The sequence below is a fragment of the Sciurus vulgaris genome (genome assembly GCF_902686455.1).
Source record: "Sciurus vulgaris genome assembly, chromosome: 13".
Classification (NCBI taxonomy): domain Eukaryota; kingdom Metazoa; phylum Chordata; class Mammalia; order Rodentia; family Sciuridae; genus Sciurus; species Sciurus vulgaris.
This window is the reverse complement of record NC_136474.1, coordinates 57,916,078-58,148,000: the sequence shown is the minus strand read 5'-3', so window position 1 is coordinate 58,148,000 and position 231,923 is coordinate 57,916,078. Positions and strand designations below refer to the sequence as shown.

General features: G+C 38.1%; 4 protein-coding genes and 1 long non-coding RNA gene across 10 annotated transcripts; all 5 read right to left on the bottom strand.

Moving 5' to 3' along the window:
• Nucleotides 1-30,324: 30,324 nt before the first annotated feature.
• Nucleotides 30,325-114,141, bottom strand: MEP1B (meprin A subunit beta). Its single transcript, XM_079109332.1, has 15 exons — nucleotides 114,120-114,141; nucleotides 67,722-67,915; nucleotides 52,000-52,044; nucleotides 51,864-51,907; nucleotides 49,910-49,988; nucleotides 48,033-48,150; nucleotides 47,145-47,323; nucleotides 45,297-45,515; nucleotides 44,547-44,699; nucleotides 40,412-40,627; nucleotides 37,813-38,256; nucleotides 36,143-36,322; nucleotides 34,843-34,969; nucleotides 33,817-34,021; nucleotides 30,325-31,128 (listed from the first exon to the last, which is right to left on the bottom strand). Exons 2-15 carry the CDS (start codon nucleotides 67,798-67,800, stop codon nucleotides 31,111-31,113), a joined length of 2,106 nt encoding a protein of 701 aa, XP_078965458.1. The 5' UTR covers nucleotides 67,801-67,915; nucleotides 114,120-114,141; the 3' UTR covers nucleotides 30,325-31,110.
• On the bottom strand, nucleotides 83,501-85,817 carry LOC306642501 (F-actin-capping protein subunit alpha-1). Its single transcript, XM_079108243.1, has one exon. It carries the CDS (start codon nucleotides 85,776-85,778, stop codon nucleotides 84,918-84,920), a length of 861 nt encoding a protein of 286 aa, XP_078964369.1. The 5' UTR covers nucleotides 85,779-85,817; the 3' UTR covers nucleotides 83,501-84,917.
• On the bottom strand, nucleotides 107,160-142,872 carry RNF138 (ring finger protein 138). Of its 4 annotated transcripts, none has more exons than XM_079109340.1 (8): nucleotides 142,733-142,872; nucleotides 142,021-142,203; nucleotides 120,907-121,072; nucleotides 119,572-119,687; nucleotides 117,287-117,343; nucleotides 115,886-115,994; nucleotides 114,120-114,227; nucleotides 107,160-113,063 (listed from the first exon to the last, which is right to left on the bottom strand). In XM_079109340.1, exons 2-8 carry the CDS (start codon nucleotides 142,128-142,130, stop codon nucleotides 112,995-112,997), a joined length of 735 nt encoding a protein of 244 aa, XP_078965466.1. In that variant the 5' UTR covers nucleotides 142,131-142,203; nucleotides 142,733-142,872; the 3' UTR covers nucleotides 107,160-112,994. The 4 variants fall into 4 exon arrangements, with proteins under 4 accessions (XP_078965466.1, XP_078965467.1, XP_078965468.1 ...); XM_079109341.1 differs by having other exon boundaries at nucleotides 117,287-117,337; XM_079109342.1 differs by lacking the exon at nucleotides 114,120-114,227.
• A 16,158-nt stretch (nucleotides 142,873-159,030) lies between these two features.
• Nucleotides 159,031-200,064, bottom strand: RNF125 (ring finger protein 125). Of its 3 annotated transcripts, none has more exons than XR_013758872.1 (7): nucleotides 199,597-200,064; nucleotides 182,315-182,468; nucleotides 177,882-177,976; nucleotides 174,310-174,400; nucleotides 169,052-169,159; nucleotides 162,504-166,076; nucleotides 159,031-162,435 (listed from the first exon to the last, which is right to left on the bottom strand). XR_013758872.1 is itself a non-coding variant. In XM_079109344.1 (6 exons), exons 1-6 carry the CDS (start codon nucleotides 199,758-199,760, stop codon nucleotides 165,990-165,992), a joined length of 699 nt encoding a protein of 232 aa, XP_078965470.1. In that variant the 5' UTR covers nucleotides 199,761-200,064; the 3' UTR covers nucleotides 159,033-165,989. The 3 variants fall into 3 exon arrangements, 1 of the variants encoding a protein (XP_078965470.1); XR_013758873.1 differs by having other exon boundaries at nucleotides 159,031-162,448; nucleotides 162,517-166,076; XM_079109344.1 differs by having other exon boundaries at nucleotides 159,033-166,076.
• A 23,286-nt stretch (nucleotides 200,065-223,350) lies between these two features.
• LOC306642552 lies at nucleotides 223,351-226,552 on the bottom strand. Its single transcript, XR_013758595.1, has 3 exons — nucleotides 226,409-226,552; nucleotides 223,595-223,725; nucleotides 223,351-223,474 (listed from the first exon to the last, which is right to left on the bottom strand). It is a non-coding gene; the product is annotated as an uncharacterized lncRNA (long non-coding RNA).
• Between the last annotated feature and the right edge of the window lie 5,371 nt (nucleotides 226,553-231,923).

Sequence of the window (231,923 nt, the reverse complement as noted above, 5' to 3'; positions counted from 1 at the left end):
TATTGTCTTTTCCTATTTCCCAAAATTAAAAAAAAAAAAAAAGTAAATATAAAGACAAGACTCACCAGTCTGGGTTTGTATTCCTGAAATACGTCTTCTATTTCTTGGCATGAGTAAGATGTTTCTAGTGTATCTCATGGTAGTGTTAAGGCGAACTGGTACCTATTCTAATTTTCCATCTCAGATCTCCTTTTAAAGCAAAACAAAACAGAAGACAACTCTGTTTTCCTAATATGCCTCCCAGAATGTAAATACTATACTCCAGGTAAAAAGAATAACCTGTTAACTGTCAAACTGGAAGCACCTCTTCCTAAGTAGCTGACAGAAGTATGAAGAAGTTCCCCATGCCAGACTCACATGACCCACAAGACTCCTATTTAGATAACATTCCTCCTAGTAAATTAACCTCTCAGAATTTCCCTTTAGGATAAAAACAGGCAAGATGTGGTTGGTGGGTTCATTGGTACACTCTTGCTCCCAGCCGTTTTTAAGCACCCAGCAGTTGGACACGTTTCTTAAACTCAAAAGCAAGAAACAGGGTTTGTTTTGGTTTACTCCCCACATAAATACCGGATTCCATTTGTCTTTTTTTTTTTTTTTTTTTTTTTTTCTTTTGGAAAAATCTTATGCAAAATAGGGTCATTTTCCTTTTGCTTGTTTGTTTTGGTCTTGGTGTATTTATGCCAGGTTTATATTGATTGGCGATCTGGAGACTCCTCGAGGACAAGGACTGGCCTTGGATTCATGTATTCATGATACATTCCTTGAGCAATTTTGTGTGCCAGGCCCAAAACAAAAAATGACCCAGCCCCTGCCTTCCTGGAACTCGTTTTGTTTATGCTTAAAATCTCAGTTGCTGAGGCTGTGTGTGTATGGATGAGAAATGAACTCCTCCGGGCAGCTGGGTATGTGGACAGTGAAATATGTCCTGTCTTTAAATATCCGCAGATGGGATCGATGGCAGCTAAAGGCATAAAATAAACACCTCAAGACTGTTCAAACTTGTAACATGGAAGCAGAAAGCGTCTTTCTCTCACTGTCTTGTATTTTCTTTTACTGACTTGGAATTTTGGATTAATTGTAATAAAAAGTATCTTCGGCATTTGTAAAAGCCACAAATGGAACTGTTCTGATCTGAGCACCTGTCTGGAGAGGACTTTGACTAGACAGCATCTGTAGCCCCAAAAGAATTGCAACAATAAATGCAGAGCAGAAGTCAGAAGGAAGCGGCCCCTCCCTCCTGAGAGCTGCGATTTTGCGATGAAAAGCACTATGCAGAGGTCCCATGAGCAGAACCTCTTCCACCAACTGGTCAAGACTGAATGCATCCTTGTTTGACAGGTTCCTGCCATCGGAAGAGTGACCATGGTGTTTGGGGGGAAGTACCTTTTTTTTCCAGTACTTAAATTCACAGCCCCCATCAGAAAAGAAAATCAGCAATAAACCAAGCCAAGCAGCTGAAACATAAAATGACCCAACTCAGGAGAACTCACACACAGATCAATTCTTTCTCAGAATCTTGTAAATGCCTGCGAGTTCTCTCTTCTTTAAGTTGAGCTGCTCAACTTTATGAACTGTGAAATGTACACTCACACTCTTTGAACCAACCCACATATACCATCCAAGTTTATGAAGTTGTAGCAGACACCCATTCAGCTAAATCTTGGTGTTTATTCTTGTCTCCTGCAGAAATCCAGCAATCTTATGGGAAATATTATGACAGTCCATTCCAACCTATGTCAGACACATTAACAGCCTCTGCTCACATTCCAGAACCACCTGCACATCAGCCACACACCTCCCTGAGAAGTACAGGGGGTGAGTGTGGATAGACAGAGTCCTTCATTTTCCAAATGCTTGGTATAACAAGTCGCTACTCGCCATGCCTAAGTAGTATAAAGTTGGCATTCCAAACAACTAACGAGAAAGCAAAATAGTTTTTCAAGAACCTAGTGAACTGTTCAAAGAACACTTTAGTTTCAGTCTACCAGAAAATTTTAAATATGTTGTTGGACACAAGGTTTTCAGAAACAAGTCCAGGGCTGGGAAGATAGCTCAGCTGGTAGAGTGCTTGCCTCGCAAGCACAAGGCCCTGAGTTCAATCCCCAGTACCGAAAAAAAAAAAAGAAAAAAACTAAGTCCATTATATCAATTTCCAATATTTTCCTGGCAATCTAAAGGAGGCTAAGGCAAGAACAGTAAAAAAAAGTCCCAGTGTGCAAATGATGAAAAGCAGAACTTCCATACTGTGGGATGGTTTTACTATGAGATTCTTAGGGCTGCGTCCTGTTAGTCTTCAGAACTTGGCGTTTTAAAGTTTGTCTCATTGTGGTAGCCGGAAACAAGGAGTAAATGTGATTTCAGTTAAAACTATATATAAATATCTTATGTAATTTTGCTGCTCTAATTTGTAGCTATGAGTTTTGTAATAGAGCTTATCACATTACAAATTTTCTTTGTTTACAATCTCATGTAGTGGGGCTCTGATAATTTCTTAGCTACAAACTCCCATTTTTATATTCAGTTCCATTCAAATTATTGTTTCAACTCAGCCTAAAAATTGAACTCCATTAAGAATTTGGGGACTTCTCTTCAACTTAAATGGAGATGATGTATTGTTTGCAGAGAATTTTGTAACTGTCTTTATAGTTTCTTAGCTTGGAAAACTTTGGGGTTGTTAACTACAAGTTGACAGTTGCATTATATTCCAGTGGGCCCAGTGTGTACCTCAAGATAAACACAGTATGTTACGTCTAAGAGAACTCATTTGTCTGTTGATCTAAATGATTCCAAAATGTCTATAAATAAAGAAAATTTCAAAGATGCTCTTCTTCCAGTTTTTCCTCAGTGAGCAGACCTAGTACAGAGTTTTCTAGGCCCTCTTTCCTCACTTCCTTATGCAGCAATAGGTAGCTGGTCTAGAGAATTCCTAATACTGCAGGCCTGTTCTGGATTAAGAGTGTGAAGATTACAGCTGTTCTACACAAAAGCTGGTAACCGGGTACACTGGTGGCATCCAAAGAGAACCCAGTACCCGTGTGATTGGGAGATGGAGCTCAAGACAAATGTAGATGAGGTGGTAAGCTTTTAAATAAAAGTCTGCATGTTCAAATGGTGTACGGGAAAGGTGCTATGTGTTTCAGTTCATGTAAGTACAACAGAGCAGAAATGGCCAAGAGTACTAGAGAAAGCCATGAGCATTCAGCCTGCTGTGGCATCTGCCAGTTTTACAGCCAAGTTGGAAAATAACAAGTAGAAATGGATTAAAAGTTTTTATTCTACTCAAAATAGCTTGAAATGACTTCCCAACATTCTCTGCCCTCAATCTTCCTGCCTTCTTTTACTAGACTAAAAACATCCCCAAATTGTTCATTCTGCCTTCTTCTCCTTAAACTTTCAGTCCTACTCTCCTGTTCTACAGGGTTAAATCCAGTGACCGCACACATGTGGCCATCTCCTGGATTTTGGTGTGCCCTGGAAGAGTCCATAGGCTTGATGTAGGTTAGCTAAAACTGCAAGGATCTACCTCAAGGCGCAGGAGTACTTACCTCAGGTACACACCAAGACACTCGACTCGAAGTTGGATATTGCAGAGTAAATTTAGACATAAGTTTAGAGTTAAATGTCCCCCAATTCCTATATATCTGAAGTTAGGTCATATCATTGAAAACAATAATGAAATGTTGGATAAATTTTGTTTTGCTTAAATTACTTTCTCCTTAAACTCCTTCTTGCTTAAATAACTCACACACATCTTTCAGGGTTTGCCAGATATCATCTCCAGACTAGTTCGGTTCCACTCTGCTAATAGAGCTCCCTATACAAATCTCTGTCTCTGTGTAAGTTACAAGCTCCTTGGTTTCTGGGCAGTGTGTGTCTTCATAGTCTCTTCAAAATAGATGCGACTTGAGGTCCTATTGAATGACAGCATGGATGCCATGATGTTTCCTGATGGTGTCCAATTGTGCCATCAAGATCAAGACTGCAACCTCGAGGAAACAATGAAGTGAAGTCAAATGAGGGTCAGGAATGTGGCCTAATGGCAGAGCACGTGCTTAGCACACGTGAGCCCCTGAATTCTAGTCCTCAGCACCAAAAAAATAAGTCAAATGATATCAGTGACACATACTCAAAATACCCAAGTAGACCAAAGATAGCACGGCATAAACTTGTTTCAGAAACCCCAGGTTGAGTTTGTATCATTTATCAATGAATAAATTTTTCTTACAGTTTAAACCAATGACTTTTATTTTTGGATGGATGTAAAATGAACCAAAGAGATCAATGATTGATAACTTAATCATTAGATATTAAGAAATTAGCTTAAAAGACACAGGCTATTGGAAAATAATAGATAAGGTTGGAACCTAAGCTAAGAGTGCTCTCAGGGCCAAGGGCAGTGATGGGAAAGAGGAACAGATGTTCTGTGTTCTCAAACTGGCCAGGAAATATGGTGCAGGGCTCAGAAAATACCATCCACAGGCAATACATAGAAGCTTAAAGCCAAAAGGACTTTGGAAATGAACTGGCCCATCCTCTTGACTTCATAGACATCAAACCCATACAGGGGAGATGACTTTCCCCAGAGTACAACATATGGTTTGTGATACAACAAAGACATGAAATTAAATCTGGCTTTCCATTTTGTATTCATTCCATTATAACACTGTCTCCCAGGTTCCTCAACTTTTAACTTTCAAAAATAACAACAGTTGTGTAGTGCATGGAATTTCCTACCCAGGTCCCCACTCTCTCTTCTAAGGCTGAAAAACAGAAGATAATCCTCAACCAATATTCCCCAGGTAAAATTGAGTGCAAATGAAGACACTAGAACACACATTTTGCTTTTTGATCAAAAAGGATAACTCAATGGAGATACTCACTGAGGTGTAAATGCAAAGGAAGAGCTTATCTACTGCACCTAGGTGGAAAAGCAGCTGTAGTACTGAACATGGCCACAGGGTGCCAGGCTCTTCCGCCCAGCCCATGACTACCCCAGGATTACCCCAGTCAACTGGCTGGACTACAACGGGGAGTCAAGGATAAGAAGAGAAGAGTCTAATGTTTTAGTCCAGCCATGTTGGAGGGCCCTATTTTCCCATCTGTCATTCTACTTTCCTCAGCCAAAGGCTGAGGCTGTGGAAATGACTAAACAGAAGTGACTCAAGAAAGACAAGAAATTTGAAAATGGGGCACTGATCAGGCTTTTTTTTTTTCAAACCAGATGTCTGCTCAGAAGAGAATAGAGGGACTTTTCAACGTGTAAAGCTGGCCTGTCGTAGACCTGGCTCTTTCTTAGTTCTGAGTCTTGCTTTGGGATTTTGGAACTGAATAATTGTGAGTCAGAAGCTCTTGAGTAAAAAGAAGCTGTTCTTTTTTTATTTCTGATTGGTTTTGAGCAATAAAACCCATAAACCAAAACAAACATCAATCAAGTAACATTGTGCTAAAGTTGTCTTTCAAATTAGAATTGAGAAAAAAGTTTCCCTAAAGCTTCCCCCGCACGTCACAGTCAAACCATGAACCTACTTAGTATCCTGCGAGAAAGGACAAAGACTAGATAAAACCTATCTAAACAAAAAAAGAAATTGTCAAATTGCCATCTTTGTATAAATATGTTTCTGCTTCATTTTTTGTTCTTTACTACTCAGTATCTCAGTTATTGACAAAGTAAAGCAAGTCTCTTTCAGTTCCACTTAAAAGCAGGAACTGATTTTTATAAATCCAATAAACTAACAATTCTATTTTTCACAGGTAAGGTTGCCATTTTGAAATAATATGATTGCCAGTTCATGTTTTCTCATACCCAGTCACCTGTTTTGTTTTTTTTTTCCCCCCACTTTGGTGATTTGTGAATAAAGGTCATGGAAAAATATGATTTTTCTGAATGGACCATAGGTCACAGAAACACAGTTGTTCTTATTGAAAAAGGGTCTGCTGGGTTCATTTTTCTTTTTACATCAACCAATCCAACACACCTAGAGACCCTCACTTTGGGTTCCTTGTATATAAGAGGACTATAGAACTATGCCAGGGTTGTGTCTGCATCCTATTTGCTCCTGTCTCCTTTTGAAGTTTAGTAATGTAAATGATTTTACCATTGAAGCAATGCAACCTTGAGAGGTCATGAGACTGGTTTCCTACCCTTGAGGCAGGATCACTGAGAAACCCGTTTATCTCAAAATCTGAGTCCTGGGCAGGACTTTTGCCTTCATCCTGTGATGGCCTTTTCCTGGATTTAGAGACCTCCAGCATAGCAGGTCTCATTCCTATGGCAAACAGTTCTAGCTCTTCCATCTGGGCCTCATTTTGCAGCTTAAATTGTTCATCTAATTTTTTAAGTGAGTTGTACCTCAATCTTTTACTATCCACCTATCCCTCCATGGAGATAAATTGCAGATCAGGTCATTTCCTGTTATATTCTTTGGCAGGCCTAGAGACTGTTCATTTTTTCCTCCTCGTCTTTCTATTAGATGAGACTAGCACTTGAATTCAGCTCTGAGTCCACCAGTTATCTGGAGCACACGTGGGAAAAGCAAGGTTCCCTTGCATTCATTATCATGGGTGATAGAAAAATGTGGAAGTTATTTCTTCTGGCAGAAGAAAGGCCACCTATAGAAAGACCACTACTAATGGTGACACGCAAAAGACGTATCATAAATCAGTTAATCATCGATAGTTTGTTATTTGGAAGGCTGAGACAACTAACTTTCACAGATAACTAACTATGAAAAGAGCCCTTGCCAGCTTCCTTGAGAGATATGTAATTTATTTATTTATCACCTTACTACGTGGCTGATATTGACTGTTTTTAGAGAACCCACCTTTCATTCATAGGCTTTGCCCCCTCCTGATCGTCACCCCGTGTCAGGGTGTGATTTAATTTCAGGAGGATTATGCAGAAGTAAGCAGTTGTCTGGGAGAGGGATTTGGTAGACAGCAAGTCCTTGGGCTCTCCATTGCCTCTTCCACCTCCTGACCAGCTCAGTGGCTCTCCTACCTCACGTCCCCTGGAAACGAAGGCTCCTATCACTCTGCCTTCTCCTGGTCTAGGCTTCTTCTCACTCTCTTTCCCTGGGACTTCTTTGATCTCCCGACTTCATCCAAATTCCATACTTCCCTGAATATCTTTTGCAGTCTCGTTCTATATCCAGCTAGATCGCGATGTTGCTATTAAAGTTCTCCAGCCTGATTTTCTATTCTATAGAAAACGTGTTCTGTTCACAGCCAGAGTTCCACTGGGCAAACAGCACTGGAGAAATGTGTCGGCCTACAAGGCTGGCACAAGAAGGAAGGGAGGCCAGTGTGCGACTGTGGGGCTTACTCCATCACGTAGGGGATGTGCCTAACATCATTCTCAAGCAGAAAACATTTACCTTTCCCGTAAACACTGTCATGCGTATCACAACAACATTCAGTCGACGACAGACCACACATACAAAGGGGGTCCCACAAGATTATAATGGAGCCAAAAACTTCCTGTTGACTAGTGTGACATGGGAGCCATCATAACGTCACAGCACAGTGCCTCATGCGTTTGTGGCCATGCCAGTGTAAATGAACCTGTTGTGCTGCCAGTCACATAAAAATATGGCACATGCCGTTATGTGCACTAGAAACTTGACAATGGCAATAGCTGAGTATGTTACTGGTGTGTTTACTGTACTCTTTATCATTAATTTTTTTCTTTTTTAATTTGTTCTTTTCAGTTATACATGACAGTAGAGTGGGAGTTTGGGGGGTATTTTTGCTGGGTGGGGTGTGGATACTGGGGATTGACCTCTGGGGCACTCGACCCCTGAGCCACATTCCCAGCCCTATTTTGTACTTTATTTAGAGACAGGGTCTCACTGAGTTGAGTTGCTGAGGGCCTCGCTTTTGCTGAGGCTGGCTTTGAATTTAAAACAGTAGGATGATTCAATCTATTAGTCTTTGAGTACCTTCATAATGTTATATTAATTGATATATATGTTGTTTTTTAGAAATTTTTTCTATTTTTTTAAATTTTTTTTCAGTTGTTGATGGACCTTGATTTTATTCATTTATTTATATGCAGTGCTGAGAATCAAACCCAGCGCCTCACACGTACTAGGCAAGCAGTCTGCCACTGAGCCACAACCTCAGCACTAATTTATGTACATGGCCTATGGCAAGTGCCCAGGTAGCTGATCGAGTGAAATATTGACTGAGGATTAAATGATTTGACCAGGCCTAGGCAGAGATTAGAAAAAGCCTCCAGATAGCCAGAGTGGACATTCTGGTGAAGCCCAGAATTCTGCATTTCTAGTGCCAGTAGATTCTTTCAATCAGATTTATTTGTGGTTCTGGAATTTCAACTTATGCCAAGGAGTAGAAGTTAGTCATGTTACCACAAAGGACCATCCCACCCATACCACCACACATACAAGTAGTAACCGCAAATCTAACTGGTCTTCCAAACTGAAAGAAACACCAGAAACAGGAGCAAATCTTCCATAACTGGAACCAGATTAGAGATCTTGTCAACTCGGAATTTCTTTCAAAAACTCTAGAAGTGGAAAAGAATATCATGGAATAAACAGATGGCTGTCCTGTTAGTCAGCTTAGCATCTCTGTGATCAAAATACTTGGCAAGAACAACTTAGAGGAGGGAAAGTGAAGTTTATTTTTGGCTCAGAGCTTCAAAGGTTTAGTCTATGGTGGGCTGAGTCCATTGCTCCAGGTTCGAGGTCAGGCAGAACATCATAACCGTAGGGCATGGTGGAGGAAGACTGCCCACCTAGTGGTGAGGTCAGGAAGCAGGGAGAGAGAAGAGGGCAGCAGGGAAGATGAGCAACTCACCTCCACAGTGACTCACCTCCTCCAGCCACATACTACCTGCCGATAGTTACCACCCAGTCAGTCCATTCAATCAGATGGACTGATCACATTATGGCTCTCAAAATCTAGATCATTTTACCTCTGAATATTCCTGCATTAACACAGGACCTTTTGGGGGGGACACCTCATATCCAAACCATAATAGCTATGGTTTCAGTGTGTCCCCCAAAAGTTCATAGGATAGAATCTTGGTTCCTAATCCAACAATTTTGGGAAGCAGTAGGGTAGTTGGAGGGGGTCAACTCCTTTCCCTCAGGTCTAGGTTATTCTTAAGGGACAATATCAGTTATCACGAGAGCAGATTGCTGTAGGGTGAAGCTGCCTCTGTGTTTTGTCTCTTCCATGCATGCTTACTTGCCCTTGCTCATTCTGCCATGAGTTGAAGCAGCATGTGACCCTCACCAGAAGCTCAATCAGATGCTGGTGCCATGCTTTTGGATTTCCCAGCCTCCAGAACTGTGAGCCAAAATAAACCTCTATTCTTTATAAAGTATCCGTTATCTTGTTATGTAATAAAAAATGGACTAAGACACTCACTTACCCAAGAAGACTAAGAAACAAAACTAATGAAGCTGATTTCTTCTAGGGTTAGCTCCAGTCAAATAGTTGACAGAGTTTTAAATTTCTTTCTTCACTGTTCAACCACTTTAGTCTAAAATATGTTAATACTGATTTACCCTGTCACCACAATCCTCATTAAACAGAATACAATAAGGTATTACAGGCTTTGTTTAAAACAAACGAAAAAGTGGTGTATTCAACAAAGGATAGCTGATGGGTTGGCATACCTCTCTATCTAGGATAATTTATGTCTAATATCTCTGGCTTTGAAAAACTTAAGCAGAGTCTTGGGAGCAGTACTGAAGGAATAAAATTCCTTTAGGAAGCAGGGGCCAGACTTTCATTTCTTTGAAAAAAGGAAAGTTAAGTCCAAAGGGAAAATAAAGAAAGCAGCAAGGCTTATATATCAACAGAAGAAAGGAAAGAGATTCTTTGTCATTATTTGTCATGTAGCATGACCAGATAATGATCCAACAGGGATTGCCCTTTGTACTGGAAGGAATGAGGCGAGGTCAGGAATTGGCTTTTATATTCCCTCCACCACAGCCAAGGCAGCACCTTGCCGGTGGTGAATATTTGGTCCTATCTGTTGGTTATTTGATGGGTGAGGAATTTACCAAACTCTCCTCTTTTCTTCTCCACTATTATAGCAGCCTTTTCCTGCTGCTCTCCACTCCAGGATGCCTGGCTAATGTCAGTATTGTCCTCCATCAGTACTATGAGACATTTCCCCTCCAGAAGGTGAATGGGTCCACACTTTGGGGCTGAGCTTCTCATCTTGTCACTGAATTATATGTCTTATTCACCTTAGTCCTGGTGTCCCAAGACTGCCCCACCATCCCCTCAGCCTGTCCCTACCAGGCTACATTCATAAATGTCTTTGTCACTGGCTTGGTGAATTTAAGCAATTTGAACATCTAAATTCTGCTTTTGAAAGTAAAATCTTCTTTTACTAGTGATTTTTGTTAAAGGAAGGTACATGTTTGCCAAAAACATTAAATGTGTTGAAATAACTATATTTACCTATTTAAGAAATATTTTTATACTTCAAATTGAAACCTACATTTAGTTTTCAATACGATGAAATAATGTCATAGCTTTCAAAAAAATGCAAGACACTCACTTTTCCCAGCTCTTTTTAGTTTTTCTTTTTTCTTTCAAAATGGTTTAAAAAAAAGTCTCAACTTAATGAATATATAATTCTCTCTAAATTATAATGCGATTTACATTTTATGACTTGAAACATTTGCCTCTATTAGATTCTCTTCCCTCCCTAAGCGAACAAGCAGATGCATTGTGCTAGATTTGCCTCAAAGCAGAGAGAACATCAGTAGTCATTTGAAGCATCTGTAATTCCCACAGGCCATTTCATAGAGTATCTTTTTACCAGCTTTTTCTTTGAAAAGTTTTAAGAGAACACAAGTCTAAAAACAACAGCAAGCAGAGTGCTCTGTGAGATTTAGAAAAGACAGGCAAAGGTTAACAAAAATATAAGGGAAATTTAACTCATTCCATTTTATTGAAGGCAATTTCCAAGTAGCTTATCTGTTATGAAGATAACTTCATCCAAGCATTTATTTAATAGTTAATTAGCAGCATCTCTTAAAAGATTTCTGCAGCCTAGGAAACACAAAGCCATAATCCTAGCTAATAATATCAAACTGATGAGCAAAGACATAGTACCTACGTTTTCAGCTGATGATGTGGCAAAGATCATGAAATTCCACAAAACTCAATCTAAAGTGAGTTATAAATCGCACAAATACCAGCTAATGGATAATGAGATTCTATTCTAATGTTGATAATGTGCAATGTAAGTGTTTCCTGTTTCTTAAATAGGATATCTTTGACCATTTAAACAAGTCTTTAGCACCAAGCATCCACAGACATGGGTATATTAAAAAAGCCATTTCGTGTATGCCGCTTGGAGGTAATGAGAAAGCGCTTCTCAATGGGACACGCTTAAGAGGAGACATCAATGTCTTATTAATAGGTAAGCGCACACTGAGTTAATAGTGCATTGATAACTTATTTTTATTGTCCCCTTCTCACCACGCTTGTGTGATTTGGTGATGTAATATTAGCAAGAAAACAAAAAGCCACACTAACAATTTACTGCGTCATCATTTTTGGCATAAAAATGTGCTGGCTTTTTATTGGAAATATTTTTTAGCTATGAGAACAGCATTTGACCTTTTTCACAAATATCAATACCTCAACTTCATACCCCAAATTCCTCCACTTATCTCCTTACTCCCACCCTGTTTTCCAGCACCGGATCCCAGCTTTGATCTTCTAAAAAATCCAACAAACACCCTAAATAATCTGATTCTCTTTTTAAATCTAAATCTCCTGCTAACCTATTTCCTGTCTTTCTGTTTTACCCCTTGAGCAAAGGCTCAAAGACCAAGTTGAGCTTGAGCAAAGACTTTGGGATGCTTCATTTAAGAATTTGCCATTGGCAAATCTTTACCCTCACAATGCCAGGCACTCAGGGGGATATAAAAATACACAGGTCTGATAGCTATCCTTCTGTCTTATTGTGTGGAGATGAGACAAATATATTCATTGAACATGCATTTATTAAATATTTAGTCCATGCCAGGTATTTCCAGCTACAGACCAAATGAAAATTGTTAGACAAAGCGTGTCCTCCAGGGGTTCAGAGTAGAAAACAGGAGCAGCAACAGGAACAGGAATTAGTACACCCAGTGGTATAGGCACTGTGGCAGAAGTATAAGCATAATGTTAACAGCGCGCGCTGATAGAAAGTACCAGAAAGAAGGTAATTTTCAGAGGAGGAAGATATTGCATAGATGGGGTGGTGGAGAAGTTTGCAAGAGTAGGATTTTAGCTTTCAATACTTCCCTTTAATAGTCATTTCAAAAATCCACTAGAAAATGGGCCTGGGGCTGGGGGTGTAGCTCAGTGGTAGAGCACTTGCCTCGCATGCAGAGGCCCTGCTTTCCATTCCCAGCACTGCAAAAGAGAAAAACAAAAACACCTGTTGACAAAGCTTTCCTTGGTATCTCCCACATTCAGTGTTATAGCTTCTTCAGATTTCTACTCAGTTTTCTCTTGACCGAGCTTCCCCAATACAGTGGCCACCCAGTCTCTCTTTTATGTACATTTATTTGTAATCTTCTGCCTAATACTAATCAAAATCAACTCTTTTTCTTGGGGCTTTGTTTTTTGCCTGTCAACTCAAAGCAAACCAAAACTTTCTTGCCTGCCCTCACTACTACATCCCCAGCCTAAAATAGTGCCTGGTGCACCCAAGGTACTCAGTAATATTTTTGAAAAAATGAATGGTAAATTCACAAGATTTTCTTAAATCAGAGAGGTCATTGCTCCTTACTTGAGTCTCTACCCCAGCCACTTCCTCCCACCCTAATCAGCCCTGAGCCAATGCCTAGGCAGCTATGAAACTTGAGGTAAGAGCCCACAATATCGAATCATAATATATCACTTTTAAACAGTAAATAATATGAGCTATACAAGAAAATGAATTCTGGACCATAGAAAAGTATTGTCTTCTTGCTAAGAGTTGACAGTCTTCTGGTTGAAATGTCATGAGAATTCTGGATTTGGGGTGATGTGTTTTGCTCATTTCCCAATATTTTATATCAAGCAGACAACCTGCCATTCTGGGAAGAGGGAAAATGGCACCATTTATATCTGATAGGCAAACAAAGAATGTCCCCCGATAGTATTATGTTGGTCTAACTAGCTAATAATAATAGTTAATAATCCAAATGAGATATTATCTTGGCTTTAAAACTTCTTTCTAAAAAATAATTCCTTGACATGCATTAGTTTTTTTACCATGCCTTTGATCATACTAATGTATTCAATGCCATTCCATAAATATTTACTGAGTACTCCCAGGCATTTGGGGCAGCAGGCAGGAGCCCAGGGAGGGGGTGTTAAGAATATGAAAAATAGTGGATCGAGACAGACACCATCACCTTATGTACATGTATGATTGCACGAATGGTATGAATCTACATGGTGCACAACCATAGAAACGAAAAGTTGTACCCCATTTGTGTAGAATGAATCAAAATGCAGTCTAAAAAATTTAAAAATTTTTAAAAATTAAAAGTAAAAGATGTATAAGAACCTGAAGAATCCTAAAACTTACTTTCTTTTAGGTTTTCTAGAACCTTTTTACACAAAAATCCTACGTGTGTGCGCGCGCGCACACACGTCTGCGTGGTGCTGGGGTGGGACCCAGGGCCTTGCACACTCGCACATGCTAGGCAAGCACTCCACCCCTGAGCTACATCGCCAGCCCTGTCCTACATTTAAAAGGAGCACGCCTCTCTTCGCTTCGGGTTTTCCAGTACTGGAAGTGGAAGCGAGGACAGGGAAGCCATGCTGCAGTGGCAGAAGCACTGGCTCCTGGTGCTGCCTGCGGGCTCCCCGGAGCTGTTGTGGTTCCGGTTTCCCCTGTTGCCTTCTTAGCAGAGCATCTGTTGCACTGAGCTCAAAACAAAAACGTCCTCCGCTGCTCTAGGAGATAATATCCACAGAAGGCCAAAAATTAAAATAAACTAACCAGAGGACTGCAGATTGTTCAAATTAGCCTTTGTGAAAGCCAGAGGAACAGCCAGTCTTTTAGCTGTTAAATCAGACTGCCAGGCTGCTGATTTGAAAGGACAGATGACTTAATGACAAGTGTTAATAAGCCCTGGAAAAGGTGTAAAGTAAGCCACAGGGAAGCAAGGGAATGCAAAGCAGATGGACAATTGGATTTGAACAGAAGGAGAAAAATGGAATATTTAGATTGAGTTTTTTAAAAAGATAGCAATAACCTATGTTTTTTTTTTTTTTTTTTTTTTTTTTTTTTAACAGATACACTTTTTTTTCTGAAAGTTTCTAAGTCCTCTTTCAGTTTACTGTTAACAAAGAAGGGATTGGGACTGCAGGTAAATGACAAGAAATGCCTGGGTAAGAAAGGTGGATGTTTTCCACAGATCTCTGAAAGCACCAGTCACTTCATATGTTGAATTGCGTGCATAGATGTGTTATAGGATTCTACACCCAAATATAGGCCAATGAAATTAATCAATTAACATAATCTACTACTGTTACAGGGCTGGGGCCTTCTGGGAAACTGTGGCAGCATGAAGGCCCCCCTTCAAACCCTGATTCTTACAGTCAAAAAGAGTTCAGACATGTTGCTCAGAGTTACAGGCATGAATATATTGGAAGGAATAGGAAAGGGGAAAGGGCACTCACAAGGGAGAGTGGGTCCTTTCAGAGGGGAAAAGAAAAGCATGCTTCTCCTACCCTCCAGGTTTATTGGGAGTCCCAGGGAAGATTCCAGAGAGTTCACCCAGGTCCACCTCTTCTTGACTTTTGACTGACAACAGGATGTCATCCAACTTTCAAGTCCCCACTGCTATGACAACGCTAGGTCACTTTGGCCCATGCTGACTAATTCTAACTGGAATTTGTTCTTACAGATTTTATTATCCTTAGGAGGAATTATCCTTATCTCCCTGAGTTCTGTGATGTAGTCTGTGAAAGGGTTATAAAAGTCTCCCCTTCAATAACTGTGTTTGTCTTACAGGAATTATCTTGGGCCTGCATTTCTCCAGCAGATAACAGGTAGTTTGCTGAGGAATGTAACATGTCCTGTCCACTTAAGCCAGGCAGGGCTGCAGGTAAATTGCTTTTCAAAGGTGAAAGCATATGAGGGCCAGCACAGTGGGCCCAGTTTATAGAATTATTCCCTTAACCTCATGTTCCCACAACTCACATCTGTCTCTCCCTTATCACTTCTATTATGTTGAAGCACCAAAGAAGACTTCATTCCTTGCCATTTGGAAATGAATTATCAAGGTGATCAATCTTACCATTTTGAGGACTAAAACTTTTCATTTTGAAACTCCGTTGAATGAATGTACACATGAAACTATTGGCTGAATGAATGAAGGAAGTGGATTATGCAATTGCATCCATTCAGCAGTAGAGAGTAAAAATAATTCCCTGATGACATGCTGAATACAAGCTGCACTGCAGTACCATCGTCCAAAGACACCGCTAGCGGCCCGATGTAAGTTGGGACCACAACTTCACAGACGCAGTTCTCACCTGGGGAATCAGAAGCAATGGAGCAAATCTAGAGGGTCCATGGGATATGCCAGCCAGAAGTCTGCCAGTGATGATCACAGGCACTGGCTGAGCCAGCACTGCATAAGAGGTGAACGGTCATTCCTATGTGATGTGCCACAATCTTTGACATTCCTGGGCATATGCAAACATCGGCCTGATCTCTGCCTTCATCTTCATATGATGTTCTTCCTGTGTGGATGTCTGTGTGCAAATTCCCCCTCCTTATAAAGACACCAATCATATTTGATTAGAGGTCCAGGATTTATTAACTACATCTACAAGAACCCCATTTCCAAATAAGGTCACATTTCAAGATACAGAGGATTAAGACTCCAGCATATGAATCTTTCTGGAATCTCAGCTGAGTTTCCTATAACAAATGAGATTAACATGAAAAAACAGAAGTTTATCAACATGCATATTTCATAAATACATGGGAGAAAACTCTGGGAAAAAGTAAATCTCAAAAATGAGACTAACTTCAGCTTATATAGCAACTTCAATAAAGAACAAGAAATTTTTGAAGAAGTAAGGAGACAAAGGAGAGAGGAGCCTTGAGTCTCTAAGGTCAGCAAATTGGCGGAAGGCAAATAAACAGGAAGCCAAAGGTAGGTAAGGGCCAGTTACTGCTTGTTAAGGAGATTCCTCTGGGGCTGTCTCTGGGCTGATAAGTATCTAAAGTTGTCGCCAGTGACTACCTTTTCCCTCCTGGTAGAGAGTAGAGGTAGGACACCTTTCGATATTTATGTCCTGCTTTTAGGCAAATAAGGGTAAGGCAGGGAGCTTTCTTATATTTACTTCTTGTCAATGCCTTCAGCTCAAAATAATCCTTATGCCAAAGTGGCATATTTAACCCTTCATGATTTAACCCAGCAGGATCAATGCTGCGGGGAGCAAAGCAAGGGAAGGCAATGGGAACCATTATAATTTGCTGGAAGGACGTGTGTTTTAGTCTATGTGCGAAAACTCCTGGAAATTCTCCAAAACTATTGTTCAGGTCTTGTGAGTGGTGGGAGGTTCCACAGATAGAGACAAAGGACTGAAAAATACTATTTACTATGATTTTGAGACCTCAATATTACTCCCCAGCCTAAGGAAATATGTTTCATATAATGTTTATATATTTAACCCTCTAAACAATTTCAAACTTGTTGTAGTATATGGAATAAATATAAATCTAAATTGGTTTTTATTTTGATATTCCTTATCCTAATAATTTTTATTCAGCAATGAACTGATATGAATTTGTAATGTGTTTTTGTTGTAAGGAAGCAAGAATTTTCAAATTCAATTCTGTCAGCCATATGCACCCATGCCTTCTGCCTAAGCCTCCTAAGTAATTGTTATGAGAAGTAGCAAAAATAAAATGCTGCTTTGATAGAACAGAGTTAAAGCATCGTGAGCCCTGTGTAGCCCTGTGATAAAGCATGCAACTGGGGCCTTCCAACTGTTTGGACTCGGAAGAAAATACCTGCAAAGTGCAGCATTTTGTCATCCTGAACTGGATAAATATTGACCCAAGGTCTCTCTGCCATTGCTGCCTATCACACACTTCCTCTGTCCCCTGTCTCTGGACCATCTTTAATCCTTTCTCTCCTGAAGTTCAGCAAGACGCTTTCTCTGAAGTTCCCTCCTCAAAAGGAATGTAATTGCCCTGAAATCTCACTATTAAGAAGAATTAACTACTGAAGAAGAGTCTGAAAACCATACCTAAAGCCCAGAGGAACTTGGTTCCAGGCCTTTCCCTAGCCTTTGAGTCCATTCATTTTCCCTAAAATCATTTACTCCTCTAAAAGTGTTTATAGACCCCTCTTTCCTTCACCCCTAGGAAGAGCCCATTGAAGCCTCAACCTTCTGGCCCTTCTTTGAGTTCCATGGTTTATATGGTTCCCATGCACCTGTACACATTAATACATTTGTATGCTTTTTCTCCTGTTGTTCTGTCTATTGTAGGTTTATTTCAGCAGACTTTTGGAGAGAGGGTAGAATTCTCTTAGCTCCTACATCACTAAAACCTGAACCCAAATCCTGAGAATACCATTCTTTAGCCGGTTGCAACAATGATCTGCTCCTTTAGATGGGTACATGGAGAAGAAAGCCCTAGTAGGCCCTGAGTATGCAGAACACCCAAACAGATGCAAGAAGCTCAGACCTCTAAGCAGGGAGGTGGAGAGGCAAGCTGAGAGCAGAACTACCTCTCAAGCATAGTCTCTTGCCCCAGTTGCATCTTGCTTCAATTTCGTCTTTACATTCTTTCTATAATACATGAACAATGGAATAGATTCTCCTGGTCAATTTATCTTCTTTTGATCCAGTGCTGGAATGTTTTTGTTTCTTTACTTTCTAAAATGTTTCTAATATGATAGCAAAATTTAATGTAAATATGTATATATGAATTCATATTTAGTCCTTTAGTCCTCCAGGGTGATTATCAAATTACTAAATTCTATGTTCTATTCTGTTATAACCTCAACTGATAATTCAGCAGTGATGCATAAAACAATGTTTTATTGAGTTGAGAATTACTGTCTTCTTTATTTAAAATTCACAACTGGTGATAATATATATCTGTCCATTTATTCTTATCCTTTTTTATTTTTCATGTAATAATTTAATAATTTTTCTTAAATGTCATATGTTCTGAGTTAACTCTCAGTGATTCAATATTTATACAAACAAAAAAGAACTCTTTTGTTAGTGTATATTTTAGCATAATGGCATTCACATGTATAAATAACAATAAATCTTATGAATTTATTTCATGCATACAATTAGAGGTGTTATTTCCTCTGGTAATTTTTTGATAGATTCCTTTGAATTTTCCAATGATAGACTCATAAAACCAAAGAAAAAAAAACCATTTATTTCTTCATTCCTTTACTTGTAATCTTTTTCCCCTTCTCAACTATTATCAGAATTTTTTATTGACAGCTGGGCTTTCTTTTCTAATCATTAGACTATCTCTGGAGCTAAATTAAACAATTTTTTATTTCTACAAATCTTAACATGCTATTTTAAGATTAACTAGAAGAAACAGTATATGATTAAGGAAATTAAATGCTTAATAAAGCAGCAGTCTTTCATTCCTTGTAATGAATCAGAAAAACATCACTAAAGAATAACTGGGTCACATCTCAGGAGTCACCAATTTGGAGGATTCATTAACTGCTTTCCCTTTACCCCAAATCTTCAAGAGTAATGGAGTCTAAGAGGGAGGTGGGCTCAGGACAAGTGGGGGGAGGTGGAGCATGCTGATGGTCAGCTCTGATTGTGTCAAACCGAAAAGCATATGGCAGAAGGTCACCCTCCCATTTCCCACCCCAGTGCCTTGAGTCTTTCAAATAGAAAGAAATCAATGAGTCTAGAGCCCCATGGTCAGCTGGTTAAGGGATGGGATCTGACTTGTAGCATACTGCTAGAAAAACCCCATCTTATCTTTTTAAATTGTCCTAAAAATTATTATTTTGCAAATCACTCCCTATGCCCCACCATCCCCCCAAATCATCCCAACATCCAGGATGATTTCCCAAGGGCCATGTTTCCATCTCCCTCCATGGCCACAGGGGTGCACACTTGAGCCAAATGGGCAATCATAACACCTCACCCCTGGCCACAAGAAACTGGCACATACTCAAGTCAGAACAAAGTCTTTCCCTACAATGCTTCAAAGTGGAGCTGTGCAGAAAGGACCATGTTCCACCACAGTCTGGCCCCAGCAGCAGCCACATCCCTGCCACAGGAAGGAACTGGTTTGATAGAACAGAGGTGGAATGGCCCAGCAGAGGACAAGGAAGAAGTCTTGGTGGTGTGCATGTTTCTGATTCCTGCCATTCCTGGGGCCAGTTTGAGCCCCAGCCTTTCCAAAGTTCAGATATGCAAGCCAATAAAGTCTCCATTTGCTTAAGCAAACTTGCAAATTCTTCACTTGTAATCCAGAGTCCTGAATTTCACAACCAAGCCTCAGGTTTTAACTCAACAATTTCCGTTTTCTTTGTCATTTGTCTGGATTCCATTGGGAAATCTGTGACTAATCAGCAGTGATTGCTCTGTCCTTAAAGTCAGCTACAATTTCTTTCTCATTTCTCTACCAGGTAGCAGTAGTTAAATGCATAGATTCTGGAAAAAGAAGGCCCCTGTCAAATCCCAGCTCAAACTTATTAGCTGGGAAAGAAAAGCCTAGCGGAATACCCAGAGAAAATATCCAGTTTAAATGGATAAAGATAAAAGGCTCCCTCTCTCTCTCTCTCTCTCTCTCTCTCTCTCTCTCTCTCTCTCTCTCTCTCTCTGAAATTGCTGTTTATTTTATTGTATTTATTTATTTGGCCTGTTTGATGTATATGTGAAACCATGTTGTCCAACAATAAACTGGAACTTTATTTTGCTGAGTTGTTCTAACAACAACGACGACGATGAAGTGGATCCTATAAAGCAGGGATTCCTTTTATTTTTGTGCACTGCTTGTACATTGGCATGTCACATACTTCATAACTATCACTAGTCAGGGGACTCCCACCGCATTATTTCAAGAAAACATTTCTATTCTGTCAGGGCCATCATTTTTTTTAGACTTTATTTTTATTTCTTTAATTTAATATGCCCCACACATATATATGTGTAATATTTTATAAAAATACACACATGTATTTTATAAAAATACATGTATGTAGTTATATTTTATATTTTCTTAATTTCATTTTTATATATTATATATAAAATTCTACATATATATCTATAGATAGAATTTTTTTTCTTCCTTTTTTTTCCTGTACTGGGAATTGAACCCAGGGGTGCTTTACCACTGAACTACATCCCCAGTCCTTTTTCTCTTTGCTTTGAGTTGGGTCTCACTAAATTGCTAAGGCTGGACTCAAACTTAGAATCCTCCTGCTTCAGCCTCCCTGGTAGCTAGAATTTATAGGTGTGCACCACCACACCTGAAAGAGGCATCATTCCTGAGCATTGCCGTCCCTCCCTGTTCCTTCTTAAATTGTCATTATAAAATGATCCATGAAGCTAAAACCCAAAGAAAGAATAACAGGTGGCATCAACCAAAAGAAGGCACAAATTGGAGGGTGTTTGAATATGGAATGCTCATTATTGAAGTCTTGGTCCCCAATGAAATGATGTTCAAAGGTGGGAATTTGGGGAAGTGATTGGATCATGAGGCTCTGATATCATCAATGGATTGATTAATTAATTAATAGGTTGATAATTGAATGAAGTATTCAATTACAGGAGTGGTAGAAACTGTGGGAGGTTGGGTCTAGATAGAGGCTCATTGGGGGTGTGCATTGGAAGGGTATATGTTGTCTCTGCCCCTCTTCCTTCTCTTTCTCTGCTTCCCAGCCACCATGAGATGAGCAACTTTGCTCCCCCAAGCCCTTCCACCATGATGTTCTGCCTCACCACGGGCCCAGAAACAATGGAGCTAGCAGACCATGAACTGAAACCTCTGAAACTGAGTGCTAAAACACATCTTTCCTTATTTAAACTCTTTTTCTCAGCTATTTTGTCACAGTGACCAAAAGCTGGCTAACACAGAGAGAGATTGAGAGTAGAAAATGAATGATGCCTTGGAAATAGAGCTTCCAAGGAGAGAAATGTATTCCATTCCCTTCTGATGTTAAGTACTTTTAAAGTATTTACCCTAACACTGGCCTAGGCGCTTCCGGAAGAGATGAGGATGATTAATTCAAGATATTCTGCCCAAACTGTGATAACCGAGAACTCCCCAGTGGGTCGGGTGCTGCCGGCTGAGTTTACCAGTGAGGCAGTGACATTGGTTGCCCACAGCACAGGGGCCTGCCTATCGGTGGAGGCGTCATCAGGACACGTGGTGAGGAACTATGTGATTATTTCAGGTGAGTTTTCCGGGACTCCATCTAAAAAATATGTTTTGCAACCCTAACTGCTCTAGGGCTTATCAAATCACTGTCATTAAGTTTTATGACAACTGAATCACTTCCAAGAAGGTGACACATGAGACCCAAGGAAAGGTCACTTTTGGAGGACATGGTCTGATTTTTATTTTCTTTGTTATAGAATCATCAGAAAATAGAAAAAGAAGAAACAACTTTTTATCATAACTTTTGAGTAGCACCCAAGAGTATTTTCAAATATGAAAAAGAAATTAAAAGAAAAAAACAGCTAACTAATTCAACGTATGATCTAATTTATACATCTTGGAAAGTATGTGAAAAATCTAGTCATTTAAAAATTAGCAGCTCAGTGGCAGAGTGCTTGCCTAGCATGTATGAGATCTGAGCTCCAACTCCAAGGAAAATATGTCCAAGGAAAATATCCACACATGCCTTTCCTCAGCTTCCTGGTGCTCCATGTGACTGATGTGTAGTTGGACAGGTCTCAGGAAGGCCTTCAGGATATCCTTTTGGAAACAGCAGTGACCATCAGCTCTGGGACAGGAGGCTTACTGAATTTTAGAACCTAGAAGCTGGCCTCAGTTCTTAGGGAGATCAAAGGCAATTAGAAGCAGAGGTGAGAAAAGATCTTAGATTGGAGGATTAGTAATGGGATTGGCTGGTCACACAAGTTCTTCCTCAAGGTCAGCTTGAGGAATTCCTTTGTAGGCTCCATCAAGCTGCCCCTCCTATGTTTACCTTGTTCCCATACTTGCAGTATAATTTCTTTTCCGTTGTTTTGGGGATACAGGTGTGATTTGGCTTGACTCTATTGGATAATTTACCACATTAAAGATCTCTATGGGGGACCCATGCAAGTTGTACTTAAAGGATAGACTAGCCGGGCACAGTGGCACACACCTGTAATCTCAGATCCTTGGGAGGTTGAGAAAGGAGGGTCTCAAGTCTGAGACCAGCCTCAGCAACTTAGTGCCCCTATCTCAAAATGAAAAGGGCTGGGGATGGAGCTTAGTGGGTTGAGCATTCCTGGGTTAAATCCCCAGCAAACATCACAAAAGAAAAAAAAAGGGGGGGGGGGCAAGAAGAAGATCAGTTGTGCCATTTCCTACCCCTGAGATTCACCCAAGGCATCACATGTACATTACATAGAACTGGACTAGAGTACAGCGCCCTCTTCCCTTGAAAAAGCCAGGTTCCCTTCTGCCCAGTGAACGATGTAAGAGCCCCAAATTTAACGCACTGTCTTGAGAGGTCTGTTTCCACCTCCCAGGCTAGTTTGAAATAAAATCTCCTGGGTGTTTAAATGACCAGTGATTAATTACATCTGTCCAAAACAGCTTTTGCCTGCCACCTGAGAACTCTGAAGAGAAAACTTCCTGTAATCAGTAACTCGAATGGCAGCAAGTTTCTCATTTCTCATGTATAATACAGCTCCACACCAGAGTTCATGTTATAGAGGCTGGTGGATTGGCACTCAGACTTCAGCAGCAATAAAATGTGGTTTTATATTAAAATTCTAGATGCCAAAGGATAACTATCCTTCCTAAGCTGTCATATTGTTATTTATTTTTGTTATTTAATTTTATTGGTTCTTTGTAGTTATACATGACATTAGAATCCATTGTGATATAATTATACAAACATGGAATATGGACCCCATTTGTGTGGATGCATACTGTTATTTAAATATGACTTGTAAGACTCAAGATAATCTGAATGCAGCCCTATTCTTTCCAGGGCCAAAGCAGTAGTATCAGTGGAAGAAATGCAGTTTTGAAGTCATTTTGAGTCTTAGGTTAAATTCAATTTGTCCCTCTCTACTTAAGAAAGCAGGGTAACTCAATTTCCACAGGTACCAATAGACTCAAGAAAGAATGGAAGAGTGTATTTGCTTCCAAGAGTATGTATAACTATTGGATGATTTTGCCTATGAAATGTGGTCTGGTTAAATCCTATGCAAAATGTGAAATTTTGTATTTAAAATAGCACACCATTAAATATATTGATAAAGTCTCTCTGTGTGGTATATTTTAAATCCTATGAAATACTTCACATTTAAAATTCTTTAAGAACCTCATCATTTTAAAGCTGGTGAATTCATATGCATTCAAAACTATGATTGTGCTATAAGTTCAAGGCACACCCACTGTAGCTAGTTTCTAGAAGTACGGTCAGTCAAAACACATAGAGACAAATGGCATCAAGACTTACAACCATAGGCCTCACAAGCGTGGTCCACAGACTGCTCTCATGGGGTGTGTGGAACCATAAGATGCTAGCCCGGAAACAGCCTTTTCACCAGGGTCAAAACGTTCCACTGAAGGGACCTCCTCTCGGCTTTGAAAGGATGCTGAAAACTTTAGAATTCTACCCACTAGGGAGGCAGTTGATTATTACCTAAGAACACACATCTCAAATAATCACAGAGACCACAGAGAAAGCAATCAAAGGAAAGTTTTCTGGTGCAGGTATCACAGCAGGTACTGGGATCATGGCTGGCTCAAATACTTCCATTTCCCCTGGCACTTTCAGGACAACTGGATGTGGGATGGACGTTCTTATACAATTAAAAAGGAGGAATAATTTGTTAATAATCACACAGTATCAAGCAAACTGTCGTATGCCTTTGTAAACAACAACAAAACAAAAACCCATGCATTATTAAAAGTTTAACGTATGAAACTAACAGGTATGGAACATGTGGACCCAAAGTAGCTACAGGATATTCATGAACATCATTTCACTAATGTGTATGTGTATATACTCATTCCTTTGTCCTTATGATATATTCCTGTTCTACAAGTTAGTAATATGATTATACTTATATATAAGGGCTTGGACTTTTTATCTGTTTGTCCTAGAAATCAAAAGAATAAAATTTTTTTAAAAACTTATCTCATTATGCAGCAGTAATAATCATTCCAAAACTTGGTAGTGTTGATCCTCCAAGAACTTCACTATGGGAGATCAGCAGGGCTTGTGGCATGTATGATCAGGAGTCTACATGGAAAACAATGATGAGATCAACCTTCCAAGGGCTGAATTCCCTTAGCCAGGATGTCTATTGTAAACCACCCAAACTGAATTAATAAGGAAAGGTACATATGCAATTGCTTTTGCTAATCAGATCCTATTTTAAAAACTACTTGTAACTAGTCTTCCCCAGCTCGCTGAGAATAATCTGATTTCACCTAAGCTTCCTCTCCTGTTTTCCTACCCTCCCTTTCTGTCATCCCTTTGTATTTTCTCTTCTATCAGCCGCAGTTCTTACACAGTGCTTGTGATAAACGTGCCAGGCACGGTTCTAAGCACTTTGCATTTATCATGTAATTTAATTCTGGCAACACTATTATGAGGTGAGTGTATTTACTACTCATTATAGAGATGAGGCGATTAAGGCAGAGAGAGATGAAGCAATGAGTCCAAACACACAGCTAGTGAGTGTGTGGCTGGCATTCGAACCCAGGCCCCAGAGCTCCAGAGTCTTTGATCTTAACTGCCAACATGTGGGCAACAATTTTTCTTCTGTTGCTAAAATGACTTACCACAGTTTCCTTTGATAAGTGTGACCACACTTGCAGGTTTGCCTGGGACAAACAACACCTGCTGTCCGTAGTCATTTTTGACAGCACTCTTCACCCTCATAATTGTCCCTGTTAGGTAAAATCATATCACATTTTGAAAGCTACCCTCCCTCTATAGCTACCATTTGTTGAGTGCTTACTATTTATCAAAAAATTATACTTATTATCTTATAGTACTTCAAAAGAATTCCATGATGTCATGATTATTGTCCCCAGTTTTATAGTGGAAGAAATGGAGACGTTAGGAAACTTGTACAAAATTGTATAACAGTAATTACTGAACACAGATTCAAGGCTAGGTCTATCTGAGGCAAAAGATCAAGGTCTCAGCCACTGCCCTGTGTTTGACCCTTATAAAAGAAAAGCAGTCGTAGAAAATCATCTGAACTGTCACTAAATGGTCAAGTGTACCATTACAGCCTGCACAGAGTTTAGCTATGGCAGCTCTTCTCAATGGGTGGTTGAGACCTGGCAACCTTTGAGATCCACTGACATGGTCATTAAGATTACAAATATTGGGCTGGGAGATAGCTCAGCTGGTAGAGTGCTTGCCTCGCAAGCACAAGGCCCCGAGTTCAATCCCCAGTACTGAAGAAAAAAAGAAAAATCTTTTCATATCTATACTAAGATGTTATTTGTCTCTTTCACTGTGTTGACATTTGACTTTATGGTGTAAAATTAATAGTTAGCCCAAGATGAGATACCACTTCACAACAACTGGAATGGTTATAATTTTTAAAAAATAGAAAATAATAAAAATTAGCAAAGATATGGAGAAATGAGAACCCTCATACATTGCTGGTCAGAGTGTAAAATGGTGTAAACTGCTGTGACACAGAAAAGCTAAACACAGAATTCTTATATGATCTAGAAGTTCTGTGCCTAGGTATATTATGAACAATAATATATACAAAATTTGACAACTTAGAGGGAATTTATCAATTTCTTATAAACACAAACTCTCAAAAAAACATGAAACCAATAATTTGACCAGCTCTATAACTATTAAGGAAATTGAATTCACAATTTTAAAACTCCCTAAAGAGAAATTCTAGGCCCAAATGGTTTTACTGTGTGTTCCACTAAACATTTAAAAAATTACACCAGTTTTTTGTAGTCTCTTCAAGAAATTACAAGAGAAGGGACATTTCCCAATTCATTTTATGAAAATAATAATGTCCAGATTCCAAAGCAAGATGTTAATGTTACCAAAACAAAAACAAACAAAAAAAACTATAGACCAATAACCCTGAGGAATATGTATGTATATAATATACACACATAAATAGAAATCAGCAACATAGAAAAAGAATCGTATACCATGTCCAGGTATGGTTTATTCCAGGGACAAAGGCTTCTTCAATATTCAGAATTGATCAACATAATCCACACTATTAACAGACTAAAGGAAAAAAATCACATGACCACATAGATCAATGCAGATGAAGCATTTGACAAAATTCTATACCCATTCATAAAAAATTCCAGTAAAATAAAAATACAGGGGTGCTTCTTCAATTTCTGGAAGAGAACATAGAAAAACCTGCAAAGAACATTGTATCTAATCATGAAAGACTGAATGCTTTCTTCCTAAAGTGGAACTACCAAAAATGTTCACTTTCATCACTCTGGCCAGTACAGTACAAAAAGTTCTAGTCAACACAATAAGGTGAGAAAAAAGAATAAAAGGCATGCAGATTAGAAAAGAGAAAAAAAGGAACTCTCTATTTTCAGATGGCAACACACAAGCTCATCACAAAAATCAGTGATTTCTATATACAAGTGATGAACACAGGGATACTAAAATTTAAAATACACCATTAACAATAGTTCCCCCCAAAATGAGATACATAGGTGTGAATCTAATAAAATATTTACAAATGTATGCTGGAATACACAATGCTGATGATAGATGGAAAAAAAAAAAAAAACAAGAACAGAGAGACATACTATGTTCATAGATCAGAAGATTCAACATAAAAATAATATTAATTCTCAAGTTGATGAACAGATTAGCTGATTTCTTGTGGAAATCCCAACAACAATTTTTTTGTAAATACAGATAAGATTATTTTAAAATGTATCTAGAAAGGTAAAAAAGAACTAATATAACTAAAACCAATCTGAAAAAGAAAGACAAACTGAGAGTAATCAGTTCACCAGATTTCAAAACTTACTATATAACTACAATATACAGAATCAGCACTATATGGTATTGACAGAGGAAGGCTGTATAGTAATCAAGACAATATAGTAATCAAGTCTACCTATATGGTATTGGCAGGGGAACAGACACCCAAAGCAATAAAAGAGGACATGGAACTCAGAAATAGGTCCAAGCAAATATGTTCAACAAAAGTACAAAAACAATGTCTAGGGAGGAAAGAGACTTTTCTGCAAATAGTGCTGGTGCGATTGGTCATCCAGGAACCAAAAACATGAACCCTCCACTTAAGCCCCACAAAAACAAACTCAAAATAGATCACTGATTTAAATGTAGAACTAAAAATTATAAATGGTTTTTAAAAATAAAAAATCCTCAGAATCTAGGATAGGAAAAGAATTCTTAAACTTGCCAACAGAAACATAATCCATTACTAGGAAAATTGATAAATTGGACTTTACTTAAACTTTTGCTCTGCAAAACCTGTTAATGAAATGAAAAGACAAGCTATAGAATAGAAAAATATATTTCTAAACCACATGTGTGACTAAAGGATAATATCTAGAATATATAAAGGACTTTCAAAGCATGACAGTCTAAGTACAAAACATCTAATTGAAGCATGGGCAAAGACATGAAGAGATATTTCACTTCAGAGGACATACAGATGGCAAAAAAACACATGAACAATGTTAGATAGCTGGTTAGAGCTGTGCCTTAGTGGGAGAGGCTTGGCCAGCACACACATGTTCCTGAGACCGGGCCCCAGTACCATACACATGGATAGTAGACCTCATTAACCATTAGGACTGCAAATTGAAGTCATAATGAGAATGACTACACACAAGAAGGACTTAAAAAACAATAGTGACAGTAAGTCAAAAAAGACATTCTGAAAAGTCTACATATCCTATGATTCCATCAATATGACATTCTTGAAAAGGCAAAATTACAAAGAAACTAAAATATAAAATCAGTGGTTGCCAGGGATTGGTGGGGTGGAAATGATGAACAGGCAGAATACACTGTAAGAGTGGATACAAGTCATTGTACATTTCTCAAAACCCATAGAATGTACAACACCAAGAGAGAACCTAATGTAAATGGTGGACTTTAGTTGCTATTGATGTGTCAATGAAGGTTTGATTGTAACACATGTACTACTTGATGTAGGGTCTTGATAAGTAGGGAGGCTGTGTGTATGTAGGACAAGGGTATGTGAGAAATTTGCACATTCTGCTCAATTTTTTTGTGAACCTAAAACTTCTAAACAAAATTAAGTCTTTTTTTTTTTTTTTATTAAGTCTAAATTTTTTCCACACCAAAAGTTGGCCAGGATGCAGAGAAACTCAGACATTGCTGGTGGGAATATGATGTAACCACTTTGCAAATCATTTGTCAATTTCTTTAAAAATGAAAGGTGCAACTACCCTATGACCCAGCCATTGTTTTCCTGGCACATATTCCAGAGAAGTGAAGACATTTTCACACACAAAAAAACTGTATAGAACATTTACAGAAGCTTTATTTGGAATTACCAAAAATTGGAAACAACCCAAATGTCTTTCAACAAATGAACAATTAAGCAAACTTTGGCCTCCGTGGGTATGGGTGGTGTATGTTCATACCATGGATGACCGCTCTCCAGTACAAAGGAACAAACCTCCAACACACAATATCCGAGATGATTACCAAGAATTATGCTGAGGGCGAGTTAGAGCCATTTCCCAAAGTTTCCTTACTACGTGGCTCTAGGAATAGAACATTTGTTACATGACAAAATTATAGAAATAGAGACATATTAGTGGTTTTGCCAGAGGATAAACAGGAGGCGAAAACAAAAAGGAAATAAATGTGGTTACATAAAGACAACTTCATACAGGGATGGAAACTTTATACAGGATAGAAGTGTTCTGTACCTTGACTGAATCAATATCAACATCCTGATTGTGTTACTGGACTTACTATACACACTAGTTGTTGCAGGAGGAGGAGGCTGAGTGAAGGGTACATAGGATCTCTCCGTATTGTAACTGCATGTGAATCTACAATTATCTCAAAATAAAATTTGAATTAAAAAAAAAAAACTAAATGAAGTGAGCCTGTTAGTACAAGGAAGATAGCATTTGCTGCCAACAATAAAATTTAAGATTTCAAGCAAAAATTGGAATTTTGGAAACTTTGTTTTTGCCTCCATGAGCGTAACAACTTTCCAAGACTTAATGAAAGTTTTAAATGAGATCACTAGTGCCATTAACGAATTTCTTTTTGTTTGTTTTTTGTGGTACTGAGGTTTGAGCCCAGGAGTGCTCTACTATTGATTTGCATCCCTAGCCTTTTTAATTCTGAACAAGGTCTCACCAAGTTGCAGCAGATGGCCTTGAACTTCCTATCCTCCTACCTCAGCCCCCAGTAGCTGGGATTACAGGTGTGCTAATTTTTGTTTGTTTGGTTGGTTTTGTGTTTTTCCAGCACTGGGAATTTTACCCAGATGTGCTTTACCGCTGAATTACATCCCCAGCACTTTTTATTCTTTGCTTTGAGACAGTGTCTCACCAGTTGCTCAGGGCTGGCTAAATTGTTGAGACTGACCTCAAATTTGTGATCTTCCTGCCTCAGCATCCCAAGTCGCTGGTTTTACAGGCATGCACCACCATGCCAGGCTGTGCTAATATTTTGATACTGTAATATGAAGTATGTCAGAAGTTATAAGAGTTGCTTACTTGGTGAATCAATATTTTCAAATTGATCAATCTAGATTATTTTAAAATCATGCAAAATTGAAAACCTATTGAAAAATGCAAGATAAGTCAGTGGATTTTACTGGATGGAATACAAAATTTATCCATATGACCAGATTCCAATTGCAATTTTTAAGTTGTAACAATTAAGAAACGAAGTTTTAACTTTAAAGAAATAACTATTGTCAACTACTAACAAAGTATTAAAAATAAATATCTGCCTTTACCTGAAATACTATTCAGATACACTTTCTTTTTTCAACTACATATTTTTGCAAAGTTAAATTTCTTCCTATCCTTCAACCGAAATAATGTATCACAACACACTAGGTACAGAAGCATATGTAAGAAATCAGTTAAACTAGACATTAGATATTTGCAAATAAAAAATGTAAACCAACACCCATATTTTTGCTAAACTTTCTTTTATTTTGGCAAATAGAGTTATTTTTTCTGTAAAAAATTATGTTAACATGTAATGGGCTTATTCTTTTTAATGACTAATAAATACATAGTTTTAGATTTTCCCACTTTGAATTTCTAAGAAGGCAAATACTGGTCAATGGAAAGCTTATAAGCAAAAGCTCTTTGGGATCCTCAGTAATTTTTAGATGTATAAATGCTCCTGACTCCCAAAACTCTGAGAACTGCTGCCTGAAGAATTGAGTTTCTTGTGGACTGTACTGGTCTGTTCCAACAGGTGCTAAGTCAAGTGCAAGTACCCAAAGAATTATGCAAGAAAACAAGAAAGTAGCCAGTTTTGGAGAGACAGCATTGAAACTGTTGAGATTCCACATGGAGGATCATTCCCATGGAAATTCCTGTGGGTTTCTGGAGAATCGTTTGTGAGACCAATGTACATGACCCCCAGATAGAAGGATCGGGAACTTTAAAGCTGTCTCTAATCATTGCTTTCCCTTTTATTGATAATATGATACTTTCAGAGGAGCCAGAATGGCTTCCTGGAGAGAGAGAGAGAGAGAGAGAGAGAGAGAGAGAGAGAGAGAGAGAGAGAGAGAGAGAGACTGACTTTGCCAATTTGACTTTTACCTAAATAATAATGATTTGGAGTACATTCAGCTATTTGTAGAGAAGAACCATTTTTAGAAGGAAGAAACAGTTGTAATGTCTCTCAGGTGAAATTCATGATGAAGAATCCTTTTTAATTTCATCTGCTGGCCATATTGTTAAGTTGATCTTCAAAAAGCATGTTGTTGCTAAAAGGGGGAAAAAGAATTGATGACTTAATTTCTAAATTTAAAACCTGTCATTTAAATGAATCACAATGAAACGGTTTGATTTTTAAATGAAGTCTCCATCCGCAGTCTCCTGGCATCCCTCCCAGCTAAGCACGCAGCTCCCAGTTGAGTGTCCAGGAAGATGCCTCTCTGGCTCTCATTATTCAGATGCTAAGACGCTAGGGTGGCCTCAGAAGCGTCATTCTGATGTAACCTAGTTAAATAGTTTAGAGTTCTGGAGGATCTGTCATCAGTGAATTAACTTTAGAAATGCTGAGACTAAGGGAAATGTTACTTGATTCCTTGTGTTTGGGAAGGTGTTTAAAGGACCCAGAGACAAAACAGTTCTGCTGTGATGTTATGGTGGTTGGATGTGCGTTTCCACTTCCTATACCTATAATGTTCTGGAGGCCCTGATAATTTCCCTACTCTCACTGACTTAGCCTTCTTCTTTCTTTTTTTTTTTTTTTTTTTTTTTTTTTTTTTTTTTTTTTTTCTTTAATTCCTTCCAATTTTTACTAGCTAAGTCAGAGCTCTTATAACTCTACATTTGCCACTTTCTAGGGGAATACTTCGGCAGTCTTATCCATCTATCCAATAGGTCCTCCTGCCTAGCCCCTCTCCTACCTCCCCTACACCACCTGACTCACCCCCACTGGCTTTAGGGGACCAGCCTGTGGGACACAGCTTCAGTCTGGCCTACCCATCTTGCTTGGCTGACCTGTCCCTTTCATTTCAGGTCATAAAAAAAAAAATCTGGAAATAACTTTTTGAAAGCGAAATAACCTGAAGACATTTTAAGTACTTTTTAAATAAGTTTATGAAGTAACTGATCTATTGCTTTATGTGTAGCTTTAAACATCTTCCTGACATTGAAGACACAGGACAATAGTAAATGAGAATAAAATTATTTGCTTTCTGTTCGATATAATCATTCACCTTTGGACTGACTTTGCAGAAAAACTTAGCATCTTGACACCAGGTTGTCACTTTAAAAAGAAAATTCCTAAACTTAAAATATAGTATGTCTTGAATAATAACTTTTTTTTTCTTTCTTCATTTTTGGTACTGGAGATTGAACCCAGTGGCACTTAACCATGGAGCCTCATCCCCAGCCCTTTTGTTTTTTATATATTTGATTTAGAGACAGGGTCTTGCTGAGTTGCTTGGGGCCTCACTAAGTTGCTGGAGCTGGCTTTGAACTTGCGATCCTGCTGTCTCAGCCTCCTGAGCTGCTGGGATCATAAGCATGCACCACCATACCTAGCTGAATAATAACTTTTCTTAAGAAAACATACTCTTTGCTAATTACAGTATTTTTACTTTCAGAGAGATTCTAATAGGACATGTTTTCTTTTTTCATTTGTTTCACTACAATTTTCAGAGACTCTAATTTGAATGAAATAGGACTGAAAGAATTTTAAAACTTCCCTTTTAAGTAAGGTTCAGATTTGAGGCTGTTTTCTTCTAGCTCTTTTGTACGAATATGCAAGTGTCTTTGGCCATCAGTCGCTCTACTGCAGGGGTGCCTGGTGGGTGCTAGGGCACATGGCTCTGTCCTGCCCTTCCAAATGAAAGTTCTCCTGCCATGACCACCCTCCCTCCGGGGCTGCTGTTTGCTCAATTTCATGCCCCACCCTGTGCCCACCTTGAGGGCAGCCCCAGTGCTATGGCTACTGCGACAAAGTACAAGGTCCTGGCCTCGTCCCACAAGTCAGGGCCAGGCTAAGGAGCCCTCCCAGCTCCAGAGCGCCCTGGAGGCTGGGTCAAAGCCCAGCCATGCCAAGCCAGTTCCCAGGCATGCTCCCAATAAACCCTCTGCCCCCAAACGTCCATCTCAGATTCTGCTGCTCAAGAGATGCTCCTGAGACAGTAGTTTTGAGAGCCTGCTGCCATTTTAGAGATTTCCTGGGGAAACACTACGAACTATCTACTTGAGATCTTGTCTTAGTGATTTCTTAGGAAATCAGAATTAGCTAGAAGCATCTTACTGGAAAATCTTCCCCAAACACACCTGTACCCCTTCCTTCAGGCCTCAATTGAGCCACCACTACAAGACCTTCAGAATCAAAACACTTATAAGCCATGTTTCTCCTTTTCCAGAAAGGTGGAAGTGTGCAGGCAAAATCAATGTCTTTCAGAGGGTCACAGACCACCCACATCCTGGGAAAAAAATGCACAACCATACACAATTTTGAGCATAATGAATTCCCCCAAGAAGCCTAAAGGCCCTAATATCAATACTGTTGATTTATATTGAAGGCAATAAGAATTTATAGTCTCAAATCCCTTGTTCTCAATATAGGAAACAAAGAGAAGATTTGAAAAAGTACACTAAAATGTCCTAATTCTCCCTATGATTTCATCAATAGATTTTTTTATTATTTTTTTATTTATCTTTTAATTTTTTACAGACTGCATTTTGATTCATTGTACACAAATGGGGTACATCATTTCATTTCTGTTGTACATGATGTAGATTCATACCATTTGTGTAATCATAAACGTACATAGGGTAATGATGTCTGTCTCATTCCACCATTTTTCATACCCCCTCCCTCTCATTTCCTTCTACATAATCTAAAGTTCCCCCCTTCTTCTCTCACTCCCAGCTCCCCCACCCCTCATCAATAGATTTTGAATAACCCAATAGCAGACTCAACTTACATTTTCCAGAGTGATAGTTGCAATATTTGAACTTGTCCTTTGACGATATCTCTTCCGGGTACAGTAGACGCTGATGAAGGTGACCAGCAGCATCAGGACAAACACAGCAGAGGTGGAAGAAACAGCAATGACAATGGTGTCACGGGTTGAACCTCTCTTCTCACATCTTTCTCCTCTGTACCACCAGTCTTGCCCAGAGGGACACCTATATATGGTAAAGTGACTTGGAGTTAGGCATTGATATTTAACTCTGAAAATCTTCCCCATCAAATGTGTTGATGGACTTTAGACTATTGGATCACCAATAAGTCATTGACATAAGAACAGCTTCACCCATTTTGGACTGAAAGGAGATGTTAGACAGGCCCCAGGAGGCCAGGCAGGAGCAATGGAAAGGAAAAATGGAATCATTCCTAATCTGATACCAACTGAGAGGTAGCAAAGGGAGGTAGCACAGGCAATAAAGTTTCTCCACCTTCTAGCTTTACACCATGGTCAGGGTCTTCTCAGAACTTCAGTAACTTCATCTAGAAAATGGGGATGGACATACTTAAAAAGGACCAGACTATCATGAAGAGTTGACAAGTGAGGAGTTAACAAGTAACTTATGAAGAAATTTTTTTTAGGCAAGTTGAATGTAAATTGCCTTTTTTTTTTAAATTTTGCAGGAGGCTGGAAATTGAACCCAGAGCTCTGAGCATGTTAAGCATGCATTCTTGCATTCTTTAAAAAAAAAAATTTATTGGTTCTTTTTAGTTATACATAACATACATAACAATAGGATTCACTTTGACATAATTATAAAAGCATGGAATACAATTTGTTGCTTTTTTTCATAAAGTTTTATTGTCCTTATAGCTATCCAAAGTCTCAAATAGAGTGCCAAATAGACTAAATAGTCTATGAGTAGCTTTGAGAGGAGAATTGGCAAATTTCACTCGTATGAACTATCAGCATTTAATCCTATGTTCTAACAAGAAGGGGTCTCTCAAAAAAAGAGGATCTTTCTTCCCAGGGCTCCCTTACCTGCACTCAGCTTTGCCATCTTGGATGGTGCAGATGCCACCATTCTCACATGTGACTACTGAGCAAAGGTCTTTGACGACAGAGGTCGGGACTGGCTGATTCTGCGTAGAATCGAGGTAAGATAGGTCTAAGAGGGGCAACAGGAGAGCGAAAGGGTGATCAGCATGCGTCTGAATAATGGTTAGGCCCTGAAGTCTCAAAATAGATGTTCAGGCTTCAGCCTTGAGAGGCATTTAGAGAATTTGATGAGTAGAATAAGGGAAAGCAGGCAAGCCGTTGGGACTACCATGTAACCACATGCTGCCTGGGCTGTCAGAGCTCTGAGTGGCTGGAGCCCTTGTCGCCAACCCTCTGAAGACAGGTGAGAAAACCAAAGCTTAGAAATGTAAAGCGGTTAAAGACCTCACCCAGTCATGGGACTCCTGCTCGGAAGAGTAAGAGGCAAAGGCTTCAAGCAAGACACGGTGCCATGATCTGTGCACTGCTTTTTGTTACCTCTGACTCAAATAGCATCAGATGAAGTTAACATGTGACTTCTTTTTCTCTGTACATAAAATGTTTTCTCTTTATCATTGTTTTTTCTGAATAACTTTTCCTAAGAAATATCATCTAGATTTATTCCATTGAATGCTGCAGTTTAGATTTCGTGGGTTCAAATTATACCACCTCTCATCATGATGCAGTCTGACTTACTGAGACACAAGTGAGTCTTTGATAGTAGATGAGTTAAAATCCTACACATCAAACACGGAAACCACCAGCATTGCTGGAAAATGTCATTATTGACTGCCATGAATAAAAAACGTAAAGACAATAGACTAATATGATTATTGCCAGGATACATGTGTGTACATGTGTTCTCATGTGTGCATGTGCATATGTGTATCAGATAATAAGATGGTTCATTTACAGATTAATTTCATGTGCTTGTCTATTTTTAGTTTATAAATTATAAGGAATATCATATTAGTTTATGTATTATAGGGAATATTATCTGTATCCTAACTTATTTCCAAAGAAGTCATTCAATCTAAAGCTTTCCACTTTTGGAATCATCCAGTCTAAGCATCTCCACCATGTGATAGTAATTGAATTCTTTATCATAGAACTTTTGTTGTTTCAAATTCAATAATTTTCATGTTGATATGATTCATACCCAAAAAGAAACCTCACTTGTGTCCATTTCCTCCAATATCCTATAATACGCCTAAAAATGAAACCTAGAAGAGCACCATAAATAGCCAATGGCCACAATACACACAAAAAATTAACTTGAATAAAAGAACTTTTATTGATATACCTTCTATTGTCAGTAGGATATAAATATCATCTCCTTTTATAAAATCTCTGCTGTTCAACCTCTGCTGGGTTATGAAGCCTTTGCTCCCGAAGCCTCTGCTTCTGAAATAGGGAGTTCCATTAGGGTAAAGAGCCAATGTTCCCACTCTAGAAGGCCTGTCCCAAAGATAGCTTCCATCATCTGAAAAAGCAATTTATATTAATGGATTGTGTTTAGCATCAGCATGGCTTTTGGTGGTAGGAAAGAACAGGCAATGTGAAACACAATTAGGATAGGGCCCAAATAATTAAATGATGCTATTGACCTGTGATGTATTCCCTGGCAAGCCCCTGGAGCTTATTCATTTATTTTGTCTCAAAGGAAATGAGATTGCCGAGCAGGAAGGGCCCTGCTCTAGACTGTGAGTGGAGAGAGACCAAAAGTCCCCCAGCGGGGGATTGCACACCTATGCTTACTGGCTGGTACAGAAACCCTTCCGTCCCTTAGAACCATTTCTCAGTGGCCTTCTGAGTTACAGATCATCCTTTTTAACTGAGTTAAAGTAATAGGTTGCTGAGAGAGTTTTCAGTATTAGCATAGAATAAATTATCTCATTTACCAAATTATTCACCTAACAGAGCAAAGTCCTTCTGAAACAAGAAGCACAGATCCCAAGAAAAGGTGAGGATCCAGCAAAACTGAGTCATTTTCAATGTCATTTGGGGAGAAAAATTTAAGGAAAGAATGAAAAAATTCTAAACGTCAAGGTCCTAGAATGCCCTTCATGAGCATTACTCTCCTATCAGAGTAAGTTGCTTATTCTTTCCTGTCATTCGATCCATCCTTTTGGTTTATAAAATTGAAAATTTGGCAACAATATTTAGCTTGCCATAATTCTATTTTTTTCCTTTATCATGTTTCCAGAGACAAAGGAGTATTACAATTAGAAGAGTGATCATGGCTTTCTGGGCACTGTTTCTTTTTGAGACTAGAAAGATGCGGAATCATGTCACTACTAGCAAATCCTCCAGAACTCTGCAATAAGAATTACAATCATTTCCACACCCTTCCCACCAACACTGCAGTACACCCACCCAAGATCTTCTTCCCGATCAAAATCACCCGCATTCCAAGAGCTGAATTGTTCTTGACAACCCCAGCGGCATGACCAAGGCATTATGGGCTAGGGGAACTCAACATCTGAAAGATGCTGCATACCAAGATCTTCCAATAGCCTTCCATACTTGATCTGTACTTATACTCATAACAAACTTATTGGAGAATTACTGCCCTGCTTTCTCAGCTGAGGACATTGGGAATCCAAAACATTATTTGCTCAAGGTCACATAGCTAATGAAAAGCAAACCTTGGATTTGCACCCAGGCACATCATACTAAAAACAACACTCCTTGAACAACATGGAATTCAAGGATGCTCATCAATTCTCAGGTATACAGTTAATATCTTCACTGTTTGTCAGTGTCCTTGCTGATATTCTTAGTAGTCTCCTGCTTTGGAGACTCTGTCCTCAACTGATAAAAAAAAAATATTGCCTGTAAATATCTCCTGTTCTTAAGATTTGGGGCTCAAAATTCCCAAGGTAACCAATTGTGCAATCTCTTATTCCCAAATCATCTGTCCCTCCTAGAGTAATAATTGTGTATTAGCAATAAAGAAAATGAGCCACGAACCAATGGTCAGAAAAGGGTCTGTAGTTATACTCAGCTGGTTGGACATACGCTGTCGAATGTCAGGATTTTGATCCAAGAGTGTCACTGTGACTTGTTGCCAAGGACATGGCCACTGTAATTTATTGTCATTGTCTCCAGAGATCAAGTGGAAAAATACCCCTGTATCGGCCTGTGGTTTTAGAGTCAACTGAATCTGAAAAGCATAACCTTTAGGAGAATAAAATGGAGGGCTAAGTAGACGTGAAGTTCTGTTGGCAATGGCCTGTTTGAAATTCCGGACGTGCCAGATATGATGAGGGCAGTGTGTTTCTGAAAGATTGATGTCATCAATAGACAGACCACCTGAGGATGCACCAGAGCCTCTGAAACCTTCAAACACCAGTTTAAATTTGTTTCTCATTCTCAGTGTTACATAGTAAAGTTGCCAGTTCCCAGTGGGTATTTCTGAAAAAAAAAAAAGGTCATTATTTCCAAGACAAAGGACTATGCATCACATGCAAATGAACATTAGAGTTCTAACCTTCATAGACAAATGATCATCCAAGAGGTATTGCTTCCTACAGATCAGAGGTATGATCTCACTTTTCCAGCCCAGGATTTTGAGATACTTCTGTGGAGGTCACACTGTTCTCTGGAACATCTGAATGCATATATAGTTGTTTCTCAGAGGGGTCACTCTTTGCCAGAGATTGGCAAGCAAGCAATAGTGTGTGACTCATGAGTTCTCCATGCCCAACTTATGAGTTACCTGCCACCCTTTGGTAGCTAACAGTCAAGCGAGCCTGATATTCAACACCTGTACCCATGACTCTGTGATACTCAGCCAAAGCCTTCTTTAACATTTTTATAGTTTGATTGGTATACCTCTTTTACATGCACAATTTGCAATCAACTTTTCAGCAGTATTAAATAGAGATATACCAAACCCTAGAAGATTCATTCTATTAAGTACTCCTCAGACCACTTACTAGTGACTCAATTTTGAAGGTATTTATCTGATATTTGGTATATCACTTCTTGTCTCCCAACCTGCAATTCCTTCTCAACCCTCATCTTGTACCCCTCGCTAATTTCTTAAGAGACCTTTGTGCTGTTTATCAATGATCCACTCACAGATTGCTAAGGGGAAGGAGTTCCCTTCAACCTGGAGAGTGATATCTACATATATTAATATTTATATTTTTATTTGTATACATATTAATATATAACATATTTGTATTGGCATATATGAGACTTCCATACATGATTTTCATATCATATATATTGTATATAATTTCATATATGATGTGTATGCATACTGTGTACATATTCTTACTGAGATTAAGAACCTCACTGTTCATAGGTGTTCACAAAGAAAAACAGCATCTGTATTTCAGATTGTTTCTCATTGTTAAACAGAGGGGGGAAATGACATAATATAAGCATAATGTAGATCCATTTCATAGTAAGTTTTACTCAGTTCATCAAACTGAGAGGTCAACCTAGAGAGCACACAGTAATCTGTTTGCCAGTCCACGTTCTTCCCTTCCCGTGCCTTCCCCAGGGAACCATCCTGGCCATCTGCTTTAACAGGTGGTCAAATCAAGGCATCTCTCTGGCACATGGCTGGGTCGAAGGATGAGCACCCACTCTCCACTCAGGAATTGCTCCAGCGGTTGCATTTAGTTCAAGTGATAACACTCAGAGTCTGTGGTTGGCATTTATTTTTTAAACTGGAAATTAGAGGAGTCCCTTTTCCAGTCAAGTGGCACATGTGGTATGAGGTAATCTGGGAAGCTAAACAGCCTAAGTCTCAGTGTATGAACAAGGCCATTCGTCCCCAGCAATGTTCAGGAACAGGTCCAGGGGTCCCTGCTGCCAGTTCCTCCCTCATCTATTCCATAGGTCAGTTACAGTGAACTAGCAACCCTCCCCATTGCGTACACTAGTTCTCATTGTACTGTTATTACTTGCCAAGACTGAACTGCACAGTTCCAGAGACTGAGCTATGTTTCTTGAGTGTCACATCATACAGCAGAGGACCCAGGCACAGAGGCACACACCTGTAATCCCAGCAACTCAGGAGGCTGAGGTAGGAGGATTACAGGTTCAAGGTCAGCCTCAGCAACTTAGCAAGGCCCTAAGCAGCTTAGTGAGACCCTGTCTCAAAATAAAACATAAAAAGGGCTGGGGATGTGGCTCAGTGCTTATGCACCCCTCTGTTCAATCTCCAGTACCCATTTTTTTTTTAAAATTAAAATATAGCAAAGAAATCTCCCTTTGGCTTCCTTATGAAACAAGAATCAAGTTCTAGTCAAAACCTAGTAGCTGCGGTTGTGGCTTAGTGGTAAAGCACTTGCTTAGAACACATGAGGCGCTGGATTTGATCCTCAGCACCACATAAATAAAATAAAGGTATTGTGTCCACCTACAACTAAAAATTCACATAAAAAAAAAAAAAAGTGCTGAGTCAGAGTGGTTAAGTGCCCCGGGTTCAATCCCCGGTACCAAAAAAAAGTAGTGAATCAGTAGCCTCTGCCCTATTAAGTTGCTGCATTAAATTAAAAAAGAGAGAGACTGCCTCACGCTGAACCCCCAAAATAAGAATATTAGTATTTACCTTTTATTTGTTTCACAAGGTTCAAATGGCCATTCACACCGTTTGCAGAATAATTTCTGATGTAGATGTTCAGGAGGTTACCTTCACTTCCACTGTTATGCAAATAAAATTCCAGGCACTGAAATCCTCTTTTAGGGTACAGTGTTCTAGATTCCAGCACTGCTGTGCCCCCCACATTTACAGAGCTACTGTCAAAATGCATGAAGAAACCAGAACCTGGTATGAGGACAAAAGAATTGAGAGAAAACAGATGCTGGGGAGAGGAATGCAGGTTTGTTAATAGTGATGTTAGTTAGGTTAGGCCCAACTAGTATCAGTAGGTAAATCCCAAGGGAGAAACTTCAGGAGCCTAAGCTATTTCTCTAGCACTTGGAACACTAACTGATTGACATAACAGAACACAAGCCAAATCTAATTATTTACAAAATATTTACCATAGTAGCAGTTTGCTTGTGGGCACTGATCTTTACTTACCTTTGTTTGCTATGAGCTGTAACAATAAAGCAAGCTAACACTAATTAAAAACAAAATCCAACATAAGTCTTCAGGTCATGCCTAAGAAGCAGGATCAAAAGACAGATGTTCTGCAAGGAGCATCCTTCAAGCATTCCCCGGCCAGCTGTAAGTGGGAGCAGTTACCAACAGTAAGACAGCTCAGAGAGTTACCCCTCCTCTTGGAATGTGAAAAAGGGGAATGGAAATTAAGTTCAAAGTAGGACTTGATTCCTCAGAAAACTTGGAATGGAGCTACCAATTGACCCAGTTATTTCACTCCTCAGCATATACCCAAAAGATTTAAAATCAGCATACTACGGTGACGTGGCCACATCAATGTTTAGAGCAGCTTAGTTCACATCGCTAAGCTATGGAACCAACCTAGGTACCCTTCAACAGATGAATGGATAAAGAAAATGTGGTATGTATACACCATGGAATATTACTCAACCTTGAAGAAGAATGAGATTGTGGCGTTTGTCAGAAAATGAATGGAACTGGAGACTATCATGCTAAGTGAAATAAGCCAATCTCCAAAAATCAAAAGCCCACTGTTCTCTCTGATATGTGGATGCTGTCACAATAGGTGGGAGTAGGGAAAGCGTGGAGGTTCACTCTCTTGGAGGCGGGCAGTGATGGGTGATGGCAACAGGAAAGACAGTAGAATAAATGTGACATAACCTATGTTCATATATGAACACATAACCAGTGTAACTCCACATCATGACAACCACAAGAATGGGAAGTTATATACTCCATGTATGTATGATATGTCAAAATACATTCTACTGTCATGTACAATTAAAAAGAACAAATACATTTTTTTTAAAAAAGCAGGACTTGACAATCAACAAACATATAAAAAAATGTTCACCATCTTTAGTAATAAGAGAAATGCAAATCAAAACTACACTAAGATTCCATCTCACCCCAATTAGAATGGCAATTATCAAGAATACAAGCAACAATAGGTGTTGGAGAGGATGTGGGGAAAAAGGTACACTCATACATTGCTGGTGGGGCTGCAAATTAGTGCAGCCACTCTGAAAAGCAGTGTGGAGATTCCTTAGAAAACTTGGAATGGAACCACCATTTGACCCAGCTATCCCACTCCTCGGCCTATACCCAAAGGACTTAAAATCAGCATACTACAGAGATACAGCCACATCAATGTTCATAGCTACTCAATTCATAATAGCCAGAGTGTGGAATCAACCTAGATGTCCTTCAATTGATGAATGGATAAAGAAACTGTGGCATATATATACAATGGAATATTACTCCGCCATAAAGAATAATAAAATTATGGCATTTGCAGGCAAATGGATGAAATTGGAGAATATCATGCTAAGTGAGATAAGCCAATCTCAAAAAACCAAAGAACGAATGATCTCGCTGATAAGCGGATGATGACACATAATGGGGGGTGGGAAGGGGGCAAGAATGGAGGAAGGAGGGACTGTATAGAGGGAAAAGAGAGGTGGGAGGGATGGGGGGAAGGAAAAAAGTAACAGAATGAATCAAACATCATTACCCTATGTAAATGTATGATTACGCAAATGGTATGCTGTTACTCCATGTACAAACAGAAACAACATGTATCCCATTTATTTACAATAAAAATAAATTAAAAAAATAAAAAAATTTAAAAAAATAAAAAAAAAAAGCAGGGCTTGAAATCCAGGTAGGTAGAGAGCCATAGTACCTGTGCGTCCTCAGGCTAATTCAAGGTACAGCTGCAAGTGCTTCTGGAGAAGCGAGGCCACTGTGTGTGCAAGAGAGAGAGAGAGAGAGAGAGAGAGAGAGAGAGAGATGGCCCAGATGGACCAGAAACCAGGGCTTTGCTGACTTGCCCTTAAAAAAAAAAAAAAAAAAAAAGCCAAGTTCTGACAAAGAAAGAAAAGGAAGGAGCAAGGGAGGGAAAAGGAAAAGAAAGGAAGAATTCAATTTTCAGAAGATATTAGGAGTCTGGCAACCATCAGGTGAGAGCCACATTTTAATTTTCTTTTTTTTTAGTTTTCTTTTTAGTTGTCAATGGACCTTTATTTTATTTATTTATATGTGGTGCTGAGGATCGAACCCAGTGCCTCACACATGCTAGGCAAGCACTCTACCACGGAGCCACAACCCCAGCCCACATATTAATGTTTAAAATGTGATCTTCACAATGAAAAGGTTGCAAATCATAAATAGACTCAGAATTTCAAAGACCCCTCTCAGCTCTTTGCTTCCAGGATGTGTAATACTCAACTTCTTAAATCATCTCTAATGGAAAACAGAGCTAATAATTCTGGTCTGGATATATATCCATTTTCTTAATCTCATTTCAAGTACTCGTTCCCACTATATGTAAGTGCTGTATTCTGAATATGTTCTAGAGTTCATGTGTTGGAAATAATTTTCAAATACATATGTTGATGGCATTTGGAGGTGGGGCTTTTGGGAGGTAATTATGATTATAAGAAGTCATGAGGGTGGGCCTCCATCATGGCATTAGTGGTTTTATGAGAGGAAAACAACCTGAGCTGGCACACTTGCTCTGTCTCACCATGTGTTGCCTTCTGCCATGTTGTGATGCAGTAAGAAGGCCCTCACCAGATGCTGAGCAGATGCTACACCCTGCTCTTGGACTTTCCAGACTCCAGAACTGGAAGACACTAATTTCTTTAATTAATAATTTACCCAGTTCCAGGTACTCAGTTATAGCAACAGAAAACAAACTAAAAAAAGCACAGTGTTGGAATTTAAATACAGTTCTAGAAGCAGTTCATGGAAGAGACAACATTAGGCATCCTTTCTCTTACTACAGATATTAGTTCACAAAACCAGGAAGAAAATACAGTGACCCAGGTTGGAGTGATTACTCTCTGTTCCCTGGTATGGTTTCTTCTTCCCCTTTTACTTCCTTCCTCCCAGTCTAATTCCCTCTGGTCTATTTAATATTATTACCCACTATCCATATGGGTTAAAAAGAAAAATAAAAGGAAAAACACTTTTATTTCATGATTAAAGACCTTAACCCCCATGTAGATCATCTGAGCTACCAAGCAATGGCTCTAAGGTCTAAAGTCCATGTTCACATATTTGCTGCCAGAAATGAGCAAATTAATTAAAATTTGGTACTTGCAGCCAAATGACTATTTAACTTGAAAAAAATTAAAATGGAAATGGATACTCACCTGAATGAAATTAAATAAATTTTGCTTTCTATCCTCATTTTATTTATTTTTATAATAGAAACATGTAATCTTACCTAGCTACTATTCTGAAATTGAGTGATTTAGCCCAGTGTTGTCCATTAGAAAGAACCTCTTATATTCTGCAAGCTGCTAGAAAACACCACCACTACTCTGGAGATAAAACTCCTGGGAGGCATAGTCCCCTCCTGCTCTGGACACACATGGGTAGAGTCCTTACAGAGCCCAGCTCTGATTCATAGAAAGAAAAAAGTCCTCAGAGAATAAAAGCAAAGATAATACCCATGTCCTTATAATGTACAAGGCCTATTCCTTTGTAGCAACCAAATGAATTATCATTAATAATTCTGACAGAAATGAAAGATAAAAGCCCAGTGTTTCATAGAAAAAGAAAAGGTGGGAGCCACTGAGTATAAAATCCAGAAGTCCCTCAGTCCTGTTACCTTTACACTTTCCCATGTCAGAATGATCATACTGTGGACCCCCAGGAATCTGTGAAACCCGCTGCCAGTCAGTATTATCTCTTGTACTTTGTATCATTCCACATACGTTTTCCAGTTCAAAACTGCATGAGTCCATAAAACTCAAGGAAGAGGCTACAAAAAAAATTATTAACACAACATCATAATCCAAGTAATAAAAAACTGAGTTTATCATAGAAGTATGAGGAAGGTCGAGAAGGTTGTCAGTAAGGGGAACATCTAGCTGATCTGGGCTGGAGACCCCTCATTTGTGGATCTGCATACACAGGCCGCACTGTCTTTTTTTCTTCTTCTTCTAATTATCTATTTGTAGAAACTGAGTCTACACTCCCCTTGTTATTCAAGTCATTAAACCACAACCCAGATTATTTGATCCTGTTCATATTACAAATGTATACCCCATTTTAGCTAAAAAGAGGTTTGAATATCAAACTGGTCCATGTCTGAAATAGTAACTGCTTCAAAACCCTGCCTGAGGTATATTCCTAAAAGGACTCAAAGTGTTTTTAAGATCTCAAGGCCAGACCTTGAGAGAAGAAAAATGCTACATCCAAGTTGGAAATTGGGATCTGGGCGCTCTTTTGTTTTTCTGAAAATCAAACATATATAATCTCAGAAAACTCCCCCCCCCACCCCGCCCAATGGCATAGACCATCATTTTCTTCAACATGGCAGAGGGAAATAATGAGTTTCAAAGAGCTTGTCACATACAGCAGTTATACAGTCGATTCAACTTTTGGAGATCATAGTTACTGAAATCCATGCGTTGGCCGATAATATCCTCAAAGCCTGTCATCTTTGTTAAAATTGTAGGCTTTGCTCCACTGTTGAATGCATTTTTACTGTAGTGCATTATAGAAATGTAATCATAGGGAACATTCAGGAAATCCGATTTTGTGTCATCATGGATGTTAAAATTGTGTTGTCGGCCTAAAAGATACATAAAACATCTTTAATTACTTGAGGTTTGAAAAACCAATTTATCTACTCTATATACTGTTCATTTAGAGATGGAGAATGAACTAGAACAAACTTTACTGCAGTGGATCTATTGTATCTTGAGCATTTAACATCTTCCTATCTTAGAATATAATATTCACACTTGGAATGTGTGATTCCAGCAATTACACTGAACATATCTGAGATTCCAAGTCCTAAGTTGGAAAATGGGAGCCCCATCCAAGGTTCTAAAAAGTGGTGACAAGACAGGATTATGGACCTGCCAGGGCGGAAGTTTAAGTTTCATCTCCACAGCAAGTGGCAAGAAAATTAAGAGGACTTTGGGAGTGGTGGTTCAGATGGGACCTGAGAATACTATAGACAAGAATCATTAGAAAGGATTGAATGGTTAGAGACATTGTCCAGGATTGCTGGAGTATTTGTAGATATCTTTAAATCATGGTGATGACGTTAATAATAATTTATTATATATTTCTAAATTGCTAAGAGTAGTTTCAAAATGTCTTACACAAAACACTAAGTGAGGTGATAGTTGTGCTAGTTTGTTTTAATCATTCTTCATTAAATACACATCAAAATGACATTTTGTAGCTCATAGGTGTATACAGTTACAATTTACCAATTAAAATATTCATTTTGGGGGGGAAGTGCCGGGGAGTGATATTGGTCAAATTATATCGTCATATTGAGTACATGTATGACTATGTAACAACATGTCCCATCATTATGTACAACCATAATACACCAATAAAAAATATGGAAAGAAAAAAATGTTCCTTTTTTGCCCTGTCAAGTGGCACATGCTTGTAATCCCAGCTATTCAGGAGGCTGAGGCAGGAGGATCTCTAGTTCAAGACCAGCCTGGGCAATTTAGAGAGACCCTATCTCAAAAATAAAAAAGTAAAAATGGGGGAGGCTGTAGTATAGTGGTATGGCACCCTGGATTCAGTCCCTAGTACTGAAAGTAAACATTTTTCTTAACTAAAATGAATATATTTAGAGAAGACACCATGCAACTTAGCATCACAGTCAAGGACAACTGATCAGAATTTGAAATCAGATGATCAGATGATCATAATGAGGTGTGCCTGATTTCCAAAGTATATAGATGTCTTATCAAATATGGTCAGATGTTCCTATCCAAGATAAAACTGTGAGAATACTAAAGAGTGAGGCCACAAACGAAACACTTAGATAGCTCTAGTAATCTCTTAGTTTGCAGTCATGCAGCAATATAACCAACTGCACATTTAATTCCTTTTAACCTGAACTAATTTGACTGCAGACTCCTTCCACTGGACACCTGTAAGCATATGTGGGACAGCATTCCATAGGACATGTTTTGAGAAACACTACTTTCTACGTTATATACAGCTCTAAAGCACAGTTCTATGAGTCCTGTGTGGTAGCACTCAACGACTTTAAGGTACTCAGATTATACTGAGTTAGAGGATAAATTAAGACATCAAAACATCAGTGTTTCAATTATTAACCACTGGCATTAATATTTTTAGTCTAAAAATGTAAAAAAAAAAAAAAGAAAAAAAAAAGAAAAAAGAAAAAAAGAAGAAAGAAAAAAGAAAAAAAAGAGAAATGTACCTGGTTTAATTCTGTCCCAAACGATCTTGACATAGTCATCCCGATCAGAACGTGACTGCTCGTGCCAAAATCCCAGCGCGTGGAGGAACTCGTGCTGCACTGATCCTATCCTGTCACAGTTTTTCCCAATGGAAAGTTCCTGCCTCCCTTGCTGCTTGTTTCCTACCGAGGACCAGCAGCTTAGGAGAGTTTACAGGAGAGGGGGGAGTGTTAGGGTGATGCACACTGAGGTCTCCAGCAGAATCCCCACCCCCTGGCCTGTCTAGATCCTTCCCTGGGATGGAGACACTGTGCATTTCTCCCACAGTCCAGGTGAGGCATGAGAAATCTTGCAGGCTAGATCTTTTAGAGAACTGACTCCAACCCTATGTATTACAAAGGAGCAAGTGATTCCCCAGTCAGCCTGGTCCTGCATTTTCCTGGAAGTTTCAGTCTATGAGATCATCCTAGGTGTGCCTGGGCCCATTTACAAGAGCTTCCCAAGGACAGCAATGACTCAGAATGCTGAGCTGCAAGCAAATGATGCTCCCGAGTTCTTAGATAATAATAATTTTAGGTTAAAATTAATTTAAATATATACATGCACACAAAAATGTTTTTCTTTAAGAGGGACTAAAGAGTATTCAGTTACAAGCGGGTGGAAATTCACAAGGTTGTGGAAGAGATGACATTCAATCACATTCATTTTAACACTGCAAGTCTGGTTGCATGTATGAAAACATTATTTTTATGCTGGAGAAACGAGACTCAGCTGCCTTGCTCTACAACCAACAGCAAAGGAAGCCATGGCCCCACCCTAAAGGACAGGGCCTTGGGCAGTTGCTGTGATGCTATTCCTGGGGTACCACAGTCTCCTCAGAACCCTTAGAAGGCTAATCCTCCACTTACCCCTGGCCCTTGAACACTGATATGTAGTTTTTTTCTCCAGTCCAGGGCTTGAAGTCAAGGCATGTTTTCAGGCGATAGCGTTCAAATGCAAGGAGGATAACTCCTTTAGCATTTATTTCTGAAGGGAAAAAAAATGGAACAAAGGCAGATGAGTAGAAGAAAGGAACCCTGGTGTGAGAGGAAGGGGGAGTAGGGAGGGCTGGAGAATGATATTGGCCAAATTAGATTGTTAAATTGTGTGCATGTATGAAGATGTAACAACAGATCCCGTCACCGTGTGCAACTCTAATGCACCAATAACACGTGTAGAAAGAAAAAAGAATAAAGGGGAATACATATATTAAAATAATCACCATTGATCAATTCACCATGGTAACAGGCCATGTAGTATACTGACTATCTTGAGTCAGTTCCTTCATGAATTTCCCAACATTTTATTTTTATAAAATTTAGTATGTAGTGCCAATTAAGTACTATATTCACGTTTTTGATTATTCTTCAGAACCCTTACTTTGCCTTATATTTCTCTGGAGCCCATTAGCAGTGCATTACTAAACAACAGGAAGGGCATTGCTTTATCTCTGAGGACATATACCATAGATCACAGGCAATCAAAATGAACAGTCAGTGCTACCTGCTTTCTCCAAGGAACTACCATTTAGATTTAAAGCCCCACCGCAGAGCTTTTAGTCCAAGGACCTTGAGAAGGGAGGGTCCATGACATAGCATTTAAAGTAAATATATCTGTTCCTATACCTATACCTTCAAAAGTGTATTTTCTAAGAAGAGCTTTCAAGAGGTTTGCAATCAAGTCCATGATCAAAATAGTTAAGGACCATTAGGAGATAAAACATGGTACTCATGGGTCAGAGAGATATGAAGCTCAAAGAAGGCAGAGACATTAAAGCAACACAATAAAAGGAAGAAAAGCTTTAAGGGTGACCTGAAAGGAGAGGCTGACACAAAAGTGGTCAGGCACTGCTTGAAGTGAAAAATGGTGGCCTGCCTGGAGGTGGAAGTGGAGATTGGGAAACGCTAGGACTTCAGGGCCAGACATACCAAGTTCTCACACATCTTCACCTCACGATTTTTTTTTTAATTACTCTAGCAAACAAGGCTTTATTTTTTTCCTTTATTATTTATTTATTTTTATGCAGTGCTGAGAATCGAACCCAGTGCCTCATGCGTGCTAGGCAAGCTCTCTACCACTGAGCCACAACCCTAGCCCTCTTTTCCTTGCTTTTGACCTATGACCTTTGCCAATTTAATTACTCTTTAGAACTTTGCTGTTATCATCAAGTTCAGTGAAGAAATAAAATCAGCTTTGCAGGGATATTGTGAGGATAAGAAGAGATGAAGAGGAAGGTCTTCTGACTTTTTAGTGACCTAACACTGAACTAATAATGTTATTTGTTTTAGGGAAAGACAATGGTAAAAGATAGTGTGCTCTTGTTAAGTCTCTGTCTTGGCAAAATAAAATGTTGGTAAAACAATGCCAGTCTCTAAAGTTTTGTTTGGTTGGTTATTTATGTTTTCACTCATATTTAAAACTTGAATATATGGGGAACTATTGCTTTAAGATACAAGAGTATCTCCCTAATCTTTGTGCCCCTAGCATCTAATACAAAGCAGGCTCTACAAATATGTTGGTTGAATTGATCCTGATATTAATCAAAACACATCAAATATTCAGGCTGAATCACGTAAGGTCTTTTCAGTGTTCGTTTTGTTTACTTTTTAAAGTAAATGTACTCAGCTACACAGTGGAACAAAGACACAAACTCTTAAATGCCACATGAGCCTACCCTTATAAACATTGTCATCACGTTCTGTGAGGAACACAGATTAGCTGTGGACACTCTTAGGTGCATACTAACCCAAGCTATCCTCTAGAACATACGGAATGGTATGAGGCCATCTGTAATTTTCTCCAATGATGGAATTTCTATCTTGTGCCTGTCAAAAATAAATGTGAAAACGTTAGTAAATGAATTAGGAAAAAAAGATCAATAGTTAATCTAGAAATAAATGAAGTTTAAAGCTCTCCCAGCTAGCCCAAACAAATTGTGTGTACCCCTACTTTTATCATAATTAATAAAGTTTCTAGGGAAAAAATTACTATTCCCATCATTTTGTTCAAAAAGTTGAAAAAGAAATAACACAACCAGGCTTGCTTATGCATGCCTGTAAACCCCGCAACTTGGGAGGCTGAGGTGGGAGGATCATAAGTTTGAGGCCAGTCTCAGCAACTTAGTGAGACTCTGACTCAAAATAAATAAATAGAAATGGCTAGGGATTTAGCTCAGTGGTAGGGTACTCCTGGGTTAAATCCCCATGTCCCAGAACCAAAGGGGAAAAAAAAAAAAAAAAACCCAAGTGAAACAAATAAACAACAACAAAAAAAAACAAGAAAGAAAAGAAAAAAAAAAAGAAATAATACAAACAAATGATTGTCAGAACTGAACTATAAATGTTAGTAAATTTTTAGAGATTGAAAACATCAGAAATTAAAAATATACAGGAAGGAAATGATAGCAAAACCTCAAAAATCTGAATTTTACAATAACAGAAAAAGTCACAAGTGAGCTGGGCCAACATCTTTAAAAATTTGTAAAGTTTTTAAATTTTATAATATAAAATGAAAAATATTTCATTCCTGTATCCATCCAGTCAATACATCAAATATTATTCTAGAGAAGAGGAATCCCTTGGTAATAAGTGTACCTTCATGGAACTAACACCCAGAGGGGAAGACAGTGTGCAAGGGACATGGTGTCAGACACATGTAACCCCAGCTGCAGATGAGAGCTGTTTCTGGGGTGCAGGAGGTAATGGGGTAGCTCAGATGTGGGTCTGAAGGAAGAGCAGAATTTTCCCAAAAAAGTCTACAGAATAATTTCTAGGTCAAAGGGTACATGTATTCCAAATGATGATGGCTCTTGTCAAGTTGTTGTCTCTTTTTTCCTTAGGTTTGTGCACTCCCCAATATAATATTTGATAAAACCAGTCATAAACAAGCATCCCTTTTTCAATCATCACCAAATGGATAGTAAGTTCAAAAGTCTTTTTGAATCTGGTGAACAATAAATTATATCTTGTCTTTAAAAAATAGTGCTTTTAATTCATACAGATACAGGTACCATGAATTCAAAACTGGAAATCATAAAAAAAAAAAAAGAGTGGGAAAAAGGAGATATTAAATTCTCTGAGCAGAAAACTTGGAGACATTTCAAAATAAAATGTTTATACATTAAAAAACAGTACTATCAAAATAAAATGTTTATGTCTTCATGAAAAGGAAAGTGCTTGTAATAGTGAACTTTGAAATCCCCATAAATCTGTATATAAAACTACATATGCATCATGATGGCTAGATAAGAATCAGCAGTGCTCTGTATGAACAAGTTTAGGACAACTTTTACTTGGCAATGTTATTTTTAGCTGAGAAGTCACTAAATCTATTCCTTTATGGTAAAAAAGTCTGACTCGTTGAAGAGGCTTATAAATAAAGTTTAATTTTGCTTCAACTAGATTGAATTAATGAAGTTCTACATTAAAATGAAAATGTCCCGTATTGCTCCAATAATAAAAAGCAGTCAGACCCATAATACCAAGACATGTGTGGTGAGTGATGGTGGCTTTAACCACACAGAAATCTGAGCAATGGAAGATGAAGACACTGACAAGACATTCGTTGAGTGGATGTGTCCCAAGATTCTGTGTCCTTAGACCTAGTTGAGCAAAACCCATGCTCTTCCCTTATCCTCAGCCATTGTATAGATAGCTTTCTGCAATTAATCGAAGATTCTTCCTTGCACTTTGGCAACTCACCCCATCAAGTTTGATGTCTCCCTCAAAAAGATCCAGTTCCAAATCTAAACAAAGAGTAAAGAAAAAAAATTTATGTTAGTAAATTGGATTCAAACTCTCTACATAATAGATGATGTTAAAAAAAAGTTGCACAAACCTTCATTGATTTCAAAAATGTCCCGACTGAAGCCACCATCTATATCTTTGACCAAAATAACAAAGAAAAAAATAAGTTGAACATTATGTTTATGATAGCAGAAAACATTTATCAATTATATAATCAAAAGTAAACAAGTTTATTTTGCCTCAGATAAGTGACTGCTAGATTCTGATTCCACATTAATTGACTGATGCAGTTGATTGATTCAACATCTCAGTCAATTAAGTAATTGATTATGGCTTCCCATGAGCCAGACTGGGGACTACAGAAAGGGTTTTTGATATTTACTCTGTCCTATTCATATCCTTTGAATGTCAAAGGACTCAGGAATAAGAAATTGGTCATTCCATATATTAAGTTTTAAAGACCCGATTAAATGACTAGATTAAACATTTAAACAAATGTTTAAAATTGGTCCAACCAGCCCCAATCCACTTGTATATGTCCCTTGCTAATGGTACACCTGAGAACACTCTAGTGAAGTGCGTATGTTAAACTCAAACTACTCTTTTAAATTGCAAATTGGGTAGATAACATGGCCAAATCTCTAAGTGTGCAACTCAGTAGGAACAGACTGTGTTATCAGGTTCATCGGATTTAACACAAAATAACAAAAACAATAGCAAGCATTTATGGGATGGCTATGTGTCTGTCACTGTGTTTGGCCTTCCCTGTACCACCATCTTTTTCTGCTGAGCATATGGACCGTAGAATAAGGACAATGTAACATTCCCTTGCTAATTTGAAAGAGGCCCGTGTTCAAAGATCAATGCAATTACACACCAGTACTCATAAGTGATTATGCATTATGCTTAGAATCGAACGCACCCTAGACTTGTCTGTTATTTCATTTTCCACATAACCTTCTTTTGCTGTAATCTGGAGAAAAACTCAAAATAGACTCACCTATGTTTTCTGGAGTTGGCTGGGAAACAAACATATATATAAAAAAGGTATTATTGAGATGCCCATGATATATATGGTCTTCTTGGTTCCAATTTATAACCAGACATTCACCGTTATTCTTTTTTCATTAACATTATGTATTAGTTTCTGGCAAGTAACCCAGACAGCTAAGTTGGAAATCTAAGATGATCTTTTATTTTATTTTTTTTAACAAATAGACTTCTTGCTTCCACTAGAAACTGAAACTGCTTGTTAAATGAATTCGAAGGTAAAGGAAACATGAAAACAACTTCAAAAACTGAAAAGAAAGCAGAACATACAACTCTAGCCCTCAATGCACTGTTTACCTTAAAGGTGATCTTCAAAAGGATTCGTGGAGCAATACTTGAAAAACCTAAAAATGCATTCCCAATATTGAAACATTGTAATTTATAACAAGGCTTTTAAAGGAAATTTTACTCAAGACTTCATATCTCTCTTAAGATTCTGCCTTCAATGACAATACCAAATAAATACCTGAGGAAAAAATAAATGGATATATTTTGTGATATGGAAAGTATTTTTTTTTCTGAAAATAGTTTTTCCACAAATGACCACTGAAACTCAGACTACATGCCCAAAGGGAAAAAAATGAGTCAACCTAGAAAAATCTTAGTCTGTGTGATCTAGTAAAAAAGCTGAAGAAACTTGTATACGGTAGATGTGGATTGTGTTACTTGCTTTATCGATTAATAGTAATTTAGTTTACCTTCCTGGAACTCACACTATCTGTAAAATATGGTCGATCCCTGCTTTGCATGAGTATTGCAAGAGTTATATGACATATGCATTGTAAAACGTAATGTTGTCACACAAGTGTAAGGTACAATTATATGCAAATACAGCCTTTCTGCCTAAACAGAATCATATGGAGTGCTTTAACACGATTGAGAATGAACTAAGTAGGTTATTACCATCATTTTTTGCATTAGCAAATGCCTCGATTGCCTTATACTATATCCACACACAGCTATATACTCAGAAGAATGCCAGTGAGCCTACAGAATAAAGTTAAAAAGTACTTGTTCCTAATTACGGTTTTTTAAAAAATATTTTTAGTTGTAGATGGGCACAATACCTTTATGTCCTTATTTTTATGGTTGCTGAGGATTGAACCCAGCACCTCACACGTGCTAGGCAAGTGCTCTACCACTGAGCCACAACCCCAGCCCCCTAATTACAGTTTTAATCTGTATTAAATATATCTCTCATTTGCAGTGCTCTAGTTCTTACTCACAGACTACCAGCTCAACATAATAACTGTTATTTTAAATCACACTTCCCTCACCCATTTGAAAAGTTCATTTAAACGTTGGGCTGGCTTTTGGTGCTATAGGAAAATTAGTCTAAATTGATAAAGATGCAGAATAGAAATGCCATGCTATAAAACAATAAGCATTGACAGGCCAGTCATGGTAGCATACTCCAGCAGCTCCAGAGGCTGAGGCAGGAGGATCGCAAGGTCAAAGTCAGCCTCAGCAACTTAGTGAGACCCTGTCTCAAAATTAAAAATTAAAAAAAAAAAAAAGTGTTGACTATGTCTATGACATTTGTCACTCTTTATTCACGTGTCAAGTTACTCCAGCATCAATTCGTTTTTAATTCAGTAGTAAATAGGGAATGATTTTCAAAATTAATACTTTCCCTTTATCAGAAGAAAACTTGTTACATGACAATGAAACTGGAATAAAAGAAGGCATAACTTTATGCCAATTTCTCTGTTTCTCTCCCTGGCAAAGCTGCTTCCCTGTTTTCTTCCAGCCCCTACCTTCAAATAAAAGTAAAAATAAAGAAACTCATTTGAGATTAACATTTTGAAACATAGAATAAACCAAAAACTGAACATTTTTTTTAATGATTGATGTCAAGTACCCCCCAATTTTTCTAATTAGTTTCTATACATTGTTTTCTTACCAAGCCAGAAGCCATGAGAAGGGTGCCCAGGAACAGAAACCAAGGCAGAGACCATGAATCCATGTTGTAGCTTCCAGTTGAAAGTTGCAAACTATGACGTTCAGAGTAGAGTTGACTTTTTAAAAAGCAAACATCATAACTTATAGCCTTTGATCTCAATGATCCATCTTGCAAGTCAGGTCAGTCTGCTGTGGTAGTAACCTCTAATCAAGGAATTAAAGTCCAGTATCTTTAGCACACCTCTGGGGAGGCTTTTTTTCCCTGGTGCCAACATTTAATAGCTAAGTGCCTGGCTAAGGCCTGTATTAATAAAATACATTCTCTAATATATATGTACTGATTCCTACAACTACTATTTGAGCAAAAGAAAATGTAAATTAAATTTCAATCTTGCTTTTTCAAATAATAAACATACATGAACCTTTTCCTGTCTGTATAGCTCTGTGTTGCTTTAATATACACAGTTATGTCTGATACTTTTTAATCATTCATTTGTTTAATAAAAATTTACTGGAAAAAATTAATAAAAAAAATTTGGGAGCTGCAGATGTAGCTCAGTGGCAGAGCACTTTTTCTGGAATGTGTGAAAAATCCTGGATTAGGTTCTTAACATCACACAAAAAAATTGTGGAGTGTCTATAATCTATTGAGTTATTAAATCTACTAACATGCCTAGAAAATAGGCATATTTGATATTTATATATAAAGTAACATAACAGTGACAAATCTCACTCCTAAACTTTCTCATCAAGCAACTATACATAGGAGTTAGGGTTAAAAGGCTGTGAATGGTCACTGATTTTCTAATAAAATGATGTTCCCAACCCATCTCATTTTTGTTCTTCTTTTCTTGAAATAATTTCTCTTTAGAAACAAATCTCCACAGTTTTACTTACTGACAGAATAATAATTTTGAAATACTAAATTTTTTTGCACAGTTTTTCCTTCCTTTCTCCTGTTTGGTCTTTGCCCTATTGGGGGCTAATAGAAAGGATGTGAAAAAACATGTGGCATAGGCAAAGGATTTGGGAAGATGCTTTTTTTTAAAATGTTTTTATTTGTTCTTTTTAGATATACATGACAATAGAGTGTATTTTGACCTACATACATGGAGTATAACTTATTCTAATTTGGATCACCTTCTTACAGTTTTACATGATGTGGAGTTTCATTGGTTGTGTGTTCATATATGAACATAGAAAAGTCATGTCTGATTCATTCTACTCTTTCCTATTCCCATCCGCCTCCCTTTTCTCCATTCTCCTTTGTCTAATCCAATGAACTTCTATTCTTCCCCCCACCACCCTTATGGTGTGTTAGCATCTGCATATCAGAGAGAACATTTGGTCTTTGGTTTTGAGGGATTGGCTTATTTCACTTGGCATGATAATCTCCAGTTCTGTCCATTTACCAGCAAATGCCATAATTTCATGGAAGATGCTTCTTGAATACAAGCAAAATATTCCCACCCTGGGACGGTAGGAGGAGGGTTGAAAAATTAAGTTTAAAATGGTAGGTATAGATCAATCCCTCCAACCAGGTGCCGTGGTGCACACCTGTATTCCCAGAAGCTCAGGAGGCTGAGGCAGGATGATCACAAATTCAAAGCCAGCCTCAGTAATTTAGTGAGGGCCTAAGAAACTTATCAAGACCCTGTCTCTAAGTAAAATATAATAAAGGGCTGGGGATGTGGCTTAGTGGTTAAGTGCCCCTGGGTTCAATCTCTGCTTAAAAAAAAAAAAAAAAAAAATCTAGATCAATCCCTCACTATTGGGGAAGTCTATTCCCTGGCTAGAGTGACAGGGAAACAACACTACAGAAGAAAGCAAGTCTTAGAAAAAGGAAAATAGGTCCTGTGAAGGCAAGACTGGCACAGCAGTATCAGGGAAAGCTGCCCACCCTGAAGGACTATGTGGATGGGAAGAATGCTGTTCTCATAGCAGACTGCACGGGATGGTAACCAAGGGCCAGATGGAGGGGCAGTTTCAAAGGATGCCTGTGTGAATAGATGACACCAGAATCAGATAAGGCCCTCCCAAAGCCTTGGGTCGATTAAGCTTAGGCACAATACAAAGGCTAAAAAATTTTATTGTGAATGGCTACAATTAAATTTCTACCACCCACATGGATGGGTACCTCAATTAATAATTACTTTTACAGACAAAAATGATATTTATGCATATCTGGTTTTGCGAGGTGAAGTTTGGAACTGAAAGACCTGACTGCACTGTGTACATTGGGACAGGCAGCCCTTATCTGAAGTTAGGAAAAGCAGAAGCAGGATGAGCAGCACCAACAGATTCTGTTTTAAGCCCTGATTACAGTATCTGGGCAGAGTCTCATAGAAAATCACTGAGGCAATGCTGGAGCCAACTCCAAAAAACATATTTTGACTACAGTGAATGTAGTGACATCTTTTACATTTCGTTCTTTTCAGGGCTGTCAATGCAATTCTCCTGCAGAAGCTACTCTTGACAGTTCTAACAAACCTCCATCTTCCATCACTTGTACACTGCCCCTTGGAGGCTTCTAGAAGCTTCCCAGTGACATTTGGAGTCTAATCCCAGGAAACGGTCTCTGACTCTGTCAGTCCACCTGTGGTCTTTATTCTCCCAGGCAATCACATCAACAGGCACCCCAGGGCTTGAGACGATAGGACTTATACATTGCTCAGAAATCCCCTGGAATCATCAGGAAAGCATATTTCTCTTAGAAAAGTGATTCTCAAAATCCCCAAAGAATATGAGTACACTCTAGACCTGAGGGTAGTAGACGATGAATATAGAAATTTCTCTAACAGGAAATAGCAGAGGGAGTACAATGAAAGATCCCAAAGATTTTATGATTTTCTTCTCTCAAAGCCCATATTATTTGCAGGGGGAGAGGGGAGGCACAAGCGATTAAATCCGGTGCCTTACGCAACTGAATAGAATCCTTAAAGTTGTATTTGAGAAATAAGAGTTGACATTTTCTGGCTTTCTTTTTTCTTTTCTTTTTTTGGTACAGAATTGAACCCAGAAGTGCTTTACCACTGAGCCCCAGCCCCAGCCCTTTCTATTTTTATTTCAAGACAGAGTCTTGGTAAGTTACTTAGGGCCTCAAGTTACCAAGACTGGCCTCAAACACGATCCTTTACAGCCTTCCAAGTTGCTGCCAGGTATGTGCCACCATGCCTGGCTACAAAACCCATTTTCTTTACCTGATTCTCTCTCTCAAAAAAAAAGTGTTAGGTCATGAGTTTCCCAATACTAGCTCTTCATGGAATCTTATAAATGCTTCTATAAAATATTAAGAAGGTACACACATTTGAATTTAAATGAAACTAAATGGAGCTAGGAAAAAGGAAAAGGATAAATGTGGACTGATCATAGAAATCCCTGGAAACACAAATTCCCAACCAACGAAAGAACTCAAAGACACCTGCCCAAGACAACTGCACGGTCTGGTGCTCAACAGACTAAACACATTTTTTTCACATAAATCTATGAATCCCTCCCCCAAAATTAAATTTCTCACCCCATTTTTCAAAATTGTTGTATACTACTCAGTAGTCAGGGTTTTCCAGATAAATAGAACCATAGGATGTGTATATAGATATTTATGTTAAGGAATTGACTCACATGACTACAAAGGCTGGCAAGACCAACCTGTGCAGAGGGTGGCCAGCAAACTGGAGACCCAGGTAGGAAATGAAGTTGCAGAGAGAAGACCAAGAGTGCAGGCTGGCAGAAATTCTTCTTCCTCTATGAACCTCTGTCTCTTTTTCTCTTAAGGCCCACCCACATTATAGAGGATAACCTGCTTTACTCGAAGTCTACTGAATTTAATATTAAGCTCATCTAAAATAAAACACCTTCACAATAATATCTGCATACTTTTGGTTGGCTACAGCCTAGCCAAATTGACATAAGATTAACCATCACAGTTCCTTCTTTAGCTTCTCTTATTTTCCAAACTCTTCATGATCACTTGTTCATGGGGTCAGACTTCAGGTCATATTTTCATCTCCTAAAACACTTGACTTTACTGCCAGCCACACCCCAGGATGAAGGCAAAGATACTATTCACTATTGTTATGATAAATGAGAACAACACCACAATCTCATCTTCAATGACCAGGAGTAACACTTCACATTTTAAGAAATCAATTTGACTGAGGCAGTGAGGAAAGGTTCTACCCCGACTATGGAAGATCCCACTCCAAACACCTGGATCCCACTTCAAAGTCTTCTGCTGGGAATCAACCCACAAAGGAACAGTGGGGGAACTTGCTGCAATGTCACTAGGTAAACAGCTTCCTCCCACTACCATAGGAACACCAGGTGACTTGTAAAATTGGACAAACCTAATCTAGTTCAGCCGGCTTCATGCTATGATGAATTTACCCCAAGCTGAAATGGTCTAGCAGTGGGCATTAGTTGACTTTGCAAGGGAAATAGTGACATCAGAGGCCATTCCTAAATTGACAGTGGAACTGTGAAAGGGATTCAACTACCTCAAACCCAATTCCAATTAACTGCAAACACCCACAAGAAGGGATGAATAATTCCCATTTTGATTGCCTTTATAATGGCATTTATTGCTGGATTTTATTTATTTATTTATTTATTTATTTATTTATTTATTTATACATTTGCCTCTCCCAAGTAACTAGGAACCAATGTCATTGAAATTCAGGTAGTTGGTACGTGGTAAGTATTTGTTAATGTTTCCTGAAAGAAATGAGAATAAACTATTGAAGATCAATGTCCTTCTATGAATTGTCTTCATAGCCTCTTTCCTCTCTGCTGGGCACATAGGTCCAACAGCCAATAAAATCACGTATTACTGTCCTATACCCTCATGTCCTGTAAGAACTAGTATTTACCACTGTGAAATAATACAACCTGCCAAGCACCAAACAACCTATTTATCGCAAGATCCCTGCCACACTTCATCCTTATCCCTGCCTTTGATGTACTCCCCCTTTTTCAGTTGTTCAGTTCCAGTTCCTATCAGGGCTGGAAGACCCATCAGGCATCCCCCACTTTTAAATCTAATCTCTGGCTTTGTCTTTATTTCCTACTGATTATTTCAGATTTTTTATCTTCCCAGGTGGCTCACACCTCCAATCAGGAATATGCTCTGCCAGGGTACTGGCTACTTTGCCCACGTTCCTGCTTGATGATTTTGTTGAGTCAAATCACACTTATGTGCAAAGTCAAAAAAAAAAAAAAAAAAAGAGTGCTTCCTGAGGGTGGAATAATAGCCACTCATGGGGCCTCCAGTTTCCACTCCAGCATGTAAGATGTTGCCACTCTGTCCTAACAAGTGAAAAGTTGAACAAATTGTAAAGCTGCCAACTTCTCTTAGATCTCTAAAAGAGGCAAGATTACAGGGCAAACTATGACTCCTAAAATTGGAGGGACCACAGGTTAATAGAGAGTCACCACAGAGCAAAGACCACTGCAAGAAATCGGTAGTGGGGTAGGGAAGTTTGAAATGTTGTCAATAAATTGCTGGAGGCTCAGTGTGCACAAGTTGGAGTGATTAAAAACTCCAGGGAAGGACCAGGGATGTGGCTCAGTGGGAAAGCACTTGCCTAGCATATGAGAGCTCCTGGGTTCCAGTACCCACTCAAAAACCTCCAGGGGAACCAACCAGTCCCAAAGCAGCAGTGAGAAGCATGAGGAGTTTTATCTCCATGAACTCTTCTAGATTCTTACAGTGAATATCAGAGAAAAGTCTCCTGGTGATTACTGCAGGGGAGGAGAAAAGAAACCATTTTGAAAAACCCCAAAGCACTATGTTCTTCTTAACAAGGTCAGCCCTCAGAAGAAAGTGCTTAACCAGAACCTAATCTGCTGGAGAATCCTAACTCACATGAGGGAAGGAAAACACCCAACTGCAGCTGACCCTAGCCTTCCACGTGAAGGAAGAGAAATACCCAATTCCAGTTCATTGTGGTCATCCTGTCCAACCTAAGTGATTGGATGTGAGAAGTCTGGGAAGCACATGTGAAGTTCAAGTCCAGAGATACAGGACCACCATAATGCTGAGACCTAATCTCAAGACTGCAGCATGCTTCCCTTCTCCCAACACCTTACCACTAGCACACACATTTTACCCAGTGCATTGTGTTCAGCTACCAAGAAAAAAGACAAGGTGTACTAAAATGCCAAAAATAGTTGAAGAGAAGTTAGCATCAGAATCAGTCTCAGATGTGGCAGGAGTGTTGGAATTATCAGACCAGGAGTTTAAAAGAACTATAATTAAAATGCTAAGGGCTTTAATGGAAAAAGTAGACAGATGCAAGACCAGGTGGGTAATGTAAGCAGAGAGATGGAAATTCTAAGAAAATCAAAAGTCAATGCTAGTCATCAAAAACACTGTGACACAAATAAAGAATGCCTTCCATGGCCCTGTTAATAAGCTAGACACCACTGAACAAAGAATCTTTGAACCTCAATGGAAACCTCCAAAACTAAATTCCAAAAGGTGTTTTTTACACCTAATGAGATTTCTAAAAGGAGAAGAAAAAGAGAGAAACAGAAGAAATATTTGAACAATGACTCAATTTCCCCAAAATTAATATCAGACACCAAACCAGAGATCCAGGAAGCTCATAAAATAGCAAGTAGGATACATGCCAAAAATCTATATCCAAAAAAAGTCCAAAAGAAGTCAGAGGGGAAAAACATCTTACCTATAGAGAAACAAAGATAGGAATTATATCAGAATTCTCCTCAGAAACCATGCAAGCAAGAAAACAGTGGAGAAACATTTCAAGTGTTTAGAGATTAAAAATACCAACTGAGAAGTCTGTATCCTACATTATCCTTCAAGAGTTAAGAAGAAGCAAAAACTTTCTTGGACAAACAAAAATTGGCGGAAAATTTTTGTCAGTAGAACTACTTTGCAAGAAATGTTGGGCTGGGGAGATAGCTCAGCTGGTAGAGTGCTTGCCTCGCAAGCACAAGGCCTTGAGTTCGATCCCCAGTAACCACCCCCCCCCCCCAAAAAAAAAAAAAAAAGAAATGTTGTAAGAAGTTCTTTAGGGAAAAAGAAAATGTTTTAAGTCAGAAATTTGGATCTACACAATGAAAGGAACAGCATCAAAGAAGGAATATTTTAATTGAGCTAATAGACAACAGTTTGTTAAAAATAATAATAGCAATTACTATTTATTTTATTATGTACATATATATATATTTATGCATGTTTACATACAAGTTTTATGATGACACCAATGACTTGGAGATGGGAAAGAAGAATTAGACTTCTTTTGTTAGGGCTGAAGGTTTTGCTTAGTGGTAGAGTGCTTGCCTAGCATGTGTTAGGCCCCAGGTTCAGTTTTGATCCCCAGCACTTCCAAAAAAAAAAAAAAAAAAGCATTTTTTTTTTTAATAAGGTACTCACACCATCCAAGAAGCAGTATTATTTAAAAGTGAACTTGGATTAGTTATAAACATATATTACAAAATGCAAAGCAACCACTTAAAAGAAGCAAAAAAGGTAGCATAACTGATATACCAAGAAAGGAGATTATTACAGAGATTAGATCAAAAAATAAGGCCCAACCATATGTTGTCTACAAGAAACCCAATTTAAGTATGAAAGCACATATGGATTATATGCAATGGGATAGAGGAAAATGCACCATCCTAACAAAAAGAACTGCAGAGTAGCTATATTAATTTCAGACAGAGCAACTTTGGAGTAAGGAGTATTATTAGGGACAAAGTAGAACATTACATAATAATAATGGGATCAATTCTCCAAAAGAGACATAATAGTTATTGATGTGTTGCACCTAACAATAGAATATCAATTGTGACAAAAATTTTAAGATATTTTGAAATAAATAAAAACAACTGATCAAAATTTGGGATGCTATGAAAGCAGTGCATAGATGGAAATTTATAGCATTGAATTTATGTACTAAGAAGAAAGTTCTAAAATCAATCACCTAAGCTTCCATCTTAGGAAATAAGAGGAAGAAGAGGAAATTAAATCCAGAGAAAATAGAAGAAAAGCAGTAACACAAATTAGAGAAGAAACCAGTGCAATTGAAAATAGGAATCAATAGAGAAAGTCAACAAAAGTAAAAGTTGGTTCTTTGAAAAGACCAATAAAATAAGTAAGCCTCTAGACAGGCTAACTAAAAAAAAAGAAAGAGAAAGAGGACCCATTACTAAGATCACTTAAGAAAGAGGGGGCATCACTACAGATCCCATGAATGTTGAAAAGATAATCCATGACATACATCTATGTAGGATAACCTGGATGAAATCGAACAATTCCTTGAAACACATAATTCAATCAAAAGTCATATAAGAAGAAATAAATCTATTAAAGAAATTGAATTCATAGTTAACAATAATTCTCCAAAACAAAAAGCACCAGGCCCAGATGGGTTCTCTGGTGAATTCTACCAAACATTTAAAGAAGAAATTATACCACTTTTCTATAATCTCTCTCAGAAGATAAATACAGAGGAACTACTTCCTTACTTATTTCCTGGGGCCAGCATTACCCTAATACTAAAAGACAAGAAGACATGATAAGAAAACTATGGACCAGTATCATTCATGAAGATGAAGACAAAAACCCTCAACAAAATATTAGCAAATCAAATCCTAGTATATGTAGAAAGAATATGCACCATGATTCAGCAGGATTTTCCAAAATATGCAAGGCTGACTCAACACACAAAAAAGAAAAAAAAAATCTTAAAAACATAACAAAATAGAAAACATGGACCAAAGACTTTAATGCACACCTCACCAAAGAAAATACACAGATGGCAAACAGGCCTATGAAGAGATGCTCTACATCACATATCCAGAAAATGCAAATGAAAACAATAATGAGATGACACTACACACCTAATTAAAATAGCCAAATTTCAGGACATTGTCAATGCCAAATGCTAATGAGTATATGGAGCAATGGGAATGCTCATTGTCAGCAGGAATAAAAAATGACAGAGCCACTTTGGAAGAAGGTTTGACAGTTTCTTACAAAACTAAACATGCCCTTTCTGTATGATCCAGAAATCGAGCTATTTACCTAAAGGAGTTGGAAACTTATGGACACACACACACACACAAAACCCAGCACATAGATGTTTATAGCATGCTTATTCATAATTGCCAGTACTTGGAAGTGATCAAGATGTCCTTCACTTAGTGAATGGATAAACTCTGGCACCTCCAACAACAGAATAGTATTCAATAGTAAAAATAAATGAGCTTTTAAGCCATGGAGGAATCATAGACACATATTACTAAGTGAAAGAAGCCCATTTGAAAAGGTGGCACACAGTGTGATTCCAACCTCATGATGTTCCGAAAAGGAGAAACTATGAAGACAAGAAAATGATTAGTGGCCGCCAAAGGTCAGGGGACGGGGAGATATTAACAGGCAGAGCACAGGGCATCTCAATGACAAGCAAAACTATTCTGTACCCTGCAATGATGAATACATGTCATCGTATATTTGTCAAAATAGAGAATGTACAACATCAAAAATGAACCCCATGTAAACTATGAACTCTAGGTAATAACAATGTGTCAATGTAGAGTCATCAATGGCAAAAACGGTACTACTCTCATGGGGGTATTGATGATGTGGGCATGCATGTGTGGGGAAGGAGGTATATGGGAAAGTTCTATACTCCTTACTCATTTTTGCCATGAACCTAAAAATGCTCTAAAAAATAAAATAAAAGGGCATGGCGGCACACAACTGTAATCCCAGGGACTCAGGAGGCTGAGGCAGGAAGATTGTAATTTCAAGACCAGCCTCAGCAACTTATCAAGACTCTCAGCAATTTAGTAAGAGCCTGTCTCAAAAGTTAAAAAATAAAAAGGTCTGGGGATGTAGCTCAGGGGTAAAAGTAAAACTCTCCTGGGTTCAATCACCAGTACAAAAATAAATAAAAAGAAAAAAATAAAGCATAACAAAAATGTTAACAACAACAACAACAAAAAGTCATACTGGGCATAGTGGTGTATGCCTGTAATCCCAGTAGATCAAGTGACTGAGGCAGGAAGATCTCGAGTTCAAAGCCAGCCTCAGCAAAATCAAGGTGTTAAGCAACTCAGTGAGACTCTCTAAATAAAACGCAAAATAGGGCTGGGGACCTGGCTCAGGGGTCGAGTGCCCCTGTGTTCAATCCCCAGTGCAAAAAAAGAAGAAGACGTCATTTGTCAATAATTTAACAAAAGCATGTAAGCTGAGAGGATCACTGGTTATCACTGGGGATTTGGGTCAGCTAAGGTGATAAGGTTATAGGTTCCTTGTGTGGAATCATCAAGATTCAATTACTCAACGTTAACAACTAGCAGGTGGCACCTCTCTGTGCCCACTACTATGTATACATCATCTTGCTTCTTTTTTACTGCCATTGAGTTTTTGTTTTGTTTCATAGCATTTGATTTCCAAGGAAAGTCACCCATACCTACTGGAATGACAAACACATGCCAAAGTGGGTGTAAACGACAGTGCAACAACAGAAAGAGAACGAAAAGAAACAGGGTCACACAGAACAAGACGAGGCTTTTGTTTTAGGAGCTGACTCTGTGATGATGGATGGGTTCCTAACGTGGAAGAGGGTCCATGGCATTGTCTAAGCAGTAGCTGTGCGGAGCAGAAAATTGACTGGATGAAAGCGAAGGAACCTGGATAGAAACAAAGTCTTTTCTTCCTTCTGTCCTGGGTTCTAGCTTTTAATTCAGAGTGACACCCTGGGCCACTTTAACCACAAGGTTATTGGAAAATGAAAGATTGAATGTGTGGTTCATTCACTGTAGTTAAATGAATAGAAAAGTTCTCCTAAACCTTTGGCTGGATGTGTTTGATTCCTGCTCCTTCCTCTCACATATATATATATAGCTTAGAGTAACAGTCCCTAAACTACTTTGTCTAAAGACCTTTTTTTATTCTGAAAAATAATTGAGGACCCTAAATAAATTTTAACCTGAGTTAAATTTTTGAGTTTAATTTTTATTAAAAATTTGTGGCTAATATTGACCTTATTAGAAATTCAACCAAAAATTTTAAATATTTATTGATTTATTATAAATAGCAATTATAAGCTCATCATGTGTTAACATAATATAACATTTTAATGAAAAATGAAGTACATATTCAAAACAAAAAATAATTAGAAGAACAGCATTGTTTTATGTTTTTGCAAACCTCTTACTGTTTGACTTAATAGAAGACAAATAGATTCTCACATCTGTTTCTGCATTCAAATCTTTGGAACATATTATCATGATTAAAGTATATGAAGAAAATATGGCATGAAAGATAAATGTTGTCAAAGGGGAGGAGTATCATAATAGCTTCATAGATAATTGTGACTCTTCTACCCAAATTCCATAAGCTGCAGTTTCTTGAACTATGTCAATTAACTGCTTATATTTATTACATGCAAATCAGTCTATCTTTCCATTGACTGGATTCTTTGCCCATATGTGATTTTTGTATCCTTTGTCTTTTAGAAAATCCAGGCTCACTGAGATATGCAGATTTTTCAAATGTTGACACATTTAATCACACTTTTTCAGATTAATTATCGTGTTGATATCGTCACCAACCGCATCAGAAAAGTTTATGAGTATCTGGGAAACTGTCAAGTCCACAATGGCAGATATTCTTTTCAAAATTTTAACTTTTAAATGCACAAGCATTTAATTCAACTGCATTTGTTTTAAGAAAGGTATGTGCAAGTGGTCAAGGAAGGAAATACTTATTCCTATTCTGTATCTTGGTCTAGGAAGTTAATTTAAAAGGGAAGATGGACTCTGGGGCCAGTCCAAGTGCAGAAGACTACAGAAAACCTAGTTTTGACAAAGTTTACTGGGTCCCAAAGGGTCTCATAGGGTCAGAGGAAGAGGGAGCTCTGCCACTCAGAACTGCACACTGGGCCTGTGGTGGGAACATGAGTCCGGTGATTGTGTCACGAACACTGGATTTTCAGATCTCCACTGTGATGGCAAGAGGAAGTCGATTCCTCTACAAGTATATTGTGAGAACCCTAGAATCCATGACATACCCAGCTGCTCTATGACTGAGGACTTCTGCTTGGACAGGTGCTGCTTAAGTGCAGGGCCCTGGAGTTGTCAACTTGGCTCTGAATGGCCAGTGGCAAGGTAAGCATGGAGCAGGTGAGATGGGATGCATTGCAGGTAAGAATAAAAGGGAATGAAAAACACACTTCTAAGTTCAAATATCCTAATTTAAGCCACTGCTAAGTATTTCCTTGGAGTTTGCTCCCCAGAGGAGCGTTTGTAAGGGCCTAGGAAAGGAAAGAACTATTCCACCCAGATGCAAAAGATAACCTGCCTATTCTACAAAACAACTTGAAAACAAGTCCTACGTTGTGAAATGATTTGATTTGCTTTAATTATGCTGAAAACGTCTGAGACTGGCTTTACCATAGATGATCCTTTGCACTAATGTAGCTGTGGGGTTATGAGCAAGGGGAAAATCTGAAGAGGGTATAAGTTACATAGTCATACCTTATGGCATGGTCCTTTTATTGAATGAATGTTTACATGTTTGGGAAGGGGGCTTGGTGGGTGGTTTAGTGTGAAAAGTGAACTTTATAGCTAAAGATGAAATAAATTTTAGAATAAAATTATAACCTTCAGGTCAGGAGATGTAGATCAAGTCTCCTGGAATGCTCAAGTCCCTGGGTTTAATCCCCAGCTGGTTGGGGGTGGGGGCAAGGCTTCTAATTTAGGGTACCTCTGGAGCTAAATGGGGGCCATTTGGAGAGTACAATTCAGTCATGGCTCTGGCTTTGAACAGAAGATTAAAAATCAACTGTGAACATCTCAAATATTCTATCAGTGAAGGGCACTTACTTTCTGTAAAGGAGAGCAGGAAAATGGAGGACGGGGGTTCTGGGAGCTGAAGGATCCATAGACTGAGCTTCAGAATCATTCTAAGACTCCAGAGTCATTTTGTGTTTAATAATAATCCATGATGGTAGAGGCATCCCCCAGCCTCCATCAATCTTAACTTGGGTTCCACAGGCCATAGAGAGAAGTCACAGATCCTGTGAACAGGGTAAAAAAAAAAAAAAAAATTACATCTTACTTTCACAGCCTGTCATTAAAATGTAACATTTTTCTTCATTGTGAAGATAGGCAATAAGCCACGGTAGGTGTGTAAGTATCTGTGACTTTGTCATTAATGCAAATAACAAATATTGGGAGAAATGTTGAGGAGTGATATTGGCCAAATTACATTGTTATATTGGGTGCATGTGCAAATATGTAACAACAAATTCCATCAATATGTAAAACAATACTGCACCAATTAAAAAATGTGGGGAAAAAAAGAAATAAATATTTTCACATCAGGTCACACAACTGCTGATATCTCAAAGTACTATACTCTTTGCTACTTTGAAATTATGGTAGTTATTAGACCTACAGAGAGAGCTTGTCATTTAATCCATTAATAAATACATTTAATCCATTAATAAAGAAAATTATTACATCAAAAATCTGTTCTTTTTGCCAACAGTATTTCAATTTAATTGGTTTCCTCTGTATTTTATTTTGTGCATTTAAAACATTATTCTGGGAAGAAATCAGAATAATGAGTTTCATTAGACTAACAAAGAAGTCTATGGCTCAAAAGCATCGGGGTGAGAACAGCCTCTTTGCATTGTGCCCTTCTTCCCTGGTTGGACATCACAGTGAATTCTCATGAAGGGATAGGCTATGTTTTCATGACAGTTCCAGGAAGCAGCCCAAACCATCAAGTCAGAGGACTGTAAGCAAGCTGTTTTATCCATTAGGCACCATAGAAACAGGGCCCAAGGCCAATGAGCACGAACAATGCTGTCTACAAAAATGCTTGAGACAGACCTAGGGGAAAGAAATTATTTGCTTTAAACTAAAAATAAAGCTACAGATGTGAAATCAATAAATGTCTAATTAAACATTCTACCAAATATCATATGTCAAATTCATCTGTCATTAAATTTAATATTCATAAATATTTTTTCATCTGAAAAAAATTACACATCAGATTTTTCTCACTCTGCAAGAAATCGCCAGTAAACATGATCATGAAGGAAGGCAATAAAATGTTGAAATTACTCATAGCCAAATATTTTCAAAAGGAGAATTATAAAAATGTGCCCAATATTTTATGGGGGGACCATATTTATGTATGCATTATGGCATGTTTGAAAGGGTATGCGCGGGGCTCCAAACTAAGTAGGGTGGGGGGCCAGTCTTCAAAGGTCTCACAACCACGCTGACCAAAGTTGGAACTCACTCACTTAGCTCCCACAAGCAGCACGGCCCCGGAGTTTATTTAGGCCCTGGGAAGATTCCCCATATTGATGTCCTCCTTCCTCCCTCTCCTGGCCTTTTCAGGACTCCTGCCACCTTTTCTCAGCCTCCTCTTTCAGCTTCATTCCCTTTTCCATGGCATTTCACCCTAGAAAGGTCAAGGTGTCCAGTTTGAGGATTCCTTCAGGGTTTTTGAAATTGGCCATTTCAACTTCTTCTCTGAAAGGTTGGCTGGGATTTCTCAGTCCAGATCTCTGAACCTCTAACAGAGACCACCTGGTCCTCCGCAAGTTGGCATTCTTTTCTGTTCACTCTCTTGGCTATATTCTCTCCTGGTTTCTTGAAAAACCTCCAAAACCTACCTCTGTTACCTTCTGTAGTGACAAGTTACACTCAGAAAAGAAATGGCCATATATGTCTTTCTTCCATTTGCTTGTTCCCTATTGCTAGCTTCCCTGCTGACTGCTTTCAGACTTTATAATAATAACAAAGTAATACTTTCTAAAATCATTTATAATTATACTATAATTTCAATCTAAAAGTTTTTTGGAGGAGAAACTTGGGGAAAATGATCCTAGAGCTCACCAGGAAAAATATATTCTGAAAATAGGAAAATTTTGAAAACTAATTGATAAAAGAGGTGGGTGTCAGTGGTATATAGGAAGAGTGGCGAGACTTCTTCCCTGCCATTAGGTATTTAAAGTCTAGGGAGACTTGGGAGACTGAGGCAGGAGGATCATAAGTTTGAGGTCAGCCTCAGTAACTTAGTGAGACCCTAACAAACTTAGCAAGACCCCATCTCAAAATAAAAAAATAAAAAGGGCCGGGAAATGTGGTTCAGTGGTTAAGCACCCATGGCTTCAATCCCCAGTACCAAAAAAAAAAAAAAAAAAAAAGTCATTTGAAATTTAAATAAAAATAGTAATAACACAGTTATAGATAGATTAATAAAACAATATAAATCCCCAAGCCAGACCCAAATATAAGAATGTACTATATGCTCAAGATGACATTTAAAACCAGTGGATAAATAATGAGTTAGCAAGATGTCACTGGAATAACTAGATGCATGCGTATAAAAAAATGTTAAAAGACCAGAATAGTAAAACATCAGTGGGAATTAGCTGAACAGAGGTGGGGGAGGGGCTTAGTTATTTTAGACAGAGGGCCACCAGAGCAAAGGAACTAAAGTAAAAAAGAATACCGAGCATGCACAGATAAAGCCAGAGTCCAGGGGGAGAACAAGAGCCCAGCAGAGAATGGTGGCAGACAGAGTGGGAGCCCAGCCAAGGGCCAGCCACGTGGGGCTGAGGATGCCTTGCTAGGCAGGCTTGGACTTGATCCCGAAGTGGATGGGAAGCCGCTGAAGATTTTAAGCAGGAAATTGTCATGATCAACTTTTTACTTTAGATAGATTACTCTACTGTCTGTTTAAAGGATGGATTCCAACAGTTTAAGATTAGAAGCAAAGAGACCTTTTAGGATAGAGGTGCATAAAGAGAAGATTCCAGAAATATTTAGGAATAGAATCCAGATCATCATAGTTTAAGGAAGAAATACAGTAGTCCCCTCTTACCCATGGGCAATAATTCCTGTAACCCCAGTGGATGCCTAAAACAATGCATGTACTGAACACTATATTTAGTGTTTTTTTTTTATAAAATATAAATTTAACATACACAAATTTAACACCATTTCCATCTGAACAAAGTACTTATCATGTGCTGTAACTTTTGCAGTTTGAGGCAGGACAGCAAGGCTAGCATGGTTTTTTTTCTCCCTTTTTTACTATTTCACAGGTAGCTTTGTTCTTGCCGTAAATCTTAGCAACCTCAGCATATTTTTTTTTTCTTTCCATATTAGGTAGAGTACTTCATGGCTTCTCTGGCAGATGTGAACTGCCAGCATCATTACTCTTGCACATTGGAGTAAAATAAGGGTTACTTGAAAAAAAAACAAGCAATACCATGACAGTTGATTTGGTAACAGACAGCTAAGTGACTAACAGGCAGGTAGCAAATACAGTGTGGATACTGTGAATGAAGGGATGATTCACACCCAGGACAGGACTGGGTAGGACATCACGAGATTTCTTCACACTACTCAGAACAGTGTATCACTTAACCCCTGAATTTTTTTATTTTTGGAATTTTTCATGTAATATATTCAGACCAGTTCGACGATGGGTTAACTGGAACTTCAAAAAGTAAACCATGGACAGGACAGGACTACTGTAGATGGAAAAGAGAGGCAAGTCATCAGCAGGATCAGCACCTTTAAGGATTTAGGTGGTGAGAGAAAGGGAAAAAATAGGACAAATTCTTAAAGGAACAGTAGGTATACAAAAGCCGCACTGAAAAAGAAAACCTAGGGCTTGTTGGCAGCAAAGTTGGAGCCAGAGGAGATGGAGAGAAGGGCACAGTGGGAAAACCTGGGAAGAATGGGGAAGCAAAAGATCAAGGAGCAAAAGATCACATCTCTATAAACAGAAATAGAGGAAGCTGCTAACTCAGAGCAGGCAGGTTCCCTGCCCCAGGCTGTCCTCATGTTCAGCTCTCCTGTCCTTGGTGTTACCAGTTCTCAAACTTTCTGAAAAGACAGTACACCTGGCAGCAAGGACAAGCCCACATATTGCTCCAAAAGACTCCGAACCATTCATTCGACATTTCCTGTACCTGCTTTCCACTGGTGGTGTTCTCAGGCTGGGGATAGGACAGTAACGCAACAGATTAAGTCCCTGTCTTCCTGGGAGCGAAAAATAATTATCCAATAAGTAACCAGAGAATGCAATGTCAGGAAGTGGCAAGTGCCACGAAGAAATAGAAACAAGCTGAGACACAAAAGAAGGGTGTTATTCTTTATCAGTAGTCAGGGGAGGAACCTCTACGCAGATGATATTTTTCTAAACCCAGAAGAGACCAGGTAGTGACGAGTTAAAGTCTCAGGATTAGATATCCTATAAAATACAACTATTTAGGAAATGAATAAGTAAAGTACACTAATCTAGGGACATTTCCTACCAGCCCCTGGTTACCACCATATCACAGTCTGTTTCTAAACAATCAACTTTTTAGCTTCCATATGTAAGTTAGAACATGTGGAATTTGTCTTCCTGGGTTTTGCTTACATCACTTAACAATGTCCTCCAGTTCTACCCACGTTGCTGGGGCTAGAGTTAGGTCAGTTGGTGGAGTGTTTGACTAGCATGCCTAAGGGTCTGGGTTCAATTCCCAACACGGGGGAAACAAAAGAAATAAAGCATAACACATTGCCACAAAGGGCAGGGTTTTGTTCTCTTTGTGACTGAATAATTTCCCCCCATGTTTTCTTTACCCTTCATACGCTGATGAGCACTTAGGTAGATTTCCCACCGTGGCTGTGGTGAAGAGTGCTGCAGTAAACATGGGCGTGCAAATGTCTCTTCAATGTACTGGTTCAATTTACTTTTGATATAAACCCAGGAGTGGGATTACAGGATCATATGGTAATGCTATTTCTAGTTTTCTTTCTCTTTTCTCTCTTTTTTTCTCTATTTCTAGTCAGTTTGGTTCCCCTGCCCCCCAGGCATCTTTATGCTGCTGTCCAAAATGAGACCTTCCTTATTTACATTCTCACCAGTATATGAGTTCCCCTTTCTCTGCATCTCTGCATCCTTGCCAGTGTTTGTTTTTTATTTTTTGTTTTTGTTTTTGTTTTGTCTTTGATAGTAGCCATTCTAACAGCTCTGGGTTTATATCTCACTGTGAGGTTTGTGGGGGTTTTTTTGATACTACGCATTGAACTCAGGGGCACTTGACCACGGAGCCACATCCCCAGACCTATTTTGTATTTTATTTAAAGACTGGGTCTCACTGAGTTGCTTAGCACCTCACCATTGCTGAGGCTGGCTTTGAACTTGGGATCCTCCTTCCTCAGCCTCCCAAGTCACTGGAATTATAAGCATGCATCACTGTGCCCAGCATCACTGTGGTTTTAATTTACATTTCACTAATGATTAATGAGGTTGAAAATTTTTTTCACATACCTGTTGACCATTTGGATGGTTGTTTTTCTTTTTCTTTTCTTTTCTTTTTTTTTTTTTTTGAGAAATATCTATTCAGATCCTCTGTCCATTTTTAAATCAGATTGTTTTCTTGCTATTGAGTTGTTTGAGCTCCTTATATATTTTTTATGTTAACCCCTTATCAGACTATGGTTTGCAAATATTTTCTCCAAGGGCACAGATTTCTAACAGCCCTCTCCTCTAAGCTGTCAGAAAGGATGGCTGTCACGGAAACAAATTAATGACATTACATTGCTACAACAGAACATGGCCATTGTGCTTTGGGTATATAATATCCAGAGAAAGGAGTTTCTCAAAGAAAATCCTCCTATAACTTTTTAAATTGCTCCAGAAAGAGGATAGTTCTCAATTCCTTTCTTACTTGTCCATTTTGCTTTTTTTTTTAATAGGGACTTTTAAAAATACTGTTTGTTTATTTATTTATTTATTTATTTATTTATTTATTTATTTTTTGTGGTACTGAGAATCGAACTCAGTGCCTCGCACATGCTAGGCAAGCACCCTACCACTGAGCTCCTACAGCCCCAGCCCTATTATGCTTCTTTTGACACTGTGAAATATTTCCTTGAGTTTGAAACTCAATTGTCCCTGGTTATACTGGTTTTTTTCCCCCTTTTTCTCAGACCTCATTGTATCCCACCAGGGTAACAAATATGTCTTATTTTTTATGTGCCCCCATGGCTAGCAAAATATCTATGATAGGCACAATATTTATTGAACTGAACCAAAATCAGGTGACACCCTGACAAAGTTCTAAGAGTTCTTACTCATATTCCTCCTCTGCCAGACCCAAACTTTCTTCCTCTCATGCCATGTTCATTCAGTCAGTCAGGAAATATATCTATGGAACAACTACTGGGTGCCAGGACCTGATCTGAGAGCCAAAGAAGAAACAGGCAGAGATTCCTTCCATGAAAGAGTTTACATTCCAAAGTAGGGACAGATAACTAAAATATGTGACATGTTAGAAGATGCTAAGAGCTATGAGGGAAAATAAAAAAAGTGTGTTAAACAAAATCCAATCAAAGAAGCAAGCTCTGTAGGAGACAGTCACAGTGGTGTGGTGGAGCCGGCCAGCACTGGCCCAAGAGAGCTCATTATTACCAGCACTTCTCCATTCCCTGTTCAGTTATGTCACATTAGTGGCCTAAAATTGACGATGGCGGGAACATTCATACCAGGGAAATTGGCTTTTTTTCCCCAGAAAGTTGATTGCTAAATATTTATCAGCATAACATGGGCACACAAACATGCATGCACACCTGCACACACACACACACACACACACACACACACACACACACACACACACACACGAAGATTTATTGTACTGGATTTGCCTTTATGAAGTTGTGGGGCCAGTTAAACCATCAGTATGAAGCTACTGCTTATGTGTTTGGTGTTGATACCTGAAGTCGCAGGGCAGGTAGTCAGGAAAGTTAAGATGAATGTTATGTAAGGGAAGTAAAACTGAACTGTGCAGTGGAGCTGGAGACCAAAGGGACCGACTGGAACTCTCATTGATCTCTTACCATCTTCAAGCCTCCAACTTCAGTAATGCAGAGGGTGGGTTGGGAGCCCCATAGAAGATGGCATCCTTCATCATGGAGCTACACACAACTCTGACCTAGGAGCCTAAGGAACAATAGGAGGGTCCAGCTAGAGCTAGAGGAATTGTGGGTTCAGCCACTTACCTACACCAACCAGGTGAGCCACTAAGTGAGCCGTACTTAGCTGACCAACACCTTGCACCCTATACCAGTCTCTTAGTGCACAAACCACAGGGCAGTTCCTTCATTTCTGCCTCCACTGCAAACCCACTATGGTTAAGAAACGAAATATGGAATACCAGGGGAGTGGTAGACATTTTTAACGGGACTCCCAAGGGAAGAATTTATAATAAAGTGACATCTGAATAGTCTGAGCAAGAGAGGGAGCAAACTTTGGGGAGTTTTATGGGAAGAGTTTCAGGCAGAAGAGATAGTAAATGAAAAGCTCCAAGTTGAGGACACAATTGAGTGTTCAGAGAACAGCAAGGAGAAGTACGTGGGTGAGAGAGAAAATGAGGAAGACTGCAACAAAAAGGGAGGTCAAACTGTGTGCATGGTTGGGGTGAAGGTTGTAGGACATTGCCAGGATGGTGGCTTCTAAGTAGAATAAGGATCCACCGAATGGATTTTGAACAGGGGAGTCATCAGTCTTAGCAAGATTGGCATATCGGAAATACACTGAAAGTTCAGCAAATGCTGATTTTGATGCTATTGTAAAAACTCACAGAAGAGCTGTTGCTGGCTTGGATCAAGGAAGTATTAATGGGGATGGTGCTAGAGAGTTGGATCCTGGGGATCTTTCATAGGCAAAGTTCAGGAATTTTGGGCCTGATACAGGCTATGGGGAAAAAAAGAGGAATCAAAGATGAATCCAAGTTTTGGAGCTGAGCACATAGAACAATAGAGATGATATTAACTATAGTTGGAAAAATTGAAGGATAACCAAGCTTACATGGGGTGGGGGGAGATCAGGAATTCAATTTAGACTACGTTTTATTTATCTCTTTGACACCTTTAGAGATGACAGTTGGATCTATGAAGTTTAGGGATTGGTATAGGCTAAAGGTACCAATTTGGGAATAACAGTATGGAAAGAGTATTAATATCATGAAATCCGGTGAGATCACCAAGGTGAAAATAGGCAAGAGAGGAGGTACAAGGACTGGTCCCTAGGGCCTTATCCACAAAAAGCTCAAAGATAAGAGGAATAAGCACCCCTCAATGATACAGGGAGGAAGAAGCAAAAGAAACCAAGAAGAAGCGAGTCGAGAGGTAAAAGAAGAACTGGGAACACAAAACCACCAAGGCAAGTAATGAAAAGAGAGAGGAGATGATCAGTTGGGTCAGTGCTGCAGGCAAGCCGGGTGGTAAGAAAACGGAGAGCCAATTGTTGGACTTACAAAATGGAGGTCTTTGTCCACCTTGTTAAGGACAATTTTGGCAGACTGGAAGCAATAATAGACATACCAGAGTGAGTTCAGATGAAAATGAAATAGAGAAATTAGAGACAATGAGTATAAATTCTCATGAGGTGTAAAAGGAAGAATAAGGATAAGATATGAACTAGAAGGCAAAATGGTGTCAAGAGTTTTGGTTTTGTTTGATCTGGGACAAATAATAGTATGTCTGTATGTTGATAGAAATGATCTAGTAGAGAAAAGTGGAAAATGCTTTTTTGAGATTCTGGGAATAGGATCCAAAGACCCCATGCATGGTAGGCAAGCAGGCCCACCACTGAGCTACATCTCCAGTCCTTTGGTCTTGAGACGGAGTCTCACCAAATTGCCCAGGCTGGTCTCAAACTTGCGATCTTTCAGTCTCCCAAGTAAGGTGGGATTACAGGTGGGTGCCACCATGCCCAGCCAAGAGAGAAAATTTCATGACAGACAAAAGAGAGAGGACAAGTGCTGAAGAAAGACCCTTTCCTTAGTTGGTGAGAGAAGATAAGATCTGGCACACAGATGGAGGAATCACATGCAGAGAAAAGTGACTTTTTGTCCACAGTAGGCCAGATCCTTGAGATCAAGAGACTGAACACCTGAGGCAGATAGAGGGTGAGGGAGAGGTTGAGAGTTCTCTTCTCACTATTTCTATTCTCTCACTTCTACATAAATGGGATATGCTATGGTTTGGATGTGAGGTGTCCCCCAAAAGCTCACATGTGAGACAATGCAGGAAGGTTCAGAAGAGAAATGATTGGGTTGTAAGACTCTTAACCCAATCAGTGAGTTAATCCCTGATGGGATGAATTGAAGTGTTGGGTGTGGCTGGAGGAGGTGGGAATTCAGACATGGCTTTGGGGTATATATTTTGTATCTGGAGAGCAGAGTCAGTCTCTCTCTCTCTCTCTCTCTCTCTCTCTCTCTCTCTCTCTCTCTCTCTCTCCCTCTGCTTTCCGGTGATGTGAGCTGCTTCCCTCTGCCACACTCTTCCACCATGATGTTCAGCCTCACCTCGAGCCCTGAGGAATGGAGCCGGCCTTCTATGAACTAAGACCTCGGAAATCATGAGCCCTCAAATAAAGGGCTTTCCTACTCTATAACTTTGCTGGTCAGATCATTTAGTCACAGCAGTGAAAAAGCCAACTAAAACAGGGTAAAAGTATCAAAGGAGTAGGTTTGTTGAGAGAACTGAATAAGTTAGTACACGTAAACAATTAGGAAGGGTGCAACAAAGACGTTATTACATAAAGACTGGATGATCTAACCTGTTCTCCTAGTTGCGTTGACCTCTTGTGCTTAAACTTCAAATTCAAAATCCAATTCCTGCTGGACAGCTCTCAAAATCAACAGGTCTACAACTCAACTCGTTCTGTTCCTCTCAGGGCAGGTCTTGCTCCAGCAAGCTTCTCGGTTACCGCCTTCTCCTTCTACCTGGCATTGCCACAGGAACACTTGGGTTTTCTGGAGCTTCTCTCCCTCCTTCCTACTCACACCTAAGCCATACCAGGTTTGACTCATTTTTCCTCTACAACATTTTGGAAAGCCCTTCTCTGTGCTCCACCCATCTTCCCTATGACTCTATCCTTTTAGACTCAGCATCTTTCTCTCCTGGACTTTGGCCTCCTAACTTACCTTCTCTGTCAGCATGGCCCCCTCTTAAGCACATAAATGATCCATCCATATTGCAAAATGCTGAGTCACTTTGCGGGGTAAACCATTCACTGGTAGCCTAGAAGATGCAAGATTAAGTTCAATCTATGCATCATGGCCCTTGAGGTCTTCCCTGCTGTGTTTAGCTAGATCTCTGCCCCTTCCAGCTTTGTATTCTACATGCCAATCATACAAAGCAATTACGGTTTCCCCACACAACCCCTCTCCAAAACAGCATCTCCTGGGCTATTTAAAACCTCCATGCTAAGGCCTTCAACTCTTGGCTTAGGCACCAAGGAACCCTCCTTGAATTCCAGCTTGAGTCAAGTGTCCTTTCCTAGGGCTCTCGCAACATCATGTCCAACTACTCCGTATGTAACAATTGCTTAACGATTTTGTTGACATTGTATTAGATGAACGACATTCAATTAATTAAACTACATTAGATGACATCTTGAAGTCCTTGCTCGTATTATGATACTACAGCAGGCATTTTTATTTCCGGTAACAGTTTTGCTGAGATATCATTTATATACCTTATAATTTACCCTTTTCAAGTGTACAATGTACAATGACTTTTACTATATTCACAGAGTTGTGAACCATAACCACAATCAATCATAGAATATTTCATTACCCCCCAAAAGAAATTATGCCACATGGTTGTCTCTGCAGTTCTGAACAACCTCCCTAAGCAATCCAAATCTACTGCCTGTCTCTGTGGATATGCTTACTGTGGATTTTTCATATCAAAGGAATTGCATAATCTGTGGTCTTTTGCAGCTGGTTCATTTCAATTAGCATAATGTTTTCATGGTCTACCCATGTTGTAACATAGATCAGCACTTCATTTCTTTTTATTGCCAAATAATATTCCATTGAAAAGATGTGCCACATTTTATTTATCCATTCATCAGTTGATGGACATATGAGTTGTTTCCAATTTGGGGATATTATGCATAATGCTGCTATGAATATTTTTGTGCAAGTTTTTATATGGACATGTTTTCATTTCTCTTGGGTATACACCTAGGAGAAGAATTACTGAGTCATGAAAACTCTACAATTAGTCTTTTGAGGAATTTTTTGCAGGCATTTTTTCCATTACTCATGTGAAACTGTATTTTGTATTTGGGGTGTGTCAAGGGAGTTTTTCACTTGTTTGTTTGCTCATTTGGTTAGTTTACTCCTTTCTTCCAGTGCTGGGGTTCAAACCCAGGGCCTCATGCATGCTTGTTAAGTCCTCTGCCACTGAACTACACCCACAGACCTACCCAAGTGAAACTCTCTGGATGCCATTTGTCATTACAGAAGATTCATGCTCTAATTGGTGGGAGATCCTGAGTGAAAGGACTTTTGATTCAGGTTAGCCAGCTTTTCAAAGGATCATTGTGCATAGCAAACTATGACCCAGCTGACCACAAAGAACCCCTTTCAAAAGCAAGACTCCCACAGGAACTTTAGGTAGTTTTGGAATGCTGCTTCTAAATATAATCATCCTCCTTTTCATCCTCTGTCATCACTTACTCCCCAACTACATCTTGATTAAAAAATAGTGTATATAAGATACGACTTTTTGTGGCACATATACCCAATGAAATATTACTCAGTCTTAAAGAAGAATGAAATTATGGCATTTGTCAGAAAATGGATGGAACTAGAGAACATCATTCTAAGTGAAATAAGCCAATCCCCCAAAAACCAAAGACCAAATGTTCTCTCTGATATGTGGACACCGATTCACAATAGGTGGGGGGTAGGGTGTGGGGTGGGGTGGGGCAGTTCACCAGATTGGACAAGGGGAATGAGGGCAAGGGAGAGGAGATGGGATTGGGAAAGGCAGCAGAATGAATCGGTCATAACTTTCCTGTTCATATACGAATACACAACAAGTGTAACTCCACTCCCTGTACAACCACAAGAATGGGAAATTATATTCCATGTGTATATAATATGTCAAAATACATTCTACTGTCATGTATAACTAAAAAGAACAAAAAATAAAAACTAAAAATTTCTATTCTTTATTTTTTAAAATGGCTTTTTTTTTTTTTTTTTTTTTTTTGCAGTGGTAAGGATCAAACCTAGGGCTTTGAACATGCTAGGCAAGCACATGACTTTCAAATTTATTATGTCACCCAATTTTTAAGTATGCCATGAGTCTATTGACTATAATATATTTGAACATTTATATATGCATGGTGGCTACAGATTTTATTTCATGGTGTTTGGGTGATAATTTAAAAAGAAAATGCAAAGTCTCTAATCATACTCAGACCAGCGTCTCCTGCATTATTCCAAAGTTTATCCTCCACCAGTCCATTACCCTATTTAAAGATTCGGTGCCTCTCGGGTAAAGAACAGACTGTTTGGGCTTGGATCCCAGGAACTAGTGGCTCTATCTGAATCTTCATCTTATCTCCGCCACCACACCCTCCATGAACTTCTTGTCCTGTCTACTCAGTTTACTCACCCTCTCCTGACACACCTCCCTGGTCCTCTGAACTAAGAGTATTTTTCCTTCCTGATATTATCTAGCATGTTTCACCTTCCAAAGTCCAGGTCGATGCAATCCCCTCTGTGAAGGCTTCCTCCCTCCTCTGAGAGTCCAAAGCATTTTTAACATATGTTGTTGAATATGTATTCTTGGACATATCTTCTTTTTCTACCAAGCTATAAGTTCCTTGAGGACAGAATGATATCATATTCTGTGCCCTATATCCATAGATTTTAGCCTGATGCTTGCCTGAGGAAATATGATTTTGCTAATGTATAATTTTGATTTGTTGGACACTCAAAAGCAAAAGCTGTTTTAAGTAGTATGCATTTGATTTATGTTATAAGTGACATTTCTTCCAATTACTTCAGTAAGTCCCTACATGCACCTGGTTCAGTACTTAGCTTTTGGACGTCTTATTGGGTGGGCTGAGTTTATAATCAATTTTTATTAAGGTAGTGGAAGTATGACCCAGTTCGCACACTGTGTTAGCCCTTAAAAAGTTTGCCTTCTACTAATCTTAACTTTCGTGATCATCTTATAAGAACTGATGTTCAAATCACTAGAAGGACAAATGGGTCTAGAGGAAGTATGGATTAAAATTAGAGAAAGGACGCTGAATTTCATGAATCCCTGGATACAGCAAGTTTTCTCTGAGCAGTGGGTGAGAAGTGGACATTTCTTCTTCCCTCCACCCCTTTATGGCACTATGTTGAATTTTTCACTCTGCTACAATCTTCACACCTTCCATTTTCCAGACACTATTTCTGTATTTCCATTCAGTTCAGTTCAGCAAACTTAAATTGAACACCTACTATGTGTGACCCATGATGGAAAGTACTAGTTCACTGATTTATCAATAAATATCATGTATTGTTATAACACAATATATATATAATATGTAACCTATGAAAAACAGATATATTTACATACGCATGATTTTATAAGCAGAGTAGCCATTTATAAGAGGGTGAAGTTCTAAAGTAAATATGTTAGATGAAACCCAAATAAAAGTAAAATTACCCTTGGGAATTCCTGAACTATCCTATAAGAACATACTGGAAGAGGTCTAAAGGAAGTGAAGCCTCCAGAGACAACAGCCAACTCCTGCTTACCTGGCAGACTCATTCTGGGGCTGACAGTTCTTAAGAGCAAGATTGGTTAATTGTGTGTCTGAAAGACTTTGCTGTGTGTGTGTGCCTGTCCTTTTTTTAGGGGAAAACAAAATAATAAAGATATGTGCAGCAGGCACTACAAATCAGTCTTTTTCTCCCTTTCCCAGTTTCATTTCCCCATGTACCTGTTCTCGGCTCTTCATCCCCACCATACTCCAAGCTGTTGGGTCTTCTGAGTGTTCTCTCTGTAATGTCATAGTTCAAAGCTGCCACCTTGTGGCTGTTGGATGTACTTGTTTTAACCAGGCTCCAATGATGCTTGCTTAGCTACACAGTTGGCATCTGATGCCATTCTTTTTGCTTTCTGCCTTTTCTTCACTACCACTAACTCCACGCGCTCTCTGGCTTTAAGGAACAATGTATTTCTTAGGTGACAGATAAATAGTAAAAATCTGTGCTTCTTTCCCCCAACATTCTTTCCATCTCAGAATCATGAAAACGGATTGCAATACTTTACCTCCTTCAGAACAAGTATCCCTGGAGTTCAAAATCATGGCAGGGTTAGACTAGACATTGCTTTGGAGTTCAGATAGAGTTTTCTTCTAAATTACCTTGTGATTTTGTTTCAGTGCCCTAATATTCCGTAAGTAATTTCAATTGCCAATGTCTTTCACATGCATTTATTGAGCACTTATCAGCCACTGCCTTCTGGGGCTCCCGGCTTCACAAGGTGACACTTAGGTCCACATGACAATTGCCATAATACAAGTGGATTTTTGTACATTGAGAGCCTGAGAAGGAGCACTCAGGTCTCTCTAAAGGAGGCAGTGATGTCTCCACAGAACATCTAGGCCCAGACGTAAGCCAGAAGGTCAAGGGGCCACGGTTGGGGGCAGGTTAGACCTTCCAGGCAGAAGGAAGAACAGCACACACACCAAGTGAGGGAGCACACACACCATGCTGCCACTCTATCCCCAGAGTGTCAACAACCCAAACAGCACTTTCAAGATCTTACTTTTAATCGTGTCTTTAAACATTTTTAAGAGAACCCTCTCCTTTCCAAACAAAATCTTACACTGAACATTTTTGAGATACAATTTGACCGACCACTGCCATTACCCAATATTACCAATATTCTCTTTCCATAATCTAGTTTTTCCACTTCAAAATCAGAAGAAATATTAGGTCTTTTCTCAGACTATCCATTCCTTGAAACCAGAATGGAAACTGGGGTTGACAGTGACTCAAGAAGCCACTGAAAAAATGTACTTTGGATGCCAGCTCAGGGAGGGAAAAGAGAAGGGAGGAAAGGGTCCTGCTTTCCCTTGTCCCAAAAGTACATGCCCACAAATTAGTTCAGAGGTGGATAACCCATGGCTCTAGAATCGTAGGGCCTCAGAGACTGTACATCAGTCACATGTTACAGCAAGTATATCTATATAGTAATAAAAAACACCCCATACAAATAAGAAACGTGGCCCAAATGTATCTAAGTGTTGCCTGATTAATAAATTGTAACCCCACTTAGAGTTGTTAGTGGATTCATAGGACAATGTGTTCCCTGTTTCCTCCATCATTAAATTGGCTGGTCTAACTAAAAAAACAAACAAATAAATTAATGTTTTTAACCACTCATCTATTGAGGGGCACCTAGGTTGGTTCCATAATTTAACTATTGTGAATTGAACTGCTGTAAACATTGATATGGCTGCATCACTGTAGTATGCTTATTTTAAGTCATTTGGGTGTAAACTCGAGGGATGGGATAACTGGTCAGCTGGCAGTTCCATTCCAACTTTTTTGAAGAATCTCCATACTGCTTTCCAGAGTGGTTGCACCAACTTGCATTCCCATGAACAATGTATAAGTGCATCTTTTTCCCCACATCCTTGCCAACATTTATTGTGGCCTATATTCTTTTTTTTTTTTTTTTTTTTTTTTTTTAGAACAAAATGGGTATATTTCTATCGGACTACCTCATACAGAAGATAGTGTGGTATGGATGGATAGTATGAATGACAAATAATACAAATATATTTTATTTGAAATAAACAAAAATGCTTACACAGCTTTCACTTGGAAACAAACTCTTGCTTGACTGTATTACTGAGCAAAGACAAAGCTGAAGCACAAACATCCTTCTTGTTTAACATGTATTTGGAGACAGGTAGGAAGACACTACTTGGTTTTTTAAAAAACTGACCTTCCCTTAAGGCCTGGTCATAGAAGTGTAAACAATGTAAATGAATCCACCATTACCAGTTGTCCTATCATATCTATGTCACCTGTGTATTCTGAGATCACATACACACCTGCCAATATACCTGGGAAGGGTTGCTGTATCACAGTTACACTTGATTTCTTGGCAGGCAGGACTGAGGAAGAGTAATTTAGAACAAGTTTTACATCCTATTCAGAAGAAAACACTAGTATTCCCTTAAACAACAGGTTACAATAGAAAGATACTGCCTGGAAGTTATCTTTTCACTTTGGTTCATCTTAAGTTTTTGTGATTTACAGAGTTGCTTGATTCATTTGCTTATAGTACAATCCTGCCACAAGTATTAAAGCACAAGATACCTATTATTCCTTCAGCATCTGCATTTTTAAAGTTTTATACTCTACTATATCCACAGTATGTCAGCAGTTCTTGGATACTTAAAAAAATAATAAATGGATAAAACTTTTCTAAAAATGCAGATGTTTGTAACTACAATAGTACTAAATGGGAAGGAGACAATGAGGGAATGAAAAAAGCAAACATGTTTCATGTGCAGGGAATGTGGTTCAAGTCTTTGGATTCAAAAACGAGTCCCCCTAGAGAAGCTGGCTGTCATGGAATTTCAAGAAAACTTTCTTTGCCCCCAAACTGGACCTGAAAAGCCTCAATCCAAACTTTTGAAAACTGCAGTTATGAGATACTATAAATGACAATCAAAGCAGTCAGAGGTTGAGAAGGATGAATGTGTCTTCCATTTAGCTACAGGCTGTAGCATAGCCTCCTTGGATTTTGGTGGATCAGTGAAAAGCACTGAAGTATCACAAGTGCTTTGGAGCACAGGGTTAAGAGTACTGAGCATATATCTGTCTAAATCAGTAACAGGACTTCATGACTAGGAAAATTTTCTAAACAGTAAAATGACTCCAGAATAGATGGATCTCTCTTTAACACTAAGTGCAGCAGAATTAACAAAAAGAAAAAAGAAAAAAAAATTTACAAGTAGATATAGTGATAACAGAAAAATACAAGGCAGAGGATACAAAAAGATGAAGTCAATGCTATAGGTTCAACAGTATTCCATGAGGCTAAAAAATCTGTTAACTTTGAAAGCCCTAGCAAAATATCACTCTTGTTTATAAATCACTTATTTATCATATGACCACATGTTGAATCCTTTTCTTTCTACATACTGAAGAATCCTACAGTCAGCCTTTATGCATTCTGCATTTCTTTGCCAATCTTGTAGCTGAGTATCTTGTTCCAGTCGATTTTGGTGCGGGTAACCGGAAGCTGCCGGCGCAAGGCCTTGAATGTGGTATCTGACATTGTTTGGTAGTTTTCACTAATTGCAGTCTGATACTCATTTTCTGCACTCTCTATGATTTTAATAAACTCCTTGGCAGTTTGTACTTCATTCGAAACAGTTACTAAATCTTGTACATCTTTATGACTAACCAACTGAACATTGCCATCTTCATAATAGTGAACCTGAATCTTGAGCACTCCAATCACTTGAGCTGTAGGTGGTGTAATAGTGAACTTCCACTCTGATCTCCAACGACCATTCCAGAAGTTTTTAGGCTGAAACTGGTGGCTTTCAATACATGCAATAATGGTCTGTTGCCCATCTATAGTTTTAGCATAAACAGTACAGAAGCCGTTGGAATAATGATCTTTCACATAGGCTCTTAAAGCACTGTCACAGGATTCTCTCCAAGACTTCAAACCTCCATCTATTTCCTCTGGTTGAGGGTCACTTGCTTCTTTCCGTAAGTGATCAAACTTAAAGGAAATTTTGTTTCTTGGATCTAAAAATCTGCTATTACCCAGGTCACCATGCTCTGTAATTAAGACCTGATCTTCATATCCTTCTATCTTCACTGGTGTGAACTGGTCCATGTTATACTGGGCAAATGCATGTGCTGCTCCTTCCCTGAGGAGATTGTCATTGTTGAGTAGTAGCCGAACATCATTGAATACTTCATTAAATTCCCCTGGGGGTGCGTGAGTGATGAATTTAGCAGCTATGCGCACCTTCTCCTCATCCGACACCCGATCCTCGAAGTCGGCCATCTTGGGCTGCTCTGGCCCAGCCCGGCCGCGGGCGCGAGGCAGGCCGGGGTGGCCTATATTCTTGATGATTGCCATTCTGACTGGAGTGAAATGAAATATTAGAGTAATTTTGATTTGCATTTCTCTAATCACTAGAGATGTTGAACATTTTTCATGTTTGTTGATTGATTGCATTTCTTCTTCTGTGAAGTATCTGTTTACTTCCTTAGCCCATTTGTTGATTGGGTTATTTGGGTTTCTCTCTTTTTTTTTTTTTTTTTTGGTGTTAAATTTTTTGAGTTCTTTATATATCCTAGAGATTAATTCTTTATCTGAGATGCACGTGTTAAAGATTTTCTCCCAATCTGTAGGCTCTGTCTTCATGTTATTGTTTCTTTTGCTGAGAAGAAGCTTTTTAGTTTGAATCTGTCCCATTTATTGATTTTTTATTTTACTTCTTGTGCTTTAGGGGTCTTGTTAAGGAAGTCAGATCCTAGGTCAACATTGTGAAGATTTGGGCCTCCATCAATAAATGAATGGATAAAGAAAATGTGTTATGAATATTTGATGGAATATCACTCAGCTTTTAAAGAAAAATGATATTATGACATTTGCCAGTAAATGGATGGAGTTGGAGAATATCATGCTAAGTGAAATAAGCCAATCTCAAAAAAACAAAGGCTGAATGTTTTCTCTGATATGTGGATTCTAATTCACAATGTAGGGGGTGCGCTAGATAAGAATAGTGTTCCTTTAGATTAGGTAGAGGGGAGTGAAGCGGGGGCAGGGATTTGGGGGTAGGATGGATAGTAGAGTGAAATAGACATTACCTCATGTACCTGTATGACTGCATGATTGATGTGATTCTACAACATGTACAATCAGAAATATGAGAAATTATACCCCCTTTATGTATATCAAAGTGCATAAATGCATTCTACTGTTGTGGATAACTAATTAGAACAAATAAAAAATAAAATTTAAAAAGAAATTTGGCTATTAAAAGTGATATCAGCAAGGTGGTCAAATAGAATTGCTTGTCACTTATTCCCTGTGGAAAAAGGGACCATAACAAAGAATAAACAACTATATTCCAAATGGAGTGACTGAGAAAGTACACTGGAACAGTGTACCCCTGTGGAGCATGAAAACCCCAGACAGCACAATGGAGAGGAGAGCAAGCACCTGCCTCTACCACACCCTCCCCTGCCCAGCTCAGTTTGGAGCCAATGCAGACATCTCATAGGGAAAAGGGAAGCTGGAGCCCCCATGGTCCCTACTGCTGCTGCAGACAACCACACTGGAGCCTCCTTCAGCCCTCACGGGCCCTCATGCCATTTGGAGAGTTACCTGCAGTTCATGTGGCTGTATCATCACAAAGAGGAATCAGTGTTGTACACCTGTCACCTTCCATGACCCAGGCAGCTATGACTCTGTGCCCTATTGAAAGCAGACCCAATGCCCGAGTGCATCCAACCCTCTCAGCTAGTAGCCTCAGCATAGCTCCATTCCTGAGGCTCTGCCAACATTCTGCCATGCTCACACAGAAAGCTGCAGCACCACTGATCTCCACTTCTCAGCATAGACCCAGTAAAAACACTGAGACCCAGACTCCCAAAGCCGTGTGGCACCCCATCCCTCAGGGAACAGGGGGGCTTACACTGAGAGGAAGTCAACCCACAGCAGACAGCCTGCACACAACTATGCCTGGACCCAGTCCATCATTTAGCCTTCTCCCCACCAGAGAATCTGTCCCATAGCAGGGCAGCCCTAGGACCCCCTTGCACCTGTACATAGCCTGACAGTGAACCACCCAGTGGTTCCATCCTCCATAGAACCCACCACACAATCAGTCAGCTCATAGCACCTGCAAACACCTATGCCCAGCCCAGGAGCTATCCCTTCCCTCGTGGACCTGCCAAATAGCTAACCAGTCTACAGTGCCTGCATGCACCTGAGTATGTCTTAACAACCATACAGATGACAGCCACAACCACCAGAGTCCACCACACAATGGAGCCCACAGCACCTACAGAGGCTTCTGCCTGGTCTGACACCAAATCAGACAGCAGCCCCACCTCCAACAAAGTCACACCACACCATCAGAGTGACCAACACCCAGCATAGGCCATTGATACAACTGCAGATATTGCTAACAAGGAGTATATCTGAAGCCAGGTATGATGGTGCATGTCTGTAACTCCAGCTACTGGGGAGGCTGAGCCAGGAGGATCACAAGTTCCAGGCCAACTTCAGCAACTTAGCTAGATGCTGTCTCAAAATAAAAAAAAATTAAAAAGGACTGGGATGTAGCTCAGTGGTAGAGTGTGCCTGAGTTCAATTTCCAGTAACAGAAAGAAAAGAGAAAGAAAAAGATGGGCGGGTGGGAGATATATCTTAAACAGCACAGAGAGAGATAGACATAAGTAATATCGTTAAAATGGCCATGCTACCAAAAGCAATATATAGGTTCAATGCACTCTCCATCAAAATATTAATGCCATTCTTCACAGAACTAGAAAAAAAAGTTCTAAAATTAATTTGGAAGAATAAAAGACCCAGAATAGCCAAAACAATTCTAAGCCAAAAAAGCAATGCTGGAGGCATCACAGTATCTGACCTCAAATTATGCTGCAGAGCTACAGTAATAAAAACTGCGTGGTACTGGCATAAACACAGATGCACAGACCAGTGTTACAGAATGGAAGTCACCAAGACAAACCCACACAGATACGGTCATCTGATCCTTAACAAAAGTGCCAAAAACATACATTGGAGAAAACAGTCTTTTTAACAAATGGTGCTGGGACAACTGGTTATCCATATACAGAAAAATGGGACTAGATCTTTGTTTCTCAACCTGCACAAAATAGATCAAAGATTCAGGAATTAGACCAGAAACATTGCAATTCCTAGGGGAAAAAAAAAAAAAAAAAAGGGTCAGCACTCCAACATAGAAACACAGGCAATGACTTTCTCAATAAGTTCCCTAAAGCTCAGGAAATAATGCCAAGAGCTAATAAATGGGACAAATCAAATTAAAAAGCTTCTGCACAGCAAAGGAAACAACTAAGAATGAGAAAAAAGAACCTACAAATGGGAGAAAATCTTTGCTAGCTACTCTTCTGACAGAAGATTACTACTTAGAATACGTTAAGAACATTAAAAAAATTAACATGAGAAAACCCAAATAACACAACTCATAATGGGCAAATAAACCAGACACTGCTCAAAAGAAGAAATCCAAATGGCCAACTGTTTCAGTCAGCTTTTTCTACTGCTGTGATTGAAAGACCCGACCAGAACAACTGTAGAGGAGGAAAGGTTTATTTACAGGCTCACAGATTCAGAGGTCTCAAGCCACAGACAGCAGGCTCCATTCCTCAGGACTCAAGGTGAGGCAGGACATCATGGTGGCAGAGTGTGGCAGAGGCAACCAGCTCACATGATAATCAGGAAGCAAAGAGATTCTGCTTGCCATATACAAATGTATACCCCATAGCCACACCCCCAATCAACCACTTCCTCCAGCCACACCCCTCCTGCCACCAGCTACAATTCAGTTAATCCCATCAGGGACTAATTCTCTGATTATGTTAAGGCTATGACTCAATCATTTCTCCTTCAAATCTTCTAGCATTGTCTCACATGTGAGCTCTTTGGGGGAACCACATCTAAACTATAACACCAAAAATAGATGAAAAATATGTTCAATATCAGTAGTAATTAGGGAAATGCAAATAAAACCTAAACTGAGATTTTATCTCACACCAGTCAAAATGGCAGTCATTCAAGAATACAAACAATAATAAATAATAAATGCTAGAGAGGCTGTGTAGAAAAAGTTACACTTTGGTGGAATTGTAAATTAGTACAAACATTATGGAAATTCCTCGAAAACCTGGGAATAGAACCACCATATGAGCCAGCTATACCACTCCTCATTATTTACCCTGAAGAATTAAAGTCATCATACTGTAGTCATCATACTGTAGCGCTACCTGCATAACCATGTTAATAGCAGCACAATTCAGGGGCTGGGGTTGTGGCTCAGTGGTAGAGCACTCGCCTAGCATGTGTGAGGCACTGGGTTCAATTCTCAGCACTGCATATAAGTATTTAAAAGTAAAGGTCCATCAATGACTAAAAAAATTTTTAAAATAGCAGCACAATTCACAATAGCCAAAATATGGAAACTGTCTAGGTGTCCATCAACAGAAGATAAAGAAAATATTGCATATATATACACGATGGAGTTTTATTCATCTTTAAATGAAATTATATCATTTGCAGGAAAATGAATGGAACTTTAGAGAATTATGTTAAGCGAAATAAGCCAAACTGAGAAAGTCAATGGTCATGTTTTCTTTCATATGTGGGAACTAAAGGAAAAAAAAGGAAAAAATATGTATGTGTAGGGGCAAGAAGAATCTCAAGAAAATTGAAGATCAGTATAGTAGAGGAAAAAAAATCAGGAGGAGGGAGGAGGGGAGGAAAAGAAGAATACCTGAGGAATATCATTGACCAAATTATATTGTTATGTTGTGTGTATATGTCAAATGTATGAATATGTAGCAACAAATTACATCATTATGTACAACTATAATACACCAACGAAAATATGGGGGGAAAAGAAAATATTAAAATGGCCAACAAATATATGAAAAAACACTCAACACTGCTAACCATCAGGGAAATGCAAATCAAAATCACAGTGAGGGGCTGAGGTTGTAGCTCAGTGGTAGAGTACTTGCCAAGCACGTGTGAGGCACAGGGTTGGATCCTTAGCACCACATAAATAAAGAATTTAATTAAAGGTATTGTGTCCATCTACAATAACAACAACAGAAATTTCAAAAAATTCTCAATGAGATAGCATTTCATCCCAGTCAGATGGTTACCAACAATTGCTGGTTAGGATGAACAGAAAGGGAAATTCTCATCCACTGTGGGTGGAAATTAAATTAGTATTGTCGTTATTTATTGTTGCTGTGTCCTCGTGGAGCTTACTTGGACACGGACAAGGATCTCTTTGCATGTGCAGTTGTGAATGGATTAAGTGCTAGGAAGCAGAAAACGGTGCTCTGGGAGGATGTAGGAGGACCAGAACAGAACATGACCATCAGCACTGCTTGAACAAGTAAGCTGAGAACTGAGCTTTCAGATGAACTGATCATAGCTCAGGGGAAGGCAGTGAAGATGCTCTACATGGACAAAATAGCATGTGCGAGGACCCACTGCTGGGACAGGGGATGGCAAAATTGCAGAAATAGAACTATGGCAAAGAGTACTGTGGACTCCAGTAAGGAAGTGGATAAAAACTGAGAAGTTGGGGAGGTTAAGCAAAAAGCAGATCATGTAGGTTTGTAGGTCAGGTGAAGCACTTCAGTTGTTCCCTTTTCTCCAGAGAATAATGGAAGTCAGTGGGTGCTTTTAGCCAGAAGAACGATAAGAAATTTGAGAACATATACTAAGGAAATAAACATAGATTTAGGAAGACTGATAGCAGTCCAGAAATAGCAATGATATTTTGGGGTAGAAGAATGAAAGTAAATAGGAAGAACAGCAAAAAGATTTAAGAGCCAGAAGGTAAAATCGACAGGACTTGTTAATGAATTGCATGCAGGGTGTAAGGAAAAAGAATGTGCCAAGTATGACTCCCAGACTTTTGGCTTTAGCAAGTGCTAGAAGCTATTACTGAGTTTTAGAACATGAAGTGAGAAGAAGATAAATTTGATTTTAGCCATGATGAGTTTAAATGCCTGTGAGATAATCAGAGATGCTAAACAGAGTTGGAAACACAGGTTTGGTACACCAAGGAGAGATACAGATGAGAATCTAAGATTGGTTCATATAAAGATGGTCCTTGAGCAAGTATTTTTTTGTCTTCAGTATTAGGGACTGAACCCAGGGGCACTCTACCACTGAGCCACATTCCCAGTCCTTTTTATTTTGAGTCATGGTCTCTCTAAGGCCGGCCTAGAACTTGCCATCCTCCTGCCTCAGACTCCAGAGTCACTGGAATTACAGGCATGCACCATCAGGCCCTTCTTAAAGATGCTACTTGACACTTGTATGAATATGATCAATGATGGATCTGAGGAGCAATAGGACTGAGCCTGGAAGAACTCTGACTCTTAAATGCCTGATCCTAGAAGATGAGCCAGCAGAGAAAGAGTAGAGGAATCTGAGGAGAACCAGGAGAGGAGGACAGAACCTTGACTCAATAAAGGAAAACAAGTACTAAGTAGCTATGAGAAATCGAGGAAATAAGGAGATTTTCAGCATTAAGTTTCTCAGGATTCAAACCTTGGCTTTCATCTTGCCTAAAAAAAATATTATAAGATTTGACTGGAAAGAGTGGCACAGACATTGTTAATTGGAAATTGAAGCTCAAGATACATGAATTAAAATAAACATCTGATTCAGATGATTCATATCTACAGGTCCAGGTAAGTTGCATTCTAAGGATGAGAATGAAAACACCACAATGATCATAATAGCTGAAAATCTTCATGTCTGACCTGTAGGTAGCATGAAATGAACAAAAAGGGATACCTGTCTTCCAAGGATCTACTTCTGGTAAGATTTGCCTAAACCAAGCCACACTCTGGCATACTGGCTTCATTTCTTCTTTTTCTGCTCTGTGTCTGTTTCTATTGACCTGCATCTCCATCCCCAAAACCAGTTCACTATATCTTGCCTTTTGACTCCAGTGCATTTGAACTGGAGACATATTAACCATCCTCTGGCTTCACCTCCAAAAGTCTTCTGGATCAGAGCTCACAGATAACTCAAAATATACAACCCAGGAGATCCATCCCTGCCACATTCCCAAGGTGAGTTAAATATCAATTCTTGATTATGATGGTAATCACTTTTAAATTAGATGTGCAATATTATCAAAGAACATCTGCAAATAACACTTGAGCAATGATGAAAGCAGATCTAGAGAGAAATAAATGTTCCATCAGGAAGTCCCAAGTTTAGGATAATGTAGACACAGATTACACTGATTTTATCTAAATATGTCCAACATGGGAATAAGTAGAGTGATGCCTTAAACCCAATTCTAAACTGTTTTAAAATAAATACATCCTTTCCTGTATTATAATTTTTACAAACCGCAAATCAGCTTGCCTCTTTATCATATTAGGACATACCACATAATAATCATCAGGGTATTTATCAGGAATATGCGAAAAACAAGCCTATGAGTACAATCTTCACTTTGATGTAAATATGTTTGTACTGAGGAGTCTTACCGTGACATCATAGGCCTTCAACAAACACTAGCCACTCAGTATTTAAGACAGTGGATCATGATTGAACTGCTTATAATTTTTTGGTGAAAGAAACACTTTTAGGATTAGAAATGTCCTCCCCAATATGTAAGTCTTGAACTACATGTGGAGGAAATAAAAACTTCTAGCTCCATTGAAATAGTACATCCATCACTAGACAACATCATACATGTAGTCCCTTTTTATACAGCATCTCTAATGGACCCCTTTTTCCAAAGATAATGCATGCTCTGGAAATTAACAGTGAGAATCATGTAGCCTGATAAAATTCTGAAAAATCTGACTTGTAAGCAATTAGAAAAGGAAACAGCAATGAAAGGACCCAGGATATATTCACTAAGTCAAATTGAACTCAATATATTTCCTATTTTTAATACATTTGATGTGATATAAGACTAAGAATTGTTAGTTCTGTAGACAATATGCTGGAGACTAGAATAGATAAGCATAAATACTAAACAATATTTAAATTTAACAACCACAAAGATTATTGATTCATAGATGAATGTCAGTCTAAACCAGCACACAATGGTTTATTTCTAGGTTGTTTTGACCCTCTGCAATAAGATGAAAGCCTTTCTCATAAATCTGAAAATGAATCATAGTGATAGCTCATATGTTATAAACCAAATTCAAAATTCATATGTCTTCAGAGGTGAGGACAAAAGATGAGATTCAATAGTCATAAATGTAAAATGTCTTAAATTGAGGCTGGCCTCAAAATTGTGATTCTTCTGTCTCAGTCTCCCAAATTACTGGGCTATAGGTGTGCGCCACCATACCCTGCTAAAAACATGGTTTCTAATACAATGTACATAACAGCACCAAATCATTCTTCACTGATCAGAAAAGAATTTTAAACCACTGGATTAGGATCAATGAGCCAACAATTTAGAGCATTAATAAAACTGGAGACCAGACAATGAAGGCCAGGTAAGTGACCCTAAAATTAGGCCATAAGGAGTAATCACAGAAAATGAGGATTTTTCACCTAAAATGAAGGAAAATCTTGCTGATGTTGCAAGATTCTCCTACATATTCAAAAGCAGAGACCATAATTATATGTTACTCGTATTTTATCAAACTAGATTTGAAATTATGAAGTCATTTTATGGAAATCATTTGGATGGGATGTCATCATGCCGCAGCATGAAAACATTCTGTAAAAGCTCACTAGCTCAGAAAGTACTTCTCTCAGCTCCATGGCTCCAGTTCCACAGACTTAATTACTGTTTTCTTTTTGCTAAGCCATCATCTCTGCTCTGGTTAATTTTCTTCATAATCTGTTGGCATTCCTCAGCTTGCAAATTGAAAGCATAAATTTCAAAAGGCACAATTTAAACTTTTTCCCCTAATAAAACTACTTCATTTAATGTTCCCACACTTGTTAGTATGTTTTGAAAAAAATTCGAACTTAAAGAAAATTTTAAAGACTGTTCCAATAAATTCTCTTACTCTCTATTGTCTTTATGCATTAACATTTTCTTACATTCATTTAACTGTGTGTCTTTCCTATTAGCTTATCCATTTGAGAACAAATTGCAAATGTCATGACCTAATATTTCTGATGCATCTCCTAGGAATACAGACATTCTCTTATCTGTCCACTATACATGTTGGTGGAGAAAAAGACACATAGATCAACGGAATGGAACAGAGAATCCCCCAAAAAGTTTTACATGTACGCACAAATGATATTTTACAAAATTGTAAAGGCAAATTCAATGCAGGATGGAAACATTTTTCAACAGTGGTGCTGGACCACCTGGATATCATAGGCCAAAAAGAAAAAAATTACTTCAGCCTAAACATCATCCCTTATACAAGAATTAACTGTAAATGGAGTATAGATTTAAATGTAAAGCATATAGTTTGCTGGATATAGTGGTGCATGCCTATAATCCCAGATACTCAGGAGTCTGAGGCAGAAGGATCACAAATTCAAGGCCAGTCTTAGCAACACAGCAAGATCTTGACTCAAAATAAAATAAATATGGCTGGGGACATAGCTCAGTGGTGGAGTCCTCCTGGGCAATTCCCAGTGCCAAAAAAAAGTAAACCAAACTATTTAAAACTTTTAGAAGAAAATAATAAGAAAAAATCTGCAGGACATAAGGCTAGATGAAGAATTCCTACACATGACACCAAAAGTATAATCTATAAAAGAAAAAAAATCAATAAATTGAAATGCATCAAAATTAAAAACATTCCTCTATGAAAAAAAACTCAGAACAGGAAGGAAAACTATAGATAGGGAGGAAATATCTGCAAACAAAATATCTGACAAAGTACTTGGATATGACATATATGAAGAATATCTAAATTCAACAGAATTATCCAATTAAAATAAATCCAATTATTTTAAAATAATCCAGGAGAATAATCCAATTAAAATATGGGCAAAGAATATGAACAGACATCTTATTGAAAATTATACACAATGTTAAATCAGCATGCTAAAAGATGTTCAATATTATGAGACACTAGAGAAAAACAAATTAAAACTACAATGAGATATCAGTATATGCCTATTTAAACAGCTATAATAAAAATATCCATAATTCCAGATGCTGGCAAGGGTATGGAGAAACTGGATCCCTCATACATTCATTGATAGAAAAAAATGGTACAGCCAATCTAAAAAGTAGTTTGGCAATTTGTTATAAAACTACATATACATGCCTACAATATAACTACCAAAGTCAAGAAAATTTTACAATGTTATCATTGTAAATATATATATATATATATATATGGCTGATTCATGGCCTTGGTTACACACCAAAAACATAAGAGCCTGCTGGAAACCTCTGAGAGGGAGCCTAACTATAGTCATTTGGAGGCCAGCCCCAACAATCTCAGTGTTTTTTTCTATTCCAAGAACCAACATGTCTTTTTTTGTGGTACTGGGGATTGATCCCAGGGCCTCATGCAAGATGGGCAAGCACCTTATCACTGAACTACATCCCCAGTCCCTAGAAATCAATATTTCTGTTTTTCATGTGGTTGTTCATGCTCTGAGTTGCCTCCAGGTGTTTTTCCACAGCTGTCCTACTTCAATGTAACACTAGGGACTATTGTTTTGATTAAATCTCAGAGAATTGCTACTATTAAAAAGTGGGATTCCTCTAGTCTGCCATCAGCTGTTATGGTCAGTGTGTAGTCAAGGTCAGAAACACTGACTCAGTGTATCAAGGTCATTAACATTTGCTTGTGGACATGCATCCACTTACGTAACCTACTGGCAGTGGGCCTTCTTTGTTTAGCCTGCATGTAAAAAAAGCCCTATGGAAATGGCTTGGGGGGCTGACTAGGGGTTATTGCCATCTCCAAATAAAGGATGATCAATATTGCTACTGTATCTCACATCTTTCAACTGCCAGATCCCCAAACCTGCTTCCAGGGCCTGACAGAGACACTATCAAGAAAGCCAGCACAAGAAAGTTAGTACTCCTCAGCAATGTAAGTGTAAGAGGGGAAGCAGGGCCATTTGAAAAAGACTCTGGTTGGACTTCCTACTTGAGAGATTAGAAATTCCTACAATTTTCCACTTTTCTGTCCCTATTTTCTATTCCTTTTTTATCTTGTTATTGTATGTATTCTTAGTGAGTATGCAGGATCCAAAGGTCACTTGTGCTTTGCTTTTCACTGGATGGGTGTGTGCCCAAGCCATGGTTCTATCTGGACACAGAAGCGAGATTGTAGCATGAACTTGGGGGAAGTTCTGGGGAGCAACAGGGGCTATGGCTGTCAGTCTTCAGAATGGAAGAGAATGAAGGGTGTTTCTATTTTAGTATGACAGTCTGAACTCTATGCTAAGGAGGGAGGCTGACAGGCTCCGGAACTAGGATGAATCAACTTCATGTGAAAAGCGGTGACCTGCTATATCCTACTATGGATCCCACCAACTCCTTTATGCCCAGGATCTAAAGGGTCTGCTGATGCAACTTGAACACTCTCCACCCACCTCCCCCAAGCATATGGTCAGAGACTCAGAATGAGAGGTACAGCAATCCAGATTGGTCCATAGGCTTTCTAGGTGACAGAACTGGCCAGAAGGGCCCCATACAGCTGCACTCTTATCTCTGGTTGAAAGAAGCCATATGAAGTCAAATTCTTGTCTGAAATGGTCCACACTCCCCCAATACTTGCTGCCAGGCAAGGAGGGGATGGAGCTAAGGATACAGACTTTCTTAACAAGTTTGATGGGTTTGGATCAGAGCTAAGAATGAACCAATTAGTACAAAAATTGTGTCACCCATCATCTCATAGCTGGAGGATCCTAAAATCAAAACCTCTAGTAAGATGTCTAATTTTAAAACTTCAGCAAGAAGACAATCTTTTTATGATCATTATTACATTAGCTATTTTGTTTAAAATGAATTCTAGTGTCTTCTGTTTTTTTTTTTTTTCAGAGTTTTACCTAATTTTCCATGTTGTCTATTAATTGGAACATTTTCAATATTTTTCTTCTTTCTCATTTCCTTTATCCTTTATGTTTCTTCACTGCCCTGTTTTCCTTTTTATTTTTTCTCCCTTCTTCCAGTACAATTTAGTATTAATAAGTATACTACTATATTTAATGCTTAACTTTTCAGTTTATTCTATATTAGCACAAAATTTTCTCATTGGTTAATAGATTGTAGAGATCATTAGTAGCAAGTTTTTAAATATATGTGGGTATATGGTTTACTATTAAGTTACCACTGTTACTGGGAATTACTCTCTCCTCTGAAAGTGGTACTGGTGGTTGAATTGAGCACCTTGATTATAACTATTGGATGTTTTGCAGTTAAGATATATCTCCCAGGGCTGGGGTTGTAACTCAGTGGTAGAGTGCTTGCCTCACATGTGTGAGGCACTGGGTTCAATTCTCAGCACCACATAAAAATAAATAAAGATATTGTGTCCATCTTCAACCAAAAAAAAAAAAAATTAAAAAAAAAAGGATATATCTCCCAGCTCAGAGAAGATTGTAAAAAGATAACTGCTCACTAAAAGACCCTTACATAATAAAAGAGGAATCCAACACAACAGACAAGCTCAAACAATGTAGAATTACCGAAAATATGAAGAAACAAGCCAACAAGATGCCTCAAATGTTTAAAATCACCAATAACTGAATCCACAGATATCAAAATGAATGAAATTCAAAGAATTTAAAAACTTGATTGTGAAAATGATTAATGAATTTAAAGAAGGCCTAAGGAGAAAATGCAAGCTATTAAAGAACATCTCAAGAAATATTCTGAAAAACAAACAGCTTAGAAATGATAGGCTTAACAAATCAAATAAAAATTCAGTTGAAAATCTCTCCAATAGATTATATCAAGTAAAAGATAGAATGTCAGAGCTTGAAGACAAGGTAGCTGAAGGCTAGCCTTGAACATTCAGTTAGTATTAAAAAAAAAAAGAGAGAAACAATAATCAGCATATACAATATATTCTGGGACCAAAAGCGACCAAAATTAAGGCTCATAGGGATTGAGAAAGTAATAAGAAATACAAGCTAATGCATTGATAACCTATGCAGTGAAATAGCAGCAGAAAAATTTTCAAACCTTGAGAAAGAATTGGACATTCAGATGCTAAAGGCATTTAAAGCCAAAAATAGGTAGAAGAAAAGGAACTCTCCATGATGTACTATAATTAAAATGCCCCAAATAAAGATTAAACAAAGAGGCCCAGTACACAGCCAGGTTCTCGGAGCAGGCCCGCCCAGTAAGAGGTTGTCCCCATGCAGAGCTAGCCCCTAGCCCTGGACCCAGTGGCAGGCCCCAGCCCGCAGGTGGCTTCTCGGACCAGGGCAGGACAGTGAGAGGCTTTCCCAAGCAGCCCGGCTCCCTCAGGCGGCAGGCCCAGTCCACAGTCAGCTTCTTGGAGCAGGCCTGCCCAGTGAGAGCTTTTCCACACAGAGCCAACTTCCAGCCCTGGACCCAGCAGTGGGCTAGGGGCAGCTTTCTTCGGAAGCACTGCATTATCAAATTCCTCCAAGACTTCAGGCTACTAAAGGCTGGGAGGTGATATACTGGAAATCTATAGGGACGCTAAAAGCCAATAGAGGAAATCTGCAATATCTCAGAGTCCCACTGATATCTGGCCAATATGAGAAAACAAGGGAAGAAAATGTCCCAAACAAACCTAGATGCTATATCGATAAAACCCAATGACAGCAAGGCAGAAGAAATGTCAGAAAGGGAGTTCAGAATATACATAATTAAAACAATCAGGGAAGCAAACAAGGAGATGAAACAGCAAATGCAGGCACTGAATGATGAGATGAAAGAGCAAATGCAGGCATTAAATGATCACACCAATCAACAGTTAAAAGAGCAAATGCAGGAAGCAAAAGATCATTTCAATAAAGACTTAGAGATACTGAAAAAAACAAACACAGAAATCCTTGAAATGAAGGAAACAATAAACCAAATTAAAAACTCCATAGAAAGCATAACCAATAGGATAGAACACCTGGAAGACAGAACCTCAGATATTGAAGACAAAATATTTAATCTTGAAAACAAAGTTGACCAAACAGAGAAGATGGTAAGAAATCATGAACAGAATCTACAAGAATTATGGGATATCATGAAAAGGCCAAATTTAAGAATTATTGGGATTGAAGAAGGCTTAGAGAAACAAACCAAAGGAATGAATAATCTATTCAATGAAATAATATCAAAAAATTTCCCAAACCTGAAGAATGAAATGGAAAATCAACTACAAGAGGCTTATAGGACTCCAAATACACAAAATTACAATAAACCCACACTAAGGCACATTATTATGAAAATACCTAACATACAAAATAAAGACAGAATTTTAAAGGCTGTGAGAGAAAATAATCAAATTACATTCAGGGGGAAACCCGTAAGAAAATCAGAAGATTTTTCAATCCAGATGCTAAAAACTAGAAGGGCCTGGAACAACATTTACCAAGCTCTGAAAGAAAACGGATGCCAAACAAGAATCTTATACCCAGCAAAACTTACCTTCAGATTTGATGATGAAATAAAATCCTTCCATGATAAACAAAAGCTAAAAGAATTTACAAAAAGAAAGCCGGCATTACAGAACATTCTCAGCAAAATATTCCATGAGGAAGAGATGAAAAACAATGATGCAAATCAGCAAAGGGAGGAACTACCCTAAAGGAATTGTCAAATGAAGGAGAAACAAAGTCATGTCGAAAAACAAAAATTAGTCAAATGACTGGGAATACAAATCATAAAAATAACCCTGAATATCAATGGCCTGAACTCATCAATCAAAAGATTTAGACTAGCAGATTGGATTAAAAAGAAAAATCCAACAAGATGCTGCCTGCAAGAGACCCATCTCATAGAAAGAGATACCCACAGGCTAAAGGTGAAAGGATGGGAAAAAACATACCATGCACATGGACACAGCAAAAAAGCTGGAGTATCCATCCTCATTTCAGATAATGTGGACTTCAAGCCAAAACTAGTCAGAAGGGATAAAGAAGGAGATTTCATACTGATTAAGGGAAGCATAAATCAGCAAGACATAATAATCATAAATATCTATGCCCCAAATATTGGCTCATCCAAGTACGTCAAACAAATCCTTCTCAATTCCAGAAATCAAATCTACCAAAACACAATAATACTGGGTGATTTTAACACACCTCTCTCACCACTGGACAGATCTTCCAAACAAAAATTGATAAAGAAACTATAGATCTCAATAACACAATCAACAATTTAGACTTAACCGACTTATATAGAATATACCATCCAACAAAGAACGAATACACTTTCTTCTCAGCAGCACATGGATCCTTCTCTAAAACAGACCCTGTCTTATGCCACAAAGCTAATGTTAGCAAATATAAGAAGATAGAGATACTACCTTGTATTCTATCAGATCATAATGGACTGAAATTAGAAATAAATGACAGAATAAACAACAGAAACTTCTCCAACACCTGGAGATTAAATAAGACACTATTATATGATGAATGGACAATAGAAGACATCAGGAGGGAAATAAAAAATTCTTAAAATTAAACGAGAACAAAGACACATCATACCAAAATCTCTGGGACACTATGAAAGCAGTACTTAGAGGAAGACTTATTTCATGGAGCACATTCAACAAAAGAAGTAAAAAATCAACAAATAAACGACTTAACACTACAGCTCAAAGCCCTAGAAAAAGAAGAACAGACCCACACCAAAAGTAGTAGAAGACAGGAAATAGTTAAAATCAGAGCTGAAATAAATGAAATTGAAACAAAAGAAACAATAGAAAAAATTAACAAAATAAAGAGTTGGTTCTTTGAAAAAATAAAATTGATAAACCCTTAGTCACACTAACAAAGAGAAAGAGAGAGAAAACTCAAATTACTAAAATTCAGAATGAACAAGAAAATATCACAACAGACACAAGTGAAATACAAAACATAATTAGAAGCTATTTTGAAAATCTCTACTCCAACAAATCAGCAAATCTCGAAGACATCAACAGGCTTCTAGAGACATGAATTACCTAAACTGAACCAGGAGGACATACACAACTTAAATAGATCAATTTCAAGTAATGAAATAGAAGAAGTCATCAAAAGCCTACCAACAAAGAAAAGTCCCAGACCAATGGGTTCTCAGCTGAGGTCTACAAAACCTTTAAGAAGAGCTCATTCCAATACTCCTAAAAGTATTCCATGAAATAGAAGAGGAAGGAACCCTCCCAAACTCATTCTATGAAGCCAATATCACCCTGATACCTAAACCAGACAGAGACACATAGAGGAAAGAAAATTTCAGACCAATCTCCTTAATCAACATCGACACAAAAATTCTCAACAAAATTTTAGCAAATCGCATACAAAAATATATTAAAAAGATAGGGCACCACGATCAAGTAGGTTTTATCCCAGGGATGCAAGGTTGGTTCAACATCCGGAAATCAATAAATGTCATTCACCACATCAACAGGCTTAAAGTCAAGAATCACATGATTATTTTGATAGATGCAGAAAAAGCCTTTGATAAAATACAGCATCCCTGCATGCTCAAAACACTAGAAAAAATAGGGATAGTGGGAACATTCCTTAACATTGTAAAGGCCATTTATGCTAAGCCCATGGCCAATATCATTCTAAATGGTGAAAAACTGAAAGCATTCCCCCTAAAAACTGGAACAAGGCAGGGATGCCCACTTTTACCACTTCTATTCAACATTGTCCTTGAAACTCTAGCCAGAGCAATTAGACAGACAAAAGAAATTAAAGGGATACAAATAGGAAAAGAAGAACTCAAACTATCCCTATTTGCTGATGACATGATTATATATTTGGAAGAACCCGGAAATTCCACCAGAAAACTTTTAGAACTCATAAGTGAATTCAGTAAAGTAGCAGGATATAAGATCAATGCTCATAAGTCTAATGCGTTTTTATACATAAGTGATGAATCTTCAGAAAGAGAAGTTAGGAAAACTACCCCATTCACAATAGCCTTGAAAAAAAAAATACTTGGGAATCAATCTCACAAAAGAGGTGAAAGTCCTCTACAATGAGAACTACAGAACACTAAAGAAAGAAATTAAAGAAAACCTTAGAAGATGGAAAGGTCTCCCATGTTCTTGGATAGGAAGAATTAATATTGTCAAAATGGCCATACTACCAAAAGTGCTATACAGATTCAATACAATTCCAATTAAAATCCCAATGATGCACCTTACAGAAATAGAGCAAGCAATCATGAAATTCATCTGGAAGAATAAGAAACCCGGAATAGCTGAAGCAATCCTTAACAGGAAGAGTGAAGCAGGGGATATCGTAATACCAGAACTTCAACTATACTACAAAGCAATAGAAACAAAAACAGCATGGTATTGGTACCAAAATAGAAAGATAGATCAATGGTACAGAATAGAGGACATGGACACAAACCCAAATAAATACAATTTTCTCATACTAGACAAAGGTGCCAAAAATATGCAATGGAGAAAAGATAGCCTCTTCAACAAATGGTTCTGGGAAAACTGGAAATCCATATGCAACAGAATGAAACTAAACCCCTATCTCTCATCCTGCACAAAACTCAACTCAAAATGGATCAAGGACCTCGGAATCAGACCAGAGACCCTGCATCTTATAGAAGAAAAAGTAGGTCCAAATCTTCAACTTGTTGGCTTAGGATCAGACTTCCTTAACAGGACTCCCATAGCACAAGAAATAAAAGAAAGAATCAACAACTGGGATAGATTCAAACTAAAAAGCTTTCTCTCAGCAAAGGAAACTATCAGTAATGTGAAGAGAGAGCCTACAGAGTGGGAGACTATCTTTGCCACTCATACTTCAGATAGAGCACTGATTTCCAGAATCTATAAAGAACTCAAAAAACTCTTCACCAAGAATACAAATAATCCAATCAACAAATGGGCTAAGGAAATGAACAGACACTTCACAGACGAAGATGTATGTACAAGCAATCAACAGATATATGAAAAAATGTTCAACATCTCTAGTAATAAGAGAAATGCAAATCAAAACTACCCTAAGATTCCATACACCTCTCTCACAGATAATCCAGACATAAAATCAGCAAAGATATTTTAGACTTAAAACATGGTATAAATTAAACAGACTTAACAGACATATTACAGAATATTTCATCTGACAGGTGAATACACTTTCTTCTCAACCGCTTGGGGACTTTTTCCAAAATAGATCACAGTGTAGTCCACAAAGCAAGTCATAGTGAACAAAACCTTTTAAAAATGTAATCCCTTGCATCTTATCAGATCACAATGGAACAAAATTAGAAATCAAAAGCAACAAAAACTAGGAAATTATTTAAACTCATGGATATTGAACAATATATTTTTGAATGGTGTCATTGAAATAATCAAGGGATAAATTTAAACATTCTTAGAATTAAATAAGAATACCGAGGCAAGATAGCAATCTCTGAAACACCTACAAAGGCAGTTCTGAAAGGGAAGTTTATAGCTATGAGTGCCTACATAATAAAATCAGCCTTAAGCAACTTAGTGAGACCCTGTTTCAAAATAAAATATTTTAAAAGGGCTGGGGATATGGCTCAGTGGTTGAGGGGCCCCTCAGTTTAATCCCTGGTACAAAAAATAATAATAATAATAAAAAAGAAAAAGAAAATTAAGAAAGATCCCAAAATAACCTAATTGATGGACTCTGAAGCTCTAGAAAAATAAACCAATTCCAAAATAGAAGAAAGGAAATAATAAAGATCAGAGCCAAAATTAACAAAATAGAGTATAAAAAATACAAAGGATCAATTGAACAAAGATTTGGTTCTCTGAAAGATTAAACAAGATTGATAAAACCCTTAGCCAAACTAACCAAAAGAGAGAGAAAAGGCAAATTAATAAAAAGAGACAAAAGGGAGATATCACAACAAACATCACTGAAATCAGATGAGCACTAGGGACTATTTTGAAAATTTATATTCTAATAAATTGGAAAATCTAGGAAAAATGGATAAATTTCTAAACACATATAAAAGGTTTGATTTCTAAAATCAAACCAAGAAGATACAGAAAACTTAAGCCAATAACAAGCAATCAGTTTGAAGCAGTAATAAAGTCTTCCAACAAAGAAAAACCTAGGACATGATGGATTTGCAGCTGAATTCTACCAGACCTTTATAGAAGAACTAAATGCCAATACTCCTCAAAATATTCCATGAAACATACAGGGAACACTTCCAATTCCTTCCATGAACCTAGTATCACACTGATACCAAAAACAGCTTGTATCAAGGAAAGAAAACTATAGACAAATATCTTTGATGAACATAGAGGCAAAAATCATTAATAAAATCTTAGCAAATAGAATATAATAACATATTACTACGATCAAGATAGCTTCATTCAAGGAATACAAGGATGGTTCATAATACACAAATTAATGTAATACATCACATAAATACAACCAAGGACAAAATCACATCATCTCAATATAAGCAGAAAAAGCCTTTGACAAAATTCAGCACCCATTCATGATAATAACACTGAAGAAACTAAAAAGGAACTTTACCTCAACATCATAAAGGCCATATACAACAAACCCAAAGCCAACATCATACTGAATAGGGAAAAACTGAAAGTATTTCCTCTAAACTCAGGAAAAAGACAAAGATGTCCGCTCTTAGTACTCCTTCCCAATAAAGTACTTGAAATTTCAGACAGAGCAACTAGACAAAAGAAGAAAATTAAAGGGATAAAAATAGAAGTGAGATTATCACTGCTTATGATATGATTCTATACTTAGAATATCCTAAAAGCTCCACCAGAAAACTTCAGAGCTGATAAACTGAGCAAAGTAGCAGGGTACAAAATGAACATACTAAAATCAACAGTTTTTCTATACACCAATAATAAAATCATTAAGAAGTAAATCAGTAAGACAATCCAATTCACAATAGCCTTAAAACAAATAAAATGAACAAACAAAACCTAGGAATAAATCTAACCAAAGGTGAAAGACTTCTACAATGAAAATTATAGAACACTAAAAAAAGAAATAGAGGAAGACATCAGAAGATGGAAATGCCTTTCATGTTCATGGGTAGGCAGAATTAATAATTTAAATGGCCATATTACCAAAAGATGTTTACAGATTCAATGTAATCCCCATCAAAATACCAATGACATTCTTCAAAAAACTAGCCAAAAAAGTGCTGCTAGGCATCGTGATGCATGCCTGTAATCCCCTGGCTCAGGAAGTGAAGGAGGACCATGATTTCAAAGCCAGCCTCAGCAACTAACTTAGCAAGGCACCAAGCAACTTGGCAAGAAGGCCCTGTCTCTAAATAAAATACAAAAAAGGGCTGAGGATGTGGCTCAATGGTTAAATGCTCCTGGGTTCAATCCCTGGTACAAAAAGAAAAAGAAAAAAAAAAAAAAAAAAAAAAGTCCTAAAATTCATATAGAAGAATAAAAGAGAATAAAAGACCTAGAATAGCCAAAGCAATTCTGAAGAAAAAAAGACATTTAATGTGTCACAAATTATCACAAACTATGCCACAAATTATTACACAAATTTTATTAAAGCATCATGGTACTAGCATAAATAGCCATACAGACCAATGGAAGACACAGAGACAAACCCATGATTCTTGATATAGTCATCTGATTCTTGCCAAAAGCACCAAATAAATACATTGGAGAAAAGAAGGGCTTTTAAACAAATGGTACTGGAAAAAAATGGATATCCATATGTAGAGGAATGAAACTAGATTCCTATCTCTCACCTTGCACAAGAGTCAACTCAAAATGATGCTAGAAATTAAAACAGAAACTTTGCCACTGCTTGAAGAAAACATAGGATCACCCTCCAGCATATAGGGGCAGGCAATGACTTCCTCAATAGTACTCCTAAACCAAGGAAATGAGATGGCATTAAATTAAAAAGTTTCTGCACAGCAAAGGAATCAAGTGTAGACAGCCTACAGGAGGAGAGAAACTCCTCTTTGGCCAGCTACTCTTTCAAGAGGATTAATATCCAAAATATATAAAGAACTAAAAAAAACTTACCACCAAAAATAGTCATAACCCAATCAATAAATTGGCAAAATGAACTAAATGGACATTTCTCAAAATAATACAAATGGTCAACAAATACATGAAAAAATATTCAACATCTTTAGCAATATGGAAATGCAAATCAAAAACTACCCTGAGATTTCATCTCATTCCAGTGAAAATGCCAATCATTAAAAATATAAAGCAACAATAAATTCAGGTGAGAATACAGGGAAAAATAAACCGTTATACACTGTTGGTGGTAATGTAAATTAGTATAATTACTACAGAAGTCAATATGGAGTTTCCCCAAAAGACTAGGAATGAGGGGTTGGGGTTGTAGCTCAGTGGACGAGCACTTGCCTAGCACATATGAGGCACTGGGTTTGATCCTCAGCATCACATAAGAATAAACAAAATAAAGGTATTGTGGTGTCTATCTACAAAGTAAAACAAACAAACAAACAAACTAGGAATGAAACCACTATACCAGCTATAACTTATACTGTATCAACTTGTTGGTATTTACCCAAAAGATTTAGTAGCTCAACTCACAATAACTAAGTTATGGAACTAGCCGAGGTATCTGTCAACAGATGAATGGATAAAGAAAATGAAATATATATACACCATGGAGTTTTATTCAGTTACTAAGAATGAAACTGTCATTTGCAGGAAAATGAATATAATAGGACATCATCATATTAAGCAAAATAAGTTAGATTTAGAAAGTCAAGGTTTGTGTATTTTCTCTCGTATGTGGAAACTACAAAGAAAGAAGAGGGAAAGTGAGGAGGATCTCATGAAAGGGAGACCAGTACAGTAAAGAATTCGGGGGAGGAATGGGGGGAGGGCAAGAGGAGGTACTATACTTGGAAATAAAATATTTCAAATTATGTGCACATACAAATACAGCACAATGAATCCATTATGTGTAATTATTATGTACCAATAAAAAAATTACACTGCTGAATGGATCAAGTCAGAGGCATCAAATTTACTATCACAGTCCTCACCGACATGTACAAAAGCATCTATACTCAAAAATGCCCTTGATGAAACAATGCTGTCTTTATATCAAGATTTGACCCTTAAGTAGATCTTGCTAATATCCTGTACAACAAAATGGGATGTACAACAAAGCATGATTCCTTCTCTGTGCAATGTCTGTCTCAAGGAAGTATACTTATGCAACTGTTCTGAGTTGTGAGTTCGATCAGCTTTTTTTCATGGCATGGTCATTTTTCTTTAAAGAGTTACTGACAACTATGCTAAATTGTTTAGAGTTGGGGATTTAGAAGAAATGAGCCTGTTGTATCAAGGAAACCACCATTTTTTAACCAATGATAAAGTTTGAGTTTGAAGTTTTAAGGAAAAATCAGAATTTTTGAAAAGCTCTAAGTTTTCCAGCTCCTCAATTTTTATACTATATCACTGGTGATATAGTATAAAAAAGTGTTAATATTTGGAAAATGTACATAATTAAGTGCACTATTTTGATAGACCATTACAGAGTTACAAAATCATGCATAGGTAAAAGATTCATTGATGTGTGTTGAATCCCAGGCTCTGAAGAAAGAAAAAAATAAAAAAAAAAATAAGAACTAAAACACTAATGATAATGCAAGGGATTATTTGAAATAAAAAAAAATTCATTTTAATACAATAAATATACCCACACACAAAAAAAATCTCTATGAGGTTCTCAATGATTTCTAAGTGTATAAAGGGTTCCTGAGACCAAAAAGTTTGAGAACTCTAAGTGAACCTAAAACTACTTCAAAAACATTTAAAAAATGACTGTGGTATATCAATTTTATTTGGAAACAGAAAAATACAGTTGGTATAAAGTAGCAGGCTCTCTGTACATTATCCAGCCCTCAGAAAACAGAGAGGAAAACAGTAAGTTGTCCAAAACCACCCAAATATCCACCAGCAGAATCAGCAAAACCCAGCCTGGCCCAAGAAATTAGGCTTTGTGTTCTCACCGCCTAATCTCCCAACAAAGATCCTTTCATTTTTTATCTACTGCAGTCCCTTTAGTTTCTGTTAGCTTTGGACTCTATTCCTAAGAAATTTAGTCCTTATACACTTATTAAAATCCCATAGCACTAGGCAGAACACAAGCTTAGCTTGTACAAGGGCCTGCATGCAATCTCCAGCAATGCAAAGAAATGAATAAATCCCATCCCTATCAAATGCCTTGAAAATATCCACAACATAGCTTATGGAAAAGCTCAGGTCAGAGCAGTTTTAGGTCACTTGTTAGACTCTTGTTTCCTGAGATTGTAAGGGGAAGACTAGACATTTTTAACCTACACTTGGCAACCAGTCAACATGATGATGGAATAAAATTTTCACAAATATTAAAACTTAACTTTAGATAGACTTTTTCTATTCTGGACAAAAGTTACTGCTGGCAGCTATAAGGAAGATAAAACTGACAGAAAAATCTCAAAAAACAATCTTGAGCAAAAAGTAGCTAGATTAAAAATACTTTGTGCTTCTACTTACATAAAAGGTGGCAAAACCATTTGTGGTATTTACAGGTTATGTAGTGATGGTGGAATCAGTGACTAGAAATACGAAGAAGGGGATTTAAGGGATTCCAGTAGTGATTTTTCTTGAGTGATGACTCAGGTTACTGTTCACTTTACACTTTCAGTATCCTTCACATCCTGTTTTTCCTCTCCATATCCTCCACCGAATAGCTCTCTTCTAACAAGTGTCCTGTACTCCACACTCACTCCCTTGCCCTGATCATCTTAAATTCTGCACAAGACATTTCAATATCAGACTCTTAAGAATTCCTGTTATAAACTGGGTGTAGTGGCACACACCTGTAATCCAGTAATTCCGAAGGGCTAAGGCAAGGAACTTCACAAATTCAAAGCCAGTCCTAAGCAACTTAGTGAGATCTTGTCTCAAAAAATAAAAAGGGCTGGGAATACAGCTCAGTTGTAAAGCCCCTCCTGGGTTCAATCCCCAGTACAAAGGGAAAAAAAAAAAAAAAAAAAAAAAATGCTGTTAGAGCCAGGCATGGCAGTATATACCACTGGTATATACCTGTAATCCTAGCAATTTGGGAACTTGAGGCAGGAGAATCACAAGTTCAAGGCCAGCCTACTCAATTTAGCAAGAATCTGTCTCAAAATAAAATAAAGCGATTAAATTAGGGGTAGCTTGGTGTAGAACACCCCTGAGTCTAATCCCCAGTACCAGGGTGATGGGAAGAAATCCTGTTATACAGGAGTTGGTGATACAGCTCTGTGATAAGAATACATGCTTCGTATGCAGAAGGCCCTGGATTCAATTCCTGACACCAAAGAAGAAAAAAATTATCAAGAAAATTGCATAATCTAATGCAAGCTAATGAAATACACAAATACAGCATTAAAAAAAAAATACAGCCATGTATCTTCCTAATTTCACCAGTGGGACAGAATATAATGTCTATCTTCTTTGATCCCAAAGATTTAACTTGCTGTTGGGGTAAGGGTATCTGGACTATAACATGGTTTTCCCCAGTTCCCATAACCCTCCTTTAGAATCACATAATCGTCTTAATAAAATCTCTTAATATGCTTCATGTTCTGCAACTGTATTACAGAATTTGTAAAAACTATATTGTACACACTAGGTGGTATGGAGTGCATGCTTTATTTCTATTATGAATTTCACACACAGACATTTTCTGGGTCACACCATTTCTACACAGGCTAAAATAGCACCCCATTCTAAAAAGGATTGAGTAGTAGACTTAACGGGTTTCCATAGAAGTTATAGTTCACTGAAGGTAATACTTACCAAGCAGCCCAATAGGCATATGACATTATATTTGCAATAGATTCTTACAGCCCTCATATCTTCAGGGTAATTTGTCTACATAAAGGTATTTATTAACCAGTTAACTAGCTTTCTATCAGGACTTGAAAGAATCTTGTTAGATGGAGACTTCATAAAACAGCTTTACAAGGTTAAATTCAACAGTATGAGCATGTGGTAACTTCTGCCTATTCACTTTTTTTTTTAGTACAAAATGGGTTATCATCTATATATCTTTCAGAGTGAGTTGAGTTAAATGTTATATTTGCCTCTGGACAAAATTTTAATTAGACACACAAGTAGGAGAAAACCACTTTTAATTGAAAAATAAAGCAATACATCTCAAATAAGACTCTGTTTAAACAAACAACATAAACTGTAATATGCTGAGAGAAAAGGCTTTCCTAAGTGGTATCGTGAAATTTAGGTATCAGTATTAATACAGTTTCCCTCCTTTATCCTGACAAATATTTAAAATAAGAACTTTTCCCCATGAACCTAATTTCCATGAATTAAATGTGTACAGGTTTATCCCTATTTTCAACCCACTGACAAAGGAGGGGAGATTTTAAACAATTATTTCCAACACTTGAGTTCCCAGAGAAAAGCAAATACCAAAGTAAATATTTTCCTTATGAAAAATCTTATATGTAAAACACACAAGACTATTAATATTTAACTCATTCACAAAACTTCAAAACACAATTTATCAAGATGACCTCTACAACTTTCCTTTAAAGAAGTTTGCAAATTTCAGAATGGTTTAGATTGACATATCAGACATATTAAACTTTGAAAGAAACTACTACTAAAGTTATTGCTTTAAACTGGAAAAAAAAAAAAAAAAACTATGGTCGAAGTACCTTTCTAAAAAGAACTCATAAGGTTGTTCTTAAAATTATACTCATGTTAACTGCAGAGAAAATGTTAAAGCATACAGTAAACATCACTCTTAGAATAACAGAACAAAGGCATTAAGATGTATGGCTTTTTGTATGATTGTTATTACTATCTATAAATAAAGTCATTGCTGTTTGACTGAAAAAGGTTTTTACAAAACTTCACTTCCAAAATTAACATTTTTATTAAATCAAGTTTAAAAAAATGTTCACTGTAGAAAAGTCAACAAGGGTTTTAAGAAAACCAAAATATACCTTTTTATACAATATATGTATATATTAGCAGCAAACTACTGAGATTTTGATCTTTTAGTAATTTTAAAGAAAGCATAAACATTGTATATATTAGTATGGAATGTCAGTGAATTAACTTTATCCTTTTTTTTCTGTGATTTGGCCCTTCTATAAAATACTTTATGATTCCCATTACAGAATATTAAGAACAAACTTAGTTTTGACTACAAAGTAGTGAAACTGTGGCTGGTAAAATCTGTTTTCACTACATCATAGCCACGCATTATTTTTGAGAATAACAAATGAGCACCATAACAACAGGTAATTGTGTGTAAACTCAATTTTTAAGGTGTAATAGCAACCAACTTATACCACTTAGCATTTGACTGCTTTTAAAAAATTTGGTGATATACAAAATTTTAATCAAATCAGATAATTCAATCCTATATTGTTTGTTCATTTTTAAATCCTTAATAAAAATTATGTATAGCCTGACAAACTGCATGCAAAGATATATATGTATATGTATATTATGTATATATACACAAAAGTGTATGTACATATATATCTTTAGCTTTGAATTTCTTTAAATTTCTCATTTAAGTATATCTGTAGAATATAATATCACCAACTGAAAGTTTTTACTAAGTTTCATCTTAGCTAATGAGAAACACTGGCTATTGAAAATTCTGTGGCAAAACCACTGTTATTCAGCTTAGTACTTCAGCTCACAAATTAGTCAAACAAACAAGATTGAATTACCAACTACCCAAAAGAAATAAATTTTTCTCTTGATATTTCCTTCTAATAGCAAAAAGGAAATGTTTTTACAATGAACTTTTACTTTTTAAAGAGTTAAAATTATTAAAGAAATCTCATTAGTCTTCAAAAATACTAAATGTTATATAAATACAATTTTCTTATAGTTGAATACTTCAGCTATAATCTGTGTTTAAAAAATTTCCTTTGGATTCTTCCATTTAGCACTTCAAGTTTTCATTCTGCAACTCTGACAACTGGCTCAGATTTGTTAAGTTTATATCAATCACGTCTTTCAGAATTTGCTACTGTGTGATACCTGTGTACAATAAATAGGAGAAACTGCACCAAATTTCAAAAGCAACATAATAATAATGAAAAATTCAAAAATATGTAATATAAAAAAAGATAAAAGTAAAACAGGGATTCCCTTTTCACTACTACCTTAGTGAAATACAATCCTTTTTATCCTTTTAAAGTAATGTCATAACTGTCATTTTTTAACTTGTCAAGAGGATAAAGTTTTTGGGTGGCCCAACCTTTATTTTTCAATTAAAAAATTTAAAACAATAGACTGAATTACTTTTATTAATATACACATCAAGTTGCTGAAACGGTGACTTCATGTAGTTTTCCCCTTAAAGATGGCACTTGCAGGTACAAAGATGCAGAGATGTCTACAGGCTTCAGATGTTTACTTGAAAAGATTCTTCAACGGCAGTTTGATATTGGGTTTCTTCATCTAGTTGAAGATTCTAAAACACACACACACACACACACACACACACACACACACACAAAATTAAGCTGTCAATAAGAAAATACTCAACTACTCCACATTTTATCTAGTATATTTCTGATCCTGATGTACATTACATTCAGGACAACTTTATGTACAACACATAGTATACTTTAAAATATAAGATTAAGATGGGTGTGACATCTACAATTCCAGCAACTGAGGAGGCTGAAGTGGGAGGATCACAAGAGCTTGAGGCTAAGTTGGGCAACTTAGCAAGATACTCTCTCAAAATAAAAACGAAATATAAAAAGGGCTGGGCATGTACCTCAGTAGTAAAGTGCACCCCTGAGTTCAATTTCCAGTATGAAAAAACAAATAGATAAAAGATTAAAAGATCTAAATACTTTAATTAAGTTTTGCTGTAATTATTTAGGACTAATAAGGCCAGCAAACAATAAAATTTATAGTTCCAATCATTAATCAAAATTATGCTTAATTGTAACTGACAATCATAAGTGATACATTTGCTCAAAGAAATAAATTTTTACTATTTATAGTATATGAGAAATATATCTTCCATATGTTGTATCAATTTTAACTCAAGTAATACAATTTTCCCTTAATTCCACACAGAGTTTTTATATAAATCAGAATTTTGTAGGTCTGGGGGGTTTGCTCTCCCATTAATTCACTAAAATAGTCAATTTAGTTTTTACCACATCTCTGAAGTTTACCAATATTATTTCCAAAAATAAAATAACTTGCTGTATATCTAACCAGTATGGTATAATAGATTGCCTCAAAAGTCAAGTCTAGCCAGGCATAGAGGTGCATGTCTGCAATCCCTGCAACACAGGATAATCTCAAGTTTGAGACCAACCTTGGCAACTTAACAAAATCATCTCAAAACAAAAAATAAAAAGGGTTGGAAATATACTTTAGTGGTAGATTGTCCTGTATTCAATCCACAGTACAAAAAACAAAAAACAAAAAAAAACCTCGTCTAGATTGAAAAAAATAATTTAACTTGAATATTTAAATGGTAAACTTTCTTAAAGAATTTACTTACCACAAATTCTCCATAATCAAACTGATGTCTTTGATTTAGATGACTAACAAAATTTCTAGTAATCTGGCTAGGATCTCCCCAAGGAAGAGACACACAAATAGGACATGTCTATGAAAAAAAGATTGTTTTAAATAAAAAATGAAAACAATCTAACTTTACATAATTATTGAGAATATATTAAAATGACACAGGCATATGTTACTGAAAAAATCAGTCTTATATTACTTAATTACATTTTGAAGAGATTACACTTTTTAAAAATGGAAGGTTTAAGCAACTTTTATTGGCACCATTTTTCCAAAACTCAAATATCTGCTAACACTTTTGCAATAAAGTATTTAACTAAGCTATGCACATTGCTTTTTTTTAAATTTTGACACAGTAAGTACACACATAATAAACTACAGTATAGTGTAAACAAACTTTTATATACACTGGGAAATCAAATATTTTGTGTGACTTGCTTTATTGCAATATTTGCTTTACTGCAGTGGTTTGAAACCAAATCTGAAGTATCTGAGGTAATGACTATACATGAAAATACTTTCTTTTATTTTAATGGTGCTGGGGATCCAACCCAAGACCTCAAGCCTGCTAGGAAAGCCTTCTACCACACCAAGTTACATTCCTAGCCCTTGATGAAAAACATTTCTAAAGGTCAAATTTCATAACTAGATCATTTCCCAATCAAATTACTTTTAAAAAATGCACTAATAAGAGATCTTTATATATTCTATCATTTATCTCCAATCACACAATTGTTTTAATACAAACACAATGAGTCTATAATAACACCAATAGCAATGAGGGTTATTAATTGCCTTTATAGTATAAAATCTCATTTGAGATACACAAAAACCATGATATAGTTTTAGCTTCATTTCATTTTTATGTAAAATGAAAATTATGTAAATTCTGAAGTTTAAATTGTAATCTTAAATTTTTAATGAAGTACATCTTTAAAAGTTGAACGAAGGGCTGGGGTTTTGGCTAAGTGGTAGAGTGCTTGTCTCGCATGCGTGAGGCAGTGGATTCAATCCTCAGCACCACATAAAATTAAATAAAATAAAGGTATTGTGTCCATCTACAACTGAAAAAAACAATTGAAAAGAAAAAAGTGAATGGATAAGGGCTGGGATGTACCTCAATGGCAAAGTATTTACCTCATATTTGCAAAGTCCTGGGTTTGACCCCCAGTTCCAACAACAGCAACAAAAAATCACCCTCACCCCAAAAAAGATAAAAAAAAAAAAAAAAAGTGAATGGATGATATACTAAATAATATAAAAAGAAACAAGTGACTGAACTCTGGTCAAAGTTTACAATAATTGAATATTAAGCAGAAATGAACAGAAATTGTTAATTCAATATAAAACTAAAAGAAAGTATGGTTCTTTTCCTTCCCTGCTTCATGCATTCATACATTAGATTCTGCAAAGGTAGAATTAAAAATACCTGCTGGAATACAGATGAAAAAAACTGAAAGGACCCAACAGACTAAGGTTCTACCACTGTCGAGTTTCCTGTTCACCTCATTCATTACTCTTCTCCAAGCTGTCCTACTATGCTATCTCATAGTAAGCATCTGCCTTGGATTTCTAAATATCTCATTTTGGCTCATGGTTATCAATCATTATTGACCAAAATATACTTACTGATAATGCTCTATCCAAATTTATATCAATGGCCTTCCCTTTTGCATATATAAAGTAAAATAAATGGGACAGCATGCTTTAAGCAGAAGACTGTCTTATACATGTACTTACCACAGGAACTATCTGAAATAGGTGGTTACTGTTACAGTGATCAAGTAAACGCTGTCTGGTAAAATTTGACTCTTGACACAAGGGACACTTAAAGGTGGGATGCCCAGAACTAGAAAACAATTGTAAATGAAGCATATTTAATTCAAAATAATATTAAAAAATGAGCTCTCCAATATTTGGACCAAGGTGAGCTTGTTTTTAAAGTTATAATCATTAGACTACTGAAAGATTCTCACATTTTCAAAATGTTTTCAACAAATGATTTATAACAGAACTTCTCAAACAATCTGTTTATAATGCTACTGTTAAATATTTTTCATGGAGTCTGCCTATATCAAAACAAAAACAAAGACCTAGTTGTTTTTAAGAAGTTAAGTCCAAACTTAATTATTTTCACTCACTAATGTGAAGCTATGGATGTCACTGTGTGTCCCTTGAAATTTTTAAATATTCTATAGTGCCCCACAATTTGGAAATCTCATATCTAATAATTTAAAAAAAAATTTTTTTCCTGTGTACTGGGGATTGAACCCAGGCACTTTACCTCCAAGTTACATTTCTATACTTTATTATTTTTAGGGCCTTACTAAGCTGCAGAGTCTGACCTTAAACTTGTGATCCTCCTCAGCCTCCCGAGTCACTGGGATTATAAGCATGCACCAGTGTCTGGTGCTGAAATTTAAAACTTCTAAGTCTTCCACCAAAATTACATCTATCTTTTGCTGACATAAAAGCCCATGCCTGTAATCCCAGAAACTCAGGAGGCTGAGGCAGTAGAATCTCAACCCTTGAGGCCAGCCTCAGCAACTTAGTAAGGCCTGAGCAACTTAGAAAAGACCCAGTTTCAAAATAAAAAATGAGAAAAGAGTAGGCTGTGGCTCAGTGGTAAAGAACCTCTGGGTTCAATCCCCAATATAATAAAAACAACAACAACTGGGGATATAGTTCAGTGGTAAAGCACCCGGGATTAAATCCTCAGTACAAATACTACTACTACTAATAATAAATTACATCTTTAATATAATCCAGGTCCTAGGAACTGAACATATAAAATTTATAAAGCAAAAAACACACTGATCACCAGAATAAAGTACTTCAAAACAATTTGAGGATCAAGTATTATTAGGTTTTAATACCTCTCAAAGTCAGCAAAGAAGAGTTCAACATTGACAACTCTATCTGAATCATGCATGGAAGAAACCTGATCACAGTCAAAGAGAATAATTAAACTTTCTGAATCTAATGTAATTCTTAAAAGCAAAAATTAGTTTTTTCCTAAACTACCAATTTCTAGCACTATGGCTAATGATTTAACTAAATAAAAATTTAATTTACAAGTCTACTATTTGATAAAGTGATGAATACTATTTACTAAATTAGCAAAATTTTAGAAAAGTTTACCTTGTACTCTCTTGGTAAGTTTCTGTGTTATCAGATGTGGACGTTTCACTCCTATTACTTAATAAGCACAGGGGAAAATAGTTAAAACCTTCAGTTAAAGCACATCAGGGATTTATTGAAATGTTAATGAAGACAAGCAGTCTGAATTTTTTTTAAAGTATAAATTTCAAATAGTTCTGAACATGCAATAATTATAGCAATTACTTTTCAAACAAATTAAGATAGAACTGCTCTGCTTATTAGGTTCTTATGTCTTTTAAAATTAATATGCAGTCACAAAAGTATAGATTAGAGAATTGTGCAATTACCTTAAATCCTATTTCTCTACCTCTACCAGTAAGATTTTAAACACATGTAGCTAGGATATGGTTCAAGGTTGTGCCTCCAAAATGGAGTAGGCTTAAGAAAATACCTGACCATTTACTACACTTATATTTTACTCCCAAACTTCACTAATATTTATATACATCTTGTTATCTTCTTCACTTGCCAATCATGTGTCATATAAAATATCAGAGGAATCTTTAAGGAAGAGTGGGTATGACAGGGGGACTGTCACTTATGTGAAAGAGAATTTCATCCATTTGGTCAATTTTATAAAAGCAAGGTCCTTTAAAAATAGAAATCTTAATAGTAAAGAGTCAGGTAGTAGTCCTAAAGAGGTATGCTGTGTATCTCAATCCTAAAAGTTAAAGGTTGTTGAATTTTAAAAAAACATTATTCAATTTTCTCTTATAATAAGACAAGCAATAGTATATCACCTACCGAACAGATGGTCTTTTTTATAATTTTTCAAAATAAAGCTACATATAACAATGTGTACTCAGTGAAAAGGCACCTTCCGTGAAGATAACAACCTCTCCACACAGTCTATGCAAGACTTCACCTGCTGAATTACATACCTAAATAAAAGACTTTCAAATGATTATTTTGCATCTTTTTGACAGATATTAATCTGTCTTGGTAAAGCTGGCATTTTAACAACATGAACGCTAAAAAAACGCTCTTTAAAATAAACTCAAACTATTAAGGGGATGTTATATGATTTTTGTAACCAAATGCAGTATGTGACACCAATTTTCAAAAATCTCAAGCGGGGCATGCTTGTAGTTCCAGTAACTCAGGAGGCTGAGGCAGAAGGAGTGCTTGGACCCAGGAGCTGGAGGCCAGTGTGGGCAACACAGGGAGACTACCTCTCTTTAAAAAACACTCAAATTCAACTTGGTAATAAGTTTTCCTAACCAGTTAAAAATATTCTAAATAAATACATTCCAATGGAGTTTGAATGAATGTGCCCTTTAAAAACATAACAATTTCTGGTTGGTTTTTAAGAACAGTTATTATCACAGAAGATGAAAATTTCAACAAAAGCCCTTTTGATATTTAGTGAAAGGGACTAAAATTTTAGTAATTTGAACATAGAGCATACCTCCATTTGAAATCTACATTTGTTTTGGTACCAGGGATTGGATTCAGGGGTGCTTAACCACTGAGCCACATCCCCAGTCCCATTTTGTATTTTATTTAGAACAGAGTCTCTCACCTACTTGCTTATTTAATGCCTTACTTTTTGCTGAGGCTGACTTTAAACTCTCAATCCTCCTGCCTCAGCCTACTTAGCCCCTGGGATTATAGGCGTATTCCACCGCACCCAGCTGAAATCTACATTTTTTTTTTTTTTTTTTTGTGGTGCTGGGGATTGAACCCAGGGCCTTGTGCTTGCAAGGCAGATACTCTACCAACTGAGCTATATCCCCAGCCCTGAAATCTACATTTTTTATAGGTAGGTATCTCTTCCGGTCACAATAGTCATCATAATCAGGTATCAAAACAAAATAAACTTGGATCCAAGTTTTCAATTACTGTGTCAGTAGTGTTAAAAAAAAAAAAAAAAAAAAAGTTTTAATTTTAAAGTATTGCCTCCAGCTACTTTGGAAGTTGAGGCAGGATACCAGTTTAAGATTAGTTTCAGCCACTTAGTGAGACTCTATCTCAAAGTAAAAAAGAACTGGTAAACAGCTCAGAGGTAAAGTGCCCCTGAGTTCAATCCTTGGTATAAAATTTAAAAATAAAAATTCTTTTTAATACTTTATACCACTAAATAAAACAAAACTTACTTTTAAAGTAACTTTTTCATTTTTATCACAAATTTTGAAGGCAAATGTTCTGATAGTTGCTAGAATTTACTTTTAAAATATATACAAAATTTAAAAAAAAATCAGTTCCCCCAAAACAATTCCCATTTTAATTATAAATTTATACTTTTAGGAATGAAGGCTGCTTACCTATTCCCTACTGAATCTTGAGATATCTGAAAGTTTGGAATGATAGAAGAAACACCATATTCATCCTGATACTTCTTACAAGATTTATAATGATGTCTCATGCGATAGAATTTAATCTGTAAATAGATTAAAATATTTTAGTTAAAAAACTCACAAGATTTGACACTGCCAACAAGAGAAAAATAGATAAAAAAAAAGATGATGAAATTAAACAAGATTAAACTCTTTTAAATAAGAGTGTTTTTAAGAAACAATTACTTAATTCTTAAGCAGAAGTTTCAAATAGGGAATACATTTCTATTGGATGCTGACCTTGGAGAAGAGTTCACTTTCTATAAAATCACAGCAAAAAATATCAACAAATAATTTTATATTTGAAAGGATAACACTAATAATATTGAAAAAAGTAAAAAATACTAAGATTGGCTCATTTTATTGGGCATTTCTTCAACTACTTGTATAGCAGTTAGAGAGCATTTTTAAAAAATTAAGTTCCCAAGTTAATATTTGGAACATTTTTCAGTCTCTCACTGAGGAGTAAAGTGAGAATCTCTCAGGTACGTTTTCCAGCTTCACTCCATTGCTCTGTCAGTTAAACACCTTCCTTAAAGACATGGAAAAGCAGATCTAACTTGTGTGAATGCATAAAATGGCAACTGGTTTTGTTCACTGACTTAATTATAGTTTTCAGAAAAAACTGTCTACAATAAATCCATAGACACATAAATCTACTAAAAGTCTAGTCACGCCTCATCATTTCACACCTTCTCCAAATAATAGAACAATACAATCCAGATAAGAGAATGCCAATTATATATCAACACCTGATTTTCCTACCTGTTCCTTAAAAATCAACCAAAGTCTTCTGCCAACTACTTTGTAATTTCTTAGATAAATACATATATAAAGCAGATATAAAGCATGCCCTTAGAGTATTCCTTCACTACAGAAATCAATTGGGCTAAACTATTAACGCATCTATGTGCAAAGCTGCAATACTGAGGCTATTGTCAGAAAAACTATTTAAATCCACCAGAATGGGGTATAAATGAACTAAGTGCTCAATTAATTTTGCAAGTAATTAATGAGCAATTACTTGGTGGGAGATACCATGCTAAAAAAATATGGCCAATTCAGAGATTTTTATCGTTCAGTCTTTGTTCTCAATAAACTTATAATCTAATAAAATCTATAGCCACAACTTTTTTGCTCTTTCTACCCAACTCCCAAGCTAAAAAACATCTTTCTCTTTAAAACAGTGCAAGCAACCACCAAGAGTGTCCAAACAAAAATTTCAGAGTAGAATTTTTAACCTTTATAGAGTATTTACTCTACCTGTTTTGCACAGCATCTACAGCTACCCGAAAACTTCCTCATGATATTTTCAAGATCTAAGGCCCGTTCTGGACACGCTCTTTCTCTTCTAGTCACATTTCCACGACATAGGGGACAATGTATTCCACTTTCTCTCATTGCAGTCAGGAAACATTTTCTACAGAAACTAAATCAGACATTTGTGACATGTTAATTACAGAAAAAAAAAGTACTCTTTTCACTTCTATGATTAAACAAAAAAAGGACTATGGACAAATATTTCTGCTAAGTACATTAGGCTATTCATATGCACTTCAGAATTTTAAGAACTATATATGTTATTTCTCAGAGAATAAGACTAATAACTGGATTAGATGGGAACATAAAAGTTACAAACAGGTCTACTTTATAACTTTTTAATAGATTGTATGAAGAAAATAAATATTACTATATAACAAAATCAGAGAAAGCATGGTACAAAGGAAGAACTGAATCTTATCCTGGCTCGGCCATTTAGTAGCTGTGTGAAGCAGCACACCTATACTGAATCTCTATTTTTCTCCCCTTACAAAATGAAAGGCTGGATCACATCAGCTTTTGTCTCAAACTAATATATATCAAGATGTTCCCACAAAATACTATCAGGTCTACTACACATAACTGCACAGGGTTGGAAGTAGGGAGTACAGTGGTAGGACACTTGCCTAGCATAAATGAGGAAGTGGGTTTGATCCCCAGCACCACCAAAAAAAAGAATGTATAGATGGATTAGGGAGGTTGTAGGAAAAAATTCTATTTCCTCTGCTAAGGAAAAACATAACTGTTACCCAAACTTATGTGGTCAGGAAATATAAAAAATTTCCCACAATATACAAAGAAACACAGCTTAAGAAATATTTAAGAACACTTCAGCATTAAACATCCACAGCTAACATTCTAAGTGGAACAAAACTAACTAAAATTTTTACTTCTTCTCCTCTGACTCCAATAATTACCACATTTGATCATTTTGCTTTTAAGAAAGCCAGACAAATCACAGGCTCTTTTCCTGGCTCTGTGTCTGGCACACAGGTGCCTATATTTGGGATCCAAAGTAAGTATGCATTTAATCCAATCCCCTATACTTACAAATGTATCAATATTCCTCATTTATACCAATAAAAGCGAGGGAATAGTGCAATAAAAGATGATAGAATCTGAGTTCCCTAACTATGTAGCACTGAACAAGTCATTTTTCCCCTCTAAAATCAGTTTCCTCATCCATAAAACAGTAAAAATATTTACAATTGAGTTATTCAGAAGATTCCAACAGATATAAACTATCATACTATGAAAGTCAGAAAAGTGCTCAGTAAGCAGTAGCTAATATCATTAAAGAAGCATTAGAAGTGATTACCAATTAAGACCATAAATTAAAACACTAATAATATTCACCAGAACCAGGAATCAAAAGAATGCAAAGCAAAATAGACCAAAACGTAAGTTTTCACTTGTCAAAGTAGAAACTAGTCTTAAAAATCATAAATTAGCATCTAATTATATCCCATAATTATAAAATATCAATAAAATAACCAGTATAATGGGGTGTGTTAAGTCAGGTTTTTGTCACTGCCACCTCAACCTCACAACAACTGAGAGGAAGAAAAGTTTATTTTGGGCTTGGTTTCAGAGGTTTAGTCCATGGTCAGCAGACTCCAAGAGAGGGGCATGATGGAGGAAAGTTGATCAATTCATAGAAGCCAGGAAGCAGAGAGGAAGGGCCAGGGAAAAATACAGTCCCCAAGAAAGCACCCCCCCCTGGCTATTTCCTCCAGGTACACTCCACCTACCCTGTTACCAACCTATTCATAATTTTAATACATCAAGCAGATTGATCTACTAATTTAACTCAGAACTCCATAATCCAATCTTTCTATCTTGGAACATTGCTGCACTGCCCAATACATGAGCTTTTGGGGGTATATCCCAGATAAAAACTGTACAAGTGAAAATATAAGAAAATGAGTATTCTACATTTTCAGATAACAATATATCAACACGTATCAAAATTCCTAGGGTACCCCAAAAGTTTCAGTGTCACTTTAACTTTGATAACTCCAGAAGCATCCATGTTCAAATTACAAAATAATATTTTTTACAAATTTGTCTAATTAAAATTTTAAGTTTCGTTTATATGTTTTATAAATTTCAAATAAGTTTTTCATTTAAACACTTTGCTTTGGTCAGTATTTGTATTCCTCAACCTGAGGGACTGTAAAAGAAAAAGAAAAAGAAAAAGAAAAAAAAAAAAAGGAATGTCAGGTGGCTCCCTCTCACTTAAATAAAGAATAACTGGAAACAGTCTAAACCACAGTAAGGTCTACACTAAGACAGGTTTAGAAGGGAGGAACGAGAATAGCTCTATTTTAGAGAGAAACACTTCTTTTTTTAATTGCTTCTTCTTAGTTACACATAACAACAGGATACATTTTGACAATTACAAAAGCACTGAATATAATTTGTTCTAATTCAGTCCCCAGTACTTCCCTGCCCTCTGCCTTCCCCTTGTCCTTTTCCCTCTACTGATTTTTCTGTTATTTATTTATAGCTTTTTTTTTAATTAGTGTCTGACAGATGTACATGACAGTGAGATTCACTGTGGTAAATTCATATATGTATATAAGAAAGTTAAGTCAGATTCATTCCATTGTCTTTCCTTATCCTATCCCTCCTCCTTTCCCTTCATTTCCCCTTTGTCTATTCCACTGATTTTTCTACGAGTATTTTTGTCTGCATTTGGATAGAGCCTTCCTGTGTTTAAAAAAACAAACAAACAAACAAACAAAAACCAGGCACTGAGGTGCATGCCTGTAATCCCAGGAATTCTGGAAGCTGAGACAGGAGGATTCCAAGTTCAAAGACAGTCTCAAACTTTGTGTGACCCTGTCTCAAAATAAAAAGGTCTGAAAAAAAAATTGATAAAATTGATAATTAATTATAGGAAAGTAAGGTAGGCATTTCTAACTTGGAAGACTAAGTAAAAGGTGAACGTATTTACCAAGTTGAGAAATATGGGAAGAATTATCTGGCACAGGAAGTCTAAGTGTTAAGTTCAAAGTACCACACGCACAAAAGGTCTCAATGCACAATATCCAGTAAACAATTAGAAATATGGATCTTGAAACTGGAGGGAATATGAAGAACAGACAAGATGGAAGAATACTAAAGAAACAATTTTAAGAAATACAATTCAAAGGAGTTTGAGAATGAAGAGCAAAGAAAAAGAAGAACCAAACTAAGTAATGTTATAGAAACTATGTCTACCAATCTACCAAAGCTACTAAAGAGATAATATTTGGAGATGAAGATAAAACTATCACCAACTTAAACTTACTCTTTGAATTCAGAATTGAAGCTGTAAACAAAGTTCATATCAGCAAAATCATTACTAAGAGATAACTGCATAAAAATGATGGAACTGAATACAAGAAATAAAGTGAAATAGTAATTCAAAAACAGCTAATTAGTAAGCTGGTTAACTTAATACCTCCATTAACAAGGAATATTTAAAAATTTTAAGATGTACAAACTAAAGTTATATTTAGGGAAAGAAAAGAAAGCAAAATTTCAAAATTCACTTATTCGACAAAAGTAAAAATGAAATAACATCACGTATCCATCAAGATGACTAAAAATTAAAAAGGCATAAAATACCAAGTCAGGGAGGTGGTAAATCAACATTTGATGCTGTGGCGTATAAACTGATCCAACCATTAGGGAAACTGGTTAACAGTATCTACAACCCAGAAATTCTACTCCAAAGTATATACCCAACAGAATGCAATCAAAAAAAATTTCCAGAATGTCTGCAGCTTGCTATCTGTAATAGTCTCAAACTAAAAGCTATAAAAATGTTATCAATAAAAGAATAAATTGTGGCTTATGTGCAAAATGAAAAGTACAGTATGCAATGAGGATGAAAAAGCTACAACTATAAGCTATAATATGGATTTAATATATAATGTTAAATTAAGGAGACAGATACAAAAGAGTACAAACTGCATGATTCTATTTTCACAAAATAGAAAAAGGCAGGAGAGGAACTATGTTGTTAAAAGTCATGATAGGAGTATCCCAAAGAATGTGAGATTTTCCTTGGAGCAGGGTGCACAACTTTTCAGTGTGTTGTCAATTTTCTTCTGTTTGATGGGAGTGCTAAGTATTCAGATATGCTCAGTTTGGAAAAAATTCATTGATCTGGACATTTATAACAAGCCCTTTTTCATGTGTACATTACACTTAAGGTCTTCGTTAGAAGTACCCTTTAAATTTAATTAGGACAGGGATGCAAGGTTGGTTCAACATCAGGAAATCAATAAACATAATTCACCATATTAATAGACTTAAAGTCAAGAATCACATGATTATTTCAATAGATGCAGAAAAAGCATTTGATAAAATACAGCACCCCTTCATGCTCAAAACACTAGAAAAAATAGGGATAGCGGGAACATTCCTTAACATTGTAAAGGCCATTTATGCGAAGCCCATAGCTAATATCATTCTAAATGGTGAAAAACTGAAAGCATTCCCCCTAAAAACTGGAACAAGGCAGGGATGCCCTCTTTCACCACTTCTATTCAACATCGTTCTTGAGACTCTGGCCAGAGCAATTAGACAAACCAAAGAAATTAAAGGGATACAAATTGGAAAAGAAGAACTCAAACTATCCCTGTTTGCTGATGACATGATTATATATTTAGAGGAACCTGGAAATTCCACCAGAAAACTCTTAGAACTCATAAGTGAATTCAGTAAAGTAGCAGGTTACAAGATCAATGCCCATAAATCCAACGCATTTTTATACATAAGTGATGAATCTTCAGAAAGAGAAATTAGGAAAACTACCCCATTCACAATAGCATCGAAAAAAATAAAATACTTGGGAATCAATCTCACAAAAGAGGTGAAAGACCTCTACAATGAGAACTATACAACACTAAAGAAAGAAATTAAAGAACACCTTAGAAGATGGAAAGATCTTCCATGTTCTTGGATAGGAAGAATTAATATTGTCAAAATGCCCATACTACCTAAAGTGCTATACAAATTCAATGCAATTCCAATTAAAATCCCAATGATGTACCTTACAGAAATAGAGCAAGCAATTATGAAATTCATCTGGAAGAATAAGAAACCCAGAATAGCTAAAGCAATCCTTAGCAGGAAGAGTGAAACAGGGGGTATTGCAATACCAGATCTTCAACTCTACTACAAAGCAATAGTAACAAAAACGGCATGGTATTGGTACCAAAATAGAAAGGTAGATCAATGGTACAGAATAGAGGACACGGACACAAACCCAAATAAATACAATTTTCTCATACTAGACAAAGGTGCCAAAAATATGCAATGGAGAAAAGATAGCCTCTTCAACAAATGGTGCTGGGAGAATTGGAAATCCATATGCAACAGAATGAAACTAAACCCATATCTCTCACCATGCACGAAACTAAACTCAAAATGGATTAAGGACCTCGGAATCAGACCAGAGACCCTGCAGATTATAGAAGAAAAAGTAGGTCCAAATCTTCACCTTGTTGGTCTAGGATCAGACTTCCTTAACAGGACTCCCATAGCACAAGAAATAAAAGCTAGAATCAACCACTGGGATAGATTCAAACTAAAAAGCTTTCTCTCAGCAAAGGAAACTATCAGCAATGCGAAGAAAGAGCCTACAGAGTGGGAGAAAATCTTTGCCAATCATACTTCAGATAGAGCACTAATCTCCAGAATCTATAAAGAACTCAAAAAACTCTACTCCAAGAATTCAAATAATCCAGTTGACAAATGGGCTAAGGAAATGAATAGACACTTCACAGAAGAAGATCTACAAGCAATCAACAAACATATGGAAAAATGTTCAACATCTCTAGTAATAAGAGAAATGCAAATCAAAACCACCCTAAGATTCCATCTCACCCCAATTAGAATGGCGATTATCAAGAATACGAGCAACAACAGGTGTTGGCGAGGATGTGGGGAGAAAGGTACACTCATACACTGCTGGTGGGGCTGCAAATTAGTGCAGCCACTCTGGAAAGCAGTGTGGAGATTCCTTAGAAAACTTGGAATGGACCCTCCATTTGACCCAGCTATCCCACTCCTTGGCCTATACCCAAAGGACTTAAAATCAGCATACTACAGAGATACAGCCACATCAATGTTCATAGCTGCTCAATTCACAATAGCCAGACTGTGGAACCAACCTAGATGCCCTTCAATTGATGAGTGGATAAAGAAACTGTGGTATAGATATACAATGGAATATTACTTAGCCATAAAGAATGATAAAATTATGGCATTTGCAGGCAAATGGATGAAATTGGAGAATATCATGCTAAGTGAGATAAGCCAATCTCAAAAAGACAAGGGACGAATGATATCACTAATAAGTGGAGGATGACACATAATGGGGGGGAGGGTAGGGTTAGTGTTAGGGTTAGAGTTAGGGTTAGGGAGGGGGGCAAGTATGGAGGAAGGAAGTACTGTATAGAGGGTAAAGAGGGGTGGGAGGGATGGGGGGAAGGGAAAAAATAACAGAATGAATCAAACAACATTATGTAAATTTATGATTACACAAATGGTATGCCTTTACGCCATGTACAGAGAAACAACATGTATCCCATTTGTTTACAATAAAAAAAAGGAAAAAATAAAATAAAATAAATTTAATTAGGAGTTAAATTGTTATAAAATAGAAAAACTAAGATTATCTTCTAATTTGGGCTTAAAAAAAAAACACTTTCCTGAGTTCAATCCCAAGTATCACAAAAATAAAATTTAATTAAAATATGAAAATAAAGAAATAAGAAAATAAGAAATAAGAAAATAAAGAAGAAAATACATTTCCCTAGAAATAAATCATAAGATTCCCTAATTCTGTGGCCCAACAACTACCAAAGACAGAGACAATAGAAAATTATTTTGAAAGACAAAAGAAAGAGTCCAGCAGTAAACAAACATATCTGCAGAATAAGAGACAACTGAATAACCTATACAATGAATGTGAAGACTCACACCTACACAAATCACTGTAAACTTTCAAATAATGTTTTTTCAACTTCTAATAGTTTTCAGAGAGGGAGCAAAAGATAGACCACAGAAAGAAAATTAGATCAGCATGTCACTTCATGAGCAATTACAGATGACAAAAGAATGGAATGATACGCTCAAAGTTCTGACAGAAAATAATCTACAACCTAGAAGCCTAACTTCTAGATACTAAAATCATTTACTATATGTGCTTTAAGAATTTCTGATATTATACAACATATGACACACTGAAATTTTTTGCATTCTGTATAACTGAACACTAAAACTTAAAAGGTTTGTAGAAAAAACAACTGTTGGAGTAAACCATTTGTGTAACCTTGTCAGAGTTCTAACAAAAGCTCAAACAATCCTAATAAACACACTAACACATTTAAAAAGTACTACATTTCTAATAAACACTTTACCCTGAATTTAAAAAGGGGCAGAGGAATAAATAGTTGAAGCTGGCAAATTATGCAAACAGATGTAAAATGCACAAAGGAAAGGAGACAATGCAACAGGTATTCCAAGAACTCAAGAGCAAACTGAACCAAGAAGATAATAGTTGGGCATTCTGTGTGGTAATGTTTAAGTCTGTGGCTGATTATATTCAACTACTTTTAGTGTACTTTGCTTCCACTGCCTTTTGATAATGGAACAAAACATTAATGCTGAGTGGGAAAAAAAGTATATATAAACCAAATTTACTCTGATACAATCTGTTGTAGTTGAAAGAACCACATCACTATTTATTCTATTATTTGTCTTTAACATTGTCTGTCATCCTCTGATATGGAAAATTTTTAAATGTTAATATAGTCTAAATTCACCACTCTTTCTTAAAATTTCAGTTTGTAATCTAGCAGTCAAGACTTTGCCATTTTAAGATCAGACATTCCCCTGCATTTCTTACTAAAAAGTTAAAGCTCTGCTCATCATATTTTTAGATGAATTAAAAAATGTGATTTTCTTAATCCACATAAAAAATATGTATACAGTGATCTCACATGCAAAGTTGCCCAAACACCACCTTCATTAGTCATTTTTTCCATTAATTTGTAATCCTATATCTATCAAAAAATGAAAGCTCCAGGTACCCCTCCTGCCATGCAATGCCCTGAGTGGTCTTGGAACTCTGGTCTCCACCAGCAAGAAGACCCTCATCAATGCAATCCTTCAATCTTGGACCTCACAATCTCCAGAATGAGATTTTTAATTCATATTGACAGATTGTAAAAATCATCAGTTTCAACCATATTTACTCTTTTGGGATTAACTAGCCACCAGGAATGATTCTAGGCTGCCATATTTCAACTTTTAAGAAGTCAGACCGTACAGTTTGCACATGCCCCTGCCATTGACTTCAGTCTGACAAGAGTGGATATAAAGTTCATGGTTGTTTCTTTAATTCATATGAAATCTCTCTCATAAGTTACTTGAATTAAATGTCTATACAAACTTTCTTTTGAATGATACAAAAATGTGGATACATACATAGACTAGGAAATGTTAGTATATACAGAATGTGAAAGATCTATTACAAGATTTATTATAACACAACACAGTTCTATTATCACCCAATAATGTGTTCTTAAAAATCACTGCACCATGTAAAAATCAGATAACCACAGAGCTTATGGAAAAAGTGGGATTGAGACAGCCTCCATATATCATGCACCCAAAACAATACTCTGTATATTGGTTATAAATGAATTCATGTTAAAAAGTTTAAGCTGAGGGCTGCAGACATAGCTCAGTTGGTAGAGTGTTTGTCTTGAAAGCACAAGGCCCTGAGTTCAATCCCCAGCACTGCAAAAAAAAAAAAAAAAAGAAAGAAAAATCTAAGCTGGGCAATTGCACTCTTCCGCATGGCCCGCCCCCATCTTTCCAAGTCATGAGATAAGCTATGCAGCCTTACCACAGATCCATTAACAATGGACTAAAACCACAAACCTAAATAAATCTTTCCTCCTTTAAAATCAAAACAAAATAAAAAATGTTTAAGCTGGGCAAGTCAGATTCAGTGGCTCATGCCTACAATGCCAGTGACTTAGGAGGCTGAAGCAGGAGGATCACAAGTTTGAGGCCAGCCTTGGCAACTTAGCAAGACCCTGTCTCAAAATAAAAAATTAAAAAGGGCTGGGGGATGTAGATCAGTGGTACTGGGTTCAGTTCCCAGTACCAAAAATGAAAATAAACTTCTAAATTAATCCCACAAAATTATGTAGTAAGTTAGTTGAATGAATTATAATACAAATTCTTCAAATATTAATTACTATAGAAATTTTGTCTAAAACACAATGAAAAACATTCATATAAGAAATAAAGCAAGCAGGTTTAAAATTAACTTAGGAATTAATTTAAAATGTAAAGACATGAAGGAAAAATATCAACATTTCCAATTGAAATAAACTATATAATAAAGTAATCAATACAAAACTAATTTAAGACTCTAAAAATGGTCCTGGGTTTAATCCCCCACACCATCAAAAACAAAAGTTTCCTAAAAGCAGCTGCTCTGTTAAATCTCTATTAAGTAGATACTCAAACTTTCAAAGAAGAGTCCAGAGGCTGGCAAAAATATATCTTAAGTTGCAAAAATGACTTACAAAGACTACAAAAACAATTCAATGGAAGATAGCTTTCATAAATGATGTGGCAGCAACTGGACATGATAAGCAAAAAAATGAACCTCAGTCTGTTTCCAACCTTAAACAAAACTGACTCAAGGGCTAGTGATGCAATTCAGCGGCAGAGCATTTGTCTAGCATACGGGAGGCCATGAATTTGATCCCCAGCACACTAGAAACAAAAAAACCTCAAAACAGATCATAGATGGTATTAAACTCAATAAAGGTTATCCAAAGATATATGTACTTGCAAGTTTCCCAGAAAAAGAACTGTTACCTACGGAAAGAGACCTGATTCAATTGAGGATTTTGAGATGAGGTTAATTAGCCAAGTTTATTCAAAAGCCCTATTGCTATCCTAAATATATTTATAAATGAGAGGCAAACAGAGATTTGACACAGAGAACTCATGAGAACGTGGAAGCAGAGATCTGGCGAGTTATTATAGCCTCGGAAGGGAAGACGGCCCTGCTACCACCTTGATTTTGGCCCTTTGAAATTGACAGATTTTTAGCCTCTTAGACTCTTAAAACTTTTATCCTATATACAAAAAGATGAATAAAATACCCCAGATTGAGAAAAAAATATTTGTAAATCATTTATCTGATGAAGTACTAATATCTATAACATGTAAAGAAGTCTAAAAAATACAGTTAAAAAACCAAACAATACAATTAAAACAAGGACAAAAGACATGAAGACATTTTTATCTAAGATAAACAGATGGCAAATAGTATATCAAATAATGTTCAACAGCATTTGCCATTAGAGAGATACAAATTAAAACCAGAAGATATCACTAACACCTATCAAAATGGCTAAAAATTTAAAATAATACCACAAAAAGTTGGTGAGGATGCAGAGAAACTGCAGTAACAAGAGGTATAGACACTATGGAAAACAATTTGGCATTTTCTTAAAAAAATAAACATGCAACTACCATATAACCAACAATTACACTCTTGGCATATACCCCAGAGAAATGAAGGTTTATGTTCACACAAAAACCTGCACACAAATGTTTACAGCAGAATTTACTTATAATAGTCAAAAATTGACCACTTCAGACTTCCTCAAGGGGTAAATGGCTTAGCAAACTGTGGTACATCCATACCACGTAATATTACTCAGCAATAAAAGCAAAGAACTACTGATACAAAAAACAACTTGAATCTCTACAGAATTTTGCTCAGTGAAAAAATAAATCCAAGATTTGTTTAATTCAATTTATAACATTAATAGTCAGCATTACATAACATTCTTTTTTCTAACAGATATACTGACATATATATAATTTGCATCATCATATAATTCATCTGTTAGGGTATACAATTAAATGGGTTTCATTACATTTATACAGTGGAGCAATATATAAGATTTTTATTGCTGTTGCAATACTGGAGATCAAACCCTGATGAGCTATACCCCAGGCCCTTTAAGGTTCTTGATATGACAAAATTACAGAAACAGAACAAAAAGAACATTAGTGTTTGCCAATGGTTAAGGAGGATAGGGGCAGAAGGGAAGCTGGGGGTGGCTACAAAAAGGCAATGTGATACATTTTTTTGGAGGGTGAGGGCTGGGGATTGAATTCAGTAGCACTTAACTACTGAGCTACATCTGTAGCCTCCTTTTTTTAAATTTGAGTCAGGGTCTCCCTAAGTTGCTGAAGCTAGTTACGCACTTGCAATCCTGCTGCCTAAGACACCCAAGTAGCTAGGATTATAGTCATGTTCCTCTATGATCAGCAATGTGAAATATCTTTATGATGGACATGTTCTGTATCTTTATTTAGATATTCTGGTTCTGATATTTACACGATGTTACCAGTGGGAAAAACTGGTTCAGAATACAGAGGTTCTCTGTATTATTTCTTAAAATTGCACAGGAGCCAGGAACAGTGTCATCCTCCTGTCATTCCCTAGCTGCACATGTAATCCCAACTACTAAGGAGGCTGAGGCAGGAAGATTCCATGTTTGGGGCCAGTCTTGGGCAATTTAGGGAGTCCCCATCTTTAAAGAAAAAATGAAGGAAAATAAAAGCTGGGGATGTAGGTCAGTGGTACAGCAAATGACTAGCATACAAGCAAGCATGCAAGAGGTCTTGGGTTCAATCTCAAGTACCACAAAAGAAAACAAAACACACACACACAAACAAAAAATGAAAATAAAATTGCACAAAAAGAACTGCAGATCCACAAAGACCTTGAAATGCTTAATTTTAGAAAAAGATTATACAAGGAAAAAATTATAAGCTTAAACTACCAGATTTTTAAAAATGCCTATGTATTTAAATGTACCTTCATTTGAAAAATACGTATTCAGTACTTCATATACTGACAATATACTGACAATACTGACAATAAAAGTGAAAAAAATTCCTACAAACTGGATGTGCAAGCACACCTATGTACAGATTTGTGGGTATACGCTATGTTCCCCCCCCCAACTCACCCCAAAATTAAGTCATATTAAACTATGCTTAACAGTAAAATCAATAAGTGAAATTAAAGAATCCTTAAAGAATCAAGTTTTTTAATAATTTAAATATACTAAAAAGATACATAAAACAATGGCAAAGGAATCCCCTCTTAAAAAAAAAAAAAATCACAATTAACTGAACAAGAATGGCAAATTACCTAAGATTCAAATGGAAATGTGGTATAATTCAATTGCAGATGGTCCAAAAACAAGACCATTTTTTAAAATATTTAATGAATAGAATTAAACATCACAACTTCATGGAGATACTCAATCATTTCAAATCTGAAATGTAATAATATTCAAAAGAGCAGTAAATGAATAGAAAAATAATTTAAAAATAACAAGCTATCACAATTATCATCACTACATAGTTACAGTCACGATCTTAGAGGCACCTATGATGTGAATGGCAACACAATTACGTAACAATTTAATATGAAATAACACACAGTTTTGTTAGCAAGTAAAGTGATAAATTTTTAAATGATTTCTTGTTGGGCTAGGTGGCACACGCCTCTAATCCCAGCAGTTCAGGAGGCTGAGGTAGGAAGAATGCAAGTTCAAAGCCAATCTCATCAACCTAAAAAGAGGCCCTAAGGATTTAGTAAGTCCCTATCTCAAAAAAAAAAAAAAAAAAAAAAATTAAAAAGGGTCGTAGCTCAAGACCCTGGGTTCAATTCCTGGTACCACCAAAAAAAAAAAAAAAAAAAAAAATCTAGGTACCATTGTCAACTGTATTAAACTAAACAAAAATGCTTTAAAAACAATTTTACAAAGACAATGAAATGTGGATATACTTTTGTAAAAGTACCAGTTACCATTTACTGAGTACTTAACGTATACCAAGCAGGGACCCCAAGCACATTGCATTAAATTCTTAAAAATAAGAGAATATTTTTCAAATATTCCTTCAGTCATGGCACAGGTCTACAATCCCAGCTACTCAGGAGGCTAAGGCAGGAAGATCTTAAACTCAAGGCCAGCTGGGCAACTTAGCAAGACCCTATTTGAAAGTAAAAATTTAAAAAGTGCTGGGGATGTAGCACAGTAGTGGAGTGCTTTCTAGCATGTACAAGGCCCTAGGTTCAATTATCAGAATCTTAAAAAAAAAAAATCCTTTGTTTTATAATGAGTAAACTAAGGCTTAAAAACTAAAAATTAAGGAGCCTATATAAAAGGTTTCTATAAAAGCCTAGAAGATACTTGTCATTAAAATACAAGGTCCTGCATATTCCCTTTTACCTCAAGGGTTTATGCCCAGATCCTCTTCACAGAATGTTTTATATACAAAGCATTCCACAAATTAACACCCACACATCACTTAGATTTCAGCAACAATATCACTTCCCCAAGAAAGGGACTATGACTACCCACTTATTAATCCACCAACCCATACTAGATGTGGTCCCCCCTCATACTCTTGCTCCTTCTCTCCAACCACGAATGAATTTGTAATCACACCCTGAGTGCTTATTTTAATTAAAAAATATCTCACCAACACCCAGCTCCAAGAGGGAAGGAATCATACCTATTTTTTTCACCACAGCATCCCCAGCACTGAAAACAGCACCAACAGACATTTGCTAATATTTGCTAAAGCAACAAATGTCAATTTACCTTATTTTAATCCAAAACCTATTAAATCCTTTAACCCAAAGACACATAATGCATAGTCCTCAAATCAAAACTATAAGCATTTTTCATATACCACACACTTCACTAGAGCTATAATCACATATGTGACACAGCTGACAAATTCCCTTGTATTCACCCTTCCTGACTCAGCAATTGAACCTATTAGATTTATCTTACAGGAAAAACTCTCTGGAGAAAAATGATATATATACAGAAGTCCCTCTTATCCTTTACCCATAGTTGCATTTCAATTACCCACAGTCAATTGCAGTCGAAAAGTATTAAATGCAATCTTCCAGAAATAAATCATAAGTTTTAAATTTTGTATTATTTATTTTGCAGCAACTGGGATCCAACCACACACACAAGCTATCTACCACTAAGCTACATCCCCAGCCCAACCACGATGTTCTGAATAGTATGATGAAATCTCACCCTGGCCCACCTGGGACATTAATCATCCTTTTCCCAAGCCCTGTATCCAATATAATACTGTATACACTATGCTCATTAGTTACTTCACAGTAACCTTGGTTATAAGATCAGCTACTGAGTATGGTAGTACCTGCAATCAAATAACATTATTTTACTTAAAAAATAGCCCCAAAGCACAAAAACAGTGATGCTGGCAATTTACATGTGGCCAAAAAAAAAAAAAAAAAAAAAAAAAGTCATAAAGTGCTTCTAGCAAGTGAAATAAGAAAAAAAAAAGTATATGCTGAAGTGAGACTGTTATAAAGATCTAAGAAATCTATCCCTAAAATCCTAAAGGAAAAGAAATTGGTGCTAATTTTGCTATCACATTTCAAATAGCAAAAGTTATAGCCATAGTGCATAATTACTTAGTTAAGATGGAAAAGAGATTAAATTTGTGAATGGAAGATATAAACAGAAAACATGTTCCAACTGATGGAAATGTGTCACACCAGGAAGTATAGGGCCCAAGCCTGGCAAGGTGGTGCACACCTGTGATCCCAGCTACTGGAAGAGAAGAGGAGCCCAAATTTGAGCCCAGCTGGGCAACGTAGCAAGACTCTAAAAATAAAACTTTTAAAGGGGCTAGTGGTACAGTTCAGTGGTGGGAGTGCTTGCTAGCATATTCAATCCCTAGTACTGGGGAGGCGGGGGTTGGGGGGATTAAGAAAGTACTGTGCTCAGGATCATCACTCACTAGAGGTTTTGGAAGGCATCCCCCACAGATGTTGGGACAATTGCACAATTTTACTTGTTGCAGCATTTTTTATTTTTATATTTGAAACAAGGTCTCATTAATTTGCCAAGCCTGGACTTAAAATTCTCCTGCCTCAACCCTGCAAGTCCTGGTATTACAGGCATGCGTCCCCATGACTGGCTAAGGTGATTCTTTTATGTAATGATATAGAATAATCTCTAAGATAGTATATGAAAACATTTAGGCACAAAAGAATGAGTGCAGAATGTTGTCCTTTGTATGAAAAACAGGAAAATAATACATTTACCATCTTGTTTACATACATACCTCTGGAAAATAAGTAAGATTAACCGTTTGGAGAACAGTTATATTTTTCCCTTAAACCTTTAAAATACTGAGTCATATGACTCAATTCTCTATTCCTGATTCCTTTGGCTTAAATATCCAAACCAAAAACAAAACAAAAGATTTCTTTTGATTTTTAAAAGCAACCTAACTTGTGGTATTAGATGTTATAGTTATTAAACTAATTTTATATATTTGTTTTGAAAAATACAAAACACAAATATAAGATTATGACATACAAACATTACCTCATTTGGTCCATGCAAAAACCCTGCGAAAATAGAGGATGTTTCTAATCTTCTTTTACGTACAAGAAAGTTTGAATGGGGTTAAATTGACTTGACCAACTGATACAGCTAGCTAAGCTGTGTTGTATCCTAACACAAACCAATTCATTCTTTATTCAATAAATACTGAAATGTTTAACAGATTCAGGTATATCAAAGTAGATATGGGCTGCTTTTTTTTTTTTGGCGGTGCTGGGGATTGAACCCAGGGCCTCATGCTTGCAAGGCAAGCCACTCTACCGACTGAGCTATCTCCCCTGGGCTGCTGTCTTTTTAAAGCTTATAGTCTAGTGACGTCATATCAGTCGAATCATCTGATTCCTATAATTGTTATATTAAAAGCTATGGTTAAGAGACATACAAGAAAGTCACTGAGTTATTTATTCCCAATTTTACTGTTCTTTCCTCTGTACCACCAAGCACACTTCTTCAGATATAAATTGCTTATCCTCACTGGATGTGGAGGCACATACCTGTTAGAGGACTGAGTCAGGAGTAACTCAGTGAGAACGTCTCAAAATTTAAAAAATTTTAAAAAGGGGCCAGGGATGTATTCCTGGGTTTGACCTACAGTACTGAAAAGGGGAGGTGGGGAACCTATTTATGCTCATCTCCATTTGAGTTAGACAAGATAAATTTGCTGTGCAGAGCAAATTTCAAAAAAGTATGGGGGGGTGAGCTACAAATCAAGAATTACTAAAACAGCCCATGTGGTGGCACATGCCCACAATCCCAAGAACTTGGAAGGCTGAGGCAAAAGGATCACAAGTTCAAAGACAGACTCAGCAACTTTGGGACCCTGAGCAACTTGGCAAGATCCTGTCTCAAAATAAAACAAAAAGGGCTAGGGATATGGCTCAGTGATTAAGAATCCCTGGGATTAATTTAATCCCAGGTACTAAAAACAAAAAGTAATTACTAAACTGTTTTCGCATATCAAAGGAAACTTTAAGATAGATTACCCTGAAACCATTTAAAAGGTTATCTTTAAATGTCTCTGGAAATTAGCAGATGCCAGATCAATCTGTTCTTATTTATTCACCCAACAAAGGCTGATCAACAGATATTGGGAAAGAATAACATTCTCACCCAATATGCTCCTGATTTTATCATAAATAAAAAATATGGTACCTTTTATCTTCCTAGTCTACACTCAAAATCATTCCCCAAGATAACTTACATTTAAAATAAAAAATCAAGTCTTCAGGACTAAAAGTTAAGTCTATCTTCTGTTATATAAATAGCACATATGTTTAAAAATTATGCGACTCTGTAAATGTAATATAAATGTAAATAAAGTATTAAAATTCCTAAGAAAAAAAATAAATTAAAGCAACCACTTATTAAATCAATAAGAACCCGTATAAGCCCAACTTTCAAAATTGTCACAAGTCTATAGGAAAGAATAAATTTTTAAAGTACCTATTTAGAACATGACTACTCCAATAATAAGATACCAATAAAGCTGTTCAAATTTTAAGAACTATAAACTGAATATTCAGGGACTGGATAACACAAGGAGGTCAATTTAGGAAATCATGCAAATTTGTGCTGAATGAGAAGTGGAAGCTAATTTAGATTAACTTATTTTAAAAGATCTTTTTAACAGAGATACCCTTAAGTAAATACAGATTTGATTGCCATTTTTAAGAATCTTGCAATGAATCACTGGGTCCAGTGGCACCTGTAATCCCACTGACTGGAGAATGAGGCAAAGGATCACAAGTTCAAGGCTAGGAGATCCTGTCTCAAAATAAAAAAAAAAAATGGACTGGGGATGGACTGTTACTGGGTTCAATCCCCAATACTGCAAAAGGAAAAACAAAATAGTTTGCAAGGAATCAAATTTCTTGTTATATAAAATTTTCTTGGGATTGTAATTTACTTCTAAATGGTATCTGAGAGGTATTTCTCCTTGACTGTTCAGAACAGTGCAAGTAGAGGTTTAAAAAACCTTTAGAGATTTTAATGTTTTAATGGAATACATCGAGAGATAAACATCTTACCACTATGACATTGTGCACTTTCTTCTGAAGTCTTATTTTGAATACCTGCTCAATGTTAATATTCTTAATTTGTCTTTACATGTTTTTCAAAATATTTTATCTGACCACTCTGAGGCACCTGATGCTGCTGGTTTCTTAAAAGTACTTATCTCAGTCTCCACTGTCATGTTCAATCCTAGTTTTCTTCCTATGATTCTGTCCATTACTTCTCAGAGTATACTTTTTTCTAGTTGATATTTAAGTATTCTCCAACACTTTGTTTTTATCTATCCAGGCCTCCTCCTTTCAACATATATACCTCCCTCAGTGACTACATCCACACCCATAACTTTAGCTCCATTTATTCCAGATCTCTATATAGTATATACATCTAATTATGGGACATCAGACTTTACATAATGATCTTAAAATGTCAGGAGTCTCTTCTCTCCATTTCCACTATCACTGCCTTAGTTCATGTTCTAATCACTTCTCTCCATCACACACCAAAGTGTAATCAACATCTTCACAGGTCACCACTGCCAAGCTAAACCCCGACACTAACATAAATTTTCTAAAATGGAAATGTAATCACGCTGCTCCCCTGCCAAAAATTATTTAATAGGTCTCTCTGATTTTGAGGAAAACATTCAAATTAGTTTAACCGTAAGTTTCTGCCAGCATCTCTAAGCTTTATCTCTATTACATTCTTTGGCTCCAAACTATGAAGTCAGGATACAGAGTCATCCTCTATACCTTCTTGCCTCTACATATGATGTAGACCTAATTAAGGTATTTCCCAAGAAAACTGTCCCTGTATTAGTAAGTTGATTTAGCTATGTGCTCTTTTTGATTGAAAGAACAAGTGGGGACTAAATTCTTTAGTAAAATTATTCTCAATAGCATCTCTTTTTCTCCCTATATATACACACACATAGGTAGGTGTGTGTGTGTGTGTGTGTGTGTGTGTGTGTATACATTTTCAATACTGGGGGTTGAACCCAAGGCCTTGAACATGCTAGGCAAATGTTCTACTATTGAGCTGTAGCTCCAGTCCTTAGGAAAGTTCTTAGTAACAATGAATTTGCTGCTCTGAGTAGAAAAGTCAGTGGATGAATCCCTTCCTCTCATTGGGAGGGCAATGAAAATTTGCTTTTATTTTCTAACAGACCTAAACTGAAGTTCTTATCTCATCCCTTTCTACCTATGAATCAAAACTTAATTTGGAGGCTGGGGATATAGCTTAGTTGGTATAGTGCTTGCTTTGCAAGCACAAGGCCCTGGGTTCAATCCCCAACACCACAAAAAAAAAAAAAAAAACACTTAATTTGGGGGCTGGGAATGCTCATGCATGAGGCCCAGGCTTCTATCCCTGCAAAAAAACATACAAACAAAAAACTGAATTTGTAACAAAATATTAATTTATTTAAAGGCACAGTTCTGTCCTTTGAGTGAAAGAGAAAGGGCAAAGGGCACAGTAAACTATATTACTTAAAAATAATTCTAGGACTCAGCAGAATGCTTGCCTAGCATATGCAATGCCCTGCATTTAATATCCAGTAACCCTTCCCCTCAATCTTATTTCCCAGAAAACTCTTTCCAGTCAATCAAGACCCTGTTCCACAATTACCACTCCTTCCAAATAAAACTTTTGCTCCCTCTGCCTATTTTCAATTAATTTTTTGGTCAGAACTATAAAGCAACTGTGGGGGAGAGTGAAGGTAGAGGGCTACTCTGGTCACACTGAAGCCTCAAAACCCAATGAGCTGATACGAGAATGGCCTTGGATTAAAAAACAATCATCTCCACTCTTTTTCTATAGCTTTGAGGTCAAGTCAAATTATAGTTCGTGATTTCAAATGTACCACAAGGGAAGTAGACTAAAGCAATCTACATGGAATTTTGAGGGAAGCTAAAATTTACAATGAGTTCTGTGAGAGCAATGACCCAAAGGATAGTTGAAATTCTATCCAGAAGAGATATACATGCATACACAGAGTTAGCAATTACTATAACTTCTCACCTTGCCTGCTCTCCTCCTTTTCTTTTCTCTCATTGTCATCACAGAACTTATTTCTTCTTAAATATAAGGCATCAAGTTATAATAATAAAGATGAATTAAAGACAGACTACACTTTGCCCTAGACATCTTAAAATACTTTCCAACAACTGTATTTGTTGCACCAAATAATGAAGGCATTTAAGATGCAAAACATAATTGACATTTCTATTATGAAAAGTCACACATTATTGGCTTACACAATCAGCACAATAGAGGAATATAATAGTGCAGTTAAGGTAGAGGAACAGGGAAGACCGTCAAAAAAAAATCATCAGTAGTAACATTTATGATTAGGGACCCAAAATTCTACCTATTCTTGACAAAATTATACAACCCCAACTCTCAAAAAAAAAGTGAAAAGAGAAATATGTCTGGAAACTTGTTCAATTCTGTGTCTACAAGCACAGAACTTAAGTCTGACTCAATTTTTTTTTTTTTTTTTTTAATGAAAATACTTAGTCCTCACCTGCCAGAAATTCTTTTGCAAGTTTGGAATGGAGCCCGGGAATTTTAAGTTTACTTAAAAAGCTCCCCAGGGACTCTGGTCATCAGCCAGGTTTGTCAGCACAGGATATACCTTTTCAAGAAGGTCTCCTTCCAATCCTTGCTGACATTCTGGTAGGCTACAAAATGATGGAGGTTGTCCTATAAATATACCTAGTTAAACAGCACCATGTGACCTCACCTAATCCCTTTGTGTTCTCCCTCACCCCTAGAATCAGTACCTCATCTTCAGTCCATTCCTCATCACAGAACTCTTCTTTTCTTACCTCCACTCTTGTAGTAACCGAGTAATAATGAACAGAAGGGTAACACAAAGGGAAACTATCACTTCAATATCCGGAAATCCTGTCAGTTCTAACATGAGAGAAGAAAATTCATTTTAGACCATTCTAATAGATTACTGGAATTTTAAATGAAACAAAACCGATCCAAGGGTGGCCTGTGAAGCAGGGCTAAAGGCGGATTAAGAGCTCTTGGACCAAAGAAGGGACAGGCCAAGGTTCTGAAAGAGGAAGAAAAAACTTGAAAGCGAAGCAGGAGGCCGGCGGGCGGCCCGTGCGGGCACTCGCGGGTTTGACACCAGACACCCCCGCCTGCACTCGGGTTGCTAGGAAACAAAAAGGCTCCACGTTCCCTGCAATTCCTCCCGGGCCTGCCGGGACGACCCGGGCCTCCCGGCCTGGGGACGCCACCGGAGGGCCCGACCCCTGCCCCGGGGCGCCAAGCCCAGAGAAACCAGGACGGAGAGCTCGGGCTGAGGGGCGCGGCAAGCGGGCCCGGGCCTTGGGCGAAGGGCTGCCGGGGGCTCTGACGCGCCGGGAACAGGCCCCCGAGGCGAGCGGCGCTCAGACAGGCCGCGGGGGCTTGACTCCCTCCAGGCCGCAGTCGCGAGTCGGGGGCCGGATGAGGGACCCAAACGACCACCCGGCACCGCGCGGGGGAGGGGGCGTCTACTCACACGTGCTGACAGGCCGCGGTCCGCACGGGCGTTTTGAGCACCTCCTGACAGACCGGGCAGTAGAAATCATCTTCGGTGTAGGACGTGGCCGCGGACAGCTCCTCGGCCATGACGGGGGCAGAAGAACTAGGCGATGGCGGCGGCAGCAGTCGAGGTGGCGGTGGCGGCCCGGGGCCCGACTCCCTGCGCGGACCCGGGGGGGAGGGGAATCGCGTCAGGAAGAAGCTCGCGCCAGGAAGGGGGCGGGGCCCGGGGCGGGACTCCGAGGGGGCGGGGCCGAACGCAGCGGCGCGCCGGCCGCACGCGCCGAGCCAGGGGCCACCCCCTCTGCCCCCGCCTGCAGGTCGCGGAGGTGGTGCAGGAGAGGTGGTGCAGGAGACCCGGCGCAGGAACCCGCGATTGGTTTCGCTGGCGCTTCCATCTGGGCCCAGGCGCAAGTCAAAAGCCAGCCCCTCTTAGTGGCAACGGTACTACGTCCCACCCCCAAGCCCGCCTCCCGCTCAAGGCCCCTGGCGAACGGAGCTTGAGGCCCGGCCGCGGTCCCGCCCCGTACCTCATTCGTCGCCGGTGGCCTCACTCTTCCTGGCTGCCGGGCAGCTCCCCACACCTGCCCTCGCTTCTTTCTCCTCCCCAGCCGCAACCCGCCGCTCTTCCCGCTCCCAGTCCCACTTCCCAGCGTCCCCGCCCCGCCTCCGCGGGCGAAGACCCTTACTTCTGAGCCCCGGAGCGGCACTGTGGGCAGAGCTGCTTCTTCGTCGCGGGTTCGTGGAGAGGTGACCCTGCGTCGCCGTCGGGCTTCTAGTCCCGCCGCTGCTGCCCTCGCAACCGAGGCCCCAGGGCAAAAGAAGAACGGTGTGCGCAGTGCTCATCGGCCCAAGAAGGGGCGGGACCCGAGGCTCATGGTGCACCGGGATCCCATCGCCCCCGCCAGCAGCTCTCCCGTGGCATAGCGCTGCCTGCAGCCTGCCGGGCCGGTCACCGAACGCTGGAGGGCTTCGCGTACCAGGCCCAGAGCGGAGGGGCGGGGTGACGGGGGCGGCCTCCATAGCAACACGCGCGTGGCGCCTTCGGCAGGTTGTGACATCAGCATCTGGGTGCCGGCCTGGTACCTGCACACGCCCCCAGCATCTTGGTAGGGGAATCCCGTTTCTTACCGTTTTTAACAAATTCCTGAGGTTTCCCAGGGATTTTTCTTCAAAATATATTTCTGATGTTGAAGATTTGTTCTTAACTGTTTGCCATTGCTGCAGTGTTTTGACCTTGCAAAAATGTGTTATGAAACAAGTGATATTTATTATGTGATTTTTAATCCTGGGGTTAAGTTAAAAATACGATTCCTTGCGCTGTACAGAGATTCAGTTTTTTGCCTTAAACGCAATGTGACTGATTCTTAAGTGGTTGACTAGTCATGTTCACAGTCTTATAACCAACACCTCAGAAGTTTTTTGGGGACGAGGAGGTTGGTTTTTGATATCTTGGAAGAAAAGGAGGTAGGAGCCTCAATCTTTCATTTCACCAAGTATGTTTTTATTTTTGTGCTCACTTCGGCAGCATTTATACAAAATTTTTTTTAATGCGCCTTTAATTCCCAGATAAATCTCATAACTGGTAAGTGTTTGAGAATCTAACACAACAATGTGAAAAGGAGGTAAGGAAAATCTGGAATACAGCATCTTCAGTTAGCTTCAGGGGAAAATAATTTCATTACCATCCTTTGTTAAAGCCCTTAATTATAGGTATAAATAGAAGCCATTTAAAGGGTTGTTTATTCAATACTGCCGTTTGTCCCTGGCGTGGCTAAATAAAATGTATAGGAGCCAGAATTACACTTGTAATCCCACCAGTTTGGGAAGCTGAGGCAGGGGGATCTCAAGTTCAAAGCCAGCCTCAGCAATTTAGCAGGACCCTGTCTCTAAATAAAATATAAAAAAGGGCGGGGGATATGACTCAGTGGTTAAGTGCCCCTGGGTTCAATCCCTGGTATAAAAAAAAAAAAAGTATAGGAGATGGTTTGGACTAAGCACACACACTAGGTCCACCAGAGAAAGCCAAAATGGAGTCACTCATGCCAAGTTCCACACCACTGTGCTGAAACCAAGGTGTTTATCTGGCCTTGGAAGAAATTAGGAGAGACATACTAGCCAGATTACCAAAAATCTAATTTTAGCCTGTACAATAAGCAAAACTGTGTTTTAATCTTTACAAGGAAAATAACAGAACTGACCAATCCCCTTTTTCCTGTTTCAGCTTCCCACTGTCATTTTTCTGTCTATAAAACCAATTCCTCTGCTCAATTCATTGGAACACTCCTATTTTATGGAATGAGGTGTTGCCCAATTAACAAATCGCAAATAAAAACTAAGTTTTTCAAATTTGCTATTATTAGTTTTGACAGCTCTTGGTTAAGCATTATGGAGATATAATGAATTTTGCTGTCAACTAATTTACATTTTAAATATATATATCAAAATGTGAGAACAAAAAGATCGTATTTGCCAAAGTACTAAATTTTTCAGTAACAGTGATTATAATGAGGATAGAAAATGGAATGTTTGGAATTCTCTGGATTTAGAAAAACCCTACAAATGGTCAATATGCATCTTAAAACAAGGATTCCCAGAGTAACAATTATTTGATGAATAGCTAATTTCTATTGCTAAACTACAAGATTTTGTATTTTTCTTCTTTTTGCTTCTTAGCAGCAAGTGCACTGGAAGCAGGACAGGAAAGCTAATTTTAGCTTCAAATTTCCTAGGAGGAGGAAGAATACATTGTGGAAGGGGCATTTGATCATGGTATTTCAGGTGCTTTTCAAACCCTTATAAAATGATGCTCAGATTCCAAATTTCACAATTTTGATAGTATTTCAATTCATCTCTTACTCATTCTGAATGCTTTAGTAAGTGAAGTGTATTTTTTATATGAGTGTTCCTCTTTACTCACTGGGAATTCCTATCCACAACATTAATTTTGTGACTTTTACCTTATTTGCTTTATTTTTTATAACATTAGCTTTCTTGTGCCTAATCCAAACATTTGTCTTGCTCCCTATGTATCCTAAGAAGTCATTTAGTATACCTATAAGCATGTAGTTGGTAATATGTGAAAATCCATCAGCAAATTAGGTGTAAGGAAAATTTAGTTACCCTCTGAGAGTTAAACTTAAAAAAAAACTTAATTACCAAATGACACAATCTTCTGTCTTGGCAACATTTCATGTGAAAAAGTATTTGATTTTCTACTAGGAACGTCACAGATATACTCAGAATACGTTCAGCTGTGTAAAAATGTTCTCAGCCTCTGGGCAGTAGAGTGAGGAACCCTAAATGTGCAACCATTTTGATAAACTATCACATTTATTTGTTTTGTTTGTTTTTGCATTATAGATATTGAACCCAGGGGCATGCTACCACTGAGCTTCATCCCCAACCCTTTTGTTTGTGGTGGGGTTTTTTTTTGTTTGTTTGTTGGTTTTGTTTTGTTTTGTTGTACTGGGGTTTGAACCCAGGAGCTTTTAACCACTGAGCCTCATTCTCAGCCCCCTTTTTAATTTTTATTTCGAGAGAGGGTCTCACTGAGGTCCCTAGGGCCTCTCTAAGTTGCTGAGGCCTCTTGAATTTCTGGAATGACAAGCATGTGCCATGTTGCAAAAGTCTAAAACCTTTAAGTTTAGGTTAAACACCCAATCCCTCTCAGCCTTCTTCCCTCAAAATGGCAGCTGAGGGACAGAAGGGAGGGCCAGGGGGTATAGCTGACATGAACTTGAGACACACTTGATGGGGCATCTAGGTCCTGAAATCTGTATGTTTTCTTTTGAATGCTTGCTAGATTTTTCTATCAAGATATCCAATTTTGGCTGCTCCTTAAGGTGCAATGAAGTTCACACCTGTAATCCCAGCAACTCAGGAGACTAAAGCAGAAGGATTAAATGTTCAAGGCCAGCTTTGGCATCTTAATGAGATCCTGTCTCAAAAAATGAAAAGGGTTGGGGATGTTACTCAGTACCCCTGGGTTTGATCGCTAGTACCAAAAAAATTAGAGATGTAATGAGTCCTGGGCATTCTGTTGCTGGAACTTGCTGGTGAAGACAGCTCCAACTTATCTTGGCTGCATCAGGGCCCATGGCCCTGTGGTCCTACCTAGTTGATTCAATTTCACCGACACTGTGGAACCTGAATCTCTACCACAATTATCTCTGAGTTCCTTAACTGTCAACACAGCAGGCCCTTTAGCAGACCTTCTGGCTCTCGAGATGTCAACAGAAGTCAGAGGAGTTCCTGGAGAGAGGAATCTCTACTCAGGACAAGTGGGGTCCTTGGCATATGTTACAGAAAAGGATTTCAGCATGTCAGAGACAGAAAAAAGTTTACTTAGGAAAGCAAAGATACATTTTTAAGGGAGGGTATGGGCTATCTCAAGAGTGAGAAGCTTTTGGAATAAAGCAAGGGAAAATGCAGACCATCTCCAGATGGAGAGACAGAAACTCATTGGTGTGGGGTGTTAATGTTTATAGAGAGATGGTTGCTAGGGACTGGGCTAAAGGTGGAGCCAGAGCAGAATTACACAATTTGGTAGTAGTTTTCTCAGCACTTGCGCATTGCCCTCAAAAGGCACTGGCTAGAATATGGGCTAGGGTACTGAGGAATGCTTGTTTTGTCTTTCAGTAGTTTGTGGATGTTTTCTGCATGTTGGTGGTTCATGGGTTTTTCTCAGGAGATTCAGTCTAATTTTCTGCATCTCCAAATTCCTGTCTTAAGCACAGCTGCAGTCCATGACATCCCTTTGTGCCCTTCCTCTGATGCCCTGGAGGGAGATTCATTTGGCATCACTGAATCAGGAACTGGTCTACCTCCTCTCTGTTAAACAAAACAATCAATATTCTCTCATTTAAACCATTTTCAATTGGTTTCTTTGTTATTTGTTGCCAAATATATCTGAGGTAGGCATTTGCTCAGTAACAAGTAGATCCATGTTCCTACCCTTTTCCTTATACTGCTCTGTGTTGCTGGAACTGACTGTGTTTCCCAGTTTCCCTTACAAACTGACTGCTGGCTACCTTCAGCCAATGGGAAGCACTGATGAGAAACCAGAAGGAAAGAAGACGGATATATTTCACCCTCTTTCTCTGCTTCTGGCAGTGGCTCAATTTCTTCTGTGGTTTTGGCTTCGCAAAATGGCCCTTCCCTTCAGAGTTCACAGAATGTTCTGGAGCGAGGAGGGGGTGGCAGGACACGCATGACCTTGGTTCCAGAGTGAACAGAGTGAACAAGGGGTGGCAGGAGAGGCATGACAGTTGGTTCCAGAGTGAAGGCTGACAAATGACTGTCTGTAGGCCAGACAGTCTGTTCTCACAGGGGTCTCTTTTTTTTTTTTTTTAATTATTTTTTAAAAAAATATTTTGTTTTAGTTGTAGGTAGACACAATTACTTTATTTTTATGTGATACTGAGGATGGAACCTAGTGCCTCACACATACAAGACTCTACCTTTGAGCCACAGCCCCAGCCCAGCTTTTCCATTTTTACATGGTTGAAAATTTGAAAGGAAATTGGTATTTCTCAGCACAGGAAACTGATGTGTGATTCAGGTTTCAGTGTTAATAAAGTTTTATTGAAACCTTGGGGGGAAAAAAAAGAAACAGATGGCCCTTCCCTTGATGGTCCCACTTCCTGCTAAGCAGTCCCTGACTTTTCTCAGTGACTTAGTGTTTACCTTACTGTTACTCTTAGACTTTGAGCTCTTGTAGCTTCTTTTTAATTAGTTTCCCATATTAAACATTCTCTACTGAACTATCAGTTGTGAACCCTACTTCCTGATTGGACTTTGTTCCTTTGCCTAACTGAATCAATACTTCAGAAGTAGACAGGAGGCAAGTGAGAAATGCAGCAAAAAGTGGTCCCTGTTCCCCAAAGAAAAGTAACTGAGTCACTTTCCATTGCAAGTTTAAATTCTCTTCTCGTATCTCTGCAAATTAGCACAAATGGAAATTCAAGTCAGATTAAATTATAGAAAATAAAAGAATTTACCCTTTTATAGCACACTCTGGGACAGTTAAATTTCAATTCATTCATAAATGTCATTACTAACACGCATTTTCATGCCACTAACATGCCATTTAACTTTCGCTCTCTCTACTGGAAATTGATCCCAGGAACGCTATACAACTGACCTACATTCCCAGTCCATTTCATTTTGTTTTCAACAGGGTTTCCTTAACTTGCCCATGCTAGCCTTGAAATTGCAATCCTCCTACCTTAGCCTCCCAAGTTGCTGGGATTACAGGGATGTGCCATCACATGCAGCTTTCTCTCCCTCCCCACCCCCCACCTCCCCTACTCTTCCCTTCCCTTCCCTTCTCTGCCCGCCCTGTGCATGCTAAGATTGCTCTCTGTCTGTGATCTAAACTCCAAGACCCTGGCCATTTAATTTCATACCAGCAGTATTTTTACATACTGTTGTACAGCTGCCATTTTTTATAATATTCATATTTGTAGCTCCAGTGGCCCTGTTATCTCTTGAAATTCAGCTTTTATGGTACAGTTAACTAGACTACAGATGTGTATAGTCCCAACCCATGCCAACTCTACTCTCAACAAGAATGTGGAACTAAGATTTCAATATTCAGTTTTTATTAAATGCAATGCCTTAACTTCTAAGGTAGGTTAAATCAGGAGCTATGAGACAAGGCAGCCACTATCTGCCTTGCCCAAACACAGAGGTCAATCACTAGAAAGAAAGCAAACCAACAATAAAACAGATATTCTGAATCCTGTCCTCAGAGGCAAAACCCTAGTTAAAGACCAATGATGGCAGACATTTCAACAAGTTAACTCTTGTTCCATCCCCAGTCCTTTTTAAATATTTTATTTAAGAGACAAGGGTCTCACTAAATTGCTTAGGGCCTTGCTAAATTGCAGAGGCTGGCTTGGAACCCCCAATCCTCCTGCTTAGCCTCCTAAGTCACTGGGATTACAGGCATACACCACTGTACCCAGCTTCTTTTAATTTTTGAGAGAAAGCTGTAAAGCTGAAGCTAAATGATCTCTGTCTTCCCTTCTCTCTTCTCCCACCCTCATCCTTTTCCTTTTTATCTTTCCTTTGCTTAAAATATTTATTGATTTATTGACATCATCTGGGCATTGTTCTGTCCTGTCCTCATACCCTTGACAGAGGCAAAGATAACAAGATTAGTTCTGGTAAAACAGATGCAAAAAACTAATGCCAATTTTGTTGCTGCTGTTTTGTTATTCTGGGGATAGAACTCAGAGATGCTTTACCACTGCGTTAAATGCCCAGTTCTGTTTATTTTTTATTTGGAGATAGGGCCTCACTAAGTTGCTAAAGCTGGCCACAATTTTGTTATCCTCCTGCTTCAAACTCCTGAGACTCTGGGATTACAGGCATGTGTCACTGCCAGCAGCCTACCACCAGTTTTAAAAATAAAAATCTAAGTTTTAAAGAAATCAGAAAAACCCTTCAGTACACATAAATACCCCTGTTTCTGTAAATAAAGTTTAATTATTTCAGCCTTCATCCTCAGTAAATAGGCATGTCCTACCTTTGCAAAAAGAGGTAATCCAAAATTCTTTCCAACCATTTTTTTTCTAGAGGCAATGTCATAAGACCACTATTTTCCCAGTCCAGTATTTCCAAATACTTCTTCCTTTACTTGACTCTTAATCTGATCCAGTTTTGACATCTCATGATCTTGCAATCTTCAACTAAATCATAAATGTAATCCCTTTCAAGTACCCTATTATTGGTACCACAATGGAGAACAAATACAACTACAGTAGAATTTTCTATTTAGAACATGGGGCAATGGGAAGAAACCACAGGACATGTACCACCTGTGGCTGGATAGATAATAAAGCAAAGCCAAGAACTGTCTAGTCTCGTGGACTTCACTGGGAAGACTTGGCAGTAGTGAGCGTTCTGCTGTCAACTAATCTGGTTCTCTGATATTCCCTGCTGGTATCATTTCTATTGGCAGGGAAACATCTAAAATATATTAGAAGGTCTGGGGGTATGGCTCACTTGTAGAGAGGCACCATGCTCAAGGCCCTGGGTTTGATTCCTGGTACCAAAAAAATTAAGAAAGAAAAGGACATTAAGTGAACTATCTTGTTTGGGAAGAAGCAATGATGTTAGTAAGCTTCCTGTTCCTGTAACAATATACCTGAGATAATTAACTGAAAAAGGAAAGGCTCACCGTTTTAGTTTCCAGTTCATGCAGTTGACCCTATGGCTTTTGGGCCAACCAATCTTAGTGAAACAGTACATCACAGCGAGAGCACATAGTAGAGCAAGCAATTCACCTTGTTCAGCTGGGAAGCAAAAGAGAGAAAAAGAAAGGGACAGGGTCCCAATGATCAGAAGTTATCCCAATAGACCCCACTTCTTAAAAGATTCCACCACCTCTCAATAATGCCAACCTGGGCAGTAAGCATTTAATACATGGGTCTTTGAGGAACACTTCAGATGTAAATTGTAGCAGGAAGAGTATATTTCGTTTGTAACTCTTTTCTTTCCTCTTCTTTCCCCCCTTTTGTAGTGCTGAGGATCCAAGCCCAAGGCCTTGTACATACTAGGCAAATGCTTTCCCACTGAGTTATACCCCTAACCCTGCATTTCCATATCCTTTTTTTTTTTTTCTTTTTTCTTTTTTAAGTATCAGAATTTGGAAATAAGGACCTGAGGTTAAGGAACTAAAACATTAGTTTTAATGAATCACTGGCCTATTATAAACAAAACTATCAGTTTAATTTTAGTGGAACTTCCCAAAAGCAAACATCAAAAACTGTCAGGCCTGCAGGACTACTAAACTGAAGATTGAAGGCTGGCAAACACCCAGGGCATTTCTGTGTTTCAGCAGTTACTCTGGGGAAGCACAGTGTACACTGCTCGACAAACTTTATCTTAGGAAAGCGTAGATGAAGAAAGCCGACAGGGCTGGCAGAGAGCTCTTCATCGCTTACCTCTAAAATATCACCATTGCCCTCAAACTGGTTCTAGTCCACTATACTTGAAAAGCCAATGTGAGTCACACTGGAATGGCTCGGAGAATTGGGATTCCCCAAACCCTCCATTGCATTCATTCCTTCCTCTTCTAGATGCCAGGCTCTCATACTTTCCTGGTCAGCATTTCTAACTTATAAAACAGAAAGGGAAGTAAATCAAAAAACTGACTTCGGTCCTTCAGTCCAACAAATAATTACTTTCTTGACCTGGACCTCAGCATTCTCTACTCACTTCCAGGAAAATCTCAGTGGGAGAGTGTAAATTTCTTATTGCATTTTATTTAAAGTAATCAGGAAAAAAAGCTACACAAACTGATTTATCAGTCTGGGCCTAATCAGGAGAGAGAAATCATGGAATAATTTGAACAAAGAAAATACAAAGAATTTTAGCCAGGTGTAGTGTTGTGCATCTAATCCCAGCTACTCAGGAGGCTGAGGCAGGAGGGTCACTGGAGCACAGGAGATTAAGGTTAGTTTGGGCAACATAGCCAGACCCCATCTCAAAATAAAACAATATGATAAAATAATTCAAAAATAGGGCTGGGGGTGTAGCTCAGTGATATAGTGCTTACCTAGCTCGTATGAGGCCCCAGGTTTGATCCCTGCCTCCACAAAAAATAGAGATTGTAGGCTGAATATTTGCCCCACCTGTCAGTTCATACGGCAAAACCCTAACTCCCAGTACCTGAGGACGTGACTTGGTGAGAGGCCTGAAAGATGCGCTTAAGTTAAAATGGAGGCAATACTACCCTGAATGGGGGCTTAAACCAATAAATACCCAAAGACAGCACAAACTCAGCAAATGGAAGAGGAAAGAAAGCAAACAAGGCTGTGTGCTTTAAGCTTTATAAGAAAGTCTAAAGAAATGGAAAAGAGAAATACTGAGGAATGGTATTGGCTACCTTATATTATTATATTGTGTGCATGTGTGAATATGTAACAATGAATCCCACCATTATGTATAATTATAATGTGCTTATATTTTAAAAAGAAAAAAAAAATCAACCTGTGGTTAAAAAAAAAAAAAAAAAAAATTCTAAAGAGAGACCAGTGGGTAAAAACTAGAAACAGGGAGTAGTGATGTTCAGTCTCTATATTTAAAGACTTTATTTTAAAAACCTCAAGAGCTTTGCCAGTAAGATGACATTTCTTCTTTCCTAAATTTCACTGACAATTATAATTTCCAAAACTCGGTATCACCAAAATGTACATATATACCAAGGTATTTGGCTTAAAAATTTTTTTTGTCATTTTAAAAAAATGGTGGTTTTTAAAAAACATAACATGAAATTTACCATTTTGGCCATTTTTAAGTGCACAGCACAGTATTATTTGCATTCACCTAGGCTCTAGGACTTCCTCATATTGCTGAACTGAAACTCTATACTCATTAGACAACAATTCTGCTTGTTGCAGACCTGGCAACCACAATTCAGCCTTCTGTTTCTCAGATTTTGTTAATTTATTAAATTTTTTTTTAATTAGAAAGTTATTTTTTCTCTTGTTAAAGTAGTTAAAAACCAGCATGCCACAAGAGCAAATTTTCTGGAGAACTCACCTTTGAAATACTCTCAAAAGACAATATCACTGCATATAAGACTTTAACCTTCTTACACACATTACTAAGAATATTCTGGGACTGGGAATATAGCTCAGTTGGTAGAATGCTTGCCTTATAAGCACTAAGGCCCTGGGTTTAATCCCCAGCACTGAAAAAAAAAAAAAAAAGTTTTGACAAAAACAGTGGCACCTGCTTATAATTGCAGCAATTTGGGAGGCTGAAGTAGGAGAATTACAAGTTCCATGCCAGCCTCAGCAACTCAGCAAGACCCCTAACAACTTAGTGAAACTCCCTCAAAATAAAAAATAAAAAGATGGGGCCAAGATTGTGGCTCAGTGGTAGAGTGCTTGCCTAGCACATGTGAGGCACTGAGTTTGATCCTCAACACCTGATTAACGTTATGCCCATCTCCATCTTAAAATTTTTTTAAATAAATAAAAAGGTTATAGCTTAGTGATAAAATGCCCCAGGTTCAATCTCTAGTATCCCCCATATATATATATGGATATATATATATATATATATATATATATATATTATAGGTTTATATATAATGTGTTTATATGTGTTTCAAAGGGACAAAGTTAAATATGCTTAGGAGTATATCCAAACATACTGGATATAAAGAATTAAACAATTTCTTCATTTTACCTGATTACCTGGGCTAGCCAATTTTATTTGGTTATCTAGGATGATTTAGCAGCCGGCTATGCTGGGTTAGCCAATTTTATTTGGTTATCTAGGATGATTTAGCAGCCGGCTATGCTATATAATCTAGAGCAAATTAAATGCAGAAATTATAATGTATAACATACAGTTGTCCTTTGAAATTAGCACCATATCTCCAATATTGAAGCCAAGGGAAAATCTGAATAAACCCTCCATCTTCATTTATTTTTAGTTACTTTCTTTTGCCACCAATATTAAGAGGTCACATACTCATACCTTTGCTATAGATAACACCTCTGACATATGAGTCATGAAGGTAACAATTACCTGAGACATTTTTCAGTACCTTGAAGCCTACAAAAGTCTATCTCAACCCACATGAAACCATCAACCATTCATTTGGACCTGTGAAGGTATGTGATGAGTGATCTCTCAACATCAGAAGACTGAAAATTCCACTCTCAGACCAGGCTAATGCTACCATTCTCTGAACAGGAGTCCTATGAAGAGCAATGAAGTTTGATTATGCATGCACAGACCACCAATTTCTTTGCTTCCTGTGTGTGTTAGCTTTTTGTCACTATGACCAAAATATGTGACAAGGACAATTTAAGGAGGAAAATTTATTTTGGGTTTTTGGTTTTAGAGGTTTTAGTCTATGGTCAGTGATTCCATTGCTCTGGACCCAAGATGAGGCAGAAATAGTGGCAGAAGAGCATAGTGCAAGAAAGCTGTCAGTTCATGGCAGCCAGGAAGAAGAAGAGAGAGAGTGGGAAGAGGGGGGCAGAAAGAATGAACCACAGGCAAAATATAATCCCCACAGTATGCCCTGAATGACTTACTTCTTTCAGCCATGCCGTCCTGCCTACAGTTACCACCCAGTCATCCATTTAAACTAATCCCTTGAATGGATTAATCCACTGATTAGATTACAACTCATATAATCTAATTGTTTCACCTCTGAATATTCCAGCACTACCACATGAGATTTTGGGGGGACATCTCATCCAAACCATAACACTTTTCCTTTACCATGGTCACCTTAGATAGCCCTACTTCCTTATCTCATACATACCCTTAAACCTTATCCTCAAGGGGTGGATTTGAGACCAGAACTTCTATCCACATATTTTGGTTGACACATGGATAATCCCTTATCTCTTTGTCAAAACTGACTGGCTACTATGCAGCTGGCAAAATGATCCTGGTTTGGTAACAATATTACTGAATGAACACTAAAGAAATACTGCTTCTTCCATGAAAGCTGCACCACTGGACTGAATCTCTACTTCAGAACTTTGGTCTAGGAGCGAAGTGGTCCAGTAGTTTCGTTCATGCTATGGTTTGGATGTGAGCTGTTCCCCAAAAGCTCATGTGTGAGAATGCAAGAAGGTTCAGAGGAGAAATGATTGGGTTGTGAGAGTCTTGACCTAATTAATTTAATCCCTGATGGGATTAACTGAGTGGTAACTGGAGGCAGGTGGGGTGTGGCTGGAGGAAGTAGTTCATTGGGGGTGTGGCCACGGGATATATATTTTGTATCGGGAGGGTAAATACAAAGTAGTCTGAAGTAGTCTGTCTCTTCCTGATTTGTGAGCTCCTTCCCTGTGCCACACACTCTGCCATGATGTTCAGCCTTACCTCAAGCCCCAAGGAATGGAGCCGACCTTCTATGAACTAAGACCTCTGAAACAGTGAGCCCTTTAATAAACTTTTCCTCCTTTAAAATTGTTCTGGTCAGATCATTCAGTCATAGCAACGAAATAGCTGATTAAAACAGCTCATTTGGCAGGTCTCTAAAGAGAAGAGACACATCTGGCTTGAAGACATTTTTTATTAAGAACATTTTGTCTAAGCTTATGAAACTACAATTTGTTCACTAATTACTTGTCAGATATTTATCTTGTGCCTATTGAGATACATGACACTGTTCCAAGTTCTGGGATAGCAGTAATGAGCAAACTGAGACATTAAGCTGCTCTTTTTTTCTTGGGGTGAGGGGTGGTACTAGGGATTGAACCCAGAGGGGCTTAATCACTGAACCACATTCCCAGTCCTTTTTTTTTTTTTTTTTTTTTTTTCGGTGCTGGGGATTGAACCCAGAGGCCTTAGTGCTTGTGAGGCAGACACTCTACCAACTGAGCTATATCCCCAGCCCATCCTTTTTAGTTTTTGAGACAGAGTCTTGCTAAATGGCTGAAGGCCTTGCTAAGTTGCTTCGGTTGACTTTGAACATGCAATCCTCCTACCTCAGCCTCCTGAGTCATTGGAATTATAGACATGGACCACCATACCCAGCTTATGCTGCTCTCTTTATTATAATGTTGTTCCCATACAGACTTTAGTGCTGAGAAAATAGACTAAGAATGTAATATGTGAATTCTGATCCATTTGCTCTGATTCAGTCATTTGATAAATACAGAGTTATGAACTGAATGTTTGCATCTTTCAGATTTCATGTGCTGGGGCTCGGGTGTAGCTCAGGGTTCAAGAGATTGCCTGGCATGTGTGAGGCCCTGGGTTGGATCCCCAGCACTTTTAAAAGCAAAAACAAGTCAGGCATGGTGGTGTACACCTGTAATCCCAGCAGCTAGGGAGGCTGAGGCAGGAGGATCAAGAGTTCAAAGCCAGCCTCAGCAACTTAGCAAGACCCTACATAACTCAGCCAGACCATGTCTCTAAATAAAATATAAAATTTAAGCGGTACAGTGGGTGGGTATATGGCTCACTGGTTTAGTGCCCCTAGGTCCAATCACTGATAAACAAACAAACAAACAAAACCAGCCGCCCCCCCCCCCCCCAATGCACAAAGCAAAATTCAATGAAGAAGCCCTAACCCACGATGTAATGGTATTGGAGATTGAGCCTTTTGGTGAATTAGATGAATTCATAAGAGTGAGACCTTCATGATGGGATTAGTGCCCTATATGAATAGGTTTCATACAACTTCTCTCTTCCTTTTTCTCTCTATCCCTCTTTCCTCACCATAAGACGACACAATTAGTCATCTCCAAGTCTTCTTCTTTTTTAACACACACTTTTTTTTTTTTTTTTTGGTACCAGGGATTGAACCCAGGGGTGCTTAACCACTGACCCACATCCCCCAGCCCTTTTTGTATATTATTTAGAGACAGGGTCTCACTGAGTTGCTTAGCACCTCACTAAGTTGCTGAGGCTGGAACTCACAATTCTGCCTCAGCCTCCCAAATCCTGGGATTACAGGCATGCACCACTGCACAGAATTCACAGAATTGGAGATTGAATCCAGGGCTTCACACATGCTAGGCAAGCACTCTACCTCTGAGCTATGCTGCCATCTCTGATCCACAAGTTTTTTCTTTTTTAATTTGTTTTAATTAATTAAATATGACAGTAGGATGCATTTTGTCCACAAATCTTAAAAGAGAAAAACAGTACATCATATAGTGTTCAAGTTAATATCTGATTACTGGCAATTGGATGTTTTATGCATGTGGCTTTGACCAGCTGTTTCTCCATTGTTAACCATGTCTTTAAGTTCATTGCTTATTTATCCACTGAGGTATTCTTACTAACTTATACTTCTACTTTGTTTCATAAAGAAATTCAGCTAGGTCAGGTGTGGAGACCCACACCTGTAATTCCAACTATTTGGGAGGCTGATGCAAGAGGATCACAAATTGGAACCAGCCTGGGCAATTTAATAAGCCCCTATCTCAAATTAAAATAAAAAGCAGGGGAGACTTAGTTACCTGGTACAGAAGGAGGAAGAGGAGGAGGAGGGGGAGGAGGAGAAGGAGGAGGAGGCGGCGGCGGCAATAGCAGCGAAGGGGGAGGAAGGGGAAGGGGGAGAAGGACAAATTAAGCAGGAATACTTAATTTGAGGTTTTAAAATTTTTAATCACTTTTATGACCTTTATATAATAAAAGTATTTTTTTGGTGTTGTTGTTGATACCTTTTCTGCTACTGGAAATTGAAGCCAGATGTGTTTTAACCCTAAGCTACAAACCCAGCCCTTTTTATTTTACTTTGAGACAGTTGCTGAGACTGGCCTCAAACTTGTGATTTCCCACCTCAGCCTCCCTAGTCCCCGGATCACTAATGTGCACCATTGCACCTGGTGCATTATGCGTTTATGTCACCAATAATTCATGATAGAGGAGGGAAGGTTGGGGAGACATTGATCAATGGTGCAAAGTTATATTTAGGAATAAAAAGTTCTGATGTGCTATTGCACAATAGGATAACTGTAGATAATGATAATGTAATGCATATTTTAAAAAGCTAGGAGAAAGGATTTTGAATATTTTCATAATAAATGATAAATGTTTGAAGGGATAAATATGCAATGTATGCAAGAACCATACTTACTTATGGTACCCCATAAGTAAGTACAATTTTTATGTTTTTATTCATTGTCTAAAAATATTTATTCATTTTTTGCAGTACTAAAGATTGAACCCAGAGGTGCTTTACTCCTGAACTACATGCCCTGCCCTTTTTGAGACAGGGTCTCACTAAATTCCCCAGCTGGCCTGGAATTTGTGATCCTCCTGTCTCACCCTCCCAAGTCTGGAATTATAGGTTGTGCACCACTGTACCTGGAAAAAAATAAATTTAATTAAATGAAAACTCTTGGAGTTTGGAGTACAACTCAGTAGTATAGTGCACGTTAGCATGCATGAGGCCCTGCATTCAATCCTTAGGATAAAGAAGAGGATAAAAAACACCTCTCATTACAGATCAGGTAGCTGAAATATTTATTAAGTGCCTTCCTTGTGCCATGTTTGTAAATATTATGGAGTTTTGTGGTGCATACCTACAAAGAAATTAGATTCTAAAAGGGAGGCACTCAATAAAAATTAAAATAAACATGTAAGTTAATTTCAAATTTTAAAATAACAGTTATGAAGAAACCACAATAAAACAATAGACAAAATGGGAAAATGATTTGGTTCAAGTTATGAGGAAAATTCTTTCTGAGATAAAATTTGAACTGGGAATTCAAATGAAGCAGCCATGTCAAACTCTGGGAAGAGCTTTTTATATTTTATTTTATTTTATTTTATTTTATTTTATTTTATTTTATTTTATTTTGATGAGGAACTGATGTGATCCTTAACCACTGAGCCATTTTACTAATCTTCAAAACTTTTTTATTTTTTATTTTGAGACAGGGTCTCACTGAGTTGCTTCTGTTTCAAAATTGTGATCCTCCTGCCTCAGCCTCCTGAATTGCTAGGATTCCAGGCATGTGCCACGATGCCCAGCCCTGGGAAGAACTTTTAAAATAGAAGGAAAAGAAAGTGCCAAGATGCAGGATCTATTATCTTGGTGTGTTTAATAAACCTGAAGTTCAGAGTGATTGAACTATAGGGATTAGTGGGAAGAGCAGAGTGAGATGAAGTTGGAGAGGTAGACAGGAGCCAGATCGTGAAGCATTTTTGAAAGGCATGGAAAAGTCATTAGATTTTATTCTAGCAACAGCAGGAAGCCCTGGGAACATCTTAAGCAGTGGAGAGGGGAGGTGGCACAATCTAATTCATGCTATTGAAGATCGGACTACTGTATAAAAATGGACCATAATGTCATGAAGTGAATGCACAGAAGTGAATTACATAGCTGTAAGGATCCAGGCAAGAGAGAAGATAATGACTTGAAATAGAATTGTGGAAATGTCTGGGAGCGGTGGTGCATGCCTATAATCCCAGCGATTTGGGAGGCTGAGGTAGGAGGATCTCGAGTGCAAAGCCAGCCTCAGCAACTTAGTGAGAACCTATCTCTAATAAAATAAAGAACTGGTGATGTGGCTCAGTTAAACACCCCTGGGTTCAATCCCCAGTAACCACCCCCTGCCAAAAAAATAATTGTAGAAATGGTGATCATGGGAAATGAAAAAAAATCAAATATTTTTTGATGACTTGCTGATGAATCCATCAGAATTTAGAAATTCTAATTCTGTCTGAGGCAAGCCCCTAAAATGAAAAGTTATTACTGTAACAAGCACCCCAAGTGGTTCTGAGGGAGCTACACAAACAGTATATTACATTTGTAAGACATGGAGAATACACTTGGCATTACTTATTAATGAATAAGAATGATTTGCAAAAAATATTTTCTGTTTGAGAAACTAATGGATCTTTCATTTAGTAAAAGGACCCCAAATTTGGGGGTAAATTAATAAAAAATTACATGGCAAAAATGAATATCACTTCATGATTCTAAAACTCTAGTCTCATTTTAACATTTCACCCTCCTTTCCACACATATTTTAAATATTTTTCCCATGTGGATCTCTGCATCATCTCTGTCAACTCTACTTGACCTGTATCTACATGGCTGGCATTTCTACTATAACTCATCCAGTTCTCTTCTCCATAAGATTGCATTTTCCCAAACCTTGACATTATTCATGATCCTGAGACTTTCTTTGGCAAGTGAGATGTGGACAGAAATGACCTGTGTAACTGTGTTAGTTAACTTTTTATTGCTGTGACCAAAATACCTGATAAGGACAACTTTATAGAAGTTTATTTTGGCTCAGTCTTAGAGGTTCAGTCCCTTGTTCACATACTCCATAATTCTGGGACCTAGGTAAGTAATGGAAGGGCATGGCTGTAGGATACTGCTCCTTTCAGGAAGAGGAGAGGAACAAAATATTCTAGGTAGCCCCCAGTGCCCCACCTCCTTTAGCCATCCCCCTCTACAGTTATCACCCAGATAGTCCATTCACACTACAGTGGACTGATTGAGTTACAATTCTCACATTCAATTATTTTCCTCTGAATATTCCTGCATTAGGATAGGAGCTTTTGGGGGACAACTCATATCCAAACCCAATAGTGAGTAACTGTCCAGCGTGCTGCAGTGAGGGGTGATTGAGGAAATACATTGTGATACACAAATGCCATGATATGAAAGCAGCCTGGAATTCTGAAGCAAGAGAAAGGCTGCCTTAGAGAAGGAACAGCCAGAACTCATAGCCTTTTGCAGAATGTGAAATTTGAGGGTTGTTATGGCTTGGATATGAGGTGTCCCCCAAAGCTTCTACAAATGTAGGAATGTTCAGAGATGAAATGATTTGATTGTGAGCACTATAACCTAACCAATCCCTCCTAGTTTGAATGGACTAACTGGGTGGTAACTGCAGCCAGGTGGCGCAAGGCTGGGGGAGATCATTTACTGGGGACATGCCGTGGAAGGTTGTGTCTTCCCTGTGGCCCTTCTCCTGACTCTCTTTTTCCTTGCCACCATAAAACAGAGTAGCACTCCTCTGTCACACCCTTCCACCATATTCTGCTTTGCCTTGATTCCAAAGCAATGGAATCAACCAACCTTGAACTGAACCTCTGAAACTATGAGCAAAAATAAATTTTTCCTCCTTTAAATAAGTTATTGGGTATTTTGGTCACAGCAAAGAAAATGGAAATAACGTAGGCATCATTTGTAATCACAGCATAATTTTACCTACCTTCAATACCTTTCCCTGCAGCTCACCTTCATTGGGCTTTGTATAAGTCTACTTTGGAGCAATGATTAGCTTTATGACCCATATAAGGTCTCTGAAATCTGTAGGATTAAAATACCAGCTGACTTTTCAGTAATAAAATTTATTTTCTTTTAAATAGTAAATATTTCTTTTAATATTTTGTTTCTTTACTAAGAGACAAATATTTCTTAGCCTTAAGTGTCTCAGACACAGGTGTTTCTCTGTAATGTTTTTGTCAATAAAGATAATCTGCCCAGTTTAATAGCATATACTTGTAATATCAGTGATTCAGGAGGCTGAGAGAGGAGGATCACAAGTCTGAGGTCAGCCTAGACAATTGAGCAAGACCCTGACCAAAAAAAGGCAGGCGGTGGGCGGACTGGGGTTCTATTCCCAGTACCAGCAAAAAAAGATAATTTAAGTAATAAAAGTTAAGTCTTCTCAAGTGACCCTGGATTCTCTCCCTTTTAGGATGTCAACAAAAGGTTATCAGAGGTTATGTGAATAATACCTCTGTTCTGGCCTGTACTTCTCAAAATCTAAAGAGCTCATATGTACTATGAATCAAAAGTAACATGACAGCTAGAGCCACCTAAAGCTTAGTATTTATTTAGCAGGTAGTATGATATTTGCATCCTTAGTATTAGTAGTATTTGTGTGTGTATATGAATGGTCCTTAGATCACAGCCCAAGGTCTCATGCATGCTAGGCAAGTGCTCTACCACACAGAGCTTGATTACTAGCCCTTCCATCTTAAATTTCAGTGAAGCCCTTGGCTAGCAGAACCAATAGTAACTCTATGGTGCTCACCTTAGCCAAGTCTGGGTTTCTAAACCTTGGCATTTTTGATATTTTGGGCAGGATAATTCTTTTTTGTGAGGGGCTAAACTGTAAACTTGTAGAACGTTGAACAATGTTGCTGAATGGTGACAATTTAAAAAGCATATGAAGCTCAATGCAGAACACTCACCTAGTGTGCATGAGGCCCTGAGTTTAATCCCCAGCACAGAAAAAAAGGAAAAAGGAGGAGAATGAGGAGGAGGAGATGAAAAAAGAAGAAAAATACACATTAGATTTGTCTAAAAAAATTATCAAGATCAGTATTTAAGAACAGACTCAGTAGATATTTTAATGAAAACAATGGTCCTGCCATTCTTTATTTCCCATATTAATACAATTTTCAAAAGAAAAAGAATTGTACATTTTAAATTCTGACCATTATACAGATTTTTTTTACAGTTGAGTAATAAAAGATGAATTTCTTAGTACTTTTTAAAATACCATCCGTGTTTGAGAATACAAATTATGACATGATAAACATTCAAAAACGGGAGTAAGTTCACTCATAATGGAAGACACTTAGCACCCAGTAACAAAAAACAAACATCATCTTTGGACACAGAATCTCTCAGAATATCTGACCTGGAGCTCTGTCTTTACTGTAGATTTATCATCAATCCAGGTGTTCCACCTACATTTTAGAAATCTGAGTGGAAAAAAAAACATAAAGAGAAATGAGAAACCCCCATAAGCTTTTGTAGGGTTAGAATTTAGGTTGGGAAGAATAACATGTCAATCAGTTTTTCCCTTATACAGCCTTGAAAAAGCTTAGCCTGAGGCACTTAAGAAAGCAAGTAAAACTTTGGTAGTCAACAATTTAAAATATTGGTTATTTCAAAACAATAAATGATACACTCCTTTTATAAAAGGCTAAGGGCACAGTGAAACAATGTATATTTGTACTTAACCATTTTACAACTCAAACTAATTCAGAACACAGGATAATGCAGGTGGCCAGCACCTAATCTGTCCTGTAGGTGGCAAAAGCATCACAAGAGGAATTCAGGGACAGGATTCAGAATTGCACTGAGGTTAATAGTGGGAGAGGACTTACAGCTTTGCTTAAAACAGATTTTAAAGACTAAGTTTTTAAAATCAAGTTTTACAGATATAAATATGCCTTTTCAACTGCTTTGAATTAACAAATTTATTGTTTGGATATTAGGTACTATGCTCAGAAATAATGTTCTACTTTTCATGGGCTAGATTTTTGGTCCAAGGATTATTTCTGAACAATTCCTCTCCTCTGGTTCTTGTCCAACAGGTTTTGCTTTATTGTATGATCCATCCAAATTAGAGGAAGAGAGCTTGTGAAACTAAATATCTGTTGTTACTTGCTAGCATCTGTGAAAGAAAGTTTGAAATCATTATCGAAAATGCAGGATATGGCTGGGGATGCAGCTCAGTGTCAGAGCATGTGACCAGAGTGCATGAGGCCCTGGGTTTGACCCCAAGCACCACCAAAAAAATGAAAAGTAAAATGACGACATGAGGTCCTACAGATTTCATTTAGCTTTACATCTTCCCGATTACCTCATACTGGCTGGAAAAATAATAACAACACTTTTAGTGAGTTAGGGGTAACTTGCTATAGAAAATTTGGGGCACCATGATTGTGATTATATTTATGTCTAAGGAGAAAAGTTAGCTTATAAGTAGTTAAAATTAAAAAGTTAACTCTAAGTCAAATAACATTTCATCCTTTGGAGTTGATACCACTAGTCTTTATTATGTTTTAGCTTCCTTTCAAGATTGGAATATTAATCTACATCCTAGAAGTGTCACTAAAGAGCCAGTTAGGAAAAATAGAGGCATTGAATGAAAAATAGTAGCGAATGTTAAATATATCATTACTTGAAGAGCCAAGACTAAATTGGAGATAAAAGGGAGAAAGTATGCATATTATACCAATGTTCTAACAATGTTAACATAGTACAACATTTTAAAAGTAGGGGGAAAATGGGGAGAGCAAATAACATTTTTGTTGTGGTCATGATATTGGTTATGATTATATTAGTATTGTTATTCTGACACATATGCATGTAAAAGGTAAATAAAGGAAGTGGTAATTGTGGTTTATTCTATCATGCCTTGTTTATTCTATCATGCCTTGAAAAACCAAGATTTTTAGTAGAAAAGTACAGAGTATTCTTGAAATATAAAAGTTAGGAAAAAACCCTATACTATCAAATTTTATTTGGAAGTAGCAAAAGAAACTCATCAAGTGTTTTATCTTTAAAAACATACAGATAAGTACTGGCTATTTCCTTGAAACAATGACCAATCTAGTAGCAAGAAACATCCTTAGGAGTCCATGGTTTGAAATACCATTTCTCTCAGCAAGAAACCAGATGGTTGAAGAAATGATTGATTGGAAGTCTGGAGTAGGAAACACACAAGTTCACATGTAAGTTCACCCTGAAGTATCTTGTCATATGAGATAGCAAGGAATCCATATTAAGCGTCAAAAAGGTCTCAGAACTGTCTTGATGAGGCTTTCAATGGCCAAAGATTAGACAAGTGGAGCTTCAATAAAGTAACATTTATAATGCATTGAAGACCATCAAATATGTTTAAATATATTACTCCATAATACTTTTTTAGAAAAGTGATTGCTATAAGATAATGAACACATTTATCATCTTGAAAATTGGTACATAAAAGGGGAAAAAGGCCAGGTATGGTGGAGTATGCCTTTAATCCCAGCTATCTGGGAATTGAGGCAGGAGGATTGCAAACTTGATGCCGGCCTGGACAACTTAGTGAGACCCTGACTTGAAATAAGATTTAAAAATAGAGCTAAGGATGTAGCACTTGCCTAGCATACATGAGGCCCTGGGTTCCATCCCCAGTCTGCAACATAAATTAAGGGGGAAAAACCAGTTACTTATTTTCCCCCTCCTATTTGAACTTTATCATGGGTTAACCAAAGAGCAGATTTGGGGAATTTCTCTTTATCAAAATGTTATAACTAATAATAATAACAGAAATGAGAGAATAATCTCAACCCACAGTGAATTAATGGATCTAAGCACTGACTACCAATTTCAGCTAGCATCACAGCAAGAGAGCCAGACATTACAGGTCCTCCTTGGAAGAACACACCATGACCCAAAGTCTTGCAAAAAGATCAAACTTGAGTCTGATTGAATCTCTGGATCTATGTGCCAATATTTGGAGGCATCTATTGAATTGTGTCATGGGTATTCAATAAGTAAAATACAAATTGTGGGAATGTCTCTAAGTCAGGTTCTTCATCAGGAAAATTTTAAGACAAAAAGAGAAAAGGAAGGAAGGAGGAAACTACAGATTAAAGAGAGGCATGAAACATCTATTTTGTTTTTGTTTGTTTACAGAATTGGGGATTGAACTCAGGGCCTCTAGCATGCTAGGAAAGTACTCTACTGCTGAGCTATGGCTCCAGTCCCTGTGAAATATAAATCAAATGACACGATTTTATATGAATAAGATTAAAATATAGAGATAAGTACTAGGTGATGAAATAATTTAAAAGGCAGGAAAGTGATTATTGTAGAAATCAGTGTAGTGGCTGCTTTTATGGGGTTATAATTGTGATACAAGAGGACAAATGGGTTGATTGGCAGAGTTTTGAAAGAATGTTTCTTACAATAATGCATTAGCTATAAATTTATGTCTGGTTTTCAGTATTGGTGTTTTAGTTTATAATTTTAAAGGGTTAAAATTATAAAGACCTTAAGATTTCTACTAAAAATGATTGATGTGAATCCTATAAATATCAATTGATGATTCTTAAGAAATTGTCTATATTATAGAAATTTCTAAACAAGCCACAAATATTTTAAAAATAATAATTCTTATGTGTTCCATTATAAAAAGTCAAAGAATTAACACAAAATTTATTGTTATAATATCATATTATATCTGTTATATAATATCTGTTAAATGGACTTTATTGACTTCAAAATTTCCTTTCCTACTCCCATATAAGATTATTCATGTTATTCTATTAGAGATTAGAAAAATCATTGGGACAGATTTCATATTTATTGAATTCCACACTTTGTTCAACTCTTCATCTTTTTATATAGAACAAAGATCAGTTGTCTTGCCTATGAATGTAGCATTCCAAATGGTGTCATCCAATTTGCAAAGAGATCCTCTACCTACATACTCAGCCAGTATTTCTTCCATAATTAATGACAGATAGAGACTACTTCTTGTTAAATGTCTGAGAAATTCAAGAGGCAAAACAGACTTAAATCATCAAAATGAGGACACTTTTTGAATGCAATACAACAATAAGTATGGACAAACATATAGCCGGTTATACATTTTTCTCCGTCAAACCTTGACAACTTCCCTCCAATTGTTCAAGCAGCATCTTAAATGTTGCAATTGAATGGTTCCCTTTCCCTTTCTCTTAATAGAATTATGTGGTGTTTGAGTGATTCACATATTCAAGAAGTGACCTGTCCAAGACTCTTCGGATAAGAGCTTCCTCAATTATATTAAAGTCCTACAATAAAGAAAAAATAATTAGAAATATGCAGAATCAACAGTGTATCAGAAATTGGAGGATGTTGCAGTGGTGCATGCTTGTTATCTCAGCAGATCCGGAGGCTGAGGCAGGAGGATCACAAGTTCAAAGTCACTCTCAGCAACTTAGAGAGACTCTGTCTCTAAATAAAATATAAAAAGGGCAAGGGATGTGGCTCAGTGATTAAGTGTCCCTGGTTCAATCCTTGTACTAAAGAAAAAAGAAATTGGGCTATGTTGGTCAATGCAAAGCCCTCATTTTGCAGGAAATTAAAAACCTGAATTACATGACTTGTCCAAGGTTCCACAAAGCCTGTCACTGAGCCCAGGACTTTAGCTTTAGAGCTAGCACATTGTCTATTTTCCTTTACTGGACTTTCCTTTCCTTTCCTGTCATGATAAAACAATCTTGATTTGGAATTTCAAGTTTATCTGACCTAATTAATAGTTTTTATAGACAATATTAAAAATTCTGAGCAGACTTCTATATTTCATATAACATATAACACATAAATGGAGTAAGTTAAGACATCCTTAGGGCGCGGGGGTGCATAATTCAATGGTAGAACACCTGCCTAGCATGTGCAAGACCCTGAGTTCTATCAGCACTGCAGGGGGGAAAATATATAGACATATAGATGTAGATATAGCTCCCCCTAGGATTCACAAAAAAAAAAAAAGTCTCTTCTTGCCTCCCTGTGAGTTAAATAGAATTCAAAACTTGATATTAGCATATTCTGTTAGTAAAGCAAAGTATTATGAGCCCTATCCTCTGCAATTCCTCTCCTACAATAAACAACCAACAAAATAAACAACCAACAAGAAGTGAAATCTACCAGAAGACCACTTTAAATCACAGATGCAAAATCCAAAAGAAAGTCATAAAGCACAGTGGAGCACAAGATTGGTCTCAACACAGGCTTACTCTTAGGCAACTAGTCTTTGAGCTTTGGACATTTCACAGTTAAATGAGGATATAAATACAATATTCACTTTAAACAAGTTTCTGGAAGCAATAAAATAATATGCATAAATTGCCTAGGTTAGTATATATGGTAGCTTAAAAAACAAAAATTAAAATAACATTAATTCAAGTTCACTTCCATACCCATGAATATGGTTTTGAGTGCCTGGAAAGTATTCTCAAAGTGACCAGTCATACTTTCTCTGAAAGATCTTGAGAAGAATGGACTGAACATGACTGGCCAGAAATGCATGGCTTTTAGAACATCTTAGAGAGTTTAGATAAACAGGAACCTCTTTGTATTATCGACAAAAACGCATGGACCAGAAGCAGGCCATGCAGAGGCCTTGTGTAACAGTAAAGACTATTAGAGAAATGGAGCAGAGAATATTTAACCTCTGTCAGGTACCTTCTTCAATTCTTCAAGTGGTCCTAGTAATCCCACTTACTCCTTGTCAATATTCAACTTGACTATCATCTATGCCTGAACTGTGCAAATAAATCACTTTCTATGCACTCTCTCATTTAATCCTCACAAGAGCTTTTGAGAGTGGGTGCTTTTACTCTTCTACTTTGCAAATGAACAAACTGAAGTTGCGTGGTCAAATATCTTTCCCAAGTTGCTTGGCCCTGAGAGTTATTACTCAGACCTAGGTTAGAATCTGGATGACTACATGGGCAGATCACAAAGCCTAGAGAAAATTTTCAAACAACAATCCTTAACAATGACTAAATTTTATCTTGAAATTGTATAAGAAGGAAACAATCAAAAATGTGAAAGTTATGTGCAAATTCAAATTTGACTCCATAACAATAAAAGTATTTTATTTCAGAACTTGGTTAGAAGTGAATTTTCTCCCCATATTAATAGCATTAACACTTTTTTGCTGAAAGAAACTTAGGAGACGATGCATTCTCTGCACATGACAACCATGGATCAAAGTAGAACTATTTGCTTGCTATTATCATTTCTGATGATGAGAAATATATTGAAAAATATTTAAAACTATTCATACTATATGTAACTGTTCCTCCATCTTGAAAAACTCAACATAATAGGATGGTCATGATTGATTGAGGCTAACTGATGAGTATATGAAGATTCATTATATTTTTCTGTCTACATTTTAATGTTTAAAATTTTTTGTAATAAATTTTAGGTTTAAAAATTTGAACTGATGTGGTGGAGCATGCCTTGTAATCCCAGTGACTCAAGAGGCTGAGGCAGGAGGATGGAAAGTTCAAAGCCAGGTTGAGCAACTGAGTATGACCCTGTCTCAGAATGAAAAATACAAGGGACTGGGAATGTGGGTCAATGGTGAAGCACCCTTGGGTTGAATTCCCAGTATAAAAAAAAAAAAAAATATATATATATATATATATATATATATAAATATATATATATTTTAATAAGTGATAGTTTTGTGTTTTATTGAATTAAAATAAAAATGAAAAAACTTGTCTTACTAGCCTGATTATATCACATCTGTTATAGACACTCAATGTACTTATAAAAGCAATTGGATGCAGAATTCTCACCATCTCAGCTATGTAAATCCACAATGTCATAAAAATTATAATTATGTAAAAAGGAGGGAATAGAATAAAAATTAAAATAATTTAAAAGTTAAATCTGACTATCTTTACAATGGGTGATTATCTAGATCACAAAGAAAATAATTCTTTCCAGGATAGAAAACCACTTTAATATCAATAGTAAAGTTTATAAAATACTTGAATTTCATGCTCTCCTACTTAATGCTAATACTTAACACCTTAGATACAAACACATTTTTCCTCTATCATTTTATTCACTTGAATTTAAAAGGTAAGTTTAGGGCTGGGGATATAGCTCAGTTGGTACAGTGCTTGCCTCGCAAGCACAAGGCCCTGGGTTCAATCCCCAGCACCTCAAAAATAAAATAAAATAAAACAAGAGGTAAGTTTAACATACATAACATAAAAATATAAGAGTAAGAAAATATACTTACTATGAAATCGTCATAGAACAAAGTGTGACTAACTTGCAGGTGTCTTATTAAACTGCCATCGAAGCTGCTTGGATTCTCATTGGGTATTAAACGGCAAAGTGGACAGAACTGGAAAGAACAGATGCCAAGAATTCAAGAAAGAATTTTAAATAATAGTTTCAGAATTTAAAAAATAAGTAACTATTCAAAATGAATTTTAACTTTTATAATTCCATTCACCCTATCTTAACATTGCATGGTAAAACTGTATAACTATTAAAAACAATATTAAACAAATAATTGCATCCATTTCTTCTTGTCTATTTGCATATATATTGTAAAAATGTTTCATATTTACCTTTTTTTTTTTTTTTGGCAGTGCTGAGGATTGAACCGAGGTCTTCACATGTACTATACATGTACTCTACAACCATACTACGTTCTCAGCCCTTTTTAAATTTCATTTTGAGACCGTCTTGCTAAGTTATCTAGCTGGCCCTTAACTTGCAATCCTCCTGCCTCAGCTCCCAAGTTGTTAGGATTATAGGTGTGTATCACTATGCCTGGCCATACATATCAATTTTTTTTATTTAATAGCCATTTAAAGCTCTTAAAGAAACATTTTTGTGTGGGCACCATGGTACATGCCTGTACTCAGGAGGCTGGGGCAAGAGAAGGCACAAGTTCAAGGCCAGCCTCAGCAACTTAGGAAAACCCTGTCTTAAAAAAAAAAAAAAAGACTAGGGCTGTAGCTCAGTGGTAAAGTAACCCTGGGTTCAAACCCCTGTACCAACTTTTTTTTTTTTTTTTCTTCATTTGACATATTTAAAAAATGTCAAATAGTAACATCTTCCCCAAATACTAACATCTGACACAAGCATAGGGCATTGTTGAAACTAGAAAATTGATGATTAACTAGGCTCAGACCTTACATTATTTTTTAATCTTTTAATTTTTTATTTTGTTCTTTTTAGTTATATATGACAGTGGAATGTATTTTGACATATTATACATGCATGGAGTATAGTTCCCCATTCTTGTGGTTGTACATGTTGTAGAGTTACACTGATCAGACCTTACATTTTACCTGTTTTGCATAAATTCAATTTTTTTTTTTTTTTTTTTTGTACTGGGGATTGAACTCAGGGGCACTTTACCACTGAGTCACATCCCTAGCACTATTTTGTGTTTTATTTAGAAACAGGGTCTCACTGAGTTGCTTAGCACCTCACCATTGCTGAGGCTGGCTTTGAACTTGTGATCCTCCTGTCTCAGCCTCCTGAGCTGCTGGGATTACAGGTGTGCGCCACCGCGCCCGGCTCACATATTCAATTTTTAAATGTATGTGTGCAGTTTTTTGAAATTGTATCACATGCAGAGATTTGTATAACAAGTGATACTATCAAAACACAGAATTTTCCTGCCACTATAAAGGAACTGCACTGTGCTGCTCTCCTTTCACTTCTTCCTCCCTCCATAACCCCTGGCACCTATTGATCTGTTCGCTACCTTTATAATCTTATCATTTTGAGAATCCTCTATGAATAGAACTAGACAGTATTTCACTGAGATAGATTTTTTTCCACTGACCACAATGACCATGAGGGCCATGTAAGTTGTTCCTACCTTGTCATTTCTAAATAATCATCTATGGTACGGCCACCCAAATTTGTTCATCCACTTACCTTTTGGAGGATATCTGAATTGTTTCTGATTTGGGGTTGTTACCAGTTAAAAAGGAATGGATATTTGTGTATAGATGTCTGTATAAAAATAAGTTTTCATTTCTCTAGAATAAATTTCTAGAAGTTTGATTTCTTGGTCATACAGTAGGTATGTTTAACTTTATAAAAAAAAAAAATCCTGCCAAACTGTTTTTCAGAGTGACTGTACCATTTTACATTCCAGAAGCAAAGTGTGAATTACTCAGCTTTTCCTCATTCACACCAGTATTTGATGTTGTCAAAATTTTTTAGCCATTTTGATAGGTGCATAGTGGTGTTTCACTATGGTTTTAATTGGCATTTCCCTAGTGGCTAATACAAATGGCTCTATTTTTGCAGTGCTGGGGATTGAACTCAGGGCCTTGTGCTTATGAGATAAGAACTCTATCAACTGAGCTATATCCTCAGCCTGACTCTTTTGTTTTTATTAGTGCATAATAACTATACATGGTAGTGAGGTTCATTGTGACATATTTATAAATGCACATAACATAATTTGGTCCATTTCGTTTCCCAGTTCTTCCCTTTCCATCCTCGGGATCCCCCTCTGCTACTCTATTGGTGTCTTTTCTATCTATCTTTTTAATTGGTACATTATAATTATACCACCCCTGGCTAATAACATATTTTTTTGAAGTTAGACACCTTTAGGTTCAAACCCTACTAGATGTATGACCTTGGGCATATATATTTCCTCTTCTGTGAGATGGGGAAAGTACTACACACTTGCAGGGTAGCTGTTGTATTTAGAGACGATGTCCTTAATGAGCCATATCTGTAGTAGAAATTCAACAATTGTCATACATTTACTTCTATTTGATCCCTATCCTCAAAGAGTTGGGGCTTTCTGCAGAAAGAAACTTACATTTGTCCTATGTCCCTTATTCCCAGTAGCCAGAAGATAGTTTCTAATTTCATCTTAACTTCCCACTGAAATGTCCTTATGTAAATAATTCATTTTAATCTGCAAAATAAGAATTGTTCCTGTGCTCCAGGGCTACTGACAGATTTAAAACAATACATCATGTAATATTATGAAGTTCAGTCCTTAGCACAAGTAATAAAAGGTTGCCCATTGCTTAAGCAGATATTTTCAACATAGCACAGCAAGTTCTATGTTCAAGATATGAATAGACAATGACTCAAGACCTTGGATATAGGACCTGAAAAGGGAATCATTGATTTTGCCCAGGAAGTCTGGATAGGCTCAGCAAAGCTGTTGGTTACAGAGGTGAGTCTTGAAGAATGACCTAACCAGGCCAGTGGGGAAACCATCACAGAGGAAGGGATGTGGAAAAAGCAGGAACCCATAAAGGACAGGGCCAGTGTAAGTAATGGCAATACTCTCCTACTGATGCCTTCAGTTGACCTCCCTTAATCCTGGGGTTTAAATTTTCTGAGACCATTGATTACAAATTGTCCCTTTGCCTGTAATAAATCTTCATAAATTGTTCTTGTGAAACTAAAATGCCAAAGATAACCAACACCACTGGGTGATGTTCTCTACTTTGTTTTACAGATGATTAAACTGAAGACCCAAAGTGATTTCCTTGCTAAGAAAAGGGGATAGATCTCCTGATATAGAATGCCAGAGGATTAAAACAAAGACCACTGTCAATATGGTTGGAAACAGATGTTTCTTTCCACTTTAAATCAGATGAGAAGAGTCTTTTGGAAGGATTTTTATTCTCCAAGTCTCTAGGTTATAGAACATCCAACACAGGTCAACAACAACAATAATCAAATGAAAAATACAGTCCTATGTCTAGCTTGCCTTTTCTTCAATGTTTTAAAGAAAAAAATGATTCTCAAGATGAGGTCCTCAATCTTCAGCATCTGAATCACCTGAGAGAACTTATTAGAAATGCAAATTTGGGGGCTGGCAGTGTAGTTCTGTGGTAGAGCACTAGTATGAGACCCTGGGTTTGATGTCCAGCTTTGAGGATTGGGTGTGAGGGGAGAAGTAGAAAAAAAGAAATGCAAAGTCTTTGGCACTAGGCCAGACTGACTAAATCACACACTTTAGGGGCAGAGCCCAGGCATCTGTGCCTAAGCAAATCCTCTGGGTGATTCTAATCCAGAAAAGTTGAGAACTGTTGCCCTAAAAAAAAATGTAATTTCCTTAAAAAAAAAAAAAAAAAAAAAAGATGAAATAGAAGGGAATAAGCTTGAAATTCTAGCTCTTATACCTAGTTGTAGTAAGGATCACCTTTCCTAATTCCAGTGCCTACAGAAAAGTCTTTTGGGACTTCATTTTACTGAGAATCATTATCAAACCAGAAGTATGTCTTAATCATTTTTTTTAAGCTAGTAAAATGCTAAATAACGAATAGCACTGATAGCATTCAATTATCTAGAATAATCACTGATTATTTTCCCCCCAGTAATAGGGATTGAACCCAGCAGTGCTTTACCACTGAGGTACATCCCCACCCTTTTAAACTTATTATTATCATCATTATTATTTGGTACTGGGTATTAAACTCAGGAGCACTCAACCACTGAGTCACATCCCCAGCCCTATTTTGTGTTTTATTTAAAGACAGGGTCTCAGTTGCTTAGTGCCTTGCTGTTGCTAAGGCTGGTTTTGAACTCTCCCCATTCTCCTGTCTCAGCCTCCCGAGTCACTGGGTTTACAGGCATGCACCATCACTCCTGGCTCTGGTGATGATGGTTCTTTAAGACTCCTTCCCTGACCATTTTTGGAGCACTGTATTCTATTTTAACTGTTGGGTAAGAGAAACATCAACAGATACAGATGGAAAGTTAAGATGTTGAGAAGACTAAAAATAAAGCCCTTTTCCATTCTGGAAAAGGTGAAGCAATGACACAGTAAAGCAGTTACCATCTTTAGAACAATCTAGATTCACAAGGAGTTAGTACTCAAGGGCCATTGGCTTTATAAAGAACCTATAAAACCCTTCTCTTCCTTTGTGGTCTGCTTACTCTCCTTTTTTGGAATGTCGAAGAGAGTGAGAGTCCTTGGAAATGTCAGGAGAAAATATCCCTGTCTGATATAAAAAATAAAAGTATTTCAGAGAGAAAGACAAGACATGTACAATAGACAGAATAACACAATGTCTTAGGTTTCTTAAAATCAACGACTTTTCTTAAATGAAGGAAATTTCTTACCTCTGTACCTCTGTTCTCAGCTTTCCAAGACACTTAAAAACTTACATTTATGATAGGAGTATTTTGCTTCAAAATGGGCAGGTTTTTTTCTTCCTGGAGAAGTTTTAAATATTTTCTTAAAGGGATTCAATATTATTTGTTTATTGCTAGACTTTCCTTACTATCTGAGAACAGTAAAAACAGAGTAAGAATGACTGCATCTAAAATTGTAGGGCTGGGGATGTCCCTTAGTGGTAGAGTACTTGCCTAGCCTGCATGAGGCTCTGGGTTTAGTACACACACACACACACACACACACACACACACACACACACCAAGAACAAGAAGGGGAAGGAGAAAAAGAAACTAAATCTATTAAATGGATTTTCTAATGCATCTTAAATTAAGACACTGCGAAAATACATAGGTAACAAGAATCCTTACCACAGGTCTCCTTTCTGATCTGTGATGCGTAATACAATGATCCAACAAACTGTCTTCATCCAGTTCCTTCTGACAAAATGGACATACACACCTGGAAATTGCAAACATGAATAGAATTACAAACATTACTAAAATCATGGGCAGCTAAGCTGGAGCAATCACTTCACTGGAGATGAAGGAGAAGAAGGAAAAGTTAGGTAGATTATCTAATCCTAGTTCTTTCCCTGACTTAATACTATATTTCTTCTCCTGATAATGTTGCTGGTGCCTGTGTTTTTCCCTGTGAGAAATGTAAATGTGTGTCCTAACAGGAACAGGGCAGAGAAACAGATACAGAGTTTTTGAAATACTTTATTCCTTTTGGGAGAGAAGTGCAATTAACTGAGAAACTGATGATCACAGCACCCAGCTATCTCTCGGTTGCCTTTTTCTTCCTTTCTTTCCTAATTCAAGTACCATTTGAATTGGGTGTTATTTGTTCTCCAACTTCATGAGCATCACTAGGGGTGTCCACTACACATTCTTAGTTCCAATGAAAAATGAAAATTCATCTTTAGTTGTCCTTATGAGTACTTAGTAATTATCCCTGACCTCTGTGCTGTCCAATATATCTATTAAGCATATGAAATCAGGCTAGTTCAAATTGAGATCTGCTGAAAGTATAAAATACCCATTGATCAAACCTGAAGTCTTATACGTGCTGAGCAAATGCTCTACCACTGAGCTACAACCCCGACTTTTGCATTGAAATTTGGAGGCCTAATGTCATAAAGAGTATGTAAATTATCTCAATAACTTTTTACTGATTACATGTTTCAATGATACTTTGGCTGTATTAAAGAAAATATATTAAAAGCTAATTTCTTGGGTTGGGGATATAGCTCAGTTGGTAGAGTGCTTGCCTCGCATGCACAAGGCCCTGGGGTTCAATCCCAAGCACCACCAAAAAAAAAAAAAAAAAAAGTTAATTTCTTTCTTTTCTTTCTTTTTGTAGTGGGGGGTTACTGGGAATTGAACCCAGGGGTGTTTTACCACTTCTCAGCCCTTTTTATTTCTTATTTTATTTTGAGATAGGGTCTCACTAAGCTTTAGAGGCTGGCCTTAAACTTGGCAGTCCTCCTGCCTCCACCTTCCATGTGGCTGGGTTATAGGTGTGGCCCACCACACCTGGCTTTGTTTCTTTTTACTTTTTCAAATGTGGTTACAAGAAAAATTTTAGATTAAATGAGATCAACATCATTTATATTGTGCTATACTGCCTTAAATTCTTAGGAACAGTAGGGAGGCTTGGAGTTTTTCTTATTTTCCGTTATACTAGTCATTTCCTGTTTCCTGAGAATGTTACTCTGGATAAACTTCCTGTATAAGAGCTGTCAATATTTGAATCATGTAGTTAATTCTTCTATAAAGCAAAGATTTCTATCATAAATGAAAATATAAATCTGGCCGATAAGATTGATTAATTGACAAGTTCTGCATTTTCTTTTCCTTTTTTTTTTTTTTTTTTGCAGTGTCCTGGGATGGAACTCAAGGCCTCCCAGGCTAAGCATGCACTCCACCAATGAGCTGCACCCCCAGTTCCATCTATTTTTAAAATTCTTTACTATGTAATTATAACCAGCAAAAGAAATTAGGATTTAAATTAGCTTTCATATATTTTTAAATTTTCATAAAGCCCATCAACCTTGCAATCAAACCCACACACTTTCTCAACCCACTTATTATCCTTCCTTCTCAAGGGTCCTTGTGGTCAGTCCAGCAGAAGCCATAGTCTGCTTACAGCTACGATGCTCACTTAAAATGTATAACATCACAGTGTAAAACCAATCCCATGAAAACAGGTATGTCTGCAAGGCAGTCTCTAGTAGAACAAAGGAAAGGTGTGCTCACTTAGACTTTAGGGTATAATGTTTAAGCTCTTATTTTGAGTGCATTTCTTTTTTCTTTTTGTGGTGGGGGAATTGAACTCAGGGGCACTCAACCACTAATCACATCCCCAGCCCTATTTTGTATTTTATTTAGAGACAGGGTCTCTTAATAAGTTGCTTAGCACCTTGCTAGGTTGCTGAGGCTGGCTTTGAACTTGCGATCCTCCTGGCTCAGCCTCCTGAGGTGCTGGGATACAGGTGTGCACCACCGCACCCAGCTTGAGTATATTTCTTAAAATAGGTAGAACTAACATTTCAGGAAGGAGAAAAGAAATTATACTCATACTGAATACCAGTGGTGGGAAACTAGTAGATTTAATAGTTTCAAAGCCATGGTCTAAGCAAGAGAATACAAATCACTTCTTAGTTTTGTTAACAGGGGCACACTCCAAATTTTCTAATTACTCTGATACCCCTAAACTACCCTTTCCATCAGGGATTTGTTTCTTTTTCTTTTTTAAAGAAAAAAATAGTTAATGATCAATATCCTCTGTTACACTGACTCCCACCTCCACCCCTGACTACCTTCCCCCAAGTAGAATCACCCAACCAAAAAGGCAAAGGAATCAGGATACCTGTCCCAGGCCTGTAGTTCCCTTGTTAGAAGATACGCTGAGATGACACTTCCTTCTAAAGGAAATGAGAAAAATGAGAGGAAAGGAGCTGGGAAACCAAGCAGTGGTGATGGAAAGATGATGAGCCAGGTATGGTGGTGCACACCGATAATCTAAGCAACTGTGGAGGCTGGGGCAGGAGGATCACAAGTTTGAGGCTATCAATGCAACTTAGTGAGATCTTGTTCTCAAAATTAAAAATAAAAAGGGCTGGGATATAGATCAGTAGTAGAGCTTCTCTGGGTTTACTCCTTAGTGTCACAAAAGAAAAAAAAAAAAAAAGAGTAAAGGTGAGTTGGGCATGGTGGTGCAGGCCTGAATCCCAGTGACTTGGGAGGCTGAGGCAGGAGGATTACAATTTCAAGACCAGCGTCAACAATTTAGCAAGGCCCTAAGCAACTTAGCGAAACCCTGTCTCAAAATAAAAAAATAATGGGGCTGGGATGTGGTTCAGTGGTTAAGCATCCCTGGGTCAATACCTGGTAGGTACCAAAGGGGAAAAAAAAGGTACAACTCACATGTAAAGAAATATAATAGTATTTTAAGAAAGAGTAAAGGGCTGGGGTTGTGGTTCAGTGGTAGAGCACTTGCCTAGCATGCATGAGGCACTGGGTTCAATCCCCAGCACCACATAAAAAAACTAAATAAAATAAAGGTATTATGTCCATCTACAACTAAAAATATTAAAAAGAAAGAGTAAAGATGAATAATCTTTTCATCGGGAATCTATTACAGAATAGAACCTATCAGAAATTTAACAGTTCTGCATTCTATTTTTGGTCTTCCTTAATACAAACTTGTTTGAGGAAGTTGCCCCAATGCCTCCAGTTGTTTTCCCCTATGCAAATTTTAAAATAGAACAAAATTCTCTCACAATGGTTACTATTAACAATCACCGGCACCAAGTATTATGGTGAAGAACCTAAACATAACTCCATATTTTCATAATAAAAATGTCAAACTTTCCAGCCCGTAAATTCCTTATGGACATATCAAATTTAGCCTTAAATTATGTTGTATTGAAACAAACCTTGTTGCTGTCTCCCCAAGTTCTTGTAGTGGTCCGTACTTATCGATGTATTTCTGACAAGTCCTTATGTGAGTCCTCATTTCACTGAGGCAAACCTACAGAAAAGCGAATTCAAAACAAACTCACTATTGAAAGGAGTTTTGTGTGATCCATCCAAGTAAAACCACACCATGGGGTCAGTTGAATAAATGGATGCAGTCATGAAACAGCACCAGAAAGTAAAGGCATTACCAAGAATAAGACTATTTTTAAGTCTCTCCAATACTTAGGGGACTTACATGTTTAGTAAAAAGCATTATTCTTTGAAAGTGAAAAGATGTATAGTAACCAAATATTGTTTTTTGCATGCTATTATATAAATAGATTTTGAGGAAAAAGAAGAGAAAGAAAACTGGTAAAGAAAAAGAAAGGGCTGGGGTCGTAGCTCAGTGGTTAGAGCACTTACTTTGCCTGTGTGAGGCACTGGGTTTGACCCTCAGCACCACATATAAATAAATAAAGTAAAGGTATTGTGTCCATCTATAAAAAAAAAAAAAAAAAAAAAAAAAAAAGAAAAAGAAAAAAGAAAGAAAGGAGGATGGAAGGAAAAATTTAAGAAGGAAGAAGAGGCTGGGGATATAGCTCAATTGGTAGAGTGCTTGCCTTGCATGCACAGGACCCTGGGTTCAATCTCCAGCACCAAAAAAAAAAAAAAGAAAGAAAGAAAGAAAGAAGAGCCAGAAAGAAAGAAGTAAAGAGAGGTAAGAAAAATAAATATATCAATTTTAGAGGTGTCCAAAAACTTAAAGAAACCCCATGCCTTAGGTAAAGATATAAATACCACAGATTTATAATATACCTAGCAGTACTACATGAATTCACAATACATAGCATACATAACAGTTCCTGAAGAGCAAATGTAAAAAACAGTTCTTGCAGTCCATTTTTATCAAGGCAAAATAAAGAGCCCTTGTTCCTACAGACATACATTCAGAGATGCTAACCATGAGGGATCTGTTGCTAACATAACACACATTCTACTAAAGGTTTCATTAGAACTCTGATAAGATCTCATACTAAAGGAAGCTTTGTACAGCTGTGGTAAGCGGCTGACCCACTCTGCTTCATTTTACCCAAGCTACGGAAGTTCAGACTCAAACATGAAATTCACCATGTCAAGGAAACAGTAACAATTGTTGATCAAAAGGCAAAAATAAAAGCTAGCAGAAAAATAAAACCACAATCTTTGCTTTACAATATCCATCTAAAACATTAAAAACTAGGACTGACCTAGTTGGCTGTCTTACACAGATGTGTTTACAACCTTTAACATCCAACTTTACACATTAAGGTCCTTTAATCTCCTTACTACTTCTGTGAACAAAAAATGTCTTTCTCTTTGAACTTTGTGTTCAACAGAGATAAGCATTCCTCAGGAAAATTAGCGACCTGGGAACCATCTATGGATAGATGAATTGATAAGCTCATGATCTAGACACAAAATTATCTGAGACAATGTACAAGATGGCTAAAGAAACACAAGTCACGTGCCTGCTCTAAAGGTGCTTGTAATCTAACAGAGGAAGAAGGACGCATAGACACACAGGAAATCGATAGAGCACAGTGGGATGCTATGGCCAGGCTTTGAGAAGAGGTGATCTGGCCCAGACTCTGAAGAATAAGTTAAGTCTGAAATGGCCATGGAAGGATGAATCATACCTGGCAGCAGGAAAAGCATAGAAAAGCAGAGACAGGTGCGATAAAGGTTCCTCAAAGCTAACTCAAAATCCATGTGACTAATCATACATGGGAGTGGGGGTTGAAAAAAGGAAGGAGATTTATACCCTGGATAATAGAGAGAATGCTGTTGTTCCCGAGAGATATCAATGGTGAGGGGAGGAAGTGGGTGATGGCAAACCATGAGCTTGATTTTGTACATGCTAAACTTTATATGATAACACAATAAGTGAAAATAAGTGATAATCTGTTCTTGAGAAGGTGAAAAGCTTTTGATTTTTAGTTTACTATCTTCCAGATATTATGCTAAAAGCCACTTTTATGTAATTTACCTTCACAACAACTCCGTAACAAACATAATTTTCCCTCCTGTTTTACAAAAAGATAAACCAAAACATAGATTCATAACTTGCCTCATATCATACAGCGTGAGTTGAGAGAACTAATGTTTGATCTCAGATGTCTGAACCCCAAAGACCATGCATAAATTCTAGTCAGGTAGCCATGAATAGATTATATAGTCAAAACCTCTTATATTACCATATAAAACGCATTGCCCTGACTATGCACCAGTCACTTTGCAAGGTGTGGGAGGAGGTGCCTTGCTGCCTAGGCATCCTTGTCTTCAAAGGTCCCAGCTGTGGCTGACACATGGAAGGTGGTTACCTAGGTCTCTGGGGTGAGAAGATGGCAGGAAACAGCCTAATCGAAGAGGATGAGGGCCCCGCCCAAGAGGAGGCCAAGCAGCAAGAATCAGGGGATCTGTCATCCTCAGGAGCTGAAGAGCTGAGAGGTTCAGCAATTTGGCACCAGGGGCTTTCTGCCTCCACAGTAAGAATTAATTTGTCAGGGGCTTGTGGCTGGAGAAATGTGCTCAGTTCCTATTAACCCCTCAGCTAGACCCCCAATCTGCCTGAGTCAGAGAAGCAAGGAACAGTCGTGTATATAGACTGCTGTGGATTATGTTTAATTTGTTTTATTCTTTTTTAAATTCCATTTTGATAATTTTATTTTCCTGTTCTGGGTGATGGTGGTAAACAGTTTCAAAGACTGGGTACGTAGCCATCAGTAAAACAGCCAATACCTTTACCCTCATGGCACTCAAAGCGGATGGGAATAACTGACGTTAAACAAACAAACACAAAAGAGTGCAAGTAGTATAAAGGGAAAGCATAAGGTACTAAGGAAAAGCGCAACAGGGCTCCAGTTTAGATTTAAAGGTCAAGGGCTGGGTGCAATGGCACATGACTATAATCCCAGGAGTTGGGAGGCTTGATGCAGGAGGATCTCAAATTTGAGGCCAGCCTCAACAAGCAATTAGTGAGACCCTGTCTCAAAGTAAAAAATAAAAGCGTCTGGGGATGTAGTTCAGTGGTAAAGCACCCCTGGGTTCAATCCCTAGTATTATAATAATAATAATAATAATAATAATACTCTCTCCAGAGTGGAATATCTATGCATCCTCCCCAGCATCTTCCCTTGGCGCTCAAACTTAACATATCCGAACTTATTTCTGTGGATTCTGCTCCAAATTTCCTTCCCTTATTAGTTCCCTTATTATCACTTATTCATGTAATTTAATTATTCATGTTACTTCTCTCTCATTTAATGACGCCAGTCAAATACCATTTTCCAATTCTACATCCCACATATGCCTTGAAACAACCTCTTCCATACCTAATGCATTATCCTGATCCAGCTTCCTTACCTAAATGATTCCACAAGTTTCCCTCTTGTCCCCTCCAAATCCATTCCCCACACATATACCAGAGGACCATCTTAAAAATATCAGCTCAATCTTGGCATTCAGCATAGGCTTCCATTCTTTCTATGGCTTACTACTGCATTTAAAGTAAAATCTAGAACCTTTTGCATGACCTCCAAGACCTCATGTAATCTGATCAGACTAGTGTAGTACCAAAGGTGGAGAATTATAACAACAAGGAAGTGATCAATAAAGGCTTCAAAGACCAGAATAATATAAGTGGAAATATGACCAGCTACTTAGTGGGCTGAGGCTGGCAAGTTCAAGGTCAGTCTGGGCAACGTAGCAAGACCTTGTCTCAAAATGAAAAATTAAAAGGCTGGGACTGGGGCTGGGGATGTAGCTCAGTGGTAGAGTGCCTGCCTGGCAAGTGCAAGACCCTGGGTTTAATCCCCAGCACCATCAAATAAATAAGTAAATAAATAAATAAATAAATAAATAGGGCTGGGGATGTAGTTCAGCAATAGAATGTCCCTGGGTTCAATCCCCAAGTTAAAACAAACAAACAAAATTTACTTGAAAAGTTAGGCAAAGATAGTACAGGGGTCTGTTTTGTCTGCAGCCTATATGTATGAAATTGGAGAAACGCCAGTAAAAAGATTGAGATAGAACACTTAGAAAAGCTGGTAGGATGGGATCAAAAGCACTGGCAAAGCTGGCTGCACGCCTGTAATCCCAGACTCTCAGGAGGATGAGGCAGGAGGATGGCAAATTCAAAGCCAGCCTCAGCAACTTAGCAAGATCCTAAGTAACTCAGTGAGACCCCGTCTCAAAATAAAAAAATAGAAAAGGGCTGGGGATGTAGCTCAGTGGTTAAGCATCCCTGAGTTCAATCCCTGGTACCAAAAACAAAAACAAAAACCCCAAACAAAACAAACAAAAAAGCACAGGCAAAGTGGTAATCTTCTCAGTCACCTAAGACAGTAACCATGAACACGTGCATGTCACATACCAGGGTGTCACACTCAGTGCAATTCTGGTACTCTGATTTCATTCTTTTGGCCACATCAGTTGCTGGAACTCCTTCTGAAGGAAGATATGCCCGGCAATATGGACAGGTCCACTTGTTGTTCTTTAAACTGGTAGCAATACAGGAACGGCAGAATCTACCCAAAACAGACCAAGTATATGTCACTTTGAATGATATAAAGGAGTCACCACTGTGTTTGTGTGAATTGTAATTTAATGACACCTGGGACACTATGCACCATACTACCAAAGTACAGGTCCACTTGCATCCTACGCTTCCCAGAGAATCCCTCACCTTCCTGATGAGACTTCTCTGGGATGACACACTCTCACCACATGTACTTGCAATTATATAAAAAGTAAGAACACAGAGTGAGTGAAAGAGTATTCAAACTAACTCAAGAGCCAGGCTGGTGGCACACACCTGTACTCCTAGAGACTCAGGAGGCTGAAGCAAGAGAATCACAAGTTTGAGGTCCACCTCAGTGAGTGAGGCTCTGAGCAACTTAGTGAGACCCTGTCTCGAAATAAAAAAAAATAAAAAAGACTGGGGATGTGGCTCAGTGGTTAAGAACCCCTGGGTTCGATCCCTGTTACCAAAATTAATTAATTAATTAATCGTAAACATTTTAAAATAAATAAGTTTAAAAAACTAACTCAAAGATATCCATTGTGTTTCCTTTTCTCTAATCTTACTTTACCTCAAATTTTTGGAAAATTGGTCTTTGGACTGTGCCTTTTTGTGCATTGGACAAGAAAATAGCACTGGATTTGAGGGATGTGTAGTTCAGTAGTTGAGGGTTTACCTAAGCACACACAAGGCCCTGGGTTTGATTCCCAGCAACCAAAAAAAAATAATGAAGAAGAAAGAAAATAACAGTAAATCAAAAAAGTAAAAATGCCAGACATATTTTTTTGAGACAGGGTCTCACTGTGTTGTCACAGACAGCCTTGAAATCAAAATCCTTCTGCCTTCGCCACGCAAATAGCAAGGACTACAAGCATGTGCCACTACAGTTGGCTATAATTTTTTCAAAAAACATTTTAAAGTCATCCCTTGATATACAAAATTAGCTAATCAAAATCAATCTCAAAGAAATGTCCTCTGAGACAAGAAATATATTCTGATTAATTTAGAGGTATCATAATAAAATCTTAAGAGAATTCACAGGAAATCTTGACTTATTTACAGGAGCTGTCGAAGGCTAAGTGTACATGGAATTGAAATGAGTCTTTTTAGATAGGTTATACACATTAGCATGATCTGGTACCTCTTAAACTATTCAGCATTTAATATCTATCTAGAAGTATTAGTACATATTAAAAGTTAAACTTTTCAGGGGTGTGGCTCATTGGTGGGGTGCTACCTACCATGCCCAAGGCCCTGAGTTTGATCCCCATCACCACAAAATACAAAAGGTTAAATTTTTAAAATTCAAGTATGTCATACATACTGAAAAGTTCATGTTATAGGCATACAGTTCAATGAAATGTGACCGACCAATAGAACACACTCATATAAACAGAGCATGCCCAAACCCCAGAATCTCCCCTCCTGCTACCTTCCAGTCACAGTTCTGATCTCTAACATGCAATCACAGAGTTAATTAAAAAAAAAAAAAAATAATTATCTAAGCTGGGCACAGTGGCCCACGCCTATAATCCCAGCATCTCAGGAGGCTAAGGCAGGAGGATTGCAAGTTCAAGACCAGCCTCAGCAACTTAGCAAGGCCCTAAGCAAATAAGTGAGACTTTATCTCAAAATAAAAAGATAAAAAGGGTTGAGGATATGGCTCGGTGGTAGAGTGCCCCTGGGTTCAATTCCTGGTACCAAACAACAATAAACAACAATAATAAAAACAGTATCTAGGGCTGGGGATATAGGTCAGTTGGTAGAGTGCTTGCCTTGCAAGCCCAAGGCCCTGGGTTCAATCCCCAGCACTGCAAAAAAAAAAAAAAAAAAAAAAGCAGTATCTATATTTTAATATACAAAATGTTATAACGTACTTATCAAATGTACCAATCAGCAGATCACAGCTTTGTCATTCCTGCTTATGATCCTTCGTGGTTATTATCACTCAATCCTAACAGCAAAGATTAGTCCGGCCATTTCGTACCTTGTATAAATGGAATAATTTGGTATGTACTCTTCAAATCTGCCTTCTTCAATTCGATATTATGATTAAGGGATGTATCCATATTGCTGTGTGTTGTCAAGATTGTCCATTCTAATTTGGTAGAGAGTGTTGTGTGAATATAACAAAATTTCTTTACCATTGTATTGCTAATGGGCACCTGGGTAGCATTTCAATGTGTTCTGATGATAAATTTTAATAATGGACAAGCACACTCATCTTCTAAACTATTCTTGCTCTTTGGTTTCCCTTGAATTCCCAGTTACATTAACCATTAATGATTCTTAAAAGTACTCACTTCAGGATCTGCTGTTAAATTATTTTAAACACACAGGGGATACTTAAGGCTGCATAGTGCTTGAATTTTCTGGATCTTACACCAGCCCTGCATTCATTCCCTTTTTCTTGCAGTAGCGTCTTGCTCTGCAGAAGTAACCCCACTTCCATTAGATACGACCTCAGTGGAACCTTAATCAAGGTGCCCACTGCCGTCTGAAAAAGATATGAGCACTGGATGCAGGCCAGGTCACATGAACCCTTTCTGGAAGTTGAGTACTGGGTAGTGACCACAAGGTCTAAGCAGCAGCAATGGATGGGACTGCCCTGCTCTCTACCTAGAATCCCAGATCAGTCCAGGTTTCTTCTCTTCTGTTTTTATTGTTACTTGGTAACAATTCCGATATAATTTCAAACTTGAATCACTGACTCTTTTCAAAATTTAACACATTCACATACCTTAATTCACTTAACCATCATAAGAAAACCTGAGAAAGATCACTATTTCCATTAATAGGCAAAAAAAAAACTGAGGCACTCAGAGTTACTTCTGTAAGGTCATATACGTAGGAAGTGCCTGGCCTTGATTGGTCTTAAGCTGGGGTTTTCTGACCCAAAGAACAGTAACCATTCATTCCACCACCACAACTGCCCTAGTTAGAAAGAACAGTCAATGCTTTAGGAATCAGGAGAGTTGAGTCTGTCTTTTACTTCTCTCAAAGTTAATTCTAAACTCTAAGGCACAGTATGCCCTTGTGTCTCTGGGTCTCTAAGAATTGGTTCTCAAAATGTAGGGTTTTTTTTTTTTTTTTTGGTAGTTCTGGGGATTGAACCCAGGGCCTTGTGCATGAGAGGCAAGCACTCTGCCAACTGAGCTATATCCCCAGCTCGAATTGTAGTCTTAAAGGATATTTCATACAAATGGTTTAAATGTTAACTCAAATAGATTTTCTTCTGCAGTGTGAAGGATAGAACCCGGAGGCTTGAGCATGCTAAGCAAACACTACCACTGAGCTCCGTACAAATTTTTTGGTACCGGGGATTGAACTCAGGGGCAATCAACCACTGAGCCACATCCCCACCCCTATTTTGTATTTTATTTAGAGACAGGATCTCACTGAGTTGCTTAGGGTCTCACTAAGTTGCTGAAGTTGGCTTTGAATTCTCTATCCTCCTGCTTCAGCCTCCTGAGTCACTAGGATATGGGGAGAATGGGGCATTTTGTGTGTGTGTGTGTGTGTGTGTCAGTGCTGGGCACAGAAACCATAGCCTCATGCATGCTAGGCAAGGTCTCCACCACTGAGTGACATCCCCAGCCCTTCAATTCAAAGTTAACATTTCAAGTACAAGAGCTCTAAGTCTGACATGAATTATCTAGGATCAAGCAGATAACATTTTGGTTTTTACAATTACAAGTTTCCACCTTTTCCTTCTCAAATGATTTAAGTTTTATGCCAACCCAAGCAGAAGACAAATGCTGGTGTAACCCTGTGATAGTCACTTTGACAGTTTATCCACTTCTCCTGTAATAATTGGAATGTGATACTGTGCTTTCTCATTTTACGACTGTTTATGAAAGTGGGGATGTTTGTGAAAAATAGTAACCTTGAGGCATTTTTTTCTTGGAGTTCCTCATATAAACCCCCTAACCTCTGTACATGGGGCATGAAACATAAATGTGCATTATATAGAAGCTACTGCATCATATGATAATTTAGTTGCAAATCTGATAGACTAGTCAATTGGCTGCATTCATAATCACTCAATAAGAATGACTATTAAATGGAGAAAACAGAAAGCCAGAGTTTAGGAAGAGACCACAGGTATTGATTCTGAATATATAAAAACCATTTTAAAGTGTTGGTGTAGAAAGGCACAAGATGCCCCTACAGCTTGGTCCTTCTTTTGTGGGATATAGAAACAAGACTGCAAAACTACTTAGTTCGAAAAGACCTGAGGTTAAAATTTTCTCCTTTAAAACAATCGAGAACGTGAAGAGAGAGCCTACAGAATGGGAGAAAATCTTTGCCATTGTACCTCAGATACAGCATGAATCTCTTAGTATATATAAAGAACTCAAAAAACAAATCACCCAATCAATAAATGGGCAAACAAACTGAACAGACACTTCAGAGAAGAAGAAATACAATCTATCAACAAATATATGAAAAAATATTCAACATCTCTAGCAATTAGAAAAATGCAAAGTAAGAACTGATACTTCATCTCACTCCAGTCAGAATGGCAATTATCAAGGATACAAGTAATAATAAATGTTGGCCAGGATGTGGGGAAATAATACACTCATACATTGCTGGTGGTGCAGCCACTCTGGAAAGCAGTGTGGAGATTCCTCAGAAAACTTGGAATGGAACCACCTTTTGACCCAGTTATCCCACTCCTTGGCCTATACACAGAGGATTTAAAATCAGCACACTATAGTGATACATCCACATCAATGTTTATAGCAGCTCAACTCACAAAAGCTAAACTATGGAAACATCCTAGATACCCTTTAACAGATGAATGCATAAAGAAAATGTGGTATATATACACAATAGAATATTACTAATCCATAAAGAATGAAATTATGGCATTTGCTGGTAAAGATAGAAATGGAGACTATCATGCTCACTGAAATAAGCCAGTCCCCAAAAAACAAAGGCCGAATGTTCTCTCTGACGTGCAGATGCTAACACATATTAAGGGGGCAGGGGGAGAATAGAAGTTCATTGGATTAGACAAAGGGAAATGAGGGGAGGGAGGGGAGATGGGAATAGGGAAGACAGTATAATGAATTGGAGATAACTTTCCTATGTTCATATATGGATACACAAACATCATGTACAACCACAAGAATGGGAAGTTATACTCTATGTATGTATAAGATGTCAGAATATACTCTACTGGCATGTATATCTGAAAAGAACAAAAATTTTTTAAAAAGCACACAATTTTTTTTCTCCTTAAAATGAGCATAGTAATCAAATTCAACTTATGAGAGCTAGAGAATTGAATTCAACATTCTCACTCTAATGTACAGAGTGCAGGGTACAGTGATGTGTGGCTATATTCCCATCAGCTCAGGAGGCTGAGGGAGGATCACAAGTTGGAGGCCAACCTCAGTAACTTAGCTAGGCCCAGTCTCAAAATAAAAAGTCAAAAGGGCTGGGGTTATAGCTCACTGGTAAAGCACTGTTGGGTTCAATCCCCTGAACAACAACAAAAAAGTGTACAGGTATGAAATTCTAAAAGCCAGATGTGGTGGCACACACCCGTAATCCCAGCTACTCAGGAGGGTAAGGCAGGAGCATAGCAACTTCAGGATCAGTCTGGGCAATTTAGCAATACTTTGTATAAAAATGAAATAAAATATAAAACAATGAAAAAATAAAATAAAAAGAGTTGATGATGTAGCTCAGTGGTAAAGTGCTTGCCTAGTATATGCAAGACCATGAGTTTCATCCCCAGTCCCACTGGAAGGAAGGAAGAGAGTAAGGAAGTGTGGCCGGTGAGACCCAAGGCCCAGGGTTACACCACGTGCATCTAAAGATGGCGACTGGCAGAGAGCAAACGGTGTCCTGATTATGCCTGGAGAGAGGCAGGAAGCGTTTACAATTGGCTGTATGATAATCAGTTCAGCCCCCTAGCACATGGACAGATATATTTTACATGTATGCTTGAGCGAGTGATCGCTTGACTTTTAACAGGATTGGATGGACATATCTGGTTACAATTGCTTATGCATGAGACTGCTTTTATATTGAGGGTATTATCTGAATAAAGGGGAAGCTGCTTCATGAACTTCTGAAGAGTACGTGTCTTTTGTTCCGCTGGTGGGGTGGAAAGAGCAAGAAGCGGCGTGAGCTGCTTGAAGAAACCCAGGCTAAGAAGCAGCGGTTTTTTAGTAAGGAAGGAGGGAAGGAAGGAAAGGAAGACAGAAAGATGGATTACAGATTTACAAAAGCCATAGCGAGGAGAACTGTTTTGAGCCTGTTTTAGGAGGCAGTTCAAGAGAGGATGGTGGCTTCCGCCAGCAAAGTAATGGATGATAGAGGTAAATGGGCAGATTTAGGATTTAATTTGGAAGCACAGGCAAAAGCATTTCAACATATCAAATGACATAAAGTACATTCCCCATTATGCTAAGTGAAAGAAGTCAGACACAAAAGACTACTGACTGCATGATTCTAAAACTGGATGACAGAAGCAGATGGAGTTGCTTGGAGCTGGTGGTTGGGAGAAGGAACTGAATGTAAAGGCTAGGAGGGAATTTTTTTTTTTTTTATAACTTTATTTCATTTATTTTTGTTACATGGTGTGAGGATCAAACCCAGTGCCTCACACGTGTACAGCAAGCGCTCCACCACTGAGCCACAGCCCCATGCCCCTGGGAGGGAATTTGTTAGGGTAAAGAAATGAAATGCTTTTGATCTTGTTTATGGTGGTGGTTATGCAAACAGTTACCACGATTCATCAGATTTCACACAAATCCAATTTTCTGGCTTCTCTTGCTAAGCTCCTTGTGCTCATGTCGTGTGGCTCTGGAATCTCATCCCTGGGAAGTTACATGGGTTGTGCCCCTTCCTGCAGGTAATCACTCATTCGCAGCACTGATCTCACCCCTATCCATGAGGAAATCAGTGAAGAACTAGATAATGACTCAACTCTGAAACCAGATGGAAAGTTCATTACCTCATTCCTAGTTGTTATTTTATAAACCCTATTCTGTTTCCCTAAATTAAATGGTTGACCAAAAATCCCCTACAACAGGGAGGTCAGCAAAGTATTGCAAGGAAACAGGAAAAGACAGCTGAGGATCCTGGGTAGCTTTATGTGCCCAATCTGATAAAGCAAAACCAAATCCTAAGTGGATTTAAAAAGGAAAGGGAGGTCACTAAGGAGTTCCTCGGGTCTAGGGAGAGAAAAGCAAAATAAAGATCCAGAGCTGATCTCGAATGTGGTTGTTGGCAACATGTGACAGGTCTAATCTCACTCTGGGTATGCTAATATGAAGCTGAATTAAAATCTTGGTAAGCATGAGGATGGAAATACAATAAGCAAAGTTAAAATTGTTATTCAAAGTGACAAGAGTCTGGGCTGAAATATTTCATTCTAGGGCAATGAATACAATCCACTCCCTCTTCAGCAATGGATCATGCTGGATGGGCCCAAGTACAGTGAGCTATTCCTGGAGCTAAGGCCCTCCCACCATGAACAGACCTCCTGATTTCCTGTGATGTATTGATATATTTGACTATGTCATAATCAAAGCACAGTCTTAGAGTTGGTATTTCAGTCTCCAAAAATTACCTCTGCATATCTCTGCACATTACTGTGTGGTGACTTTAAATTTCATTTAAATTTATTTTATCCTTTACCCTAAATATCTTAGAAGAGCGCCTCTCCATAAACCTCAAACACTGTCTCATCTTATTGTAAATTAAATAGGACTAGGTAGGCTATGTTTCTCAAACTTTAAAGATAAGATCACATGGAGATCTTTTTTAAAATGCTTATTTCTATTCAGTAGATCTGAGGTGGGCCCCAAATCTGCAGTGCTGCTGGTCTAAGGACCAGAAACCAGGACCTAAGAGGAATCTCTGTGTAAAACTCAATCTACCACCTTATTTAGGTTCTGTCAGAACATACATAATTCAGCAGGTCAGTAATATTTAATTTGTCTATGAAAATACTAATGCTGCTAAGTAAACAAGGAGCAGTCTAACTACCAGGGGATGCAAACTGTGGGCCAGCTTAATTACATCTTTCTGAAATTCTCATCACTAACAGGCACAGATGAATAACCCTAGGAGTTGTTGATGGGGTTCAAAAACCATCACAGGACTACTATCTATTACCCAAACTGCAAGCCCAAAACACAAAACTACATAGCATCCGGTGACTGACACCACGGAATGATGGTCCCCTCCTAAGGGGCAGTCACCAAATTATACAGACCATCTTTTGTTTTGGAGTCACTAATTAATTCAGCTAACATTTAACACTACGTTGTCACATCTTCAAGGAGTGGCAATGTGGAAAGTAGCATTCTTTTATTAGAACAGTGGCTCTGAAGAGTGTGTGGATCATTATGGTAAAAAGACCTCATTCATCCAATTTTAAGTAAGACCCCAGTACATTGGGAGGAGGGTGTTCCGTGCACTTCTGTTCCAGCATCAGGACCTGGATGGTTCATGCTTAAGCTGCAGTTTCATCTTATAGCCATTTTTGGAAATTCATAGATCAAATATTTTGAGCTATTGTTCTAACTTTTCTTCTTCCCTTTACCTTCAACTCTATGAGAAGACTTTCTATATGCCTTGTCTCTGATTCTCTCCTCTGGGCACTTGTGAATTCACTCCAGTTAGGCTTTGGAGCCCACTATCCACCAAAACGGATCAAGATCACAGCAGCCTCCATGTTGCTAATCCAATGCATGGTCAAGTCCTTCTGCCTCAGCAGCAGTAGATATAGTGAATCCTTCTTTCCTTCTTGAATATTTATCACTCACTTGGCCTCCAGAATCCAGTCTGGTTTCCTCCTAACTCTTGGCTGGTTCTTTGTAGTTTTCATGTCTATCTCTGACCATTGGTGAGCACTGCTATGCAGCCCTTGGACCTCTCTCCTTTACTAACTATATCTACTTCTTGAAAGCTCATCCAATGTCATGGATTAGATCAAGTATATGACATGAATACCAAGTTTATTGATCTATAATCCAAGTCTTCCTCTGAACTTCAGACTCAGAGATCCAATTGACTACTCACCATCTCCACTTGGTTGTCTCCAACTTTGAAGTCGTCTTGATTCCTTACTTTCCCTGACACACCACATTAGCTCCATCTTGTAGCAGCACCTTTAAATACTTCTAAAATTCCACCATTCTCAGCACGCCCACTCTTCCCATCTGGTTCCAGTTTCTCACTTGGATTATTACAGTGGCCTCCTAACTCACCCCGGTGGTCCCAGCCTTCTCCATATAATCTATTCCATTCTATGAAGTCCCTTCATGCCACGTCTCTGTTCAAAACCCCCACCCAGGAGAAATGACATAGCAGGGGCAGGGTGGCCTGGCCTGGAGCTAGCTTTATTTAGCACATCGGCTCTGACCCAGCTGGTGCCTTTTGCTGGCGTCAGAGATCATTTCTTCAGAGGCTGCTCCACTGGTGGCTGGAGGCAGAAGTTCCACATCCTGGTGGCAGCATACACATCAATCTCCTGTGTAGCCAGTTTCCCCAGCTACCCTGATCCCAGGTGATGGAGGATAAGGTCTTCAGGGTGACCACGTGGTTCCGTGTTCTCTGACGCTTTTCATATGACTCAGATGCTAGGTTGGGTCAATTACCATATCCAGACTTTTCCCAGTGGACAGATGATGAATGAGGTAACTTTCCTGATGATAAAGACTGAAAGTGCAGATCCAGCTCTTTACAATGCCAGGTAAGAATTTCAAGAAATTGCAGACTGTGGATTGTACATTAAAATCACAGATTCAATTGGTTTGGTCAAGGGGAAAAAAGCCAGCTTTTCATAAATGCCCCCCACCCAACTCCACCCTATTGCTCTTCTCATTCATTTACTGCAGCCAAACTAGCTACCTTACCACCTTCCTTCCTCTAGACTGAGCCTGCACAAAATGAGGTCCCATTTTTTTAAATGGTTCATGTTTAATTAGATATGGAAATTGAGAGAGGTATTTAAAAGCTCATCTAGCAATCTGACAGTAATTTTATTTGTGTTGAACCTAATATTTTTTAAATTTTTTTTTATTAAAATTTTTTTTTTTTTTAGTATTCGGGATTGAACCCAGACAGGCACACTGAGCAATATCCCCAGTCCTCTTTTTATTTTGAGACAGAGTCTCACTAAGTTGCTGAGGCTGACCTCGAACTTGCAGTCCTCCTGCCTCAGCCTCCTGAGTTCCTAAGATTACAGTCCTGAGCCAAAACCTAACCATTTTTAAAATAAGTGCTTGTATTTTATATATATATATATATATATATAATATAGTGTTTTAAGAGTTCATTTTTCTTTTTCTTTCTTTTATTCTTTTGAGACAGAATCTTGTTATGCTGCCCTCAAGTGATCCTTTGTCTCCACCTCTGGAGTATCTAAGCCCACCACGCTGGACATAGATTTTTATTTTGTATTTCATTTTACAAAATTAGTGATGAGATGGAAATTCTTTAAAAAACAAAATACAACACTTTGCATGTGTGCGTGTGTGTGGTGCGTGCACGTGCACATGCACTGGGAATTGAACCACTCACTACTGGTCTTAACAGTAAATAATTTGAGAAGCACTGCTCTAATTATTCTAAAATTGCAACTCTCCCACGTACTTCCCATCCCGTTACTTTGCCTTCTCTCTTTTTTTCTTTCTTAACCCTTAACATCCATTTTAAAGTCATCTCCTCTTTATCTGCCCGGGAATGAAATCCACTGATGCTCAAGTTCCTCATATAAAGTGGCACATCAGGCTGGGGATGTGGCTCAGTGGTAGAGTGCTAGTCTGAGATGTGTGAGGCCCTGGGTTAGATTCCTGGCACCGCAAAAAATAAATAAATAAAATGGTATGTAGCATTTGCATAAAACCTAGGCCCATACTGTTATATACTTTATTTAGGTTTTTATTTTTATTTTTATTTTTTAAATGTGGTGCTGGGGATCAAACCCAGTGCCTCGTGCATGCTAGGGAAGTGCTCCACCACTGAGCCACAACCTCAGCCCCTGCTGTATACTTTAAATCATCTCCAAACTAGGTATGGTGGTACACACCTATAATTCCAGCACTGAATTCCAGGCTGAGGCAGGAGGACCATGAGTTTGAGGCCAGCAGGGACAACACAGCCATACCCTATCTCAAAATTAATAAATCATCTCTTGATGGCTTATAATACCTAACACAATGTAAATGCTACACAAATAATATATTTAGAGAATGAGGACAATAAAAAAAGAGCCCATATATATTTAGTACAAACACTTTTTCTTTTTCTGGATATTTTCAACCTACAGTTGTTTTGAAACCAAGGATGCAAAATCTGTGGATAAGGAGAGCTAACCATCAATTTAATGTACTGCCCGCTTAACAGTATTATCTTATTTGTAGTCCATTTTTCCCGGAAAAACATCTACTGGATTAACAAATAAATCTACTCCAAACAACTTATAGATCTAACCAAATAACCCATGACAAACCAAAGTGATAATGATAAACCTTGATGAACATTTTTAAAGATTTTTTTAGTTGTCAAAGGACCTTTATTTTATTTATTTATATGTGGTGCTGAGAATTAAACCCAGTACCTCACACATGCTAGGCAAGTGCTGTACCACTGAGCCACCTCAGCCTCAAGAACAGTTATTTTTTGAGATGGGGTCTCACTATGTTGCCCAGACTGGTGTGCAACTCTTGAGCTCCAGATCCTTCTACTTCAGTCTCCAGAGTGCTGGGATTACAGGTGTGCACCACCACCCACCAGGTATAAACAAAGATTTTCAAATTTAAAAAAAATTGTGTGGATTCCTACCAGTCACACAGGGTTGTGTGCATTGATGACAGACAGCCAGGCTTCCTAGTAGCACGCTGAAGCATCCTCTGGTAAAGACCAACACTGATCTAATTTTTGATTTTGGTAACCAGATTTTATTAACCTTGAAAAACTTAATATCTGGGAGACAGTGATGCACATCTGTAATCCCAGCTACTAGTGAGGCTGAGGCAGGAGGACCTCAAGTTTGAGGTCGGACTCAGCAACTTAGCAAGACCCTCAACTCAGTGAGACCCTGTCTCAAAAAAAAAAAAAAAAAAAAAAAAAAAAAGAAATGGTGATGTGGCCAAATGGTAGAGCACTTCTGGGTTAAATCTCCAATACCAATAAATAAATAAATATAAAAAGGGCTGGGGATGTAGCTCAGTGGTAGACACGCCTGGGTTTAATTCCCCAGTACCATACTCATGCGCATGCACATACACACACACACACACACACACACACACACACACACAGTCACACAACTCATTTAACAAATGTGATGGTCAGTCACATGTGTCAACTTGGTTACAGTACTGTTTAGTCAAACATTTATCTAGATGTTTTTCTAAAGGTATTTTGCAGATGTGGATAACATCTATAATCAGTTGATTTTAAGAGATTGCCCTTGATAATATATACCAACTCCTTAAAAATATCCTTCCCTCTCTTCTGCCACATATATGTAAGGGAGGGAGATGTTATACTTATATAGATATTTGTACATTTATATATATATAAAATATGTAAATATTTCTTAGTTTGAGCTTCAATTATATATGAAATATATAAATATATATAAATATAAAAATATCTATTTGAATAAAATATGTACACACTCCAAGGTATAATTCTTTGACATACTGAGAGTTTTGAACTAAAGAAGCAGTCTGAAAACTAATCTGACTCCTCACTGCTTTGCTCCTTCTGAAGCAGAGAGGGGCTTTCTCTGAAGTCCCCTTTTCTACCTAAAGGCCAGATCCTCTAGATTAACTGACTGGAAAGACACCTAGATTTGATATTATACCCAAAAACCAGAAAAAATTTTTCCCAGACTATTATTTGTTCTTTAAGCTCACTCATGTCCCCTAAAAATCTTTTACAACCCTCCAAAAGTGCTTACAGGTCTCCTCTCTCCCCTATGAAGACAGTGTGTAAGTTTCTAAATCTCACTGGGTTGTTGGGTGCTCATTCTGTGATGTCTCTGGGCCTGTATTTATTTATTTACTTTTTTATTTATTATTTTTGGTACCAGATATTGGACCCAGGGGCACTTAACCACTAAGCCACATCCCCAACCCTTTTTTGTATTTTATTTAGAGACAGGGTCTCGCTGAGCTGCTTAGGGCCTCACTAAATTGCTGAGGTTGGCTTTGAATTCGAGATCCTCCTGCCTCTGCCTCCAAAGCCACTGGGATTACAGGTGTGCTCCATAGTGCTCGGCACCTCTGGATCTTTAACAAACTTGTATGCCTTTCCTCCTATTAATTTATTGTCAGTTTTTTTTTAGCAGATTCAATGATACTGTCAGGGGATGAACATGTAAACCCCTTATTGACCATTGCTCTAGAGAACCCTCACTAATAGATAATACAAGTAGATAAAAAATATCTACAATAAAAAATAGAATAAAATCTTTAATCTTAGGTTAAACAAGAAATCTCTGGGATTGAACATCTCCTATAAGAATGAAAGCACAGATGTATATTTCTAGATCAGTCTAGAACTCATCAGGAAGACTCTCAGACTCTACTTAGAGAACCAGCAATTTGAGGAAGGCTTTACTGCTCATACTTGACCACAAATGGAACGTTTTAATCCGCAGACCTGAAAGCACTTCACAATGATCCTTGACAGCGTTTCATTTAAGCAGAATTAGACACATTCTATGACAGAGTAGTCATATCCACTGAGTTCACTGGAGATGTGGCTCTTTCTATCTTATGGGATGCCCAGTTAGTGCTTAGCTGTCTTAGGTCCATTCTCAACCTCTAGATTCTGTTCAGATAACTCCCTTCAGCTTTTTCCCTAAACCTACCCTCCCAGGGCCTTTGGACTATTTCCACTTGGATATTTTCTTATGGGATTACTATATCTTCAACTGGCCCCTTCATGAGTTCTTTAACTTCCTCCTGAGCCAATCTCTCTTCCTCTCTTTATCACTGGGTTTAAAACCTGGGAGTTGTCTTTGATATCTTTTTTCCTTGTATATCCAATCTGACAACAAATTCCTTTCAAAATTTATCTGTAAATCAAATTCCTTTTTATTTCAATTCACAACTTCAATTTAGCTATCTTCTCTTTCCCCAGCTCTGATAATAAAAGATTCAGAGGTAAGAAACCCTTTTCCCCAAATCTGTTTTTAATGACTAATACAGTAATATGAACAAGGCCAATTTAAAACATTAAAACAAAACATCTTCAAGTCCACTAAAAGAAAAATGACAAAGCGAAGAGTGAGATTATCTGAGATATCTTGGAAATGTTACAGATTTACTTTTTGTGGTCCAGTTTGCTTCCAAAAAACAAAAATTTCAGAAATAACAATAACTGTTCATGGGTGTTTTGCTCATGGAATAACTGAAGGAAATAGAAATCATATTTTGAACTTTCTTTTTTTCTGTCCTGGAGATCGAATCCAGGGCCTTCTGCAAGAGAAGCTGGTGCTCTACCACTGAGCTACAGCCCCAGCCCTTAGCCTTTATTATGGAATTCCTTTACATTTTAAATGTTTATAAAATTGCACTGCTCACCCAACTTTACAAATAAAGAAACTGAAAGAGCGTGCGCTGGCACATACCTGTAATCCCAGCGGCTTGGGAGACTGAGGCAGGAAGATCATGAGTTGTTGAGCCAGCCTCAACAACTTAGCAAGGCCCTAAGCAACTTAGTGAAACCATGTCTCTTAGTAAAATACAAAAAAGGGCTCGGGAATGTGGCTCAGTGATTGAGCACCCCTGTGTTCAATTGCTGGTACCAAAAAAAAAAAAAAAAAAAAAAAAAAAAAAAAAAAAAAAAGAAAGAAAGAAAAGGGAAAAAGAAAAAGAAAAAAGAAACAGATTCAAAAAGATTAAACAGCTTAGTGGTTGTATAGCTGGCTAGTGGGAGAGATGAATTAAGTTCAGCATTTGCAATGCCCAGTTCTACTGTGTCACAATAATACATTGTCATTATTACACTTGTTTGACTTGAAATAGGTTTGAAAACTAAAAACAGAATAAAAAGACTTAGTTCAATAAGTCTGGAAATCTAGTTTCAATATGGAATAATAAAATAGAGGTTCCATTTGCATTTCTTAATTTTCCATTTTCTATATTCATTGGAGAAGAGTAATTCATTTAGAGTGCACAAATGGTGTTAACACACAGTCTCCAGTGTAAAAGGGACTCTGGTTAACATTTATAAAGTGGAAGGAGCCCAAGTAAGTTTGCCAAAAGGAGGAATATGGAAATTCTGCCCACAGCCAGAACAATGGACATAGATTTGTCAAAACAAAGAACAGTAAAGTTAGGGAAGACAATTTGTTCAGTCTTTGTTATGCTATTTTATGACTATTTTTCCAATCCCTGGCTTCCTGTTCACTTTAACAAAGAAAAAGATTAAACCAAAGATTTAACATTTTGCAAATTTATATTATCCTTTAGTAGAAGCCAGAACACTGTAAACAATAAATTATAGTGTTCAAAATCCAAACTCAAAAACAACCTCCAGATGCCCATTCCAGTTTTACAGAAGGAATTTAAAATTCACTGTTCATCTATGGTACAATTTTAGTCTTAATGCTAATAAGGTTTAAATTTAATGTTATCTTTGGGTTCTTATTATCCTGAACTAGTCAATATATTTTATACTGTTACACAACAACATTTTCACTTTCATACTGGCCTTTGGATATTGTGTCAGTGAGCTACATCTGGACAACTGGGAAACAACATCAGTAAGTAGGAAGGAGGTAAATTTAAGCCATGAGTTTAAAGTACAGAGCTTAAAAAAAAAAAAAAAAGACCCTGAAAATACAGTCACAAAATAATGCCCAGAACACTCTATTTAAACATGTGTGGGCAGCACACCTTTCTCCCCGGCTCACTGATGAGCTGTGGGGTAACCTCCTTCTCAAGAACTACTTAAATCTTTTCAAAAGCATTTTGTGCGTTTGCATTTTTAACATGGCATTTCAGTTGAGGTTTTGATCCAGTGCTTCACCATACTATAGTTAGTTCATCCACCAGAGGTGACATTAAGTGGCTTCACTACTGATCTGTGCGCCGTGCACACACACACACACACACACACACACACACACACACACACACACACATACGCGTAAGGTGGGGGTGGGGGGTTTCTCCTAAGTGAACAGTGAGCACGAATTCACAGACCCAATTCCCACCACATTACTCAAGCACTCGCTAAAGGCCCGCCAATTTTATATAGGAACTTTTAAACCCTTCTTAGAAACTACTACGGCTTTGCACCAATGGCGTTTTAAACAAATAGTACCGTGGGTTTTAAGAAAGTTATTTTAATCTATACTTTCAGTTCGGAGAGGCGAACATAAAGCAGGTAGTCTAAAACCTCCTGTCACTTTGTGGCTAGGTTTTAAATGGCTTACAATCGCTGGTTTGGTGCTAACGTTCAAATCCCAAATCCCACCTCATCAGTTGTGTCACGACTTCAGAAAGTCACTCGGACGCTCCAGTTGAACTTGAAGATCTTTGAGGGGTGTGTGTGTGTGTGTGTGTGTGTGTGTGTGTGTGTGTGTGTGTGTTGGGAGAGGACGCGGGGGTGGGATGCGAAGGGCAGTTTTCACAGACCCTCGGTTGCTCGAAACACCCAGCCTCTGTGGGGGTCCTGCAGCACGTGCAGATACAGCAAAACCAAACTCATCCGAGTTCTCTGGAGAGAGGGAAGCACAGTCGGTTCAACCACGTCCTGCGGAGTAACTGCTTTGTGGAAGCCTTGTGGCCGGCGCTTGTTTCCTTTCTGTGCCAGGGCGTGTGCTGGTTCTCCACCAGCTGGGAAGCCTGGCACTCGGCTGGGCCCGCGCCTGGATCCCCATCAGTGGAGCAAGGCACCTGGACTTCGGAAGGAGGCAGCATCGCCCGATTGTTTGTTTTCACCTACCGAAATCCTGTGCAATGGGGCATTTTCCCCGTGGCCCGCCCCCAACGGGTTCAGGTTTATCCTTGCAGCAGTTTTCTAACGCACTGGCTTCTTTTAAATACACACACACACACACACACCATGCCTTCGGCTTCCCCAACATCTCCCTCCCCAGCTGATAGGCGTGCAAGCCGAGCTCCCCAGACACTTACACGTGGCCACAGCGGGTCCGGACAGGCTGGTGCAACACCTCAAGGCACACGGAGCAGTCGAAGGACGTAACCGGCAGCTCAGGGTCCCCCTTGCGCTGCACCGCCCGTGGGGTGGCAGAGGCTGGCGAGGATTTGCTGCTATCGCTACTCAGCAGGGAGCCCATCGCTGTGCTTCTCGCTCAGACAGTTGCCAAGAGCTCAGTGCCTGCTGTCGGTTGTTTTGTTGTCCTGCGGTGGAGGAAGGAAGTCCCAGCCCAGCTGTGATCGCCGCCTCCAAGCTCGCCCAGCAAGTACAGCCTGGAAGCAGACTCCGCCGCTGCGCTCAACCTCGGTTGAGGGCAGGCCAAGTGCGCGGCCACGGGCTTGAAATTGTCTTTCGCTAGCTGCCTTGATTGGGGTGCAGAGGCGGAGGCGACAGCCTCACCGTGCAATCTGCGAGGTCTCGCGGTCCTGGGAGAATTGAAACCTGAAACCTCTACGGGAGAGGAGAGGACCCGGGTAGACAGTGAACCTTCCAGGCTATGACACACCCCTCCCTCCCTCCAGTCACAAGTTAAGCAAAGTGATGTCCTGGTCATGCTTAATGGGAAGTAGAAAACACCTACCTGATAGTCGATGATCCTATCAGTTCTCCACATTAGAATCATAATACGCTGCAAAGATAACCTAAAACAGCTGGGTGTGGTGGCGCCAGTAATTCCAGCAACTCAGGAGACTGAGGCAGGAGGATCACAAGTTCGAAGCCAGCCTCAGCAAATTAGTAAGACCCTCAAGCAATTTGGTGAGATCTAGTATCAAAATAAAAAAATAAAAAGGGCTGGGGATGTGGGGATGTAACTCACTGGTTAAACACTCCTGGGATCAATCCCCAGTACCCAAAAACGCGCGCGAGCGCGCGCGCGCGCGCACACACACACACACACACACACACACACACACACACAACAAACAAACCAAAAAAAAAAAAAAAAAAAACACTAAGGCTGAGTCTCCTAAGACATAATCACTACTTCAATCATCATCTACTCAATGCTCCATTAATGGAGAGGTGGCATGGAGTATTGGAAAAAGATCTGAATTCAAATCTCAGTTCTAGGGCAGGGATTCTGGTTTCTGCAACTCAGGATTTTTTTCCCCTACTGTTTGTACTCTCCCCATTTTACCTATCCTCTTTTAACATGACCAAGAGTGGATATCATTCACTGACTAATTAATGCATTTTCAAAAAAGGTATTTGATGCATGCCAGACACCATCTGTGATGTTTTCAACAAACAAAATCCCAATTCTCACAAAATCACAGAATTTGCTTTAAAAAGAAAAAGGTCTTGAGAAAATTATAGATTCACATGTAGTTTTACAAAGCAATATTCAAAACACACACAGAAAATATATCATACCTATAATACATAATAATCCCTTACGTTTCATCTAGTTTCCCCAAGAAAATATAAATAATGAACATATAAATGAATAAAATTATCTCAAATAAAAAACCAGGAAGAAGCCAGGCATCATGGCCTGTGCCTGTGATCCCAGTAACTGTGGAGGCTGACGCAGGATACAAGTTTGGGACCAGTCTCAGTAACTTAGGAAGGTCCTAAGCAATTTAGCAAGACTCTGTCTCAAAATAAAGAAGTACATAGGCTGGGGATGTAACTCAGTGGTAAAATGCCTGTGGGTTCAATCCCTAGTACCAAAAACAAAACAAAAACAAAAACAACTACAAAAGAAGAGAAGAAACAAAAACAAACGAACAACAAAAAAAGAAGGAATGAGGGGGGTGCGATAAAAAGGTCAGAGAAGCTATGCCTGGTGGCTCACAGCTATAACCCCAGCTACTCCAGAGGGTAAGGCAGTAAAATCCTAAGTTCCAGACCAGTGTGAGCAATTTATACTCACAAAATAAAATAAGGGCTAGGTATATAGCTCAGGGGTAGAGTGGTGTGTGAGGCCCTGGGTTTAATCCCTAGCTCTAAAAAGAAGAAGGAGGAGGAGGAGGAGGAGGAGGAAGAGCAGGAAGAAGAGGAGGAAGAGGAGGAAGAGGAAGAAGAAGAAGGGGACGAGGAGGAGGAAGAGAGAATTTTTAAAAATTAAGTGACAACTGAGCAGTCATGAATAATAAGGAATCAGCCATTCAAAGGGAAGCGCTAGAAAAGCATGGGAACTGTAAGTGAGATGGGAACAAAGAACAGAGAAGACGTGGAGTTGGACCACAGGGGGAGAGAGCTAGAAGAAAGATGAAGAGTCATTCGGATCTCTAAAAGAAAAGCAAAAACCCCTTCCTGATCCCACTTGTCCCTCAGCTTGTGCCCTAATTCTTTTCAAAGTCAAATCCCTACTTTTATGTCTCCATTTCTTTATTTTCCACTCTTTATCCAGTCCAGTCTAGGTTCCACATGGATCTCTCTACATCTATCTGTCCCAAAATGATTCCATCATCAATGTCACTGATGACTTTCCTATGAATAACTCCAATAGATTTATTTCTCTGCAGAAAGGATGAAAATAAGTAAGTTTGTAATTTCAAGAAGTGTTGAGGGAATGAGAAACACATTTTTATATTCATTGGAGTTCATTTTTATTAGGAAAATCAGAGGAAAGTGAATGTAAAGTATGATAAGTTTTGTAAAGTATGATAAATTGACTCAACAAATATATAAAGTAATGTTAAAAATGACTGGCTTATCATTTTGGGGTCTATTTAGATTAGTTTCTTTTAAATTTAAAAAGTACATTGGCAGCCACTGAAGCCAGAATTGGGGACAGGCAGTTAGTGTAGAAATAGGAGATTGGATCAAATCCAGGAAATGGATGCCATGAAAGCCATCTGCCTCTGGAAGCTGGAGACTGCCCCTGGGAGAATGGAATGTCAAGGATCTCTGGAGCCCATTGATTACCAAATTTACCTGCCCTTATCAAGGATTGCAGGCAAGGAGCTGCTAATTAATGCCCCCTGGGTCCTTGCCTGCCTGAATCACTTTGGTCCTCCCACTGCCCATTGGCTTTTCACTTTATGTATCTCACTTGCAAAACCAGGCCTAGTCACATAGACAGGAAGCAGAGATAAGCGGGGAGAGAGCTGGAGAACAAAAGAGACCTTAACCTATAAAAGATGTAGGGTGCGCTCACTTCTTGGGATTCTGGAACATCAGCCAAGGCCCCCTTCTCCCTCCAGGGAGAAGTCTGTAATATTACTGCTCATTAATAAAACCTGCTTAATGCGCTTGCCTTGGCATGCTTCTCTAGTGTTCAAACTTCAACATTAGACAAAGCAGAACTTGTCACCCATCAAGGGCGGTATCACCATGCACTATGCCTGTAATCCCAGTGCCTTGGGAGGCTGAAGCAGGAGGATCACAAATTCAAGATCAGCCTCAGTAATTTAGCAAAACCCTCAAGCAACTTAGTGAGACACTGACTCAAAATTAAAAGTAATATAAAAGGGTTGGGGATGCCGAGCACGGTGGTGCACACCTGTAATCCCAGCAACTCAGGATGCTGAGGCAGGGGGCTCTCAAGTTCAAAGTCAGTCTCAGTAAAAGTGAGACACTAAGCAACTCAGTGAGACCCTGTTTCTAAATAAAATACAAAATAGGACTGTAATGTACAAAGCTGCTCCACCTGACTTTTCCAGTGCAGCCATTTTCCCCGCCTCCCAACCACTTGTCAATCTGTGAACATCCTAGCTAGCTATTGGTTCCTCAGTCAGCTTGCAAGTATCCTTCTCCGATATTGGTCCCCTGTTAGCCAGGCGGAATGCAACTGCTTTACTGTAGCTACCCCACCATCTTTTCTCATCCTTCTGTCTCTCCTCCTCACTTTCTCTATCCTCCTGGCTTTCACACTCTCTCTAGCGCATGCCCTTTCTCATTCTCTTTCTTTTCCTCTCATTTTCTCTCTTACCCTGCAGGGAGACACTCTGTTTGCTTAGTAAACTCCCTTATGTGATTTCCCGTGTCCGGCATGGTTTCCGTGGGATTCCTTACAAAGACTGGGGATGTGGCTCAGTGAGCAAGTGCCCCTGAGTTCAATCCTTCATACAAAAAAGGGGGGTGGTGGCTGGGATGTTAATTCCTCATAATAACCCTATGAGATAGGAAATTAACATTTCATCCTGATTTTCCAGAAAAATAGAGGTGAAGACAGGTTCAAACTTGACTAAGATCATATTTATAGTAAAAAGTAAAGCTAAAATTGAGCTCATGAAATCTGGCTATTATTGTCAATGTGCTTAACCACTATGAAATATTGGCTTTCCTTTATCTGGGTTAGCATGGAAGTATTTCTAAAACACTATAAACTAAATAAAAAGGGAAGGTACCAAAGAATACAAAAATCAATATAAAATATACTCCTTATGGGCAAAGAGCATTATATATATACCGCTGGGAGAAACTAGTGTGGACATGTTCAAAGTCATAAAACTCTTTTTCTTATAAACTGAATGACCTTGGCAGGTTTCTTCTTGGTCATTAGTTTCTTCATCTGAAAAACAACAGATAATGTTTATCTGTAAAATTATTGTCAGAGGTTAAATGCAATAACAATGAAACCCTTGGCTCATTGCCTGGCAGGTAGTGTTAAATAGGCATTTGTTTCTCTCTGACTTTATTCACTCTGCAAGCATTCAATGAGAACCTACTCTGTGTTAAGCACCTCAATAGATGATAGGGGTACAATCAAGAGCAAGACCCAAAAAGGCAGGCTAAATGGCCAGCTATTTATTTTGTTTTATTTTTATTTTATTTTATTTTATTTTTGCTGCTGAGCATCTATCTCTTCATCTTGTTCTTCCGTTACCCTACACGCACTTCTGTTGCAGAAGTCATCCTTTCATCATCCCCAAATTTAACTATGTAGATTGATTACTACGAACCATGCACAATATTAAATGCAATGTATGTTTATGTATGTGTATATATTTCACTGTTGTAACAATGACTTTGGTGGGGCTGCCACTTAGTCTCCACTTTTGACTCTCAAGGCCTTTCCCTTCATGCATAGAAGTTCCTATTGCTGAAATCGGAAATCTATCCTTCTGAAGCATAGTTGCTAAATCTTCTTCACTTTTTTCTTTCTTTCTTTTTTTTATACTGAGGATCGAGTCCACCAGCACTCTACCACTGAACTAATCCCCAGGCTCTTTAATTTTTTATTTTGAAACGAGGTCTCACTAAGTCTTGTAGGCTGGCTTGTGATTCTCTAAGATCAGCCTCTCAAATCATTGGGATTACAGGAGTTTGTCACCAGGTCCAGTGTAAACTATCTTTTTATCTTTTATCTTTAGAACATCTTACCAATACTTCCTTGTTTCTTGCATAATTTATTCAGATGAGTTCTGTTGTCTACACCAAACTGACACATTTATTCTGTCTTCAGGCTTTCATGGTCTAGTAAATAAGATGGACAGGAAAATAACACATTCATAATTCAATATGCTAGGATCAGTGATAGGAATCTACATAAAGAAAGAGCAATGGTGCTAACTTTGCCTGGGGGATATAAATGGAAAGAAGGGGAAAGAGAAAGCATTGCAGATAGAGGGACCTGGAATGAAAGAAGGAAAAGCTAAACATTCCAGATAGAGGGGACCTGGTAAGCACAGATGAGGAAGCAGGAAACACCTTGCTCTGGTTGGACAGTCTGTAAACAATTCCTGGTTGCTGGAATTTTCAGCACACAGTGGTCAGTGGGGAGAGAAGAAACTAGAGACCCAGGCAGAGACAAGACCTGGACAACTGCATTTGACTGATTGGACATTTTCTTTTTTGTTTGTTTGTTTTTTGAAGTTTAAGCTGAGATTTTATTCTCCAGATAATGAAGTATTCTTTATATGTAGAAATTCTAACAATAGAAGATGTTATCTCACTAGAGGAACATATTTGTATAAAGTTAAACACAGGAATGTCATTTCTCCTAACATTTTGCTATGAAAAATTCAAGCCAGCAGAAAAATTGAAATCAATCTACTGTTACCCCAGAAAATGTCCTCAAGTCCCTTTCCACCCATTCAGGGGCAACCAGTTTTGTTCACCCTTGATTAGTTTTGCTATTTTGAAAAAGAACATCATTAATTTTACATCAGTGTTTAAACTTGTGTTATCTGAAATTCATTAATTCAATACATAGCCCAATAGATTTTTTTTTTTTTTTTTTTTTTTTTTTTGGTACTGGGGATTGAACCCAGGGTCACTTTACCACTCATTCACATCCCCAGTCCTTTTTTTAATTTTGTGAAAGGGTCTTGTTGAGTTTCTTGGGGCCTTGCTAAGTTGCCAAGGCTAGCTTTGAACTTGAAATCCTTCCATGTCAGCCATCCGAGAAGCTGGGATTATAAGTGTGCCCAATTAGAGCTTTAAAGTATGAATAGCTAAGTTATTAGTACTAGTATAGTAAGCATTTTTATTAGGAAACATTAACACTATACCTCTCATTTTTTGTACTCTGTAGGACCACCCATATCACAGTCAAGATTGATAAACAGTTGTGACCAGCCTGGGACAAGTGCAGTACCCAATCTTGCACCAGTGGGAAAAAGACTACCTCCTCCCTTACCCCAGATCCTCCTTTATACTGTATCAGAATGTAAGTAAACAGTTGACTTAAAATTTATGAGTTTTGTCCCATCAGCATAACTCTTTTATAAAACTAATTTCTATCAAAGTATTCCAGGAAATAGAAAAGGAGGGTACCCTACCAAACTCATTCTATGAAGCTAATATCACCCTCATACCCAAACCAGGAAAAGACACATCAAGGAAAGAAAATTTTAGACCAATATCCTTGATGAATATAGATGCTAAGATCCTTAACAAAATATTGGCAAACCGTATCCAAAAACATATTAAGAAAATTGTGCACCACGATCAAGTGGGGTTCATTCCTGGAATGCAAGGATGGTTTAACATCCGTAAATCAATAAACGTAATCCATCATGTCAATAGACTTAAGGATAAGAATCATATGGTTATTTCAATTGACGCAGAAAAAGCATTTGACAATATACAACACCCCTTCATGCTGAAAACACTAGAAAAAATAGGGATAGTAGGAACATACCTGAATATTGTAAAGGCTATTTATGCTAAGCCCATGGCCAACATCATTCTTAATGGAGAAAAACTGAAACCATTCCCTTTAAAAACGGGAACAAGACAGGATGTCCTCTTTCGCCACTTCTATTCAACATTGTCCTTGAAACTCTAGCCAGAGCAATTAGGCAGACTAAAGAAATTAAAGGGATACGAATAGGAAAAGAGGAACTTAAGCTGTCACTATTTGCGGATGACATGATTCTATATTTAGAGGATCCAAAAACCTCCTCCAGAAAACTTCTAGACCTCATCAATGAATTCAGCAAAACAGCAGGCTATAAAATCAACACGCATAAATCTACAGCATTTTTGTACACAAGCGATGAAACAGCTGAAAGGGAAATGAGGAAAACAACTCCATTTTCAATAGCCTCAAAAAAAATAAAATACTTGGGTATCAATCTAACCAAAGAGGTAAAAGATCTCTACAATGAAAACTACAAAACACTGAAGAAAAAAAGTAAGGAAGACCTTAGAAGATGGAAAGATCTCCCATGTTCTTGGATAGGCAGAATTAATATTGTCAAAATGGCCATACTACCTAAAGTGCTATACAAATTCAATGCAATTCCAATTAAAATCCCAATGATGTACCTCACAGAAATAGAGCAAGCAATCATGAAATTCATCTGGAAGAATAAGAAACCCAGAATAGCTAAAGCAATCCTTAGCAGGAAGAATGAAACAGGGGGTATCTCAATACCAGAACTTCAACTATACTACAAAGCAATAGTAACAAAAACAGCATGGTATTGGCACCAAAATAGACAGGTAGATCAATGGTACAGAATAGAGGACATGGACACAAACCCAAATAAATATAATTTTCTAATACTAGACAAAGGTGCCAAAAATATGCAATGGAGAAAAGATAGCCTCTTCAACAAATGGTGCTGGGAAAACTGGAAATCCATATGCAACAGAATGAAACTAAACCCCTATCTCTCACCCTGCACAAAACTCTACTCACAATGGATCAAGGACCTTGAAATCAGACCAGAGACACTGCATCTTATAGAAGAAAAAGTAGGTCCAAATCTTCACCTTGTTGGCGTAGGATCAGACTTCCTTAACAGGACTCCCATAGCACAAGAAATAAAAGCAAGAATCAACAACTGGGATAGATTCAAACTAAATAGCTTTCTCTCAGCAAAGGAAGCTATCAGCAATGCTAAGAGAGAGCCTACAGAGTGGGAGAATATCTTTGCCTCTCATACTTCAGATAGAGAACTAATTTCCAGAATATATAAAGAACTCAAAAAACTCTACACTAAGAATACAAATAACCCAATCAACAAATGGGCTAAGGAAATGAATAGACACTTCACAGAAGATGTACAAGCAATCAACAGATATATGAAAAAATGTTCAACATCTTTAATAATAAGAGAAATGCAAATCAAAACTACACTAAGATTCCATCTCACCCCAATTAGAATGGCGATTATCAAGAACACAAGCAACAATAGGTGTTGGAGAGGATGTGGGGAAAAAGGTACACTCATAAATTGCTGGTGGGACTGCAAATTAGTGCAGCCACTCTGGAAAGCAGTGTGGAGATTCCTTAGAAAACTTGGAATGGACCTACCATTTGACCCAGTTATCCCACTCCTCGGCCTATACCCAAAGGACTTAAAATCAGCACACTACAGAGATACAGCCACATCAATGTTCATAGCGGCTCAATTCACAATAGCCAGAGTATGGAACCAACCTAGATGCCCTTCAATTGATGAATGGATAAAGAAATTGTGGTATATATATACAATGGAATATTACTCAGCTATAAAGAATAATAAAATTATGGCATTTGCAGGCAAATGGATGAAATTGGAGAATATCATGTTAAGTGAGATAAGCCAATCTCAAAAATCCAAAAGAGGAATGATCTCACTGATAAGCGGATGATGACACTTAATGGGGGCTGGGAGTGAGACAAGAATGGAGGAAGGAGGGACTGTATAGAGGGAAAAGAGAGGTGGGAGGGGTGGGGGGGAAGGAAAAAAATAATGGAATGAATCAAACATCATTACTGTATGTAAATTTATGAATATGCAAATGGTATGCTGTTACTCCATGTACAAACAGAAACAATATATATCTCATTTGTTTACAATAAAAATAAATTTAAAAAAATAAATAAATAAAAATAAATAAAACTAATTTCTATTTTTATGGACTTTGTAACTACAAAAATTATATCCACAAAGCAGTTTATTCTATAATTATGCCACATAGCCATATTTTAATGTTTTTTGTGATCTGGGAGAGAAAGGTAAGATCTTTTATTTTGGAGAAGTCTCTCCCATGAAGTAGCAACATTTATTTTCTTCTATATTTAAATCACTTCATTTAAATTACTGCCATTATTACATTTTCTTTCAACCCTCCCTGCCCCCAACCATATCACATAGTGCTGCTGCTACACTGATTTTCCTAAGATGGTTCTCAATGAGAACTTTTTAATAGCCACCATTTCCTTCTGAACCATTAATGAATCTGTCTCTGGGGCTTCTAACTCTAGAATCTATCCCCACCCTTCTTGGTAATCTGTTTTCAGTCTTTCCCTACATGGGTCTTTTCTGATCAGACAAATTGTATCCTCTCTTTGTGCCTGTCACGACTGATTGGTTGGACATTTTCAATTGCCTTCTGTTTTGAGGAGCCAATTAAGAATTTAAGTGGGAGAGTGGCATGCCCATGCCTGCAATTTTGACAAGTCACTCGCTCTGTGTCAAGGGTTCTCAAACTCTATCTTGCATCAGAGTCACCTGAAGAGCTTATTAAAATGATCCCATTCCAATATATTTCAATGCAATGGCTGGGGTGAGCTATGAAAGTTGCATTTTTAATAGTCCCCCAGCTGGTTCTGATGCAGGTGTCAAAGGACAGTTCTTTGAGGAATACAGTTGTATGTGATGGGCAGCAGCAGGCTTTTTAAGTTACTTCGACAACAGTAGAGACGTCAGGTACCAGGAGAAAATCCCTTACTTTGTGTCATAATCTGTCCATGACTGAGCCCTCACTATGCAATGACGTTTCCCTGGTTAAATAACTTGACACTGACACATAAATATTTCTGAATGACAAAGATAATTCTAAAAAATTCTTATCTATATACCTATTGAGAGTAACAAAGAAATACAAACATCAGAGATGGGATCTTGAGTATTATTTAGCATCCTTTCTCTCTTGCTCTCTCTCTCTTTTTTTTTTGTACCGGGGAATTGAACCCAGGCCCAGGGTTGCTTAACCACTGAACCACATCCTCAGTCCTTTTTCTTTAGAGACAGGGTTTTGCTGATTTGCTTAGGGCCTTGCTAAGTTGCTGAAACTGGCTTTGAACTCATGATTCTCCTGTCTCAACTCCTGGAGCCACTGGGATTACAGGTGTGTGACACTGCACCCGGCCACCATGTCCTTCTTAAGCAAGGACATCATTATAAATGAAGTAAAGGACTTAAGAATTCATGCAGATAGCCAAAGACCTGGACCTTCTGCCTTGATTTCAGCACAACTGTTTTTTTCAAAGTTGAATATTGCCAGAGTTTTTCTGCTAGCCAGGATCATTGCTACCTGTTGGGAGGTTTGCCAAATAACAAGATGGAGGTAGTCACCCCCATAACTTTCTGACCATTGCAGTTTACTTCAACTGTAGATAGTCAGTGCATTACAGCCTGTCTTCAAAGCATGCTGTCTTACTCCAGGAATAACTCAGTGAATATCTCAATACCTGTCACTGGGCAATTCAACAGGTAACATTTGAATGGACTCCACATTTGGTTTCAATTCAGTAAGTGTGGAAACCTAGCATGTTTAGAATGGGAAGGGTCAAAAGGGTATTTGGCCCAATTCTTTCATTCTGCAGATAAACTGATTTCCAATGAAGTGAAAGCATTTGCATCACATTCTTCAACATTTCAGATTATTTGAAATAAAAATTAAGTTATTAAGTACTACTTGAAAATTCTAGCCTATTTGTGTGTGTATGCACGTGTGTGTCTGTGTGTCTGTGTGGGTAGTGCTAGGGACTGAACCCAGGACTGTATGCATGCTAGACAAGTACTACCATTGAAGTATGTATCAAACCTAAGAGCTGTTCTGTTTTTAAGAGATATAAATATTTGGGGAAGCAAGATCACGAGGATAAAAATATAAATAAAAATAAAAATGTTATTGCTTCCTGTGCTAGCATTATCAATAAATTACAAGCTGGGTTTGGTGGCCCATACCTGTAGTCCCAGCTACTTTGGAGGCTGAGGCAAGTTTACAGGTTTGAGACCAGCATCAGTAACTTAGTATGACTATGTCTCAAATTTTTTTTATCAATTTTATTTATTTATTTATTTTTACAGACTGCATTTTGATTTATTGTACACAAATGGGGTACAACTTTTTGTTTCTGTGGTTGTACATGATGTAGATTCACACCATTCATGTAATCGTACACGTACATAGGATAATGATGTCTGTCTCATTCCATCTTCTTTCATGCCCCTGCCCCATCTCCCCTCTCATTTCCATATATGTAATCCAAATTTCTTCCATTCTTCTCTAACCCCTGCCCCACCCACCCCCATTATGTATCATCATTCACTTATCAGAGAAACCACTTGGCCTTCATTTTTGGGGATTGGCTTATTTCACTTAGCATAATATTCTCCAATTCCATCCATTTACCTGCAAATTCCATAATTTTATTCTTCTTTATGACTTAGTAATATTCCATTGTGTATATATAGCACAGTTTCTTTATCCATTCATCTGTTGAAGGGCATCTCAGTTGGTTCCACAATCTAGCTATTGTGAATTGAGCTGCTATAAACATTGATGTGACTGCATTACTATAGCATGCTGATTTTAAGTCCTTTTGGTATAAACCTAGGAGTGGGATGACTGGATCAAAACGTGGGTCCATTCCAAGTTTTCTGAGGAATCTCCAACTGCTTTCCAGAGTGGCTGCACCAATTTGCAACCCCACCAGCAATGTATGAATGTGCCTTTTTCCCCACATTCACGTCAACACATATTTTTGCTTGTGTTCTTGATAATAGCCATTCTAATTGGAATAAGATGAAATCTTAGGGTGTTTTTAATTTGCATTTCTCTAATTATGAGAGATGTTGAACCCTTTTTCATATATTTGTTAATGGTCTGTATATCTTCTTCTGTAAAGTGTCTGCCCAGTTCCTTGGCCCATTTATTGATTGGGTTCTTTGTATTTTTGGTGTAAAGCTTTATAAGTTCTTTATAAATTTTGGAGATTATTGCTCTATTTGAAACACATGTGAAAAAGATTTTCTCCCACTCTGTAGGCTCTCTTTTCACATTATTGATTGTATCCTTTGCTGAGAAATAACTTTTTAGTTTGAATCCATTCCATTTATTGATCCTTGCTTTCATTTCTAGTGCTTTGGGAGTCTTGTTAAGAAAGTCTGGTCCCAAGACAACATGATGAAGATTCAGGTCTCCTTTTTCTTCTATTTGGGACAGGGTCTGTAGCCTAATTCCTAAGTCCTTGATCCATTTTGTGTTGAGTTTTGTGCAGGATGAGAGATAGAGGTATAGATTTCCAGTTTTCCCAGCATCATCTGTTGAACAGGCTATCTTTTCTCCATTGTATGTTTTTGGCTCCTTTGTCTAGTATGAGGTGACTGTATTTATGTGCATTTGTCTCTGTGTCATCTATTCTGTACCATTGGTCTACCTGTCAATTTTGGTACCAATACCATGCCATTTTTGTTACTATTTCTCTGTAACATAGTAAATTTTTTAAAAAATAAAATAAAATAGAAAGGGCTGGGGATGTAGCTCAGGGATAGAGAGCCTCTGGTTCAAATAAGAAAATTACAGTACTGCAAATAAATGAACAACATAGATAAATTTTATCTTTTGCCTAGGTAAATTAAAATATATTTTGTTGGGGCTGGGGAGGTAGCTCAGTTGGTAGAGTGCTTGCTGCACAAGCACAAGGCCCTGGGTTCAATCCCCAGCACTGAAAATAAATAAATAAAACTATTTTGTTGGTACATATAAGTGTATATAAATATGCTCTCATTTTGGAAGATTTAAGTTAACTGATAACAATAAAAATACAAAATAGTACATGATTACTTTTGGGCCATGTACAATGTTAATGTAATGCTTGCGTATGTATGTGTATATGTATGACAAGTTCAAAGCTAGCTTCAGTAACTTAGCAGGGCCCTAAGCAACTTAAAAAGACCCTGTCTCAAAATAAAAAATCAAAAAGGACTGGTAACCTGGTTCAGTGGTTAAGTACACTGGTACAAAAAAAAAAGTTTAGCACTCCGAATTCTCAAATCCAGAAAATAATATAGAATATGGTGAAAAGAGGAAGAATTTATTTAGCAGAATTTATTTATTTATTTATAACTCAGGGTCTGTACATGCTAGGTAAGCACTCTGTTGAGGAGCTACATCCCTAGCCTTTTTAATTCTATGTTGAGACAGCATCTTGCTGAGTTGTCCCGGTCAGTCTCAAACTTTCAATCATCCTGCCTCAGCCTCCTGAGTATCTGGGAATATCTGGGATTATAGGCATGTACCACCATGTCCAATGGAAGTCTTTGTTTTTTTTAAGGCACTACATAGGTAAGTTAAAATATAGCAAGGGTTGGGGGATGTAGTTCAATGGTACAGTGCACACCGTGGCATGTGCAAGGGGCTGCATTCATTCCCCAGCACTGGAAAAAAAACAAAAACAAAAACCTCATAGTAATAAAGATGTCCCTAGAATAAAAGCAGATCTAAACTTTACTATTTCCATTCTACAAATGGAAAACTTAAGTATATCCTAACATACCTTTATTTCTAGCCTATGCTCCCCACAATTTGAAATAGAAGAGGTGAGAGACAGATACGCAGAAATTGTGGTAGCACTTAAATTTTAATGATCTAAATATGGTGACAGCAACTAATGTATGGATTTTATGCAGAAATTTCTGGGAAGACTAATGGTAAGGGCTATTCTTCTGTGCCTCAAAGGGATCAACTTCTCCTCCTAAAAACAGCATAGTTTTGCTGGATGCGGTGGCGCATGCCTGTAATCCCAGTGGTTTAGGAAACTGAGGCAGGAGGATCACAAGTTCAAAGCCAGCCTAAGCAACTTAGCAAGGTGCTAAACAAGCAATTGAGACCTTGTCTCTAAATAAATACAGAAAAGTGCTGGGGATATAGCTCAGCAGTTAAATGCCCCTGAGTTCACTCTATGGTAACAATAATAAAAATAAAAAGCATAGTTTTAAAAGTTCTGGATATCATTTTTTGATATCATATCAAATTTTCAAATCACAGGACTGGGAATGCAGCTCAATGGTGGAGAACCTGCCTAGATGTGTATATGCGTAGTGCTCTGGGTTCAATCCCCAGCCCTGCACCTCCCTCCATTAAAAAAAAAAAATCAAAATCACTTGCACCATGTGAAAGAGCCTTGTTATCCTCACATGTTAAAGTAAACAAGAATTGCCTATATGACAGTGAGAGAGAAAGTACATTTGTGGAGTGACTATTCCTCTTTCATGTTTTTTTTTTTTTTTTTTTTTTTTGTCCCCTGTTAACATTCAATCTTTTGATTTTTTGTATATGCAATAGGAAAAGGGGGATAGAACGGAGGAATTGGAGAGACAAGATCCCCTTGGAGATTGCGGGCCATGAATAAAAGTAGCTACACACTCCCAGGACAAAGAGGATGAAGACATGCTATGGCAGCTCTCCAGATCCCATGCCAGGTGAACACAACCTTCCCACCACTGTGCATTGCCAGATTTGGTGGCGTGACAGCTGGATGTGTGGTCATTCCCTGTCCCTTTGCAATTGACAGCAGATATTGAAGGAAGAGATGTAGATCAGCGGTCACAGAAATTAAGCTTGTTAATGTTAAGACTTCAACTGGGACTATCAAAAGCAAAGTGCAATATACAAAATAATATTTCATCACTAGTAATTAAAATGCATTAAAAGCATAATATTGAAGAGTATATAAAAGAGGGTAGGAAGGTATCTCAGTGATAGAGTACTTGCCTAGTGTATGCGAAGGCCCTGTGTTCAATTCCCAGTACTGAAAAAAAAAAAAAAGTTAAAATATTTGGGTCTGGGATATCGCTCAATGGTGGAGCACTTGCCTCATATGCACTGGGTCCTGGGTTTGATTCTCAGCACCACAAATAGAATAGAATAGAAAAATAAGATAAAGAGTATATGAGCCAGGCATCGTGGCACACATCTGTAATCCCAGCAGTTTAGGAGGTTGAGGCAGGAGAATCACAAGTTCAAAAACAGCCTCAGCAACTTAGTGAGGCCTGAAGCAACTTAGTGAGGCTCTGTCTCAAAACAAAAAAATTAAATTTCTAGGGATGTGACTCGGTGGTTATGTGCCCTGGGTTCAATCCCCAGTATCAAAATGGAAAAAGGAAAAAAAAAAAAAAAAAGTATGTGAAAAATCATATGAAGAGAACTAACTTAAATTCATATATATCCTTCCAGACTCTGGGTGATTAGATTCTGCATGATAGTAATATGACATAATTACCTTTTTATATTATGTGTATAACTTGATGAATTACATTTGCCTATTTTCTTTTATTGATCCTAATATAAAACTGGCTTCCCTTGCAACATTTTACATAAGTCAGCTATTATTAAAATGCCGTGTTGGGGCTGGGGATGTAACCCTGGGTTTGATACTGAATACTTAAAAAAAAAAAAAAAAAAAATGACAGTGTTAAGCAACTTTGTGATCAAAACACATTGATATAACTTGTCAAATTAGAAGTCATTTTTAAACTATCTGAACCTCATCAAAGATGATTTTACTCCTGGGCACGGTGGCACATGCCTGTAATTCCAGTGGCTTGAGAGGTTAAAGCAGGAGGATCTCGAATTCAAAGCCAGACTTAGCAAAAGCAAGGCCCTAAGCAACTCAATGAGACCCTGTCTCTAAATAAAATTCAAAATAGGACTGGGGATGTGGCTCAGTGGTCAAGTGCCCCTGAGTTCAATCTTCAGTACCAAAAAAAAAAAAAAAAAGACAATTAAAAATAAAGCAGCTCTACAAAAAGAAACAACAAATGTTTAAGAACATAGGTACACAGTGTAACAAAATGTCATATGGGGGCTGGGGAGATAGCTCAGTAAGTAGAGTGCTTACCTTGTAAGCACCAGGCCCTGGGTTCGTTCCCCAGCACCCAAAAAAGAAAAAAACATCACATGGTATACCATATATACATATAAATTTTATGTCAACTAAAACATTATTTTTAAAAAAGCAGCTCTTAATTCTTCCCATATTTAACTTTCCTTCTTATTTACAATTGCTGATCATAATATATCAACAAAGAAGCAAAGAGTTTCATGACAATGGTAGTTTACCTACTTTGTTTTTAGAGAATCATCTGTCCTCCATTGACAAATGAGAATGAGTAGCCAAATGCCGGCCCAAGATAGAAGTTATTAATAATAATCTGCAGAGTGGCAATAATACAAAGAACAAACAGACATGAAACAAAACAAAACCACTGCTTATGTTAGGATAATGTAAAATCAACATTAACTATGGGTTAATTCTATTCTAAACATAATACATAAGAATAACTTTTTCTTTTTCTTTTTTTTGCTGGGGATTGAACCCAGGGCCACACACCCTAGGCTCTACCACTGAGTTACATCCCTAGCCCTCAACAAATATTTTAAACTAAATCAGGGGATTCCTATTACATATGTGGCCTAACTCAGGAATCATGCCTTTTATTCACAGCAGTGCTCTTTTTCTAGCTTGTCTCTGTGTTTTCAAAGTGACCATGGACATGTCAGGTGCTTCTAAGTCAGCAGTTGCAGAGGTAAGAGGAGAACTATTGTTTTCTTCACTCTAAGGCTCTGCAGCATCCTCCCTCAGGAAGTATAGTGGAAAAATCAATGCCAGATGGCTCTCAAGGAGATGCCGCTAATGCTTCTGCTATTGTCAAATCTCCTGTGGAGAACATTCCCTCACAGTTAATCAATACTGCAATGCAGCTTGCAGACTCTGTATCTCAGGGACCATGAACCTCTGTCATAGCAAACCAACTGACCCAATCTCAGTGCACAGTCCTGAGCAAAGATTGTCAAGGTCTCAGTGATTTACACCTTGTTTCAGACAAAGCAGCAGAAATTTACCTGTTTTCCAATTTTTATTTGCTGTTAAAATGGTATTTTAATTTTAGGGGGTGGGGGATGCTGGGAATTGAACCCAGGACCTTATATGTGCTAAGAACTTTCATTTTTCAATATTTTAAAGTGTTTTAACCAATTAAGGAAAATTCAGAAGTAATATCAGCTATTTCTCATAAGGCACTTATTATGTACCAATATAATGCTAGGTATATTACATAGGTTAACTTGTTTCATTCTTAATTCTTGGAGGTATTATTTTTCCCATTTGAAGTTATAAGTGGTATGAGGTCATGAAGTGTGGCTACAATGTAGACAGGGGTCTGTTACAATAAAATTCCAGTTTGTAAGTGTTGTAAAAGAATAACTTCATAAATAACCTTATAACTTTGATAAATGCTTTCACTTTTCTCATATTCCCTTTCATTATTGTTCATATGAATGTCACTGGGAACTTCTTTTCCATTTATGGTTTCCCCACCCACTCTATCTTTTGGGTTCAATCAGAGTTACCACTTTCCTATAAATGACCTTGAACCCCACCTCCCTCCCCCAGTCTCCCTCCCCCAGGCTACCTGACTCCTGCTGGGCTAAGGCAAAATTTATTGTGTACAGATTTTGAAATTCAGGAGGATGGATTTCATAAGACAGAGAACGGAGAAAAAGTGGGAGGAAGAAAAAAATTAAAGAGTTTCTCTCCACATTAGCTGTAACATGTGGAATTCAAAAGCTTTGTGTACTTATGTCCATTGTAAACTGAAGAATAGAGTCTTCTGGCAGTGAGAAGAAGGCAGAAATTCTGGAGAAAGATGGAGAATGAGAACCCTAAGATCCCCCACAATGTTTTAGGCTTTGGCTTATTCCCAGGCCCAGCTGTGACTCTGTGCTTGGGTTCTGTGAAATATCCCAATTTTCCAAAACAATTTCTTTCTTTTGCTTAGGATTACTAACTTCAGCGCTTGTTACTTGCAACCAAGAGTCCAAATTCATTTTTGAAGAAATAAATGCCCTCAACATTTTCCCCATTGTCAGTCTCATGAAAACATGGATAGGTCTGGGGAGGGAGATGGTTTAAGTGACACCCTGGAGCTGCTCCAGCCCTCAGCTTGAAGTGAAGACAATCCATCTCACGCCCACACGGGGATCATGGGCTCAAGTGGCTACCAGTCCAGAGGCAATCAGGCTACTTGGGACACGTTCCAGAGGGCCCAGCACCATTGTCCTGTTTTCTCTTGATTGCCTCTGGGCCCTCTTCCTCCTTAGGCAAATGGTGAGATCAGTGCCACCTCCTAGTGTAAGGACACTCCTCTAATGTTCCCCAGCAAATCTACACTGGCTCTAATCCTTGTTACAATACAGTAGCAGGGGACAGGCACATGCTAGGGTAGTCCCAAGTTCCTGAACCAATCTCTTAAAAGTGGGACGGAGATTCATCAGGGTCACTTTCTTGAGGAACATGGCTGCTACGCTGGAGTGGGGGAAGTTGATGGAGATCCTACCACCCCGTGTCTGCTCTACACTTAGGCCCGCCCCCTTGGTTGCTAGCATCCTTACACACCCCCTTCCTTACTGAGAAGCAATCAGCACGAAAACCAGGGGCAGGAAAGTTATCGGATCAACCACTGAGAGTGAGAGAAGGAAGCAGGATTGGGCAGAGAAGTCGAACTAAATCGGTTGTCAGAGAGGCCCCAGCCAGTTTCCCTGGTTAGGTGGAGCAGGGATGACCCTCTAGAGTTGTCCTTAATTGAGGACTTTGTACCTCTCCTCTCCTCACACCCCTCTCCTCCCTGTAAGTAGTGTTGGATACAGGCTTCTCCTGAAGATAGGAGTATCTCAGAGAGAGATTAATTCCTAGACTGGCAGGCACTAGGCTGTGAGCCATTAGCAGACACCACTCTTGGCAGCTGGCAGGAATGAGTGCCTCGGTCATGGAGGGAAGATCTGGTGGTGCTGTATCTACCACATATATCTTCATTCATTCTTTTTTTTTTTTTTTTTTATTGTGGTACTGGGATTGAGTCCAGCTTTACCGCTGAGCTATATCCCCAGTCCTTTTATTTATTTTATTTTGAGACAGGGTCTTGCTAAGAGACTGAGGCTGACCTGGGCATTGCCATCCTCCTTCCTCAGCCTCCCAAGTTGTTGGGATTATAGGTGTGCACCAACATGCCTGGTCCTCACTATGTATATCTTCATAAATGACCCCGCTTACATGAGATGCTTTCACCCAGGGTCAACCCAAAGCCTCATCCAATTGTGACATTAGCACCAAGTTCCGCAATTTGGGCATTGTCTTATCATCTTTTTCAATTCCAGTCATAGCTCCTCAGAGGGCCTATGCCTGAACAATAAATCACCTCCCAATATCCCAGTATGCAAAGAACAAGAAAATGGATTGAAAAGTTGGAAGATGGGGGCAGGGCACAACACACAGTACTCATTCTTCCAAGATACATATATCCTTTTCAGTAGGATATCAGAATTCTGTGACAGGCAGGGGCAAGATAATCCACACTGGGAGTGTGAGGCAGCGCCCCTAAGAGGGTTGCCATTTTCTTTTTTTCTTTCTTTTTTTTTTTTTGTACTAGAGATTGAACCCAGCGGTGCTTTACCACCGAGCTACTTCCCCAACCCTTTTTATTTTTTATTTTGAGACAGGGTCTTAGAGGCTGCTAAATTGTTGAGACTGGCCTTGAACTTGCAATCCTCCTGCCTCACTACCCACCCCGCCCCATTAATCACTGGGATTATAGGCATGCGCCCATGTACCAGCTGAGGATTTCCCTTTCTGATCTCCTCAGAAAGCCCTGGTTCTGGGCTGGGGATATATCTCAGTTGGTAGAGTGCTTGCCTCGCAAGAACAGGGCCCTGGGTTCGAGCCCTAGCACTGCAAGCCCTGGTTCTGTCTCCTGGGAGGATCTGCTTTACCCAGTGAACTCTTTGGCCATAGCTGGGCTGAGTATACAGCCCTCCCCTCAGGATTGTATATATCTATTAAGCAACCCATTTCCTGATGTTAGACTTTCTAGGTCATGAGAATCCCCTAGGGATTGAATGGTCACAAGATATTCAATACATAGCTTGATTGATTGCCTTTCTTTCTTCCTCTGTCGCTCCTCTTCCTTTCTCTTCTTCCCTCCTCCCGTCCCCCTTTTCTTCTTCTTTTATTTTTTTGGTACAGGGGATTGAATCCAAAGTACTTTACCATTGAGCTATATTACCAGTTCTTATTTTCTATTTTGAGATTCTCTAAATTGCTGAGGCTGGCCTCAAAACTCAATTCTCCTGCTCAGTCTCCCAACTTGCTGGGATTATAACTGTGCACCACAACACCCTGCAGAGAATATTTTTTTAAAATCCTCAATAGGGGCTGGGGAATATAGCTCTGTGGTAGAGTGCCTGGGTTTGACTCCCAGTACTGAAAAAAAGGGGAAAAAATCCTTGACAAACTTCCCTTATTGGCATGAATGGATCATATCCATTCTTAAAATAAGAATGATCTGGATAACTTAGGCCTGAGATCCTAAAGTAATCACTAGGAATGGAACGGGCCTATTGTGCTGGGGCATACCCTATAGCTACTAACAGTTTCTCAACCATTTGGTTGAACCATTGATAAATAAAGTAATGGACATGGGGGAGTGAGTCATACATTACTCCATTAGTAATCCAACTGGTTCAATTGGTTTTATAGGCAATAAATATAAAGTATTAATGAATTTGGAAATTTTCAGACTTTAACTAAAGAAGGCCAAGCTGAGCCGGCATGGTGGCACCCTCCTCCAATCCCAGCAAAACTCAGAGGCTGTGGAAGGAGGATTATAAGTTTGAGGTCAGTCTCAGCAACTTAGCAAGACCCTGTCTCAGAATAAAAAGTACTAGAGGGATGTAGCTCAGTGATTAAAGTGCCCCTGGGATGAATCCCAAGTACCAAAAAAAAAAGTATATATATGTGTATGTGTGTGTGTGTGCGTGTGTGTGTGCATGCACACACACACACACAAATCATATTAACAATCATCATTCAAAGTTCACTGATTCTTAGCTCCTCAAACACTGATGCAAGATCTCTTCTATCCCTCTCCAGTTTAACCACTGTATTTCTGGTGGTTATCATGAGGCATTCCACATATATTTGCAAGAATTTCTTCCTACAGGGCACCATGATTGAGGCACAGTAACTCCACACTTTACTGGGTGCTCTGGTATACCTTTGTAGGGCTCCCTTGATTTTCTAACATAGGGTTGTGTGTGTGATGCTGCTACCTACAATTTTGATAGTCATTACTGTCTCTGTTAATTACTCCGCTGACAAGAGCATCTTTCTATATTAATAAATATGATTATGGAAGTCAGCCATGGTAGAACATAACTGTAATCCTGTGATCCCAGAGATTGAGGCAGGAGGATCACAAGTTCAAGGTCAGCCTCTGCAACTTAGGGAGAGTTAAGAAACTTGGTGAGACTCTGTCTCAAAATAAAAAATAAAAAGGGGTAGGGGTATGGCTCAGTGATTAAGCACCCCTAGGTTCAATCCCTGGTACCAATATATATATATATATATATATATATATATATATATATGCATATACATATATATATAAAATTATATAAAATATCTTTATTGGTTCATGTTATTATTTATTTAAACATGTCAGAATTTGTGGAATTTTACCATGTATTTTAAATGATATTGTATGCAGTAATCATCATTGATTTCACCAATTTCCTATGATTGAATATTTGGTTACTTTCTTGGTTGCTATTATGAATGATGCTCCAAGGAATATCCTTGTAGTCAAACTTTGCACATATCCTTAATATTTGCTTTAGGGTCATAATTGCTAATTTAATCTGTTTTACATACTTCTTAATAACAAGGAAATGATTTCATAAGTATTCAAGGACTAAATAGTTTTCAGAATTTAGAAGAGCAACTTGATAAAAATAGAAAACATTAACAATCATATTATGTATACTAGCTTAATTACCAGCTACAACAATTCAAGGAAGAGCAGTCCAGGGCCCTCGAGCAACCATCTTCCTGGCTACATTGGTTTGTTTAGGAGCTGCTCGGCATCAAGTAAACAATGTGGTTTTGGGGACAATTTTCAGATATTTTTGTTGTTTTACTCTAAGTATGTAATTAAATCATTTTTATCTTTTAAAAAGTACAATTAAATAGAACTAAATAAGCTACTTTGATTTTACTACTTTTCACCTCTTTATTTAGTACAGATATTTAAATAGAAGTTGAGTTTATATAAGAGTGCATTCCAGAGAAACTAGTAGTGGAAGCTCTAAGGAAAGCAAAGAAAGAACTTAAGGAAGTTTCTAAAGCATAGCTGGCTGACTCATTAGGACCGTAGGAAAATCCCTAGATGAAAACTGGAAATCAGAAGAGAGAGTACAGTTCTGTAGTCGCTGACATTTATGTGAGTCCTGCTTTGTTTCCTCTGCTGGCCTTCTCCCAGTCCACCAGAGACTATGTAGGTATATCCCACTGGGTTACCTGGAAATTTCTCCTTCATTTTCTCCTTTTTGTGGTACTGGAGATGGAACCCAGGGTTTCATACCTGCTAGGCAAGCACTCTACCACTGGGCTACATCCTCAATCCTGAAGTTTCTGATAGATAGGTCTTCCAGTCATAATTACTACATTGAATGACTTACAGATTAGACACCTGGGCTGGAGATGTAACTCAGTAAGGACAGCACTTGCTTAACCTGAGTATGAAACCCTGGATTTCATCCCTAGGACTACCTCCCAACCAAAAATAGCCACCTACCTAAAATAATAATAAAGATCATTTGTATACACCATGCACTGGACCAAGTCTTCAGTTATTTGATTTTTATCTTCACAATAACATTAACTTGCCACATAGTCTGCAAGTAAAAGAAACTTGATTCAAACTTGCTTAAAAAAAAAAAAAAAAAAAAAAAAAAGGAGATTGTATTGATTCCTCTAGCAGGAAGTACAATATTACTGGCTTCAGGCATGGTTTGATCATGGTTCTCTCTCCATCTCCCTGCGATTTTAGTACTATATGTTTGTTTTCTTCTGAAGCTGATTTCTTTGGTGGTGTAGAATGAGTGTTGGTGACAGTTGGGGCTATTTATATATTTTTTTGATGTATGACTAAGAAAGAAACTTCTAATTGCAGCATGATGGCACATGCCTATAATCCCAGTAACTTGTGAATGCTGAGTCAGGAGGATCAAAAGTTCAAGGCCAACCGTGGGAACATACCAAGATCCTATCTCAAAACAAAAAAAAATTTAAAGTTAGGGATTATAACTCAGTGGTAGAGCACCTCTGGGTTCAATCCCTAGTGCCATAAAAGAATAAAAAAAAAGAAAAAAAAAAAAGAGACTTCTTACGATTCTCCTTTGGTAGAGCAAGGAAAAAGTCTTCAGAAGCCTCCATTAAGCTCTTTCTATTACTCAGTGGGAGCTGCCATAACAAAATACCATAGACTGGGTGGCTTCAACAATGCAATTTATTTTCTCACTGTTCTGGAACCTGGAAGTCCAAGAGCAGGATGTCACCACAGTAGGGTTCTGGTGAGGACTCTCTCCTTGGTATGCAAAGGGGTCATCTGTTCACTGGATCTGTGAGGCAGGGAGGAAAGGGAGGAAGAGGGAGGGAATGAGAGAGAGAAAAAGGTCTGTGATGTCTCTTCTTCTAAGAGCATTAATTCTGCCATGAAGGCCCTGCCCTCATAAACTTACCTATACCTAATTCAATCCAAAACGTCCTACCTCCAAAGTGCATCACGTTGGAAGTTAGGGTTTCAACACAGGAGTTTTGTGGAATCATAATTTGACCCATAGCATCCTTCTTCATATGTCATTAGTCATCCCTAAACCAATCATTAGCAAAGAGAATGGGATTACCACGATTAGCTTAGTTGGATCAGCAGAGGTAAAAAGGATTTGGGGAGTCAACACAAAGTGCACCAGAAAGTAGGCATATCTCATAAACGAGGAGGTGTAAAGTGACCAGTTCAAGGTCACACATAATAGGTGGGAAGGCCAAGATTTAAACTCGACCAACTCTAAAGCTTTTGATGTATGTGCTACATAACTCCAGCATCTCCCTTTCTTTTCTAGTTTGTCATTTATCTGTCAATTCTTGGTTAGTTTTTTTTTCTTTCCATTTCCTGCCTTTCCTCCATCTCTTCCTCTTTCCACCCCCTCCTTTCCTTCCTCTCCCTCCTTGCCTTACCCAACTCTTTCCTCCGAATACTTGCCCTTGCAACCTGAGTGGGCACAACCCAGAACCCAGAGCTCCTGTCCATTCTGGGTACCAGCATGAAGGGGCAGGCCCAAACATTAACAATCACCCACCACTCTTTGCACTGCTATTTCAAGACATTCAACCTTTCATTCATTCATTCATCTTTCTTTCTTTCTTCTTCTTCTTCTTCTTCTTCTTTTTTTTTTTTTTTTTTTGTACTGAAGATTGAACCCAAGGGTATTTTACCACTAAGCTATATCCCCTTATTTCCTTATTTTGAGACAATCTAGCTAAGGTGACCAGTCTGGCCTCAAACTGTGATTCTCCTGCCTCAGCCTCCTACCTCAGCCTCCAGAGTCACTGGGATAACAGATGTGCACCACTGCACCAAGCTATTTCAAACCTTTCACAAACTTTTCCTTACTTAATATTTTAGGTGGAATGCCACTCTTTCACTTTCCTGAAATCTCTATTCCTGTTAAATAGGACTGCTGGGGAAATCTAAACACACCTTCCATAATTAGATCTCTCTATCCTTGTTCCCACTCTTCAGACTTTCTGGAGACCGTTGCTTGGTGTGTGTGTGTGTGTGTGTGTGTGTGTGTGTGTGTGTGTTTTTCTCCCCCACCGCCCTTGGGAAAAACAGAAACTTGGAAGGAAGAGGGTCTGAGCCCTCTCTGCTGTTTACTGGCTGAGCAATGGAGGACAGATCGCTTAAACCCTCTCAGCCTCATTTTTCTTCTTTGAAGACTATGGATATGAATACCAGTTTCATAGAGTTGTTCTGAGTAATAAGAATCCACATGTGAAAAAAAAATCTACATGTGAAAATGCCTGACAAGTAATAAGTACTTAATAAATGGGAAATGCTTCAAGACCTAAAGTCCAATTTCCTACATGAGTTTTCTTTACTCTTCTCAACCTGAAGTGGTGACTCTTTCCCTTTAAACTCACATAAAAATTACAGTTGACCGGGTGGCGCTAATTATAATCCCAGTGACTCGGGAGGCTGAGATGACAAGTTAAAGTTAGCATCAGCAATTTAAGGAGACCCTAAGCAATTTAGTGAGACCCTGTCTCAAAATAAAAAAGGACTGGGGATGTAATTTTGAGTCAGGGTCTTGTTAAGTTCTCCAAACTGGTCTTGAACTTGCAATCCTCCTGCCTCTGCCTCCTAATTATAGGCATGCGCCTCTGCAACTGGCCGACCACCAATTTTTAATATCTCTTATGTTGGTGTCTTGGACTATTTAAAATTTTTGTAACTATTTCACTTTCCAATTAGACTTGAAACAACTTGTAACCTATGCATTATGTGGCACAGTGTCCATACATTTGGAAAGAACAGGCCATGGAAGAATTTGTCTTCTTTAAGGATAGTTAATACTACGTTAAATGTTAAGTAAATCAGTGACTGTCAACTACAAGGGTGCAAATAGATATGCAGTTGTAAACCAGGCATGGTTGTGCACCCTGTAATCCCAGCTACTCGAGAGATGGGGGCAGGAGGATGGCAAGTTTGAGGCCAACCTACACAACTTAGTGAGATCCTGCTTCAAAATAAAAAATAAAATGGACTGGGATGTTGGGATGTAGCTCAGTGGTACTGAGAGAAACCCAGGCATGTAGTGCTCCTCGATTCAATTGCCAGTATTAAAAAACAGACAAACGAACGCCAGGCATGGTGGTGCATGCCTGTAATCCAGCAACTCGGGAGGCTGAGACAGGAGAATCATGAGTTCAAAGCCAGTTTCAGTGATTTAGCAAGGTCCTGAGCCACTTGGTGAGACCCTGTCTCAAAACAAAATATAAAACAAGGGCTGGGGATGTGATGTGGCTCAGTGGTTAAACATCCCTGAGTTTAAGCCCCAATACTCCCGCCTTCCCCCCCAAAAAAAACACTTATGAAGAACATAACCCTCTCTATTTTGTAGGGTTGCAGGGGTCATTGTGAATGAAGATAGACTCCCATTTCTATTCATGGGATGTAGCTAGAACTATCTTCAAGATTTCCAGTAACTACAAAGGTAGCAGACTTATCCCACTCGGTGTCCTGGGCCATTGTTCTCACCTTGATCCCCTCTTGTCCCAGTTTATAAAGCTGGCCTTTGCCTTGGTTCCTGTTGCAAAAGTTGTTTGTCTGGTATCCTTCCAAGTGTTCCATGCCAAAAATGACATGATTTATTGTCCTAAGCAGGACCATGTTCAAGATGAAAGGGAAGATTTTTATATTAAGACAAGTGCCACATGTACTGTCCCAGGCCATCTACCCATACTGGATACAAGAGCTGGTTCGAGAACTTTGCCTTGTATTTGCTTGTCCTCTCTGTGGGGACAGAGAACCTGTCCCTGAAACCCAGGCTTTCTGGTGAGTGGAGGTCACCATCAAGCAAAAGTTCTCCCCAAAGTTGATGCCCTCCTATGAGGACCTTGTCCTCTGCTCTTCTGGCTGCATTTCTGTTGTTAGCTGAGTCAGACTCTCCCACCCCCTTCCTATGGGAGCAAGTTCAGGGCCAAGTCCCAAGACTGGTGCCTGTTTCACTTTTGGAAAACAGTCCTGCTTCCTGCAACAAGGCAAGTTCTGCTGCTAATCTAAGTATCTGGTTAAAGTACAAGCAGTCCTTAAATAAAGGCACGTATCCACAAGGTGTTTTGTCCTTACAAGAGTCTGCCAATTGCACTTTGCTGTCAACCACAGGACTCCCATCCTCCATGAACTAGGCCATTGGGTCAGAATGCTTTGGGGAGTTCCAGAAAATTGCACTGTCACCATGGTTGTGACTCAGCTTCTCTCCCACCCCAACTTTTCTCTTGGGGGTTTCTCTATCTCTCTGTCAAGTCCTAGACTTGAGTTTCTCTGGCTCCTAATTTTAAGCACGTGCCATCAAAATAATTTCCAAAGTGTCTCTGCCTATTACTACAAGTTCTCCTTAGTTTAAAAACACTCTCCCTAGAAGTCTGTGTTTAAAATACACAGTGACTTGAAGGGAAAGAATGCCAATGATGACACAGGCTGTGATGCTTTGGGGTTATCAGAACACTGATACTTTAAGAGAGCTTTAGGGCTGGGATTGTACTTGCCTAGCCTGCATAAGACCCTGGGTTTGAACCTCAGTATTGCAAAAACAAACAAATAAGTGAAAAAAAATGTTAAAAGACAAAAGTTTTTTGAGTGGAGGTAGGAGGGTCCCTAGATATTTGCCAAATGTTTGTCAGTATAATTTTTCATCTTCTTGAGGACATTTTTCATAGGCAGGAGAACAAGATAAGAAGGGTATGTTGAAAATCTTCCTTGAAATTAGTTCAATCCCTTTTTCCTAGTCTCTATCTTTCTCTGATGATCTCTCTATTTCTGGAAACTCAAGTAAATTGAATTCAACAAGCATTTATCAAGGCCAACTTTGTACAAAATTACTAGGAACTGGTAATATCAAGATGAACATAAACTTGGCCGTTGAGCTATTTAAATCCTCCTGGGTCACTCAAGGAAGAATTGTGCAGTCCACAGAACCTGTTACCTGCCCTCACTCAGTCAAAATGTCAACCTTTAGCACTTTTTTATTTTATTTTAAAATTACAGAGTGTTGGGCATGCCTGTAATCCCAGTGGCTTGGGAGGCTGAGGAAGGAGGACTCGGCAATTTAGCAAGGCCCTGTCTTGGAAAAAAAAAAAAAAAAGACTAGGAATGTGGCTCAATAATTAAGTGGCCCTGAGTTCAGGCATGGTAGTACATACTTGTAATCACAGCAGCTTGGGAGGCTGAGGCAGGAGGATTGCAAGTTCAAAGCCAGCCTCAGCCATTTATCAAGGCCCTAACCAACTCCGTGAGACCTGTCTCTAAATAAAACACAAAAAAAGACTGTATAGAGGGAACAGAGGGTGGGAGGAGTGGGGGGAAAGGGAAAAAAATAACAGAATGAATCAAACAACATTACCCTATGTAAATTTATGATTACACAAATGGTATGCCTTTATTCTATGTACAGAGAAACAACATGTATCCCATTTGTTTACAATAAAAAAAAAAAGAAAGAAAAAAAAAATACAAAAAATGGCCGGGGATGTGGCTCAGTGGTTAAGCATCCTTGGGTTCAATCCCTAGTACCAAAAAAAAAAAAAAAAAAGAATCACAGCAAAAATGAGCTATCATCAACTGAAAAAGAAAAAAGAAAAATAATACCTACTTTAAAAAAATTCCCAGTGGGTTGTAAAGGCATTCTAGTTCCCCATGTCTTCTAGAAATTTTGTTATTGTTATTAAGTTTCTGCATATAAAGTACATAAAAGACAGTTGGATTCATACTTAGCAGGAATTCACTCCAGTCCCTTTCCAAGCTATGCATATTGTGTACACATAGTTCCCTCCTACCTCTTTCAGGAGCCAGATAAGAGAAGATAAATAGAATAGAATGGGTATCAAGGCTACCTGGATGTAGCTGAAAGATGCCACCTGTATAAAAGGGTTCTGGGTAGTACCAATGGACACATTTAGAAGGAACATAAGCAAAAGACTTGTAACTACTATGAGCTTCCTGAAAAGAGAATAACATGTCTTGAAAGGGATTAAATTCATCTTCATCAACTTTAAACAAAGTGGAGGCTAGAAAACCTTGTGAAAGGGGTACAATAAAGATGCTGATGTCAATATTTTTTACAAGGCATTCCGGTCTGCACACAAGGAAGGGAGGACCCACTCTGAACATCCCTGAACTTTTTGCAGACCTCCTTTTTTGCTGTCCTAAAATCTCTAGTATGGAATATTTACTGAATAGTCTTTCTCTTGGGATCGGAAGAAACTTGATAAAACAAGATGTTACCCAAATGAGCACCCAGGTTTGGAAATTTTCCAGGAGGTTTTAGCACTTCGATGCTCACTGGTCTGTAACCCTTGCCAACATAGAAACTTGCCTGTTTGAGTCAGTTGAGTGACTTGACTCACTTTAGGCTGAGAGGCTGTGGCTTTTAAAAAGAGACAGAATCTGGGTCATTATCCAAGAATTTAAAACAAAGTTGAAACCTAAACTGGGATCAGTGCCTGGGTATTCATCAACTTAGTAAATGAAAACAAAATAAAATTGAAAACAATCTGTTGAGAGGAAGTAGAGAAAAACGTCATTAAGTAGCTGCACACAATTGTGAAGGTGAACTTTTAGCAATGTTGTCACTTGTCATGTGCCATTGATGACAACTTAGATACCAGTTTTAAATAAATGGAACATTTTTTTTCCAACTGTTTTAAACAGGAATTATCACTAATGTCAAAAGCTGTTTGGATACTGCAAAACCTCTTCCGTATTTACTTGTTTCATAGTCAGACCCAGAACTTTAAGATATAAAGACAAACTTCCCATAACAAAAGATCTTGCAACCCATCCCTGCATCATTTATAGTGATGATTCATCTGCATAACAACAGTTCTTTTATGTATCCAAGAAAAAAAAAAATCACAATAAATAGCTTATACTTACTGAACCCATACTCTGTGCCAGGCATTGTTCTTCACACAGATTAACCCACTTAAGAAAATCTACTTTGCAGTTTGGCAATCCCAAGAAGAAAAGGCCTTATTTCTATTTAAATGGTATTCCTGTCTGCCATATGAATAGCAGAAATCATCCGTGGTATTTGTGTTTTTGTTTTGTCCTGCTATTTTGCGTGTGTTTTTTCTTAACACGATTGTCACACTTTATTGATATCTTCTCTCCAGAGTTTCAGAAAATAGAATTTATAACTGGATGCGGTAGTACATTGTAACAGGGGTCCACTTCATGCTTTGAATATAGCCCTTGCTGCTCTGCCACTGCAACTTCTTTTTAAAATGGACATGTTTCTTTCTCTTCCTCTCTCCCTGCTCCTCCCTGATCTCTCCCATTTCCTAATCTCAAGGGAAACAGGATTACCTTTCTTTCCCATCCTAGGTAGATTTATCTGTCCCTGAGTACACACCCACTATAGGAAAGAAGTAATCCAGACTCTGGGGATGGTACCAGAGGATCTCAGAGATGACTATCTCCCAAATTAACAAGTGAACTACAACCCCAAACAGAGAGCACATGGAAGTTAGCCATTGAATCACCTCTTTAAAAGTTCCCTAGTCCTGCTGATGGGCAAATCATAGCCTTTGGAATAGGACCTCCTGTGTTTCTCCTTTGCTAATGAAGCAATAAACCTTCTTTTCCTTTTTCCCAAACTTGTGTCCTTGTTATTGGATTGGCATCTGGGACAAGGACCAAGTTTTCAGCAATAAATTTGGCAACCAGATGGAACCTGAGAGCAGACCCGCTCCAGCATTCTTGGGCAGGCCTGGCTTTCCAAGGAACAACACTTCCATGCTGAGGAGTCAGGGTGCTGGCAAGCTTGTTGCGAGCCAACTGCAGGAGAATTAGGAAATGGTGAGCTATTCTTGTGAGTAAAGGGAGAGACTGAAGGACCATCTCAGCAGCTGCCGAAGTTCCTTTTGCTTTGGGAAACTCTCGCTTTTTCTCCCTGAACAGTACAGGCTGTTCCATCATGGCCCACTTTGAGAAAAAGGAAACTGAACTCAGGTAGTCATGACAACTTTGTGCATGTGGTAAGCCCCCTGGTGTGCAGGCAGAGACCCTTGATTCCACACACCTGGTTCCTCTTTGTAGGAACATCTGGTCCCTCTTTCTGGGGACATTTGTGGCACCACTGGTGTAGGAGTCATGGTTAAGTGGGACTCCAACCTGGGGATATACCCTACCTTTGGATATATTCTAGGTTCTTATCTGTTTGTTGGCCTTGGTCTTGGGAATTCCCTCTGGTGGTCTGTTTTGTTTGTATCTGCTACTGCCCCTTTTAAGACATGGCCAGTACTGCATCAATTCCATAAGTAGTCTCTTGGGAAATATCTTGGCTGGTCAATTTAAAGGTGCCCATCTCTTGGCCATGGTTTTGGGGCTCCTCTCTGGTTGTCTCTGTTTCTTTTTTGTACAAATTTATAATTGGAGTTGCTGTGTCAGAGGTAAAGTGAATTGAAGAAAGGGCAACCTAATAGGTATAAACCTGTTGAAGATAATGTTTTACTGTAAAGATCTGGCTTTTGAGTAGTTTCTGGATTATTATACAATCTTTTAGTTGGAGTTGGTCTGTCAAAAGTAGAGTAAGTTGAAGAAATTTGTATGTGTGGGTATGTCTATTTTAAAAGTTCCTGTCTGTCATCCCAGGTTTTGGTGATCTTCTCTTGACTGTTTTTTGTCTGTTACTGGTCCATTATTCTCTTACCAGTATTCTCTTGAGTAGAGAGATCTTGGCTGCATAAGACTATCTAAGAGAAAGAGGGTTTATTGTAACACAATCTGGCCTTTAAATGGTTTTTCTGGATTATTATACAATCTTGACATTGAAGTTGGTTTGTAGAGGTAAAGTATATATGAAAGAGTTTGTGTGTGTACAGACATATGTACAGTTGCATGGTAATGGGTCTGAACCATCAGGAACTAAGGTGTAGGTGCCAAAAGTCACTGCCTCTAGTGTGCAAAGATAGCAGGACACCAGAATAAAGGGTTAAAACATTGTTCATCTTTAAACCCATTCTGGCACTCCCAGCACAGTTTCTCATCCTGGTCCCCAGCAGCCATAGATGATTTCACTGTGGTCAAGGACACTAGCCATAAACTGGGGCGGGTGGGGTAGCGGAGATACCAGAAAGGCTGCCTGAGCTGTAGAAAAATGGCCAAAGAGAACCTGGCCTCTGCCCTGCCTTCCAGTCCCTTTTGCCCATGGAGGGTGGAGGCTGCTAGCCACAAAGGATGTGGCAATATGTTCCAGCACTGTCAGTTTATGACCTGGGGATGGGAGC

What these genes read in the sequence shown, in the direction of transcription:
- RNF138 (XM_079109340.1), bottom strand. Translation starts at nt 142,130, where the DNA reads ATGGCCGAGGAGCTGTCCGCGGCCACGTCCTACACCGAAGATGATTTC. An exon ending in ACCGCGGCCTGTCAGCACGT is followed by an intron (nt 121,073 to 142,020) that starts GTGAGTAGACGC and finishes TGTCTGATTTAG; the next exon opens with TTTCTGTAGAAAATGTTTCC. An exon ending in TTGATTATGGAGAATTTGTG is followed by an intron (nt 113,064 to 114,119) that starts GTAAGTAAATTC and finishes TGTGTGTTTTAG; the next exon opens with AATCTTCAACTAGATGAAGA.
- RNF125 (XM_079109344.1), bottom strand. Translation starts at nt 199,760, where the DNA reads ATGGGCTCCCTGCTGAGTAGCGATAGCAGCAAATCCTCGCCAGCCTCT. An exon ending in GCACTGAGTGTGACACCCTG is followed by an intron (nt 177,977 to 182,314) that starts GTATGTGACATG and finishes GCTTTTCTGTAG; the next exon opens with GTTTGCCTCAGTGAAATGAG. An exon ending in TGTTCTATGACGATTTCATA is followed by an intron (nt 166,077 to 169,051) that starts GTAAGTATATTT and finishes TCTTTATTGTAG; the next exon opens with GACTTTAATATAATTGAGGA.
- MEP1B (XM_079109332.1), bottom strand. Translation starts at nt 67,800, where the DNA reads ATGATTCTGAAGCTCAGTCTATGGATCCTTCAGCTCCCAGAACCCCCG. An exon ending in GAGACATCAAACTTGATGGG is followed by an intron (nt 49,989 to 51,863) that starts GTGAGTTGCCAA and finishes TATTTTTGACAG; the next exon opens with GCACAAGATAGAAATTCCAT. An exon ending in TATCCTACTGACAATAGAAG is followed by an intron (nt 34,970 to 36,142) that starts GTATATCAATAA and finishes TGCCCCTCTTAG; the next exon opens with ACCTATCTTACCTCGATTCT.
- LOC306642501 (XM_079108243.1), bottom strand. Translation starts at nt 85,778, where the DNA reads ATGGCCGACTTCGAGGATCGGGTGTCGGATGAGGAGAAGGTGCGCATA.